Source organism: Bufo bufo, chromosome 2 (assembly GCF_905171765.1).
Source record: "Bufo bufo chromosome 2, aBufBuf1.1, whole genome shotgun sequence".
NCBI classification, from domain to species: domain Eukaryota; kingdom Metazoa; phylum Chordata; class Amphibia; order Anura; family Bufonidae; genus Bufo; species Bufo bufo.
Window position 1 is genome coordinate 217,409,780 of NC_053390.1, and position 224,250 is coordinate 217,634,029.

The 224,250-nt window shown below is 45.4% G+C and overlaps 5 protein-coding genes across 12 annotated transcripts in view; 3 read left to right on the forward strand and 2 right to left on the reverse strand.

Moving 5' to 3' along the window:
• Positions 1-5,497, forward strand: part of KMT5A (lysine methyltransferase 5A) — a 17,961-nt gene extending 12,464 nt beyond the window's left edge. For all 3 annotated transcript variants that reach the window (XM_040416201.1, XM_040416204.1, XM_040416202.1), the window contains 5 exons: positions 78-270; positions 856-943; positions 1,027-1,086; positions 2,472-2,662; positions 4,070-5,497. In XM_040416201.1, coding sequence (XP_040272135.1) covers positions 78-270; positions 856-943; positions 1,027-1,086; positions 2,472-2,662; positions 4,070-4,280 — 743 coding nt within the window. In that variant the 3' untranslated portion in view covers positions 4,281-5,497. The remainder of the gene's footprint in view (positions 1-77; positions 271-855; positions 944-1,026; positions 1,087-2,471; positions 2,663-4,069) is intronic.
• A 32,677-nt stretch (positions 5,498-38,174) lies between these two features.
• RILPL2 (Rab interacting lysosomal protein like 2) lies at positions 38,175-60,593 on the reverse strand. Its single transcript, XM_040416205.1, has 5 exons — positions 60,478-60,593; positions 43,473-43,800; positions 42,362-42,513; positions 40,019-40,132; positions 38,175-38,964 (listed from the first exon to the last, which is right to left on the reverse strand). The coding sequence occupies exons 2-5, from the start codon at positions 43,776-43,778 to the stop codon at positions 38,925-38,927; spliced, it is 612 nt and encodes a 203-aa protein (XP_040272139.1). The 5' UTR covers positions 43,779-43,800; positions 60,478-60,593; the 3' UTR covers positions 38,175-38,924.
• Positions 60,594-60,668: 75 nt separating this feature from the next.
• On the forward strand, positions 60,669-64,482 carry SNRNP35 (small nuclear ribonucleoprotein U11/U12 subunit 35). Of its 4 annotated transcripts, none has more exons than XM_040420229.1 (3): positions 60,669-60,755; positions 61,833-61,898; positions 63,687-64,482. In XM_040420229.1, the coding sequence occupies exon 3, from the start codon at positions 63,690-63,692 to the stop codon at positions 64,455-64,457; it is 768 nt and encodes a 255-aa protein (XP_040276163.1). In that variant the 5' UTR covers positions 60,669-60,755; positions 61,833-61,898; positions 63,687-63,689; the 3' UTR covers positions 64,458-64,482. The 4 variants fall into 4 exon arrangements, with proteins under 4 accessions (XP_040276163.1, XP_040276161.1, XP_040276160.1 ...); XM_040420227.1 differs by having other exon boundaries at positions 60,703-60,766; XM_040420226.1 differs by having other exon boundaries at positions 60,709-60,759.
• An 11,640-nt stretch (positions 64,483-76,122) lies between these two features.
• RILPL1 (Rab interacting lysosomal protein like 1) lies at positions 76,123-162,095 on the reverse strand. Of its 2 annotated transcripts, XM_040416207.1 has the most exons (8): positions 161,645-162,095; positions 137,147-137,297; positions 120,876-120,994; positions 120,381-120,605; positions 116,603-116,775; positions 113,550-113,648; positions 88,138-88,225; positions 76,578-76,705 (listed from the first exon to the last, which is right to left on the reverse strand). In XM_040416207.1, exons 1-8 carry the CDS (start codon positions 161,927-161,929, stop codon positions 76,700-76,702), a joined length of 1,146 nt encoding a protein of 381 aa, XP_040272141.1. In that variant the 5' UTR covers positions 161,930-162,095; the 3' UTR covers positions 76,578-76,699. The 2 variants fall into 2 exon arrangements, with proteins under 2 accessions (XP_040272140.1, XP_040272141.1); XM_040416206.1 differs by lacking the exon at positions 88,138-88,225 and having other exon boundaries at positions 76,123-76,705.
• A 28,479-nt stretch (positions 162,096-190,574) lies between these two features.
• TMED2 (transmembrane p24 trafficking protein 2) lies at positions 190,575-208,225 on the forward strand. 2 transcript variants are annotated; one of them, XM_040416208.1, is made up of 5 exons: positions 190,575-190,878; positions 196,110-196,302; positions 199,355-199,375; positions 201,863-201,970; positions 206,668-208,225. In XM_040416208.1, the coding sequence occupies exons 1-5, from the start codon at positions 190,699-190,701 to the stop codon at positions 206,790-206,792; spliced, it is 627 nt and encodes a 208-aa protein (XP_040272142.1). In that variant the 5' UTR covers positions 190,575-190,698; the 3' UTR covers positions 206,793-208,225. The 2 variants fall into 2 exon arrangements, with proteins under 2 accessions (XP_040272142.1, XP_040272143.1); XM_040416209.1 differs by lacking the exon at positions 199,355-199,375 and having other exon boundaries at positions 190,581-190,878.
• The last annotated feature ends 16,025 nt before the right edge of the window (positions 208,226-224,250 follow it).

Sequence of the window (224,250 nt, forward strand, 5' to 3'; positions counted from 1 at the left end):
TCTAATTACAACTCTTAAGCCTCCTTGTCTCTTACATTGTGAAAAAGCTAAAACATGACTTTGATATGTCTTTCTAGTTGAGGAAATAAAATCTATTGCCACACCTGAACTGGTGAAAGCCATAGAAGACAAACCTAAGGTGTGTAATTCTACAGAAGCTCATTCTGACCAGAAACAATCAGTCCCTGAAACCCATAAGATAGTGTTACCTGTTGCTAACAAGACCCCGGCGCCTCACAAGATGGTGAAGACAAAATCTCACAGAAGGAAGTGAGTATGCCTTGTTTGTCCACCCAGATACATTTGCTTGACTTTATTTTCCATCACATTGGCCAACTGTATTAGAGCGTCATTATCATTCAAGTAGGTTGGGACATGTTAGCTGTTGTGATCAGTGGGTCTGGTTTCTAAGCCTCTAAGAACCCAGAGAACTATCATTCACAACTCCTGACGTGTCGGACGTTGTGACGTGCATAACTCATACATAACTTTTCTCATGCACATCACCTCTTCTAGGCCGCATGCATACAGTCACGTGGCCATGGAGCATCTGTCGCATTCAAGTGAATAGGGCTGGGCTGCAATACCTCGCACTGCCTTTATCCAATGGACAAGCTGCAAAGAGGTTGGAGCCACCTCAAACATCTGATCGGCAGGGTCCTGGGTATTGGACCCCCACCGATCTAATATTGAAGACCAATCCTGAGGATAGGTCGTCAATAACAGAATTTTGGGGAAAACTCCCTTTAAACCAGGACTTTGGGGCCAATCAATTGATGTAAATGCAGCACTTGTCAGAATTACCCATAGTTCGTTAACAAGTGGATTTTCCTTACAAATTTTTGTCTTCTGTAGGGTACAAGGAACCAAATCACCAAACAGAAAAGTTACAGATTACTTCCCCGTCAGACGAAGCTGCAGAAAAAGCAAAAAAGAACTGGAGGTTATGGAACTAGTGATCTCTTAAGAAATCCACCCCCTGAGATGTAATTTAGTGCTGATTTGTCTCCTCAATTCCTCTTCCAGACTGAAGAAAAGAAGAGAATAGATGACCTTATTTTAAGTGGCAAAGAAGAAGGGCTGAAGGTAGGTACTGCACAATATCTGCTGCTGTTGTATCTTTTTGTCATACTTTGTGATGCTGACCTACATCGCCTTCACCAGATTACAGCATACACCATGCATTACTAAACCTAGGAACAGATTCAATCAAGTGTGGATGAAATCTGCTCCGTTTCAGGGGCAGATTGCCATATCGGCTTGGAGTGGACCTGTATGTCTGCCTCTTGCTGCCCAACAGCAAAGAAGCAAAGACTGAGAGACTGTTCCTAGAATTCCCCTGACTTGGTTCTCTTACAAATCTTTAACTGTTGGGCTTATAAGCTTGTCAATGGCAGGAAATATTAAAGGGGTTGTCTGTGAATGTTAGAAGTTTAGCTAATGGTAGAAGAAAAATACTCGCTGTGTAAATATACTGTATCTCTAGTGGTCCTTGCTGGTCCAGCAGTGATGGCATAAGTTAATGATGCATGTGACCTCATGGCTGCAGAGCCAAATTTTTATATATTTTATTTCCTAGCAGTAAGACTGGTGATGTCACTGGGTGGGCTTTATCGCTGCCCTAGCCTGTAAAATGGCTAGGGCAGCGCTAAAGTCCACCCATCAGAGGTGGTGACATCACCGGCAACACTGCCAGGCAGAAGCTTTTGCCTAGCCTTCCCCATGGAGAGCCTGGTACGTCACTGGATCTCCTTAAAAAAAAAAAATAATAATAATAATTTGCCCTGCGCGATTGAGCTCATATAATGGGGGGGGGGGGGGGGGGGGGAGAAATGTGGGGTATGTCCAGGTTCAGCTCTGAACCTGGACAATCCCTTTTTAAAGGGGGTTAACGAAACTGAACAATCTTTTTTTTAAAGGGGTTAACCAAGACTATTAAATGCACCCCATATGCCCGGGCCCCTCACAGTGAATATACTTACCTGGCTCCCTGCACTGCTCCTGGTCCCTGCATCACCTGCGATGCTAGGGAGGCACGTCCCAGTCGTCGCCGCCACCCTTGCCCCCCCCCACCCCCGACACCGGATGTTTTCATCCGTGCACGGGATGAAGTGGCGGTGTGGGAAGTCACGTAAGTATATTCAATGTGTGGGGCCCGGGCATATGCAGTGCATTTAATAGTCTTGGATAACCCCTTTTAATACAGCCCCTTCCTTGCAGTCTAGTAATAGGTGTTGTTACTTTCATTCCAGGTGTTTGGTTTCCTTTTATGTTGTGTATAGGCTTCCTTTGCTGTAAATATACAGCTTCTGCATAGAGCCAAATACATTTGTGTGCATGAACTGTAAGCAAAACTGTACAGATATGATCAGTAGTCCTCTGAGAATGTAAATGTACAGTCTTGGAGAACTAATTGTGAACATGTACATTTAAAATCTCTATACTGATAGCTGAATTTGTCTTCGGGCCAGGTTGACATAATTGCCGGTAAAGGTAGAGGGGTCATTGCCACTCAGAACTTCCAGCGTGGAGAATTTGTGGTGGAATACCATGGAGACCTCATAGAGACAACAGATGCTAAAAGGCGAGAAGCGGTATATTCCCAGGATTCGTCCACTGGCTGCTATATGTACTATTTTCAGTATCTGAATAAAACCTACTGGTGAGTATTGGAGGCTTAAGTGGTTACAAGATAACTATTTGAAATTATGTTCTTGGAGGCAGTGGACACCCTGAGAGGGTTTGAATTTTATTACATGTATTTTGGGCTAAAAATTATTTTTTGTAATTGGTTTTATTAACAATTCAAAATGGTTTTTGGTCTGCAACCTGCATGTATTCCAGTACAGAGCAGGCTACAGAATGCTTTTCCCTGTGAAATGTCAGTCGTGCGATCTGCTCAAGTTCCAGAAACTCCTGTGATCTCTTGAACACTAAGCTTAAATATGATTGATTCAAAGTTGATCAGACTCCATGGAATTAAGGGGAAAAAATGCCCCCAAAGGTGTCCATATGGTCACATATCTAACTGTACCATCTAGCACACATGTGCATCTCCAGTCTGAGTGGGCAGGAGAACCTCCCTTGGAAGTACACTTTTAAGCCATTTTATTTATTCTTAATCGAACCTTTTTATTGAATTTTGCAGTCAAAGTTGCAATAAAAAAAAGTTGCATTACGGCAGCCCCATGGGCCATATACACAATGGTCAGGAGGGGACCTCATTCACTTCTATGGGAGAGTTTTCTAGGCATGCTCTGTCCCCTGTGCAGAGGTCATTGTACAAGGAAAGAATAGATGAGCTCTGACAATTGCCTATTGTGAATAGGGGACCCTGTGTTATCTGTACACCAAGGTGATATTACAGGCAGGATTAGAATGACAGATGAGCAGGTAACTGCAGTAAAGTGGTCTGTACAGACCATAAAGTGGCACCTATTATCAGGCTTGGTGGCCAGTGCAAAAACTGGGATTTTGTTTTTAGTTAGTCTAGATATTGACATGGGAAAATTAAAAATAACATTACCAAAAATTATTTAAACATTTTAAGCATAAAAAGTTTCATTTTCTGATGACAGTCCCTTTTAAAGAGGACCTTTCACCAGAAGAAAGCCTCTAAACTTGACTATACAGAAGTGTAGAGCGGCGCCCAGGGATCCTGCTGCACTTACTGTTATCCCCGGGCGCCTCTCCGGTATGTAAGTAGTTAGGCTCCACCCACTTGATCCTGCCGGCGTCGTCTTTTCCTATGCTGTAGCGCTGGCCAATCGCAGCGCTCAGCTCATAGCCAGGCTATGAGCTGAGCGCTGCGATTGGCCAGCGCTACAGCATAGGAGAAGATGACGCCGGCAGGATCAAGTGGGTGGAGCCTAACTACTTACATCCCGGAGGCTATACCGGAGAACGGAGCGGCGCCCGGGGATAACAGTAAGTGCAGCGGGATCCCTGGGCGCAGCTCTACACTTCTGTATAGTCAGTTTAGAGGCTTTCTTCTGGTGAAAGGTCCTCTTTAAGCACAGATGTACCGCTGCTTTGTCTCATCTGTGATATTTAACTCTTCTTTCTTCAGTGTTGACGCTACAAAAGAAAGCAGCCGCCTCGGGAGATTAATAAACCATAGCAAAAATGGAAATTGCCATACAAAGTTACATGATATCAACAACGTACCTTATCTTATATTGATTGCATCAAGGGACATAAAGGCAGGAGAAGAATTGTTGTACGACTATGGAGATCGAAGCAAGTCTTCCATTGAAGCACATCCATGGCTGAAAAACTGACTAATATAGACTACGGGATTTTACACCTTGCTTTTTGAATCTGTTGTTTCCCAACCATCCCCCCCCCCCCCTTCCCCTTCCCGTTCTACTTGTATATGCACAGTTAGAAGTAATGCAGGCATTCTTAGAGAACAAGAATAGTTTTATTCTGTTATTGGCATAGGGCAGAGTCTGTGCTTCCCGAGCATGTAGTCAAATGATATACAATACAGTAGTCTTTGCTACGCCTACATACTAACAAATAATGTTCATGGCAAGGTCATTTTTCTATAAAAAAAAAAGTAGGGCTATGGCAAGAAGCAATCTGTTTTGTACATAAATGAAGAAATATCTCTTGCTCAAGACCGTTTAAAAGTCATTTTTTCCACCTACTTGGTATATAATGGAGTCCTAAAATGTATTTTGAGCATCATGGCTAAAGCTTGACTATGTGCGACTTTTGTGCATTTTTAGCTTCACAGTTGCAAAATGAGCTCCAGCAGCGGAAATCCTATAAGGAACTGTACATGAAAGGTCGCTGCTCTTCGGATACTGTTCTGCATCTCTCCATCTTCAATCATTTTTATGTGCTCGCCACAAGAAGCCCTTTTAAAAGAAATGTGAATGGCTTTAATCGCCTGTTTTGTACTGATTCATAGTGACAGGTCTATGGGATGTGACCTTTGCCTCCTGTTATCTCGGACTTTGGTGCTTTTGTTGGTGTTTGAATAGCAGATGTGGTTAAATAAGAACACCTTTTAGTGTAAGATTTTAACTGCCAGCATGTAGAATAATGTGACCTGGCCAGAAAAGTACTATAAGGCCTCATGCACACAGCAGAACCGTTCTGTACTGTTGAGTGGCATATCGACACATGGCACTAGTCCTCTCCCACCAGAAGCAGTGCTTCTGCGGGAAAATACCTCTAATAGAATATCCAGTGCAACACAACAAGAATGTATATTTAAATGGAATATGAATTTGAACGCCTAGAGGTACAGTATGAGGTCCATAGACTTCGACCGATGTCTTAGTATGGACTCATAATATGGCTTTGTGCATGAGGCCTATAGCTGTTAGATTCCTAAACATGGTCCAGAACGTCATACAGGCTGTTAATGTATAAGTTTGCTATAGTGAGATTTTTTTTATATATGCATTGAGTGTAAAATATCACATTGTAAACAGACATTTTTATATTTAGCTGAAGAGGATTCTGTGGAATAAATATTTATTGCTAAAAAAAGTGAAGCTTGTGTTGTCCTCGCTGTAGAGTGGTTATCATTATATGACTTGCACTCTGTGTTTAAAAGGGTTTTCGTGTGTGTTTTTTTTTTTTGTTTTTTTTTTTTTTACACAGTTGAGCTATCCTCAGGATAGGTAATTTAGTATCTGATCGGTGGGGGGGGCCTGACACCTGGGACCCTCGTTCATCAGCTGTTTGAGAAGGCACCAGCGCTACAGGATTGCCACTGCCATCTCAAACAGCTGAACGTCGGGGGTCCTGGGTGTCAGACCCTGACTGATCAGATACTGATGACCTATCTCGGAAAACCCCTTTTAATAGTTTTTCTTCTGCAGGGGAGAATTATTCATGCTTTTTAATGCTGCTGTAGGAACGTTGCAAATGGTACAAGCCTCGTGTTGTGGTGTTTTTGTTATTTTCCCCTCCTAAATTAGGTTGGCTGCGGCTGGCCTGGCTTAACACTCTTTCTTTTTTTTTTTTTTTTTAACTTTTCTTGCTTAAAAACAAAACTGGCATAAATTACACTAGATGTTTCTAGTGAACAGATCTCCTGAACTGCACCAAAATTAAGTGTGCATCTTACACTAGCACTTTATACCTTTTGTCTGTGGAGGCTCCAATCCTGGTTTTGGCTCACAATCACTGACGTAAATCACTGACCAAAACACAGGCATATCAATCTTGCGGTCTGCAAACCGCGGATCCACTAAATACAGATCATGGCCGTATGTAAGCTGACAAGAAAAGGCCTTTTTTTTTTTCTATCATTTATAAAATGGCCACACGGATGCGGACAGCTCACGGATAGAGTTGTGTGTTGTAGCAGCATGTCTAGCAGTCAATGATCTCACTAAGAGCTCATGCCCACGAGCAATTAGGGCTTCGTGCCCATATTGTGGACCGCAAACGGTGGTCACTTGCATGGGTCCGTGATCCGTAAGGTATGGCTAAAGATAGGACATGTCCTATCTTCAGCGGAGGCACGGATTGGAAGCCCGCGGAAACACTAGGAAGCACTTCAATGCTTTTGGGTCACAAAAGATAAGTCATGTGCTATCTTTTGCCGAATCTTTCAGATCCAGTTAAGTTAATGGGTCCACATCTGCAGCACAGAGCACACACAGCCTGTACTGGTGCATTGCAGACCACTGTTTCCTGTCTGCAGCATGGGATCGGAGCCCTTATGTTCATGGGCATGAGCCTTAAGAGGTAAACTACCCAAAAGTAGCCACGAGAGCCTTTTTATAGGGCAAAGGGGGAGCACTTTTATGCCCCCTTGTGGCAAGACCTAGTGTCTAATCAGACCACACCTGTAATCATTTACGTAACTGCCCGAGACATAACTGCATGCCGAGTATTGCAGCAATCTGACATTTTTATCTCGGTGCGTTATTTTATTAGTTTCCTACTCCTATAATTTTATAGCATTTTAAAGTTAGTCTGTTAAACCAAGCATAGTGGCTCGTAGGATGGCAGACACAATACAACCAGTCCCTTTCTTTGGCACATGCACAGTGCAGCATCTTGTGAGGATAATTACTGTACTGTGCAGGTGTGTGAGGATGCAGGGCCAGGTGAGAACATTACTCAAATGCCTGACCTTGTCAATCAGCGTGGGAAAGGATGGGCTTGCTCTACCGAGATGGTATTTTGGTGCAAGAGCACATTTGCATATTAGGGCAAATCGCTTTTTCCGCACAATACAGCCACAGATTGACCTAAGAAAGGTACTGATTTAATTGTGTGCAAGCCCTACCAGCTACTATGCTTAGTTTACAGGAGTGTTCCAAGATTTTAATACTGAATGATCTATACTCTGCATAGGTCATCAGTATTTTTTATTTTTGTCTTTAATTTTTCCCCAAAAAATTAAGACTTACAGTAAGTCTCAGAACAGGTCATTCTCACCGATATCATTCAGCAATGGCAATTTTGTACAGCATAACAAGAATATTTGTCACAGTGCATATTGGTGAGGTGGACGTGAGTCCACATCCCTGCTGTAGTCCATCCCCACTTCAGAGAATGGACAAAAATAGCAAACACTCACACACTCCTCCATCACAGCGCCACGGGCTTACACCACCACCAGGAATTAGTGTTTTTGCTCTGCAATTTTTTTTTCAAGTTTATCTGGCTAGCTCCTCACTAAGGTAATCTGTACATCGGCAGTGCTGAGTCTATGATCTGCATCCAGTATTGGACAGATGGGATTTTAAGAGGTTTCCAGTTTAATAGGATGGTGTTCCTGGCATAAAACATAAGGAGTCTGTATAACATCCTCAAATGTTTGGTCTGGATCAGATAGTTACCTAGCCCCAGAAGACTATTCTCCGGAGAACAAACCACTGGGAAACCCAATCTCTTATTCAAAAACTCCTGCATCTCCGACCAGTACGCTGCAATAATTGGACAGCTCCAGATCATATGGATCAGAGTTCCCCTAGCTCCATCACATCTAGTGCACTGGGCACGATCTAGTTTGTGCATATGCTCCAGTCTAACTGGAGTTAGATACGATGTAGCCACTTGACCTGGATTAACTGATCTCTTGCGCTAACAACTGTAGTTTTCGAGTTATATATTATCTCCTTCTCATGCCTACCTCCAATTCCCAAATGTCCACCCTCCATCTGGCCAGAGGTGAAAAAAAACTGACAAAAGAACCAAATAGAAAGAATACACCGGCTTGCACACATCCTTGTCTTGAAATTTTTAAATTGCTCCGTATTGCAGTTTGATCGGATCCCTACCAAATTGCTCTGTACACACATGCCTGAGCTGGAAGTACCTAAATGGCTAGACTGGGGTAAGTGGAAATCTGCTTTCAAAAGCGCGAAGGTATTAAAATTACTGTTTAGATATAACACGGTAATACTTAACCCCATGTTGTGGCCAAAATTCAAAGTCAGGCAAGTTTAACAATACTGGCAGCTTGGTGTTCCACCACAAAGGAAGTACCGTGGACCACCCTTCATTTCCCCATCAATAGTTTATTTAATTTTTCAGGAAATCATTGGTTTACATTATCGGTATCGTAGTACCGGCATATATTTATACTTTATTTCGCTTGAGCAAATAAACAGACAAATAAACTCGCATTAGAAGGTACAGTTCCATACCTACACTTATGATAAATATCTGTTATTTTGTAGACAATGTTATTCTGTGTCTTCTAAACTAATACAATACATAAAAGAAGAGATCATGAAAGTGTAAAGTCATGGATGAGATATGAACGTATTTTGTATCTGTGCTGTTCATTTATATATACCGTACATTTATGAGTGTGCCCACTCCATAAGTAATTGCGGGGACGGAACCCCAAAGCATTCAGGCGAGCCGCATGACTCCATTATTAACGTTTGACGGAGTATAAAGTGTCGTCATATTCAAGTATGAGGATGGAGAAGGGCAGGGGGGTTGGGGGAAGAACATAAACAACAGATGGGAGAACATATGTGAAATAAAATGAAATCTAGTTAAGTACACATACATCAGCGCAATTAGGTACTATTACACTTTGTGTCAGTAACGACAAGAATCGTTATACTCGGATAGGAGGTTGATTCACTGGGTCAGGTCATTTGGAGCTTTGCTCTATAATCTCCCCAGCATTGCCATGCTTTAGCAAACTTCAGAGAAGGTGGAAAATTGTATGATAGGATCCTCTCATATGAGTGGGTTTTATCTACCTTGTCAACTATCTCTTTTGTTGTGGGAATTGTATGTGACTTCCAATATTTGGCTATAGTTATCTTAGTTGACAGAAGGAGGTGTGCTACTATCACTCGGTGAGATAGAAATTAACGATTCTCCCTAACGATAATTTGTTTTCCCTTAGTCCTAACAGCAGCACAGATGGGGTTAACTGTCCCTGTGGACTGGTAGGATCGGCGGAATTTTTAATGAGCCCAAGAACCAATAAACGATCTTCAGCTCCCTGAAAGGGAGGAGATCACCCCCCCAGCCCACCGTGTTTTTAACAAGCATAATGTATTTAGGGTGGGAAATTTGTGTGCTGCTGTTAGGACTAAGGGAAAACAAATTATCGTTAGAAATTAACGATTCCCTTACGTCCTACCAGCAGCACAGATGGGGAGATAGCAAGAAGAATCCCCTAGGGAGGGTCCTCATGCCTGGCAGAACTAAGAACTGTCTGCCCGAAGGCCGAAAACTCTGCCATCCTAGCATCTATCCTATAATGGGAGATGAAGGTTGACTCAACTCCAGGAAGCCGCCTTACAGATCAACTCTAAGGGGAAAAGTCTTCTCTCCGCAACAGAGGTGGAGACAGCCCTAGTAGAATGGGCTCTCACAAACTCCGGAGGATCTAGAGATTGGGATACGAAAGCCTCCCTAATGGCTTCCTTGATCCAGCGACTAATGGTAGCTTTAGACGCTTTACGGCCTTTAGACTTACCGGCAAACAGGATGAGGAGATTCTCATCTATCCTGAACTCTCTGGATCTATCCACATAGACCTGGAGGCACCTTGAAATATCCAGCGGGTCTCTAGCTGGAGTATCCGAGGAGGAGGCTGAAAACAAAACTGGTAAAGAGATTACCTGGTTAATATTTTGGAAGGTTGGAACCTTAGGCCTGAAGTAGGGTAAAAACTTCAGGAGTACTCTGTCCTGCAAGAAAATGATGTAAGGGTGAATTGCAGAAAAAGCCTGCAATTCAGAGATCCTTTTGGCTGAAGCTACAGCCAGAAGAAAAACCATCTTTAAGGTCAAAAATTTGAACTCCACCTCCTCCAATGGCTCGAAGGGGGGAGATGCTAGCCCCCTGAGCACTACTGAAAGATCCCACTGGGGAATGGGTTTCAGTATAGTAGGCTTTTGTCTTTCAGCTCCCTTCAGGAAGCGTTTGATGAGTGGGTCCCGAGAGTGTGGCCTGTTAAGACAGGCCGAGATGGCACAAATCTGTACCCTCAAGGTAGCTGGAGAAAGACCTTTATCTAATCCATCTTGAAGGAATTGCAATATCGCAGGAAGGGGCGGATCTGCAGACGCCACCTGTTTGGAATCACACCATGACATGAAGATTCTCATGATCCTGGAGTAGGCCTTCTTCGTAGACTCTGCTCTGGAATGCGACAAAGTTCTCAGGACCGACTCGGAAAGCCCTTCTATGTTGGGAAGGGACTGATCAACCTCCAGGCTGTCAGGTTGAACCTGTGCAGATCTGGACAGAGGTGAGTGTCCCACGACACCAGGGTCTGCTCCGGGGGGAGTCTCCAATATTGTCCCCGACTCATCTGAATGAGCTGGGTAAACCAGGATCTCCTGGGCCAGAACGGTATGATGGCTATTACCGAGGCCTGATCCTGACGGATTTTCGTCAATACCCTCGGTATCATAGAAAACGGAGGGAAGATGTAAGCCAGCCTGAACCTCCACGGTATCGACAGAGCATCTATCGCCAGGGGGTTGTCTTCCCTGTACAGGGAACAGAACCTCAGCACCTTGGCGTTGAACCTAGTCTCCATGAGATCCACCTCTGGCATACCCCATCTGTGAACTAACTGCCTGAAGATCTCCGGGTGCAGAGACCACTCCATGGTCGGTAATCCTCGACTTAAGCGGTCCGCTATCATATTGAGGGAGCCTCGAATATGAGTGGCAGATAGATGGGAAAGGTTCGTCTCTGCCCACCGAAGAATTACCCCGATCTCTGAAAGAAGGGGCAATGATCTTGTGCCTCCCTGCTTGTTTATATAGAGAACCGCAGTCATATTGTCTGACTGGACTTTCACTGCTTTGCCCCGGATCTGAGGGGCGAAGTGAAGGAGGGCTAGCCGGATAGCTCGCATCTCGCGAAGATTGGAAGAGAGACGCCGCTCCAGAGGAGACCAAGATCCCTGTACTGGGGATCCGTCCAGGTGAGCGCCCCAGCCTACAAGGGACGCGTCTGTAGTCAATATGAGCCAAGCTGGTTGGGTCATAGACTTCCCTGCTGGTAGCTGGAACCACCATCTGAGGGAATTCCGGGTTTGACCGGACAGGGAGCACAGGGAATCTAGCCCCACAGGGCTGCCGTTCCATAAGTGTAAGACCTCCGACTGAAGAGGACGGAGGTGCCATAGCGCCCAAGGGACCGCGTCCGCAGCCGCTGACATGAGCCCCAGCATCTTCATAAGAGTCCGGATAGAGACTCAACGAGGGACAAAAAGGACCCTTGACAGGTCCTGAATCCGCGCTCTGCTTTCTAGAGTCAACTGGAGGGACATCTCCACAGAGTCGACCACGAATCCTAAATAATGGATTGAAGTCGATGGGCTCACATTCGACTACTGACAGTTGATAATCCAGCCCAGGCGGTGAAGAAAAGAGATTGCGATCTGAAGATGGTGGGTAAGGATCGGAACTGAAGAGGCTATGAAAAGCCAATCGTCCAGATAAGGAATAATAGTCAGTCCTTGAAGTCTCAAAGCTGCCACCACCGACACCACCACCTTGGTGAAGATAAGAGGGGCAGAAGAGATTCCGAAGGGAAGCGCGGCGAACTGAAAGTGCCTGCGAACCCCTGAAATCTGGACCGCGATCCTGAGGAACTTCCGGGAGGTGGAATGGATCGGGATGTGAAGGTAAGCATCCTTGAGGTCCAGAGTAGCCATGACGTCCCCGGAATTGAGGATATGGCTGACTGACCTTGGTTTTCCTTACAAATCGATTGAGGAATCTCAAGTCGATGATCATCCGGAGATCTCCCGTCTTCTTGGGAACCAGGAACACTGGAGAATAAATCCCTAGGCCTCTCTCCCCTGCCGGCACCTCCTCTAGAGCTCCCTTGGAGATATAGTCCTGAATGTAAGACTCTAGGATCTTTTGTTTGGCCGACCCGAAGTTTCGCGTGGCGATGAATCTCTCTGGGGGGAGGGAGATGAGATCTACCCGGTAACCGGCAGAAACTATACCCTGAACCCAGGTGCAATCTGCTGTCCCAAATGTCTTTGAAGTGGGAGAGACGGCCCCCCACGGGAATCTGGGGGAGGGGTACGAGAAAAACTAGAGGAGATACTGCAGGGGCAGCAGGGCTTAAACAAGAGCCTCGGGGAGGCCGATAGTCAAGAGGGTTTCGCCTCCTTGGTGGGTTTGCGGGGGCGTCTCGAGGATCTACGAGATGGGCCCCCCCCCAATCTCTGCGCCTAGCCTGCTGCCATGAACGGCCTCCGCCTTTTTGGTCCTGTCTGGGGCGTCCCCGAAAGGGCTACTGGGGGAGACTCTTCCCTTTTTTGTCGGAGAGTGTCACAGCCAGACAGCTGAGAAGCGCTCACAGGAGCTTCTCAGATCCTCCTCCTTGAATTTCTTTGTTTTGGTTTAGTTTCTCATCTCGTTAGTCTATCTCAGCTGTCATGCAGTTAGACTGATCGCTACCCTTTAAGTTCCTCCCCATAATACAGTAGTGTGCGGCTGATACAACTTCCTAGAGTGTGTGTGCATGCAGTTCCCAGTTCCCTGTTCCCAGTCGTCAGTCGTCATTCGTCTACAAGATAAGTGCTGTTTATGTATTTATGATTTTGTCTTTTCTGGATCCAGGTGACCCTGACTCCCTCCGTGTCAGTGTAGGGAGCCGGTGGTCGTGTCCCTTCACTATTGTAGGGTCTTCAGGTAATAGATAGCCGAGGAACGTGGATATGCGGCCATCCACCTTTGGGGTGTTCGCATAGGCTGAGCAGTGAGGGAGAGCGGCAGCTCTATTGCAGGGGTCTCCCTTTGTTCCTTAGTTGTGGATCCAGAGAGACATTGTTTATATGGTATTGTCTTGTTTCCTGTACACCATCCGTGACATTATCAGCCGCCAAAACCGTCTCAAACATGGATCCGGTTTCACTTTTGGCTGAACGCTTTCAGGGTCTTTCTTTGGAGGTAGCTGATCTCCGTAAGACTTTTTCTCAGTTTCAAGTGACCGGTTCAGCTTGCGTTCATGGAGTTTGTGCTGAGCCTAAGATCTCGCTCCCGGATACGTTCTCCGGGGGTAGTGAGAATTTTGTGCGTTTTAGAGAGGCTTGCAAACTCCATTTTCGCCTCCTTCCCCATTCTTCTGGTGATGAAGAACGGAGGGTGGGGATCATTATATCGCTGCTCAGGGGTAACGCTCAGTCCTGGGCCTTTTCGTTGCCGGAGGGGGCACGGCCCCTTCGTTCAGTGGATGAATTTTTAGCCCTGGGTCAGATATATGATGATCCGGATCGTATTGCTCTGGCTGAGTCTAGACTATGTCTGTTATGCCAGGGTAAACAATCCGCAGAGATATACTGTTCAGAATTTCGGAGATGGGCAGCAGATACGGGTTGGAATGATGCTGCACTCCGAAGTCAATTTTGCTATGGTCTTTCAGAGGGATTGAAAGATGCATTTGCCTTTCATGAAAGACCTACCTCCTTGGATTCTGCTATGTCTCAGGCTGTTCGTATTGACAGGCGTCTTAGAGAGAGAGGAGAGATCTCTCCTTCCTGTCATACTCAGTCCCGGGACAGTGCAGCGGTCTCATTCTGTGCACAGGGGTCTCAGTCGCTGTCAGCCCCTTCTGAGCAGGAGTCCATGCAGCTGGGGTTGATTGCCTCTGACAATAGAAGATTCAGCCCGCAGGGGAGGGTTTGTTTTTGTTGTGGAGGTATAAATCATCTGGCAAATGTTTGTCCCTCTAGGAGATTCAGGCAGTTTTCTGGGAGTAATAAAGAGACAAAAAGGAAAAAATCTTTTAAAAATGTTCCGTCTGTTACTATTGGCAGGGTTGAGGCGGAAATTGAAGGTTTTCCGTTTGCTTGTAGTTCCCGTTTTGTCCTGCCTGCTAGGGTGGCGCTAGAGAGCAAGAGCATTTTTTGTGAGATTTTTGTGGATAGTGGAGCAGCTGTCAACCTCATTGATAATCAATTTGCAATAACTCATGGTTTCCAGGTATGCACTTTGGGAAAGGATATTCCTGTTTTTGCTATTGATTCAGCTCCACTTTCTCAGAAATCATTAAAGGGCATATTTCACAATATCCGTTTAATTGTGAGTGATGCTCATGTTGAGGATGTGTCATGTTTCGTCCTTAGCGGTTTGCCTACTCCTCTAGTGTTGGGGCTACCCTGGCTCACTAAACATAACCCCACCATTGATTGGCAAGCGAGGCAAATAAATGGTTGGAGTAACTTTTGCAGAGAGAATTGCCTCATAACATCTGTTTCTGAGGTTTCTACTAAGACTGTACCACCTTTCCTCTCTGAATTTTTGGATGTCTTCTCTGAGAGTGGAGTTCAGGGTTTGCCTCCGCACAGGGAGTATGATTGCCCTATTAATCTCATCCCAGGCGCCAAGCTGCCTAAATCTCGTTTATACAATCTCTCCCAACCTGAGAGGGTCGCTATGCGGGCTTATATCTCTGAGAGTCTGAGAAAAGGACACATACGACCCTCGAAGTCACCTGTTGCCGCTGGTTTTTTCTTTGTTAAGAAAAAAGATGGTTCTTTAAGACCTTGTCTGGATTTCAGGGAGCTGAACAGTATCACTATTCGTGATCCTTATCCGCTTCCTCTGATCCCGGACCTGTTTAACCAGGTTGTTGGGGCTAAAGTCTTTTCCAAATTAGACCTAAGAGGGGCATACAACCTGGTTAGGGTCAGAGAAGGAGACGAATGGAAGACGGCTTTCAATACCCCTGAGGGCCATTTTGAGAATTTGGTTATGCCTTTTGGTTTGATGAATGCCCCAGCCGTTTTTCAGCATTTCGTCAACAGCATTTTTTATCATTTAATGGGAAAATTTGTATTAGTGTATTTGGATGACATTTTGATTTTTTCTCCTGATTTCAAGACTCATAAGGAATACTTACGTCAGGTCTTGCTCATCCTGCGGGAGAATAAATTATACGCGAAACTGGAAAAATGTGTGTTTGTGGTTCCAGAAATCCAATTTCTGGGGTTTCTTGTCTCCGCTTCTGGTTTTCGCATGGACCCCGAGAAGGTCCGCGCTGTGCTTGAGTGGGAGCTTCCTGAGAATCAGAAGGCGCTGATGCGTTTTTTGGGCTTTGCCAATTTTTACAGGAAATTTATTTTGAATTATTCCTCTGTTGTTAAACCACTCACTGATATGACCAGAAAGGGGGTAGATTTTTCTTCCTGGTCGGTAGAGGCGCGTAAGGCCTTTTCTAATATCAAGGAGAGTTTTGCTTCCGCTCCCATCCTAGTACAACCTGATATTTCGTTACCCTTCATAGTTGAGGTTGATGCTTCTGAGGTAGGGGTGGGTGCGGTCTTGTCTCAGGGTTCCTCTCCTGCCAAATGGCAACCGTGTGCCTTTTTCTCAAAGAAACTCTCCTCCGCAGAGAGAAATTATGATGTGGGAGATAGGGAATTGTTGGCCATCAAGTTGGCTTTTGAGGAATGGCGCCATTGGCTAGAGGGAGCCAGACACCCTATTACCGTGTTTACTGACCATAAAAATCTGGCCTACTTGGAGTCAGCCAAGCGTCTGAACCCGAGACAGGCCAGATGGTCTTTGTTCTTTTCAAGGTTTAATTTTGTTGTTACGTTCCGCCCTGGGGTTAAGAATGTGAAGGCAGATGCCCTGTCACGTTGTTTTCCGGGAGGTGGGAATTTTGAAGACCCGGGTCCCATTTTGGCTGAAGGTGTGGTGGTCTCTGCTTTTTTTCCTGAATTGGAGGCAGAGGTGCAGGCAGCCCAGTCAGAAGCTCCTGATCTTTGCCCTCCTGGGAGGTTGTTTGTGCCTCTCGCTTTGAGACACAAGATTTTTAAAGAACACCACGACACGGTCCTTGCTGGGCACCCGGGGGCAAGAGCCACACTGGATCTCATCGCTCGGAGATTCTGGTGGCCTGCGCTTCGTAAGTCGGTTGAGGGTTTTTCTGGCAGCTTGCGAGACTTGCGCTCGTGCCAAGGTCCCTCATTCACGGCCATCAGGTCCTCTCCTTCCTTTGCCCATTCCTTCCCGTCCTTGGACACATCTGTCCATGGACTTCATAACGGACTTGCCTCGTTCCTCGGGGAAGTCTGTGATTCTGGTGGTGGTGGACCGTTTTAGCAAAATGGTGCATTTTATCCCTTTTCCTGGTTTGCCCAATGCTAAGACGCTGGCGCAGGCATTTATTGACCACATTGTCAAATTGCATGGGATTCCTTCAGACATAGTCTCTGATAGGGGCACGCAGTTTGTTTCCAGATTCTGGAAGGCTTTCTGTTCTCGCTTGGGGGTTCGGTTGTCATTCTCTTCTGCTTTCCATCCGCAGTCGAATGGCCAGACAGAGCGCGTCAATCAGAATCTGGAGACATATCTGCGCTGTTTTGTGGCGGAGAATCAGGAGGATTGGTGTTCTTTTTTGTCCCTTGCTGAGTTTGCTTTAAATAACAGTCGTCAGGAGTCCTCTGATAAGTCACCATTTTTTGGTGCATATGGGTTCCATCCGCAGTTTGGGACTTTCTCGGGAGAGGGCTCTTCTGGTTTGCCTGATGAGGACAGATTCTCCTCGTCTTTGTCATCTATTTGGCAAAAGATTCAGGATAATCTAAAGAGCATGAGTGAGAGATATAAGCGTGTGGCGGATAAGAGACGTGTGCCTGGTCCGGACCTGAATGTTGGTGATCTGGTGTGGTTGTCTACCAAGAATATCAAATTGAAGGTTCCCTCCTGGAAGTTGGGTCCTAGGTTTATTGGGCCTTACAAGATCCTGTCTGTCATCAATCCTGTTGCCTACCGTCTTGATCTTCCTCAGACTTGGAAGATCCATAATGTTTTTCATAAGTCCTTATTGAAACCTTATGTTCAACCTATTGTACCCTCGCCTTTGCCTCCTCCTCCGATTATGGTTGATGGAAATCTTGAATTTCAGGTCTCTAGGATTGTGGATTCTCGACTTGTCCGCGGTTCCCTCCAGTACCTCGTTCATTGGGAGGGTTATGGTCCTGAGGAGAGGATGTGGGTCCCAGTGACGGACATTAAGGCCTCTCGTCTCATCAGGGCTTTCCATAGGTATCATCCTGAGAAGGTGGGCCCTGAGTGTCCGGAGTCCACTCCTAGAGGGAGGGGTACTGTCACAGCCAGACAGCTGAGAAGCGCTCACAGGAGCTTCTCAGATCCTCCTCCTTGAATTTCTTTGTTTTGGTTTAGTTTCTCATCTCGTTAGTCTATCTCAGCTGTCATGCAGTTAGACTGATCGCTACCCTTTAAGTTCCTCCCCATAATGCAGTAGTGTGCTGCTGATACAACTTCCTGGAGTGTGTGTGTGCATGCAGTTCCCAGTTCCCTGTTCCCAGTCGTCAGTCGTCATTCGTCTGCAAGATAAGTGCTGTTTATGTATTTATGATTTTGTCTTTTCTGGATCCAGGTGACCCTGACTCCCTCCGTGTCAGTGTAGGGAGCCGGTGGTCGTGTCCCTTCACTATTGCAGGGTCTTCAGGTAATAGATAGCCGAGGAACGTGGATATGCGGCCATCCACCTTTGGGGTGTTCGCATAGGCTGAGCAGTGAGGGAGAGCGGCAGGTCTATTGCAGGGGTCTCCCTTTGTTCCTTAGTTGTGGATCCAGAGAGACATTGTTTATATGGTATTGTCTTGTTTCCTGTACACCATCCGTGACAGAGAGTCCCTCCATAATCTTGTCCAATTCGGACCCGAACAGCCTATCCGGCTCGAAGGGGAGCCCACACAAATTAAATTTGGACACGTTGTCCGCATTCCACGGCTTCAGCCATAGTGGTCTGCGGGCAGCTGAAACCAGAGCCATTGTTTTGGCTGCCAGTTTCAATTGCATCTGGGTGGAATCACACAAAAAATCCATAGCCAGATTGACTGACTTGAAGGCGGTCAAGATGTCATCTCTGGAAACGCTCTGGTCCACGTCTGTCTGGATCAGATTCAGTTTGGAGCGTAGGAAGGAGGCGCGTAACCCCTTCTAAGGGTGCACTCTGCCCTCCGGTCTAGAGGGTCCTGCAGACTAGACCCATCGTCTGCAGGGACTAGAGTGCGCCTAGACAACTTGGCTATTGCCATGTCCACCCTGGGAACGGAACCCCACGATTCCACCAAGGGTTTAGCCATTGGGTACATCAGCTTGAATTTCCTGGTGAGGACTGGACCTTTTTCAGGCTTTCTCCACTCTGTGCGCATCACAGAGAGAAGGGTCTCATCGCTCTAAAGGCACGCTGTGTCTGTCCGGCGGGATCGGAGGACTCCCCCATATCAACATCCTGGTCCCCCGACCTGATGGACTTCAGCAACTTCTGTGTTTTCTCTGGAGGAAAAAAACAAGAAGTTAATTCTTCTTCCTCGGAAAATGACCCCACCGAACAGTGGGTAGGCCTCTCGACTGGCGCAGCCACTTCCATGGGAGTCTGGGAGGATCCTGGTAGCCTCTCATTAAAGGGACTCTGTCACCACTTTCTAACCCCCCCTTTTAAAAGTATTGTTCTCTCCATGGCGCCCTTGTGATTACAAAGGTGTTGTTATAACATAAATTCGCCGTCTCGTTTTGATAAAAATACCTTTTATCTAACCTGTCAATCTTGTGGATAAGGTGCCCAGGGCGTTTCTGAAGGTCTGAAGCTGCCGCCCGCCGCCGCCGCCGTTGGTGCCCAGCTCCTCCCCTGATCCTTTCAGCGCCGCCTGAATGTAAAGAAATCCGCCTCCGGCTCTCGCTCAGTGCCCCCTCCTCCTTTTCAAAGATCCTGCGCGTGCGCACAGGCCTGTGCCTGATGCGCCCGTGCGGACATTTAGAATCAGCCTCATTGAGCGAAGTGCGCATGCGCGCACTTCGCTCAACCTCATCATAAGACGAGCACTGCAGCCAGCCACTCAGAGCCTGCGGCTCCATACAGCGCTTGGCAGGCTCTGAGTGGCTGGCTGCAGTGCTCGTCTTATGAGGAGGTTGAGCGAAGTGCGCGCATGCGCACTTCGCTCAATGAGGCTGATTCTAAATGTCCGTACGGGCGCATCAGGCACAGGCCTGTGCGCACGCGCGGGATCTTCGAAAAGGAGGAGGGGGCACTGAGCGAGAGCCGGAGGCGGATTTCTTTACATTCAGGCGGCGCTGAAAGGATCAGGGGAGGAGCTGGGCACCAACGGCGGCGGCGGCGGGCGGCAGCTTCAGACCTTCAGAAACGCCCTGGGCACCTTATCCACAAGATTGACAGGTTAGATAAAAGGTATTTTTATCAAAACGAGACGGCGAATTTATGTTATAACAACACCTTTGTAATCACAAGGGCGCCATGGAGAGAACAATACTTTTAAAAGGGGGGGTTAGAAAGTGGTGACAGAGTCCCTTTAAGCAGGCGCACCACTCCCTTTATGGAATCATCCACGTAGGTTTTCGTCCACTGGAACATCTCCTGCATCGTGGGTTCCGTGGATGCCTGTGTGCGACAACCTTCACACCTTGAGTAAGGGCAGTTGTCGTCCAAGGGTGTGTTACAATCGTAACAGGCCAAGTGCTTTCTTTTGGCCCCGGACTTCCGCTGTTGATCAGAATCCCTAGGGGAAGCCATCACTGTAAAAAAAAAAAAGACAGGTCATAACACCTACAAACACCTGGTGGAGGTGAAAGAGAGACCATATGGGCGCCCACCAGCACTTGAAGCAAATAGAGCTGGAAGAAAATACCCAAGCAAAGCAATATATCTAAGTAATATATCCAAGCACAGGGAACTCTGGAGCTAGCTTGTGAAAGCGATGCAACCAGAGACTGAATGACCGGCTCTGGGCGATTAAAAAAGGGGAAGCCCCGCCCACTGGGCGGGACCTCAAGGGAACAAAGCCCAGAGAAGTAATAGAGCCTTATTCTAGGCTCAGTTAAAACCTATATGTCCCCCTAACCTATCCTGACAGTTCCGGATGTCCTTAGGAGGAAAACAACCGAGCGGTGAGAAGAAAACCCCACCGCATCGGAGATACGAAAAAACCGGAAGTGACGAAGCGCACCTGCGCGTCACTTCCGGAGGATGGCGGCGCCCATGGCGCCGCAAACATGCGGCGAGTAAAAAAAAGAACGGGATACCGCTGAGACACGAAATCCAGGCGGAAGAAGAGGGGAGGGAGCCACCCCCCCCCCCCCCCCCGACTGTACCCTGTTTCAAATATAGCCGCGATTAAGCCTAAAATAAAGGCAAAAGGCAACAAAGGGGCGATTTTTCTTTAGATAAAAACAAGAGAGCCCCTCAGCACTCTTCAGTCCCTGAAGGGGGAGCGACACGTCAGTCCATCTGTCCAAAGGACAGAAAAAAACACGGTGGGCTGGGGGGTGATCTCCTCCCTTTCAGGGAGCTGAAGATCGTTTATTGGTTCTTGGGCTCATTAAAAATTCTGCCGATCCTACCAGTCCACAGGGGCAGTTAACCCCATCTGTGCTGCTGGTAGGACGTAAGGGAACCTTCCTATGTCAATCAGGAGCAATGCTAGTTGTGGGGTTGGTGGTGTTGAGATTCCGAGCAAGTCAGAAATTATCTCAAAAAGAGATAATATTTCTTCTTGATCTGTCTTCTAAGTCAGTGACCTTTGCCCTTAGTGCTTCTACTTCTTCCGTGAGCCCTTAGTGGGAATCGATGAGCTGATTGTGGGAGTTAGCATATTCCCCCATCTTATGCTCGATGTGATCCACTCTGCTGGGGACATCTTGTAGCTGTGTGTGAAGAGAGGTATACAGCTTGGTGATGTCTTGATGCAACGATTTATTAAGCGCTAGCAGCAGATTCTTAATTAACGAGCCAGACGCAGGCTCATCTGAAGTCTCTATGGAGGAGAGAGTGTCTGTGAGGGCATCAGGGAGTGCAGAGGTAAGTGAGTATGTTGAGTTTACCTCATTGTGGGAGTCTTGTGCTGCCGCCATAGATCGTTGTGTGGCGGGAATCTCGGCTGGCGAAGATGGCGCCTCCCTCTCCATTGAGTCTCCTTCTCCTCCTGTATTCTCCCACGTTAGTGGGGAAAATCTGGATCCGCTGTCTGAGGAGGACGGCAGTCTCTTTTGTGGGACATGTTGGCTGTCCTTGGCGCCGGCACCAGTGTTTCCCACTGTATGAGCCGGGGACGGAGGCTTCTGCTGTGTGATGAGTAGATTCGTGCCTTCCTCCATTAGCACTCCGGACTACTCCCGGTCTTTGTCGAAATAAAAGTCCAGTTTGCCTTGCGCCTTGTTCGCCTTTTTTCCTCTGGTCATCATATGGTTTATTGCCAGATTATTTGTCCATAGAATGGGGTAGAAAGAGGGTGATATGCTGCATAAAAGCTGAGGTGATGTCGGAGCTCCTCTAACGTGCGGCCATGCAGGTCAGCGGCAAGCCACGCCCCCCCCACCCTTCATTTCCCATCCCCGTCGCCCCTGTCCGGGTATTCCCCTTCCACACATTAATTACTAGTGCTGACATATTAGACGTGAGACACCTAACTGGGTATTTGCCAGGGCTTCATATGACCCCAAGAGTGCCGTGTCTAACACAGTTGCAGGGTTATTGGCATCTGCTCTGATCCACTAACTTGCGTATGTGAGTTGGACAGCCTGGTAATATCTATATAAATCTGACAAGGCTAGCCCACCCCTAGCATAAGGCGCTTTCAGTGTGTCCCTAGACATTCTGGGTTGAGTGTTAGGGCTCATGCACACAAACGTATTTTCTTTCCATGTCAGTTCTGGTGTTTTTTGCGGACTGTTGCAGAAACATTCACTTTAATGGGTCCGCAAAAAAAAACAGAAGTTACTCCGTGTGCATTCCATTTCCGTATATCCGTTCTGCAAAAAAAATAGAACATGTCCTATTATTGTCTAAATTACGGATAAGGATAGTACTGTTTTATGAAGGGCCAGCTGTACTATCCGTATTTTTTGGCGGATCCGTTTTTTGCGGACCGCAAAATACATACGGTCGTGTGCATGAGCTCTTAGGCCAGAGAATAGGGGTAAGGAGTCTATCTATAGACACAAAGTGAGATTCCTGCAGCAGCACTGGGGATGCCCTATATAAATATAAAAGTTTAGGCAATATTATCATTGTAAAGATATTTATTTGCCCCATCAGCGACAATGGAAGTGTCACCCATGCCTTCAGCTTCTGAGTTATATATTTCATAGTAGGAATTATGTTAAGGGGGATAAATTGGTGGAGATCTTTGTGTATTACTATTCCTAGGTATTTGTCTACTACTACTACTAATTTTGACTGGCCAGAAATGTACTGCTGATCCACCTCATCCCAGGGTGCAGCACAGATTATATCCAGTTTACTTTTAATCCCGAGTACTTCCCGTAATTATCCACTACCTACAAAAGCGCTTCCAACGAGGCACCCGTGTCCCCAAGTACACCAGTATATCATCAGCGTAAGGGGACAATTTTTCTGTGATTCTCACTATGTTTCATCCCTCTATCCTGCAACAGTTGTTGACCAGGAAAGACAGGGGCTCCATCACAAGTGCAAACAGAAGCGGGGACAACAGGTACCCTTGCCGCATACCCCTGTTCAAAGGAAAAGACCTGGATAGGCATCCATTCACTCGCACTTTGGCTGTGGGGTGTAAGTAGAGGAGGCGTAGCCATTTCAGAAAGTTATCTGGGAACACAAACTTCTCCAGTATCGCCCACAGAAAGACCAAAATCCACTGAATCAAAGGCCTTCTCGTTGTCTAGCGAGGCTATTGCTCTATTTCCAGCATTATCATGCCTTATCTGCAAATTTGTATAGAGTCTCCTAAGGTTTATGTCTGTGGATTTCCAAGGCATGAAACCGGACTGGGCTGGCCCTACTATAGACAAGATAATTCGCGCTAAACGCGATGCCAGTATCTTAGCATCTAAGTTAATAAGAGAAATGGGACAATAGGAGCTACATTGATCTGGTGGCTTTCCTGCTTTGCAAATCACCACAATTGTGGCCTCAGAAAAAGAGGGTGGCAGCTCGGACACCTCCAATGCGTGAGCAAAGAGTTTACTCAACCAAGTACCAAAGTTCTCCGCATGAAGCTTGTACCACTCAGTGGGGTAGCTATCCGGGCCCGGGGTCTTATGAGAGCCATAGACTTAACGGCTGTCTGAATTTCCTATGGAGAGATAGGGGAGTTCAACAACTCAATGTCCTCTCTAAAGAGCTGTGTAAATGCTATCTGGTCTAAGTATTCCTTCAAACCTACAGATGTACCAGCACAGTATATAGCTTAGCGGCTTGTCGGGGATATAAAGCAAAAGGCTTTATATAAAACAAAGGATCAAAGAAAAAATGTCAAATGATTATTGATCCACGAGGTGGACATATATAACACCTCAAAAAGGTGATCGGTTATTTAATTATATTGTGCAATCAGTAAAACAAGGTACAAGCATCTATGCAAAAATATAAATGATTTATTATACAATAATTTAAAATACAATCAAAGATTAATCTATGTGAAATTCAATAATCTGCAATGATACACAGTGATACAGTACCCAAAATTCACCACTAGATGGCACCAATACAAATACCAGCGTATACACAGTACCTCTCAGACATAAGATGAAATATAACGTCCCAACCACACTTTTGAGATATAAAAACTCAATTACGTTAATAAAATATACGAATCCTTGCTCTGCACAAACTATGACAAATCTCGGATAATGGGGTAGCAATATAAATTATCAAGCCTGGTATTGACTATGGAATGAAATTCTTCCAATCAGAGAGTTACCTCTGAAATCAATATTTAGGTATTTTATTCAGTAATATGCGTCTTTACTGAATAGTGACAATATTGATGTAGCACTTTTAAGAACTATACATCCGCCAACAGCGGGGAGTTTGCTGAATATCAGGCTGATTAATTTATATCAATACTACACTAAATAAAGTTATACATTACCGAGAATGCAGATGATGTGCAGAGACTAAGGGAAGTCAGCTCTAAGGTACGATCTGGTCATTAGGATCTTTCTCCTGGGTTTTCTTTGTTTCTCTGTGTTTTCTCTTTTTTTTTTTGTTCTTCTTGTTTCTGTTCTGTTCCTCTCCCTCATCTGTGTGTGGTTTATGATCACACACTTATCAGTTAAACACACCTTCCTAGCTTGGAGTTTTCCAATCATTGTTGGCTAGGCGTGTACATACGATAAGGACTGTGATTGCATTGTATTACCCAAAATGTACTTCGGCTGTTGGTGTAATGTTACTCATTTACCCCTAGGTGATACTATGACCTAAGCTATTAGTATCATTCTATTAAGGGTTAAGTATCCAAGTATGACTTTATCTCACATTCTATACACATGACCTCTGGAACCTTAAATTAGAGCTGAGGGATTAATTCTGACACTTATACCAATTAAAACACAGACGTTTGGGCACCATTTGAATGTTTCCCATACTCCTAGATTTATGTTGTAGATAATAAAATGATGAGCCTTGTTTTCTCACAGAGATATCTGTGCCTCCTCTTCTATACCAATGGGTGATTGATGTTTAGTTAAAATAACACATCTTTACAGATACTCATTAACAAAGTCCATACTTAAACTGTTTTCATTATACAGTGCCTTGCAAAAGTATTTACCCCCCTTGACTTTTTTTGTGTTTTGTTACATTACAGCCTTAAGTTCAATGTTTTGTTAATCTGAATTTTATGTGATGGATCAGAACACAATAGTCTAAGTTGGTGAAGTGAAATCTGAAAAATATATAAATAAAACTATTGTTTAGAAATAAAAAACAGAAAATTGGCATGTGCGTATGTATTCACCCCCTCTGTTAGGAAGCCCATAAAAAGCTCTGGTGCAACCAATTACCTTCAGAAGTAACATAATTAGTGAAATGATATCCACCTGTGTGCAATCTAAGTGTCACATGATCTGTCATTACATACACACCTTTTTTGAAAGGCCCCAAAGGCTGCAGCACCTAAGCAATAAACATCACTAACAAAACACTGCCATGAAGACCAAGGAACTCTCCAAACAAGTAAGGGACAATGTTTTTGAGAAGTCAGGGTTAGGTTATAAAAAAATATCCAAATCTTTGATGATCCCCAGGAGCACCATCAAATCTATCATAACCAAATGGAAAGAACATGGCACAACAGCAAAGCTGCCAAGAGATGGCCGTCCACCAAAACTCATGGACTGGGCAAGGAGGGCATTAATCAGAGAGGCAGCACAGAGACCTAAGGTAACCCTGGAGGAGCTGCAGAGTTCCATAGCAGAGACTGGAGTTTTTGTACATAGGACAACAATAAGCCGTACGCTCCATAGAGTTGGGCTTTATTGCAAAGTGGCCAGAAGAAAGCCATTCCTTTCAGCAAAAAACAAAAAGGCATGTGGTGAGTCTGCGAAAAGGCATGTGGGAGAATCCTAAAATGTATGGAGGAAGGTGCTCTGGTCTGATGAGACTAAAATTGAACTTTTTGGCCATCAAAGAAAACACTATGTCTGGAGCAAACCCAACACATCACATCACCCAAAGAACACTATCCCCACAGTAAAACATGGTGGTGGCAGCATCATGCTGTGGGGATATTTTCAGCAGCCGAGACTGGGAAACTGGTCAGAGTTGAGGGAAAGATGGATGGGGTGCTAAATACAGGGATATTCTTGAGCAAAACCTGTACCACTCTGTGCGTAATTTGAGGCTAGGACGGAGGATCACCTTCCAGCAGGACAATGACCCCAAACACATTGCTAAAGCAACACTTGAGTGGTTTAAGGGGAAACATGTACGGTAAATGTGTTGAAATGGCCTAGTCAAAGCCCAGATCTCAATCCAATAGTAAATCTGTGGTCAGACTTAAATATTGCTGTTCACAAGAGCAAACCATCCAACTTGAAGGAGCTGGAGCAGTTTTGCAAGGAGGAATGGGCAAAAATCCCAGTGGTAAGATGTGGCAAGCTCATAGAGACTTATCCAAAGCGAGCTGTGATTGCCGCAAAAGGTGGCTCTACAAATTATTGACTTAAGGCTACTTTCACACTGGCGTTTTGGCTTTCCGTTTGTGAGATCCGTTCAGGGCTCTCACAAGCGGTCCAAAACAGATCAGTTTTGCCCGAATGCATTCTGAATGGAAAAGGATCCGCTCAGAATGCATCAGTTTGCCTTCGTTCCGTCTCCATTCCGCTTTGGTGTCCATCTGACAAAACTGAGCCAAATGGATCCGTTCTGACACACAATGTAAGTCAATGTGTCATAGAAAACTGATCCGTCCCCAATCTGGCACAATAGAAAACGGATCCGTCCTCCATTGACTTTCAATGGTGTTAAAGACGGATCCATCTTGGCTATGCTAAAGATAATACAAACTGATCTGTTCTGAACGGATGCAGACGGTTGTATTATCTGAACGGATCAGTTTATACAGATCCAAGACGGATCCGCACCAAACGCGAGTGTGAAAGTAGCCTTAGGGGGGTGAATAGTTATGCACATTGACTTTTTCTATTATTTTGTCCTATTTGTTGTTTGCTTCACAATAAAAAATAAATAAAAAATCTTCAAAGTTGCAGGCATGTTTTGTAAATTAAATGATAAAAATCCTTAAACAATCCATGTTAATTCCAGGTTGTGAGGTGCCAAAACACGAAAAAAGTCAAGGAGGGTGAATACTTTTGCAAGGCACTGTATAATAGGAATATACGCATTCCTATTGAGAAATAAGGAACAATAATACGTAACAATATAAAACGATACATACAGTTGTGTTCCAAATTATTCAACCCCCAATGCTGTAAAGGGTTTTAGGGAATTTAGTGTACATTTGTAATTGTGTTCAGAATGAAATCTTACAAGGACTTTTTAAAGAACCAAATGCAACTAAAATGACATCAATTGTTTTTGTAATACAGTATTAAATGTTTTTTTGTGATTTCTTCATTGACACAATTATTCAACCCCTTAAAGACTACCACTCTTAAGAACAGAGGTTCATTCAAGTGTTTTCGATCAGGTATTGAAAACACCTGTGGATGTCAAGGAGCAGCAATCAAGCATAATAAGCACCAATTAGGCAGATTTAAAAGGACTGTGATACTCAGCTCCTTCTAGACATTTACTGGTGTGTTTACAAACATGGTGAAGTCAAGAGAATGGTCCAGGAAGACAAGAGAAGAGGTGATTTCTCTTCACAGGAAGGGCAATGGCTATTAGAAGATTGCAAAGATGTTAAACATACCAAGAGACACCATAGGAAGCATAATTTGCAAATTCAAGGCAAAGGGCACTGTTGAAACACTACCTGGTCGTGGCAGAAATAAGATGCTGACTTCAACTGCTGTGCGCTACCTGAAGCGCAAAGTGGAGAAAAGTCCCCGTGTGACTGCTGAGGAACTGAAAAAAGATTTGTCAGATGTGGGTACTGAAGTTTCAGCTCAGACAATAAGGCGCACACTGCGTAATGAAGGCCTCCATGCCAGAACTCCCAGGCGCACCCCCTTGCTGTCTCCAAAGAATAAGAAGAGTCGACTGCAGTATGCCAAAAGTCATGTGGACAAACCACAAAAATTTTGGGATAGTGTTCTGTGGACTGATGAAACAAAATTAGAACTGTTCGGGCCCATGGATCAATGCTATGTTTGGAGGAGGAAGAACAAGGCCTATGAAGAAAAGAACACCTTGCCTACTGTGAAGCATTGCGGGGGGTCAATCATGCTTTGGGGCTGTTTTGCTTCTACAGGTACAGGGAAGCTTCAGCGTGTGCAAGGTACCATGAATTCTCTTCAGTACCAGGAGATATTGGATGAAAATGTGATGCAGTCCGTCACAAACCTGAGGCTTGGGAGACGTTGGACCTTTCAACAGGACAATGATCCCAAGCATACCTCCAAGTCCACTAGTGCATGGTTGCAGATTAAAGGCTGGAACATTTTGACGTGGCCATCGCAGTCACCAGACTTAAATCCGATTGAGAACCTCTGGTAGGACTTAAAGAAAGCAGTTGCAGCGCGCAAGCCTAAGAATGTGACTGAACTAGAGGCTTTTGCCCATGAAGAATGGGCGAAGATACCCGTAGATCGCTGCAAGACACTTGTGTCAAGCTATGCTTCACGTTTAAAAGCTGTTATAACTGGAAAAGGATGTTGTACTAAGTACTAAGATTGAATGTCACTTGGGGGTTGAATAAAACTGATAATGATGTGAGCACAGAAAAGACATTTGTGGTTATTTCATTATAAATGTTATGTTATATTTGTCTGACTTACAAGTGCCTCTTTGATTTAATTGTAAACAAGATGACTGAAATGATCAAAATCAATGTCAAACTGGCCAAAACACTCAAATTCAGTGGGGGTTGAATAATTTAGAAAACAACTGTATGTCTTATTGATTTTCTTATACAAAACTAAGGTTGATTATAAGTGTATATAGATATCACAGATTTTATGCTTCATTAATAAATACCAAACTGTAGAGGTAATTAGCACCAGCTGCTTCTAGAGAACATTCTTATCTCCTGTCATAAATCCATAAGGAGACAAGAAGGCCTCTTTTCAGACTGGTACATCCATGAGAAGAAATCTTATGGACAGTGACCTTCCCATGACCCTCTCTCGGCCATCTTAAAAATACATACATACAGCAATATGGCCTCTTATAAGTATATATAATTAAATCCACTATAATTATGATATTTAGATAAATGTTTTATACACTTATGAAAAAGCACAACAGGCTAAGTGATAATAATCTGCAGTGGAGCATGGTCAGAAATACCCCGTGGTAAATAGGACGCCTCCTTTAACATATGGAGAGAGTCTGAAGTGCCAAAAGCAAGGTCGATACGGGACATGGTATCTCCCTAAGCTGAATAGCAGGAGAATTCTCTAAGGGTGTGGTTTCTCCACCAACAAATTTCTACTAGGTTGTGAGCCATTGCCCAATTAGATAAAGCTCGATTATGTCTAAGGGGAGGTCGTTAGTATCCAACGCTGCATTAAAATCTCCCAGAAGTATGAAGGGGGATGGAGGAAGGAGAGCCACTCTAGCCATTATCTCATCTAGTAGAGACCTACAAAAGGGCGGAGGGGTGTATACTCCAACTACAATCATGGGACTACCCCGAATAAGACTACAGAGAAGGATAAACCGTCCATGTGGGTCTATCTGTACCTCATTCAGATGAAAAGGCAGAGTCTTACTGACTAGGATGGACACTCCACGTGCATTGTTCGTGTAAGTCGCGTGATAGGACTGCCCCACCCAGGGGCGTCGAAGGGAGAGTACTTTCAGGTCTCTCAGATGGGTTTCCTGCAACACAAGTACATCCGGGGCATAAGACCTAAGATAGTTAAAGACCAGAGACCTCTTAATTTTACAATTTAGGCCTCACACATTCCACGATATTATTTTAAATATCGCCATAATGATGACCTGAAGCTATGAATCACATGATGTCCACCCATGGTGCTGCAATACCATACATACATCCATTAATACCAACACAAATCTAATCTAACCCCTTCCCAAACCCCTCCCTGCCCACACATCCCCAACTCGTCTAGGCCTCAGATCCCAAACTGAAAACGAAGAGAAATAGGTAGGTAAAGAGCCCTAACCTTATCCTAAGTCTAACGTAAGATCGTTAGCATATGACCACTACTAACTTCACCTCTTCTACCTCTTACTACTAAGGAGTGGTATGATACAACAAAAGCGAAAATGGAAAAACCTCAAAAAAAAGGGGAATCTCCCCCTACTCCTGCCATACTCTCTTCAGCACTTAGGAAAAGAGAAGAAAAAAAAAGCAAAGGAAAAGAGAGTCTGTGCTAAGACAGAAAAGAGAATATACCGTATTTTTCGCCCTATAAGACGCAGTTTTTTTCCCCCCAAATTGGGGGAAAATGTCCCTGCGTCTTATGAGGTGAATGCTAATGAGCGTTTCCACTATGGAAGCACTCATTAGCACCGGAGGATCGGGAAGCGGTGAAGGCTCTGTACTCACCGCTTCCTTGTCCTCCACTTGTCTGTGCTGTGCAGTGGCTGCGCACAGCGTGAGGGCGCTCTGTGACCTCACACTGTGCGCGCCAGTTCACAACACAGCCGACAGCAGGAAGATGAAGAGCGCGGGCGGTGAGGAGCGGCAGCGTCCAGGAGCAGGAAGAGTAAGTGGTTTCTTTATTTTATATGTTCTGAGGCGGCTGGGGTCTGAACTGAGAGGCATGGGGGCAGTAATAAGAGGCATGGTCCAGACATCACAGGCAGGGGGGCAGTAATAAGAGGCATGGGGCAGACAAAACAGGCATGGTGGCATGATATTAGTGTCATGGGGGCTGATATGAGAGGTAATAGGGGCTGATATGAGAGGCAGTGGGGATTGATATGAGAGGCATGGGGCTCTTATCTGAGATCTGATTGGGGGTTATTCACATTGGGGTCTTATCTGAGGTCTTATTGGAGACTTATTAAAATTGGGGGTCTGACTGGGGCTGTGAGCTGAGGTCTGATTAACATTGGAAGTCTGATTGTTGGTCTGACCTGAGGTCTAATGAAAAATATTTTTTTCTTATTTTCCTCCTGTAAAACCTAGGTGTGTCTTATGGGCCGGTGCATCTAATAGGGCGAAAAATACGGTAAAAGGTTAAATCTGTTGTAAAGATCTCCTTCTCTCCTATACTAGTCTCCTCCACTCAGACTCCCCCTCTACCCACTTCCGGATAGCAGGAGCCATATTACCCATATCTCCGCATATATGATATGCGAAAAAGAAAACTACAGACAATCTAAAGGAGCACAGGAAGAAATAGAGATTCTTTATCTTCTCCCTTGCGGTTGACGAGTGTCCAACCAGTCAGACACCTCTTCTGGGGTTTGGGAGAAGCGGGTTCCCCCGTCAGCTTGAACTCGCAGCCTTGTGGGGTATAGCATTGCATATTGAATTCCCATTTCCGCATTCTGACTTGTGCAAATTGTCTCCTCTTCTGTATTTCAGTGGTGAAATCAGGGTAAAAGGATATCTTAGTATTTTAATAGGAGATAGTTCCTTTTTTCCTGGCTGCCATCAGGATTGCATCCCGGTGTCTGTAGTTCAATATTTTCATTATAAAAAGACATGGGGGTGAGCCCGGAGGCCGGAGGCAGTCGCCTGGTTGGGACTCTGTGCGCCCTTTCAATGGCAAAACATTGAGAGAGATGCAACGGTGCTAGGACCGATTTTATAAAACCTTCAGCAAACACCTCTGGTTCGGTGCCTCCAGCCCTCTCAGGAAGGCCGAGGATGCGGATGTTGTTGCGCCCGTTTCTGTTTTCGGCGTCCTCTGCTCGGGCCTGCAAAGCGTTGACCTGCTCAAGGAGGGATCTAGATAGTTCAGAAGTGCCCATTGCTGTATCTTCCACCTCCTCAACTCTACGCTCCTCTGTTGCATTTTTTCAATATCAGGCTGCAGGAAATTGACATCACTTTGGAGGTGGTCTATTTTTGCCGTTAGGGCAGCCTGACAGGCCGCTATGGCCGACATGATCCTGTCAGTTTGTGGCGTATCAGCAGAATGTGCTGCTAAGGTATCTACCTCATCAGTTTGGCTACTGGTATCCATCAAGACTTTGCTTGGGGTTTGAGGAGGCACCGCAGCAGTTTTCCGCCCCATATACAAATAAACCGTACAGAACAAAGCCAGAAAAAGGGGAAACTGTTCGTCCCTGCGCCAGGATATATGTCCAATAGTGTTGGCTCAGAGTCTGTTTCAGCTAAAGTTGAAGGCCACAATAAATTTAATGCGTGAGCATGTAGTGTCCCACTACGTAAGGGTGGGCACTACTCAAGGGTCAATTGGGTCACGTTGTTCTCCACCTCCTGTGGAATATGGTCATGGTATTTTATATTGCATTGTAATGTATACTTTCATGTTTATTTCCTGTGTACCAGGCCTGCTAGGGGTGTAGTTTCTCCTCCCAAGCTGTAGAGGGAGCTAGGGAACCCCCTAGTATATATAGTCAGGTCCAGTCCAGGGAGAGAGAGTGTGGTCAGAAGCCAGTATTGACTTTAACCAGGTGTTAGCTGAAGTGCAGCTTCTAACATGCAGCTAGATAGCCCAGGCTCCTAGCTTGCCCCCAGGAGAAGAGGATCCTTCCTGAAGTTATCCTGCATCTTACAAAGTACAGAGCAGTGCTAATTTTAACCAGCAAAGTAGAAAGCTGAAAGGCAGAAGGTTATTTGCATCAAGTGGATTCATACCAGAGGAAGGTTCCCCTCCCAAGGATAAAGCCAGCTATTAGGCATCCGGGCCTTGGAGAAAGTCAGACAGACTTCTGCAGAAAGTACAGCCTGATCTTTGAGTTTATTCCCTCTGAGTTATCTTGCTAGGATTTTACCTGACATTTATGTCAAGCCTGCCTGATACCATAATCCTGCATATGGAACTTTATCTGAAACCTGTAAATAGTTGAACTGTTCAGTAAAAAGGAGTTCTGGTTCAGTACAACTGTATGTACCTCAATTATTCCTACAACAAATCGGTGTGCCACCGTTACCGGCACTGGCATCACGAACTATAAGGGATCTTGCCACCGGCACACTAAAATTCCAACACCCAGGGCACCTCACCTACCACCCGGCCTGGTCCCTATATACAGAAAGTGCCCCAGAGGATCCATGTGCCAGCCTCTCCATCACTGCTGTACGCCTGCCCAGGGTCTTCTACAAATTGTGAGTACCAAGAGTAACCCTCGGTCTGCTGACCCCCGTGACCTCACATTCGCTCACCCTGCAGGACTGGCGTAATGCAAGCACAGCTTTCTTCATCAAGGTGTAAGAGTAGAGTAGCTCTGTTCTTATTATACACAGAAAAGGCAGCCCCACACCTTTAGGCACAGTGGGGGTTAATGGCTTTCCTCAAAAAGCATACAGCAGTCCAAAGCTATTGCCGAGTTTCAACTATGGGTCCTTGTATGTATAGAATAAGCCAGAAAGGAGTGTAGAACTCACATCAATTTTGCAGGCGTCCGAGTGATCTGGAAAAGCCGCGTGGTGCTGCTGAGAAGATGGCCACCGGCATCCCCCTCCTGTATGTTTGCATCGTCACTTCCTCGCCCAGCGTCTCCCAGCCTCCGTGCAGGGCAACAGTAAAAAGCAGCCAGAACTGAAGGGTCCTCGGTGTCCTGATTTTGCTTGTGAGGACCTCGCAGTCTGTATAGTTTACCCAGTGTCCTGCAGCTATGGCCGCGGCAGACCTACCTCATGTGCAGGGGGAATTCGGCTGCTCCGGCGTCCACCGCCAAAAACTGCTGGGCTGGAGTGAGGGGGACAGATCAAGGACTCTGGTTGAGGATTAGCGTTGCCCACAGGACATGATGAGGTGGATGGAGCCAGGATTATATCAGGATTCCTGGAGAGCCTCTCTCAGCATACGTCATCCGTATTTTTTGCGGATAGTATTTTTCGCCCCATAAGACGCATTCTCCCCCCCCCCCCCCCCAAAAAAAAGTGGGGGAAAAATGCCCCTGCATCTTATGGGGCAAATACTAATGAAGCGCTTCCATTATGGCCAGAAGGCTCTGTACTCACCGCTTCCTGGTCCTCGGCTGTCGGCTATGCAGGCGCTCTATGACCTCACGCTGTGCGCGCCGGTTCACTGCACAGCCGGCGGCTGGATGAAGAGGATCGCGCTGGAGGAGAGGTGCGGCGGGGTCCAGAGCGGGAAAGGTAAGTGCTTTTTTTATTTGATTCCAGGTTGATGGGGCTAATATAAGGCTTATGGTGGCTAGTGACAAGCAATGGGGCCTGACAAGCAATGGGGGCTGACATGAGGCTGGTGACAAGCAATGGGGGCTGACATGAGGCTGCTAGGGGCTGATGAGAGGTAATGGGGTCTGAAGAGAGGCTGCTGGGGGCTGGTGACAGGCAATGAGGGCTCATATGAGGCTGGTGACAAGCAATGGGGGCTGACATGAGGCTGCTAGGGGCTGATGAGAGGTAATGGGGTCTGAAGAGAGGCTGCTGGGGGCTGGTGACAGGCAATGAGGGCTCATATGAGGCTGGTGACAAGCAATGGGGGCTGACATGAGGCTGCTAGGGGCTGATGAGAGGTAATGGGGTCTGAAGAGAGGCTGCTGGGGGCTGGTGACAGGCAATGAGGGCTCATATGAGGCTGGTGACAAGCAATGGGGGCTGATATGAGGCTGATGAGAGGTAATGGAGGCTGAACAGAGGCTGCTGGGGGCTGGTGACAGGCAATGGGGGCTTATATGAGGCATATGGGGGCTGATGAGAGGCATGAGGCTCTTATCTGAGGTCTGACTGGGGGTCTGATCTGAGGTCTGATTAACATTGGGGGTCTTATTGGGGCTGTCAGCTGATGTCTGATTAACATTGGGGGTCTGATTGGTGGTTTGACCAGAGTCTGAGATCTAATAAAAAATATTTTTTTTTCTTATTGTCCTCCTCTAAAACCTAGGTGCGTCTTATGGGCCGGGGCATCTTATAGGGCGGAAAATACGGTACACACTGTCGTGTGTATAAGCCCTTATACAGTATATTCTTTCTTAGAACCAATAATTCTAGAAGAGGATAAAGCAGGCCACAAAAGATATTTTTCATATAGAATCTGATGAAGTATGAAATGGTAGGCATATGGAAGTACAACAGGGCCCCATAGCCTTCAACGTCTGCAATAATACAGACAGATGGATAAAGTTTTGGCTACATGTGTCGCATGACACAAAAATATGTGCGACTTCTGTAAATTGCTGTTGTGCGACTATGTTAGAGCAGTGATTTTGTTGTGGAAACACAACGTCAACATAAGTCACAGGTGAGCAGCGTGTTGCGTGCAACATACATTAAAGTCAAGCGTGACATGCAGCAAAAAATGCAACATGTTTGGGAGAGTCGCAACGTTGCATGTAGCCTTGCAAAACCACTGACAAACATTACATGAAATGTCGCATGACACGTGTAGCAGAACCCTAACGCTTCTCATGCTGTCCATTTCTTGCTAAACCTAAATAAGTAACGAAACAAGATTCGAAATTCAACTTTTTTTTTTATTGGCAGTAAAGAAATAATTTAAGACATTCATAAAAAAATACAAAAAGATAGTACTATATAGGAATGTATAGTATATAATCAGGCAGATTTTAACATTCATCTGTATATATAACATAAAACATTCTGGATCCTTCTCCAACGTGAGAACACAAGAATAATTCACACAACTCAAAGTATAAGGCCCCTTTCACACGAGCGTGACGCATTAGGTCCGGATGCGTTCAGGGTATGTTCAGTGAAACTCGCACCATTTTACAAGTTTAGTCAGTTTTGTCTGCAATTGCGTTCAGTTTTTTCCGCGCGAATGCAATGCGATTTAATGCGTTTTGCACGCGCGTGATAAAAAAAACTGAAGGTTTACAAACAACATCTCTTAACAACCATCAGTGAAGAACGCATTGCATCAGCACTTGCTCCCGGATGCAATGCGTTTTTCACTGAAGCCCCATTCACTGAATGGGGCCAGGGCTGCGTAAAAAAGACTGAATATAGAACATGCTAAGTTTTTCACGCAATGCAGAACTGATGCGTGAAAAAAAACGCTCATGTACACAGACCCATAGATATGAATGAGTCAGGATTCAGTGCGGGTGCTATGCGTTCACATCATGCATTGAACCCCGTGTGGAAAACTCGCTCGTGTGAAAGGGGCCTAAGAAGAACGTAGGCAAACATCTTTTTTTTCCTATTATAACGAAAGCAAATTCATTCTGATCGCAGATCACCCCCATACATATGAAAAATGGGATTCCTGGAATGTGTTTTTTTCCCCCTTAATCTTTCAGACTAATCCTGATCAATGGCAAAATACTTAATTTACAAAATGTAGACGCATGGCAAGTATGTAAACCTATCTGGCAATTCACAAGTGGCCAGTTCAGCACACGACCAGTACCACAACCAGTATCTTCCCAGTCTTGGGTTAGTCCTTTAGTACATAGAGTATAAATACTTCCTGTTTCAACAGATTTTCTCTTCCAATTTCATCTCTTCAGTAAACGCTATACAATAAAGCTTTTGTTAGTAAAAAAAAATAAACCAGTTTTGGGAAATATACTAGTTACATCATATTACAGGGGTTTTTCTATTACAACAACTAATCCCCTATCCACAGTTAGGGCTCATGCACACGACAGTTGTTTGCGGTCCGCCAAATTGCGGATCCCAGCCGTGTGCATTCTGCATTTTGTGGAACGGAAAGGCCGGCCCCTAATAGAACAGTCCTATCCTTGTATGTAATGCGGACAATAATAGGGCATGTTTGTCCAACAGGAATTGAAGTGAATGAGGCCGCAAAAAAAACCTGAATGGACACAGAAGCATGAGCATGATCTGCAGGAGTCCAACCTCTGGGGCCCCTGACAATTACTATAACTGGAGCCCATGTTCCTCCGTTTGAATGGAGCAGCATGCATGTCCACCATTCCATTCAATTGTATGGTAGTGCCAAACATTGTCAAGTACAAGTGCTCGGCTATCTCCGGCAGCCCCATACAGCTGAATAAAGGGGGAAAACAGGCCCCCGCTCTAGCCATCGATGGGTGTCCTGTGGATAGGGGATAACTTGTTGTTCTCTCTCCCTGAGACCTTTTGGGCAGACTTTCCAACATGGCCAGACCTACAGAAGGAATCATACTTAGCCGATTCCCGCCCCTGGGTTCCGGCTCCTTCCCCCCACAGCTCTCCGGTCTCCGGTTTGACGCAGGTCACCAGGCTGATGCAGCGAATGGCTGGATGCATTGGTGACCTGTCTCATCTCCGTCATACAGGCCGCTATGGCCGACATGATCTTGTCAGTTTGTGGCATATCAGCAGAATGTGCTGCTAAGGTATCTACCTCATCAGTTTGGCTCCTGGTATCCATCAAGACTTTGCTTGGGGTTTGAGGAGGCACCGCAGCAGTTTTCCGCCCCATATACAAATAAACCGTACCGAACAAAGCCAGAAAAAGGGGACACTGTTCGTCCCTGCGCCAGGATATATGTCCAATAGTATTGGCTCAGAGTCTGTTTCCGCTTTAATGCGTGAGCACAGCTTTCTTCATCAAGGTGTAAGAGTAGAGTAGCTCTGTCCTTATTATACACAGAAAAGGCAGCCCCACACCTTTAGGCACAGTGGGGGTTAATGGCTTTCCTCAAAAAGCATTGGTGACGTGTCTCATCTCCGTCATACTTATCAAATAGCCTGAAGCTAACAATTACCTATATTCACATTTATCAACTATTTAGTGCTTCAACTGATTAAAACGTCACCTTTAAAACCTTTGCTATTGTTAAAAGCCCAGCTTCCTATCACTAGATTGTAATCCTATTATTCCGGTAACCCGTTTCACGATGGCTACTCTGCGCTTCCCGCTGCCTGTGGGTGCTCCTATTACCTGCCTTCACTTGCCCACTACCCCTGAAGACGCCAGGGATCTGACAAAAACATGTCAGGGGGCAGGGTTTAAACACTATCGGAGATATTTATCAAACTGGTGTAAAGTAGAACTGACTTAGTTGCCCATATCAACCAATTCAATTCCACCTTTCATTTTCCAAAGGAGCTGTGAAAAATGAAAGCTGGAATCTGATTGGTTGCTATGGGCAACTAAGCCAGTTCTACTTTACACCAGATTGATAAATCTCCCCCAATATTTTAAAGGGAGTCTGTCAGCTTGGAAACACCCCCAAACTAGAGTAAGCTGTGTATAGTGTAAGTGGTGCCGAGTCCGGTTATGTCATTTGTATCTTCATACTCACTTACAAACCAGCAGTAAGAGGACTCCTGTGCCCATACACATAATGGAGAGGACTCCAGGAGGAGTCTTATCACTGCTGGTTTGTAGCACAGCGTCGGAATGCAAATGAGTATGAAGATAAAAATTACATAAGCGGACTCAGCACCACTTACACTACACACCACTTACTCTAGTTGGGGGGGGGGGGATTTCGGAGCTGACAGATTCCCTTTAATAGCGATCTACTGCTAGTAATAGGAGCACATGCTGTCAGCAAAATAGTGATACAAAGAGGGGTTGCGGGTAGCGCACGCACTCCCACTCATGGGCTGAAATAGATACTATTGGGTTTTTAACAATCGCAAAGGTTTTAATTACAAAAATATGGGTGAAGTCTTAATAAGTTGACGCACCAAATAGTTAAATGTGAATATAGGTAATATAGCCTCAGCCTGGGATAAATCAATACCTAACATTTGTCAGGGTCAGTGCTCCATCTGTCATGTCACTGGGTCAGGTGACACATGGGGACACGTTACCGCTGCGGGCATTAATTGGCTGCAGCAGCCAAGTGACCCACATCAAGCCAGATCCTGACGTGGGAAGACCAGAGAGCTGCGGCAGTGGCAGGGAAGCAAAGGAGCTGGAACCCAGTGGCAAGGATCAGATAAGTATGGTTCCCTCCGCAGGTCCTGCCCAAAATGTCTCCATGGGTGAACAACCCCCTTAAGTAGTGAACTTGTAGTAAAAATACCCAGGGTAAAAATACTGAAAACAGCATTACTGTTGTGCTTGCTTTTCTTGTTTGAAGGGAGAAAACCTACATGGAGGGAATAAAGGGAAAATATATAAGAAATCACTATATCTCATATCGCTGAAATGACTTTACAGCTATCAGCTCCAGGATGAGGACACATGCTGTGGTGCAGTGCGCTCGCTGGGTTTTAGAAGCCATTGCTGTCAAATCTGCAGCGTGCCCTCAATGATGCTGATTTTGTTTTGCTACATGTTGATCCCTTTTTTATTTTTATTTTTAAAAACCTCATCCACATATACTATAGTGTACATTGCTGTAGAATTGCAGTGCGGATCTGCAGCAATAAACACAGCATGCGAATTCAACCTTACACCGCCCCCATTTATTACTGTTTTATTCAATCTGACATCTAGCAATTAGAGATGAACAAACTTGTGTTTTCAAGTTCGGCGTACAAGGTTCGGGTTATCAAAAAAATCCCGTTATGGATTCCGCTACCACGGACCATAAGTTATGGTCTGTGGTAGCTGAACAACCCGAACCTTGTACGCTGAACTTCAAAACACAAGTTCGCTCATCTCTACTCGCAATGCTAAACACCAGCTCTGTATCCCAACAATGGAAGCCCATACCAGGCTACAAATCATGGCAGAAATCAACTGGCTAATCGGCTTTTTAACTGCTGGCACGGTCATGGGCAGCTTAAAAGGCTTCTGTCAGCAGAATAGTACCTATGAAACTGTTTGACCTGTTGCATGTTGCCATTACACCTAGAGGCTCAGCTCTCTCTGCAATTGCCAAGCCCTCTCCACTTTGATTGACAGGGCCAGAAAATGATGACGTTTACACCAGCTAGAGGCTCATTTGCATATGTTAAACCTTCACTTTTCTCAGCAATGGGGGCACATATGAACATGGGATCAACACAGATGTCTTCAGCTGCCAAGTGCACATGTAACAGGTCAGCCAGTGTCATAGGTACAAATCTGCTGACAGATGCCCTTTCAGTGGGTTCGACATATATAGAATTATTTAAAATGATCAATTCTAGTTTACAATCAGATAATCCTTGTCCTTTAAGGAAATCGCAATGTACAGAGAAGGGTGACACACTTACAGGCGTCTTATAGTTGACTTCTCTTTGCTGCTGTCGTTCGGCCTAGGTGAAGTGGTGATTATGGATTCATTTTCCAATGTCACAATGTGGTCCTCAGTTGGAGGAATGATCCCACTGAGAAGGGAATTGCAGAAAATTACGCTTTTGCTTATAGAATTCATATTTTTTACATGTTTTATTAAACAATAACACATAAGGTACATCAGTACAGGCAGTAATACATCAGTTCAGAGCAATCATCGTGGATACGGCGACATTAATCGCATTTAGACCTGAATTAGTGAGAGGTGAAGCGCACCACGCTCCCTACACCTTCCCGAAAGTATGCGGGCAGCGCCTATTCTTATATACTACATTTTCAAAGGGTATAACTTGATTCACAACAGATTTCCATTGGCCAAGAGTAGGAGGACGATCCCCATCCACCTTAGTGCTACAGCTTTCCTGGCTAGGAAGAGCGTCTCCCGTAGGAAAATGTAAGTGTGATGAGGCCAAACTTCCTATGCCAGAATACCCAGCAAGCAGATCTCAGGACGAGCTGGGACCTGACTAGAGACCAACTGAGATAAGAGATCTGCGACACTGTGCCATAAGGCCTGTAAATAAGAGCACGCCCACATTATGTGCCAAAAGTCCACAGAACCTTCAGAACATCTATGAGACATCTACCCGTCTTGTGTAACCTTGTGGGAGACAGGTAGCAACGGATGTAGAATGAATAACTGTATCAACTGGTTGTTAGCTGATGGAGATACGGTGGAAGGCGACTCTAGGGCCTCTTGCCAATCCTCGGCCGTCACAGAGGGAATATGCTCTTTCCACTTAGACTCTACCCTAGGCGGTGCTAAGGCCATGCGATATTCCAATAGGTGCATATGCCCCTCGGACCCTGTGTGGAGAACGTACCTATTAAAGGGACACTCTGAAATGGCGTGACTATTGCCAGAAAATTGAATATGGAGAGCGTGGTGCACCTGTAAGTATCTCTAAAAAAATACCAGTTACATCATATTACAGGAGTTTTCCGATTACAACAACTAATCCCCTATCCACAGGATAGGAGTTAGGGCTCATGCACACGACCGTTGGAAGTTTTGGCGTCCGAAAATTGCGGATCTGCAAAACACATACACTGGCCGTGTGTATTTCGCATTTTGTGGTACGGAACGGCTGGCCCCTAATAGAGCATTCCTATACTTGTCCATAATGTGTACAATAATAGGACTTTCTATTTTTTTGCGGAACAGCCATACGGACATGGAATGGACACGGAGTAAATTCCGTTTTTTGCGGCTCCATTGAAGTGAATGGTTCCGCATACGGGCCGCTAAACAAAACGGAACGGACACTGAAAAAAAATATGTGAGCCCTTAAGCGTCTGATCTGCAGGAGTCCAACCTCTGGGGCCCCTGCCAATTACTATAACTGGGGCCCATGTTCCCCGTTTGAATGGAGCAGCATGCATGTCCACCACTTCATTCAACTGTATGGTAGTGCCAAACATTGTCAAGTACAAGTGCTCGGCTATCTCCGGCAGCCCCATACAGCTGAATAAAGGGGCAGTGCACATGCTTTCAAATGGGGGAAAACAGGCCCCCGCTCTAGCCATCGATGGGTGTCCTGAGATTAACAAATTACCTATATTCACATTTATCAACTATTTAGTGCTTTAAATGATTAAACCTTCACCTTTAAAACCTTTGCTATTGTTAAAGCGCTATCACTAGATTGTAATCCTATCCTGTAGGCATCTATAGAAATGGGTAAGGCTATTTTCACACTCGCGTTTGGTGCGGATCCGTCATGGATCTGCACAAACGCTTCCGTTCAGATAATACAACCGCATGCATCCGTTCAGAACGGATCCGTTTGTATTATCTGTAACATTGCCAAAACGGATCCATCTTGAACACCATTGAAAGTTAATGGAGGACGGATCCGTTTTCTATTGTGCCATATTGTGTCAGTGAAAACGGATCCATCCCCATTGACTTACATTGTGTGTCAGGACGGATCCGCTTGCCTCTGCATCGTCAGACGGACACCAAAATGGTGCAAGCAGCGTTTTGGTGTCTGCCTCCAGAGCGGAATGGAGGCAGAACGGAGGCAAACTGATGCATTCTGAGCAGATCCTTATCTATTCAGAATGCATTGGGGCAAAACTGATCCGTTTTGGACTGAGAGCCCTGAAACGGATCTCACAAACGGAAACCAAAACGCCAGTGTGAAAGTAGCCTTAGAAGGACTCCGAACTTTTCATAGAATTCATTTTTAACATTAAACATGATTTTTAATTACTGGAAGGACAATTTCTAAATCCTTAAGACTCCTGCAGGAAATCACCTTTTATAGCACTGCAATTCATCTTGTGCAACCAAGAGCTGAACCTTCAACTTGTTCCGCTCCTGCAGCACCTCCCTTAGCTCGTGTAATGTAAATCGTGGCCGGTTTGGGTCTGTGAGATCTATAACCATCTTGTCTGGTCCAAGGTCAGTCTAGAAAAAAAAAAGGTGTGCGACTTAGTATATGCAGCATATTGAAACTCTACACAAGAACGGGACTGAAGGCACGGTTTATACGCCATTGATGGGAGACACTTGTCTCCTGACTAATGAGTCTGTCTAATTTTTTTTTTTGTAAGTATTTAATAAATTGCACAGTATTTTTTGTCATTTGGTATAATAGCCCAGGAAACCATTATTATAATTCGTTGCCCATATATAGGGCAAGATATTCTGACAACAGATTTGTTCTAAAGAGCACCTGTCAGCAGGAAGAGTTCAATAAACATGCATACTGCCTGGTGGGGTTGATCCTGCTGATTAAAATGATACGTGTCTTGTGAAAATTAGTTGTGGCGTTCCCCTGAACAAAAGACTTTTACTCTTTATGGGAATGAGGGCCAAGGGGCGGGGTCTAGCCCCTGGGGGCCCCTCTGTGCACTGAAGATCCCTTCTGCGCATAGAATAAATGTATTTCTTCTTGTGAACGCTGCAACTGATTTTCACATGACTTGTATCCTTTTAAGCAGCAGGATTAACCCTACCAGGCAAAGTGCATGGTTTAACATAGTTGATCCTGCTGACAGGGATCAAGTAATACCCAAATATAATATTAAGTAATCAGACTCGGACTACAGAATTGCAATCAGACTACAAACTGGGTTTGTAGTCTGTTACCATGGAGCAGCAGCTAGGTTCACACTAGTGTTAGGTGATCCAGCAGCCTGTTCTGGCATAGTCAATGGGGATCCAGCAGTCAACGGCAGTGCTGGATACGGTGAAACCTGGCAGGCTGTTCTCTGCCGAAACAGTCTATTGGATTTCATAACGCAGATATGAACATACCCCAAGACATTTTTTATCAAGACTACATGAAAAGTTGCTTCTTTTTTAATTTTTATTGTAGACTCCATGGATAAAAAAAAAAATGCAAATGGCAAAGGGGAAGATACCTGATCTGCTGGAGGGCTTTTTCTCATCAGTCTTTCCACCTCACCCTTTAGATTATCCCTTTCCATCTTCATCTCCTCTGTAACAAGACTTGATTGGTTCACCAGTGTCTCCAGGACTTCCAGAATACGGACAATCTTAAACTGAAGATCAGCCACAAGGTCCGTCACACCCTGGGCTTCTTTGCTGATCTTCATAAGATCTCTGCCTATAACATGTGAGATATCGTACACATCTTCTACTGTCATCTGAAAGGGGTCCTTTTCAAATGCGGTCTCTGGTGACATGTCCTCTTGCTCAATTTCCATTTTTCTGTAATCCACTTACTTCCTGCCAAAGATATAAAGCAAAATGTTGTATTCACAGCTGAATAGATGTTAAGGACAGTATAAAAACCTCAATGTCCTCAATTTCATAGATTCACTGTGTGTGCGGGAGGGGGGCACACAATCTCTGCTAGCCTAGTCTCTAGCACTTGGACTGTGACCTTACTCCAAACAACCAGACCAACACAGCCTAGATACATTTTACATTGTCTCTGGTAAGGCTGTGTTCACATCTGCCCTGTGAACTCTGGCAGTCTGTTCGGTGGAACATGCCAAACCTCGCAGCACCCTAGTGCTGCAAGGGAGATGATTCCGATGAGACTTCTGTCCCCGCCCCTGACCATGACTGGCAGTTATGGGGAAGGCAGGGCACAGGAGTCTCATCAGACTCATCTCCCTTGCGGCATTAGGGTGCTGCGAGGTTTGGCCTGTCAGTACTGTAAAAGTACTGACTACTAGCCGAGTAGTGACAGCCTACTGAAATCAGCGGGTCTGTCACTATGCTATGCTGCCCTTAGTGAAGATAGCATAGTAAAGGTGACAGGCTACCTTTAAAGGGAGTCTTTCGGGTAATTTTCGCTAATCTAACTACCAGCAGTGGCCACCAGTACGTTGTACAAGCATGCTAAACTAGAAGAAGAAGAAGAAGAAAATCCCTTTATTGTCCCTCAGTGGGGACATTTTGGAATAACTAACCTTTATGTCCATAACTAACCTTTATGTCCAACCTTTTAATCCAATGAAAAACGGCCCCCAAGTGTCCAGCAGGGAGGGCTTTGCTTTTAAAAGTGCCCGAGCCCACTGCCCTTCCCTGCCGTCTGCTCCTCCTTTAACCTTCCAAGGCTTCCTCCCCTCTCCCCTGACATCAGGGTGATGCCGTAGCCACCAGAACATTGTGCAAGCATGCTTTTACAGTACTGGCAGGCCGAACCGCGCAGCACACTAATGCTACAAGGGAGATGAGTCCGATGAGACTCCTGGCTCTGCCCTCCCCATGACTGCCAGTCATGGTCAGGAGGTGGGGGAGGGAGGAGCACAAGTCTCATCGGACTCATCTCCCTTGCAGCACTAGGGTGCTGCGCGGTTCGGCCTGCCAGTACTGTAAAAGTACTGAATACTAGCCCAGAAGTGACAGCCCACTGAAATCAGCAGGTCTCTCACTATGCTATGCTGTTCTCATAGTAGAGGTGACCGGTTCCCTTTAATGGAAGTCTGTCGGGTAGTTTTCACTAACTACCAGCAGTGGCCTCCAGAACGTTGTACATGCATGCTAAACAAATCTTTACAGGTTCCCTTTAAGATTAAAATAGGTAATGCCTTATTAAAATGCAGGATTGCCTTGACAGGTACAGACATATATAATGTCTGTGAGCAGCTTTTTAGTCAATATCTGTATGAATTCAGCCTGTCTGCTATCCTGCAAGTGTAATTTTCCCCATCCGTAGGCCGGGTTCACATATGTGTTGTGTGAACTCTGGCACTGATTTGTTCACTGTATCTGGCATATATGCAAAAAATACTAAATGCAGCATATATGCCGAAAAGCAGCTGGACCCTATTACAGTGAATGGGGATCTGGCCATGCTGGATACGGTGAACTCCGGCAGTCTGTTCTTCTGCCGGAAATTGGTTATTCGATAAATGACATAAAGGTATGGTTACAATGCTTGTACGTTGCGATGGCCATTGCTGGTAGTTATATTAGTGAAAAACACCTGACAAACGCCCTTTAACCACCTCAGCCCCCATGGCTTAAACACCCTGAAAGACCAGGCCACTTTTTACACTTCTGACCTACACTACTTTCATCGTTTATTGCTCGGTCATGCAACTTACCACCCAAATGAATTTTACCTCCTTTTCTTCTCACTAATAGAGCTTTCATTTGGTGGTATTTCATTGCTGCTCACATTTTTACTTTTTTTGTTATTAATCGAAATTTAACGATTTTTTTGCAAAAAAATGACATTTTTCACTTTCAGTTGTAAAAAAAACGACATCCATATATAAATTTTGCTCTAAATTTATTGTTCTACATGTCTTTGATAAAAAAAAAATGTTTGGGTAAAAAAAAAAATGGTTTGGGTAAAAGTTATAGCGTTTACAAACTATGGTACAAAAATGTGAATTTCCGCTTTTTGAAGCAGCTCTGACTTTCTGAGCACCTGTCATGTTTCCTGAGGTTCTACAATGCCCAGACAGTACAAACACCCCACAAATGACCCCATTTCGGAAAATACACACCCTAAGGTATTCGCTGATGGGCATAGTGAGTTCATAGAACTTTTTATTTTTTGTCACAAGTTAGCGGAAAATGATGATTTTTTTTTTTTTTTCTTACAAAGTCTCATATTCCACTAACTTGTGACAAAAAATAAAAACTTCTATGAACTCACTATGCCCATCACGAAATACCTTGGGGTCTCTTCTTTCCAAAATGGGGTCACTTGTGGGGTAGTTATACTGCCCTGGCATTCTAGGGGCCCAAATGTGTGGTAAGGAGTTTGAAATCAAATTCAGTAAAAAATGACCTGTGAAATCCGAAAGGTGCTCTTTGGAATATGGGCCCCTTTGCCCACCTAGGCTGCAAAAAAGTGTCACACATCTGGTATCCCCGTACTCAGGAGAAGTTGAGGAATGTGTTTTGGGGTGTCTTTTTACATATACCCATGCTGGGTGAGATAAATGTCTTGGTCAAATGCCAACTTTGTATAAAAAAATGGGAAAAGTTGTCTTTTGCCAAGATATTTCTCTCACCCAGCATGGGTATATGTAAAATGACACCCCAAAACACATTCCTCAACTTCTACTGAATACAGAGATACCAGATGTGTGACACTTTTTTGCAGCCTAGGTGGGCAAAGGGGCCCACATTCCAAAGAGCACCTTTCGGATTTCACTGGTCATTTTTTACAGAATTTGATTTCAAACTCCTTACCACACATTTGGGCCCCTAGAATGCCAGGGCAGTATAACTACCCCACAAGTGACCCCATTTTGGAAAGAAGACACCCCAAGGTATTCGCTGATGGGCATAGTGAGTTCATGGAAGTTTTTATTTTTTGTCACAAGTTAGTGGAATATGAGACTTTGTAAGGGAAAAAAAAAAAAAAAAAAAAAAATCATCATTTTCCACTAACTTGTGACAAAAAATAAAAAATTCTAGGAACTCGCCATGCCCCTCACGGAATACCTTGGGGTGTCTTCTTTCCAAAATGGGGTCACTTGTGGGGTAGTTATACTGCCCTGGCATTTTCCAGGGGCCCTAATGTGTGGTAAGTAGGTAAATGACCTGTGAAATCCGAAAGGTGCTCTTTGGAATGTGGGCCCCTTTGCCCACCTAGGCTGCAAAAAAGTGCCACACATGTGGTATCGGCGTACTCGGGAGAAGTTGGGGAATGTGTTTTGGGGTGTCATTTTACATATACCCATGCTGGGTGAGATAAATATCTTGGTCAAATGCCAACTTTGTATAAAAAAATGGGAAAAGTTGTCTTTTGCCAAGATATTTCTCTCACCCAGCATGGGTATATGTAAAATGACACCCCAAAACACATTCCCCAACTTCTCCTGAGTACGGAGATACCAGATGTGTGACACTTTTTTGCAGCCTAGGTGGGCAAAGGGGCCCACATTCCTTTTATGAGGGCATTTTAAGACATTTGGATCCCAGACTTCTTCTCACGCTTTAGGGCCCCTAGAATGCCAGGGCAGTATAAATACCCCACATGTGACCCCATTTTGGAAAGAAGACACCCCAAGGTATTCAATGAGGGGCATGGCGAGTTCATAGAAATTTTTTTTTTTTTGGCACAAGTTAGCGGAAATTGATTTTATTAATTTTTTTCTCACAAAGTCTCCCTTTCCGCTAACTTGGGACAAAAATTTCAATCTTTCATGGACTCAATATGCCCCTCACGGAATACCTGGGGGTGTCTTCTTTCCGAAATGGGGTCACATGTGGGGTATTTATACTGCCCTGGCATTCTAGGGGCCCTAAAGCGTGAGAAGAAGTCTGGAATATAAATGTCTAAAAATTTTTACGCATTTGGATTCCGTGAGGGGTATGGCGAGTTCATGTGAGATTTAATTTTTTGACACAAGTTAGTGGAATATGAGACTTTGTAAGAAAAAAATAATAATTTCCGCTAACTTGGGCCAAAAAAAATGTCTGAATGGAGCCTTACAGAGGGGTGATCAATGACAGGGGTGTAATCAACGACAGGGGGGTGATCAGGGAGTCTATATGGGGTGATAACCACAGTCATTGATCACGCCCCTGTAAGGCTCCATTCAGACGTCCGTGTGCGTTTTGCGGATCCGATCCATCTATCAGTGGATCCGTAAAAATCATGCGGACGTCTGAATGGAGCTTTACAGGGGTGTGATCAATGACAGGGGGTAATCAATGACAGGGGGGTGATCAGGGAGTCTATATGGGGTGATCACCACAGTCATTGATCATGCCCCTGTAAGGCTCCATTCAGACGTCCGTGTGCGTTTTGCGGATCCGATCCATCTATCAGTGGATCCGTAAAAATCATGCGGACGTCTGAATGGAGCCTTACAGGGGTGTGATCAATGACAGGGGGGTAATCAATGACAGGGGGGTGATCAGGGAATCTATATGGGGTGATCACCACAGTCATTGATCATGCCCCTGTAAGGCTCCATTCAGACGTCCGTGTGCGTTTTGCGGATCCGATCCATCTATCAGTGGATCCGTAAAAATCATGCGGACGTCTGAATGGAGCCTTACAGGGGTGTGATCAATGACAGGGGGGTAATCAATGACAGGGGGGTAATCAATGACAGGGGGGTGATCAGGGAATCTATATGGGGTGATCACCACAGTCATTGATCATGCCCCTGTAAGGCTCCATTCAGACGTCCGTGTGCGTTTTGCGGATCCGATCCATCTATCAGTGGATCCGTAAAAATCATGCGGACGTCTGAATGGAGCTTTACAGGGGTGTGATCAATGACAGGGGGGTAATCAATGACAGGGGGGTGATCAGGGAGTCTATATGGGGTGATCACCACAGTCATTGATCATGCCCCTGTAAGGCTCCATTCAGACGTCCGTGTGCGTTTTGCGGATCCGATCCATCTATCAGTGGATCCATAAAAATCATGCGGACGTCTGAATGGAGCTTTACAGGGGGGTAATCAATGACAGGGGGGGTGATCAGGAAGTCTATATGGGGTGATCACCACAGTCATTAATCACACCCCTGTAAGGCTCCATTCAGACGTCCGTGTGCGTTTTGCCGATCCGATCCATCTATCAGTGGATCCGTAAAAATCATGCGGACGTCTGAATGGAGCTTTACAGGGGTGTGATCAATGACAGGGGTGTAATCAATGACAGGTGGGTGATCAGGGAGTCTATATGGGGTGATCAGGGGTGATCAAGGGTGAATAAGGGGTTAATAAGTGACGGGGGGGGGGGGGGGTGTAGTGTAGTGTGGTGCTTGGTGCAACATATTACTGAGCTACCTGTGTCCTCTGGTGGTCGATCCAAGCAAATGGGACCACCAGAGGACCAGGTAGCAGGTATATTAGACGCTGTTATCAAAACAGCGTCTAATATACCTGTTAGGGGTTAAAAAAATCACATCTCCAGCCTGCCAGCGAACGATCGCCGCTGGCAGGCTGGAGATCCACTTTCTTACCTTCCGTTCCTGTGAGCGCGCGCGCGCCTGTGTGCGCGCGTTCACAGGAAATCTCGCGTCTCGCGAGAGGACGCGCCGGCGCGTCCACTCGGAATCAATCAACCACCTCCAGGACGCGTCTGTGCGTACAGCGGTCCGGAGGTGGTTAAGGGCTGTACTCAGCTATCTTCAGCAGTCAGAGAATGAATGGAGTAGCACTATGCGTGCAGTCGGATCCCCACCAATTACATACTTATCACCTGTCCCCTGGATGGTGGGACAACCCCTTTAATTCCTTTGGGACCAGGCCAATTTTCATTTTTGTTTCATCCTCATCGCCTGACCAGGCTGAAAGCTGTAGGCAGTCTTTGCATGCTGGGAGTTGTAGTTCTGCAACAGCTGGAGAGCCGCAGTTTGCCTATCACTGCCCTAGGGGACTAACGTAGACAGGAATGGTATTACCCCATGTGACAACTACCCGCCAATCCCATTGTACTATGCCGCAGTTGCCATACAGGTCTCATCCACTAGAGACGAATTTACTGTGAGCACAGTAAACGTTTAAGATTGGTTGGTGTGCCCATACATGATACAATCGCGATTGTATGTACAATCGGTAAAATAAAAATTATCGATTTCACTCGGGAAACCAACTTAATTTGCTGCCACCACTCTTCGTATTGAATCGGAGCGAAGAGACCCCGGCTAGCTAATCCTAAAGGGAAGAAACGGTTATTTTGCAACCTAGCTAACCAATTAACAATGTATAAAAATAAGACAAATTCGGTAGTATGTCTCTTCTGAGGACACAGCTCTTAGGCTACTTTCACACTTGCGGCAGAGTGATCCGGCAAGCAGTTCCATCGCCGGAACTGCCTGCCGGATCTGGCAAAACGTATGCCAACTGATGGTATTTGTAAGACTGATCAGGATCCTGATCAGTCTAAAAAATGCCCGATCACTCAGAAAAATGCATTGAAATCTATAGAAATGCATTTATTTTTTTCACCAGCATTCCGGTATTTTGAATGCCGGATCCGGCACTAATACATTCCTATTGAAAAAAGCCGGATCCGGCATTCAGGCGAGTCTTCAGTTTTTTGGGCCGGAGATAAAACCGTAGCATACTGCGGTTTTATCTTTTGCCTGATCAGTCAAAAAGACGGAACTGAAGACATCCTGATGCATCCTGAACGGATTGCTCTCCATTCAGAATGTATGGGGATAAAACTGATCAGTTCTTTTCCAGTATAGAGCCCTTAGGACGGAACTCAGCGCCGGAAAAGAAAAACGCAAGTGTGAAAGGACCAGATAATCAGGTAACAAGGGCAAAACTGGAACAAATAAATCATTAGTTTTATTTTAAAAACGATCCACAAAAATATACATTAAAACTGACAGATAAATATACCTGCCAGTCGAACAGATTGGTTGGATAGAAATAAGTAAGAGATGAAAGGGAATAGAATGTCTGTAAGTTCAGAATTACCACGGTAGAGTCCAGTAAAAGATAAAGTCTTTGCAAGGAATAATCCAAGATGGCGGTGTGCCCGTGTCCAGCAGGCGGTTGTGATGTTATTCGATGGTAGATGAAGGACCAGGACCTGAGTGGGTCACTGTGTTTTTACCCACTCTGGAGCTGGGAGTGGCTATGACACATACAAGTCCAGCCTTGTGTAACTGCAAGAGGGGCAGTTCTTGCCCGATAGAGAAAATCTGGCAGCATCCTTGCTTCACCAGTTTCTCTGTACCCGTAGGTCAAATTAAGAAATAGAATTCATATTTATAATCAGTAGAACTTTACGAATCATCTGATACCAAATATGACTGGAAGACAATACCGCGTGCCTGAGAACTGTCATATCTCGAAGCGGGAATCTCTGATTTGCTTGTGGATTTCTTGGAAGGTGTTAGAATAACCCCAACAATTTCGGAAGAGATTGTTCATTCCGTATTTTCCTAACCCATGAAATATGGGGAAAATATGCAATCTATGGATTAGAGGTGACTTTCAGGTCATCCTCCTTCATGTACCAACCAGCTGCGTGATAAGGATCTGTCATTCTTCTCTGATGTTTCTGACCAGGCTTAGGGGTGTTAGGACCCCTGCTGTGCTGGGGCCGCTCAGACTAGCGAGAGGGCACTTTTATGGGGTTTTGTCAAGACAATATCAGATTGATGGATGTATAACCCCCAGCATGGGGTCAGGAAGAATCTTTGGCAAGGATTTGCTAATTTACCTCTGTGAGCTGTAACTGAAAGTTTTAACTCTTTGTGTGAATAAGAGGGCTATTGTGATTTTTGTAATTTTAAAACAGGATGCATTCGTGATTTATTCATATTGCCGAGATCGCGAAGCATCACACCCCATCTAACAGGTTTGAACAGGCAATTTCACTGTGGCAGGCTAGGAATCCTTCATGAGGGTGCCTTCACACGCAGCAGATTTTGCGGCAGAAAATTCTGCGCCTGAAAATCTGTTCCATTTACCTTAATGTGGCTTGCAGAAATCCATGTGCTTGCTGCCCCATTCCAATGAATAGAACTGATTTTCAGTTGTGGAATTTTCCACAAAATCTGCCGCATGTGAAGGCACCCTAAGGCCTCCTGCACACGACTGGTTTTTTCTTCCCGTTTACTGGCCGTTTTTTGCGTTCCGTATACAGTCCGTATACGGAACCATTATTTAAATGGTTCCGCAAAAAAAAACGGAATGTACTCCGTATGCATTCCGTTTCCGTATTTCCGTTTTTCCGTTCAAAGATAGAACATGTCCTATTATTGCCCGCAAATCACGTTCCGTGGCTCCATTCAACTCAATGGGTCCGCAAAAAACGGAACACATACGGAAATGCATCAGTTTCAGTTCCGTTTTTGCGGAACCATCTTTTGAAAATGTTATGCCCAGCCCAATTTTATCTATGTAATTACTGTATACTGTATATGCCATACGGAAAAACGGAACGGAAAAACGGAAACACAACGGAAACAAAAAACGGAACAACGGATCCGTGAAAAACGGACCGCAAAACACTGAAAAAAAAACCCATACGGTCGTGTGCAGGAGGCCTAAGGCTAGGTCTACACGACGACAATAAGTCGCGCAACAGATAGGGCACAACTACACTGCAACATTTGTCGTGCGACATTTTGTCGCACCAATGTCGCGCAACAATTTTTGTAAAGGTAGTCTATGGTGTTGCACTGCAACATGTGACATGCTGCGACTGCGACAGTCGCAGAAAAATCCATCTTGAATGGATTTTTTTCGACTGTCGCGTCGAAGTGCGACACCATAGACTATTATTATAAAAATTGTCGCGCGACATTGGTGCGACAAATGTCGTTGTGTACACCTAGCCTAAGACCCCAGGCTGCCATTGATCAACCCCCTCCCTTGGACTTACCTCTCACATGTGAATTCAACCTAATACTTACATCATTTTTTTGCCACTAATCTATTTCTGGGGATTTGGGAGGCAAAGTGTGTTTGGTGTGATGTATACACTGGGAACAACTCATACAGGGGAACACATACACAATCCTATACCTCCCCACAAACACGCCTCCCACCCATCCAGTGCGTGCAATTGCGTGGGGCCCCTGACAGGTGTTTTGCAAGCATAGGGGGACATTTATAAAACTGGTGTGAAGTAGAACTGGTTTAGTTGTTCATAGCAACCAATCAGATTCCATCTTATATTTTTCAGAGCTCCTTTGGAAGATGAAAGGTGGAATCTGATTGGTTGCTATGGACAACTAAGCCAGTTGTCCCTTGCACTAGTTTTGATAAATCTCCCCCTGTGTGTTTGCTTGGTGTAAAAGCACCCTATATAACAACAAGCCGAGACAACCTAAAGGATTTATTTCTAGAATCTCACCCACCATAGCTAAACATCGCCCCAATACTCACGGATGTTTCGTTTTTGATCGCATACTACAGCCAAAAACAGTTTTAAAAAGTATAGCACTGACAGAAGTGTTCCTTTACAAACACCCCCCACTAGTGTGAACACAGCCTTATTTATGTTACCACAAATGCCAACTGAATGCATTTGGTTTAACCAGCGCATAACCCCCTTTTCGATAAACTGGTACAAATGTTAATTCAGTAACACATGGCCGGCGGGTCACCCACAGCAGTGAGCGGCTGCTGCGGCCTTTTGCTGTGGTAATACATGTAAATAAAGACTCTCATCATGTCCCAGGGCTCTGTTCACACCGTTAGGGTCCATTCACACGTCCGTAGTGTATTGCGGATCCGCAATACACTCGGCCGGCACCCCCATAGCAATTGCGGACAAGAATAGGACATATTCAATTTTTTTCCGGAGCCGCTGACTCAGAGATCGGGGGCGCGCTCCGGAAATGCGGATGCGGACAGCACACTGTGTGATGTCCGCATCCATTCCTGCCCTATAGAGAATGAATGGGTCCACAATTTGCAGAACGGATGCGGACCCATCCTACGGACATGTGAATGGACCCTTAGAATGTATTGGCTCAGATGAGCTGAAGTTATTACTTTGTGAAGTGTCACGAGAGCGAGACTTCGTGTAATAACTTCGGAAATTAATTTCTACTGTAATAAACCTTTGTACCGAACTCCCTTGCAGCGGCAGCATAGTGTAATTACAAGTACTTGTCATTACACTGCACCGCCGAGACGACACGTAGCGTAATAAAGAGGAAGTGGCACTCACATGAAGCGCTTCCTCTTCAACCAGCTGATCGGCGGGGGTGCCAGGTGTCAGACCTCCACCGATCACATATTGATGAACTATCCTGACGATAGGTCATCAATATATATGGCCTGCACAACCCCAGGTTTCCAGGAGTAAATTTGAAAGAGGAGATGTAGTGTCTGTCCTTTAGACTTTCTCTTCTTTTATAATCCACTTTTGATGATTTTGGCTTCAAAACGGCATCAGGAAACCTGATCGTTTGGCCGTGCTCTTATTGTCCTATACAAAGGAATAAAGAGATTCGGCAGCACCTCGGTGTGACCTCTATCCATGCCCCTGGGTAGCAGCTTCAAGCTTTCATAGGAACACGATTCTCAGTGGAGCACCTGTTTTTAAGTGTAAAAATGCTGTTTTAGTCTCATTGAAAATGCGCCTGTTTTGGAGCCTTTTGCCTGTTTTGATTTTTTAGATTATTTCAGAAGTTTTCTAACTTTTGCGCCTATTTTCTGACCTATTTATGTAGGTGCGCCTTATTATGCGCCTGATTTGTACTACACTCCAGGCCTGGCGTACTTTTCTACGTCTGTTTTGAGTAGTGATTTGCGCCACATTTTGCCTAAAAGGTGGCCCTTTCATGGAGACGAGCGCCTACTTCCAGCTCACTGGTGCAACATTTTCTTGCGCATACTAATTAGACCAGTCTTCGTGAATATGAATCTGTCATACTGACAAACAACCACTAGAGGTCAGACTAATAGCAATGCACCTTCGTGAAGTGCTGGAAGACTTTTTTTAAATAGTAGGCAAAAGAAAGACAGGCGAAGCAAATACGCCAGTCTGATTTTTACATCTAAAAACAGGCGCGCTTGATGAATGTGCCCCAGTGACTTCTGTAATTATCATTCACATTAGCAGTACATTACCGATATGACCAAATTATTTCTTATAGTTTTTATTTGGATATTTGGCAGTTCATTAACATTTATTATAACACACATTTGGGAATGATAATTCCATTGAGGAGGAGGAGGGGGGTACTAAAGATCCTCTGTGCTGGAACAATGACTCTTTTCATTTACAGGAGGACACAAGAACGTCATTACAGATTCCTGGACGACTCCGGCTCCATTTCCACGTTTTGTGCAGTTTTTGAAGCCAAAGCCTGGCATGGAATGAAAAAGAAATGCCTCATATTCCGTGCCGAAATCCGCGCAAAACATGTCTTTTCCGCCTCCCATTGTTCCTCAACTGGAACCAGCACTGCCTTTCATACGGCTGCTGTATTTCTGCGTGGATTTCAAAACTGCAGCAAGAAGGATGTCCATGTGCGGATCAGAGCCACTGACTGGGGGCTGGTCCGTGGTCGGATCCATTCCAACTAGAAATACAAAGCTGAAATCCTGGGGTCATCCTCTTATTTATGCTGTGTATTAGGGGCTCATGCACACAACCATAGTTTTTTTGGTCGCATCCAATCCGCATTTTTTGCGGGTCGGATGCAGACCTATTCAAAAGATGTGGCCAGCACTCGGTCTACTGTCCCCATCCGTATGTCCGTTCCGTAGCCCAACAAACAAGATAGAAACATAGAATGTGTCGGCAGATAAGAACCATTTGGCCCATCTAGTCTGCCCAATATACTGAGTACTATGGATAGCCCCCGGCCCTATCTTATATGAAGGATAGCCTTATGCCTATCCCATGCATGCTTAAACCCCTTCACTGTATTTGCAGCTACCACTTCTGCAGGAAGGCTATTCCATGCATCCACTACTCTCTCAGTAAAGTAATACTTCCTTATATTACTTTTAAACCTTTGCCCCTCTAATTTAAAACTGTGTCCTCTTGTGGTAGTTTTTCTTCTTTTAAATATGCTCTCTTCCTTTACCTTGTTGATTCCCTTTATGTATTTAAAAGTTTCTATCATATCCCCTCTGTCTCTTCTTTCTTCCAAGCTATACATGTTAAGGTCCTTTAACCTTTCCTGGTAAGTTTTATCCTGCAATCCATGTACTAGTTTAGTAGCTCTTCTCTGAACTCTCTCTAGAGTATCTATATCCTTCTGTAGATATGGCCTCCAGTACTGCGCACAATACTCCAAGTGAGGTCTCACCAGTGTTCTGTTCAGCGGCATAAGCACTTCACTCTTTCTACTGCTTATACCTCTCCCTATACATCCAAGCATTCTGCTGGCATTTCGTGCTGCTCTATTACATTGTCTTCCCACCTTTAAGTCTTCTGAAATAATTACTCCTAAATCCCTTTCCTCAGATACTGAGGTCAGGACTGTGTCAAATATTCTATATTCTGCCCTTGGGTTTTTACGCCCCAGGTGCATTATCTTGCACTTATCCACATTAAATTTCAGTTGCCAGAGTTCTGACCATTCTTCTAGTTTTCCTAAATCCTTTTCCATTTGGCGTTTCCCTCCAGGAACATCAACCCTGTTACATATCTTTGTGTCATCAGCAAAAAGACAAACCTTACCATCGAGGCCTTTTGCAATATCACTTATGAAGATATTAAACAAAATTGGTCCCAGTACAGATCCCTGTGGAACCCCACTGGTAACATGACCTTGTTTTGAATGTTCTCCATTGACTACAACCCTCTGTTGTCTGTCACTCAGCCACTGCCTAATCCACTCAACAATATGGGAGTCCATGCTCAATGACTGCAGTTTATTGATAAGTCTTCTATGTGGGACAGTGTCAAAAGCCTTACTAAAATCTAGATATGCGATGTCTACTGCACCTCCACCGTCTATTATTTTATTCACCCAGTCAAAAAAATCTATAGGATTTGTTTGACATGATCTCCCTGAAGTAAACCCATGTTGTTTTTCATCTTGCAATGCATGGGATTTTAGATGTTCCACAATCCTATCCTTTAATAGGGTTTCCATTAATTTGCCTACTATTGATGTCAGACTCACTGGTCTATAGTTGCTCGATTCCTCCCTACTATCTTTCTTGTGAATGGGCACGACATTTGCCAATTTCCAATCTTCCGGGACGACTCCTGTTACTAATGATTGGTTAAATAAATCTGTTAACGGTTTTGCCAGCTCACCACTAAGCTCTTTTAATAATTTTGGGTGTATCTCATCAGGCCCCTGTGACTTATTTGTCTTCACCTTAGACAGCAAACTTAGAACATCTTCCTCTGTAAAGATACATGCATCAAATGATTTATTAGTCATCCTTTCTAGTGGAGGTCCTTCTCCTTTTTCTTTTGTAAAAACTGAACAGAAGTATTCATTAAGGCAGTCGGCTAGCCCTTTATTCTCTTCTACATACCTTCCGTCCTTTGTTTTTAATTTAGTTATTCCTTGTTTTAATTTCCTTTTTTCATTTATATATCTGAAGAATGTCTTATCCCCTTTTTTCATAGACTGAGCTAGTTTTTCTTCTGCCTGCGCTTTAGAAGTTCTTATAACTTGCTTGGCCTCTCTCTGCCTAATCTTGTAGATTTCCTTATCTTCATTGCTCTGGGTTTTTTTATAATTACAAAATGCTAGCTTTTTATTTTTAATGATTTGGGCCACTTCTGCTGAGTACCACAGTGGTCTCCTCCTTTTTTTGCTTTTACTGACAAGTCTAATGCAATTTTCTGTTGCCTTCAATAATGCACCTTTTAAGTAGTCCCATTTCTCCTGGACTCCATGTAATCCGTTCCAGTCTGATAAGGACTCATTTATGACTAATTTCATTTTTGAAAAGTCTGTTTTTCTAAAATCTAAAACTTTTGTTTTTGTGTGGTGGGACTCTTTCACAGTTCTTATATTAAACCACACTGACTGGTGATCACTAGATCCCAAGGTTTCGCCTACAATGACATCATATACCGAATCCCCGTTTGTGAATACCAAATCCAAAATGGCCTCCCTCCGGGTTGGCTCCTCAACCACTTGTTGTAGAGATAACCCCAGTAGGGAATTTAGAATATCTGTACTCCTGGTAGAACTTGCTATTTTGGTTTTCCAGTTTATATCTGGAAGATTGAAATCTCCCATAATGATAACTTCTCCTTTCATTGTCATTTTAGCTATTTCTTCAACTAGTAGATCATCTAGTTCTTTAACTTGACCAGGTGGTCTATATATCACACCTACACGAGTTACTGCATGGTTAGCAAACTGCAACGTAACCCAAACTGACTCTATGTTGGCCTCACCAACTTGTATTAGGTTAGATTTAATGCTATCTTTCACATACAGGGCCACTCCTCCTCCTTTCTTGCCTTCTCTGTCTCTTCTGTATAAAGAGTACCCTGGTATGGTTATGTCCCAGTCATTTCTTTCATTAAACCATGTCTCCGTAACAGCCACTAAATCTACATTCTCAGATGCCATTATTGACCCAAGTTCATTGATTTTTTTACCTAAACTGCGAGCATTTGTAGACAGGACTCTGAGCTTATCATTTCTTAACCTCTGTGCTTCTGACCTGTTCTGGCATTGTTTCGGGGGGCAATTGGACTCTTTTATTTTCACTCTTTTGCCCCCCCTTACTAGTTTAAATACTCTTTCGCAAATTCTTGGAGTTGTTCACTAAGTACATTTGTTCCTTTGAGAGAAAGATGCAAGCCATCTTTTTTGTACAGTTCCTTTCTATTCCAAGTAGAGCTATCATGAGAAACAAAGCCAAATCCTTGCTCTTGACACCATTTACCAAGCCATATGTTGAACTCCTTTATGCGCCTCTGCCTATCATTCTGAACATTATGCACAGGCAGAACTTCAGAAAATGAAATGGTGGATGCAAAATCCTGTACGTCATTACCAAGTGTGATAAAAGATTTTTTCACCTCTGACACTTCATTGCAAGCCAGGTCATTTGTCCCTAGATGGACAAGAACATCCACGTCCCCTTCCTGCTTTGCTTGCTTAACAATATTAATAATACGTCTTCTATCTCTTCTAGCAGTAGCCCCAGGGAGACATCTCACAAAACCATTTTCTTTAAGCTCCACACTTCTTATGATTGAATCACCCAGCAACAGCTGCTTCCTTTGAGACTTCACTTTATCTTTTTTGTTGCATACATTAGACATAGGAGTCGATGGTTTCTCACCCTCTGTGCTTGAGTCCATATCCATGTTGTCCTTACATTCTGAGAGTGCTGCAAATGAATTATGGAGAACCACCGACTGTGGGACATGTCTTCTATCCACCACTCTAAGTCTTCCAGAACCTACAGTAACCCATCTGCCATTTCTGGGGGTCCTCTGTGGCAGTGGCATTGCAGCGGTCCTAGCTGGAGTTTGTTTAACAGATAATTTAAATATTTCAGCTTTCAAAAATGCAATTTCCTGCTGCAGTAAGGAGAACTGTCTACAGATCTGACAGCATCCGAATCTCCAAAGAGTGGAACATGAAATAAATGCACAACAATTCCTGCACTGAACCAAGTCTGCCATTTTAAAGAGGAGAAAAAAAAAATAAAAAAATAAAAATAAATTTGTAACTTTAAATCAAACAAATCTTACCTTTTTTTTTGTTGTATTGTTTCCACCTTCCAGCCTATCTCCTGCAATATCTCTTTACTAGTACTTAATGTAGTACTTGCAGCTAATGAATTAGGCCAGCTAATGAGTCTGTCTCTATATATACACACACTGCTTCCCAAACTCCTCCCCCAGCAACAAATGTAACACCTTAGTGAGCTAGGCTCATTAGCAAACGCACAATAGCAAACAGCTGACCGAATTCCTTTACCTCTTCTCAAGCAATGATCAGCAAAAACAACACAGATGAGCCAGTTGGAGACTCTAAGCCAATCTCTTGCAGTATCTCTGGAATCTCTTCTTGTCTCCTGCAATATCTCTTTACTAGTACTTAATGTAGTACTTGAAGCTAGTACTTGCAGCTAATGAATTAGGACATGTCCTATTATTGTCCACTTTTCAGACGAGGATAGGAGATTTCTACAGAAAATAAAAAATAAATGGCGGCATGCAATCGGCTGGGATCCGTGTTTTGCAGACCACAAATCACTTACAGCAGGGTGCATGAGCCCTTAGAGGAAAATACACAAGAGATTTTTCTGATGAGTATTTCCTGCTTTGTGATTGCACCCTTAGGTCATGTTCACACGGCCAGTATTTGTAAGGCAAATGTCTAATACATGTGCAAATTTCATGAGTCGCTCCTGGCTTTGGAGTGAAAAACGACATAAACAAGTCCAGAATAAGGAAGCCCAGCACAATAGTGCATTATACAGTGTACTCCCCAGAATAGCACTACGCCACCTGCAGTGCAGGTAGGTGCTCAGGACACCGGGCAGATATTAATCAGTGGTTTCCTATACGATATTCACAAACCTACGATAAGTCTCTTACCACAAATGTCGCAGCCGAGGCCTCCGGTCACTTCCTCAAGTCACTTTCCAGCGGCTCAGCAGGTGACTCTGCTGGCGGTTGTCATGGAGACGGCATTCTTCTGTCCGCTCCCTTAGGCCCCGCCCACCTAACGTCGTAGGCCCACCCTGTGACGTACTGCGTTCCAAGCCTCAGGATCAGCCGTCCAATAGATGTGCTCATTGAGGGAAAGGGACATTCTGATTGGTCTACGTTGATCGCACGTTGGTTCACTGGTCCGCTGTCGATTCCGGTGTACGGTAGGTACGTGGTAGGTACTGCACAAAAACGCCTGGATAAATATATGCACCTTAGGCACAGGGGCAGAGACATGGCGAGCAGATGAAGCTGTTGTAGGGGAGGGCGGTCTGCACCACACACACACGACATTAGCTGCTGGCGGGTGATAAGGGTTACAGATCCCATACACTGTGCCCACCAGGTATTGCCCCCATGCTACCTTTAGCTCACCCGGGCACACTGAGGCTTTCAGTAAACTTTTCAAAGGAAAATTCTCATTCTCCTGAAGGGGTGTGTTCACACTACGGATTTTTGGCATCGGTTTCAGTGCTGAAAACTGCTCTGAATCTGCTCTTAAACTGCCTCCCTCTCATTGTTTTCAAATGCCGCAGTTCTTGCAGCTGTGGATTTTTCAAGTGCGGTTTTCTAGACAGCGCCAAGAATGTACATGTCCATTATTAGCATTGCTACCGCGTGGACGTGTCCGAAAGTCGTGGCAGGAGCCTGAGCTCCATTTAATGGAGCAAAACTGAGAGTGGTGGACCGCAGCATTCAAAATGAAAAACCATGGCAGAAATTGCAGTGGGATACATGGCGGATTTTGACGCAATCCAAATCCATTGTGTGAACATGTTTTTATTAATAGAAGCCCAGCAGTAGGACAGGCAACCCTCAATAGCAGGGATCAGCAGCCTCCGACACGCCAGATGTTCTCAAACTACAACTCCCAGAATCCTCGTTTCACTTCTGTGGGACTTACAAGAACAGCCGAGTAAGTTTGCATGCTGGGAGTTGTAGTTTCACAGCAGCTGGAGTGCCGAAGGTTGCTGATCCCTGCTCTATAGCCTTCACCTGCTGGTATATGCCAGTCTAGAGAGGAACTAACCAGCACTGTAGTCGTTGGCACTACCCCTCCTGGAAGTGTGGGCTCTCCATTGTCACTGTGTGTTACACAGAGCTGGATTGGAGTCTTTCACTTCCAGCTTGGTCGGGGGTATGTGCCCCCCTCTACCAGTCATGCTGCCAGCCTCTCCTGGTTGGTTTGTCAGTGCTTGAGATTATTGTGTTGATGAATGTCCTCTTCTGTCTTTCCCCAGTAACCAAGAAGCTCCAGAACTGGTGGGTGCTGAGAAGATCTGCTGATCCAGGTTCTCCCAGTAAAGGTCCGGTCATCTCTTCCTTTATGTTCTTCATCTTTTCATTTAGATCTATACCTTGTCACCATTTGTGAGGAGGCTGACCCATTGATATATTCCCATTCCCTAATGCTGGGTTTCCACGTTCAGGTTTTTTTAAGCCTAAGCCAGGAGTGGATTCATTAGGAGGAGACTCCGCTACATGTCCTGTGTTTATAATCAGTTTCTGGCTGTGGCTTCAAAAACTGCATCTAAAAACCTGAATGTGGAAACCCAGCCTTCATAGATCATTTATCTAACAAGGTTCCTCAACTCAATGAGTGAGAATGTTTGATGACTCAGAAAACCTTCAAAAAAGGAGGACACATCACACCTAGGGCATGACAACACTACGCTAATAAAGACCTGTACGGAGAAAGAACGCCAAAAATGTCACTTTATAATTGAATCTTCTATACACAAGCATATAGAAAAGGACAGTGTCCATGAGATGCACCACAATTATTAAGGGGTGCATTTCCGCAGGCCTGTGCACCAAATTTTGAAATCTACACCAGCTATGAGCTACCCGCTATGTTTCTGCACCCAAACCACAATTTCTAACAGTGGTTTTTGGTGCGGTTTTGCCACACATCTCACCCTTCATTAGAAAAGGGTGAAATCTGCTGCTAAAACCACAAACACAGGCTACTTTCATACTCGCGTTTGGTGCGGATCCGTCTTGTATCTGCACAGACGGATCCGCACCGATAATGCAAACGCTTGTATCCGGTCATAACTGATCCGTTTGCATTATTCATTATAAAAAAAGCCTAAGTCAAAACTGATCCATCTTAACTTACATTGAAAGTCAATGGGGGACGGATCCGTTTTCAATTGCACCATATTGTGTCAGTGAAAAACGGATCCGTCCCCATTGACTTACATTGTAACTCAGGACGGATCCGTTTGGCTCCACATAGTCAGATGGTCACTAAAACGCTGCAAGCTGCGTTTTAGTGACTGTCTAAAAACGCAACGGAGACCAAACGCAGCCAAACTGATCCTTATCCATTCAGAATGCATTGGGGCTAAACTGATCCGTTTTGGGCCGCTTGTGAGAGCCCTGAAACGGATCTCGCAAGCGGACCCAGAAACGCCAGTGTGAAAGTAGCCTTAATATGCTGTGAATTTCACCTAGGAATTCTGTGCTTGAATGTAACTACCTACAAGAGGTATTGAGTTAGAGTTCATGTTGAAGTAGTAATAGGGTCGTCCACCTTATGGCGTTTTGCCATGTGCCTCCTCTGGGAGTGGTCTTTCTGATGACTCAGGCTTGGTCCATTACCCGCTGGTTTGGTTGTCTATTACATGCTCATTAAAGGCCATTTATATATAATTGATGGCCTGTTCTTCAGATATCCCCTCACTATTCAGTTGGTGTGGGTCCTACTCAACACCGTCGGTGATCAACTGTCTGTATCAGCTGCGGTGGCGTGTCTGCTTCATTGTATATGCTGGTATTTACTGCGCAATTCTGTACTGTTAGTAGTGGCTTATTACAGCTTTTGCAATTGAGGTCTAGAAACCTGGAGGGAGGGCATCATAGCAAAATGAAAGTAAGAAACCACGCAAGACCTTGAAGATTGCCACTTTTACCTCTGGGACCGATTCAAAGCTATTTGGATGAATAAAGACGTAGATGGACATGTAACTACCATAGCAAGAGCTCATTATTAGTCCTGCTCTATGAGAAATCGTTACGTGTATTTGTAAATAATGGCATTTTCTCTTATACATTATTTTATGTATCTCATATATGTTTCTTTTATTTAGAAAATGAATGAATGGGCGCCTATAGCAAAGAACTATCATCCACTTAAAGCTGGAAGTATTGATGGCACAGATGAAGACCCTCATGATCGCGCCGTTCTGCGGGCGATGTTGGCCCGCTATGTTCCCAATAAAGGGGTGGTTGGGGATCCCCAGTTGACTTTGTTTGTGGCACGTTTAAGCCAACAAACCACTGAAGAAAAACTAAAAGAGGTGTTTTCTCGCTATGGAGACATCCAGAGGATCCGGTTAGTTAGGGATTTCATAACTGGTTTTTCAAAGGGTTATGCATTCATTGAATATAAACAAGAGAATGCCATAAAGAAAGCGTATAGAGATGCAAACAAACTGGTGGTCGATCAGCAGGAAGTCTTTGTGGATTTTGAACTGGAAAGAACTCTGAAAGGATGGATCCCCCGCAGGCTAGGAGGTGGATTTGGTGGTAAAAAGGAGTCAGGCCAGCTTAGGTTTGGAGGCCGAGATAGACCATTTAGAAAACCGATTAATTTGCCATTTTTCCCAAGTAACACCCGCCTAGAAGTCCATGGAGAAAATAGACAAAGGTCCCGCTCCAGAGAAAGACCTTATGACAGAAGAGGGAAGAAGGAGTACACAAGAGACAGAGGACGAGATAGGTGGCCACAAAGGTCCGAAAGAGAACATACTACAGAGAGGCATTCCAAGGAGGAAAGGAACAGAGACAGAGATGACAAAGACAGGAGTAGAAGAGAAAGCAAAAGGGAAAGAAGCAGAGAGCGAGATCACAGAAGATGAAGATATGATATATATATATATATATATATATATATATATATATATATATATATATATATTAGGGCTGCAACGATTAATCAACGTTATCGATAATATTCGATAACTGGATTTGTTGTCAACGAATCCAGTTATCGAATAATCGGCCGATTCGTTGCTATACGGGCGGGAGCAGGCGGTCAAGCGCTATGCCTGCGGGTCCTTGAACTTTAAATCACCGCATCTTTATTACCTTACAATGAAGCTCCAGTAACAGGCAGAGCGAGTGGCGGCGTAACGTCACTCACTCACGTGATGCGCATGCTCCGCCTGCTTCATTCATAAAGTAGGTGGAGCAGGCCCGTCACGTGAGTAAGTGATGTTACGCCGCCGCCCGCTCTGCCTGTTACTGGAGCTTCATTGTAAGGTAATAAAGATGCAGTGATTTAAAGTAAGTTACTGCCGGTTAAGGAATACTGCTGTGAGCGGCGGGGCCAGGGCTGTTATGGGGAGGGGGATCTGTGGATGGCACGGTTATGGGGAGGGGGATGTGTGGATGACACTGTTATGGGAAGGGGGATGTATGGATGGCACTGTTATGGGGAGGGGGATCTTTGGATGACACTGTTATGGGGAGGTGGATCTGTGGATGACACTGCTATGGAGGAGATCTGTGGATGACACATATAGCATAAGATGCTATATAGTGTCATCCATAGATCCCCCATAGCATGGTAACAGTGCCATTCACAATTTGTTTTAATATGGCCTTTGAACATAATCTCTAAGTAAAATCATATAAACCCCTTTTATTGTCATTTTGGTGTTTTTTCCTGATTAATCGATGAAATTATCGACAACTAATCGATTATTCAAATAATTGTTAGCTGCAAATTTGCACATTATGTAAAGACTGGTTCTTGGTGATTTTAATCCGAAGCTGAATGTGGCAGCCAGGGGTCATCGTGAGCCACAGTTTCCATAACTCGATGTAGGTGTTTGACCCAGAGGTGGATCCTATGGATTACCATAAATGTCTGTGACGGGAATAAAGGTTTAAGATTTAGTATTCTAGTCTCATTATCTATCGTTATTTACTGAATGAAGACCCTGCTGGAGGTACAGCAGCACTGAATGGGATTTGCACATAGAATATTCATTTCAATAATGGGGACTTGTGATTTTGTTATTGTCTGACATTTATACAGAGGTCGCAATACCGCCTGTACAAGCGTCATAGGATCCAAATCCCCCCCCCCCCCCCCCCCCCCAAAAAAAACAAGCCCTTATATGGCAGCTTCGAATGAAAAAAAAAAAAAAAAAAAAAATTACGGCTAAATAAACCTAGCCACACAGCATCTTATTTCATACTCCTCCTCTGCCAAAAATACTTCTCATAAGTGCTAAGATGAGTATTTTTAGGACACCTGTACACGAGTGCGGGTGAACACACATGAGATCTGCACAAATCTGTTTCTGCTCCATAAACTGCAATTTCTAATAGCGTTATTTGGTGCAGATTTGAAGTGGTTTTGCCGCAGATCTCGTCCTTCATTTAAAAAAGCAGGAAATCCGCAGCTAAAACCGCAAATATAAATGACATGCTGCGGATTTGGAAATCTGCACAGCAGGTGAATTTTCACATGGAAAAAAAATCTGCAAAAATGTATATGAGATTGGTTTATTCTGATACTTTTTGCTCGTACTGTACTACGATCTGGTATTTCCGCACGGAATCTAAGCAGAAAAAAAACATGCATATTCCGCAATGTCTGCACATGGCCTTACACTTAAGGAAGTGGTAAAACCAGTTGTGGCACCTACAGAGAAACCATATCATGAAAAGATTTTTGCCTCTTCTGTGTGTAAGTTCCATTCCTAGTTTCGGCTTACGAATACTGAGGCATCATTGTAGTGCTGTACTCAAGTAAATGCTACTTCAGTAGCTTACATTGCTTTTCGCTTGCTCAAAAGAAAAAATCTGGTAGTTTAGTTCTGCTCTCATTAAGGCCCCATTCCCATGACCTTATTTTTGGAATTTTTTGGAGATTGGAGATTTATTTCAATGGGGCCGTAAAAAATTGTTTGCAGTATGCATCTGTATGTCTGTTTTGCAAATAAGATAGAACATGTCCTATTATTACAATGGGTCCATAAAAAACAAACAAAAAAAAAAAACGGATGCAACCCAAACGTCATTGGTGACATGCGCCGTTAGATAAACGAAATCAGAGTCTTGCAGGTCTGATACCTTTTTAATGGCTAACAAAGACAGAAGCAATGATTTTACATAGCGAGCTTTCAAGACAACTTAAGTCTCTTTGTCAGGCGTACTACCAGAGTTTCTGAAGAAACTGAATATATTCTATATACACTCACCTAAAGAATTATTAGGAACACATGTTCTATTTCTCATTAATGCAATTATCTAGTCAACCAATCACATGGCAGTTGCTTCAATGCATTTAGGGGTGTGGTCCTGGTCAAGACAATCTCCTGAACTCCAAACTGAATGTCAGAATGGGAAAGAAAGGTGATTTAAGCAATTTTGAACGTGGCATGGTTGTTGGTGCCAGACAGGCCGGTCTGAGTATTTCACAATCTGCTCAGTTACTGGGATTTTCACGCACAACCATTTCTAGGGTTTACAAAGAATGGTGTGAAAAGGGAAAAACATCCAGTATGCGGCAGTCCTGTGGGCGAAAATGCCTTGTGGATGCTAGAGGTCAGAGGAGAATGGGCCGACTGATTCAAGCTGATAGAAGAGCAACGTTGACTGAAATAACCACTCGTTACAACCGAGGTATGCAGCAAAGCATTTGTGAAGCCACAACACCCACAACCTTGAGGCGGATGGGCTACAACAGCAGAAGACCCCACCGGGTACCACTCATCTCCACTACAAATAGGAAAAAGAGGCTACAATTTGCACGAGCTCACCAAAATTGGACTGTTGAAGACTGGAAAAATGTTGCCTGGTCTGATGAGTCTCGATTTCTGTTGAGACATTCAAATGGTAGAGTCTGAATTTGGCGTAAACAGAATGAGAACATGTATCCATCCTCTGATGGCTACTTTCAGCAGGATAATGCACCATGTCACAAAGCTCAAATCATTTCAAATTGGTTTCTTGAACATGACAATGAGTTCACTGTACTAAAATGGCCCCCACAGTCACCAGATCTCAACCCAATAGAGCATCTTTGGGATGTGGTGGAACGGGAGCTTCGTGCCCTGGATGTGCATCCCTCAAATCTCCATCAACTGCAAGATGCTATCCTATCAATATGGGCCAACATTTCTAAAGAATGCTATCAGCACCTTGTTGAATCAATGCCACGTAGAATTAAGGCAGTTCTGAAGGCAAAAGGGGGTCCAACACCGTATTAGTATGGTGTTCCTAATAATTCTTTAGGTGAGTGTGTATATATATATATATATATATACACAGTATATACACACATACACACACAAAGGGGCGTGACATGGTGTAATAAATGGACATTTGAAAAACAACAGAATATCAAAAATCTTGAGAATGAGTCCTTAATTATCTTACAGATAAGGCCAAGTTCACTCTTCAGTTATTTGATCAGTTGTAGCCTACACAGAGATAAGGTGTAATGGAAATGTTTGCATAGGTGTGTTTTTGACCCAAACCTGGTTTTGGATCACAATAAGGGCTTGTTCGCATGACCGTGTGAAGCCCGTGCTGTGGACCGCAAATTGCGGTCGGCTAAGTACGGGCACCGGCCGTGTTGCAGCCGCATAGGGATCTCGGCCCTATTCACTTGAATGGGTATGTGATCCCTCCGTTCCGCAAAAAGATAGAGCAAGCTCTATCTTTTTGTGGTGCGGAAGCACGGAACGGAACCTCAGAAAGCACTCCGTAGTGCTTCCATAGTGTTCCGTTCCGCATCTCCAGATTTGTGGACCCATTGAAATGAATGGGTCCGCATCCGTGATGCGGAATGGGAACGGTGTATTGTGGATCCGCAATACGGGCACAGGCTTCACACGGTCGTGTGAACCAGCCCTTACTGATGGAAATAACTGATCAAATAACTGAAGTGTGAACTTGGCCTAAGCGGTGAGGTTTTATGGTCTCTAAATTGATGTTGATCTTAGAGACCTGGTGCCCTCACTATGTTTATAGCAGTTTCTTTAGATCTTGTTTTGTGCCATAAATCCCAGGGACAAATTCAGTCCAGTGTTCAACATGTCAAGCAGGGTCATAAATTAGTATTTCCAAATTCTTCTGGCTCTGAGATTTGAAATTGCCTTTTACCATTTGTGTCCTTCATGGTGTCCTATGCTACAGAAATGCTTAGCCACAGGAAATGTACCTTTTTCTCTTTAATTGTGTGGCAGTAGGACCTCATCCTGGCTTTACATTACTGTCCTGTTTCTCCAACACAGAGACCCCCAACAGGACATTTAGTGCAGAGAATCAGGTACACAACATTGGATGTAGAACACGTGCAGATTTCACCCTTTTCCATGGAAGGGCGATATCTGGGGCAAATCTGCACCAAAAAAATTAGATAAATAGTCCAGATTTATGTAGTTTTTTGTGCAGAGTCTGTGAAGGTTCTCATTTATCCAGGTCATGGAATATCTGTAAAGAATAAATCAAGGCAACTGGACGTACTGTAGATTTCTTGAAAACTTTTCACTCGTTCTTCCAACAATCTTTCTCAATTCTGAGTGACTGTACAAGAATTCTCTGGGAATAAATATGTAACTGAATCAACATCTGGTAATTATACCCAGCATGGGGTCAGAGGTCATTATACCCAGCATGGGGTCAAAGGTGTAAAGACTTCCCAGAAAAAGGTGTCAAGACAGCATTGTATGTGGGTATTTTTTGTGCAGATTTCTTGTGGATTTTCCGCGTACAGCCACCCTAAGGTTGGGGTCAGACATGACTGATTAGCTGTGAATTTGGCGTTGCGGATTTTTATGCGGCAAATCCGCAGCGTTGTACAGTACCAACAGAGTGGATGATAATTTCAGAATTCACATCCTGCGTAAAAATAACGCTGCAGAAAACCTGCGGTATTGTGGATTGTAAATCCGCAGCATTCAATAGCGGATTTCCCTCTTTCCAACAGAAAGGGTGAAATCTGGCTTTTCTGCGGCAAAAAAATGCATGTAATACATGTGGTCTTGTTGCTGGATTTTCAGTCACTTGTGAATCCTGCCTAAATCTGAGCAGGAAAATGTATTTCGTATAGTAACAGTCAGGATGTTAAGCCATTACTAGAAAAATAACAAGCCATTCACATGTTTGCTGTTAATTTCCCTTTATTTTTACTCCCACTTCAAACTTTTTTGATGGTAATATCCAAACATAAGAAATTCACTTGTGTTCCTGGAGCAGGTTACATTGCACTTTATAAGGAAAACCATCCAATGTCTATAATAAATACAACTGAAAAACTGCTAAAGCCTTTGATATATTTAGTTCTTTGTTAATACTGTAAAACCCTATGGCAAATGCAATGCTTCGTACATGTACAGAATTTATTAGGCGCGATGAACATCCTCCACCTATAAATATGACATGTTGATATTTTTATGCACTCTACTTTTCATGGTGGTCGGGTAAAATATTCCCTACTTATTCTGTTTGGGAACCGAAGGCACCAAGTGGATCACACTCTAATAAGCCCTAATAAAGACATACCACAAACTGAGAAATCTGCAGTACAGGTAACTATTCACACCTGTAACAACCATTCTGGGACCAGGCAAGGAAATATATAGAAATATGTTAGCATATGCATTTTAAAAATGCATCTGTCAGGAGGCGTATTGCCTGCTAGGGTTGGTCCTGCTGGTTAAAAGCATTTCTTTCATTAGAAGATACATTGTGCAGTTATAGAGAAAATTAACTTTTAATTCTTGTGCAAATGACACTCAGGCCCCTTTCACACGAACGATACGGATCGTCAGGGTGCGTTCAGTGACACTCGCACTATTTTGAAAGAAAGTCCGGTCAGTTTTGTCTGCGATTGCGTTCAGTGTTTTCCAAATGGGTGAAATACGTTGTGATGCGTTTTAGAAACTGAAGGTTTACAAACATCTCCTAGCAACCATCAGTGAAAAACGGATGGTTTTTCATTTCACTAAAGCCCCATTCACTTCTATGGGGCCAGGGCTGCGTGAAAAATGCAGATTATAGAACATGCTGCAATTATCACACAGCGCAGAACTGATGCGTGAAAAAAGGATTCAGTGCGGGTGCTATGCGTTCACTTCACGCGTCACACCCGCTCAGAAAACTTGCCCATGTAAAAGAGGCCTTAAGTGCACCAAGGGGCATATTACCTTCTCTGTTCCCTCCCCTTGAGTGACAGGGCCAGGCATTAGCTGCGTCCTCTCGCTCGTGCTTTAAGGCTAGGGCTACACAGCGACATATAGGGTACAGCTACACTACATGTGTCGAGACATATTTTGTAATGCTAGTCTATGGTGTCACACAAAAAGCCATCTTGGACTTGCGACTGTTGTGTCTAAGGCTACTTTCACACTCGCGTTTGGTGCGGATCCATCATGGATCTGCACAGACGGATCCGTTCAGATAATACAACCGCATGCATCCGTTTAGAACGGATCCGTTTGTATTATCTTTAACATTGGCCAAACTGATCCGTCTTCAACACCATTGAAAGTCAATCCATTTTGCATTGTGTCAGTGAAAACGCATCGTCAGGCGGACACCAAAACGTTGCGGGTTGATACTGCTGTGCTTTAATGTCTTCCCCTCGCTCAAAAAAAAAAAAAAAAGCCTAACATGCTATAATTCTGATCTAAATTCAGCCAGTTCTTTGCCATAGAGCGCAGCAGCGGACAGGAAAAGAGAAGGGAGATGACATGTGCACACTGCGCGCACCATCTCCTCATACAGCTGATCGGCACCGATCTGATATTGGTGACCTATCCTGAGGATAAGTCATCAATAGTAAAAGCCCAGACAACCTCTTTAACATAAAATTAATATAAATTGAGACTTTTTTTTAAAGCTTTTGGGATGGAATAACCCCAAAGGTGAGGCCCCAGTAGAAAAAGATTTAGAGACTGTGCTGTAAACAGCCCTCCCCTGCACATCACATTCAGGAGATATCGCTCATATGTCTTTTTGATCAAAACAGATGGAGGGGGGAAACATTCCATAACATTTCCTTATTGAATTTTTCATGTTAAAGGGGTTCTGCAGTTCTTTTAAACTGATGATCTATCCTCTGGAAAGATCATCTGATCGGTGGGGGTCTGACACCTGGGACCCCTGCCGATCAGCTGTTTGACAAGGCAGCGGCACTGGCAGTAGCGCCACGGCCTTCTCACTGTTTACCTCAGGCCCAATGACGTCACGACAAGTATCAATGGCCTGGGCGGGGCTAAGCTCCATTCAAGTGAACAGAGCTTAGCCCCGCCCAGGCCAGTGATACTAGTCGTGACGTCACTGGGCCTGTGGGAAACCGAGAGAAGGCTGTGGGGCTCCTAGAGCGCCACTGACTTCTCAAACAGCTGATTGGCAGATCAGATGCTGATGATCTATCCAGAGGATAGATCATCAGTTTAAAAGAACTGCAGAACCCTTTTAAGGAGAGCCAATCTTCAGGCTCATTGACTCAAAAAAGAACAGAGGTCGTTTCTGTCCATAAAGAGCATCTGTCAGAATGATCAACCCTATTAAACTAGGCATACAGCCTGGTAGGGTTGATCATGCTCATAGAAGGAATACTCCGATTATGACAGTACATTGCCCCGTTGATCAGAAAACTAAAGAAAACTTTGCAAAAAAGCTCACTAGAGAAACAAGGGGTTGGCCAGAGCCCTGGCAGCACCAGATTCTTCCTCCCCCTTCCCTGGATTGATAGGGACAGACTTGTGGCTTAGCCCAATCTTCCCATGCCTGCACCATGTGTCCAAGTCTTGGCGCTTGTGCAAGTGCCTGTCATCTCACTCCTGCGCTGTTGCACCCAGTCTTGGTGCTGCTTGAGGAGCAGCAGAAGATCCACTGTATTTCTTACATAGTACTGGATAACCCATTAAAACTAAGCATTATCTCATTCAGATATAGCATTTGGCTCTTGTAGACCTGCATTTAGCCACGTCTATTGCCTCCAGTGAAAATTTGCCTTTCTGTACATCTGTATATTAGAGTATGTTGACAGCTGACATATAGTAAAAGACCCTTTGACACAACTGTGACATGAGGCAACAAACTAACAGAAGGTGGCCACTTCTTTCCATGTGCTGCAATATTTGGTATGGCTAATCTTCTTGTCCAGAAACTGGACAATACACAAATATTAGACATAAAAAAGCATAATGTAGATATCTAATTTGATGTAGATCTTTCATCTATCATGTTCAGTGGTTGTGTCCAAGCAGATCTACACTCACCTAAAGAATTATTAGGAACACCTGTTCTATTTCTCATTAATGCAATTATCTAGTCAACCAATCACATGGCAGTTGCTTCAATGCATTTAGGGGGGTGGTCCTGGTCAAGACAATCTCCTGAACTCCAAACTGAATGTCAGAATGGGAAAGAAAGGTGATTTAAGCAATTTTGAGCGTGGCATGGTTGTTTGTGAAATACTCAGACCGGCCCGTCTGGCACCATCTGCTCAGTTACTGGGATTTTCACGCACAACCATTTCTAGGGTTTACAAAGAATGGTGTGAAAAGGGAAAAACATCCAGTATGCGGCAGTCCTGTGGGCAAAAATGCCTTGTGGATGCTAGAGGTCAGAGGAGAATGGGCCGACTGATTCAAGCTGATAGAAGAGCAACGTTGACTGAAATAACCACTCGTTACAACCGAGGTATGCAGCAAAGCATATGTGAAGCCCCAACACGCACAACCTTGAGGCGTATGGGCTACAACAGCAGAAGACCCCACCGGGTACCACTCATCTCCACTACAAATAGGAAAAAGAGGCTACAATTTGCACGAGCTCACCAAAATTGGACTGTTGAAGACTGGAAAAATGTTGCCTGGTCTGATGAGTCTCGATTTCTGTTGAGACATTCAAATGGAAGAGTCCGAATTTGGCGTAAACAGAATGAGAACATGTATCCATCCTCTGATGGCTACTTCCAGCAGGATAATGCACCATGTCACAAAGCTCGAATCATTTCAAATTGGTTTCTTGAACATGACAATGAGTTCACTGTACTAAAATGGCCCCCACAGTCACCAGATCTCAACCCAATAGAGCATCTTTGGGATGTGGTGGAACGGGAGCTTCGTGCCCTGGATGTGCATCCCTCAAATCTCCATCAACTGCAAGATGCTATCCTATCAACATGGGCCAACATTTCTAAAGAATGCTATCAGCACCTTGTTGAATCAATGCCACGTAGAATTAAGGCAGTTCTGAAGGCAAAAGGGTGTCCAACACCGTATTAGTATGGTGTTCCTAATAATTCTTTAGGTGAGTGTATTAACCTCAGTGGAGATTTAGTAAACTAAGGCCTCTTGCACACGAACGTGTGCGCCCCGTGGCTGTGCTGCGCCTGCAAATTGCGGGCCGCAATGCACGAACACCCACCGTAGGGCAGCCACAGCGGATCGTGGACCCATTCACTTTAATGGGTCCGCGATCCGGCCGTTCCGCAAAAAGTTTGGACATGTTCTATCTTTTTGCGGAATGAAAGTACAAGACGAAACCCCACGGAAGCACCCCGTAGTGCTTCCGTAGGGTTCCGTTCCGTGCTTCCATTCCGCATCTCCGGATTTGCGGACCCATTGAAGTGAATGGGTCCGCATCCGTGATGCACACGGAACGGTGAGCGTGTATTACGGATCTGCAAATGCGGTCCGCAATACGGCCACGGAGCGCAAACGTTTGTGTGAAAGAAACCTAAATGTACCAGAATTCTGAGGTGTCCAAGCAGATCTATTAACGTCAGTGGAGATTTACTAAACTAAATGTGCCAGATTCTGAGGTTTTTAAGCTGCAGGAGACATGTTGTAGAGCAGGAAGAGCTGAGCAGATTGATGTATAGTTGTGTGGGAAAAGATTCAGTAAAACATGTATATATTTTATTTAAGTTTCTGCTCATTCTGGGCTTTGACGTCAAGAAGGCGGTCCTGTCAGCGATTGGCAGCCTTCCCTCTATGGCTGTATATACACAGATAGTTGTCAATCACAGATAGGACCGCCTACTTAACTTCAAAGATCAGAATGAGCATGGATATAAATGAATGAAATACAGAGTATAATTAAATATTTTCCCACAAACCTATATATCAGTCTGCTTAGTTCCTCCTGCTTCATAACATGCTGCTGGCAGCTAATGCTGCATTCACAAAGTGATAGGTTCCCTTTAAGTGCAATATTATAAAGTAAGCCAATAAATAGCTGATGTAACATTAAAAGTGTCTAAAGATGCGCCAAATTTGTCATACAGCATGAGTCAGTGGGATAAATTGGGTGCATTTTCAGACTGCCTAGACTGTCTCGTGTAGGGATTAGCAGGATTAGAAAATCTACCTCACAGTTTTCACAGTTTGGGAATTCCTCTCAAGGCTATTTAATTTAGTACATAGACTCTGGAAGTAGCAAAAAGCAGAAATGTCTTATAAAAGAGGTCGCAAATAGCAAAACACTAAATCTACAGGCAAATACGCTCCAGTGCAAAAGGTGGCCTATTGCAAGTATTCTACATAATTGTGGACCGAAGAAGGTAGCGAGAACATAATATATATATATATATATATATATAGACAAATGTAGAGATTGCTGCAGCTCTCACCTCACACTAAGCAGAGCACGGATGTACAGACCTGGACTTAGTCTGGAGCAAAATGAAAAAAGAAAACGAATTCCAGCTCTTCACAATAAAAGGCTTCTTTATTCCACTTCTTTAAAAACAGACATCAAATGCAGAGTAATATGCTGTGACGCGTTTCGGGCTGTTATATCTTAGCCCTTCATCAAGGTCTTGATGAAGGGCTAAGATATAACAGCCCGAAACGCGTCACAGCATATTACTCTGCATTTGATGTCTGTTTTTAAAGAAGTGGAATAAAGAAGCCTTTTATTGTGAAGAGCTGGAATTCGTTTTCTTTTTTCATATATATATATATTATTTTTTTTACTCATTATAACCAAAGGAGATTTGTTCCAGTTTTCATAAATCTCAATTTATAGACCACATGTAAAGAGAATTAAAAGGCATTCTCCTTCCTTGAAGTTTTCACATCCTTGCAAAATTGTAGAGCAAATCAGTGGTCCATGCAGAGCGGTTCGCTCATTGGCAGCAAGCAATTCATTACAACTCAGTGTAGACATACCAGTCCAGAATGTATGTCATACTCATGGCAACATGAAGCGAGTTTGTACTGCAGGCAGGAGGACGACAACCTTCATCCAAAAGTAGAGTCTGAACAGTTAAAAAATGTTTTTTTAAAAACACTTGTGCTTGTAGTTTCCAATGAATGCTTTAGTACTAGTGGTAGTGCACCCCCCACCCCCCATTAGTTAGTAAAAAATCTGTCCTTTACCTCTTTATTAGGTCTATTGCACGTCACTCGCTGTAGCACTGTGGGGGACGATTAGTATCTGCATGTAGGTAATCTGGATTAATATATTTTTAAACAGGCTTAGATATAATTCTAAGCCTGAAAAACGTTTAAAGGCCCCACAAGGGAACCCTTCCGATGGCGTTGGCTCTGGTGTATCCTCATTTCCAGCAGCATATTATAAAGTACCCCTATTACCTACAGTGATGGCGGTCACATCACTTCAGCAAGACATAAAGCAAAGGCGCGGTATCTTTATCGGTTCATATAGATCTCGTGACATCAAGGTGGCATAAAACCAAACTATTCCTAAAAATGGAGGTGACACCAGGCACTGTGTTCTTCAATGCTGATGGGAAAGCTATGCCAGCTGTTGGGAGGTCCCCCTGGTAAACCTACAATGCAGAATAGAACCAATCCTTACTACTTCAGATGGCCTTTGTTCGGGGTTACAGTGCACAGACCTCCTGGTATGTTACCTCTGGTAACCTAGTAAATCTGCATGGCTTGTTAAGTACGGTTATGGCACGTAAGGCAGAACAAACATCAGCCGCCTTATGTGCACACAATGTCCCCTGTCCCATCACATATGCTGTAAAGCTTCTTGTCCCTGCTCTGTGTATCCGTCGTCTCTGTTGTAATCTGCCCACACACCAAAAGATTCCTGAAAGGGGACGTTTTTCTGCGTCATGGGCATCCGCTTCTTATCCCTTGAGAAAAAGCTAAACCTAGGGAAAGAAAATGAACACAATTACCTATGTGGATAAGCACAATACATAGAGAGGAAATTATCATTCAATGTGCACCAGAAAAAGTCGCCCTTTGTTTTGTGATGCATGCGCAAAAAAGTTTTAACTTTTTGCATTTTTTTTTTGGTACCACTCTCAACACTTTGAAAAGTGCATGGAAAGTGGCGGTGGTTAGCCATGTTAATTAGGGGAGCTCCAGATTTATCACTGCGACCATTTAAAAAAGTGCCATCTTACTCCAGGAGAACTGTGAAGTACAAAAAGTAGAGTAACATCTCCAGACAAATGCACACAACACAAGACACGTACACTGGCCATGTGCATTCCGCATTTTACGGAACGGAGCGTCCAGGCTGTTATAGAACAGTCCCATCCTTGACAGTAATGCAGATAAGAATAGAACATGTTCTATATTTTTGTGGATGCCACGGAACAGACATGCGCACTGTGCGCTGTCCGCATCTTTTGCAGCCCCATTGAAGTGAATGAGTCCGCATCCGACTTGCAAAAAATGCAGATCGGATGCAGACAAAAAATACGTTCATGTGCATGAGCCCTTATAATTAAAAATGCCCCAACTTTATTAAACACCGCATGTCATTGGATAAATTTGGCGCAAATTACATCAATGCAAACACAAAGCAAAAAGGGGTGATAACTTCCCCCATAGGTAGTTAACAAGCAGATCTGTTGTAAAAAAAAATGTGACAGAAAGAAAATCAGTTCAGTTCTTTTGAATGTTTTAGCAAAGACATGGATTTCTGATTTCTACAAGGGCAATGTACAGTAGAGGTGTTGGACAGCGGGTCTAATGATCTGAAGTTACCGCATTATAGGAAGAATGGAGCCCTGTAGGAGTCACACATGAGCCCAAAAGTACTTGAAGAGTGACACAATTTTCAGCATTTCGCACCACTACGGTAACTGTGAAGCAAAGGCTACAACATGTTGCTTTAGTTCAAGAGGTGTATCAAAAATACTGCATTAACATTTTAGAAGTTACAGACATTTTTTATATAGTCCCTACATTCTCACAGGCTCAAGAATAACAAATTAAGGGGATGGAAGGTCTGAAGCTGATTACAAGTGTTCATTTTGCATCTGGTAGCTACTAAAAGGGTTGTCCCACCGCACCACCTAGTGTTCAAAGTGTATAGGACTGTGCACATCCATCTACTGCACAGTGCTGCTGGACACACATGCTCAGTTACTCTCCCCACAGCGAGGTCTCTATCTGTCAAACATGGTGAAGGCGATATTCTGGCATGTGCATGTTATGGCTACCAGATGAAATGGGTCACTGGTGTTTATTGAGGATGTAGCTACAGAATCAGATGGATGCTGACTCCAAAATCAGCAATCATGCCAGACAAGAGTCATATAGAAATATATAAAACTTTATTAAAGGGGTTGTCTTACTTCAGAAAATGGTATCAGGTAGACAAAGTATCCAACCCTTATAATAACTCCCCCCCCCCCAAATGCCCAGGCCCCTCATATAGATTACACTTACCCCTGCTGATGAATTGCATTGCATGGTCACCGCTGCATCTCCCCGCCACGCTGATCAAAACATCCCGCGACGGGGGGACGGGGGGGGGGGGACGGGCAGCCAATAGCAATCTGCTACGGGGACGAGCCTACCTAGCATCGCGTGTGCCGGGGAGCTGGGTAAGTATAATCTATATGAGGTTCCCGGGTATTGGAGGGGGCTGTCATCATTGCAGAGGTTTGATAACCCCTTCACCTTTCACCGTTCCTGACATTATAATATAAGTACCTGGCCGTGTAGGGCAATATTAGAAGATGTCATGGCTGTAGTTTTTTTCAGCTTAGCTGCTCTGTTGCCCTGTATGCTTATAGTCAGGATCGGTACAGGAAGGAGGAGATGCCAGCTTTTCTCAGGGGGCATCTCATTCTCCCTGATTGTGGGGCGGTCCAGTCACATGGGAGCACGTCACAGCCAGGGAGAAGGTTAGCTTTTTTTCTCCCTGGCTGTGAGGCTCTCCGCTGTGACTGGACCGCCCCACAATCAGGGAGAATGAGACGCCCCCTGAGAAAAGCTGGCATCTCCTCCTACCTGTACCGATGCTGACTATTAGCATACAAGGCGCAAAACCAGAACCAGCACAGTGGGGGAACAGAGCAGCCGATGTTAAAAAAAAGATTACAGCCATGACATCTAATAATGCTCTACGGTGGCCGGTACTTATATTGTTATGTCAGAACCGGTGAAAGGTCCTTGCTTATTGTGGAGTCAACATCCATCCGTAGCCACATCCTCAAACACCAGTGACCCATTTTATCTGGTATATATAAAGAAAACAAAGACAAAAACATACAGCGCCTCATGTGCGATATAGTCTTAGTGTATGTGCAGATATATGTGCATGTGCAGTCAACGTGTGTGTCTGTGTATATATATATAGATATATATAGATATGTATGTATGTACAGTACAGACCAAAAGTTTGGACACACCTTCTCATTCAAAGAGTTTTCTTTATTTTCATGACTATGAAGGCATCAAAACTATGAATTAACACATGTGGAATTATATACATAACAAACAAGTGTGAAACAACTGAAAATATGTCATATTCTAGGTTCTTCAAAGTAACCACCTTTTGCTTTGATTACTGCTTTGCACACTCTTGGCATTCTCTTGATGAGCTTCAAGAGGTAGTCCCCTGAAATGGTCTTCCAACAGTCTTGAAGGAGTTCCCAGAGATGCTTAGCACTTGTTGGCCCTTTTGCCTTCACTCTGCTGTCCAGCTCACCCCAAACCATCTCGATTGGGTTCAGGTCCAGTGACTGTGGAGGCCAGGTCATCTGGCACAGCACCCCATCACTCTCCTTCATGGTCAAATAGCCCTTACTTTCAAAGTTTTCCCAATTTTTCGGCTGACTGACTGACCTTCATTTCTTAAAGTTATGATGGCCACTCGTTTTTCTTTACTTAGTTGCTTTTTTCTTGCCATAATACAAATTCTAACAGTCTATTCAGTAGGACTATCAGCTGTGTATCCACCTGACTTCTCCTCAACGCAACTGATGGTCCCAACCCCATTTATAAGGCAAGAAATCCCACTTATTAAACCTGACAGGGCACACCTGTGAAGTGAAAACCATTTCAGGGGACTACCTCTTGAAGCTCATCAAGAGAATGCCAAGAGTGTGCAAAGCAGTAATCAAAGCAAAAGGTGGCTACTTTGAAGAACCTAGAATATGACATATTTTCAGTTGTTTCACACTTGTTTGTTATGTATATAATTCCACATGTGTTAATTCATAGTTTTGATGCCTTTAGTGTGAATCTACAATTTTCATAGTCATGAAAATAAAGAAAACTCTTTGAATGAGAAGGTGTGTCCAAACTTTTGGTCTGTACTGTATGTGCAGTCAACGCGTTTCTGGGACGTAGCGTCCCCTTCATCAGGAACGCGTTGACATTTTATTACAATTAAGAAGAACTTCCTAAGAACACCGTTTCTGCAGCTATACTGCTGGCAGCGCCGACTTGTGGGATTCGTCTACTTTTCTCCACTATGTACCATTTTATCTGGTAGCCATGCATGCACATGCCTGAACATAGCCTCCACCATGTTTGACAGATAGAGATCTAGCTGTGGGGAGAGTAGCTGAGCATGTGTGTCCAGTCTATTTGGTGGTGTACAGTGGATAAAGGATGTAAACTGTCCAAATACTTCTGCACCCGACTGTGTAATATATCATATAATTCTGATTCTTGTTTTACTATATAAATATGCAATGTAAAGAAAACATAACGGTGACAGGTCTACTTTACACATACAATATCAACGATAAGAGAATATCAAATAGTCTGTGGAGCCTTATTATATACACCAAAAGCAAACAACTCCTAGTGAATGCTCACAGTACAATATTTTATTAAATAATGTAGTAAAAATCCTGGTGTAAAACCCATTATCGATGCATGGAGTCCATCGACTGTTTTGGTACTATGGTTGTATGACTGACAGCCAGGGCAGGGCAAACTGCTAGCGACCACTCAGCCAATCACCAGCCCCAGCAGGGACTCACCCCAGTGATTGGCTGAGGGGGATCAGGAAGTAGAGAATAGTCACTCAGTAAAAGCAGTGGCGGGGGATCAGTGAGGGGAGGATCACTTTGTTTTTTTTTTATGTCATTCTCATAATAGTTTTTTTTAAAATAACTTACTGGGAAAAAAAACATTTAAAGAGTCACTAAACTTTTGTATAAATTTTTGTGAACATGTCACTAATGACCTAATAACAGTTTTTGTAATAAAGTTTATAAAACTTTTTTGTATTTTTAAATAGACTTTACACCCCCCCTTCTCCCCCCATGTTTCGCTGTGCGCTTAAAATCTACTTCTCTGAAGTCAGCCGTGTACGGCAGGCTTGTCTTATTTACCATTTTTTAAGTCTGTTTCAGGCATAGAAAAAGGTCTATATGTAAGACAACAAGGAAGCTGTCTTACATTTAGAAGCAGCGCTGGATCCACCAAAGTTATGGAGAGGCCTGCGCCTCTTAGGCCAGCATAGGGCTTTATTAAGACTGGCGTCTGAAACGCTGGTCTTAATAAATGTGCCCCTATATCTATGTTTAGGCTGGGTTTTTACAGTGGGGCAGTTCTTGACAAATCCAAGCGATTTGTGGTAAACCCTTAGGCCCCTTTCACACGAGCGAGTTTTCCGTGCGGGTGCAATGCGTGAGGTGAACGCATTGCACCCGCACTGAATCCGGACCCATTCACTTCTATGGGGCTTTGCACATGAGCAGTGATTTTCACGCATCACTTGTGCGTTGCGTGAAAATTGCAGCAAGCTCTATTTTGTGCGTTTTTCACGCAACGCAGGCCCCATAGAAGTGAATGGGGCTGAGTGAAAATCGCAAGCATCCACAAGCAAGTGCGGATGCGGTGCGATTTTCACGCATGGTTGCTAGGATGAAAGTCTATTCACTGTATTATTTTCCCTTATAACATGGTTTTAAGGGAAAGTAATAGCATTCTTTAATACAGAATGCTTAGTAGAAGGTCAATTGAAGGTTAAAAAAATTAAATTAAATTAACTCACCTCCTCCAATTGATCACGTAGCAGCCGATCTCCTGTTCTTTCTTCAGGACCTGTGGTGACATCACTGTGCTCATCACATGATACATCACTATGGTGATGGACCATGTGATGAGCTCAGTGACGTCACCACAGGTCCTTTGACAGGTCCTGAAGAAAGAACAGGAGACTGGCTGCTACGTGATCAATTGGAGGAAGTGAGTTAATTTTATTTAATTTTTTTAACCATGTTATAAGGGAAAATAATAAAATTTACAGAATACTGAACCCAAACCCGAACTTCTGTGAAGAAGTCCGGGTTTGGGTCTGGGTACCAAACATGCCGATTTTTCTCACTCGCGTGCAAAACGCATTAAAACTATTTGCACTCGCGGGGAAAAATCGTGCATGTTCCCGCAACGCACCCGCATCTTTTCCCGCAACGCCCGTGTGAAACCAGCCTTACCGTTTTGCTCCATGGCAAACTACCGCCCCGCAGCATGAAAATCCATCGCAATGATATTGGGACTTTACAGTTATGTAATTAATGGGCATTTATGAGGTTGACTCTTAGGATTACTGATATATTATGTATACTTGTATAAAAGTTATTCATGTGTATGAATATGGATATACTGGATATTCTTAATGGGTCTGTGCAATGTAAAATCTACATAAAATGCTGTGATGGTGGAGGAGGAACATATTATAGATTTCAAATTCATTGGCTCCTGCTGATACAAAGAAAAATACTGATTAAAATGACATTTGCGAATTTCTTTACAAAAAATAAAAGGCATCAGTCCGGGCGCTGTGTGGAGCATGCTGTTAGAGTGCCACACTACACTGCATGCACTGTGCACACCCAACCACTGCACTGCATTCACGGTAGTATCACTTATCACATGTGTCCATAACCTCTCCAAATCTATGCTTTTCCTACAGTCCTCCAGTAGCCATGGTTATATCCAATTATAGAAAAGAAATCTGGCTTAGCTGCCTATAGTAATCAGGTTCCACCTTTCATTTTTCAGAGGTCCTTTGGAAAATAAAAGGATCAATCTGATTGGTTGGTATGGGCAATGAAGCCAGTTTTCTGTTACAACCAGATCTATTTGTTTCCTGAAGGAATAAGGGTCCATTCACACGTCCGTTTTTTCTTTCCTGATCTGTTCCGTTTTTTCAGGAACAGATCTGGACCCATTCATTTTCAATGGGTCCTGAAAAAAATCAGACATTGAGCTGTCCGTTTTTTTCCAGGACCCATTGAAAATGAATGGGTCCAGATCTGGTCCAGATCTGTTCCTGAAAAAACGGAACAGATCAGGAAAGAAAAAACGGACGTGAGAATGGACCCTAAGGGTGGTCACTTTTTTTTTTTTTTTACAGTTTGACACCTTGAGGAAACGTCAAGTGCAGAGCAACGCTAGGCGAATCTGCTCTTTAAGGGCTCGTTCACACGACCGTGTGAAGCCCGTGCTGTGGACCGCAAATTGCGTGTGGCAGCCGCATAGGGATCGCGGCCCCATTCACTTAAATGGGTCCGCGATCCCTCCGTTCCACAAAAAGATAGAGCAAGCTCTATCTTTTTGCGGTGCGGAAGCACGGAACGGAACCTCAGAAAGCACTCCGTAGTGTTCCGATCCGTGGTGAATGGGTCCGCATCTGTGATGCGGAATGGCCACAGAACATGATCCGCAAATGCGGTCCGCAATATGGGCACGGGCTTCACATGGTCGTGTGAACGAGCCCTAATACTGTCACAAATGACAATATTAGCATATATCAAAAATCACTGAAAATCTCCACCCTGCAATTCTTTCTCAATACTTTTAAAGCTGTGGCCATGAATGGCACGGTATAATTAGGGCAAGTTTTGTTTATGGAATTTGATGCAGATTCTAAAAACCGAGGGGCAGATGTGCTTTTTTTTTTTTCTCCTCGATACACTTCTCTATAGGACTTACACAATACCTGGGGAAAAAACATTATGCCTAGAGCATATTGCAATTTGAAAATAATGTTACAAACCCCACAAAAGAACAAATTTATCAAAGGATTTATGGCAAAAAAGTTGCAATTTTTTTTAGCAAAATAACACATTTAAAAGGGGTTGTCTGAGTTATTAAAAAAATAGAATTTAATTTTTACTCACTTGTAAAATATTTATTCTCAGTGGGGGACATAGAAGATGGTTATATGCTGCCGTCACTAGGAGCCAGACACGAAGCAAAAAAGTGATATCTCCTCCTACAGGCTCTTTTACAATTCCGTAACAGAAAATACTACTCTTTGCTCACTCATGTTACTGGGGGACACAAAAGACTGTGGGAAGTCCTACAGCAGTCCCCAAGGGGGGAAAAAGAAAAAGGGAATAGACAACTGGTCTTTTAGTCAGCGGACATTAGCAGAAGTTTGCAACTGGGGGGAAAAGGACATCTGTTAACACAAGGTGCGCAAACTACAGGTAGGTGTGGACAGAAGTCCAAGTAGTTGCTTTTGCACCTATTGACCAGAAGCCCAATGGTGCATCAGCCAAGAGGTCCTCATCACTCATGCAATACGCTGTGAGACAGGAGGGAAAAGCCTAACCACCAGGCAATACATCTTGCAGATGGTCAGCCTAATCAAACTACGAGACAATGTAAGGTTACTTTCACATCTGCGTTTTTGCTATCCGGTTTTGAGATCCAATGAGAACACAGGAATATGCACTCCTAAAAGAAGGAGGAGGTGCCGTTGTATAAGGGTCAAACCCAGCTGAAGTCTGAACAATGAAACCACGCACTCTATGGTGGAATATGCGAAAAAAGATTTAATGTGATGCTCCGTGTACAAACAAAAATGAAATAAATCAAAATAATGGTTAAAAAAAAGAGAGAAGAGTGGTATCAATAAATATCTCTAAATGGTACGTTTGAAGCAAACTTTGGACTGCGATAGCTGGAGACGTTTCGGTCAAATTAGACCTTTTTTAATTAATCGCAATGGTGGAGTTGGAGCAGGAGACGGTGTCCCACGTGTAGGGCGCGTTGTAATGAAGCTTCCGGCATGGGATCTCAAAACCACAGCAAAACGCTTCTGTTATAATACAACCGGCTGCATCCGTTCAGAATGGATCCGGTTGTATTATTTTGAAAATGAAGAAACTGGATCTGGCACTAAAACCATTCTTAGGGTACTTTCACACTTGCGTTTTTCTTTTCCGGCATAGAGTTCTGTCCTAGAGGCTCTATACTGGAAAAGAACTGATCAGTTTTATCCCCATGTATTCTGAATGGAGAGCAATCCGTTCAGGATGTCGTCAGTTCAGTCGTTTTGACTGTTCAGGACGGAGAGAATACCGCAGCATGCTACAGTTTTATCTCCGGTCCAAAAAAACTGAACACTTGCCTGAATGCCGGATCTGGCATTTTTTTTCCATAGGAATGTATTAGTGCCGGCATTCAAAATACCGGAATGCCGGATCCGTCCTTCAGGTCTGCACATGTGAAAAAAAAAAAAATGACGGATCCGTTTTTCCGGGTGACACCGGAAAGACAGATCCGGCATTTCAATGCATTTGTAAGACGGATCAGGATCCTGATCAGACTTACAAATGCCATCAGTTGGCATACGTTTTGACAGATCCGGCAGGCAGTTCCGGCGACGGAACTGCTTGCCGGATCACTCTGCCGCAAGTGTGATAGTACCCTAAAAGCCAATGGGTGCCAAATCCAGTTTTTTCATGTCCGAATGGTTTTTGGTGCCGGATACAGCTTCTTCAGTTTCCCATGCCGCACACAAAAACGTTTCTTGCAGCCATTTTATGTCCAGCATGGGAACCCAACAAACTGAAACGGAATGCATTTTGGTGCACTCCATTCTGGTTCGTTCAGTGTTGTCCCCATTGACAATAAATGGGGACAAAACAGAAGCGTTGTGCTGCGGTTCTGAGACCTTCTGCCGGATCTCAAAAACGGACAGCACCAATGCAGAAGTGAAAGTAGCCTCAAATGACAGCTGTGGTGAAGAAAAATAATTGGACCAATTAAACAACATCTGCAAAACCTGTAAACACATCCAAATGGTGTACATAGTCCTCCCAAGGAAGGGAAGGATCCCCTTCAAAAGAACTGGATGGAGGAAAGCACAAAAAAAAAAAAAAACTAGGAGCTGGAGAGAGATCTCACACAGATGCTAAAAGAGAGACAACTGCATCATTTAAAAACAAAAATAGGGGTCCCATGAAGTTGTGGGGAAGCCAAATAGGCAACCTCTTGGGGGAAAAGGTGTCACTTCAGGTTCTGATACTAAACGTTACCTCCCGGCAATTAGCAGAGAGCTAGCAAAGGACACCGCTGCTATTACATGGAGTGATGTCCTCCGCAACATGGGGAGGAGCAATCATTATGCTATCGCTCATCCCCATGCAGGACTGTGGTGTGCTGTTGCAGATCCATATTAGACAGAGCGAAGAATTGACATAGTTAAGACCTGGGCCTCCATGGAAAAGAGGTCAAGTCCCAGATACAATTCTTGCTGGAGAAAGACTGATCACCATGAAAACAACAAGGACGAAGATGCTCTCTCTCCTTGCACCAGTGGTAGAAAGGCTTTTAGGGCCTGTGGTGTGAATGTTTTCTAGCCTCTAGAATGGTTGAGACATCTTAAACCACGTTAAACCTTAGTCTAAGGACTCTGGGTTCACAAGTTATGCCCTGGTGTACTCTGGAAATGGATGGATGGAGAACAAGAACTTTAGAATGGGGATGTCCCTGGAAGACAGATGCCAGAGGAAGACAGACAGCCAGTTGATGTTGTGAGGCTGGGACAAGATGGTGATGCCTGAGCCAGAGAGGCATGGCAGAGGAGTTCAGGGCCAAACTGGATTTAAGAATAGCAGATAAGACCTACAAAGCAGGGAGGTCTACTTCCTACAAACACTAAGCTAAAACTGGTTTATATCAGTGTCTAAACCACGTTAAAAAAGTCTCAGGACACTAGGTTCATAAGTTATGCCCTGGTGTACTCTAAAAATGGATGGATGGAGAACAAGAACTTGAGAAAGGGGATGTCCCTGGAAAACAGATGCCAGAGGAAGACAGACAGCCAGTTGATGTTGTGAGGCGGGGACAAGATGGTGGGCCCTGGGCCAGAGGACTTCAGGGCCAAACTGGATTTAAAAATAGCAGACTGGTTTAGCTTAGTTTCTATTATGAGGGTGTAACAGCTTTTTTGCTTTGTGTTTACCTACTAGCGGTATACCCATGGTTTTCTGTGCCCATCAATGTCATGAGTAAAGAAATGTGACCAAAAGCAGGCACTAGAATAACTGAACAAAACAATACTCACCCGATGGACCCCTGCCACTTTCAGTACTGCCACTTCTCTGCCCCCTTTTGGTCTTTGTTTAACCAGCTGCACTGGAGGCTTGCCAGTATACACACACATGACCGCTGGAGCCAATCACTGGCCTCTGTGGTCTTGTGCTTTATTAAGCTGAGGCCAGTTAAATCGACTCCAGCAGCCATGTGTGTATGCGGGCATATCACCGCTGCAGCCAGGTAAACAAAGACTGGAGGGAGGCAGAGAAACATAGACACTGGAAGGGGTGGGGGGGAGGCGGTTATTGATTTTTCGGTTATGGTATTCCCGTTCCTGGCCTTTGAGCACATATTTCAATAATTTAGACACCTCCTTTAAGTATGTTTATGGATAAAAGTATATTTGTCAATAGAAGCACTATATCAATCTCTTGATTCATTTGTTCCTTATGCTGGAGAATAAGGGTCAATCCTTTGTAAATACTGTACCGTAATTCTATAAGGCTCTTTTCACATATTTGGAGTCTACAGTCGAGGTATACAACAGATACATTTCCTGACATACACCTCTATTGTAAGACTGCCAGGTATCTCTGTATAGGCATGCAGTGACAGACGTGGCTAAAAAAAGTATACCCCCTTATGGTGGTCAATGGGGCCCATTTTTGGCCCCCATATGGTGAATGAAGCCCTACAGATACAGTTTGGAACATATCCCAGGAGCTTTTCTGGCTTATAAACTGTACGTAAACAACATGGGGGGAACAGAACATAGATGTCCTTTACAATGCTCTGAAGTACATGATACCTCTGTATTTTTGTTAGCTGATAGACTCTAAATCTGATTAGTTACAGTCCTGTTCATGAAGTCTGTGAAAAGACATCGACTGGCCATTCTGATTGTCAGCTGGATGCACAATTTTCATTTCAACAATCCCACAATCAGCCAGTCAGAATGACACTGGTAACACACATGACAGGAGCACACCCACTCCATGCACAAAAGTGACAAATGCAATGCAAAAGCAATGAAAAGGAGTCCTACAAGAGAGATAAGCCTGCTGATTGGCTGCAAAGTGGGATCATCTGCAATCAACCCAGCTGCTACCATGGGCATTATGGCTGTAAACATCCTGATGAAAACAGACAACAAAAACATTATGGAAGGTAAAGTCAAAAAATATTAAAATAAAGCATATTATACAATACATACTACTAACTACACATGTAATTTGACTGTGATACAATCTGTGTTGCCTTCAAACGTGTCATCAGATGCTCACTAGGCTATACCTACATCATGTGGCCGTAGTGTTTTGCAGTCCGCAAATTTCAGATCCACAAAACACGGATACCGGCTCGTGTGCGTTGCGCATTTTGCGAACCACACATGGCCGGCACTATGATAGAAAATGCATATTCTTGTCGGCGATTGCGGTCAAGAATATTTTTCTTTTCGGGGCTGCGGAGCTGAAGTACGGATGTGGACGGCACACGGTGTGCTGTACGTATCTTTTGCGGCGCCATTGAAATGAATGGGCCCAGACCCGTTCCGCAAAATTGCAGAAAGGATGCGGACCCATTCAAACTGTTGTCTGAATGAGCCCTAAGTGACATCTTTGTGCTAACTGACATATGTTTTTATCAGGCCTTTTTGTTCTTTATCTAGAAGGGAATGAAAAAAATTGCCTGATGCCATTGCTTCAGTATGGTGTGATAGAGAAAAAAAAAAAAAAAAATCACCAAACTGAAAAAGATGCCAGCAGCCAAAAAATAAATTAATATTTGTCCTGCAGTTCATAGTTCCCATATACATTCAGCTAATATCTGGAGCTGCTGTTTTACTGTAAAAAAATAATAATAATTAAGTGCAGGAAATAATGCCACAAAAACTGTGTGAATTCAGCCTAATAGTTAAAAAAAAGTCGACAGTATTTTGCGTTCAGTATACTGGCCGTTTTTTTAGTTCAGTATGCGGTACATATACTGAACCATTCATTTCAATGGTAAAGCAAAAAAAACTGAAGTGTTTCGTGTGCATTCCGTTTCAGTATTTCCATACGGTGAAAAGATAGAACATGTCCTATTCTTGTCCGCAAATCACTGTGCTTGGCTCCATTCAAGTCAATGGGTCCGCCAAAAAAAACGGAACACATACGGCAATGCATCCGTATGTCTTCAGTATCCGTTCCGTTTTTGCGGAACCATCTATTGAAAATGTTATGCCCAGCCCAATTTTCTCTATGTAATTACTGTATACTGTATATGGCATACGGAAAAACGGAACGGAAAAACGGAAAGGGAAACAAAAAACAGAACAACGGATCCGTAAAAAACGGACCGCAAAACACTGAAAAAGACATACAGTCGTGTGCATGAGCCCTAACACTACCCTCCAGCTGAAAATAAAAATGTGATCTGCCAATGTATAATACACACCCCTGTTGCCCTCCTTGTGAGGGTTGCTGCTGCCGTTCCTCCATTCTGGAAACGCATTTGTCTGTCTGAATAATACCTGCCACAGTCTCAGACTATTCTTTGCACAGCAGCAGATTTACCAATATTGTTGCACTGTCTAAAGGTTCCTTTACACAGGACGACGTACAAGCAGATTGTCGGGAAGGAAGCGTTCCTTTCCGATAATTTAATGAGGAGCTCATAACACCAGCTATCCACAGGTTCAACTGAAGCTATAAACCGCACAGCATTGTGGGAGAGACAACTATAAATAGGGAAAGTTAAATGACCACAATAGCAACAGCTGGAGGTTAAGGGTGTGGCCAGTACCAGAAACAACACAGGCGCCTATTAATCCACAAGATCTCCTGACACTAACTGTCGCGTGGACATCCGTATGTCTCGGTACGTCCGTGACAGTCTAGTCTAACTTTACACTACTTTTCATGTGCATCTAAGCCACACTCATTTCTCGCAAAGCCACGCCCTTTGTCAGGCAAAGTATAAGAAAGGTCAGAAAAGTTTATAAAACATTTAATAAATGTGGTGCAAAGCATGTATGCAAGTTTTTGGCGCAAGTTGCACAAAAAAAACCTGGCACATTTTCAATAGTAAATCTGCCCCAGTGTACTTAGGAATTATGACAAACCCTGCCTTCCGATAGACACAGTGCTAGAACAATCTGTGCTCGCCTATCAAACTTCCTAAGCTCACTGCCCGTAGAATAGGAAGGAAGCGTGAATAGGAATATAATTGGCGTGGCCTAGCAGCTCATGGAGAAGGACGCGTGAGTGCTGAGTTCCGCCACTGAGCCGCAACATTAGGGGCCTTGAGCCTACAACACCGACATCAACATGGGCAAGAAACTTCCCAAGAAGCCCCCCACAAGGGGCCCTACCTCCTCCGGGCCCTCCTCACCGAGGCACCATCCGGAACATCGTCTTCGTCCTGTGCTCAGGACAGAGCACGCCGCCATCTTCTCCGCCCAACCTGGCTGCCCCTGCAGAGGCGCTCCCTCAGTGCTGCAGGGAAGTACGGTACTGCGAGGCGGCAGACCCTCCTGCAACGCAGGAGCATCATCATGGCTGTAGAGACCAGCCAGCCTCCAGCCTCTCTACCGCCGCCCTGGACATGGGCCCAGGACCCAAGATGGCGCCTGCACGTGGCGGACCGCCGATGACCCTTCAGGTCAGTGCACAGCGAAGTTATGCTGACCCCCCTCAACCATCCTCCCCCCCGGCTCTCTCTCCCTGCAGAAGGGGACCCCCGGATGAGAACCTCACAGTGGCAGTGTCCCCTGCCCCCCTCTCTTCTCTGGACCTTGAGGATGACATAGGGGCTACCCCTTCCATGCAGTGGTATGCTGCCCCTACCCCTACAAACTCCCCATATTCTGACCACGGCACCTACAGCGGTCCCCCTTCCCCCCATGGACTGGGCTTCCATGTTCTCCCAGCTGCCCACTAAAGGGGACTTCCGGGCTCTGGTTACAGGGGTCACCGCAACAAGCCGCTCTGAAATCTTTGCGGTTCGACACGACCTACACTCTATTGCCACCCGGGTGGAGACCCTAGAGAAAAAACATGAAGTTATGTGGTCCTGTGTCTGTCAACTCCACACCTCGGTGTCCTCACAGGTTGCGGGGCTCCACGAGCTGCAGTGTCATATAGAGGACTTAGACAATCGTGGGAGGAACAAAATCAGAATCTGTGGCCTCCCGGAGCCCCCACAGGAGGACATACAAGGAATCCTGGACACGCTCTACAACAAAATTATGGGGAACCCCCCGTCTCATACCACTAAGCTGGAGAGGGCTCATAGAGCTCTCTGACCCAAAAGGTCCACCCCCCAACCCAGAGACATTATTTGGTGCGTCCATGACTTCATCCGGAAAGAAGCGATCATGAAAAAAACCAGGGACTCCCAAATTCTGGATTTCCGGGGGGCTCGGGTCCAGCTTTTCCAAGACTTTCCGTGGATCATGCTGCAGAAACGTTGCCACCTTCGCCCCCTATTGGATACCCTGAGGGACCATCGGATCCCGTACTGCTGGGGGTTCCCCTTCTCCTTAAACACCAGGATGAATGGCCGCACAGTGGCCTTACGCTCCTACGCTGACCTTGGCCCATTCTGTGCCGCGCTGGACTTGCCAGTACCTGAGCTCTCTGATTGGGAGATCACCACGACATCCCTGCCCCCCCACTTGCTTGGCAGGCGACGGGAGGCCACAAGAGACGTCGAATGCCCTCGCCCAAAGTGAGGTCTGCTGACCCTGGAGGAGCGTCCCCCCATCACCTAGATTGCCGTTCCCTGAACCTGGAGGAACAACTCCCCATCGCTGATGGACTTGTTGGCGTGCCTGGACATTCTCTTTTTGCCTTTTTCAGGGACTTCCCTGTTACAGCCCACTCAAGGCCTAGAAAGATATAATGGTGGCGTAGTCGCCGTCTGTTGGTCACGACTGTTTTTCCTGTTTCTGTTCTTGACCTTCTGGTTCTGCTCAGCTCTTCTGCTGATACCTTCATAGCTGGTAAGACACCTTGCTACTCTACTCTACCTCAATGGTTAGGTGTGTCACCTTGAACGTAAAAGGACTTGGCTCTAATGCCAAGAGGCGTTTGGTGCTCCGGGAGCTCCGCAACCTAAGGGCAGATGTGGCCTTTCTTCAGGAGACCCACTTCGACCAGACCGGATCCTTTAGTTTTGCCAAGCATTACTACCAACACGCCTTCCTAGCTAACCACAGTCGTCGAAAGGAAGGTGTTACCATGCTGTTGTCGCCCTACTGTCCCATTTAAATATTCTCATCCCACATAGACTCCGCTGGCCGCTACGTCATCCTGGAAGGGTCTTACCAGGGTCACCCCATCATACTCTGTAATGTGTATGCCCCTAACACCTCCCAGCTTACGTTTGTGCATCGGGTCCTATGCAGGCTCCAAGGCCTGCCTCCGGCCTCGTGGATCCTGGGTGGGGATTTCAACATGCTTTTCTCTGAGAACGCGGACCGGTTGTCCCTCCTCTCTACCCCCCTGCCCTCGACCCAGTGCCGCCTGGCTAGGAGCTTCCGTAGCGTGATCAGGAGGATGGACAACCCCTCGGGTAGAATGTTTACCTTCTATTTCTCCCCCCGGATAGATTACTTTTTTGGCAATGCTCTGACTTTGAAGATGTGTGATGTTTCCATTAGACTTACAGTCAGGTCTATAAATATTGGGACATCAAAACAATTCTAACATTTTTGGCTCTATACACCACCACAATGGATTTAAAAGGAAATTAACAAGATGTGCTTTAACTGCAGACTGTCAGCTTTAATTTGAGGGTAATTACATTCAAATCAGGTAAACGGTGTAGGAATTACAACAGTTTGCATATGTGCCTCCCACTTGTTAAGAGACCAAATGTAATGGGACATAATAATAATCATAAATCAAACTTTCACTTTTTAATACTTGGCTGCAAATCCTTTGCAGTTAATTACAGCCTGAAGTCTGGAACGCATAGACATCACCAGACGCTGGGTTTCATCCCTGGTGATGCTCTGCCAGGCCTCTACTGCAACTGTCTTCAGTTCCTGCTTGTTCTTAGGGCATTTTCCCTTCAGTTTTGTCTTCAGCAAGTGAAATGCATGCTCAGTCGGATTCAGGTCAGGTGATTGACTTGGCCATTGTATAACATTCCACTTCTTTCCCTTAAAAAACTCTTTGGCTGCTTTTGCAGTATGCTTTGGGTCATTGTCCATCTGCACTGTGAAGCGCCGTCCAATGAGTTCTGAAGCATTTGGCTGAATATGAGCAGATAATATTGCCCGAAACACTTCAGAATTCATCCTGCTGCTTTTGTCAGCAGTCACATCATCAATAAATACAAGAGAACCAGTTCCATTGGCAGCCATACATGCCCACGCCATGACACTACCACCACCATGCGTCAATGATGAGGTGGTATGCTTAGGATCATGAGCAGTTCCTTTCCCTTTCCATACTCTTCTCTTCCCATCACTCTGGTACAAGTTGATCTTGGTCTCATCTATCCATAGGATGTTGTTCCAGAACTGTGAAGGCTTTTTTAGATGTCGTTTGGCAAACTCTAATCTGGCCTTCCTGTTTTTGAGGCTCACCAATGGTTTACATCTTGTGCTGAACCCTCTGTATTCCCTCTGGTGAAGTCTTCTCTTGATTGTTGACTTTGACACACATACACCTATCCCCTGGAGAGTGTTCTTGATCTGGCCAACTGTTGTGAAAGGTGTTTTCTTCACCAGGAAAATAATTTTTCGGTTATCCACCACAGTTGTTTTCCGTGGTCTTCCGGGTCTTTTGGTGTTGCTGAGCTCACCGATGCGTTCCTTATTTTTAAGAAAGTTCCAAACAGTTCTTTTGGCCACGCCGAATATTTTTGCTATCTCTCTGATGGGTTTGTTGTGTTTTTTCCGCCTAATGATGGCTTGCTTCACTGATAGTGAAAGCTCTTTGGATCTCATCTTGAGAGTTGAAGTTTCCGCCCGGCAGTGTGTTATTGAAAACAAAAGAGACCTGGCCCTGCACGATTTACGAAGGGCAAAGAAGCGCATCGGAGCAGGAGATGCTCCGATGCTAGCCTCAAGAGGACTGCCTGGGTGAAAATAAGGGTATGTCCGGGTTCAGCTCTGAACCCGGACAACCCCTTTAACCGCTCCTATGGTCCGGGTCTGGTCGTCGTTGGGTCTCTTCCACCTGGCGGACATTGTGAACGCTTCTACTCTGACACTGAGATCCTTTGCGCAGCTTCAGTACCAATGAAAAGTACTGGCGACGGAGGGATTCCACTACCTCCAGGTTTGTCACTATGTGAGCACTACTTTTGGTTTGCTTAAGGTGTCAATCCCTGCCCCATTTGAGCGTCTGTGCCAACTAGGCACCAGGACGAGAGGCCTGATCTCTGTCATCTATACCACCTTCTGGCCACATCTGCGAAGGGCGAGATCCCACATCATGCATATATGGAAAAATGGGCTTCCGCCCTCAGATCGCCTCTTTCTCGTAGTGCCTGGCAGACTGTATGGAATAGGGCAGCCCAGTCATCTATTTGCACCACGTATAAGGAGACGCAGTATAAGCTGCTAGTGCACTGGTACCATACCCCTGCACTCCTACATTCCATAAACCACACTGTTCCGTCTGTCTGCTGGCGGTGCTTGAACAACATGGGTTCTTTGTACCATATTTTTTGGACGTGCTCCAATATCACCCCATTTTGGGGGGAGGTGAGGTATGTGGCTCATTTCCTTTTTGGATCCACTGTACCGCTAGACCCAAAGGTCTATTTACCTAAACTGCCACCTCCGGGGTTGAACAAGTACTCCTCCATGCTGTTCCTCTTAGGCCTCATGCACACGACCGTTGTGTGCATCCGTGGCCGTTGTGCCGTTTTCCGTTTTTTTTCGCAGACCCATTGACTTTCAATGGGTCCGTGGAAAAATCGGAAAATGCACCGTTTTGCAGCCGCATCCGTGATCCGTGTTTCCTGGCCGTGAAAAAAATATGACCTGTCCTATTTTTTTCACGGCTAACGGTTCACGGACCCATTCAAGTCAATGGGTCCGTGAAAGAACACAGATGCACACAAGATTGGCATCCGTGTCCGTGATCCGTGGCCGTAGGTTAGTTTTTATACAGACGGATCCGAAGATCCGTCTGCATAAAAGCTTTTTCATAGCTGAGTTTTCACTTCGTGAAAACTCAGAACCGACAGTATATTCTAACACAGAGGCGTTCCCATGGTGATGGGGACGCTTCAGGTTAGAATATACTAACAGAACTGTGTACATGACTGCCCCCTGCTGCCTGCTGCCTGGAAGGTGCTGCCAGGCAGCAGGGGGCAGCCCCCCCCCCCCCCCTGTAGTTAACACATTGGTGGCCAGTGTGGCCGGCCCCCCCCTCCCTCCCCTGTAGTTAACTCATTGGTGGCCAGTGCGGCCGGCCCCCCCTCCCCTGTAGTTAACTCATTGGTGGCCAGTGGGCCCCCCCCTCCCCTGTAGTTAACTCATTGGTGGCCAGTGCGGCCGGAGCCCCCTCCCTCCCCCGTAGTTAACTCCTTGGTGGCCAGTGGGCCTTCTCCCCTCCTAATTAAAATCTCCCCCCTATCATTGGTGGCAGCGGAGTGTACCGATCGGAGTCCCAGTTTAATCGCTGGGGCTCCGATCGGTAACCATGGCAACCAGGACGCTACTGCAGTCCCGGTTACCATGGTTACTTAGCAATTTGTAGAGCCATTATACTTACCTGCGAGCTGCGATGGGCTGCGTCCGGTCGGGAGCTCCTCCTACTGGTAAGTGACAGGTCCGGCCAAGAGCTCCTCCTACTGGTAAGTAAGTGACAGGACATGTCACTTACCAGTAGGAGGAGCTCCCGGCCGGACCTGTCACTTACCAGTAGGAGGAGCTCCCGACCGGACGCAGACCATCGCAGCTCGCAGGTAAGTATAATGGTTCTACAAATTGCTAAGTAACCATGGCAACCGGGATTGCAGTAGCGTCCTGGTTGCCATGGTTACCGATCGGACCCCAGCGATTAAACTGGGACTCCGATCGGTACACTCCGCTGCCACCAATGATAGGGGGGAGATTTTAATTAGGAGGGGGAGGGAGGGGAGAAGGCCCACTGGCCACCAAGGAGTTAAGTACAGGGGAGGGAGGGGGGGGCCCACTGGCCACCAAGGAGTTAAGTACAGGGGAGGGAGAGGGGGGCCCACTGGCCACCAACGAGTTAACTACAGGGGAGGGAGGGGGGGCCCACTGGCCACCAACGAGTTAACTACAGGGGAGGGAGGGGGGCCGGCCGCACTGGCCACCAATGAGTTAACTACAGGGGAGGGGGGGCCCACTGGCCACCAATGAGTTAACTACAGGGGGGGGGGGGGGCCGGCCGCACTGGCCACCAATGAGTTAACTACAGGGGAGGGAGGGGGGGGGGCTGCCCCCTGCTGCCTGGCAGCACCTGCCAGGCAGCAGGGGGCAGTCATGTACACAGTTCTTTTAGTATATTCTGACCTGAAGCGTCCCCATCACCATGGGAACGCCTCTGTGTTAGAATATACTGTCGGATTTGAGTTTCACGATGTAACTCAAATCCGACGGTATATTCTAACATAGAGGCGTTCCCATGGTGATGGGGACGCTTCAAGTTAAAATATACCATCGGATTGGAGAAAACTCAGATCCGATGGTATATTAACTCCTGACTTTACATTGAAAGTCAATGGGGGACGGATCCGTTTGAAATTGCACCATATTGTGTCAACGTCAAACGGATCCGTCCCCATTGACTTGCATTGTAATTCAGGACGGATCCGTTTGGCTCCGCACGGCCAGGTGGACACCAAAACGACTTTTTTTTCATGTCCGTGGATCCTCCAAAAATCAAGGAAGACCCACGGACGAAAAAACGGTCACGGATCACGGAAAAACGGGACCCGTTTTTGCGGACCGCAAAAAAATATGTTCGTGTGCAGGAGGCCTTACTCTGCACTGCAGCCAAATCCTTGATCACCAAATCCTGGAAACAGACTACCCCTCCCACCAAGTCCATGCTTCTAGCCAGGGTCCATAAATACAGGTCCATGAAATGTCTCACGGCGTCTCTTAACAACACTGTGGAACAATTCCAAGCGATATGGCTACCTTGGGATACATACCTGGCATCCCCCTAATGGTTTCTCCTCCTCCCCTACCATCCCTGCTCTTATTCTCCCTTACCTGTCCCTTTCCCTTTGTGTTCTGTCAGTTGTCTTATCCCTTGTCGTGAGTTTTATGTGTTACATCTTTTGGTATAACTATGGGACCTGTACTGCTGTACGCAATGTTTTTTGTGCTTATTCCCATTTTGATGGTCTGCTAAATGACTCTGTTTGAGCTATGTTGTGCCATTTTATGTTCTGTGCTAATAAAAAGAAGAATAGTCTGTGGAGGTATTAGCAAATTTTTACTTTAGGATGGAGTATCGCTTTAAGTAACTGACTGATCCACCAGTCTATCAATATTCACACTACAATTGACCAGCATTAAGGCCTCCTCTGAAAGAAACTACAAATAACAGCCCCTGTAATTAGGTCACCTTCTAAATGCCCTATTAGCAGAATATTATTGGCAATTACTGTGCCCTTCAGTAGGGCCTATGAAAGCAAGAACTGCAGGATTCTCCAAAATTTATGTGCAGGAATTTTTTTAGCGAATACCAATCAGATACATGTATGCAATAAAAAATATGATGCCTCATTATAGTATTACTGCCGGTGCCCCTATGATTGAATGATTATTGCCCCACAATTGTGCTATGTATTTCCCCTCCTTAAACTGCTGCCTGATACGTTCAGGTTGTCTTCATGTCCTTTTTCCTGATACGTTCAGGTTTCTTTGTGTCCTCTTGCCTGATACGTTCAGGTTTTTCTTCGTGTCCTGTTGCCTGATACGTTCAGGTTTTTCTTCATGTCCTGTTGCCTGATACGTTCAGGTTTTCTTCGTGTCTTGTTGCCTGTTACGTTCAGGTTTTCTTCGTGTCCTGTGGCCTGATATGTCCAGGGTTACTTCGTGTCCTCTTGCCTGTTACGTTCAGGTTTTCGTCATGTGCTCTCGCTCTTCGTGTCCTTTTGTCCGGTTACCTTCAGGTCCTCTTTTGTCCGTTTGCCTGATCTGCTTGTTTTTCGTTCATCTTTCCAAATCTTTTTCCCTTGTCTACTCATGCCACTCACGTCGAACTCCTCTCCTACTGTCCCGTCACACTTCTTGTCTTCTGCCTCATAAGTGTACCTGTCACGTTCAGTTCATGCATCTTACCTGTCACGCTCGGGTCCTGTTGCTCTCCGTTGCCATCACGCGCGGGTCATGTCGCCTCACTGCCTGCCACACTGGTAAATTCCACGCTGGCACCCCGTTGGGGCTTCGTCACCAGAGGCGTCTCGGCCCTCGGTCTTGTTTACAGGGCCCAACGTTTCTAAATCACCTGTCACGCCAGGACATGTTTTATTCACTACCTGATACGCTCAGGCCACTTTGTTTTTCATGATTCCTTCAGGTCTTGTCCTTCCGTCGCCTGGAACCGTTCAGGTTATTTCCACGTTTCTTCTGCCTGACACGTTCAGGTCAGTTTCGTTGGCCCTGGGCATGCTTTCTGTCCACTCATCACGGCAACTGGCATGTGCCACTCGTCTACACAGCACCATCTTTCATCTCCTTCAGAACCAACTCCTGGCGCACCCTGGGTCTCCAATCCGATCATTCTGCACCGTCTATTGTTTTTTCGTAAATTCCTGACACGCTCAGGTTGTCATTTCTTTTCTCCTTATTCAGGTTTCGTTCTTCCTGATCGTCATCTACGTAAGTTCCGTTTCAGAATATTTTTGGTGTACCTCTTCACGCAGGTACCAGTTAGTTTTCATCCTCACTTACCGATCCCAGGTTCACGGGGTGTGAAGTTTTTCACCCTCTTCACGGACATACCCGGCCTTTTCGATTGCGCCCAGTGTTCCATTTAAATTCCATCCTAACCCTTCTTGGCTCCAGGGTCCGGCTCGAACGGTGTGCCCATATTCAGTGGTATCATGTCCCACGTGTCCGACATTGAAGACTCGATGTCTATCCCGGAGTCAGCGATCTCCGAAGCAGCCAGCCGCGCTTCTTACAGACATTGGACGATCCCTAGGTTGGTCACTGAACTCAGAAAGAAGGGGATCCGCCACTCTGCATCAGCACGAAAGGCCGAGCTGTACCGTCTGCTCTTTCCCGAATCACCCAGGGCTCCCGAACCACCCGGAGCCTCCGAAGACCTGGTCTCCATGTCTACCATTCAACTATCCCTGACCCAACTCCACGCAACCATCAATAACTTAGCGTCTTCAATGTCGCACATCGATTCCAGGCTCCAGGCCGTGGAGAACAAGATTTCCACGTCTCCTCCTCCCCCAGAACCCGAAGCCGTTCCTTCCACTTCCCGGTCCAACACCCCAGGTACAAGTCATGGCACTCCCGACATCGCCCCCGCTTTCTTCGTGCCAGAAAATATCAGGCGTGATATTCTGGCAGGAAAAGACATCAATTTAGCCGCCATCCTGATCTCCAACCACGACACAGTCGAAAACCGGACAATTGCCTGCGGTGATGTATCGGTGGTGCTCAGGTCTAAAGATGTCCGCCTCAATAGAAAGCTTACCATCCCCAAATTCATGCTGACCTTCAGCCTGTACCGTGACATCGTGTGCTCCATGCATCCCCACCGCAGGGAGGAACTAGACACGTACCTGTACAGGATCACCGAGTTAGGGTACAAATACGGAGGCTCCGCCTTCTACGAATACCATCGGTCATTTTCCGCAAAGGCAGCAGCTGCGTTCCTCCAATACCAGCACGTCACCAACTGGGCTGTCTTGGACATGGAGCTCTTTTGCAGGCATTTTGCCGGCCAGAAAGCCCCAGCTTGCTCCGGCTGCCAATCAGTCCTCCATTCTTCCGATTGGTGCCCCCATGTCTCCAACACCCCCCCCTGCCAGGCCAATAATCAACACCGGAGCGCAAAAATCCAACCCTTTCACGGACAAACTCGGCCGTCCCATCACCTTCTTAGAGAAGAATCAAATATGTAACAATTTCAACTTAGGTTTCTGCAGTTATGACAAATGCAAAGCATTACACATTTGCTCTATCTGTTTTAAGGCCCACCCTCAGTCCTCCTGTTCCCAACGAACAGCCAAACGCTCCTGACTAGGCGGGGTCAACATTGACCTGTTACTCTCCTTCCTCCAACAACACCATGACCCCAGTTTCGTCCTCTTTCTCAAACAGGGTTTTTTCGAGGGTTTCCATACAGGGTTAGTCACCCTTCCGCAGGTACCTCATGAATGCCCCAACCTTCTCTCATCTCTGGCGGACCCCGTGGCGGTGGACGAATTGTTGGAGGCTGAATTGCAGAAAGGATTCATGATTGGTCCATTTGCCGAATCTCCTTTCCTTATGTACCGGGTCAGCCCCATAGGCCTAGTTGTCAAGAAATCCTCAAATAAAAAAAGATTAATCTATGACCTGTCTGCTCCTCATGCATCCAGCACCCCTAGCCTAAATTCTCTGGTCCTGTCGGACGAATTCTCAATGCAGTATTCTTCTCTGGACGAGGCCATAGAGCTCATTTTACAGGTCGGGGCAGGAGCTTGGTTATCGAAGGCTGACATTTCTGATGCCTTCAAGTTGCTGCCAATTCTGCCTCACCTGTGGAAGTTCTATGGCGTCAAATGGAGGGCAAAGTATTATTTTGCCACCCGCTTGACGTTCGGGTCAAAGAGCAGCCCCTGGCTCTTTGATCAGTTCGCCCAGGCACTTCACTGGATTCTGGTCAACCATGCTCATTGTCCAAGGGTGATCCATTACTTGGACGACTTCTTGCTCATCGAGCAGGCCAAACACGTCCTGGACAGGCTGGACAGCCTCCTCAGCCTGTTCAGTCGCCTGAACGTCCCAGTGGCCCCATCAAAGGTTGAGGGCTCCTCCAGGGTAATCACCTTTTTAGGTATCACCCTGGACACTGCCAAGATGGAGGCCAGCCTTCCCCTGGACAAGTTAATTAGGCTAAAGGACTTAGTGGCCAGGCTCGTGGGTACCCGCACTGTGTCAAAGTTGGAACTCCAATCGTTGTTGGAGTCTTTCAACTTTGCCGCCAGGATCATGCCCCAGGGCAGATCGTTCACCTCCGGCCTACTCAGACTCCTCCCAACAGCCTCAGATCAGCATGCCCTCATCCACCTCGGACGCGATGCGTTGGCGGATCTGGCCATGTGGTCAGTTTTTTTGTCCAGCTGGAACAGCATCTCCCTCTTTGTTCCCCAGTGGAACGATGCCTCCCCCTTGGTGTTTTCCGATGCTGCCGCATCCCTCGGTTTCGGGGCCATCCGCGGGGACCAATGGTTTGCGGGCCCTTGGCCCGCGCAGGTCTCTTCAGACCAGGAGGCCGCCAAGTCCTCTTCTCTGCTCGAAGTATACCCCATTGTAGCAGAAGCTCTCGTCTGGGGGCAGTCATGGAGTAACAGGCCAGTCTGCTTCATGACGGACAACCAAGCGGTTCTCGACATCCTCGCCAGGGGTAGGTCCAGCTCCCCCAAGGTCATGCGTCTAGTTCGCAAACTCACCTGGCTATCTTTGCAACACAACTTCCATGTCATCTGCAGGCACATAGAGGGCAAAAAGAACACCGCAGCCGATGCCCTGTCCCGATTAAACTTTAATTTATTTTTTCAGGTCATGCCAGGAGCACGGAGAGTCGGAATCAAACCTCCAGGGTTCGAAGCCCTGATCATGGACCCAATGAGTACATTTCCGCAGCCCACGGTCTCATCCGCAAGTCGCTCTCGCCTAATTCTGCCCGGAACTATCTAACGGGGTGGAACACCTTCAGACGGTTTTCACGCCTTCATCCTAGGGGGGACAGGGATAAAGTCTCCTTCGTCCTGGCTTTTTTGGCGTACTGCCACAAGGAGCTCCGGTTGTCCCACAACACCATCAGACTTTACTTAGCGGGCATCCAGCATCACCACATGATCAATCATCCCAGTCATATCTCCCTCTTTTCTTCCCAGGCGGTCAAGGCTGTCTTGAGAGGCATCCAGAAACTCTCCTCTCCGTCCACTCCCACCAGACAACCGGTCACAGGGGATTTATTTCAAAAAATTTCTGCCGCCCTAGATGGTAGTCCTTTTGGCCCATTTAAAAGTTTGATCCTCAAAGCTGCCCTCTACCTCAGCTTCTATGGGTTCCTTAGGCCTGGGGAGTTCTGCTGCACCTCAGCCCAAAACTTAGGGCCAGCAATTAGTCAGCTTCACCGTAGTCTCGACCATTTCATTTTTCTCCTACCTTCCTCTAAAACCTCCCAAGTCGGTCCACCGGTTCAGATCGAGTACTTCAATTCCTTCAACCCTTGGTGCCCAGTGGCAGTGTTCAACCAACTGCTCTCCACTCTCTGTGACAGAAATCCCGACAGTCCCTTACTGCCATTTCCCGTACGCTCACTGTCTTCTGCGCAGTTCATCAGACACATTCGCACTCTAGCTTCGGGTCTAGGGTTTCACGCTGCCTCCATATCCGGGCATTCTTTCCGAATCGGGGCCGCGTCCGCAGCTTCCAAACACGGCGTCCCAGCTCACATCATACGGAAGATGGGACGGTGGCAATCTTCATGTTTTTCCCGTTACATCCCACATCCACGGGTCGAGATCGCCAAAGCTTTTTCCAGTCTGGTTCTGTAAAATTCTCAATCAATAAACTGCCTAAATTCATGTTTTGCCCCCTTTTCTGGCTTACCCGCGTACATGGCTAAAGGCACACCACTAGCCAAGTTAGGTTCAACCGTGTCCAGTTTCTTTTACCTTCATCTAGCACTCCCCCCGGAGCCTTGACCACAAGTACAGCAGGCTGGATTTCCAGCCTGCATTTGTGGGAGGGGCATAGGGCATTTATCCTGCCGCACGGCCTCTCCAAGTTGTCAGCATCGCGTAGTGCCCCACCCTACCCTCCCTCATTCCCAGTCTCATTCCAAGCTCAGACTCCTTGGGTTTGCCCCCTTTTCTGGTTTACCCGCGTACATGGCTAAAGGCACACCACTAGCCAAGTTAGGTTCAACGGTGTCCAGTTTCTCTTACCTTCATCTAGCACTCCCCCCGGAGCCTTGACTATATATATATATATATACAGGGAGTGCAGAATTATTAGGCAAGTTGTATTTTTGAGGATTAATTTTATTATTGAACAACAACCATGTTCTCAATGAACCCCAAAAACTCATTAATATCAAAGCTGAATATTTTTGGAACTAGTTTTTAGTTTGTTTTTAGTTTTAGCTATTTTAGGGGGATATCTGTGTGTGCAGGTGACTATTACTGTGCATAATTATTAGGCAACTTAACAAAAAACTAATATATACCCATTTCAATTATTTATTTTTACCAGTGAAACCAATATAACATCTCAACATTCACAAATATACATTTCTGACATTCAAAAACAAAAACAAATCAGTGACCAATATAGCCACCTTTCTTTGCAAGGACACTCAAAAGCCTGCCATCCATGGATTCTGTCAGTGTTTTGATCTGTTCACCATCAACATTGCGTGCAGCAGCAACCACAGCCTCCCAGACACTGTTCAGAGAGGTGTACTGTTTTCCCTCCTTGTAAATCTCACATTTGATGATGGACCACAGGTTCTCAATGGGGTTCAGATCAGGTGAACAAGGAGGCCATGTCATTAGATTTTCTTCTTTTATACCCTTTCTTGCCAGCCACGCTGTGGAGTACTTGGACGCGTGTGATGGAGCATTGTCCTGCATGAAAATCATGTTTTTCTTGAAGGATGCAGACTTCTTCCTGTACCACTGCTTGAAGACGGTGTCTTCCAGAAACTGGCAGTAGGACTGGGAGTTGAGCTTGACTCCATCCTCAACCCGAAAAGGCCCCACAAGCTCATCTTTGATGATACCAGCCCAAACCAGTACTCCACCTCCACCTTGCTGGCGTCTGAGTCGGACTGGAGCTCTCTGCCCTTTACCAATCCAGCCACGGGCCCATCCATCTGGCCCATCAAGACTCACTCTCATTTCATCAGTCCATAAAACCTTAGAAAAATCAGTCTTGAGATATTTCTTGGCCCAGTCTTGGCGTTTCAGCTTGTGTGTCTTGTTCAGTGGTGGTCGTCTTTCAGCCTTTCTTACCTTGGCCATGTCTCTGAGTATTGCACACCTTGTGCTTTTGGGCACTCCAGTGATGTTGCAGCTCTGAAATATGGCCAAACTGGTGGCAAGTGGCATCTTGGCAGCTGCACGCTTGACTTTTCTCAGTTCATGGGCAGTTATTTTGCGCCTTGGTTTTTCCACACGCTTCTTGCGACCCTGTTGACTATTTTGAATGAAACGCTTGATCGTTCGATGATCACGCTTCAGAAGCTTTGCAATTTTAAGAGTGCTGCATCCCTCTGCAAGATATCTCACTATTTTTTACTTTTCTGAGCCTGTCAAGTCCTTCTTTTGACCCATTTTGCCAAAGGAAAGGAAGTTGCCTAATAATTATGCACACCTAATATAGGGTGTTGATGTCATTAGACCACACCCCTTCTCATTACAGAGATGCACATCACCTAATATGCTTAATTGGTAGTAGGCTTTCGAGCCTATACAGCTTGGAGTAAGACAACATGCATAAAGAGGATGATGTGGTCAAAATACTCATTTGCCTAATAATTCTGCACTCCCTGTGTGTGTGTGTGTATATATATATATATATATATATATATATATATATATATATATATATGAGATGTGCCTAACTACTGTGTTCGCTCACAAATGGAAAGCAAAGATACAATCTGTAAATGCCTCATGAAGGGCTTTTATACAAGGCGTCTTGCGGGGCTACTGTCAGATAACATCCAGTGTCTGATGTACCCATGTCATATGACATATCAACACATCTTATATACAAGTATGTAGTGCCTCGTCTAGAAGTGTCCTATACACAATTCCTATACGTTTCTCTAATACCAGTCACCTCAACCACCCATAACTGTATTCTTTGACCCATGTGAACCTTTTTTGATGCAAAGACATTGCAAATACACTGCCAATCAATACTGAAGTTCTATTTCTGTCCTGAAATCTATAGGGGGGTTGCATCCTATTTCCCATAATGGTGGTGAGCTGATATAGTATGAAATAAATAATTATCTCCCAGACATCCACAACCACTACCAATTGATGTTTTTCTGAATTTACATGTTCACGTCTATTAAATAAACCTTAACCCTTTAAAGGACCCTGAGATTTTCCTTTTTTTCACTCCCCTCCTTCCTATAGTCCTAACTTTTTTATTTTTCCATTCAAATAGCCTTATGAGGGCTTATTTTTTGCGGGACAAGTTGTACTTTCTAATGGCATCATTTACGGTTGCATACCATGTAGTAGGAAGCAGGAAAAAAATTCCAAATGGGGGAGAATTGGGGTAAAAAAAACACAATTTTGATAAAGGTTTTTATTTATAAATTTTTTATTTTTTTTGCACTGTACACTATGCAGTAAAAGTGACCTGTTATCTTCATTCTCCAGATCAGTACGGTTACAACGATACCACAGTTGTGTAATTTATCTTGCGTTTTAATACTGAAAAAATATATATTAAAACCTTTGGGGGGGGGGAATAAAAAAAATAAATGTATAACTATATTCTGACCCCTATAACTTTTTTGTAGTTATATGAACGGGGCTGTGTGAGGGCTCATTTTTTGCGGGACAATCTGTACTTTTCAGTGATACCAATTTGAAGTGTGTGCGACTTTTTGATCACTTTTTATAAAAAAAACTATTGGGTGGTTGAAGTGACAAAAAATGGCGAATTGGCTGTTTTTATTTTTTTTCCTGTTGTGCTATTTGCCGTATGCCATTAATATTGTTATATTTTAATTGTATGGGCATTTTTGCACACGGCGATGCCCATGATGTTTATTTTTTTTATTGTTTAAAGGGGTTGTCCAGGTTCAGACCTGAACCCGGACATACCCTTATTTTCACCCAGTCAGCACCCCTGATGTTGGCATCGGAGCATCTCATGCTCCGATGCGCTCCCTTGCCCTGCGCTAGATCGCGCAGGGCACGGGCTCTTTTGTTTTGAATAATACACTGCTAGGCGGAAGCTTCCGCCCAGCAGTGTATTCGGTGACGTCACCGGCTCTGATGGGTGGACTTTATCGCTGCCCTAGCCGTTTTACTGGCTAGGGCAGCGCTAAAGCCCGCCCATCAGTGCCGGTGACGTCACCGGGCTTCCTGGCAGCCCCATGGAGAGCCCGGTACATCACCGGAACTCTTGAAAATGCCTTTGCCCTGCACGATTTAGCGCAGGGCAAAGGAGAGCATCAGAGAATGAACTGCTCCGATGCTCAAGTCAGGGGGGGCTGCCTGGGTGAAAATGGAGGTATGTCCGGGTTCAGCTCTGAACCCGGACAACCCCTTTAAGTATTTTTATTTTAAGGAAAGGGGGATGATTTGGACTTTTAGATTTTTTTTTTTTTTCATATTTGTAAAAACTTTTTTTTACTTTTTTTAAGTCACCTTGGCTGACAATAACATTGTGTTCATTGATGGCTATATAGCCATCATTTGCAATATAACAATACAATGCTGCCACCTGTATTGGTATATTCCTGAAAGACTCCGAAGCCTGCTTGAGGCTTCGGGCTATTTCAGCAATGTAACAGGTTTCCCAATCTCAGCCAGGGAACGCTGTTACCGGAGCGGAAGCTTCCGGACTGCTCAAATGCCGTGGTCACATTTTACCACCGCATCTGAAGGGGAAAATGTATGCGATCAGCCTTATGGCTGATCGCATACATGTGCCACAGGTCTCTGTTATTTAAAATGAGAAGCCCGGCGGCTATGGCGCCCGTTGCACGGGCGAGCGGGCGCCATGTTTAAAGACTGGACTTGGAGGTTCTCAAGGGGTTAAAGGGCATCTGTCAACAGATTGTACCCATGAAACTGGCTGACCTGTTGCTTGTGCGCTTGGCAGCTGAAGGCATCTGTGTCGGTCCCATGTTCATATGTGCCCACATAGCTGAGAAAAATTATGTTTTGCTATATGCAAATGAGCTTCTAGGAGCAACGGGGGCGTTGTCATTACACCTGGAGGCTATGTTTTCTCTGTAACTGCAGCGCCCTCTCCACTTTGATTGACTTTAGGAGAAGTCAGGGCCAGACGAGATCACGTTTACACTGCCTGTCCCTGTCAAAGTGCAGAGGGAGCGGCAGTTGCAGAGAGAGCAGAGCCTCTAGGAATAATGGCAACGGCCCTGTTGCCCCTAGGGCCTCATTTGCATATATTAAAATATCATTTTTCTCAGCATATGAACATAGGCCCAACACAGATGCCTTCAGCTGCCAAGCACACATGTAACAGGTCAACTGGTTTCATAGGTACAAATCTGCTGACAGATGCCCTTTAAACTTCTCTCCTATGTGTGAGCAATGACTCTGGGGTCTACAGGGTTACTGAGGAAATGGGAGTTGCAGATGAACAACAATTTTACACATAATTGTGTAAAACTGTTAAGGAGACATGACAGGATGACACACTGATGAGGCACATCAGGATCATGCAGTTTCAATACATGCTCGCGGACTATGAAAACCATGAGGAAGGAAAAGGAAGGCCTTGTTACCTGGACATGGTGATCATAGAGAGGACACAGACAAGCCATGATGTGAAAATAAGCCAATAACTGTATATTGTGGGGAACTCATCACTACAAAGAATAAAAACAACTTCATATTATATCCACAACATTTTTAATCCATAATCCATCTGAGGAAAGTCTGTTGGTTTCAAAGATATAATATTATTTAGGAAAGAATAAGGTTGCTAAAATAATGAAGAATATGTAGGTATATGCACACTGATCAACAGGATTACCTCTCATTTGCTTCTTGTGTCAGCACCCACACAATTCAATATTAGAAGCCACTTTTCCAGTGCATGGTACTAGCTCTATCTTACTCTACTCAGTTCTACTCCGTTTTGGTTCCAGGCAGTTTGTTTACCACTGTGGACATGGTAGCCCTCCATGTAGCTGGAACCCGTGTAGTGGAGATTCTTTCGAACCAATCACTTTCGAACCAACAAAGTCAACAAAGTGGTCAAGTGACCTCATGGTACCAGCTTAGCTGGCTTGAAACCTCCAAGGTATCATAAAAGTACCAGGTACTATTTTCAACTCTGGCCTAGTAGAAAAAAATAAATAAATAGGGTAGAGTCCAGTAATTTCAAGCAAGTTCCATCAGTGGAAAATAACCTGTAGCTGTATGGTAAGCTGGAAGTCCTCTGGGAACGGTTCTGAATAATATTTATACACTCCTGACATGCCTGTTTTAAATGCTATGTGAGGGGAAAGTATCATCTCTGACGATTCAGTTCTTGTTGTCTGCATGCTAGGTGGATAAGGAAGAATTAGTGGTTCTGATCTGTCGGACACATCCCTCCTGACACAATGTCACATTCACTGAACCATAGGGGATGTGAAGGGTGAGAATGCCTGCAACCGACTGCCAGAGGGACCAGGCGTGGGGAGGGCTCTTTCAGGGACACAAAAAAGGGAATATGGTAGCCAATATGGCTGACAACAGAAAGTGTGAAGCCACTATTTCCTGCCATGCCAGAAGGCAGGAGAAAGGCTGCATACAGTTAGCGTAAATATGGAGCAGTCAAGATTTATTGTATTTCTTTGTGATCTCAAAAAAAAAAATAAAAAAAAAAAACATAATTAGAAATACAATGAACATGATAAATCCAGCTTCTAATGAAACCAGAGGGTGTTTCTCCTCTGACATGCCAGTGCAGCTTTAAAGGGGTTTTCTAGTATTTTTATCTTAACCACCTCAGCCCCCAGTGCTTAAACACCCTGAAAGACCAGGCCACTTTTTACACTTCTGACCTACACTACTTTCACCGTTTATTGCTCGGTCATGCAACTTACCACCCAAATGAATTTTACCTCCTTTTCTTCTCACTAATAGAGCTTTCATTTGGTGGTATTTCATTGCTGCTGACATTTTTACTTTTTTTGTTATTAATCGAAATTTAACGATTTCTTTGCAAAAAAATGACATTTTTCACTTTCAGTTGTAAAATTTTGCAAAAAAAAACGACATCCATACAGAAATTTTGCTCTAAATTTATTGTTCTACATGTCTTTGATAAAAAAAAAATGGTTTGGGTAAAAGTTATAGCGTTTACAAACTATGGTACAAAAATGTGAATTTCCGCTTTTTGAAGCAGCTCTGACTTTCTGAGCACCTGTCATGTTTCCTGAGGTCCTACAATGCCCAGACAGTACAAACACCCCACAAATGACCCCATTTCTGAAAGTACACACCCTAAGGTATTCGCTGATGGGCATAGTGAGTTCATAGAACTTTTTATTTTTTGTCACAAGTTAGCGGAAAATGATGATTTTTTTTTTTTTTCTTACAAAGTCTCATATTCCACTAACTTGTGACAAAAAATAAAAAGTTCTATGAACTCACTATGCCCATCACGAAATACCTTGGGGTCTCTTCTTTCCAAAATGGGGTCACTTGTGGGGTAGTTATACTGCCCTGGCATTCTAGGGGCCCAAATGTGTGGTAAGGAGTTTGAAATCAAATTCTGTAAAAAATGACCAGTGAAATCCGAAAGGTGCTCTTTGGAATATGGGCCCCTTTGCCCACCTAGGCTGCAAAAAAGTGTCACACATCTGGTATCTCCGTATTCAGTAGAAGTTGGGGAATGTGTTTTGGGGTGTCTTTTTACATATACCCATGCTGGGTGAGATAAATATCTTGGTCAAATGCCAACTTTGTATAAAAAAATGGGAAAAGTTGTCTTTTGCCAAGATATTTCTCTCACCCAGCATGGGTATATGTAAAATGACACCCCAAAACACATTCCCCAACTTCTCCTGAGTACGGCGATACCAGATGTGTGACACTTTTTTGCAGCCTAGGTGGGCAAAGGGGCCCATATTCCAAAGAGCACCTTTCGGATTTCACTGGTCATTTTTTACAGAATTTGATTTCAAACTCCTTACCACACATTTGGGCCCCTAGAATGCCAGGGCAGTATAACTACCCCACAAGTGACCCCATTTTGGAAAGAAGAGACCCCAAGGTATTCGCTGATGGGCATAGTGAGTTCATGGAAGTTTTTATTTTTTGTCACAAGTTAGTGGAACATGAGACTTTGTATGAAAAAAAAAAAAAAATAAAAAATCATCATTTTCCACTAACTTGTGACAAAAAATAAAAAATTCTAGGAACTCGCCCTGCCCCTCACGGAGTACCTTGGGGTGTCTTCTTTCCAAAATGGGGTCACTTGTGGGGTAGTTATACTGCCCTGGCATTTTCCAGGGGCCCTAATGTGTGGTAAGTAGGTAAATGACCTGTGAAATCCTAAAGGTGCTCTTTGGAATATGGGCCCCTTTGCCCACCTAGGCTGCAAAAAAGTGTCACACATGTGGTATCGCCGTATTCAGGAAAAGTTGGGGAATGTGTTTTGGGGTGTCATTTTACATATACCCATGCTGGGTGAGAGAAATATCTTGGCAAAAGACAACTTTTCCCATTTTTTTATACAAAGTTGGCATTTGACCAAGATATTTCTCTCACCCAGCATGGGTATATGTAAAATGACACCCCAAAACACATTCCCCAACTTCTCCCGATTACGGCGATACCAGATGTGTGACACTTTTTTGCAGCCTAGATGCGCAAAGGTGCCCAAATTCCATTTAGGAGGGCATTTTTAGACATTTGGATACCAGACTTCTTCTCACGCTTTGGGGCCCCTAGAATGCCAGGGCAGTATAAATACCCCACATGTGACCCCATTTTGGAAAGAAGACACCCCAAGGTATTCAATGAGGGGCATGGCGAGTTCATAGAAATTTTTTTTTTTTGGCACAAGTTAGCGGAAATTGATATTTTTTATTTTTTTCTCACAAAGTCTCCCGTTCCGCTAACTTGGGACAAAAATTTCAATCTTTCATGGACTCAATATGCCCCTCACGGAATACCTGGGGGTGTCTTCTTTCCGAAATGGGGTCACATGTGGGGTATTTATACTGCTCTGGAATTCTAGGGGCCCTAAAGCGTGAGAAGAAGTCTGGAATATAAATGTCAAAAAAATTTTACGCATTTGGATTCCGTGAGGGGTATGGTGAGTTCATGTGAGATTTAATTTTTTGACACAAGTTAGTGGAATATGAGACTTTGTAAGAAAAAAATAAATAAATTCCGCTAACTTGGGCCAAAAAAATGTCTGAATGGAGCCTTACAGAGGGTGATCAATGACAGGGGGGTGATCAATGACAGGGGGGTGATCAGAGAGTCTATATGGGGTGATCACCCCCCTGTCATTGATCACCCCCCTGTAAGGCTCCATTCAGATGTCCGTATGTGTTTTGCGGATCCGATCCATGTATCCGTAGATCCGTAAAAATCATACGGACATCTGAATGCAGCATGACAGGGGGGGGTGATCAATGACAGGGGGGGGGGGTGATCAATGACAGGGGGGTGATCAGGGAGTCTATATGGGGTGATCACCCCCCCTGGAAGGCTCCAGGGAGACGCCTGTATGTGTTTTGCGGATCCGATCCATCTATCAGTGGATCCGTCAAAATCATGCGGACATCTGAATGGAGCTTTACAGGGGGTTGATCAATGACAGGGGTGTAATCAATGACAGGGGGGTGATCAGGGAGTCTATATGGGGTGATAACCACAGTCATTGATCACGCCCCTGTAAGGCTTCATTCAGACGTCCGTATGCGTTTTGCGGATCCGATCCATCTATCAGTGGATCCGTAAAAATCATGCGGACATCTGAATGGAGCTTTACAGGGGGTTGATCAATGACAGGGGTGTAATCAATGACAGGGGGGTGATCGGGAGTCTATATGGGGTGATAACCACAGTCATTGATCACGCCCCTGTAAGGCTTCATTCAGACGTCCGTATGCGTTTTGCGGATCCGATCCATCTATCAGTGGATCCGTAAAAATCATGCGGACATCTGAATGGAGCTTTACAGGGGGTTGATCAATGACAGGGGGGTGATCAATGACAGGGGGGTGATCAGGGAGTCTATATGGGGTGATCAGGGGCTAATAAGGGGTTAATAAGTGACGGGGGGGGGTGTAGTGTAGTGTAGTGGTGCTTGGTGGTACTTTACTGAGCTACCTGTGTCCTCTGGTGGTCGATCCAAACAAAGGGGACCACCAGAGGACCAGGTAGCAGGTATATTAGACGCTGTTATCAAAACAGCGTCTAATATACCTGTTAGGGGTTAAAAAAAACACATCTCCAGCCTGCCAGCGAACGATCGCCGCTGGCAGGCTGGAGATCAACTCTCTTACCTTCCGTTCCTGTGAGCGCGCGCGCCTGTGTGCGCGCGTTCACAGGAAGTCTCGGCTCGCGCGAGATGACGCGTATATGCGTGACTGTGCGCAGGGCTGCCACCTCCGGAACGCGATCCTGCGTTAAGCGGTCCGGAGGTGGTTAATGGCCTTTTCTTAGGATAGGCCATCAATATCTGATTGGCGGGGGGCCGACACCCTGCCTCCCCACCAGAAGCTCCGGTGCTGGAAGTCAGTTCTGTCCATTGTGTAGTGTCCACTGACATGGATGGGAGCAGTGCTGCAGTTACCAGCTCCGAACCCTACACAATGGACAGAAATGTGTAGTACCAGAACTGCTGATCGGTGAGGGACTCCCATCAATGAGAGAGAACCCCTTTAACAAGGACAAAGCTCTACAGCATGTGATAATAGCTAAAATATCAATGTCCCTATAAATCTTACAGCATGTCACGCACACTGAACATGCTCCAGCCGCTACATAGGTTGTTCCCATCTCATTCTCATAAGCGTTCACAATTGCCAGGAACATACTTGACACCATTCTGATCTATACAATTGTAAAATAAACGGAAAAAACACTTAGGGTGGGTTCAGGTCTCGTTTTTGCCATCCGTTTAACGTATACATTGGGGGGGGAAAGGATACAACAGCTGAGTACATTACGCTTTTCCATCCTGTAGAGTGATTTTTTTTACAATGGAAATTTATGGTGACAGATGCCACTGTATGGCATCGATCTGAGGCATACGTTAATGTATACGTTTTTTGTATACGTTAAATGAATGGCAAAAACATGATGTAAACCCAACCAACAGTCACATACCATATATTCAATGTATAAGGTCATCAGTTTTAGTCCTTGAAAGCTGACCATACACAATGGATAAAGGTCAGCCAGAGCTAATGTGTATGATTCTCCTTTATACCAAATGTCAGGGGAGAGAAGAATTGGGTACCCGCCTGATCCTCGGTTATATTCTGTTATAAAGATTTCTAACCAAATAACAACTATGTTATACAATAGTCATTAAATAACTAGATTATTACTTACAGCCTTTTGATACCAGACTCCTGTGGGTTTGTAGGTTTGGAGCTAAATATCGGGGATGGGGAGGATTGTGGAACCTTGCTCTCCTCATCGGCTTCCTCGCTAAAGACAAACATATAATGATCAAAATCAGATTAGTTATAATAATTCACAACGTGACAATATACTGTAGAGTATTATAAAAGAAAAAGAAAAAACAAACTTTTAATAGGGCTGTCTAGTTAAGACAACCAATTTCTATACACCCTAATGGGTAACTGAGTTATAGAGGGAGGAGAGCAGTTACAAAGAGCATCTTATTTCTGGAGGACCTGTCCTATCCTGCATTATACAGGCAACCTATAGGTTTGAATTGGTTCTGTGTAATGCTTAATGTCACCAGTGGTGGCACTCCAGAAAAGTTAAAGGGGTTGCCTCACCTCATCATATCATATATATTAAGTTTATAATGGTATTTTAAGTTACTTAAAGAGGACCTGTCACCACTCCTGACATGCCTGTTGTAATAGCGTCATGCATTCCCCATGTAATAACAATTCTGGAGCATCTAGTCTTATGGCTCTATGTTGTGTCATTCCTTTATTATTTCTGCTAGAAGTTATGAATGAATTGCTAGCAGTCTGCAGTAAGGGTACAGAGGGTGGTAACCAGTTGGGAGGGGGGGGTGTACCTGCACAGTCTCACTGTATCCAGTCAGTGCTGCCATTTTCAGACTGTGCAGGTACACACCCCCAACTGGCAACCCCTCAGTACCCTTACTGCAGACTGCTAGCAATTCATTCATAACTCCTAGCAGAAATAATAAAGGAACACCACAAATTGGAGACATACGAATTGTTGCTCCAAAATTGGTAGTACATGGGGAATCCATGTAGTTATTAAACAGGCATGTCAGGAGAGGTGAAAGGTCCTCTTTAGCTCAATGTATATCATTTTTCAATAATGCCTGTGGTACCCATCACCTTTCATTTTCCATCCAGACATCATTTGTCTCTAGGGGTGGCCATGCTTATGTACTACAAGCAAAACGGCTGCCTCTCTGGTGGCTGGGAACAGCAGGAGAGGGCATGCGCACTCACATCCCCCGCCATCTCGTATTTCTTCTTACCTTATCTCTGGTGCTGTTCTATACAGCTATGCCACCAGGGAAAAAAGTATCACATAAATAGCCCCGGACCTGTAATATAGATCGCCACTGCCTGCTATCATTTTGTGAAAGATGACCGTAGGAAAGTTTCAGGGTAAAAAGTCTGCTGTGCCGAGGCTTTTAATGTAATGAACTTGCAGCCTCTGGACCACAGGAGCACGCATATACATGCAAGGGGCAGGATTACATCATCCCCACCCTGCTTACCTGTGCCATCAGTCAAAGGAAAGGGTGCCCAGTTACAAGAGGGGAAGCGATCAAAGAGGGAGGTGAGACAACCTCTTTAAAGGGATCCTGTCACTATGAAAATGTGAACAGCATAGAGCAGGAGGAGCTGAGCAGATTGATGCATAGTTCTATGAGAAAAGATTCAGTATAACCTATATTTCATTCATTAAAATTTATTCTGGTCTTTGAAGTCCAGGAGGCGGTCCTCCCAGTGACTGACAGCCTTCCCTCTAAGGTTGTGTATACAGAGATAGCGGTCAATCACTGATAGGACGCCTCCTTGACTTGAGTGAGCAGGAATTGAAATGAATGAAATACAAATTATACTAAATCTTTACCCACAAAAATATATATATCAATCTGCTCATCTCCCGCTGTCTGCAGCTCAGATTAAGAAGAAAAAAAAAAAAAAAGGATGTGTGTCACTATCTGGATTTGACTGGCAAAAAATAAAATTTGAAGACCCTTTTCCTTTAAGTGATGGCTTGCCCTCAGAATAGCCCATCACTAGCTGATCAATGGGGGTCTCTAGCAGCTTGCACCCACACCACTTAGCTGTTCTGTGTAGCTGAGTCGCCAGAAGTCGATGCAAGAGCTACAGGGTAGTGTCAACATTGTAGGGGACAACACTTTTCACTGCAGCACTGCTCCCATTGAACTGCAGCTCCCCCCAGTGCCATCAGCCCCCATGTCTTCAGTCCTCTGTGTCATCATGTTCCCCACTCCCCTAGTGTCTTCATACCATGTCCCCAGTGTTATCAGCCCTCCATACCATGTCTCCCAGTGCCATCAGCCAGCCCCTCCATGCCATGTCCCCCAGTGCCATCAGCCAGCCCCTCCATGCCATGCCCCCCAGTGCCATCAGCCCCTCCATGCCATGTCCCCCAGTGCCATCAGCCCCTCCATGCCATGCCCCCCAGTGCCATCAGCCCCTCCATGCCATGCCCCCCAGTGCCATCAGCCCCTCCATGCCATGCCCCCCAGTGCCATCAGCCCCTCCATGCCATGCCCCCCAGTGCCATCAGCCCCTCCATGCCATGCCCCCCAGTGCCATCAGCCCCTCCCTGCCATGGCCCCCCTGCCCTGTAATACTTACCTTTCCTGGCAGGGTGCGCGGCTGGCTGATATGGAGACCGCAGGAGAAGGACCGCAGCGTCTTCTTCCCAACATGCAATGGGACACAACGTCACACAGCGTCAGGCAGCGTACTCAGACGTTGTGTGCACACCACACCCAGGACAGTGCAGCGCGGTGCCGACGGGAGACCACGGAGCGGTGAGCGATAGGCTTCAAGTCAATCACATGATCAAAACGAATCCTCGATGCAGGAAAACTGCATTGAGGATTTTTTTGTGTCGATTACATCGAGTAGCCGTTGCAGCCCTAGGTACAAGTAGTTGCTAAAACAGACATGTCAGGGGAGGTGAAGTGTTCTTTTGGTGACTTTTCTAACGAGCAGGAATTGTCCAAACCAGAGATGTGCTTTATTCCAAAGGAAACATACCATCAGGACATTTAAGAGTGCAGAATTGGGACAGTGAAGATATACACATGTACCTCATGTGGTTAGTTGTCAGTAGATTGATTCATCTAATAAAATCAGTGAAAATAAAATGCGTATCTAGACGTTCACTCTTCTGGTCCACAGAATTCAGTGATTACTCCTACTGTTTTATAATACCTTTTATAGTACGCCAGCTCTTCCTGCAGCATAAAGACTTTGGCTTTCAGTTCGTTTCTTTCATGTAAGACATCTCTCAGCTCTTGCAATGTAAACCGAGGCCGATTGGAGTCTTTGAGGTCAAGGGAGATTTTCTCGGAGTCAAAAATGCACTCTTCATTTACAGCTTCGGCCTACAAAAGCATGAAACACAATCAAGCTTATGTATGCAAGTATGTATCCATGCATCTATCTGGCAGTTTGACTGTTCTCTGTCCTTGCAGATGTGTCCTCCATGCTCTGTTAGACGAACACATCCCTCTCTACTTACCTTCTTCCTTCTCTCTCTGACCTATGTTTGCCTCTTGCCCTTTTCTGTGACGTCCTCTATTTTGTGTCTCAACCTCCCTGATAGAAGTCTAAAGTCTGAAGCCTCAATGAGAACTTGGACCAATCATGTACATTATCAAACGGCAACGAATAGGAGGTTGTTTGACATGCCAATCAACTATTAGTATATAGAAGAAGCTGTTAAAGTATGTATCCTAAGTGGGTAGATGGGGGCGTATTCCTAATATAGATTCATGAGCAACCATTTTGCTAAAAAAAAAAAAAAGAATAAAATTATATACACATATATATATATATATATATATAATCATAATTATGTAGGTGCCAAAGTGATGACATCCCTGACTACCCTGTGTGACTGCTGAAGCCAGTGACTGTCCGCAGTTATCATGTGGGGTAGTCAGGATAGTCACTGCTGCAGTGCTGGAAACAAAGACTGGCGTGCTAACAGATGAGTAAGTGCTTTTCTGATATTTTAAAACACACCCTACTTTTTAGAAGCCCGCTTTAATTAAAAGGTGTCCTGACACGTCTATTTTAGTAATTATTTGTACTCCCCATTAAATAACAATTTTGCTGACTTTTCCTTAGAACTCCGCATTGTGCAGTTCCTCTGTTATATGTGTGAGTAAATACGCTCCAGCATTTTATATCTGCCATTATACACAAGTTTCTACTAAAACAGACATGTCAGCAGAACTGAGGTTTTCAGCAAATAAAGCTTATTCATTGCAGAATGCTGGGTTATGCAATCTACTGTACTTTCTGTATAGGTCCTGCATAGTTTAAGATTTCCTAGTCCTAGAAAATGAAAAAATCTCAGACAACTCCTACAAAGCCTAAAAATAAAAATCATTATATACTTACCTGTTTCTCCAGCACCAATTTTCAGGAAGGCGCAAAGGACTGTCGTTGACGGAAGGTATGTGTCACCGAGGTTCCTGGTCTCGGTGGAGTAAGAGACAGTTTTCATGTGTCAGCAGCAGTTGCTGTTTGACACCTTGCTATTTAGTATAGCTGTAAAAGCTGATCCGGGACGGCTTTTACTGGGAGTAGTCAAAGTGCTGGGTGGGTGACTACTCCCAACGTTCCAGGCCGGGTTTTGAGAGGCCTATAAAAAACAGCCAGCAATGTCCAGGTGGTGGTGATGATCTCTCTCTGACATTGGAGCTCTGGCAATCTGTGGGATCTGAGCCTTGTGCCAGGCTGGAGGCCTGAATTCGGGAGGACTGCTCTGTCCTGTGCTATGCCGATCTGGTGTGGATTAACACCCAGGATAAAAGGTGACTGTCTAGGTGTGAACGAACAGCAAAACTACTGTTTTGTTGCCATAAGTGTGAATAAAACACTGCAGTTTGAGTTACAAACTGGTCTTTGCCTCTATACTGCGTCCGCTTGTCCTGTCTACCAGAGCAAATCCCCAATATATATATATATACACTGCTCAAAAAAATAAAGGGAACACTTAAACAACACAATGTAACTCCAAGTCAATCACACTTCTGTGAAATCAAACTGTCCACTTAGGAAGCAACACTGAGTGACAATCAATTTCACATGCTGTTGTGCAAATGGGATAGACAACAGGTGGAAATTATAAGCAATTAGCAAGACACCCCCAATAAAGGAGTGGTTCTGCAGGTGGTGACCAGACCACTTCTCAGTTCCTATGCTTCCTGGCTGATGTTTTGGTCATTTTTGAATGCTGGCGGTGCTTTCACTCTAGTGGTAGCATGAGACGGAGTCTACAACCCACACAAGTGGCTCAGGTAGTGCAGCTTATCCAGGATGGCACATCAATGCGAGCTGTGGCAAGAAGGTTTGCTGTGTCTGTCAGCGTAGTGTCCAGAGCATGGAGGCGCTACCAGGAGACAGGCCAGTACATCAGGAGACGTGGAGGAGGCCGTAGGAGGGCAACAACCCAGCAGCAGGACCGCTACCTCCGCCTTTGTGCAAGGAGGAACAGGAGGAGCACTGCCAGAGCCCTGCAAAATGACCTCCAGCAGGCCACAAATGTGCATGTGTCTGCTCAAACGGTCAGAAACAGACTCCATGAGAGTGATATGAGGGCACGACGTCCACAGGTGGGGGTTGTGCTTACAGCCCAACACCGTGCAGGACGTTTGGCATTTGCCAGAGAACACCAAGATTGGCAAATTCGCCACTGGCGCCCTGTGCTTTTCACAGATGAAAGCAGGTTCACACTGATCACATGTGACAGACGTGACAGAGTCTGGAGACGCCGTGGAGAACGTTCTGCTGCCTGCAACATCCTCCAGCATGACCGGTTTGGCATTAGGTCAGTAATGGTGTGGGATGGCATTTCTTTGGAGGGCCACACACCCCTCCATGTGCTCGCCAGAGGTAGCCTGACTGCCATTAGGTACCGAGATGAGATCCTCAGACCCCTTGTGAGACCATATGCTGGTGCGGTTGGCCCTGGGTTCCTCCTAATGCAAGACAATGCTAGACCTCATGTGGCTGGAGTGTGTCAGCAGTTCCTGCAAGACGAAGGCATTGATGCTATGGACTGGCCCGCCCGTTCCCCAGACCTGAATCCAATTGAGCACATCTGGGACATCACGTCTCGCTCTATCCACCAAAGTCACGTTGCACCACAGACTGTCCAGGAGTTGGCAGATGCTTTAGTCCAGGTCTGGGAGGAGATCCCTCAGGAGACCGTCCGCCACCTCATCAGGAGCATGCACAGGCATTGTAGGGAGGTCATACAGGCACGTGGAGGCCACACACACTACTGAGCCTCATTTTGACTTGTTTTAAGGACATTACATCAAAGTTGAATCAGCCTGTAGTGTGTTTTTCCACTTTAATTTTGAGGGTGACTCCAAATCCAGACCTCCATGGGTTAAAAATTTAGATTTCCATATTTTTCTTTTGTGTCATTTTGTTGTCAGCACATTCAACTATGTAAAGAACAAAGTATTTCAGAAGAATATTTAATTAATTCAGATCTAGGATGTGTTATTTTTGTGTTCCCTTTATTTTTTTGAGCAGTGTATATATATATATATATATATAGGAATCAGAAAATAAAAACAGATTAGAATAAAAGGATATGTGTCACCATCTGGTTTTAACTGGCAGATAACGTTTTTGGTGACACATTTCCTTTAAGGACTTTCTCACAAAGAACAGCAGCACAAATGATCAGATCATTCATGCGCCGTTTATTAGATTACTGTCTGCTGCCAATAACAGACACATTTTTATGCATAAAAGACCCGATCAGCTGACAAGTCGGGTCCTTAAGCATAGTGAAATATTAAATATTATATTCTTGCAGAATGAGTACAAACGCAATAAAGAAAAAAGAAAAAAATTTTGGCGACAGGTTCTCTACTAAATATTTTCGTGGTACAAAACATTGCCAGATGGAAGCACAATTAGTAAAATATTAACCTATTAATTGCAAAGTAATCTGTCTTACCGGCTCCTTATTCTCTTCCCCATTTTGCATGGGTTCTCCTTTCAACCTTTCTCTCAGTTTTGCAATTTCCATTCTCATATTACCGGACTCGTGCTCCTTGGCTTGCATATATGCCTCCAGCTCCACTTTCTGCTCAATCAGGGATTTCCCTTGGGCCTCTACCACTGTAATGCGGTGACGCAGGTCATGATTGATCTTCATGAGGCGATTCTGCTGCTGCTGTAACTATAAATTGTCCGGAAAGACTTGTTAGATATTTACAGTCGAGTAGTACATTTAATGAAAAATTCTAGATTCTAGTAATCAATTTGACAAAAGCGAACTGATCAAGCTACATTTACATCTGCAGCAAAGGTTGCTGTAGGAGCCTCCACAGCAGAGTCCAGCGAAAAGAGAGGACTCATTACTGCTGCAAGCGATAGGTCATTAATATTATGGTCCTGGAAAACCCCTTTAACACAAGTGAAAATCTGCTGGGAATTATGCTTTACTCACCGCTTCTACATCTTCATTCTTCAGGACAAGTTCTCTGTCTTTGGCTCTTATTTCATCTCTTTGTTTGTCCACCACTTCCTTAAGCTTTTTCATCACCTGCCTCTCCCTCTCTGACATGCCTAGGAATAGTAAAAAGAGAGGACAGCATGGAAACCTTTAATTTCTAACTACAAACATATTTATTATCCAGTAATAAACTTCAAAAGATCTAGAAAAATCTTATACTTTGTAACAATGAGAGCAGGGATGCCCAACCTGCGGCCTTCCAGCTGTTGCAGAACCATGACTCCCAGCATGCTTGGACAGCCTACAGATATCAGGGCATGTTGGGAGGCGTAGTTTTGCAACAGCTGGAGGGACGCAGGTTGGGCATCACTGAACTAGAATATACTGAAAGGAATTCACGACTTTGGTGAGTGCTGCCTCATTTTCTCTCTTTATGTGCATTATATTGGAAGTCTGTTTCAAGGCTTGAGCACCACTAGAGTGAATGGAATAAGACCCGGTTGTGGAGACATATAATTCTGGCAGTGCCACCCCATCTGTAATCTATTTTCAAGTGTTGCTTATACTGAATTAAAAAAGGGGTTGTCTCACTTCAGTAAGTGGCATTCATCATGTAGAGAAAGTTAATACAAGCCACTTACTAATGTATTGTTATTATCCATTTTTTCTTCCTTTGCTGGCTGGATTCATTTTTCCATCACATTATACACTGCTCGTTTGAATGGTTACAGACCACCCTGCAATTCATCAGTGGTGGTCGTGCTTGCACAATATTGGAAAAAACACTAGTCTATGTGCGCTCCCATGGTCCCAGGCACCAGAAAGGTTGACGCTTTTTCCTATAGTGCACAAGCACGACCACCACTGATGGCATGCAGGGTGGTCGGTAACAATGGAAACAAGCAGTGTATAATGTGATGGGAAAATGAATCCAGCCAGCAAAGGAGGCAATATGGATAATAAAAATACATTACTAAGTGACTTGTATTAACTTTTTCTACATGATAAATGGCACTTGCTGAAGTGAGACAATCCCTTTAAAGGGGCTGTCCAAGATTTTTATACTGATGACCTGTCTTTAGGATATGTCATCAATATCTAATCGGTGGAGGTACGACACCTGGCACCCCCACGATCAGCTGTTTGAAGAGGCAGGAGCACTCCTCTTCCTAGGACAGTGATGTCATTATACATCAGTCACATGGCCTAGGAGCGTGGTGAGAGCGATGACATCAGCGCAGGTCCTGCAGGAAGAAGAAAGAAGACGATATCGGCTGCGTGATCAAGTGGATGAGGTGAGTCTATTTTTTTTATTTCTTAACCCCTGTGACACAGTGAGAGGTTTAGTCTGGGAAAACAGGTATTTTCCTCCCAGCATGTGCTGCTGGGCTGATTTACAGCCAGGTGAGGTCAAATACCGGACCAGATTTTAAATGCCGGTCAAGGTTTGGCAGCACCTGGCTGTCCTTAAATAGGCAGCTGGGCTCAGAAGCCATGTCTCTGTGTTGGGATCTGGGAGCCTTGTTTGGTGTGAATTACCACCAACACCGCAAGGTGACTTTGTTTGAATATGACTGCTTCTTTTGTCACTTGCCTAAGGGCGTGTGAAGCCCGTGCCCATGCTGTGGACCACAAATTGCAGTCCGCAATGCATGGGCACCGACCGTGGCCCAGCTGCATGGGGATCGCGGACCCATTCACTTGAATGGGTCCGTGATCCGTCAGTTCCGCAAAAAGATAGAGCATGTTCTCTCTTTTTGCGGTGCGGAGGCACGGAAAGGAACCACAGGAAGCACTCCGTAGTGCTTCCGTGGTGTTCCGTTTCGCATCTCCGGATTTGCAGACCCATTGAAGTGAATAGGTCGCATCCGTGATGCGGAATGCACACGGAATGGTGCCCGTGTACTGCGGATCCACAAATCCGGGCCGCAATACGGCAACAGGCAGCACACGTTCGTGTGAATGAGCCCTAAAGTGTGAATAAAACACTGAACTGTTTGATCCAAAGAACTTGTTGTTGCCTCTATACTGTGTCCGCCAATGCTGTCGACCAGAGCGAAACCCCACAATTGGTGGAGGATGCGTGCATGAGCAGTGAGGCTGGCATGAACGCCAATATTTTTGGTTTCTGCATTTTTCAGGCACGGTTGTATGTCGTACATTAAACCAGCTGTATTACAACCAGTGCCCCACGACAAAATGGAGGCTGTTGTGAAGGCCCTCATAGAGGCTAATCTGCAGCAGCAAGAGACAAACCTGCAGCAACACAAGGCTAATAAGCAGCAGCAGGAGACTAACTAGTTGCTGCTACAACACGTGATGGCTTTGCAGAGAGCAGGAGCAACCCCGAGCGTCCATGATACCCAGAAAGCAGTCCGTGCTGAGATTCCTAAGATGACCCCCGCAGACGACATCGAAACCTACCTGGCGATGTACGAGAAAGTGGCCATCAGGGAAAAGCTACCCCATGACCAGTGGGCTGAGGTCATTGCTCCATTCCTGGCATCCGATTCCCAGCGGGTGTATGTCGACTTGCTGGACAATCAACTGTCTGACTACCAAAAAGTAAAGAGTGAGATTTTGGCAAGACTGGGGGTGAATGTGTTGGTCCGGGCCCAGCGGGTACATCAGTGAGGATTTAAGCTGGCTGAGCCCGCTAGGACCCAGTATTATGACTTACTCAACCTCTTGCAAAAGTGGCTACAGCCTGATGTGCTGAGTCCCCCGGCCATGCTGGATAGACTATTAGCCGATATGTTCTGGAGGGCTTTGCCATACCCTCTCCAGCACTAGATCGGTCAGGTGTCTCCTGGCAATACCCTTGAGATGGTGGACCTGGTAGAATGCTATGAAGCTACCAGGAATCTAAAGGAGGGTTCTGTCGAGAGGGGGGGGGGGGGGGGGGGGGGGGGAGGGGTCAGCAAACCCCGGAAATCTCCACCCAAGGCCCGGAGATTTGAGCCGATAAAACCCGCCAGGGATGTACCCACGACGAACCTGGCTCCGATACGCTGCTGGTGGTGTCAGGAGCCTGGCCATGTAAGGGCTGACTGTCCCCATCGGGTTGAGCCCATGGACACTAACTATGGCTACTGTCAGTCGCTATATGCCAGGAGGCTGTGTACAACAGGTACCCCAGAGTCTCTATATCACTTGTGCCAGGTGGAAGTGGGAGACACTCCGGCGGAGGCTCTGCTGGACTCAGAGAGTCTGATGACACTAGTAAGGGCTACACTGGTGCGGTATACACTGAGTATACTGGCCGGAAATTCTGGGAGATGTGCATCCACGGAGACTTAAAATACTACCCCACCGTGCTGGTGTCTCTAACCACGGTGGCGGGTAGATGGACCCACAATTCTACATTATGAACTTATAATAGGGAGAGATTTCCCAACAATGTGGCCTGCTATAAGAGTGACTGATACCCATGAGACAGGGGTAACCCTAGCAGAGTGGCCTGGCTCAGGAGGGAGATCAGAACCCTGGGAACCTGAGACTGAAGGGCCAGCAGTAGGGGTGACCGCCACTTCGGTGGAAGAGGGGGAGACAACCCGGCTAAGTGTGATGGTGGGAGACATGGAGGACTTGCCGCCGGGTTCTGAATTGGCAGACCTCAATGTCTCCAGGGATAATTTTGGTATCGCCCAACGTCGGGTCCAACCCTATCCCGCGCCTGGGAAAATGTGTTAATAGTAGATGGTGAACCACAACAACCTGGGGCAGAGTCAGTGTTTCCCCGTTTTGTGGTTCATCAGGATATGTTGTATCGGGTAAACCAACTACGGGGTGAGCCTATTGAACAGTTGGTGGTCCCTAAGGCTTATCGCAAGCTTGTGTTAGATCAGCCCACCAACACGTTCTCGGGGGTTACCTGGGGCTGCAGAAAACGCAGGATCGTATTCTACAGTGGTTTTACCAGCATATTCAAAGAAGTGGAAGAGTTTTGTAAGTGTTGCCCGACCTGCCAGATAACTAGCCCTTAGCAACATTTCCGTAGTCCCCTAGTACCTCTCCCGATTATCGAAATACCATTTGACCGAATAGCTATGGACCTCATAGGCCCAGTACCGAAGTCCACCAGAGGGCATCAACACATCTTAGTCATTCTAGACTACGCCACTTGGTAGCCAAAGGCGGTGCCACTGTGACATACCTCGGCCAAACTCATAGCTAAGGAGTTATTGGAGATGTTTTACCGAGTAGGACTACCTAAAGATGTTCTGACTGACCAAGGGACCCCTTTTATGTCCAAGGTGATGAGGAAACTCTGTAAGTTGCTGCACATAAAACAACTACAGACATCCGTTTACCATCCGCAAATGGACGGTCTGGTAGAACGGTTTAACCAAACATTAAAAAATATGTTGAAAAAGGTAGTGTCTAAAGATGCAAAGGACTGGGACCTCCTTCTGCCCTATCTCATTTTCGCAGTGCGAGAGGTACCCCAGGCCTCTACTGGGTTCTCACCCTTCGAACTGCTATACGGCAGACACGTCTCTTGGACGTGGCCAAAGAGGCGTGGGTACAACAACCCGCTCCACATAAAAGTGTCATTGAGTACGTTACCCAGATGCAAGATCGGATAGAGACAGTGTTGCCTCTTGTTAGGGAGCTTATGGAGGCAGCTCAGCGAGCCCAGAGTCAGGTCTATAATTGGCAGGCTTGGGTCCGGATCTTTAACCCGGGTGATCGGGTTTTGGTTCTGGTGCCGACCGTGGACCGTAAGTTCCTGACTAGGTGGCAGGGGCCCTACAAGGTACTCGAGAAAATTGGAGATGTAAACTACAAGATACACCAGCCAGAAAGCCAGAGCAGGTTTACCATGTGAATTTACTCAAACCGTGGAAAGATAGGAAAACCTGTACAAAAGACAGCCCGCGGCCGGGTTTTCTAGGAGAAGAGGTAACGGCCCCTCTGTCTGATGCAAGAGAAGCGGCTGCCACAGTAAAAATTGCTGACTGCCTCTCCTCTAAACAGACTCAGGAGGACAGTGAGTTCGTTAGTCGGAACACGGATGTTTTCTCGGACCTCCCTGGACGCACTTCCATAATCCAGCATGACATTGCCACTGAGCTTCAGGCAAAAGTCAGATTAAAACCATAACGGGTACCCGAGGCTCGGCGACAAGCCATATCGGAGGAGGTGCAGCTAATGTTGCAGCTAGACATCATTGAGGAGTCAAAAAGTGAGTGGGCCAGTCCTATAGTATTGATACCCAAGCCGGACGGGACATTGCAGTTTTGTAAGGACTTTCGAAAAGTTAACGAGGTTTCCAAATTCGATGCGTATCCCATGCCCCGGGTGGATGAGCTCAGAGAGGTTAGGACAAGCCTGGTATTTTTCTGTTTTGGACCTCACAAAAGGGTACTGGCAGGTGCCCTTAATGGAGGCTGCCAAAGAGAAAACTGCCTTCATCACGCCTGAGGGGCTGTAGCAATATAAGGTCTTACCCTTTGGTCTGCATGGCGCCCTAACAACTTTTCAGCGACTAATTGACATTGCGCTTCGTCCACATCATCGGTACCCTTCGGCTTACCTGGACAATATTGTAATCCACAGTACCGACTGAGAAAGTCACCTACCCAAAGTGCAGGCTGTAGTGGACTTCGGAAAACTGGCCTAACCGCTAACCCAAAAGAATTTGCAATAGGGTTAGAAGAGACTAAGTACCTTGGGTATGTCATTGGACGCGGAGTCATCAAACCCCAAGTCAACAAAATACAGGCGATACGGAATTGGCCCCGACCTGTCACCACTAGGCAAATAAAGTAATTCCTGGGAATGGTGGGCCATTACATGAGGTTTGTTCCCCACTTTGCTACTCTAGCCGCGCCCTTGACAGGACTCTTGAAGGGACACAAGTCAGTCAATGATGGCTCGCTGATCGGGCGGAAGAAGCTTTCTCCGCTTTGGAGTTGTCCCTGTGCGGGTCCCCAGTTTTGGTGACGCCCGACTTCAAAAGGGAGTTTATAGTGCAGACCGATGCCTCCGAAGTAGGCCTTGGTGCTGTAATGTCTCAGGAAGTCAACGGGGAGGAGCAGCCCATTGTCTTCCTCAGCCGTAAGCTCACCCCAGCCGAGACCCGGTATAGTATAGTGGAGAGAGAGTGCCTGGCTATCAAGTGGGCACTAGAGTCTCTACGCTATTATTTATTGGGGAGAAAATTCCGCCTGGTGACTGACCACTCCCCTCTCAAGTGGATGAGCCAGGCAAAGGACAGAAATGCCCGGGTCACCCGATGGTTTCTCTCCCTACAAAACTTTACGTTTTCGGTGGAACACAGGGCAGGCCGGTTACAGGGAAACGAGGATGCCCTGTCCCAGGTACTCTGTCTGTTAGGGTTGAACAAAGGGGGGGGGGGGGGGGGTATGTGACACCGTGAGGTTTGGTCTGGGAAAACAGGTATTTTCCTCCCAGCATGTGCTGCTGGGCTGATTTATAGCCAGGTGAGGTCAAATACTGGACCGGATTTTAAAGTGCCGGTCTGGGTTTTGGCAGCTTAAATAGGCAGCTGGGCTCAGAAGTCAGGTCTCTGTGTTGGGATCTGGGAGCCTTGTGTCTGGATGAAAGCTTGCTACCTGTTTGGTGTAAAATGAGCAAGGACTCTGAGGCAGAATTGCCACATGGTGTGAATTACCACCAACACCGCAAGGATGAATATGACTGCTTGTTTTGTCACTTGCCTAAAGTGTGAATAAAACACTGAACTGTTTGATCCAAAGAACTTGTTGTTGCCGCTATACTGCGTCCACTAATCCTGTCTACCAGAGCGAGTCCCCACACCCCTCAATGGACATTTTAGTAAGCATTCTGTATTAAGAATGCTATTATTTCCCCTTTTAACCATCTTAGAAGGGAAAATAATAAAAATCAACGGAACACCTAACCCAAACCCGAACTTCAGTGAAGTTCGGGTTCGGGTCTGGGTACCACATTCAGTTTTTTATCACGCGTGTGCAAAACGCATTGCATCCGCGCGGAAAACACTAAACAGAACGCAATCGCAGACAAAACTGACTGAAATTGCGTGCCTACTCGCGTGGGTTTTCCGCAACGCATCCGGACAAAACCCGTGACGCCCGTGTGCAAGGGGCCTAAGTCTGTATGCAACCAACAATCAGTTCTGCTATAATCTCATGCATAAAAACAAAATGGAAAATTGTACATATTTGTGGGACAACCTCTTCCATCTAAAGCAGGCATCCTCAAACTGCGGCCCTCCAGCTGTTGTAAAACTACAACTCCCACAATGCCCTGCTGTAGGCTGATACCTGTAGGCTGTTCGGGCATGCTGGGAGTTCTAGTTTTGCAACAGCTGGAGGGCCGCAGTTTGAGGATGCCTGATCTAAAGGATGGATAGTTTCCTATTACTGGTGACCAGCATCAAATAATGGTTGGGAAAGGAAATGTATACATTCTATAGCACGTATACAGGCAGAGAATACTATAAAGCAGGGGTACTCACCTGGCGGACTGCAGTCCAAATGTGCACCTGCGCATTGGGATGTGCTGACTAACCCCCCTTTTCTTTGCAGATTTACAGCGATGGAGGTGTGGAACTCCAGCGAGTCGTGCACTCCTGATTAGCCTGTCTGGCACAAGGAAAGGTATGGAGTGGGCTCGGCATGCATGTTGGTACCTGCATCCCTTGTAAGTAATGGAGGCCATTATGGCACCAAAAATGGTAAAAGGCAGAGTGGACCCAGCATGCATGCGGATCTAAGGCTACTTTCACACCTGCGTTAGGTGCGGATCAGTCTGGTATCTGCACAGACGGATCCGCACCTATAATGCAAACGCTTAGATCCGTTCAAAACGGATCCGTTTGCATTACCATAAAAAAATAAATAAAATTATAATTATTTTTTTTTGTTCATGATAATGCAAACGGATCCGTTTTGACTTTACATTGAAAATCAATGGGGGACGGATCCGTTTGAAAATTGAGCCATATTATGTCAACTTCAAACGGATCCGTCCCCATTGACTTACATTGTAAGTCTGGACGGATCCGTTTGCCTCCGCACGGCCAGACGGACACCCGAACGCTGCAAGCAGCGTTCAGGTGTCCGCCTGCTGAGCGGAGTGGAGGACAAACGGTGCCAGACTGATGCATTCTGAGCGGATCCGCATCCACTCAGAATGCATTAGGGCTGGACGGATCCGTTCGGGGCCGCTTGTGAGAGCCTTCAAACGGAACTCACAAGCGGAGCCCCGAACGCTAGTGTGAAAGTAGCCTAACACTTCCTGAACTTTATGGCGGCCATTATGGCGCATAACAGGTAGTATTTAGTGTTAGGACCCGTCTTACAGAGATCGCCTTGACGTCTGGCAGACGGGCTCAGATGGTTTTGTACAAAATGTATTTGCCAAGCATCTCACTTTATAAATAAGCGTAGCATTAGCACTATAATATTTTTTTTGACTATGGCATTATTGTACTTTATCTCGTTTGCAGGATGCTGTTGCATTGTCTTTTTTTTCTCTATGTTTTCAGCCATGGCAGCGTGCACCTGCGCATTGGGATGTGCTGACTAACCCCCCTTTTCTTTGCAGATATACTGTTCAAGGGGCATCATTATTATTAGATGGCACTAAGGATATTCTTTCTTAGTGGGGGGGCTCGGACCTTCCCCCTACAGCAGACCCAGGTATGTGGTCTTTTACAATAAGCACTTGAGTACCCCTGCTATAGAGCATGTACCGCTCACTAAGCACCAGAACACTTCAAGGACTGATATCAGAAGGAACATCAGGGCTGCAGAAGAGTCTTTTGTGTCACTTTAGCACACAGCATGTTGTCACAATAGACATTCAAGGTCCAAACGCATCGCTATAAATCCAAAATATTTCCTGCATCCTTTAAAGGGAGTCTGTCACCTCCATATGGCCATATACAGTGCTTACATGGCTCTGTAGCACACCTATACAGGATTGTAACGGTACCATTGTTCTTTTCTTTAGACTTGCACCAGCAGGAAAAACGAAGTTTAATTCATATGCAAATGAGCACTCGCAAGTGCCCAGGGGCGGCGTTCAGTGTGTAGGTGCCCAGGCTGCTCTGCCTTCTTTTCACTTTACTCCTTCCCAGCCTCTTCCTTTGCCCTATTGATGAGGCAAGAGACTTGGAGGGCGGGCAAAGGCAGAGACTGGGGAGGAGTAAAGTGAAAAGAAGGCAGAGCAGCCTGGGCACCTACACACTGAACGCCGCCCCTGGGCACTTGCGAGTGCTCATTTACATATGAATTAAACTTCGTTTTTCCTGCTGGTGCAAGTCTAAAGAAGAGAACAATGGTACCGTTACAATCCTGTATAGGTGTGCTACAGAGCCATGTAAGCACTGTATATGGCCATATGGAGGTGACAGACTCCCTTTAAGTTATATTTCCTGAAACAGATTTATGGACACATTTCTAGGTTCTGTAATCGTGGCACTGTAATAATACCTGTACACTTCACACACAGTATACATTCACTTGATGAAAGCACAAACCTTCAAATAAATACCGTATTCTACTGTATTTTGGTAGATTTTTATCTTCACAACACATAAATTAAAGGGATTCTGTCATCAGAAATTACTCCTATAACCTAAACATATGGCGATGTCCCTAGTAATTCAGTGAATCCTAAAGTGAGTTTATCAAATGCCCCTGTGGCTCTATAATCATAAAAAAGCGGTTTATATCACCTGTCAATCACTTCAAAATGTGTCCAAGGGGACATCTCATGCTGAAAGGTGCCCGGCTGCAGCCATCTCGTTTATGTGCCCAGCGCCGCCTTCTGAGCTGAAATCGCCGCCCTCCCTTTTATTATATCCGCCTACTTCAGTTCGTGGCCGCCTCTGTAACCTCCGCTCGCTTCAGCCAGATCCCGCGCGTGCGCACTAGGTATAACCTGATGCGCCCGTGCGGACTACTGGCATCGGCCTCGTTTAGCGAAGTGCGCATGCGCCGGCCAGCGCACTTCGCTCGAACCTCCACAGACCGCCCTATTACAGCCCATTCCAGCCGGCGCATGCGCATTTCGTTAAAAGAGGCCGATGCCAGTAGTCCGCACGGGCGCATCAGGTTATACCTAGTGCGCACGCTCGGGATCGGGCTAAAGCGAGCGGAGGTTACAGAGGCGGCCACGAACTGAAGTAGGCGGATATAATAAAAGGGAGGGCGGCGATTTCACTTGAGGAGGCGGCGCTGGGCACATAAACGAGATGGCTGCAGCTGGGCACCTTTCAGCATGAGACGTCCCCTTGGGCACATTTTGAAGTGATTGACAGGTGATATAAACCTCTTTTTTATGATTATAGAGCCACAGGGGCATTTGATAAAGTCACTTTAGGATTCACTGAAAGTCGAACCTTTCACCTGCATTTCACTTAATAAACTATCAAAAGTACCTTATAGATCATCCTCATTGTGTTCTCATACGGTCTTGTCCCGCTTTTCTGCCATGTATATGCATGAAAAAAATCGCCTTATAAAGTACTCTTCTCCAGCTCCACAAGTCACGTAAGAAGTCAAGGGGGTAGCCCTTCCCTCACTCCAGGCTGTAACTCCCCTTCCCTAACCCCGCCTCTATGCAGTCTAATTGACACCCGGCTCAGTCGCCGGGACCGCGCTTGTACAGGCGGCGCATGCGCCGTCGGACTCAAGCGCGATCCTGTAACTCAATCGCGCATGCGCCGTCCACGATGCCTGCCTGTCTTCAAGATAGGCATCTAATTAAATCTGGGTTTGTCACATGTGTATATCTATGTATAGATAGATAGCCCCATGAAATATGCAGAGTTTTTGACATATAATACCTGCTGAAGATGATAACAATGCTCCAGATGATCACTGGCTTGCGATCTGCGGCAAGTCAACAGTGATCACGTGGACGCATGGAGCGTGAAGATCGGGGCACGCGCGCGCGTGAGGCAGAGAAGACAGGCAGGCATCGGGGACGGCGCATGCGCGATTCAGTTACAGGATCGCGCTCGAGTCCGACGGCGCATGCGCCGCCTGTACAAGCGCGGTCCCGGCGACTGAGCCGGGTGTCAATTAGACTGCATAGAGGCGGGGTTAGGGCAGGGGAGTTACAGCCTGGAGTGAGGGAAGGGCTACCCCCTTGACTTCTACCGTGACTTGTGGAGCTGGAGAAGAGTACTTTATAAAGCGATTTTTTCATGCATATACATGGCAGAAAAGCGGGACAAGACCATATGATAACACAATGAGGATGATCTATAAGGTACTTTTGATAGTTTATTAAGTGAAATGCAGGTGAAAGGTTCGCTTGAAGCCATATGTTTAGGTTATAGGAGTAATTTCTGATGACAGAATCCCTTTAAATAATAATATAAAATAAAGGGTTAATAGGTGGTTATGAGCCTAATGGTGCCCCTACACCTTCAACAGCTCCATTCGTCTGACAGCTATTACTTGCCTGGTATGGCAATGTATAGGTCCATCTAGCGCGCATTTGGTGTTGGTCAGGCATGCTCAGTCACTGTCCCCACAGCTAGGTCTCTGCAGGGAACAGATCCATTTTTACCAGCTCCTGTGTAGGGAACACGGGGCAGAAAGCCATTTCTCATAGTTGCTCTGTAGTGAACAGAGGATATCTGTGCAGAGACCTGGAGAGTGACTGAGCATGTGTGACCAGCAGCATCATTAGGTGGACAGGCACAATGCTACACACTTTGATGGGTTTTAGTATGGATGTGTTGGTGGTAGGGGTTCCCATTGATAGCATGCTTTAGGTCACCATTAGTCTTGTTTTTCCCTGGACAGTCCACATATGGAAGTGCATGTAAATGATGTGATGATAAATTCAGTTGTTACTTTGCACACGTTCAGGACTCATCTGTATTTACCATCAGCAGGAAAGGCCTCTTTTCCCAGCACACTCTGTTCTATTCTAAGTGACTACATGGACACGAGCGGTATTTCTGTCTGGAATGTATGAAGAAGCTGTGCTAGATTTAGACTTCAGAATAAGGATTCAGCAGCGTTATACACCAGCCAAGATAGTCAATTTTAACCAGATTTTAACCCCCCTATAGAGGTTGTATGGTGGCAAGAGGAAACTGGACAACTCAGGGGATTGACTTGTAATAAAGAATAGATGATTACTTACCGTGCAGATCTTACTTACCAAGCTATGGCCCCAGCTCCGCTTTCCTGGCCACAGCGGAGATGTCATGTTGGCAAAATCTGACAGCTGCAGACAATCACTGGCCTCTTCAGTGCAACTCTGAGGACAGTGATTGGCTGCAGCAGTCACGTGTTATCGACGTGACATCACTGCTGCAGCCAGGAAAACCAGAACAGTGGCACAGGATCTGGCAGGTAAGTAGTTATCTACTCTTTATCCCTTGAGTTGTCTGGTTTCCTCTTGAAACCACACAACCCCTTTAATTCAGCACAGATTTTGGGCCTTAAGCGTCCAATCCCTTTTAGGTAAGATTATAATATGTGAGAAAACAACAACATATTTGTAAAAATTCTGATTTAAATGTCCTGTCCTTTTAAAGGAATATTCCTAATTACCTGCTCCTGCCACTCCAGTCCTCTGTGCTGCCTCTGCTCCATGCCCATGTAACATTGCAGGAACCAGAACATGGACACAGCGGAGGCAGTACAGAGGATGGGAGTGGGGGGAGCAGGGAAGGCTGAGGGCACGTGCTATAAACGGATAAACGTTTTTTTTTTCCAAGATTTAAATCTTGAATGGTGAGGGTTGATGCTGGGATCCCTAACATTCACAAGATCAAAAAGTCCTGTGTCCCACTGTCTGAATGCTGCTTCATGTACCTCACTGCTCTGCTATCACGATCAGTCCCATAGAGATGAATGGAGCAGATGTTACAAATTTAATCTCGGTACAACTTCTTTAATGACCATGCCTTTTTTTGCCATTATTTTCTTGCTCTGATTAAGCAGCTAGAACATTTTATGACATTAAATTCTATCCTTTATTATTTTCTAGAATCTTTACACTCCCTGTATTTGGATTTTTTTTAAATTATAATTACTGGTATTAAGGGTGTGAGGATAAAAACAACGGGTGCACAGCATACGTAATTTTCAGGGCACTTTGGGACCTATAGAGGCATTATTCCATGATAAGCACTGGTCTCTCCCAGGGAACCTGCTCATCTGCTATTTTTCGAGATAAGAAAGGTCCACTATCAGAGTGGCTAACGCCATGCATCCCCACTATGCAGCAGTTAGTGTCTAGGCTCACCACCATATTTTATCTAGAAAGGTTGCAGACAATGAGGCAATGAGGGCCGTAGATGGAGGTCCTTTCTAAAAGGGCCTTTACACAGGCCGATAATTTAACAGATCATTGCTAACCAGTGTTACTAGTAACGCTGGCTAGCGATGATCTTGCAGTGTAAGGCTGGTTTCACACGGGCGTTGCGGGAAAATGTGCGGGTGCGTTACGGGAACACCCGCGATTTTTCCGCGCGAGTGCAAAACATTGTAATGCGTTTTGCACGCGCGTGAGAAAAATCGCGCATGTTTGGTACCCAAACCCGAACTTCTTCACAGAAGTTCGGGCTTGGGATCGGTGTTCTGTAGATTGTATTATTTTCCCTTATAACATGGTTATAAGGGAAAATAATAGCATTCTGAATACAGAATGCAAAGTAAAATAGGACTGGAGGGGTTAAAAAATAAATAAATAATAATTTAACTCACCTTAGTCCACTTGATCGCGGCCCAGCATCTCCTTCTGTCTCCTTTGTTGAACAGGACCTGTGGTGAGCATTAAGTACAGTTACAGGACCTTTGATGACGTCACTCCGGTCATCACATGATCCATCACCATGGTAAAAGATCATGTGACGTACCATGTGATGACCGGAGTGACGTCATCAAAGGTCCTGTAACTGTACTTAATGCTCACCACAGGTCCTATTCAACAAAGGAGACAGAAGGAGATGCCCGCTACGCGATCAAGTGGATTAGGGTGAGTTAAATTTTTTTATATTTTTTTTTAACCCCTCCAGCACTATTTTACTATGCATTCTGTATTCAGAATGCTATTATTTTCTCTTATAACCGTGTTATAAGGGAAAATAATAATGATCGGGTCTCCATCCCGATCGTCTCCTAGCAACCGTGCGTGAAAATCGCACTGCATCCGCACTTGCTTGCGGATGCTTGCGATTTTCACGCAACCCCATTCACGTCTATGGGGCCTGCGTTGCGTGAAAAACGCAGAATATAGAGCATGCTGCGATTTTCATGCAACGCATAAGTGATGCGTGAAAATCACCGCTCATCTGAACAGCCCCATAGAAATTAATGGGTCGGTATTCAGTGCGGGTGCAATGCGTTCACCTCACGCATCGCATCCGCGCGGAATACTCGCCCGTGTGAAAGGGGCCTAAATGCACCGCCGATTACCCGATGAATGAACAAAATGCTTGTTCATTGGGCAATTTTATCTTTTGTGCAGCACAAAAGATCATTGTTTCCCTTTGGCATGTCGTGCTGTGTAATCATGATCTGCTGCCGGGAAACAACGAGACAGTATGGGGAGAAGCGAGGGCATTAGCGATCGCTCTTCCCCATACTCTGGAGGAGAATGCTGCATGTAAATGCACCAGTCCCCTCCGCTAGTGATCAGCAGATTGTCGGGAATGCTTCCTTCCCTATAATCTGCTATATCATCGTCCCGTGTAAAGGGACCATTGCACAGTTTTTCTCTGATGCCGAGTTGAGTGAGGCGATGAGAACCTTTAGGCCTATTGCACACGACCGTAGGTGTCCCGTGCTGCGGACCGTATATGCGGATCCGCAATACACGGTCCGACGTTCCGTGGGCATTCCGCATCACGGATGCGGACCCATTCACTTCAATAGGTCCGCAAATCCGGAATGGTGCGGAACGGAAGCACGGAATGGGCGGATCGCAGACCCATTAAAGTGAATGGGTCCGTGATCTGCTGCGTCCATGGGGCGCACACGTTCGTGTGCAGGAGGCCTTATACACACACAGTGGTACCTGAAGGAACGGCCAAGGGTATGCTTGGAGGTCTGAAAGTGCCCTAAGGCATGCATTGCCAAAACTTGAAACGAGGCGCCTTCTCAAACTAGCTGATTGATGGGGGTCCCAGGTGTCAGTCATCAGTAAAAATAAAAACTCGGAAAATCCTTTTAAAGTATCACAGTTCTGTTGTTATGGTCTCGGAGGGTGAGTTACAGGGGCTTCACTGTAGGCACTTTGGGGGTCATTTATTATTAAGTTAGGCGTATTTCAGGCGTACATTCGGCGCAACGGTTAGTTGCACCGCAATCTGTGACCTCTCCTCGCTCACGCCAGGTCTAAAAAAGTGAGCGTGGCGTGGGCGGGGAAGGGGCTGTCTCATTTACCATTTTCTACGCATGTTTCAAGCACAGACCACAGTTACTAACAGAGTTGTATACCCCTTTTGTGGCACAATTTGCACCAAAATTTCAGCACTAATGTTTTTAGACACAAATCATGCATTTGCACCAAAAAGAAACGTTCCCAATACAATCAACACTCTTCCAAAATCTAGACAAAGGGAGACATTTATCAATATCTTTACACCACAATAGTGGCAAAAAAAAATAAAAAATTGCAAATTTTGGTGCACATATGGCTTTTTAAGCCTGTCAGCACTTTCGCAAATGGGAGGGGCGGGGCTGTGCACGGCCCACCAGATTTACTATAACTTTCACCAGAATGTTGCGTAAGTTTTAGGCTACATTCACATGACCTAAAACTGTTTGCGGTCCATATGCGGAACCATTCACTTCAATGGGTCCGCAAAAACTACGGAAGGTACTCCGTATGCATTCAGTTTCCATATTTCCGTTCAAAGATAGAACATCTATTATTGCCCGCAAATCATGTTTCGTGGCTCCATTCAAGTCAATGGTTCCGCCAAAAAAAACTGAATGCATCTGTATGTCTTCCGTATCTGTTCCGTTTTTGCAAGAGGCCTTAGACAGCATTAGTAAATATTGGCCAATGAGATTTTCAAGCTTATTTTTAAGAACTAATGCCCCAGAATTGTTATTACATGGCATTTACTAAATCAGGAGTGGGACAGGTCCTCTTTAAGGGCTCTTTCACACAAGAGTGTCCCTTGCGAGACTCGCTCCATGTGAGAGAGGAATTGTGCGTTCTGGACTTAAAGCTGTCAGCTTTAAGTCCAGAACGCACGATCTCGCTCTCACACGGAGTGTGATTCCCACAAAGGAAATGCTTGTGTGAAAAGCCAATTAAAGCCATACCTTCATGCTTCTGGAAGTCTTCCTCTGTCAAATTGACATCTTTTAGAGACAGATTGGAAAGTAGATGTTTGTTCTCCTCCTGTAGTTGAGCGATTTGACCCAGAAGGTCCTGTGCTTCTCCCCTCCAAACATCCTCCACCAGTTCAAGCTCCTAAAAGATCAAAACCTTATTACTGACATATTAACACTATCTGCACACAGTGCATATATAAATTGTCACGATTTATTGTTTTTTTTTGGTGCGGATTTTGTTAATTAAAAAAAACAAAAAACATTGAAGTCTATAGAGAAAAACACTCCACATAAGGCGCAGAATCACACAAGCGATCCATGGCTTTTTTGCAGATAAAATTGTCTTTTTTTAAATATGGAAAGATGCCTTTAGTGCAATGAGGAGGTCACTGTTGCTCTCAATGCACAGAAGCTCTTCTCCATTAACCTCCTTGTCCCTTCCTCGGACCATAAAAAAAAAAGCTGATTTTATCTGCAAGGGAGCCACAGATCGCTATAAGAATGACACATCAAGTGTGTTAAGCCTATTATTACATCTACATAGTAATGTCATTGATGACAGAACTGCCGGCCCCTTATAGAACTGTCATATCCTTGTCCGTAATGCGAATAAGAATAGCATATTATTTTTGGCGGAACGGCCATGATATGCACACAGTCATTTCTTTTTTTTTGCGACCCCATTGAAGTGAATGGTTCCACACATGGGCCACAAAAAGAAAGGAACGTACACAAACAAAAAATACGTTGAGCCCTAAGCCTAAGGGCTCATGCACACAAACGTATATTCTTTCCGTGTCCGTGCCGTTTTTTTTGCGGAAGTTACTCCGTGTGCATTCCGTTTCCGTATGTCCGTATTTCCATTCTGAAAAAAAAATAGAACATGTCCTATTATTGTCAGCATTATGGACAAGGATAGTACTGTTCTATCAGGGGCCAGCTGTTCCGTTTGCGGACCGCAAAATACATATGCACTTGTGCATGAGCCCTAATAATACTCTATGTTGAGACTTCCTGTTCTGTTCAGGTAACCTTTCAGTAGCAATCACATTATTACAAGCAGGATTACAATAATAGATATCACCTATGTACAGTTAACACCATATCCACCATTCACAGTAGGTTATATCACAGCTTATCCGCTCCCTCCTGACTTCTGTACAGGACGCCTAGAAACACTCCCATATGAGTCTATGGGGTCAGCTCCTGTCCACTGTGTCGATGGCCTTATGTGGCAGGTCTGAAAGAACAGGAAGTCTTGACATATTTTAGGCCTATCGATTAGTGTGCGAGATAGTGACTTGCAAAAAAATATATTTGTGCTCGGATCGGCTCATGATGAGAGGGTCCCCTACCTAAGCCTATCCCCCCCCCCCCCCCCACCTAGAAGCAGCAGAGTTATGCCGGAACTGCTTATCGAAGGGTAGCCTAAAGGGGGCCACACCAATGATGGTTCCTGAGAAGAAGGGAGGGCTTCTGGGTGGGTCGAAAGCATTCGAACCGACAAGTGGGGGCAGGAGAGCCAGGTTTAAATAATTAAAGCCCCGCCTCCCCTCACACAAACACGGCACTCTTAATTGCCTACCACTTGTGCTCGGATCGGCTCATGATGAGAGGGTCCCCTACCTAAGCCTATACTCCCCCCCCCCCCCCCCCCCCCACCTAGAAGCAGCAGAGTTATGCCGGAACTGCTTATCGAAGGGTAGCCTAAAGGGGCCAAAAGAACCATGCATAGGAGTTAGGAAAACTTGATAACAGAAACTACAAAACCAAAACTCGAAAGCCAGTGACATTTCGTATTAAGGATCCAAGATATAACGCATGGAACACGCGGAACTGCGACGACCCAACCGTTTGATGACATGTACTGGCACCTTATGCATGGACGCCGCAGCTGCCGTGCCCATGCGGAAGGAATGTCCTGTGATCCAGAGAGGACCGACCCCTGAACCTGTCAACTAAACCCGAATGTACCTAAGAAAGGCCGCGGTGGTTAGCCGTGCATTGCCTAGTTCGAGTACGGGAGAACATGCCGCTTGGACTAAATACTACGCAGCCAAGCCTCCAAGGCCTGCACCAGACACCATCTGCTGTCCGTGGGAAAGTATCTGACCGCCACCGATTCCCCCGGCCGTGACGTCTTGGGCGAGGCCAAGGTGAGGACATAGATGGACCCGCGCCGGATGAGCTGACCTTTCCGCAAGCACCCAGCCGGCGTATTGGTGCCCATGAGCTCGCCTGACCTGAGGAATCCATGGAAGGCCAGGTGCAAGGCTGTTTCTACCAGAGTGCTAACCTGCGGCCCTAACGGTTTACCCTGCAGTTTGTCTGTCACGGCCTGAACAAGCTACTGGTAAATGGCTGACTCACATATCGTTTCACAACAGACACCTTGCGCAAACCCTTCAACGCCACTTTGATCGGGTGGGCGGAGAAGAGTGACGGTAGGTCTGGATGTAGCATGTACCAATGGTGCTGAATACCTGCCAGGTATAGTTAACAGTGCTATAGGACAGGTTTAATTGAGAGTGGCAAAACCCCGACGAAGCCCAATAGGTGAGTGATAGGCCCCTAGGTGTTCTCATATCTCTGAAACAGGCGCCAAGCTGTCTTGTAAGCCCTCAGAGTATTACTGGCCAAGGAATTGGCCATCAGTCTCTTAGCTATGGTGAGATGAGAGACTAGTCCCAGCGCAGCTGGGCCTGGTGAGGAATTTTTTTTTTTTTTTTTCATGCGTGAGAGACTCTAATGGCGGAGTCATGTGTGTAAACCTAAAGCGGAGAAGCCATGCGCGAGAGACTAATGGCGGAGCCATGCGTGAGAGACTAATGGCGGAGTCATATGTGTAAAACTAAAACGGAGAAGCCCAGCGTGAGAGACTCAGATGGCGGAGTCATATGTGTAACCTAAAACGGAGAAGCCATGCGTGAGGGCCTCTAATGGCGGAGTCATACAGTACAGACCAAAAGTTTGGACACACCTTCTCATTCAAAGAGTTTTCTTTATTTTCATGACTATGAAGGCATCAAAACTATGAATTAACACATGTGGAATTATATACATAACAAACAAGTGTGAAACAACTGAAAATATGTCATATTCTAGGTTCTTCAAAGTAGCCACCTTTTGCTTTGATTACTACTTTGCACACTCTTGGCATTCTCTTGATGAGCTTCAAGAGGTAGTCCCCTGAAATGGTCTTCCAACAGTCTTGAAGGAGTTCCCAGAGATGCTTAGCACTTGTTGGCCCTTTTGCCTTCACTCTGCTGTCCAGCTCACCCCAAACCATCTCGATTGGGTTCAGGTCCGGTGACTGTGGAGGCCAGGTCATTTGGCGCAGCACCCCATCACTCTCCTTCATGGTCAAATAGCCCTTACTTTTAATGTTTTCCCAATTTTACGGCTGACTGACTGACCTTCATTTCTTAAAGTAATGATGGCCACTCGTTTTTCTTTACTTAGCTGCTTTTTTCTTGACATAATACAAATTCTAACAGTCTATTCAGTAGGACTATCAGCTGTGTATCCACCTGACTTCTTCTCAACGCAACTGATGGTCCTAACCCCATTTATAAGGCAAGAAATCCCACTTATTAAACCTGACAGGGCACACCTGTGAAATGAAAACCATTTCAGGGGACTACCTCTTGAAGCTCATCAAGAGAATGCCAAGAGTGTGCAAAGCAGTAATCAAAGCAAAAGGTGGCTACTTTGAAGAACCTAGAATATGACATATTTTCAGTTGTTTCACACTTGTTTGTTATGTATATTATTCCACATGTGTTAATTCATAGTTTTGATGCCTTCAGTGTGAATCTACAATTTTCATAGTCATGAAAATAAAGAAAACTCTTTGAATGAGAAGGTGTGTCCAAACTTTTGGTCTGTACTGTATGTGTAAACCTAAAAACGGAGAAGCCATGCGTGAGAGATTCTAATGGCGGAGTCATATGTGTAACCTAAAACGGAGAAGCCATGCGTGAGAGACTCTAATGGCGGAGTCATTTGTGTAACCTAAAACGGGGAAGCCATGCGTGAGAGACTCTAATGGCGGAGTCATTTGTGTAACCTAAAACGGGGAAGCCATGCGTGAGAGATTCTAATGGCGGAGTCATATGTGTAACCTAAAACGGAGAAGCCATGCGTGAAAGACTCTAATGGCGGAGTCATTTGTGTAACCTAAAACGGGGAAGCCATTCGTGAGAGACTCTAATGGCGGAGTCATTTGTGTAACCTAAAACGGGGAAGCCATGCGTGAGAGACTCTAATGGCGGAGACATATGTGTAACCTAAAACGGAGAAGCCATGCGTGAGAGACTCTAATGGCTGAGTCATATGTGTAACCTAAAACGGAGAAGCCATGCGTGAGAGACTCTAATGGCTGAGTCATATGTGTAACCTAAAACGGAGAAGCCATGCGTGAGAGACTCTAATGGCGGAGTCGTATGTGTAAAACTAACACGGAGAAGCCATGCGTGAGAGGCTCAGATGGCGGAGTCATATGTGTAAACCTAAAACGGAGAAGCCATGCGTGAGAGACTCTAATGGCGGAGTCATAAGTGTAAACCTAAAACGGAGAAGCCATGCGTGAGAGACTCTAATGGCGGAGTCATATGTGTAAACCTAAAACGGAGAAGCCATGCGTGAGAGACTCTAATGGCGGAGTCATATGTGTAACCTAAAACGGAGAAGCCATGCGTGAGAGATTCTAATGGCGGAGTCATATGTGTAACCTAAAACGGAGAAGCCATGCGTGAGAGACTCTAATGGCGGAGTCGTATGTGTAAAACTAACACGGAGAAGCCATGCGTGAGAGGCTCTAATGGCGGAGTCATATGTGTAAACCTAAAACGGAGAAGCCATGCGTGAGAGACTCTAATGGCGGAGTCGTATGTGTAAAACTAACACGGAGAAGCCATGCGTGAGAGGCTCTAATGGCGGAGTCATATGTGTAAACCTAAAACGGAGAAGCCATGCGTGAGAGACTCTAATGGCGGAGTCGAATGTGTAAAACTAACACGGAGAAGCCATGCGTGAGAGGCTCAGATGGCGGAGTCATATGTGTAAACCTAAAACGGAGAAGCCATGCGTGAGAGACTCAAAATTATTATTTATTTTTTTATTTTTTTTAAACTATAAACCACTTAACCACCTCGGGACCGCCGAACGCAGCGACGCGTCCTGGAGGTGGTTGATTGATTCCTCCTGGACGCGCCGGCGCGTCCTCTCGCGAGACGCGAGATTTCGGTCACAGCCGGCCCACGCATGCGCATCGCGAGCCGGCAAAAGTTCGAGGAGTATTGCATCAGCAACCTGCCAGCCAATGATCGTTGCTGGCAGGTTGCTGATTTTTAAAAAACCGAATCACAAGCCATATAACAGATCATATTAGTAAATATAAGGTGTTAAATGGCTTGTCTGCTCCTCTGCTGGTCCTTTTCGTCGGTTGGATCCAGCAGAGGAGCAGACAGAACTGTGAGTACCCACCAAACACTGCCCTTAGCCCCAGATCACCTTCCATCACCCCCATCATCCAAATTAACCCCTTGATCGCCCCCTGTCAATCACTTAGTGAAAGACAAAAAGTGATCAGTGTAAACTGTCACTTTTTTTTTTCACTAGTATTGGCTGTTAGGTTTTAGGATTAGTTTAGGCCCCTTGGTTAGGTAGTTAGCGTCAGTTAGCGCCCACCGCACCGCAGTCACTTTTATTCGCTGATTAGCGTATCGCTAATCAGCATTTGTACTTTTATAGTATTTGTAAGTGATCAAAACTGATCACAGTCAGATCTATAATAGTATTAGTGTCACCTTAGCTCGCCCTCCACCCAAAACGCAGTGTTTGCCCGATCAGGCCTGATCGGTCGCCCACACGTGCGTTCACCCACGCCCGCCCCACCGCAGTGACAAAAAAATTATTTTTTTTTGATCACTGCACATTCACTTTACAAGCGCTGCGGCGATGAAAAAAATCAGTTTTGATATTTTTTATCAACCGCAGCGGCCTCCGGTACTTCACTAGCCTCCCCTTTGTAAGACAGGTTTGCTTTTTTTCTTGGGTAGTCTCAGGGAATACCCCTAAATTTAGTAGTCCAAATGTCAAACAGGGGGTATTCTTCTGAAGAGGCCTACAGGATTCTGACCCAGTCGGATGAGGAATGGGAACCCTCATCTGACGAATCTAGCGGGTCAGAATATGAACCTGTAGAAAGCAGTGGCTCTCTGACCCAAAGTTCGGACGAGGAGGTGGAGGTCCCTGATAGAACCAGGCGTACCAGGCCCCGTGTCGCTAGACCACAGGTTGTGCAGGATCCGTTTCAAGGGCAGCAGAGTGGGGCTGGCGCTGTCGGATCACGTGGTGAGGCATACACCAGCAGCGCAGCCCTTCCTGGACCTAGTACCAGCACTGCCGTACAACCTGGTGAAGTGGCGAGCACCAGAAGGGCAGTTGAAGCTGGTACGGTGGCACGTGCAGTAGTTACCCCGTCGCAGCCACCGCGCAGACAGGCCCGTAGAGCCCCTAGAGTCCCTGAGGTGCTGGCAAACCCTGATTGGCAGTCACCAACTTCAGCTGCACCTGTAGTTCCCCCTTTCACCGCCCAGTCTGGAGTTCGGGTTGAGACAGCTCAGATCGGTTCGGCCCTGGGATTTTTTGAGCTGTTCTTGACTGCGGAGCTCTTGGACTTGTCGTGGCAGAAACAAATCGGTATGCCACTCAATTTATATCCGCCAACCCGGGAAGCTTTTATGCCCAGCCTTTCCGGTGGAAACCAGTCCAAGTTTCCGAAATTAAAATTTTTCTGGGCCTTCTCCTCAACATGGGTCTAACTAAAAAGCATGAATTGCGGTCATATTGGTCCACGAACCCGATTCATCACATGCCCATGTTCTCTGCTGCTATGTCCAGGACACGTTTTGAGACCATCCTGCGTTTCCTGCACTTTAGCGACAACAGCACCTCTCGTCCCAGAGGCAACCCAGCTTTTGACCGCCTCCACAAAATTCGGCCCCTCATAGACCACTTCAACCAGAAATTTGCAGATTTGTATACCCCCGAGCTGCATAGACGAGTCCCTAATACATTTTACCGGGCGCCTTGGCTTCAAACAATACATCCCAAGCAAGCGTGCCCGGTATGGGGTCAAATTGTATAAGCTCTGTGAAAGGGCCACAGGCTATACCCACAAATTTCGGATCTATGAGGGAAAAGATCAGACCCTGGAGCCGGTCGGTTGCCCTGACTACCTGGGGAGCAGTGGGAAGACAGTCTGGGACTTGGTGTCACCCTTATTTGGCAAGGGGTACCATCTTTATGTGGACAATTTTTACACAAGTGTGCCCCTCTTCAGGCATTTGCTCCTAGAACAGGTTGGCGCCTGTGGCACCGTGCGACCTAGTCGCGTGGGCTTCCCCCAACGGCTCGTTACCACCCGTCTTGCAAGGGGGGAGAGGGCTGCCTTGTGTAACCAAGAACTGCTCGCGGTGAAATGGAGAGACAAGCGTGACGTTTACATGCTCTCCTCCATTCACGCAGACACGACAATCCAAATTGAAAGGGCAACCCGTGTCATTGAAAAGCCCCTCTCAGTCCACGACTATAATTTGCTCATGGGAGGGGTGGACTTAAATGACCAGATGTTGGCTCCCTATTTAGTTTCCCGACGCACCAGACGCTGGTATAAGAAGGTGTCTGTATATTTAATTCAATTGGCTGCCTATAATAGTTTTGTTCTCTACAGTAAGGCTGGGAGAACACGATCCTTCCTCAAATTTCAGGAAGAGATCATCGAGAACCTCCTGTATCCAGGAGGTTCCGTGGCCCCAACCACCAGTGTAGTTAGCCGTCTACACGAGCGACATTTCCCCAGTGTCGTTCCTGGTACCTCAACCCAACCGCCACCCCGAAAAAAATGTTGTGTCTGTAGCAGGAGTGGAATAAGGCGTGACACCCGCTATTTCTGTCCTGACTGTCCTGACCACCCTGCCCTATGCTTAGGAGAGTGTTTCCGGAAGTACCACACACAGGTACACTTAGCATAGGGATTGCATCTCACAGGACAGGCACACAGGGCTATTAGGGCCCTTACACTCACAGCTACTGCAAACCTCTCCTTTCACCTGGGATAAAGTGCATAATGTACTTCGCCACATCTTTGGGCGATTTGCGCTTTGCACATTGTCCCATGGGGAAGGAGAGGTTTGTTCTATAAAGGTAAAAAAAAAAAAAAAAAAAACACCGGTAAGTATAAAAGTTAACGTTCAGTTCAATAAAGTTTATATGTTATGTTCAAAAGTTATTATAAAGTTAATAAATTTATTGCGTTGCGGCCTGGTTTTTTCTTTTTTGTTTTGTTTTTTTTACCTTCCAGGTGGACCAACCGATCGACTAGCTGCAGCACTGATGTGCATTCTGACAGAAGCATTGCGCTGCTGTCAGATTACACACAAGTCGGTGTATGCGGCGCTGCAAGACGAGATTTCTCCTCTGCAGTAAAAGCAACGTTTGCCGAGGCATATGAGCTGAGGAGGCGGCGGTGTTCATATACTTTGGCAAACACTTTGTATATAAAAAAAAATAAAAAATCCCGGCAATGATTTATTCATTCACATCGATTGATGTGAATGGAGAAATCGGGTTTGCCAGGGCATACGAGCTAAGTGGGTATGGATGTTGGGCGGAGCTCCTATGTCCTGGCAGACGCCTTTCCCCTCCTTTTTTTTTTTTTTTGGCAGAGATTTTTTCATCCACATTGATTGATGCGAATGAAGAAATCTGTGCCGTTCATTTTTTCTTTCAGCCCAGAGGCTGAACGGAAAAAAAAAATCTCATTACCCGTATGCTCAATATAAGGAGAATAGCAGAAACTCCTAATGCTGGGCATACATGTAATGATTGCGGAGACCCTCAAATGCCAGGGCAGTACAAACACCCCACAAATAACACCATTTTGGAAAGAAGACACCCCAAAGTATTCGCTGAGGGGCATATTGAGTCCATGAAAGATTGAAATTTTTGTCCCAAGTTAGTGGAAAGGGAGACTTTGTGCGAAAAAAAAAAAAAAAATATCAATTTCCGCTAATTTGTGCCAAAAAAAAAAAAAATTCTAGGAACTCGCCATGCCCCTCATTGAATACCCTGGGGTGTCTTCTTTCCAAAATGGGGTCACATGTGGGGTATTTATACTGCCCTGGCATTTTAGGGGCCCCAAAGCGTGAGAAGAAGTCTGGTATCCAAATGTCTAAAAATGCCCTCCTAAAAGGAATGTGGGCCCCTTTGCGCATCTAGGCTGCAAAAAAGTGTCACACATGTGGTATCTCCGTACTCAGGAGAAGTTGGGCAATGTGTTTTGGGGTGTCATTTTACATATACCCATGCTGGGTGAGATAAAAATCTTGGTCAAATGCCAACTTTGTATAAAAAAAATAGGAAAAGTTGTCTTTTGCCAAGATATTTCTCTCACCCAGCATGGGTATATGTAAAATGACACCCCAAAACACATTGCCCAACTTCTCCTGAGTACGGAGATACCACATGTGTGACACTTTTTTGCAGCCTAGGTGGGCAAAGGGGCCCACATTCCAAAGAGCACCTTTCGGATTTCACCGGCCATTTTTTACAGATTTTGATTTCAAACTCCTTACCACACATTTGGGCCCCTAGAATGCCAGGGCAGTATAACTACCCCACAAGTGACCCCATTTTGGAAAGAAGACACCCCAAGGTATTCGCTGATGGGCATAGTGAGCTCATAGAAGTTTTTATTTTTTGTCACAAGTTAGTGGAATATGAGACTTTGTAAGAAAAAAAATAAAAAAAATCATCATTTTCCGCTAACTTGTGACAAAAAATAAAAAGTTCTTTGAACTCACTATGTCCATCAGCGAATACCTTAGGGTGTCTACTTTCCGAAATGGGGTCATTTGTGGGGTGTTTGTACTGTCTGGGCATTGTAGAACCTCAGGAAACATGACAGGTGCTCAGAAAGTCAGAGCTGCTTCAAAAAGCGGAAATTCACATTTTTGTACCATAGTTTGTAAACGTTATAACTTTTACCCAAACCATTTTTTTTTTTATCAAAGACATGTAGAACAATAAAATTTAGAGAAAAATTTATATATGGATGTCGTTTTTTTTGCAAAATTTTACAACTGAAAGTGAAAAATGTCATTTTTTTGCAAAAAAATCGTTAAATTTCGATTAATAACAAAAAAAGTAAAAATGTCAGCAGCAATGAAATACCACCAAATGAAAGCTCTATTAGTGAGAAGAAAAGGAGGTAAAATTCATTTGGGTGGTAAGTTGCATGACCAAGCAATAAACGGTTAAAGTAGTGTAGGTCAGAAGTGTAAAAAGTGGCCTGGTCATTAAAGAGGACCTTTCACTACTGTACAAACTAAAAACTAACTATATCAGTGGGCAGAGCGGCGCCCAGGGGTCCCCCTGCACTTACTAGTATGTCTGGGCGCCGCTCCGTTCGCCCGGTATAGGCTCTGGTGTCTGCGCTCCCTCTGACTGATTTTTTGTATGAGGCGTGTCCCTTGCTGCAGCGCTGGCCAATCGCAGCGCACAGCTATAGCCTGGCTATGAGCTGTGCGCTGCGATTGGCCAGCGCTGCAGCAAAGGACACGCCTCATACAAAAAATCAGTCAGAGGGAGCGCAGACACCGGAGCCTATACCGGGCGAACGGAGCGGCGCCCAGACATACTAGTAAGTGCAGGGGGACCCCTGGGCGCCGCTCTGCCCACTGATATAGTTCGTTTTTAGTTTGTACAGTAGTGAAAGGTCCTCTTTAAGGGTGTTTAAGCTAAGGGGGCCGAGGTGGTTAAAGGGCTTCTGTCAGCCCACTAAACAGTTTTTTTTTTTTGTTTAATAATAATCCCTACACTGCGATCTCTGCATACATAAGTAAAATAATAATTTTCGTTCAGTAGAATTTGATAAAACGCTATTTTTATAATATGTAAATTACCTTGCTACCAGCAAGTAGGGCGGCTACTTGCTGGTAGCAGCCGCATCCTCTGATCCTAATGACGCCCCCTCCACATTGTGATTGACAGGGCCAGGGAACGGAATCGTTCTATGCTGGCCCTGCCTGTTTTCATTCAATATCTGGCGCCTGTGCCGCGGCCGTACCTATCTTCAATCTGCGCAGGCGCACTGAGAGGCGGCCACTCACTCGGCCGCTCGCTCCTCAATGTGCCTGCGCCGGGTGTAGATGTGACGTCATCGGCGCAGGCGCATTGAGGATGGAGCGGCCGAGTGAGTGGCCGCCTCTCAGTGCGCCTGCGCAGATTGAAGATAGGTAAGGCCGCGGCACAGGCGCCAGATATTGAATGAAAACAGGCAGGAGTGAGTGGCCGTCTCTCAGTGCGCCTGCGCAGATTGAAGATAGGTACGGCCGCGGCGCAGGTGCCAGATATTGAATGAAAACAGGCAGGGCCAGCAGAGAACGATTGCGTTCCCTGGCCCTGTCAATCACAATGCGGAGGGGGCGTCATTAGGGTCGGAGGATGCGGCTGCTACCAGCAAGTAGCCGCCCTACTTGCTGGTAGCAAGGTAATTTACATATTATAAAAATAGCGTTTTATCAAATTCTACTGAACGAAAATTATTATTTTACTTATGTATGCAGAGCTCGCAGTGTAGGGATTATTATTAAACAAAAAAAAACAAAAACGGTTTAGTGGGCTGACAGAAGCCCTTTAAGCAGCTCCCGTATGGGCACAGCTCTGAGTACCAGCATGAAGAGCATGGTATAACGCAGATCACCTGCACGGCTTAACTAACATCCTGTGCCTAAATAACCCCCTTGGAACCTTATGTACGGCCGGCAGCAGGAAGCCAGCCACCGCCTATGATCTGCTCCCCCTGACCGAGCCTAGTACTCCTTCCCCTGATCCCTGCCTACCTAACGGCACGGCGGCCCGTGCCAGACTTTATTGAAGATGAGGAGCCTTTACCCCCAGACGCTGCTCCCTGGCAGAATGCACCAGTGAGGGGGAGCCACCCTCCTCAGCTAGGGCCGACCCACCGCCGGCTGGACACTCGTACCGCGTGGGGAGCAGCGCCACTCCCTGGAAAATGTGCACCGGATCAGAGGGAGCCCTTCCTTTACCGTGGGCCCCGGCCCCCGCTGGTTTGAATCGTGTGCCGCGTGAGGAGCCGCACAGCTCCCTGGCATTGTGCGCCGGTGCGGGAGTGCCCCCCCCCCTCACCTAGGGGCTGGTTATTGTGACTGGAACCCGCTGGGAGACTGAAGCCTGACCGGACCTACCTGTGACCGTGAAGGATGACCTCCCAGGCCGTGGCTGACCCGCGTGCGTAGTCGTGACGCAACTACCCGTAGATGCCCACCCAGTGCCTGTAGTCAACGGGAGTGCGACCGAGTCTGTGGATGTGACCGACTAGCCCCTGTAGTCGTGAGGGGACCCTACATCGAGAGTAGCAGTAACGGACCATCGCCTGTAGACGTGGTAGTATTACCTCACGAGTCTGTTGACATGAGACTAATGCCTGCAGTCGTGGCAGGCCTATATAATGAGTCTGTAGTCGTAACAGATTTGTGCCTGCAGTCGTGGCAGGGCTTTAGAGCGGGTTTGTAGTCATGACAGACTGATGCCTGCAGTCGTGGCAGGGCTTTATAACGAGTCTGTAGTCGTGACAGACTAAATGCCTGCAGTCGTGGCAGGGCTTTATAACGAGTCTGTAGTCGTGACAGACCTGGCAAACAAAATTTATATCTATATTTTTTATTTATTTTTTCAAACTTCCCACCAAAGGCCACGACTGTAGGCGCCACCCTGCAAGACATGAGCCAGTGGCCTGAGCATTGATAGGCCACCATACCCAGTCCCCCAAGCCCACGCAGGAGTAAAAAGGGGGGGTGGCCCACGCATGCGCACCACACCTGACTCACCTGGCGGCCATAACAGCCACAAACCCCACCGTATCGCAAAGTAGCCAACCACCTGTGGACCTGAATAAACCAGGACAGACATGTGAGTGAGCGAACCCCGGCTGAGTGACCCTTCACCCGCGCAACCGCTCCACCTAGCTAACCACCGGCTTATCGCGGCTGCGCCCGAAACCGACCCACTGACTCCCGACGTACTGTATGGGCTATGAGCGGCCAGGCTGCGTGCGCAAGGCGTAGTGGCCATCCCCCTTCCTTGAACCCGCTTTTATTTAATACTAACAATTTTTTTTATTTTTTTTATCAACTGACGCCTGCCTTAGTGCCTAGCCACTGGTGCTGAGCAAGGAGCCCAGTACCTGGACTGCAGTACCAGCATGGCCTGTAGGTGTCGCCCTCTCTCAGACCAGGACCTGCTAGAGCGCCGAAGGGCAGTGAGCCGTACTGTGGAGCCGATGGCCGGCGTGACCGATGCGCTGCGCGCGATGGTATGAGAGCGGGCGTGTGACTCGCCGCAGCGGAGCCACAGGTGAGGGGTGACCGAGGAGGCTGTTGTATAGTTTAGCCTGGGGAACGCTGCATGTGGGAGCGGGGTGCCTGGAGCGGATCAGAAGTGCGGGCAGTCACAGGTGCGGCTGGGGACCGGCGGGCACGCCCGGCAGCATAACATGACATAAATAACGAGACGGGTGTGCAGCCACCCGGCCTACCTATTCTCCGCAGCGATGAGCCCGATGCCGCCGACCACACGAACTAACAATGAGACGCGACTTCTCTGGAACGGATAGCCAACCCACGAGCCGATTCGAAAGCATTCGAACCGACAAGTGGGGGCAGGAGAGCCAGGTTTAAATAATTAAAGCCCCGCCTCCCCTCACACAAACACGGCACTCTTAATTGCCTACCACTTATAATCACCAAAAATAATAAATAAATAAATACGGTTATTGTTAAAAATTTAATTTAAACAATAGCTAATTTCCTGGCAGAAATTATTTTGCTGTGGATTTTGTGGCAGAAATTTCCGCGACTGAAAAACAGTTCCGTTCTTTTGAGGAGCCAACCACATGGATTTCTGCAAGCCCCATTCAGGTCAATGTTACAGATTTTCAGTCGTAGAATATACTACAACAAACTCTGCAGCGTGCGAAGACTGTTTTCATTCTTCCGTATAATCTGTCCAAATTCAAAGCTTTAACCACCTCCGGACCGCCTAACGCAGGATCGCGTTCCGGAGGTGGCAGCCCTGCGCACAGTCACGCATATATGCGTCATCTCGCGAGACGCGAGATTTCCTGTGAACGCGCGCACACAGGCGCGCGCGCTCACAGGAACGGAAGGTAAGAGAGTTGATCTCCAGCCTGCCAGCGGCGATCGTTCGCTGGCAGGCTGGAGATGTGTTTTTTTTTAACCCTAACAGGTATATTAGACGCTGTTTTGATAACAGCGTCTAATATACCTGCTACCTGGTCCTCTGGTGGTCCCCTTTGTTTGGATCGACCACCAGAGGACACAGGTAGCTCAGTAAAGTCCCACCAAGCACCACTACACTACACTACACCCCCCCCCCGTCACTTATTAACCCCTTATTAGCCCCTGATCACCCCATATAGACTCCCTGATCACCCCCCTGTCATTGATTAGCCCCCTGTCATTGATCAACCCCCTGTAAAGCTCCATTCAGACGTCCGCATGATTTTTACGGATCCACTGATAGATGGATCGGATCCGCAAAACGCATCCGGACATCTGAATGAAGCCCTACAGGGGCGTGATCAATGACTGTGGTTATCACCCCATATAGACTCCCTGATCACCCCCCTGTCATTGATTACACCCCTGTCATTGATTACCCCCCTGTAAAGCTCCATTCAGACGTCCGCATGATTTTTACGGATCCACTGATAGATGGATCGGATCCGCAAAACGCATCCGGACGTCTGAATGAAGCCTTACAGGGGCATGATCAATGACTGTGGTGATCACCCCATATAGACTCCCTGATCACCCCCCTGTAAAGCTCCATTCAGATGTCCGCATGATTTTTACGGATGCACTGATAGATGGATCCGATCCGCAAAACGCATCCGGACGTCTGAATGAAGCCTTACAGGGGCATGATCAATGACTGTGGTGATCACCCCATATAGACTCCCTGATCACCCCCCTGTCATTGATTACACCCCTGTCATTGATTACCCCCCTGTAAAGCTCCATTCAGACGTCCGCATGATTTTTACGGATCCACTGATAGATGGATCGGATCCGCAAAACGCATCCGGACGTCTGAATGAAGCCTTACAGGGGCATGATCAATGACTGTGGTGATCACCCCATATAGACTCCCTGATCACCCCCCTGTAAAGCTCCATTCAGATGTCCGCATGATTTTTACGGATGCACTGATAGATGGATCCGATCCGCAAAACGCATCCGGACGTCTGAATGAAGCCTTACAGGGGCATGATCAATGACTGTGGTGATCACCCCATATAGACTCCCTGATCACCCCCCTGTAAAGCTCCATTCAGATGTCCGCATGATTTTTACGGATGCACTGATAGATGGATCCGATCCGCAAAACGCATCCGGACGTCTGAATGAAGCCTTACAGGAGCATGATCAATGACTGTGGTGATCACCCCATATAGACTCCCTGATCACCCCCCTGTAAAGCTCCATTCAGATGTCCGCATGATTTTTACGGATGCACTGATAGATGGATCCGATCCGCAAAACGCATCCGGACGTCTGAATGAAGCCTTACAGGGGCATGATCAATGACTGTGGTGATCACCCCATATAGACTCCCTGATCACCCCCCCTGTAAAGCTCCATTCAGATGTCCGCATGATTTTTACGGATGCACTGATAGATGGATCGGATCCGCAAAACGCATCCGGACGTCTGAATGAAGCCTTACAGGGGCGTGATCAATGACTGTGGTGATCACCCCATATAGACTCCCTGATCACCCCCCTGTCATTGATTACACCCCTGTCATTGATTACCCCCCTGTAAAGCTCCATTCAGACGTCCGCATGATTTTTACGGATCCACTGATAGATGGATCGGATCCGCAAAACGCATCCGGACGTCTGAATGAAGCCTTACAGGGGCATGATCAATGACTGTGGTGATCACCCCATATAGACTCCCTGATCACCCCCCTGTCATTGATCAACCCCCTGTAAAGCTCCATTCAGATGTCCGCATGATTTTTACGGATGCACTGATAGATGGATCGGATCCGCAAAACGCATCCGGACGTCTGAATGAAGCCTTACAGGGGCATGATCAATGACTGTGGTTATCACCCCATATAGACTCCCTGATCACCCCCCTGTCATTGATCACCCCCCCTGTCATTGATCACCCCCCCTGTCATTGATCACCCCCCCTGTCATTGATCACCCCTCTGTAAGGCTCCATTCAGACATTTTTTTGGCCCAAGTTAGCGGAATTTTTTTTTTTTTTTCTTACAAAGTCTCATATTCCACTAACTTGTGTCAAAAAATAAAATCTCACATGAACTCACCATACCCCTCACGGAATCCAAATGCGTAAAATTTTTTAGACATTTATATTCCAGACTTCTTCTCACGCTTTAGGGCCCCTAGAATGCCAGGGCAGTATAAATACCCCACATGTGACCCCATTTCGGAAAGAAGACACCCCCAGGTATTCCGTGAGGGGCATATTGAGTCCATGAAAGATTGAAATTTTTGTCCCAAGTTAGCGGAACGGGAGACTTTGTGAGAAAAAAATTAAAAATATCAATTTCCGCTAACTTGTGCCAAAAAAAAATTTTTTCTATGAACTCGCCATGCCCCTCATTGAATACCTTGGGGTGTCTTCTTTCCAAAATGGGGTCACATGTGGGGTATTTATACTGCCCTGGCATTCTAGGGGCCCCAAAGCGTGAGAAGAAGTCTGGTATCCAAATGTCTAAAAAGGCCCTCCTAAAAGGAATTTGGGCACCTTTGCGCATCTAGGCTGCAAAAAAGTGTCACACATCTGGTATCGCCGTACTCAGGAGAAGTTGGGGAATGTGTTTTGGGGTGTCATTTTACATATACCCATGCTGGGTGAGAGAAATATCTTGGTCAAATGCCAACTTTGTATAAAAAAATGGGAAAAGTTGTCTTTTGCCAAGATATTTCTCTCACCCAGCAAGGGTATATGTAAAATGACACCCCAAAACACATTCCCCAACTTCTCCTGAATACGGCGATACCACATGTGTGACACTTTTTTGCAGCCTAGGTGGGCAAAGGGGCCCATATTCCAAAGAGCACCTTTAGGATTTCACAGGTCATTTACCTACTTACCACACATTAGGGCCCCTGGAAAATGCCAGGGCAGTATAACTACCCCACAAGTGACCCCATTTTGGAAAGAAGACACCCCAAGGTATTCCGAGAGGGGCATGGCGAGTTCCTAGAATTTTTTATTTTTTGTCACAAGTTAGTGGAAAATGCTGATTTTTTTTTTTTTTTTTTTTTCATACAAAGTCTCATATTCCACTAACTTGTGACAAAAAATAAAAACTTCCATGAACTCACTATGCCCATCAGCGAATACCTTGGGGTGTCTTCTTTCCAAAATGGGGTCACTTGTGGGGTAGTTATACTGCCCTGGCATTCTAGTGGCCCAAATGTGTGGTAAGGAGTTTGAAATCAAATTCTGTAATAAATGACCTGTGAAATCCGAAAGGTGCTCTTTGGAATATGGGCACCTTTGCGCATCTAGGCTGCAAAAAAGTGTCACACATCTGGTATCGCCGTACTCAGGAGAAGTTGGGGAATGTGTTTTGGGGTGTCATTTTACATATACCCATGCTGGGTGAGAGAAATATCTTGGTCAAATGCCAACTTTGTATAAAAAAATGGGAAAAGTTGTCTTTTGCCAAGATATTTCTCTCACCCAGCAAGGGTATATGTAAAATGACACCCCAAAACACATTCCCCAACTTCTCCTGAATACGGCGATACCACATGTGTGACACTTTTTTGCAGCCTAGGTGGGCAAAGGGGCCCATATTCCAAAGAGCACCTTTAGGATTTCACAGGTCATTTACCTACTTACCACACATTAGGGCCCCTGGAAAATGCCAGGGCAGTATAACTACCCCACAAGTGACCCCATTTTGGAAAGAAGACACCCCAAGGTATTCCGTGAGGGGCATGGCGAGTTCCTAGAATTTTTTATTTTTTGTCACAAGTTAGTGGAAAATGCTGATTTTTTTTTTTTTTTTTTTTTTCATACAAAGTCTCATATTCCACTAACTTGTGACAAAAAATAAAAACTTCCATGAACTCACTATGCCCATCAGCGAATACCTTGGGGTGTCTTCTTTCCAAAATGGGGTCACTTGTGGGGTAGTTATACTGCCCTGGCATTCTAGTGGCCCAAATGTGTGGTAAGGAGTTTGAAATCAAATTCTGTAATAAATGACCTGTGAAATCCGAAAGGTGCTCTTTGGAATATGGGCCCCTTTGCCCACCTAGGCTGCAAAAAAGTGTCACACATCTGGTATCTCCGTACTCAGGAGAAGGTGGGGAATGTGTTTTGGGGTGTCATTTTACATATACCCCTGCTGGGTGAGAGAAATATCTTGGCAAAAGACAACTTTTCCCATTTTTTTATACAAAGTTGGCATTTGACCAAGATATTTCTCTCACCCAGCATGGGTATATGTAAAAAGACACCCCAAAACACATTCCCCAACTTCTACTGAATACGGAGATACCAGATGTGTGACACTTTTTTGCAGCCTAGGTGGGCAAAGGGGCCCATATTCCAAAGAGCACCTTTCGGATTTCACTCGTCATTTTTTGCAGAATTTGATTTCAAACTCCTTACCACACATTTGGGCCCCTAGAATGCCAGGGCAGTATAACTACCCCACAAGTGACCCCATTTTGGAAAGAAGAGACCCCAAGGTATTCGCTGATGGGCATAGTGAGTTCATGGAAGTTTTTATTTTTTGTCACAAGTTAGTGGAATATGAGACTTTGTATGAAAAAAAAAAAAAAAAAAAAAATCATCATTTTCCACTAACTTGTGACAAAAAATAAAAAATTCTAGGAACTTGCCATGCCCCTCACGAAATACCTTGGGGTGTCTTCTTTCCAAAATGGGGTCACTTGTGGGGTAGTTATACTGCCCTGGCATTCTAGGGGCCCAAATGTGTGGTAAGGAGTTTGAAATCAAATTCTGTAAAAAATGACCAGTGAAATCCGAAAGGTGCTCTTTGGAATATGGGCCCCTTTGCCCACCTAGGCTGCAAAAAAGTGTCACACATCTGGTATTGCCGTACTCAGGAGAAGGTGGGGAATGTGTTTTGGGGTGTCTTTTTACATATACCCATGCTGGGTGAGAGAAATATCTTGGCAAAAGACAACTTTTCCCATTTTTTTATACAAAGTTGGCATTTGACCAAGATATTTATCTCACCCAGCATGGGTATATGTAAAAAGACACCCCAAAACACATTCCTCAACTTCTCCTGAATACAGAGATACCAGATGTGTGACACTTTTTTGCAGCCTAGGTGGGCAAAGGGGCCCATATTCCAAAGAGCACCTTTCGGATTTCACTCGTCATTTTTTACAGAATTTGATTTCAAACTCCTTACCACACATTTGGGCCCCTAGAATGCCAGGGCAGTATAACTACCCCACAAGTGACCCCATTTTGGAAAGAAGAGACCCCAAGGTATTTCGTGATGGGCATAGTGAGTTCATAGAAGTTTTTATTTTTTGTCACAAGTTAGTGGAATATGAGACTTTGTAAGGAAAAAAAATAAAAAATAAAAAATCATCATTTTCCGCTAACTTGTGACAAAAAATAAAAAGTTCTATGAACTCACTATGCCCATCAGCGAATACCTTAGGGTGTGTACTTTCCGAAATGGGGTCATTTGTGGGGTGTTTGTACTGTCTGGCCATTGTAGAACCTCAGGAAACATGACAGGTGCTCAGAAAGTCAGAGCTGCTTCAAAAAGCGGAAATTCACATTTTTGTACCATAGTTTGTAAACGCTATAACTTTTACCCAAACCATTTTTTTTTTTACCCAAACATTTTTTTTTTATCAAAGACATGTAGAACTATAAATTTAGAGCAAAATTTCTATATGGATCTCGTTTTTTTTGCAAAATTTTACAACTGAAAGTGAAAAATGTCATTTTTTTGCAAAAAAATCGTTAAATTTCGATTAATAACAAAAAAAGTAAAAATGTCAGCAGCAATGAAATACCACCAAATGAAAGCTCTATTAGTGAGAAGAAAAGGAGGTAAAATTCATTTGGGTGGTAAGTTGCATGACCGAGCAATAAACGGTGAAAGTAGTGTAGGTCAGAAGTGTAAAAAGTGGCCTGGTCTTTCAGGGTGTTTAAGCACTGGGGGCTGAGGTGGTTAAAAAAGCACATATTCTGCACATATTCTTTAGAAACTATCATTAGCCGCCAAACAGTGTGATGATAACCTGCAGAAGAATCGTGTTGGAAAGTCCCGTCCATAATATTATATTATGGAATTACACACTGATCAGCCATAAAGTTCCCGGGGCCTGCACCTGACCAGGACATGCTGCATCGGATCGGACCAAAAATATGGTCGTGTGCATGAGGCCTAAGGCTAATTTCACACAACCTTGTTCAGTCCGGGTAAGGCCCCTTTCACACGGGTGAGATTTCCACGCGGGTGCAATGCGCGAGGTGAACGCATTGCACCCGCACTGAATCCGGACCCATTCATTTCTATGGGGCTGTGCACATGAGCGGTGATTTTCACGCATCACTTGTGCGTTGCGTGAAAATCGCAGCATGCTCTATATTGCGCATTTTCCACACAACGCAGGCCCCATAGAAGTGAATGGGGCTGCGTAAAAATCGCAAGCAAGTGCAGATGCGGTGCGATTTTCACGCACGGTTGCTAGGAGACAATCGGGATGGAGACCCGATCATTATCATTATTACCCAATAATAGCATTCTTAATACAGAATGCATAGTAAAACAGTGCTGGAGGGGTTAAAAAAAAAAATATTATAATTTAACTCACCTTAATCCACTTGATCACGCAGCCCGGCTTCTCTTCTGTCTTCATCTTTGCTGTGTGCAGGAGAAGGACATGTAGTGACGTCACTGCGCTCATCACATGGTCCATCACCATGGTAAAAGATCATGTGATGGACCATGTGATAAGTGCAGTGACGTCATCAAAGGTCCTATTCCTCAAAGAAGAAGACAGAAGAGATGCCAGCTGCGCGAACAAGTGGATTAAGGTGAGTTAAATTATTGTTAATTTTTTTTAACCCCTCCAGCGCTATTGTACTATGCATTCTGCGTTAAGAATGCTATTATTTCCCCTTATAACCATGTTATAAGGGGAAATAATACAATCTGTAAATTGGTTGTCAGACGTGGAGACAACACCAATCCCACCGATTCTGTGAAGAAGTTCGGGTTTGGGTACCAAACCTGCCGATTTTTCTCACGCGCGTGCAAAACGCATTACAATGTTTTGCACTCGTGTGGAAAAATCGCACATGTTCCCGCAACGCACCCGCATCTTTTTCCGCAACGCCCGCGTGAAACCGGCCTAAGACGCTCCGTGTGATGGCCACATTTCCTGGTCTGAACGCTGCTCTTCTGACCTGAGCTTACAGCATCATAGTGACTTACAATGCTGCGAGTTCCTGCCTGACCGCGAGGCTACTGTACTGTACTCACCGCAAAAAAGGTGTTCTGCAACACCGAACAACGTCCCCCACAATGCCTGGACCCGCGATACTGACAAAACTTACCTGGTCCCCAACACACGTTTCCTTCTGGATCGTTCCACTCCTGTCCACAGGGTGCCTGTGGTATTGCAACCCTGCCACGTTCAGTTCAGTGGAGACGAGCTGCAATACCAGACACAACCTATTGACAGTTTTTGGAAGGAAGCCATGTTTTTCTAATTATGGACAATCCATCTAAATAGCTGTGAGCTGCAACCAGACAACAGATTATATATATAATGAATTTATCATTTACGGTGCTCTTGTAAGGTAGCGCCAAGTTTAGGAAATGTCACAGTTAGGCCTCATGCACACGACCGTTGTTTGGGTCCGCATCCGAGCCGCCGTTTTGGCGGCTCGGATGCGGACCCATTCACTTCAATGGGGCCGCAAAAGATGCGGACAGCACTCCCGTGTGCTGTCCGCATCCGTGGTTCCGTTAAAAAAAATATAACATGTCCTATTCTTGTCCGCGCTTTGCGGACAAGAATAGGCATTTACATTGCCGGCGCCCATTCCGCAAATTGCGGAAGGCAACACGGGCGGCTTCCGTTTTTTACAGATCCGCGGTTTGCGGACCGCAAAAAACGGCACGGTCGTGTGCATGAGGCCTTAGGTGTATGCCTATGTCTGTAAAAGTACAGCAAGAGGTTGTCAGACGTGGAGACTTTTCTATGACTTTTGGAAAAAGTTGCAAATAGTAAATGTGCCTTCAAACAGTTCTAAACGCAAAATTCTTCCTAAAACACAGACAACTTGGAAAAGTGGCAAATTATGAAGTAAGGCTGAGTTCACATCAGCGTTCACCCTTTACGTTCTCCTGTTCCTATAACGGACACAAATGACGGATTCGCACATAACTGAGCCTACCGACCCCATAGACTATAATGGGGTCCGTTAGGTTTCCGCTCAGAGGAAGATTTTTGAAGTGGAGACAAAAATCCTGCATGCACGACTTTTGTCTCCGCTGAACGCTGATGTGAACTCAGCCTAAGGCCTCTTGCACACGACTGTATGTATTTTGCGGTCCGCAAAAAATGGATCTGCAAAAAAATACAGATGATGTCCGTGTGCATTCCGTATTTTGCGGAACGGAACAGCTGGCCCCTAATAGAACAGTACTATCCTTGTCCGTAATGCGGACAATGATAGGGCATGTTCTATTTTCTTGAGGAACAGACCTACACGGAAACGGAATGAACACGGAGTAACTTTTTTTTTTTTTTTGCAGACCCATTGAAATTAATGGTTCTGCATACAGTTTGCAAAAAAAAAAAAAGGAAGAGACACGGAAAGAAAATACCTTCGTGTGCATGAGCCACAAGTGGGTGAATGCCACAGAATATTGAGCAAAAACACGTGACAAATAACCGCCAAAAAACAGGCGCACCTAGAATGATAAATATCATGCACACGATCATGTTTTTTGTCCACATCTTTTGCGGCCTGGATGCGGACCCATTCACTTCAATGGTGTGCTGTCCGCATCCGTATGTCTGTTCTGCAACCGGAACATGTCTTATTATTGTCCAGGTTACGGACAAGGATAGGACTGTTCTATTATGGGCCGGACGTTCTGTTCCGCAAAATGTGGGACGCACACGGCTGGTATCCGTGTTTTGCGGACACCAACAATGACAAAGGCTGGTGTTTTGCGGACACCAACAATGACAAAGGCTGGGTACATAAACCCTAATCCATAGAAAAACATAAAAGTGTGTTTACACTGGCATACATCACCCCTAGGGTCCCATGTTGAAGCCTCATGCACACCGCCGTGTCTGTCGGTATAACAGATCTGCAAAATACGGATCCCTTTCATGTGCCTTCCAGATCTAACTCACTCCCTTCACAGAAATGGTTATTCTTCTCCGCAGTATAGACAGGAGACATGTAGAATTTGCCCACACGTAGGGATGAGCGAACTTGTGTTTTCAAGTTCGGCATACAAGGTTCGGGTTATCTAAGAAGTCCGTTATGGAATGGAGTTCGCTCATCCCTACCCACACGGATCCACAAAAAACATGGATGTGTGCAAGGCCCCATAGAAAGGGTGAGTGTGCTAGCCGCAGATCTCACGGATGGAATTGTATACTGCATGGTATATGTTTACTGGACGGTATACGTAGTGCAGTCTACTGCGCTACCACATACAGCCGAATAAAGCCCTATAGATCTCTAGGCATCTGTCTGGAAAACGGGACCCGCCGGAATTCGCTTTCTCGCCGCATTCACTAAACAGACAGTGAAAGGTCTGAGGTGGACATACCCTTTAAAAAATAAAAATGAAACATTCATAATTTGTGACCACAGACACCATGAACGGGGCATATTTTTGGCACAACCCATTTACTGGTCGTGTTCTAGGTGAAATCACTGGGCAGATGAATTGATGCATTGACCTACTGTAGAAATAAAGTGAAAAACTTCTGTACACAACCCCCCACTGCCTCAATCTACTGTGGGCACCTGACATCCTAAGACTTCCCATAGAGGTAAGGGATACAACCTGGCACTGCTCAGTATTGCCCGGCGGGCACTGCTATCTGCAGCCACCTTCTCCCAGGTCATAAAGCCTCTTCCTAGGGGACAATGGTGTGACAAACAACAGGGTGCAGGGACAGCGGGATTAGTCCCTGAGCGGTCCAGGCGCAGAAGATGTGCTGAGCACAAGCCACCAGCAGTGGTTCCAGCAGAAACTTCATGTGACCACTGCTGGTGCAGGGTTCCTCCAAGTAGATGTGAGGCCATGACCCTGCCTGCTGGTGGACTCCTTCTTCCTCACCTTCTGGTGCTTCTTCTCCTTCTCTATCCTGTCCATCCGCTCCAGCCTCAGTCTGTCCAGCTCCAGCCTCAGCTCCTCCATCTCTGGGTTAATGTTATTCCTACTGACCAGGACCTCCAGGATCTCCAGCACCCGCACAACTTTAGGCATCAGCCGGCTGATGGCCTCGCAGCCATACTGGTCAATGACTCTCTCAAACTCCTGTCCCACTGCTGAGGCGATGTCGTAAACATCCATGACTGTCAGCTCGGCCACATTCTTCTCCAGGGCTGAGGTCCCCTCCATGACTTCTTCCCCTCTCCTTCCTGCCCTCCACACAGCAGCCGCCTCCCGTGTAGTGGCCTCTCCCCCGGCAGACAGCTCGCCCTCCTCACTCCATAGCCTCTGGAGCCCAGGCTAGTCCCGGCCTTCTGGGCTGGAAGGAATCCTGCCAGTGCCGAGCAACTCTGCGCCCAGCACGCGATTCGGTTAGATGACACCAGAGGGCGCTACTGCGCATGTCCAAGCTGGCAGCAAAGTTAACTCATTCACTGACCAAAGGCTTACGTGACTTGTAGGGTCCTGGAAATCCCAAATCGTCTTCAATAGGATATGTTTGTGCCACCAGTGGTAATGTCATTGGTTTGCATTGCTTAACCCCTTCTACCCCAGGCCTATTTCACCTTCCTGCCCAGGCCTCTTTTTGCAAATCTGACATGTGTCACTTTATGCGGTAATAACTTTGGAATGGTTATACTTATCTCACCGATTCTGCGTCTGTTTTCTGGTGACACATTGTACTTCATGTTAGCAGGAAATTTGGATCAACATTTTTTCCATTATTTTTTTTTTTTAAAGTTCAAAATTTACAACAAAATTTGGAAAAGTTCACAATTTTCTAAATATGAATTTCTCTTCTTTTAAGACCGATAGTTATACCTTATAGCCATAGACCTTACAGGGAAATTTCTTGGTGGGCCAATGCCCAGGGGGCTGCTTGAGCCCTCCTCACTGCCGGCCAGTGGAAGTTTTTGGGGATGTATTTTGTGATGGACTGTGGTATTAGGCTCTGTTGGGGTGGTATAATGTGCCACAATATGGACCCGACTACAAAATAGGGCCACTTTTAGTATCTTTTCCAGGTCCACTTTAAGTTCCCAGTCCACCCCTGTCAATCAACATTTCCCATATGTGTACTTTATGTTGGCATCATTTTGTAAATGTCATTTTATTTTATTTTTTAGGACATTAGAAGGCTTAGAATTTTAGAAGCAATTTTTCACATTTTTCAGGAAATTTTCCAAAACCGTTTTTTTAAGCAACAAAAAATAGATGGCTCGCCTAAATCAAGAAATGGATATAAATAAAAAATTATAATAATAATGTTTTAAATATAATAATCTTAATATATCAGCACAATATTGTTGAGCTCCTGCACCTATCTGGTGCATACAGATGCAGGGAAAATGTATGTTATATAATAATGGTCAAGTGCTCAAAACAAATATTTGCAAATGTATTTTTAATATATTTAAAGGGAGTCTGTCACCAGCATTTCACTTTTTTAACCCTTCCCATAGCTCCCTAGCATGCTTACAGTTAATAAAAACGTTACCTCTGGCATCAATCCTGGACTTATAGAACCATCAAAAACGATCTTTTTAAGATAATGAGGGCTCGCAAGTGCCCAGGGGCGGCTTTACTCTCTTAGGTGCCCTGCTTGCTCAGCCTTCTCATTGTGTCCCCCCGCCCCTTCCTACCCTCCGCCCGCCCATCCTTTCCCTCTGACCGCCTATCTACCAACTTGTTATTCCGCCGATATCCCGCGCCGGCGCACTCATTCCTTTGGCCGGCACATGCGTACTGCGATGCCCATTCCTTGTATGGCATCACAGTAACTATTGCGCATGTGCCGGCTAACGACGCGAAAACACAACAAAGGAGGCATTCCATCGGCGCATGCGCATTAATTACTGTGATGCAGTACAAGGAATGGGCATCGCAGTGCGCATGCGCCGGCCAAAGGAATGAGTGCGCCGGCGCGGGATATCGGCAGAATAACAAGTTGGTAGATAGGCGGTCAGGGGCAAAGGATGGGCGGGCGGAGGGTAGGAAGGGGCGGGGGGACGCAATGAAAAGGCTGAGCAAGCAGGGCACCTACGAGTGTAACGCCGCCCCAGGGCACTTGCGAGCCCTCATTTGCATATCTTATAAAGATCGTTTTTGATGGTTCTATAAGTCCAGGATTGATGCCAGAGGTAACGTTTTTATTAAATGTAAGCATGCTAGGGAGCTATGGGAAGGGTTAAAAAAGTGAAATGCTGGTGACAGACTCCCTTTAATATAGTTATCATTTTAAGGCTACTTTCACACCTGCGTTCGGGTGTCCGCTCGTGAGCTCCGTTTGAAGGCTCTCACAAGTGGCCCCGAACGCATCCGTCCAGCCCTAATGCATTCTGAGTGGATGCGGATCCGCTCAGAATGCATCAGTCTGGCAGCGTACAGCCCCCACTCAGTGAGCGGACACCTGAACGCTGCTTGCAGCGTTCGGGTGTCCGCCTGGCCGTGCGAAGGCAAGTGGATCCGTCCAGACTTACAATGTAAGTCAATGGGGACGGATCCGTTTGAAGATGACACCATATGGCTCAATCTTCAAACGGATCAGTCCCCCATTGACTTTCAATGTAAAGTCTGAACGGATCCGCTCAGGCTACTTTCAGACTTAGTTTTTTTTCTAAGTTATAATGCAGACGGATCCGTTCTGAACGGATACAAACGTCTGCATTATAGGAGCGGATCCGTCTGAGCAGACATCAGATGGATCTTCTCTGAACGCTAGTGTGAAAGTAGCCTTATTATTGTTCATTATTTTTATATTTTTTATATTATATTTTATATCTATTACGGTACCTTTTTTATTCATTCTCTTTTTAAACACCAATTTAGTTATGAAGTGATTTTGAGGAGCTTATGTAATGGAAACCAATAAATGACCCCGTTTTAGAAACTACACTCCTCAAATTATTCAAAACTGATGTTATAAACTTTATTAACTCCTGAGGTCTTCCACAAGAGTTAAAGGATTATACAGGTGAAACTCCAAAAATTAGAAGATCGTGCAAAAGTCCATTTATTTCAGTAATGCAAATTAAAAGGAATTGCATTAATGCAGCTTAACCCCTTAAGGACTCAGCCCTATTTCACCTTAAGAACCAGGCCATTTTTTGCAAATCTGACCAGTGTCACTTTAAGTGCTGATAACTTTAAAACGCTTTAAATTATCCAGGCCATTCTGAGATTGTTTTTTCGTCACATATTGTACTTCATGACACTGGTAAAATGAAGTAAAAAAAATTCATTTTTATTTATAAAAAAAATACCAAATTTACCAAAAATTTGTATAAAATTGCAAATTTCCAAGTTTCAATTTCTCTACTTCTATAATACATAGTAATACCTCCAAAAATAGTTATTACTTTACATTCCCCATATGTCTACTTCATGTTTGGATCATTTTGGGAATGATATTTTATTTTTGGGCATGTTACAAGGCTTAGACGTTTAGAAGCAAATCTTGAAATTTTTCTGAAATTTTCAAAAACCCAATTTTTAGGGACCAGTTCAGGTCTGAAGTCACTTTGCGAGGCTTACATAATAGAAACCACCCAAAAATGACCCCATTCTATAAACTACACCCCTCAAGGTATTCAAAACTGATTTTACAAACTTTGTTAACCCTTTAGGTGTTCACTTTTTTGGCAGATTTTTAATTTTAATCCATTTTTTCCATTTACAAAGCAAGGGTTAACAGCCAAACAAAACTCAATATTTATGGCCCTGATTCTGTAGTTTACAGAAACACCCCATATGTGGTCGTAAACTGCTGTATGGGCACACGGCAGGGCGCAGAAGGAAAGGAATGCCATACGGTTTTTGGAAGGCAGGTTTTGCTGGACTGGTATTTTTGACACCATGTCCCATTTGAAGCCCCCTGATGCAACCCTAGAGTAGAAACTCCATAAAAGTGACCCCATCTAAGAAACTACATCCCTCAAGGTATTCAAAACAGATTTTACAAACGTTGTTAACCCTTTAGGTGTTCCACAAGAGTTATTGGCAAATGGAGATGAAATTTTTCCCAGTAACAAAGCAAGAGTTAACAGCCAAACAAAACTCAATATTTATGGCCCTGATTCTGTAGTTTACAGAAACACCCCATATGTGGTCGTAAACAGCTGGCCCTGATTCTGTAGTTTACAGAAACACCCCATATGTGGTCGTAAACTGCTGTCCGGGCACACGGCAGAGCGCAGAAGGAAAGGAATGCCATACGGTTTTTGGAAGGCAGATTTTGCTGGACTGGTTTTTTTGACACCATGTCCCATTTGAAGCCCCACTGATGCACCCCTAGAGTAGAAACTCCAAAAAAAGTGACCCCATTTTAGAAACTACGGGATAGGGTGGCAGTATTGTTGGTACTAGTTTAGGGTACATATTATTTTTGGTTGCTCTATATTACACTTTTTGTGAGGCAATATAACAAGAAATAGCTGTTTTGGCACCGTTTTTATTTTTTGTTATTTACAACATTCATCTGACAGGTTAGATCATGTGATATTTTTATAGACCAGGTTGTCACGGATGCGGAGATACCTAATATGTATACTTTTTATTTATTTATGTAAGTTGTAAACAATGATTTCATTTTTGAAGCAAAAAAAATCATGTTTTAGTGTTTCCATAGTCTGAGAGCCATAGTTTTTTCAGTTTTTGGGCGATTATCTTAGGCTACGTTCACATCACCGTTCAGCCTTTCCGTTCTCCTGCTCCGTTTAGGAGCAGGAGAATGGAAAGGACGGAAAAGGCACATAACTGACGCCAAACTGAGTCAAACGGAGCCCTTAGGACCCCATAGATTATAATGGGGTCCGTTATGTTTCCGCTCAGAAGATGATTTTTAAGCGGAGACAAAAGTCCTGCATGCACAACTTTTGTCTCCGCTTAAAAATCATCTTCTAAGCGGAAACATAACGGACCCCATTATAGTCTATGGGGTCCTTAGGCTCCGTTTGACTCAGTTTGGCGTCAGTTATGTGCCTTTTCCGTCCTTTCCATTCTCCTGCTCCTAAACGGAGCAGGAGAACGGAAAGGCAGAACGGTGATGTGAATGAAGCCTTAGGTAGGGTCTCATTTTTTGCGGGATGAGATGACTGTTTGATTGGCACGTTTTGGGGTGCGTGTGACTTTTTGATCGCTTGCTATTACACTTTTTGTGATGTAAGGTGACAAAAAATGGTTTATTTAGCACATTTTTTATTTTTTACGGTGTTCATCTGAGAGGTTAGGTCATGTGATATTTTTATAGAGCCGGTCGATACGGACGCGACGATACCTAATATGTATACTTTTTTTTTCTCCCTATATTTTACCAATTTTTTTTTACTTTATTTGGGGAAAATGAAGTTTTTGTTTATTTTTACTTTAAACTTTCAATTTTTGGGGGGGAAAACTTTATTTTTTCAACTTTTTTTTTCACTTTATTTTTTGTCCCACTTTGGGACTTGAACTTTTGGGGGTATATTCCTTTACAATGCATTCCAATACTTCTGTATTGGAATGCATTGACTGTATGAGTAATACTGTGTGTATTACTCATACAGCTTCTGGGGCCTGTGAGATCCAGGGGGCTGGATCTCACAGGCTCTTCACCGGAAGGCAGCGCAGATGCCTCAGGAAGGCATCGCGCTGCCTTCCATGCCATCGGGTCCCCCCCACAGCCCCATGGGGACCCGATGGCACCACCGCTGCACCAGGTAAAAGCCGCAAACCACAGGTCTGAATTCGTCATGGGACCCCCCCCCACGCATTTAGCCGAGGTGCCTGCTCAATGATTTCAGCAGGCACCTTGTTCCGATCACCGCCCACCGGGCGGCGGTGATCGGAACAACACATGAGGTACCGGTACGTCATGGGTCCTTAAGGACTCGGGAACCATGCCGAACCGGTACGTCATGTGTCCGTAAGTGTCATGAACTAAGTGTCATGATCTGCAGAGCGGCGCCCAGGGATCTCACTGCACTTACTATTATCCCTGGGCGCCGCTCCGTTCTCCCGCTATGCCCTCCGGTATGTTCGGTCACTTGGTTATAGTAGGAGGAGACTGCCCTTGTTCTCCTGGGCGTCTCCTTCTCCTAGGCTGTAGCCCTGGCCAATCGCAGCGCAGAGCTCACAGCCTGGGAGAAATAAACCTCCCAGGCTGTGAGCTCTGTGCTGCGATTGGCCAGCGCTACAGCCTGGGAGAAGAAGACGCCCAGGAGAACAAGGGCAGTCTCCTCCTACTATAACCAAGTCCCCTAAGTCTCCGCCTACTATAACCCAGTGACCGAACATACCGGAGGGCATAGCAGGAGAACGGAGCAGCACCCAGGGATAATAGTAAGTGCAGTGAGATCCCTGGGCGCCGCTCTACAGATCATGACACTTAGTTCACAATGTTTGGACCGATGAAAGGTCCTCTTTAAAATTAGAATTTTGTGAAAAGGTTCAATATTCTAGGCTCAAAGTGTCACACTCTAGTCAGCTAAATAATCCATACCCCCTGAGCAAAGGGTACCTCAAAATTGTGACTTTGGGGTTTGTAGCAAACTCACCTTTTTGCCAGAGTTTGCCATGAGCTTTTGGAGGGGGCTGCGTGCCCGCCTCTTGCCCTGGGATTATGGTCCCTTAAATTATTGGGTCTTAAGGCACTTGGGACTGAGCCCTCTGTCCCTGGATTGCATCATTTGCCTTACTTGCTTGGATTTTACTATTCCCATGGTGAGAACAATGGATGAAGCACATGGTGAGAACAATAGATAGCGGCCATTTTAACTCACAGACACTGTTCTGACTTTTCAACACAGTGCTATCTTGCCTGTATTTGGTGCACAGAGACATCATTCAGTAGTTTGAAACTACCAAACAGGGGACACATTTATTAGTGACTATTTTCTGTATAACTTGTATATTTTCGGTGTAACTGGCATAAAACTGTATCTTCCAAACTACTGAACGGATGTGGGTGAATTTTGGATATGTGGTTCACCCAGATCCCCCGGTTCCGAGGATATACTGGTTATGGGGTTATTGCATGTTTTGGGGTTCCTGTGATATGTTTTATAAAACTGTATTTCTCTGCCTTTGATAATTATATTCGCCATTGTGTTCAGTAATCATCACCGGCAGAGGGGAGGATTTTGTGTGGGAGTGTCTGTGTGTATTGTACGGATTGATTGGTTGTATTTCAAAACCCTGTGGGCAGTACTATGTTTGTGGATTGCGTCTCAGACAATACTCATTGTGTTAGTTAATTGCGTCTCAGACAATGCTCATTGTATTTTGTTTATTGCGTTACAGACAGAGGGAAGGGGATTTTGTGTACAATTGCTGGGAAGGTTGAATACTGTAAATACATGTGATTGGCTGTTTTTACAAAACCCTGTGGGTGGTAACATTGTTGGAAGATGTGTATAAATCAATGCTTGTGTTAAAATAAAGAGAGTTCCTGTTTTAACCCTCAAGGTGAAGTGTCGTCTCATTCTTGGGGGAGGATTGATTGCATGCTGTCCCAGTTTGACTGCTAGAAGTGTAAACCTATTCGTATGGTTTCCTATTCAACTGTCTACAGCATTCATATGCTTGAAGAGGATTTATAGGCTTCTTCGGTGATTGTGGTGTCTGCCAGAGTGCTTGGAAACCTCAGGAAAACGCTAGGAGCATCCGTCAACGGAGGTACTCAGTCGGGGTGCCAGGTGATCCGTTACAGGGTTTCATAAGCTGTAAGCCATAATCATCTAAATTATAACAAATAAAGGCTTGAAATACACTGCCTGTGCAAAAAAAAAGTTGCCACCAAAAAAAAAAGGTCTCACGCTTGTTGGACCGCCTTTAGCTTTGATTACGGCACGCATTCACTGTGGCATTGTTTCGATAAGCTTCTGCAATGTCACAAGATTTATTTCCATCCAGTGTTGCATTAATTTTTCACCAAGATCTTGCATTGATGATGGTAGAGTCTGACTGATGCGCAAAGCCTTCTCCAGCACATCCCAAAGATTCTCAATGGGATTAAGGTCTGGACTCTGTGGTGGCCAATCCATGTGTGAAAATGATGTCTCATGCTCCCTGAACCACTCTTTCACAATTTGAGCCTGATGAATCCTGGCATTGTCATCTTGGAATATGCCCGTGCCATCAAGGAAGAAAAAATCCATTGATGGAATAACCTAGTCATTCAGTATGTTCAGGTAGTCAGCTGACCTCATTCTTGGAGCACATACTGTTGCTGAACCTAGACCTGACCAACTGCAGCAACCCCAGATCATAGCACTGCCCCCACAGGGTTGTACAGTAGGCACTAGGCATGATGGGTGCATCACTTCATCTGCCTCTCTTCTTACCCTGATGCGCCCATCACTCTGGAACAGGGTAAATCTGGACTCATCAGACCACATGACCTTCTTCCATTGCTCCAGAGTCCAATCTTTATGCTCCCTAGCAAATCGAAGCCTTTTTTTCTGGTTTGCCTCACTGATTAGTAGTTTTCTTACGGCTACACAGCTGTTCAGTCCCCATCCCTTGAGTTCCCTTCGCATTGTGCGTGTGGAAATGCTCTTACTTTCACTATTAAACATAGCCCTGAGTTCTACTGTTGTTTTTCTTCGATTTGATTTCACCAAACGTTTAAGAGATCACCGATCACGATCATTCAGGATTTTTTCCCCACCACATTTCTTTCTCGAATATGATGGATCCCCACTATCCTTCCAGTTTTTAATAATGCGTTGGACACTTCTTAACCCAAGTTTAGTAGTTTCTGCAATCTCCTTAGATGTTTTCTCTGCTTGATGCATGCCAATGATTTGACCCTTCTCAAACAGACTAACATCTTTTCCACGACCACAAGATGTGTCTTTCGACATGGTTGGTTGTTTAAGAAATGAGAAGCAACTCATTACACCAGTTGGGGTTAAATAACTTGTTGCCAGCTGAAAGATAATCGCCCATGCAGTAATTATCCAATAGGAGACTCATAACTATTTGCTTAGTTAAATCCAGGTAGCGACGTTTTTTTTGGACAGGCAGTGTATCTCGCTTTGCATGTAATGAGTCTATCTGTCACGGATCAGAGTGGGGGTAACTCTAATCCGTGGGATGTCAAGCGGATGGATGGTTGCTGCTAGGCCAGGATCAGGGAGCAGGTCACCTTCTTTCGCGTCCCTAATGCTGACCCTGACTCCTATCCGTATGAGCCAACCCAGAAGGTAGGAGGGCTCATACTCCGGAACCTAGGGTCCCTATTAGCCCTAAGGAAATCCCTGGACTTAGGAGCAGGGTAAGACGACCTGTTCCTCCAGGACACGGACGAACAGGAGTCTCACTTTTTGAGCCCTCCTACCTTCTGGGTTGGCTCATACGGATAGGAGTCAGGGTCAGCATTAGGGACGCGATAGGAGGTGACCTGCTCCCTGATCCTGTGGTCCTGGCCTAGCAGCAACCATCCATCTGCTTGACATCCCACGGATTAGAGTTACCCCCACTCTGATCCGTGACACTATCTCATATATTAGTTTCACCTTTTAAGTTGCATTACTGAAATAAATGAACTTTGCACAATATTCAAATTTTTAGAGTTTTACCTGTATATGTTAATCAATTTTTTCCTGCAACACAGCAACTGTTAACAGCAAAACAAACCTCAATATTAATTACCCTGATTCTGAAGTTTACAGAAACACCCTACATGTGGTCGTAAACTGCGCTATGGGCACATGGCAGTGGTCAGAAGGGAAGGAGTGCCATATGGGTTTTGGAGGGCAGATTTTGTTGAAATGGTTTTTGGCAACCATGTTGTATTTGAAATGACCCTACAGTGGAATACCCCAAAAAGCAGGATAAAGAAATACTATTGCTTTTTAGGGTTTGTTATTGTGGGGTACACCGTGTGGGAAAAATAACACTTTTTTCTGCTTGTCAGTACGATTACAGAGATAACAAGTTTATTTATTTATTTTTTATGTTTTACTACTTTTTCACAAAGCATTTTTATAAAGAAAAATCATGTTTTTGCATCACCATTTTTTTTTTTTTTGGGCGATTGTCTTATGTGGGGGCTCATTTTTTGCGGAATAAGGTGACATTTGGTACCATTTTGAGGTACATATGACTTTTTAATTTCTTAATATTACACATTTTTTAAGGTGATGTGACAAAAAAAAAAGACTGTTCTGGCACTGTATTTAGTTCTTTTTACAGCTTTCACCTGACTGGGTAGATGTTCTTACGGACACAGTGATGCCTACCGTAATATGTCTATTTTTTAAATTAAATTTTACACAGTAAAAGCTTTTTTGAAAAGAAAAAATCTTGTTTTTGAGTTGCCATTTTCTGAAAGCCATATTTTTTTACATTTCTCAGACGATTGTCTTATGTAGGGGCTAATTTTTTTGTGGGATGGTCAACGTCGTGGTCTGCTATTGGCTGAACACCCAGTCACCGGATGTTTTGATCTGAGCGACGAAAAGATGCAGCGGCGACCGCGCAGGGATCCAGAGCGACGCGGGTGCCGGGGAGCAGGTAAGTATAATGTTTTAAAGGGGCCCGGGCATTGGGGGGATATTTTAGATATCGGATAACCCCTTTAATTATGGGAAAGGGCGCTTTTTTTTTCACTTTTTATTTTTGTCCCACTATGGGACTTCAACTTTTATCCCCTCTACAATGCATTACAATATAGTACATGTGCATTGTAATGCATTGACTGTCAGTGTAATACACTGACAGCCTGCTTATGAAACCCATCCAGGGGTCTGGATCACATAGGCTTCCGTGGGTGGCAACTCCTGATGCCTGTGTAAGGCATCAGGCTGCCATTCCAGCCATCGGGTCCCAGTCACCCCTGCCGCAGACCGAGCAAGCACAACTCCTGCACCTGCCCGATTAGAGCGCCGTGCAGCGCTGGACGGCAAGTCACGTCCAACAGCACCGTACATGTACAGCACTGGTCGGGAAGGGGTTAAAACATTAGGACGGGAAAAAAAAAATTTTTTTGTAACTTTGCTGTTACGTGTATAAGACTAAACTTTGCTAAAAAAAAATGTATATTAGAAAATTGTAGTCACATGTAGTTTATTGATCAGAATAATGGCAGATGATATTTAATATTAATCAATACATGCTCCAAACAGGACAAAATCAGGTTTCTTTGGTCTCAAATTGCCACACTGGACTCAAATGTATCACAGCTGCATGCATGATGTGTTCAGGAAAAATCTCAACATGTTCTATATTGTGCGTTTTTCACATGCCTTGGCTCCATAGAAGTGAATGGGGCTTGGATGAAAAACCAAAGGCATCTTCAGTTTTTCTTCACGTGTGTGAAATAATGCATGCAATCCGGATACAATCCAGACGGAAAAAGCGCAAACACTGAACACATTCACAGAAAAAACTGATTGAACTTGCATGCAAAACCATCAGTTTTTTCCTGAACAGAGCCTGATACAATCCATATCCCTTGTCTGAAAGAGGCCTTAGGAAAAGACTTTCCTGATCTCCAAGGACAGGATCCGATGCCATCCTTAACCCTAAATATACCGTTCATGCATTTAGCCAGAGCCACTCATGCATTCGGGTGGGCTCACACACAGGTATTTTGCGGTAAGAATGCCAGCTCCAGATATTATCTTAAAGTCTATGAGAAATATAAAAACAGGTCACAAGAGTTTTTTTTCCTACTGGCATGTAAGGGAGGCAGATCAGCACGGTCACCGCTGCTGGATTGCAGGGTGGTCGTAACCATGGAAACGAGCAGTTTTTAATTTGATGTAAAAATGAATCCAGCCAGCAAAGGAAGCAATATGGACAATCACAGTACATTAGTAAGTGCCTTGTATTAACTTTCTCTACATGATAAATGCCATTTGTGCAAGTAAGACAAGAGAAGGGGATGTTTTCATAGTCTGGATTTTGACCACTGGATGTACTGTAAAGTTATGACACGATAGGATATATAACCTTGATATGTCGCAATTGATGAATGACTGATATTTATCTTGTTTATGTAATTGATATGAAAGTTTAGTAAAATGCTTTTAAAAAAAGAAGAGGTTGTCCTGCCATGTAACATTTGCTTTTGAAAACTGATTAGAAAGTCTGTGCATCTTTGTAATTTTTTTAATCGACATACGGTAAGTGTCCGCCAGATAATACAGACTGCCTTTAAAGGGGTTGTAAAAATCTGTCTTAAAAAAATAAAAACATAATATACTCACCCATTTCTCCAGCGATGTTGTCGGTGGCGCTGGTCTAGTACTCTGGCAATGGAATTACCTGCATAGAGCACATGACCGCTGCAGCTAACCACTGTTTACAGCTGTAGACCGTTGAGCGTAGTGATTGGCTGCATCGGTCATTTGTGGTCAGTGATGGTCAGTTCGCATTGTTCGCCAGCGAACACATGCGGGCTGCCATCTTGACTCACCCATCCGGCGATGCACAGGTAAGGCCTTACCTGTGCTGGGAGCCGGTCTGAAATCAAATGCGGTCACCGGGAGCAGGCAGTTCTGGGAACAGCCCGATGAGGGCCCCCGGCGGCTGTTCTCGGAACTGCCTGCTCCTGGTGACCGCATTTGATTTCAGACCAGCTCCCGGCACAGGCACAGGTAAGGGGTTACCTGTGCATCGCCGGACGGGTGAGTCAAGATGGCAGCCCGCATGTGTTCGCTGGTGAACAATGCGAACTGACCATCACTGCTTGTGGTATCCAGGGATGTCGCCACTGATGTTTGTAGACAACCAGCGGCAGAGGTACCAGACCAGCTCCACCGCGACCATCACTGGAAAAATGGGGGAGTATATCATGTTTAATTATTTTGAGACATAAGACATTGTAGGGGTTTTCTGAGATTTTCATTTATCTTGGATAACTCCCTTAACCAGGAGAACAAAAGGATCATGTGTGTTGAAATCCAATGATTGCCATAGACCAGGTGACGCAAGCGGAGCAGGTCACCGCGCTGATAGTAGATCACTGCCAGACTCTTAGTAGATCACTCTTAGTAGATCACTCTTATCCCCCACAGGAACAAAGGATTTGGCAAATTGAAATTCCACACTCTTGATCCTTTTTCCCGCTAACATCTGTTGTTGGAGGACTGCTGCGGACAAAATCTGTGGAATTATCCACCTTTTTAATAGGTTTTGCCATTTTTAGTCTTGTACACTTTTTCTCTTTGCTCATTGTGAAAAATGTCCAACACATTTTGATTGTAGTCACAGTTTATAACATTGTATTCCTATTATTGGCTAAAATCATAAAATGTATGCCATTTCTGATATTTTAATGTATGAAACAAGATGCACTGTTTGTTTTGTTCAAGCTAATAATATTGACTTGAAGTAAATTAAGACGGAAAGTATGAAGTGCTGTCACATGCATACAGTGCGCTGCGTATATCAGGACAATAATAGAACATGTTGGCTTTTTTCCAGTGACTTATTATTAGACGGTAATTCAGTGAATGATCTGAGCTATGACTTAAAGGGCTTCTGTCACCCCACAAAACTCTTTTTTTTTTTTTTGGATAGTTAGATTCCTTATAGGGCGATATAGGAGAATATAATGCTCTTACTTACTTTCATGCGGCCGATTCTTTATAAAACGAAGTTTTATAATATGTAAATGAGGGCTCTACCAGCAAGTAGGGCGTCTACTTGCTGGTAGCCGCAGCAGAAATCCGCCCCCTCGCCGTGTTGATTGACAGGGCCAGCCGGGATCTCCTCCTCCGGCCGGCCCTGTCAGTAATTCAAAAATCGCGCGCCTCTGGTCATTCGGCGCAGGCGCTCTGAGATGAGGAGGCTCGTCTCCTCAGTGCGCCTGCGCCGATGACATCACCCAAAGAGAAGACGTCATCGGCGCAGGCGCACTGAGGGAGTGCTGAGGAGACGAGCCTCCTCATCTCAGAGCGCCTGCGCCGAATGACCAGAGGCGCGCGATTTTTGAATTACTGACAGGGCCGGCCGGAAGAGGAGATCACGGCTGGCCCTGTCAATCAACACGGCGAGGGGGCGGATTGCTGCTGCGGCTACCAGCAAGTAGACGCCCTACTTGCTGGTAGAGCCCTCATTTACATATTATAAAACTTCGTTTTATAAAGAATCGGCCGCATGAAAGTAAGTAATACCATTATATTCTCCTATATCGCCCTATAAGGAATCTAACTATCCAAAAAAAAAATAATGAGTTTTGTGGGGTGACAGAAACCCTTTAAACATCTTCTTTGTTCCAAGCAACATACCAAAAGTAGGTTACTACTGTGTGCATTCCTCTCAGTTTGCGCTGAAATACCCCCCCACTAGTTTACATATTTGAATGTTGAATGTCTCAAGCATATATCACAAAATACAATTTGGAATTTGTGCCAAGATGCCGTCCAGCGTGGCTTTCAGACTTTTCAGTTGCTTTGCGTCAACAATAAGAGCAGTTGGTGAGGTCTTGGGCCCGATTCATACGTAACCTTTTGCCAGCAGAATTTGTCACCAAAAGCTGCGCTAAATCTGCCTCCCATTTCAATGGAGGCTGCACTGCACTTTATGCGACCACAGTTTAATGCCACAACCAGAGTTTTAAAGGGAACCTGTCATCTGGATTTTGTGTATAGAGCTGAGGACATGGGTTGCTAGATGGCCGCTAGCACATCCGCAATACCCAGTCCCCATAGCTCTGTGTGCTTTTATTGTGTAAAAAAACCAATTTGATACATATGCTAATTAACCTGAGATGAGTCCTGTCCCTGACTCATCTCACGTACGTAGTAGTATCTGTCCTTTATACTTTCTCTTCGTTTATGATCCATTACTGATTTTGGCTTCCAAAACTGCATCAGGAAACCTGACCATGGGGTCGTACCCTAAATCAATCTATGAAACATCCAAAGGCCTTATTCACACACATTATTGATGCAATCTCCATAACAATAAATAAAATAGATTAATAAAATAAACACACAAGAGGACTAAGCTGCATTCATCATGGACTGGACAGCCTCAGATATACATACGTAATGAGCTCTGACTGCAATACAACACCATAGGACTTAAAGGGGGTATCCAATGTGCCGGGCCCCACACAGGTATATACTTATACTTACCCTGCTCCCCGTTCCCTGCGCTGCACCTGGTCCCCGCACCGCCGCTGCTGCTTCTCCCTCTACACGGATGAAAACATCCGAATCCGGGAGGCGATGTTGTGGGGAAGAGCAGCCAATGGCTGGGGAGTCTTGTCCCCATCCCCACCTGCCATTGGCTGCTCCCCCCAACACCGGATGTTTTCATCCGTGTACAGGGAGAAGCAGCAGCGGCGGTGCGGGGACCAGGAGCAGCACGGGGAGCAGAGTAAATATATTACCTGTGAGGGGCCCGGGGGGGGCTGTTGGAGACATTGGATAACCCCTTTAATCCAGTCTATTATCTATAGGCATACAGTGGCACGCTTTTTTTTAAGACCAGCGTTTTGCACTGGATCCACCACAGTTATGTAGAGACGCCAGGCTCTACATAACTTCTGCGAATCCAGCACCGCTTCTAAATGTTAGACAGCTTCCTTGCTGTCTTACATTTAGACCTTTTTCTACTACGCCTAAAACAGACATAGAAAATAGTAAACGAGATGGGCCTGCCGGACCGTTCCCTTCCTCGCCCACTCCACGCCCACTTTTGTAGACTGGGCGTGAGCAGGGAAAAGGACATTTGTGCCGCAATCTGCATCAGAAATATGCCTAATTTAGGCATATTTCTGTTTAATAAATGACCCCCCTTAGTGACATAAATAATGTTCTAAAACACCTACCTGAGAAAGACTGGGATCACCCCTTGTTTTTACTGAAGCTGACCATTCATGTAATAAGAGAATACTATTGTTCTTGCTCGGTATCTCTTCTGGGAAGCAGAGAAGACATTGCGGCTTCAGAAAAGGGCCACTCACCACACCAGGGATTCTCTCTGCACACAAAGAGCAAAGATAGAAGCAAGACTGAGCATGTGCGTCCATGTGAGGTGGACACAGAAAGACTGTTCAATAGAAACAGCAGGTGGAGTTATTCTAACATTATTCATTGAGTATCTAGGGGTAGAAACATGTTTGTTAATAAGTGGAAATACAAGAAATGTTTAGAATTATAGGCTGGATTTATTTATAACCAATATTTTTTGTGGAACAACCCCTTTAATCCCTTTCCAACATCCGCCATATAAGATGGTGCCCACTCAGGTGCTACCATAGAAGCCGAGTTCCTGGTATTTTGCACAGCAGACATTTAGTGGCAGAGTCTGTGATTGGAGATAACACTGATTACGGACTTTTAGCCCCTCAGATACAGTGGTGAATTGTGACCACAGTCTTTGAGTGATCAACTACCAGGAGTGGTGTGCTCCTGGCAACCAAATGTCTCCTCCATGGTGAGATCTCGGGAGCCATCTGATTGCTATAGCAGCTTTGGGGCTTCTAAAGGCTCCAAGGCCTGCCATAGCAAAGTTTCTATCTAGCCCTGCCTGGGAAGGTAATGATTCTCCCATACTGGAATGGTAAATCATTGTAGTCTACGGGAGAAGCAATCAGACAGTTGCATGTTAAAGTCCCTTAGAGGGACGATATATAAGTGTAAACATGAGTTTTAAAAAAAATAAAAAAACAGGAGAAGACTTGGGTATATACGTATATCAAGATCATATACCAGTGAACACCAAAGTTTCAAATTCTGGCATACGTGCTGTTTTGCACCAAACTTTATGACTTTCTGCCGTTTAACACTACTCTTACCACTTTTGAAAAGTGGGTGGAAAAGTGGGTATAGTTAGGTATGTTAATTAGTTTGACTCCAGATTTATCACTGCAGCGTTTCTTAAAAGTCACAAATTATATTTAAAGATTTGCCAAATTCATCAAACCACGTGTGACTTTTGATAAATTTGGCACTGCTTTCGCCAACACAGACTCAAAGCAAAACTGACTTCATAAGCTTCCGTCATAATACATACCCCCTAAAGCCTTTCCTATATATCTGTTTATGAGCCGTTCCTGGCTTTGATTTCAAAAACTACTTTGAAAAACCTGAATGTGTATACCTAACTTTATTTTCTACATAACCAACCTTAAAAGGGTTACCCAAATCCTAAAAGATCCCCTCCAACGCCCGGGCCCCTCGTATACAGTATACTTAGCGGCAGTATACTTAGCGGCTCACCAGCCTCTTTGTCTCTCCGGATGGGTATGGCCCCCGCTGCATCTCCCCGTCGCACGGGTCAAATCATCCAGAGATGTGGAGGAGCAGCCAATAGCAGGCAGTGACAGTGACAATCCTCCTTGAGGCTGAGCACCGTCGCGGCCTACTACTGGCTGCTCCCCCCCCCCCCCCCCCCCCCGTCGCTGGATGTTTTGATTCACGCGACGGCGAGATGCAGCGGCAGCCGTGCAGGGATCCAGAGCGACGCAAGTGCCGAGTAGCAGGTAAGTATAATGTATACGAGGGGCACGGGCATTGGTGGGAGATCTTTTAGAATTTGGATAACCCCTTTACCCGTAAAGGCTGTATTACATTGGCCGACAATTAAGGCAACCAGACAATTTAAAGGTCATTGCTGCTTGTTCATCGGAGGAATGCATTGTTGATGTGGACACTGAAATCATAGTTTCTGGGAAGCAGATTGTGCTGTATAAACAGGGATCTACTGTCCAAAAACAATGGATCTGTATGAGGGACAAGCAATTGTTTTGCTCCATACAATGGATGAAATTGCTGCTTGTATATGCAGCTCTCACCTCCTCTGATAAGCAGGCAATTATGGGGAACAAAGATTCATTCCCAATTACTGTCTGCTTGGTTTGTCCATGTAAAAGGGCCTTAAAGGGAACCTGTCATCAACTTTATGGAGCTCTCACTGAGGGGAACATAAAGCAGTGGCAGAGATACTGATTTCAGAAGTGTGTCATTCATGAAGGAGCGGACTGGGAACTTAAAGTGGCCCTGAAAAAAACCCTACAAGTGGCCCCACATTGTAGGTGAGTCCAAACTGACAGAAGGTGAGGCTACATAAGTAGGCGGAGATAATAATAGCCCCAAGTAGGCATGGACAACCGAAGTATGCGGGGCCAGCAATACCGTAGTGCAGCACAAAATACTTTCCCAGCAGAACCAAATACAACAGTGCAGCATACAATACAGCCCTATCATCATACTGAGGACAGTGATACAGTTAAAGGGGTTTTCTCATATGAGACAATGGGGCATATCTCTAGGATATGCCCCCATTGTCTGATAGGTGCAGGTCCCACCACTGAGACCCACACCTATATCGAGAATGGAGCAGCAATCCAGTCCAGCCACCACCAAGCACTCTCCCTATAGAAGTGAACGGGAGCGCACCGCCCATGACCAACCACTTCTCCCATTTACTTCTAGGGGCCCGACGGAAGTAGCCGAGCTAGCTATTTTCGGTGGCCCCACAGAAATAAATGGAGGGCGACTGCATATGTGCAGTGCTCCCTCCACCACTTTTGGGGTTCAGTTTAGGATATAGATGAGCGTCCCAGCGGTGGGACCCGCACCTTTCAGACAATGGTCGCATATCCTAGTGATATGCCCCCATTGTCTCAGATGATACAACCCCTTTAAGTTCAGGAGGACACCTGCGACCTGCTCCTACATTATTTTTTGCTGAGAGTATTAGGTCATAATGTACCTGGCCAGCGGCCATGAGGAGGGCTCAGGCGTCCCCCTGGGCATCGACCCACCGGGAAATTTCCCTGTAGGGTCTATGGTCAATCCACCCCTACATTCGTGAGCTAAAAGTAAGTGGTTGCCAAGAACCAGCATCACAATCATTGCAGCCCAGGCCTGGAAGAGTCACAGCTACCTGAAAAGAATCACGATTATTCATGAGATCTCACTCTACCTACCCACCTTGTGATCATTGACACTTTTGACCTTCATTTTTTCCCTAGGAGATGAACAGCAGCTGGGCGGGGAGAGCAGGATATGATGAATAACCATGACTCTTCTCAGGCAGCCATGACTATTTTCCAGGCCTGGGCTGCAATGATTATGATGCTGGTTTTTAGGAACCAGGTACTTTTAGCTCACAAATGACACACCGCTGAAGTCAGCACGTCTGTCACTAGCATATTCTGTCCTCAGTAAGGTCAGCATAAAGTTGATGACAGTTTCCTTTTAAAAGGGATCTAAACCTGCTAAAACCATGAATGTGCAGCAGTGCTTCTCAAAGCACATACACCTTTGGTTTGTATTGGCTCTGCCTGGCTTTTCCAATAAACAGAGTATGGATCACATATACTAGATATATACTATATCTATAGATCTGTGCTTTGAGAAGCTCTGCTGCACCATCGTGGTTACACCAAAGGTTTAGGTAATTTTTAAAGGGCATCTGTCAGCAGATTTGTACCCATGAAGCTGGCTGACCTGTTACATGTGCACTTGGCAGCTGAAGGCATCTGTGTTGGTCTCATGTTCATATGTGCCTGCATTGCTGAGAAAAGTGATGTTTTAATATATGCAAATGAGACTCTAGGAGCAACGGGGGCGTTGCCATTATACCTAGAGGCTCTGCTCTCTCTGTAACTGCTGCACCCTCTGTAGTTTGATTGACAGGACAAGACAGTGTAAGGGCTCATTCACACAACCGTGGTTTGGTTCCGCATCCGTGTTTTGCATCCGTGTTTTGCGGATGCGGAACCAAACCACGTTCCGCAATTTTGCGGAACGGGTGTGGACCCATTAATTTCAATGGGGCCGCAAAAGATAAGGACAGCACAATGTGTGCTGTCCGCATCCGTTGTTCCGTTCCGCGGCTCTGCGGAAAAGATAGAGCTTGTCCTATTCTTGTCTCCAATCGAGGACAAGAAAAAGCATTTTCTTTTATGGTTGTGGCCATGTGCGGTCCGCAAATTGCGTAACACACACAACCATTATCCGTGTTTTGAAGATCCACAATTTGCAGATCCACAAAGCACTCCGGCCGCCTGAATGGGCCCTAAGTGTGTGAGGATCTTTTACACAAATTTGGCCAGAGGGGAGAAAATCGAGTCGGCGGAAGCTATGACAGGTCTGCCAGATGGATTTTAGAGAGTTATTTGTATTTTTTGGAAGTACATAAAACACTGGGGTGACCGGGTGGGGGCTATTTAGGTATGTGTAGTTTTTTTTGTCTATGGTACCATTTTGTAGATATGTGTCAAGGAAGGAAATAAGTTTAGTTTTAATCTGTGGTGTAGGGTCACGGAGTAATTGTTGATCTGTACTAGTGTAACACCCCAGTGTTGTGTTACTAAACTCTTTTACCCCGCTACAATATGTTAAGAGCATTAACATTGTCATCTGATGTAATTTTACCTTAAATCCTCACAAATGTGCATTCTAAACCTTGTCAAATGTTTAATTGTTGTAATTTCCATGTTCACCAGCAGGTTGAAGCAATGTTCTGGCAAGGACTTAAGTTCGGTTTAGTGTTCCTAGGCTGGAATAGTTCATTTCAGTTTAGCTCCCCCCTCTGTGAGCAAAGTGGGTTGCTCCCACATCCTGCCTCATGGGTGGAGAAGGAAGTTAGAGTGAGTGTGCCAGCCACCCCTGCTAGGGGAAGGCTGTGCGTGTAGGAGCTCCCAGATATGGGGAATCAAGCCAGGATCTTGTCTTGGCTGAGACATTGATCCCCATCCCGAGCCCTGCAGCCTCGGCTGGAAGAAGCAAGCAGACAAACTTCAGAGTTCCAGGAAGAAAGCATACCCTGTGAAGCTAACTGTGAGTCAAAGTCCAGAGACCCAGGAGAAGCCATATTCCTCCCTAGCTAGTCAGTCCCCAGAAAGCAGAAGATAGAGAGTGCAGAAGCCAAATTCCTGCCAAGGTTTAGAGCTAACAAGCAGACGTCTTTTCCTGCAAGCTCCAGGTACATGAGAGAGCAGAAGATAAATTCCTGCCAACCATTGCCAATATCTGCTGGGACCTAAGACTAAAGCTGTATCTTGCTTGGATGAAAGTTGCCATCAGTAAAGACAAGTTTGAACTTTACCAAGGGTCTGGATCTCAATTCCTGCTGCAAATTCCTCTATTACTCCTGCTAGCACCACACTCAATTTATTGCAAGTGAGCCAGGATCCAGGAGTCCAGTCGTACCCAGGTAGCAGACACCGTTGACACAATTACTACTACCATACAGAGACATTACACCACTCTGGCATTCCTAACCTGGGGCGTGAGTTATAACACCTTGGAGGGCCCTGTGACAGTACCCTGCGCACGCTGCAATTGGCGTCACGAGCAAACTATGGACTATTATACCCATATCCTGACCCACTGCATAATTTGGCGTTGTGTAACCGTACCCCAATCCTGCTCTATTGCACTAGTGTCCCGGAGTTGACGATAGAGTTCATCATTGTACTTTGTGGTGTCCATGACTACAATGGCACCCGCTTTGTCCGCTGGCTTGATGGTAGTGTCCTGGTTTCTCTTAACCTCTTAAGGACACATGACGTACCGGTACGTCATGATGTCCTGGTACTTAAGGACACATGACGTACCGGTACGTCATGTGTTGTTCCGATCACTGCCGCCCGGCCGGCAGTGATCGGAACCCGGTGCCTGCTCAAATCATTGAGCAGGCACCTAGGCTAAATGCGCGGGGGGGTCCCGTGACCCCCCCATGTCGGCGATCGCGGCAAACCGCAGGTCAATTCAGACCTGCGGTTTGCTGCGATTTCTGCAGTTTCTGGTCTCCGCGGTCCCTGACCGCGGAGATCAGAAACTTTAGTATTCCTAAAATAGATCTGTATACCTCCCCCTGCACCCCCGAGCGATTTTAGCCCGGTGGGAGGTGCAGGGGGAGGGTTGCGGGCGGTGCGGGCGCTGCGGGAGGCGGGCGGTGCGGCAGGCGGGATCGCGATCCCCCGCCCGCCTCCCCTTGAAAATTCATTGGTGTTCAGTGGGTATACCAGGGTGCCAGCACATTGCTGGCACCCTGGTATAAACGGCTGACATCTGCGATGCGATGTCAGCCGTTTAACCCTTTCCATACAGCGGTCCGTACGGACCGCTGTATGGAAAAGGTTAACAGCGCAGGGAGCTCCCTCCCTCTCCCATCGGGGGGCTGCTGTGCCTTTGCAGCCCCCCGATGGAGAGGGAGAGAGCCCCCAGACAGCCCCCCGAGAGATCCCCTCCTTACCCTTCCCCGTCTGCGAAGTTCTGAGCAGACGGGGAAGGTTCCCATGGCAACAGGACGCCTCTCAGGCGTCCTGCTGTCCATGGTGCTGAACAGATCTATGCTGAAAGCATAGATCTGTTCAGTGTAAGTAAAATACAGTACAGAACAATATATATTGTACTGCACTGTATTATACAGACATCAGACCCACTGGATCTTCAAGAACCAAGTGGGTCTGGGTCAAAAAAAAGTGAATAAAAGTGAAAAAAAAGTAAAAATCAAAAAACACATTTATCACTGATAAAAAATGAAAAAAATAAAATTCCCTACACATGTTTGGTATCGCCGCGTCCGTAACGACCTGATCTATAAAACGGTCATGTTACTTTACCCGAACGGTGAACACCATAAAAATAAAAAATAAAAAACTATGATGAAATTGAAATTTTGCCCACCTTACTTCCCAAAAAAGGTAATAAAAGTGATCAAAAAAGTCGCATGTACGCCAAAATTGTAACAATCAAACCGTCATCTCATCCCGCAAAAATCATACCCTACCCAAGATAATCGCCCAAAAACTGAAAAAACTATGGCTCTTAGACTATGGAGACACTAAAACATCATTTTTTTTGTTTCAAAAATGAAATCATTGTGTAAAACTTACATAAATAAAAAAAAAGTATACATATTAGGTATCGCCGCGTCCGTATCGCCAGGCTCTATAAAAATATCACATGATCTAACCCCTCAGATGACCACCGTAAAAAAATAAAAATAAAAACGGTGTAAAAAAAGCCATTTTTTGTCATCTTACGTCACAAAAAGTGTAATAGCAAGCAATCAAAAAGTCATATGCACCCCAAAATAGATGCCAATCAAACCGTCATCTCATCCCGCAAAAAATGAGACCCTACTTAAGATAATAGCCTAAAAACTGAAAAAACTATGGCTCTTAGACTATGGAGACACTAAAACATTTTTTTGGTTTTAAAAATGAAATCATTGTGTAAAACTTACATAAATAAAAAAAATTGTATACATATTAGGTATCGCCGCGTCCGTGACAACCTGCTCTATAAAATTACCACATGATCTAACCTGTCAGATGAATGTTGTAAATAACAAAAAAAAAAACGGTGCCAAAAAAGCTATTTCTTGTTACCTTGCCGCACAAAAAGTGTAATATAGAGCAACCAAAAATCATATGTACCCTAAACTAGTACCAACAAAACTGCCACCCTATCCCGTAGTTTCTAAAATGGGGTCACTTTTTTAGAGTTTCTACTCTAGGGGTGCATCAGGGGGGCTTCAAATGGGACATGGTGTAAAAAAAAAACAGTCCAGCAAAACCTGCCTTCCAAAAACCATATGGTGTTCCTTTCCTTCTGCGCCCTGCCGTGTGCCCGTACAGCGGTTTACGACCACATATGGGGTGTTTCTGTAAACTACAGAATTAGGGCCATAAATAATGAGTTTTGTTTGGCTGTTAACCCTTGCTTTGTAACTGGAAAAAAAATATTAAAATGGAAAATCTGCCAAAAAAGTGAAATTTTGAAATTGTATCTCTATTTTCCATTAAATCTTGTGCAACACCTAAAGGGTTAACGAAGTTTGTAAAATCTGTTTTGAATACCTTGAGGGGTGTAGTTTCTTAGATGGGGTCACTTTTATGGAGTTTATAATCTAGGGGTGCATCAGGGGGGCTTCAAATGGGACATGGTGCCAAAAAAACAGTCCAGCAAAATCAGCCCTCCAAAAACCAAACGGCGCACCTTTCACTCTACGCCCCGCTGTGTGCCCGTACAGTAGTTTACGGCCACATATTGGGTGTTTCTGTAAACAGCAGAGTCAGGGCAATAAAGATACAGTCTTGTTTGGCTGTTAACCCTTGCTTTGTTAGTGGAAAAAATGGGTTAAAATGGAAAATTAGGCAACAAAATGAAATTCTCAAATTTCATCGCCATTTGCCAATAACTCTTGTGCAACACCTAAAGGGTTAACGACGTATGTAAAATCAGTTTTGAATACCTCGAGGGGTGTAGTTTCTTAGATGGGGTCACTTTTAGGGAGTTTCTCCTCTAGGGGTGCATCAGGGGGGCTTCAAATGGGACATGGTGTAAATAAACCAGTCCATAAAAATCAGCCTTCCAAAAACCATACGGCGCACCTTTCCCTCTACGCCCCGCTGTGTGGCCGTACAGTAGTTTACGGCCACATATTGGGTGTTTCTGTAAACGGCAGAGTCAGGGCAATAAAGATACAGTCTTGTTTGGCTGTTAACCCTTGGTTTGTTAGTGGAAAAAATGGGTTAAAATGAAAAATTAGACAAAAAAATGAAATTCTCAAATTTGCTCCCCATTTGCCAATAACTCTTGTGCAACACCTAAAGGGTTAACAACGTATGCAAAATCAGTTTTGAATACCTTGAGGGGTGTAGTTTCTTAGATGGGGTCATTTTTGGGTGGTTTCTATAATGTAAGCCTCGCAAAGTGACTTGAGACCTGAACTGGTCCCTAAAAATTGAGTTTTTGTAAATTTCTGAAAAATTTCAAGATTTGCTTCTAAACTTCTAAGCCTTATAACATCCCCAAAACATAAAATATCATTCCCAAAACAATTCACACATGAAGTAGACATATGGGGAATGTAAAGTCATCACAATTTTTGGGGGTATTACTATGTATTACAGAAGTAGAGAAACTGAAACTTTGAAATTTGCTAAATTTTTCCAAATTTTTGTTAAATTAGGTATTTTTTGGTGCAAAAAAAAATAATTTTTTGACTTCATTTTACCAGTGTCATGAAGTACAATATGTGACGAAAAAACAATCTCAGAACGGCCTGGATAAGTCAAAGCGTTTTAAAGTTATCAGCACTTAAAGGGACTCTGGTCAGATTTGCAAAAAATGGCCTGGTCCTAAGGTGTAAAAAGGCTGTGTCCTTAAGGGGTTAAAGAGTAACTAAACTTTTTCTTCCCCCTCAGATAGACTGTGTAAGTGCATACTTATAACTGACTAATATACTTTACTCACCGGTTCCATTATTTTCCCTGCGTACATTCTGCACAAAGATTATCTGTTGTAGCCCCTATACTTGTCATCCACTGCGTGTTGCCATGTTGACCGCTGCGGTCACATGGTATACCTACGCTGTTTAAACGGCATCTGTAGCTGTAAAAGAGTTCTGTATTGTGTGCCAATCAAAACAGCGCAGGTATACCATGTGACCGTGAGTACGAGCGCTCCAGGCTAGAGCCGCACTGGTTTAAAAATTGTCTACAGATGATTTTGGGACAGAATGTATGCAGAGAAAAGAGCGGAACCGGTGAATGAAGTATATTAGAAAGTTATAACTATGCAGTGACACAGGGGGGAAAAAAAGTTTCGTTACCCTTTAAGGCTTGATAATACCTGTTGTTCCTCTGGATTCAAGTTTTTGTGAATGTGGACAGTGCCTAGACGATACTGATCTGGATGGATATTGATGACTAAGGCTACTTTCACACTGGCGTTTTGAATTCTTTTTGTGAGATCCGTTTCAGGGATCTCACAAACGGTTCAAAACGGATCAGTTTAGCCCCAATGCCTACTGAATGGATAAGGATCCGTTCAGAATGCATCAGTTTGGCTCTGTTCCGCCTCCATTCCGCTCTGGATGCGGACACCAAAACGCTGCGGAGCCGATGCGGAGCCAAACGGATGGTGCACAATATGGTGCAATTGAAAACAGATCCGTCCCCCATTGACTTTCAATGTAAGTCAGGACGGATCCGTTTTGACTTAGACTTTTTTTTAAAAGAATAATGCAAACGGATCCGTTCTGAATGGATACAAGCGTTTGCATTATAGGTGCAGATCCGTCTGTGCAGATAACCAGACGGATCCGCACCTAACGCAGGTGTGAAAGTAGCCTTAGGCTCTATTCACACGTCCGCAATTCCGTTCCACATTTTGCGGAACAGAATTGCGGACTCATTCATTTCACATCGTGCGGCACGGATCCGGAAATGCGGACCCACACTTCCGGGTCCGCAATTCCGATCCCGAAAAAAAATAGAACATGTCCTATGTCCAATTGCGTACAAGAATAGGCATTTTCTATTAAGTGACGGCGATATGTGGTCCGCAAAATGAAAATGCGGAATGCACATTGCCGGTGTCTGTGTTTTGCGGATTCGCAAAACACACACGGATGTGTGAATGGACCCTAATTCTCAGGTTAGGTCATCATTATCAGATCAGCGAGTGGCGATCTCCCAGCAACCCCGCTGATCAGCTGTTTGAAGAGGTGGCGGCACTTAAAGCAGCTCCGGTCTCTTCACAGCTCACCAAGCACAGCACCGTCCATTGTACAGCAGCTGTGCTTGACATTGCAGCTCAGCTCCATTCACCTAAGGCCTCATGCACACGACCGTTGTGTTCCGTGTCCGTTGTTTCGTTTTCCGTGATTTTCTGCGGACACATTGACTTTCAATGGGTCCGTTGAAAACTCGGCTAATGCACCGTTTGCCATCCGCGTCCGTGATCCGTGGTTCCAGTCCGTCAAAAAAATATGACCTGTCCTATTTTTTGGGCGGATAACGGTTCGCGGACCCATTCAAGTCAATGGGTCCACGAAAAAACGCGGAGGCACACAAGATTGTCATCCGCGTCCGTTTTTTTCCTATCATTTGCAAAGCAAACTTGACTTAGACTTTTTTTCACTTTCCCTCATGTTTGGTGATCCTCCAAAAATAAAGGAAGACACAAGGAAACAAAAACGGAAACGGATCACGGAACAACGGAACCCCATTTTGCGGAACGGAACACAACAACGGTCGTGTGCATGAGGCCTAAATGGGATTGCGCCTAGGCCATGTGACCGATGTACAGCATCCTCACAGAGCACTACGGCCTCTTCCAACAGCTGATCGGCGGGGGTCATGAGAGAATGTTTAGTCCTTAAAGGGGTTGTCCCTCCAATCAGCTGTTTGAAGAGCAGGCGGCACTCCATGCGAGCTCCGTTTCCTCTTCATTATGCCTCATTCACACGTCAGTGTTCGGTCAGTGATTTCCATCAGTGATTTTGAGCCAAAATCAGGTGCGGCTCTAAACACAGAAGAGGTGCAGATCTTTCCCTTATACCTTATGTCTGTGGAGGCTCCAATCCTGGATTTGGCTCACAATCACTGATGAAAATCACTGACCAAACACTGAGGTGTGAATGAGGCTTTACACTGCACTTTCGTCTCAGAAGCCCAGTGTACATACGGGTACTCGCTTCATTCACTTCATTCCGCTGCTGCAAGAGAGCTGACGCCTAGTGTAATGAACAGGAAGTCCCCTTTCACATGAGCAAGTTTTCCGCGTGGGTTCAATGCGTGACGTGAATGCATAGCACTCGCACTGAATCCTGACCCATTCATTTCAATGGGTCTGTGCACATGAGCGTTTTTTCATGTATCAGTTCTGCGTTGCGTAAAAATCGCAGCATGTTCTATATTCTGTGCGTTTTTCACGCAGCCCTGGCCCCATAGAAGTGAATGGGGCTTCAGTGAAAAACTCATTGCATTCGCAAGCACGTGATGCAATGCGTTTTTCACTGATGGTTGCTAAGAGATGTTGTTTGTAAACCTTCAGTTTTTTATCACGCGCGTGAAAAACTCATCAAAATGCATTTTTGACTACCGCGGAAAAAACTGAACGCAATCGCAGACAAAACTGACTGAACTTGCTTGCAATCCGTATCGTTCGTGTGAAAGGGGCCGAACAGTGCTCGCATGAAACATCGTCTCCTCTTCAAACAGCTGATCAGCGGGCCCAAACTGATCAGATATTGATCACCTATCCTGACGATAGGTTATCAATATATATGGCAGGACAACCCCTTTAACACTATATATACTGATATTATATCTACAGATGTCTTACTATTTCAGATGATCTATCCTTTTGAAAACAATGTTATTGTTCTGGTGACTCTGGATTCCTATATAAGGCCCCATTCACATGACGTATCTGTTTTCCATGATCAGCACGTCCCATCCTCTGTTAGTAATGCCTATTCTTGTCTGCACACGGACAAGAATAGGACATCTTCTATTTTTTTCCTTGAAATGAGCGGGTCTGCATCCGATCCCCATTTTATACTGTCGTGTGAATGGGGCCTCAGTTATACTGATGTAATTTGCCCTATTTTGTACTCTGTACTTGGGATATTGAAGAATCTCCTGTGATCGGCTTTTCCGCCTCGCTGTATATACCTCCACTTATATGTACTGTTTATTCTTTTTTTTAACAAAAGTCATTGTTTGACCGTCACACATGATTTTTCCTTCTAAATTGCAATATATATGTCAAGCTCTATATAATCTTCAGAGAACTGCGGTTTGCTTTGCTATGTCGATGGGTAATAATACTGGAAGCATCCACCTATAGTGCCACAGAACCTAATACACATGTAAAAGGTACTTTTGAGAAAAGCAGGGGATAGATCATTTTGAATCTACATCTGGAAGCGTCTATCAGCACTGGTGAAAAAGTTGTCAGAAAACAGATTCTACACCAGTGTCACTATTATCTGCCCGAAGTATGCCCTAAAACAAAATGGCCGCCGCGGCTTCCGTCAGCTTGGCGTAAACAGCGCGGCTTCTCGTACTGCCAGGTCTACACTACGCTTCCATTGCCCGGATGTGAGCGTGTCCCAGCTGGGCCGCCGTAGAGCCGTTACGTGGCACTAGCTGCTAGCTCCCCGGCTGTCTACAGCGGTGACGCCTCTTTCACAACGAGGCCCAGACTCCGCAGCAAGGTTCCCGGCCTGTGCTCGCTCGGCCCCCGCCTCTGGTAGACATGTTCACGGTATCAGAACTCGTAGCCCTGCTCGCCTTCTTCTCCGCCACGGCCTCGGGTTACTTTGTAAGCATCGACGCTCACGCGGAAGAATGCTACTACGAGCATGTCACGTCCGGGACCAAGATGGGCCTGATCTTTGAAGTGGCGGAGGGGGGGTTCCTGGACATCGACGTGGAGGTGAGTATGGAGGGCTTCCCTTCCAAATCCCGGGCATAGCCGGCAGTGAGGGCTACCGTGCCCGGGCCACTAGATGGCGCCGGGTTTGTGAGCCCCAGCTGCCGGTACACAGCACGCCTAGCTGCAGAGGTGGCCAAGTGACCTGCAGTGCTGGCTGTGGGACATCTCCGGCCAGTCATGGCTGCATTCTAATGAGAATGTTTAAATGGAAACTAAAAAAAAACAAACAGTGGGCGCTCTCTATTGTCATTATTGATAAGAATCCCTGGATCTGCACCCCCGCTCTCTATTGTCATTATTGATAAGAATCCCTGGATCTGCACCCGCGCTCTCTATTGTCATTATTGATAAGAATCCCTGGATCTGCACCCGCGCTCTCTATTGTCATTATTGATAAGAATCCCTGGATCTGCACCCGCGCTCTCTATTGTCATTATTGATAAGAATCCCTGGATCTGCACCCCTGCTCTCTATTGTCATTATTGATAAGAATCCCTGGATCTGCACCCGCGCTCTCTATTGTCATTATTGATAAGAATCCCTGGATCTGCACCCGCGCTCTCTATTGTCATTATTGATAAGAATCCCTGGATCTGCACCCGCGCTCTCTATTGTCATTATTGATACGAATCCCTGGATCTGCACCCGCGCTCTCTATTGTCATTATTGATACGAATCCCTGGATCTGCACCCGCGCTCTCTATTGTCATTATTGATAAGAATCCATGGATCTGCACCCACGCTATTTGTCGTACTTGACAGTCGCAGCCCTAAAGAGTGGTGACTTGTGTGCAGGCAGCTGTCACTCACCGGCCGCACCTGCTCAAGTGATTGTGGGCGACGTTGATTAAAGTTGCACTGTACTTTAAGTCAACTTTAACTATGTAATAGGGACACATCAAGAGTTTAGATCAGTGGGGGTCTGAGCGCTGAGACCCCCACTGATCTCTCGAAGGAGGGGAGAGAAGAGCTCATCTCCTCGCTGCAGGACAGGTGAGATGGACTCAGTAGAAAGCCGTCGGGCCCCTCTTGTGCAGCAAGGAGAGAGTGTGCGCTTCTATCCCCTCGTTCTAGAGAGGGGTGAGGGTGTCAGACACATGAATAGTTTACTGAAAGTACGGTGACACTTAAGGCCAATGTCATGCGCGTGTTCAGTCTAGGAAGCACGCTTTGTGTGATGGCTTCATTTCCCAGACAGAACATTGCTCCTCTAACCTGAACTTAAGGTGGATTTAGACAGGCTGACTGAGCGGCCGATTGTTGAGAAGGAAGCGTTCCTTCCTGACAGTCAGCTGCTCATCCAATTAAGAAGACTGCTGCATTTACATCCAGCGATTTCCTTCACTGTATGAGGATGAGGCATCACTATAGCGATCATGGCTTCTGAGCAGCAGATCGCTGTTTAGACCACCGAGCGACTGGATCACCCTTGGTGGTGCCTGCATGAGCGGCGGGGATCACCCTTGGTGGTGCCTGCATGAGCGGCGGGGATCACCCTTGGTGGTGCCAGCATGAGCGGCAGGGATCACCCTTGGTGGTGCCTGCATGAGCGGCGGGGATCACCCTTGGTGGTGCCTGCATGAGCGGCGGGGATCACCCTTGGTGGTGCCTGCATGAGCGGCGGGGATCACCCTTGGTGGTGCCTGCATGAGCGGCGGGGATCACCCTTGGTGGTGCCTGCATGAGCGGCGGGGATCACCCTTGGTGGTGCCTGCATGAGCGGCGGGGATCACCCTTGGTGGTGCCTGCATGAGCGGCGGGGATCACCCTTGGTGGTGCCAGCATGAGCGGCGGGGATCACCCTTGGTGGTGCCAGCATGAGCGGCGGGGATCACCCTTGGTGGTGCCAGCATGAGCGGCGGGGATCACCCTTGGTGGTGCCAGCATGAGCGGCGGGGATCACCCTTGGTGGTGCCTGCATGAGCGGCGGGGATCACCCTTGGTGGTGCCTGCATGAGCGGCGGGGATCACCCTTGGTGGTGCCTGCATGAGCGGCGGGGATCACCCTTGGTGGTGCCTGCATGAGCGGCGGGGATCACCCTTGGTGGTGCCTGCATGAGCGGCGGGGATCACCCTTGGTGGTGCCTGCATGAGCGGCGGGGATCACCCTTGGTGGTGCCTGCATGAGCGGCGGGGATCACCCTTGGTGGTGCCTGCATGAGCGGCGGGGATCACCCTTGGTGGTGCCTGCATGAGCTGCGGGGATCACCCTTGGTGGTGCCTGCATGAGCGGCGGGGATCACCCTTGGTGGTGCCTGCATGAGCGGCGGGGATCACCCTTGGTGGTGCCTGCATGAGCGGCGGGGATCACCCTTGGTGCCTGCAACTTGTTGATCGGGTGATCAGCGGCACAATTAGACGGCTAGAAGATGATCGGGAACAACTGTTCGCAGGAAGGGTCGTTCTCAATAATCTGGACGATTTGGTGCGTTTATCTGCACCTTTATACCATCATTATGGCTTATGATACTGTCAGTTCCTGCAATAAACGGAATGTAAACGGGGGAAAAAACGTTTGTGTACAGGAGGCCTGAGTCTCCTGGTCCGGACACCCTCGTGTGAAATTAGCCTTAGGGGTCATTCACACGACCGTATGTATTTTGCTGTCCGCACAAAATACCGTTGACATCCGTGTGCATTCCGTATTTTGCGGAACGGAACAGCTGGCCCCTAATAGAACAGTACTATCCTTCTCTGTAATGCGGACAATAATAGGACATGTTCTATTTTTTTGCGGAATGGAAATACGGACATACGGAAAGCACACGGAGTAACTTAATTTTTTTTGCAGACCCATTGAAATGAATGGCTCCGCATACGGTCCGCAAAAGGAACGGACACGGAAAGAAAATACATTAGTGTGCATGAGCCCTTAGGCTACGTACACACTGGTTTGCAAACCTATTTTCTACACAGATTTTCGTGCTTTCTGTGTGTCCGCAGGTCAATTTCTGCACATAAAATATACCGAACATGTATGTGAGATGCGTCCAGTCTAATTCACTTTGCTGGTACCGTAGTATGCTGCTGCTCTTTTTCCCCACACGAAAATTAGCTGGTAACCTGTGCAGGTAGGTGAGTGTTAGGATCAGCTGACCATGTCATGGTAGGTGTCGGAGGAAAGGATTGGGCATGATGGATGTGAACATAGGCTTGTCCAGCAGTGGCTTCTTCCCCTCTTTCCATTGAGATCATATGCGTGGTTGGCCATGTGTATTTCCTAGAAATATATGAGAAGACCGCATTGCTGGAGTAGGTGACCCCTGCAGTTTCCCCTTTGTTTAGGTGAACATTTTTGGCACATTTAACATGCCCCTTTACTTGCCATCTCCCACTTGATGTAAGATGTGGAGATGCAGTAGGGTACAGTTCCCATGGGTTTTGAAGTATTGCCTCTGCAGCTGTACTGCCCAGAGTGCTACCCGCATCTCGCCAAACCCAATGCAAATCTTAGGCCCCTGCTGATTTCTACAATGACAAGCTCTATAGTGAGCTCGTGCCCCTTTGACACTTTCAGGTACTGAAACTATGACATAGAAAAATCTAAGCAAAGATCCATTCAACTCAAAGGCAGGTTGCTTGAAGAGAACATTATGCCCCTAAGTCTACTGGCGTTTTGGCTTTCCGTTTGTAAGATCCGTTCAGGGCTCTCACAAACAGTCCAAAACGGATCAGTTTTGCCCTTAATGCATTCTGAATGGAAAAGGATCCGCTCAGGATGCATCAGTTTGCCTCCGGTCCGTCTCCATTCCGCTTTGGAGGCGGACACCAAAACGCTGTTGTCCGTTTGACAAAACTGAGCCAAACGGATCCGTCCTGACACATAATGTAAGTCAATGGGGACAGATTCGTTTTCTATGACACAATCTGACACAATAGAAAACGGATCCGTCCTCTATTGACTTTTAATGGTGTTCAAGACCATGTTAAAGATAATACAAACGGATCCGTTCTGAACAGATGCAGACGGCTGCATTATCTGAACAGATCCATGACTGATCTGCACCAAACGCGAGTGTGAAAGTAGCCTTAGTTGCCATTATACTGGTTGGTGAAAGTATTTGACAGATGCCCCGGTATATTCGCCCCATGCAGCATATAACAAAACTTAAAGGGGCTATCCAATCCTTTAAAAAATTGAGCCCCCCCCATGCCGGGCCCTCCACGCTGAATATATTTACCCGGGTCCCCGCACTGCCACTGATGCTTTTCCCTGTGCACGGATGAAAACATCTGGGGGTGCAGCCAATGGCAGGAGGGGGTTGAGCGTCGCCCGCCTGCCATCGACTGCTCCCCACCTCCCCCGACACCGGATATTCTTATCCGTGCATGGGGAGAAGCAGCAGTGGCGGTCCAGGGATCAGGAGTGGCACAGGGAGTGGGGACCCGGGTAAGTATATTCGGGGGGGCTTTTTTTTTAGTATTGGATGACCACTTTAATGTCAGTGACTGAAACTACTATTCCCAGCATGTTTGGTTGTTTCCAAAAACTTACATAGAAGTATATGGAGCTTGCTGGGAGTTGTAGTTTCACAGCAACTGGAGTGCCAGAGGTTGCTGATCAGTTATTGTGTGTAATGTATGTAAATTGCTGATGAAGAGTTATTTGTGTGCAACATGATGGTGTAGAGTCATGCAGTCCAGTCCTTGAACATGGCTTAAAGGGGTTGTCTCATCATGGACAATGGGGGCATATCGCTAGGATATGCCCCCATTGTCTTATAGGTGCGCGTCCCACCGCTGGGACCTGCACCTATATCGAGAACGGAGCCCCGCAAGGTGGTGGCTGGAGGACTCCGGTCTGGCCACCACCAAGCCGGCTCCCCATAGAAGTTAATGGGAGCGTACCGCTCATGCGCGGTCCCCGCTCCTGTTGATTTCTATGGCGCCGACAGAAATGGCCGAGCTAGCGCTCGGCTATTTTCGCCGGCCGCATAGAAAATGAATGGAGGGCGGCTGCACGTGCGCCCTCCTTCACTTGCGGGGCTCCGTTCTCGATATAGGTGCGAGTCCCAGCAATGTTCCCTTTTATAATGTTGAACAAGATTTTCAATGACCAATATCTCTGAGCCGTGTCAAAGGGGTTGTGAGCAGATCGCTCGGTCTAGAAATCAGTGGAGGTCCGAGATCACAGGCTTCACCGCTGCAATCTTTTGATCCGTGACATATCAGGAGATCATTTTTTCCCTTTTTTTTAGGAAACTTGTAAGACACTTCTTTTCCTATTTCAGATTACTGGTCCTGACAATAAAGGAATTCATAAAGGAGACAGGGAATCCAGCGGAAAGTACACCTTTGCCGCACACATGGATGGAACGTACAAGTTTTGCTTCAGTAACAGAATGTCAACTATGACTCCCAAGATAGTGATGTTCACTATTGACATTGGAGAAGCCCCGAAGGGCCAGGACATGGAGACGGAAGGTAGGTCACTTTGTGTCATCTTCTAGATTATCCACATACCATGTAGTTTATTTTGCAGCATCTTTGAGGGCTCAGAACAAGTAAAGCTGGCCATAGAGATAATATTTTTAGTTGGAGATTGCCAAAGGAGGCGCCAAGGGATCCGGCCTATGCAATCCCTGTTCCTGGCAGCTGGGCTTAATCCAGAAGTATACAAATCAGAAATCTCATGTCTATGGAGATATCTGGGCTGATGGAAACCAGGATTCTTCAGCGCTTTTTCAAACTGTGTCCTTAGTCTAGAGCAGGCATCCTCAAACTGCGGCCCTCCAGCTGTTGTAAAACTACAACTCCCACAATGCCCTGCTGTAGGCTGATACCTGTAGGCTGTTTGGGCATGCTGGGAGTAGTAGTTTTGCAACAGCTGGAGGGCCGCAGTTTGAGGATGCCTGTTCTAGAGCCTGCAGAAGCTTTGGACCCCCTGAATTGAAGGATTGTGGATGCAGTAACACCTTTTATGTGCGGGGATCAGCAACCTCCAACACTCCAGCTGCTGTCAAACTACGACTCCCAGCTTGCAAACTTAGGCCTCATGCACACGACCGTTGTATGCACCCGTGGCCGTTGTGACGTTTTCCGTTTTTTTTTCGCGGACCCATTGACTTTCAATGGGTCCGTGGAAAAATCGGAAAATGCACCGTTTTGCAACCGCATCCGTGATCCGGGTTTCCTGGCCGTGAAAAAAATATGACCTGTCCTATTTTTTTCACGGCCAACGGTTCACGGACCCATTCAAGTCAATGGGTCCGTGAAAGAACACGGATGCACACAAGATTGGCATCCGTGTCCGTGATCCGTGGCCGTAGGTTAGTTTTTATACAGACGGATCCGAAGATCCGTCTGCATAAAAGCTTTTTCAAAGCTGAGTTTTCACTTCGTGAAAACTCAGAACCGACAGTATATTCTAACACAGAAGCGTTCCCATGGTGATGGGGACGCTTCTAGTTAGAATACACTACAAACTGTGTACAAGACTGCCCCCTGCTACCTGGCAGCACCCGATCTCTTACAGGGGGCCGTGATCAGCACAATTAACCCCTTCAGGTGCGGCACCTGAAGGGGTTAATTGTGCTGATCACGGCCCCCTGTAAGAGATCAGGGCTGCCAGGCAGCAGGGGGCAGACCCCCCCCCCCCCTCCCCAGTTTGAATATCATTGGTGGCCAGTGCGGCCCCCCCCTCCCTCTATTGTAATAATTCGTTGGTGGCACAGTGTGCGCCCCCCCCCCCCTCCCTCTATTGTAATAATTCGTTGGTGGCACAGTGTGCGCCCCCCATCGGCCCCCCCTCCCTCTATAGCATTAACAACATTGGTGGCCAGTGTGCGGCCTCCCATCTCCCCCCCCCCCCCCCCCCCCCCCCATCATTGGTGGCAGCGGAGTTCCGATCGGAGTCCCAGTTTAATCGCTGGGGCTCCGATCGGTAACCATGGCAACCAGGACGCTACTACAGTCCTGGTTGCCATGGTTACTTAGCAATAGTACAATGGTAGAAGATTCATACTTACCTGCTGCTGGCTGCTGCTGCGATGTTCGTGTCCGGCCGGGAGCTCCACCTACTGGTAAGTGACAGGTCTGTGCGGCGCATTGCTAAATGAACTGTCACTTACTAGTAGGAGGAGCTCCCGGCCGGACACGAACATCGGAGCTCCTAGGTAAGTATGAATCTTTTACTATTGTACTATTGCTAGTAACCCGCTGCCACCAATGATCGGGGGGAGGGGGGGGGGATGGGAGGCTGCACACTGGCCACCAATGTTGTTAATGCTATAGAGGGAGGGGGGGCCAATGGGGGGCGCACACTGTGCCACCAACGATTTATTACAATAGAGGGAGGAAGGGGGGGGGGGGGCGCACACTGTGCCACCAACGAATTATTACAATAGAGGGAGGAAGGGGGGGCGGGGGGGGCACACTGTGCCACCAACAAATTATTACAATAGAGGGAGGAAGGGGGGGGGGGCCGCACTGGCCACCAATGATATTCAAACTGGGGAGGGGGGGGGTCTGCCCCCTGCTGCCTGGCAGCCCTGATCTCTTACAGGGGGATATGATAGTACAATTAACCCCTTCAGGTGCGGCACCTGAGGGGTTAATTGTGCTGATCACGGCCCCCTGTAAGAGATCGGATGCTGCTAGGCAGCAGGGGGCAGTCATGTACACAGTTTGTAGTATATTCTAACTAGAAGCGTCCCCATCACCATGGGGAACGCCTCTGTGTTAGAATATACTGTCGGAAATGAGGTTTCACGATCTAACTCATATCCGACAGTATATTCTAACATAGAGGCGTTCCCATGGTGATGGGGACGCTTCAAGTTAAAATATACCATCGGATTGGAGAAAACTCCGATCTGATGGTATAAAAGGGACTCCAGACTTTACATTGAAAGTCAATGGGGACGGATCCGTTTGAAATGGCACCATATTGTGTCAACGTCAAACGGATCCGTCCCCATTGACTTGCATTGTAATTCAGGACGGATCCGTTTGGCTCCGCACGGCCAGGCGGACACCAAAACGACTTTTTTTTCATGTCCGTGGATCCTCCAAAAATCAAGGAAGACCCACGGACGAAAAAACGGTCACGGGAAAACGGAACCCCGTTTTGCGGACCGCAAAAAAATACGGTTGTGTGCATGAGGCCTTGTTCTGCTGTTCTTGTAACTGCGAAGAAGTGAAAGGAGGATTCTGGGAGTTGTAGTTTCAGAACAGCTGGAATGGTGCAGGTTGCTGATCCCTGGTCTAGTGACAGATGATCTTTACTTCTTTCAGAACTACTCCCTGCCCCGCATTCCTTAGGCCTTATTCACACGGTCAGTATTTGTAAACCAAAACCAGTAGTGGGAAATACAGAGAAGAAACTATAATGGAACGATGTGCACCTGTTGGTTACTGATACTGGCAGAATACAGACCATGTGAACTTGTACCAGTCCAACCAGAATGCTGTCTACTCAGAGGGTGGTAGTACCTAAAACTCCCTTCATGTGTTCTCATCTCGATATTTCTCCTAGGTGGTGGAGATACTTGGGATGGTATGTCTTCTGCTGTTTGATAGCTGAGCAGAGTTCCCTGTTCTGTGTGTCTATTAACATTACCTTGCAGCCATGTTTATTTTTTACCTAACACTTCTCCTTTGTTGGCATGGCAGTGATGTGAGTTGGTGCATATAATGAAGGAACTGGTTTGGTTGTCATTCACCTAACAACCACTGTGTTGCTCAGGGTTGGAGTGCTGTTTGTTGTGTTAAGCCTCATTCACACGTCCGTGTTCAAATCCGTGAGCAGCTGGTCAGTGATGCATCCGTGTGTCTGTTTTTTGCTGTCCGTGTTTGACGGACACTGAACAGCTGAAAAATAATTTTCAAAGAATCTCTTCTTTATGATCCGTGAAACACGGATGGCATTTATGGTTTTCACGGACCCATAGACTAATGGGCTTGATGGATCCGTGAACGTGGACAAAGTAGAGGATGCATCCGTGCTAATAAAAACAGACCCACAGACCGTGCTAAAACACTGATGTGTGAATACACACATTAAAATGAATAGGGACGTGTGCTGTCCGTGGAGAACACGTACAGCAGACGTCCGTGAAACACTGCCATGTGAATGAGGCTTTACTTTTCAGCTACATTTTTTGATCACCTAAAAGTCTTGTTCCATCATGGTCAGAAGTCTTACAGACCTTGTAGGTCGCCCAGGACAATTTTTGCCCTAATAGAAAAACATTGAGGTTACCGTTGCGTTTCAGTCATTGAGGTGGTTCATAGATGGTGGGGACTCCCTCTGTAACCCCATTGGAAACTCTATGATGTGATCACCGATTTCTGATGGTATTGTAGCAGGAGGTCTAACACCCAGGTTGACCATTTTTGTTCTCGTGTTAGGCCCCAAGTAGCATAATACAGTGGAATACAGAAATGTTAGTGTTATTTGTGGTGAGATTAAAAAAAAATTTAGAACAAATTCCAAGTAAAAATGAATTTTCCCTTACATACTGGGGACATTTATCATGTTGTGCTAGAATTATGGTTTAACATGCACCAAAAATAATCAACGGTTTTCTCCTTATTTTTTGCCAGAAAGAATGAAACACGCTAGAAAAGTCTTTTGAATGTCAACGTGGGTGGGGGCTACCAAATTGGCGTATATTACGCCTCATTTCTCAACGTATGTTCTGCTTAGAGGAGCAAAATCTAGCAGTAGATTAAGCTTGCTTCTGTTAAAAAGGTGCACAGCAAATCTGAGATTTTTTTTTTTTTAAAAGTCGTAATTTTAGTGATTAAATGAGGTGAAACAAATCGCTTTCTGGCGAAAAATACACCATTATTGATAAAAATGGGGGGGAAAAAAATCACATTTGAAATTGCCTCCACATTCATAACAGCCTGAACTATAAGACGATCACAATCTTTAATTGGGTTGTTCGGGCTTTTACTATTGATGACCTATCCTCAGGCTGTATGAGGATACAGTGTGCACAGTGCTGTATGTCTATGGCAAAGCAGCCGCAAACAGGAAGAGGGACTGCACGGGGGCACACTATGTGCGCCGTCTCCTCATACAGCGGATCGTTGGGGCGGGTGTCGGACACCTGCCGATCTGATATTGATGACCTATCCTAAGGATAGGTTGTCAATAATAAAAGCCTGGAAAACCTCTTTAACCTCAAAATATTGCCAGATTTGAGATTTTGTTTTATACCTTCTAAAAGAAGCCGAATACAAAGTGCCCCAAAATGGTACCAATGGAAACTACAAGTTGTTCTGTAAAAAAAACAAGCCCTTATATAGCTTAGTTGACCAAAAAAATGTTCTGAATCTTTAAATGCTGCAACACAAAAATGATTAAAAAATGTTTTTTTTTGTTTTTTTAAAGTAGTAAAAGTTTAATATATTGATTTAGTATTGCCATACTGACCTGCATAGTCATTTATACCAAATGGTGGACACCGTATAAAAGAAACACATTATATTTATATATAATTTTTTTTTCCCATTTGAGAGAGTGCATGCCACCAATTCCATCATATTTTTATAAGTGCCATAGAAAATATGTTCCACAAAGAAACAACCCAGCATATGGATTAGGCCTGATTCACAGGACTGATCGTTCCGTGTGTCGGCCACATCTCTCAGACCAACTGCGACTCCCCTGACTTGACTGTATCATGGTGTTTTATGATAGTCAATATCTTGTATGTTGTGGTATCGGCATGCTTTAGATTTGTTTGGTATGGTATGTTTTTACTCTGAATGGCTTTGGCTCTGCTTGAGCTTCCATTTTTCTATTCCTATGCTGGAACAATTAAAAAGAGAGCCCAATTCCTGTGTGCACACCGCCTTACTAGTACTGCTGGTGATCAGTAATTTGTATTAAAGGGGTTCTGCAGTTTAAGGATAGATAATCAGTTTAAACAAACTGCAGAACCCCTTTAATGTTACCAGTCTCCTATGACTAGCACTCGCTGTTTGATTTCATCATGGTCTATCATGACTTGTTTGTTCACCTGTTGTACAGCACACCAGAACAAGCTGGAAGAGATGATCAATGAACTTGCAGTGGCCATGACAGCTGTGAAACACGAGCAGGAATACATGGAAGTGCGGGAAAGAATACACAGATCAAGTGAGTATAATTTTGTTTTTATTTATTTTTGAAATTTCCCTAAAATTTCATCTAATTTATCTTTAGTTATAATTTTTTCTATTTGTTACAGATGAGTAGTAATTTTATAGGAGAATTGGGGGGAGATTTGTGAAGGCTTTGACACCACAAAATTAGCTTCAGAAAGTTTCAAGTTGGCAGGAGGAGGCAGGGCTTAGTGGGAGGGGCAGAGCCTCTGCAGCTTGCCAAATTTACAAACTTGTGTGTATATATATACACTACTCACAAAGTTAAATTTCGGGTGAAATTTACGGAAAACAAAGTTCACGCTACAGTGTTATATAGCGAAAGTAAGGCATTTAAAGGGGTTGTCAGTTATGATTTTTTTTTTATAGCACTGTAAATCTGATGGGCAGCAATATATAACTAATCTAAGTAGGTTTTATGCAAAAAAAAAATAAAATATAGATTTCCTAATTTCCCTGGTTCTCTTCTGCCTCTTTGTTTACCTGCAATAACAACAATCCTGCAAAGGGAGTGAATACAAGTGCTGCCCTGAGTGACATGTCTGCCTGCTAGGATACTCAGCAGTATGTTGTATTTGTAGGACTACAAGTCCCAGCTGTACAGTGACACTGCTGATACACACAAGATCTTCCCCCTACCTTTCTGTTCTTGTGCAATGCTCTGCAGAACTCCTGTCAGCTCCTGTGCCCAGCATTTGTCTCCTCACTGCCTGCAGCTACTCAGTAAAGCCTTCAAACATGAGTCTGTGCAGCTGAAGGGGTTTTCCCTCAAGAATCCGGGGAGAGAGCAATAAGCAGCAGCCAGCAGTGCAGTGTACAGGCACATATCTTCTCTCTCAGGCTTGTGCATGAAACATCATCAGAGCAGGGAGAGAAGGTGACATCACAGGTCATGTGGCCCTCAGTGAAATCTGAGAAAGCAGCAACTGGAGAATAAAGTAAGTGAATTGTAAAGTCCCTACATTTGCCCAGTTAGAAACATACAAAGAACAAAAAAATAACTCGGACAACTCCTTTAAGTAGAAGTATGCAATGGTGATTTCCTCATCTCAAACAATTTATTGAAACAAAAGCCAAGACCAGTGGTGGGTATACCCCCACAAAAATGTCTCACTAACTTGTCATGTGGCCTTGAGCATCAGTTACAGCTTGACAACGACATCTCATTCTGTTCACAAGTCGACTTATTGTCGGCAGAGGCATGGCAATCCCACTCTTCTTAAAGGGTGCCCCACAGGTTACTGAGATTCTGGGGTACAGAGTTAAGAGCCTCTAAGTTTTCAATGTGATTCAGGTCTGGAGAAAGTGCAGGTACCCCAGTCTCCAGCAGCCTTTCCCTAATGATGCGACCTCGATGAACTGGCGCATTGTCGTCCATGAAGATGAAATTAGGCCTGTGGTGTTCATGCAGAGGCACAATGACTGGATTAATGATGTTATTCAAGTAGTATGGACTTGTCATTGTACCATTCAAAAATTGTAGGGCAGTTCTGTATTGACTAGACACACCTGCCCACACTAACACCACCACCACCAGCTCGTCTGGTGACAGTTAGTGCTCTCTTTGACGTCTCAAAATCGTTGGTGGTCATCATTTCTGCTCCCCATGAACAGACTTTCATCAGTGAACAGCACTGTGGCCCACTGGTCCCTAGTACAGTGTAGATGCATCCTTGGCCCATGCAAGACGGTGACGCCTGTGCCTGGTTGTGAGGTCTGGTACACTTGCAGGTCGTCTAGCACGCAGATCACGCTGATGTAAACAGTTTCTAATGGTCTGAGGTGACACTTGGGTGCCTCTCACCTCCCTTAAATGTGCCTGGAGTTGTGTGGCATTCATCATCCGCTTCCGCAGGGCATTGTTTACAATGAAGCACTTCTATGCCTTTCTGTGACTCTTCTAGTCTTTCTGTATCTCTGTTGCAACCTGCTGATGACTCTCTGTGACACTCTAAGCTCAGTGGACACTCTGTCTGAGAACATCCTGCTTGAAGCCTCACAATGGTGAGGTACTGTTAATCAATTGTTAGATATTGTCTTGGTCTCATGATATCAAAATGGGAACAGCATGATGAGGAGGACTGTTTAAAGGGACACTGACAGGGCCAAAAAGCATATTTAGGTATATATGACAGTACAGGTCTTATAAAGTGTATTAGAATCATCTAAGTATCCCCCCTGTCCACCTTATAACTACAGTAAAATGAAGTTTTATAAACTGCTTGAATCGTCTTCAATCTGCCCAAGGGGCGGCGTTTCATCTCAACTTGCGCCCAGCCAGCCTCGCCCCAACTACCGTTTGAAGCGCCGCCCAGCTCATCAATATTCACTTCGCTGGGCGGCTACTAGTGTCCCAGACGCAAGATCTGGCGCATGCGCAGTACAATCCTATGGGCATCGGCCTCCGGCTCATCTTCAGCGCATGTGCCCGGCACCCTCACTGGCCGGGATCACATCGCGCCTGCGCACAGTCTGCATCTCAGAGGCCGATGCAGCCTCTGCTTTATGCGCATGCGCCGGGCACAGTTCAGAGCAGCGCTTCAGAGTAGCCGCCCAGCGAAGTGAATATTGATGAGCTGGGCGACGCTTCAAAATGGCAGTTGGGGCGAGGCTGGCTGGGCGCAAGTGGATATGAAACACCGCCCCTTGGGCAGTTTGAAGACGATTCAAGCAGGTTATAAAACTTCAGATTACTGTATTTATAAGGTGGACAGGGGGGATACTTAGATGATTCTAATACACTTTATAAGACCTGTACTGTCATATACACTGCTCAAAAAAAATAAAGGGAACACTTAAACAACACAATGTAACTCCAAGTCAATCACACTTCTGTGAAATCAAACTGTCCACTTAGGAAGCAACACTGAGTGACAATCAATTTCACATGCTGTTGTGCAAATGGGATAGACAACAGGTGGAAATTATAGGCAATTAGCAAGACACCCCCAATAAAGGAGTGGTTCTGCAGGTGGTAACCACAGACCACTTCTCAGTTCCTATGCTTCCTGGCTGATGTTTTGGTCACTTTTGAATGCTGGCGGTGCTTTCACTCTAGTGGTAGCATGAGACGGAGTCTACAACCCACACAAGTGGCTCAGGTAGTGCAGCTTATCCAGGATGGCACATCAATGCGAGCTGTGGCAAGAAGGTTTGCTGTGTCTGTCGGCGTAGTGTCCAGAGCATGGAGGCGCTACCAGGAGATGGGCCAGTACATCAGGAGACGTGGAGGAGGCTGTAGGAGGGCAACAACCCAGCAACAGGACCGCTACCTCCGCCTTTGTGCAAGGAGGAACAGGAGGAGCACTGCCAGAGCCCTGCAAAATGACCTCCAGCAGGCCACAAATGTGCATGTGTCTGCTCAAACGGTCAGAAACAGACTCCATGAGGGTGATATGAGGGCCCGACGTCCACAGGTGGGGGTTGTGTTTACAGCCCAACACCGTGCAGGACTTTTGGCATTTGCCAGAGAACACCAAGATTGGCATATTCGCCACTAGCGCCCTGTGGTCTTCACAGATGAAAGCAGGTTCACACTGAGCACATGTGACAGTTGTGACAGAGTCTGGAGACGCCGTGGAGAACGTTCTGCTGCCTGCAACATCCTCCAGCATGACCGGTTTGGCATTGGGTCAGTAATGGTGTGGGGTGGCATTTCTTTGGAGGGCCGCACAGCCCTCCATGTGCTCGCCAGAGGTAGCCTGACTGCCATTAGGTACCGAGATGAGATCCTCAGACCCCTTGTGAGACCATATGCTGGTGCGGTTGGCCCTGGGTTCCTCCTAATGCAAGACAATGCTAGACCTCATGTGGCTGGAGTGTGTCAGCAGTTCCTGCAAGACGAAGGCATTGATGCTATGGACTGGCCCGCCCGTTCCCCAGACCTGAATCCAATTGAGCACATCTGGGACATCATGTCTCGCTCTATCCACCAACGTCACGTTTCACCACAGACTGTCCAGGAGTTGGCAGATGCTTTAGTCCAGGTCTGGGAGGAGATCCCTCAGGAGACCGTCCGCCACCTCATCAGGAGCATGCACAGGTGTTGTAGGGAGGTCATACAGGCACGTGGAGGCCACACACACTACTGAGCCTCATTTTGACTTGTTTTAAGGACATTACATCAAAGTTGGATCAGCCTGTAGTGTGTTTTTCCACTTTAATTTTGAGTGTGACTCCAAATCCAGACCTCCATGGGTTGAAAAATTTGATTTCCATTTTTTTATTTTTGTGTGATTTTGTTGTCAGCACATTTAACTATGTAAAGAACAAAGTATTTCAGAAGAATATTTAATTCAGATCTAGGATGTGTTATTTTTGTGTTCCCTTTATTTTTTTGAGCAGTGTATATACCTAAATATGCATATTGGGCCTGTCAGTGTCCCTTTAAATACTAATTCTAATGGAACCAGGAAATGTATTGGTCGATTCATAGATCAAATACCTGTTGTGAATTTTGCTATTAAGCTCCTTGTTGAACAGCAAGTTGTGCAAAAAGTACTGAAACATTGAACAGTTTGGATATGTGCATTCAAAGGTTAAGAGAAGGTCACACTAAGTTCATCTGTAAAGGTTAGAGTGCATTTTAGGGTCCTTCTGAAATGTCACCCACAAGCCAAATACCTAATATATACATTTATTCTGTGTGCACCTTGTCCTCTTTGTACTCATTTTTCTGTCTTCTCTCAACAGTTAATGACAACACGAACAGCAGGGTGGTGCTTTGGTCATTTTTTGAAGCCCTTGTACTGGTTGCTATGACTCTGGGACAAATCTACTATCTGAAGAGATTTTTTGAAGTCCGACGAGTTGTTTAGGAAGCTGTGGGGATTTTCTTTTTGCCCAAAATAATGATCCCAATTTTATCCCCAGATTTCCCCCTTGTTAACTTGGCCAGACCAACTTTAAAATTTAATTTTGCCATTTTTGTTTTGGAAATGCTGGTTGTAGCACAATGAATATCCTGCTGCATTTATTACCTTCAGGAAAGTCCTCTTGACATCAAACTGGTGTGACGTTTTTTGGGAGATCCTAGGGTGCGGTCTGGGTAGTGCTACCCATCCGGATTGGCAGTACATCTAGTTACATTTTTCTTACCACTTTACTGTTGCAATTTTTTAAAATAAAGACTAAGAGCCAAAGGGATTCATAAGTATAAAAAAAAGGCTCAAAATAAGCCACAGAAACTTAACCTGTAATATCAATCCCAGACAAATGTAATTCTCTGAATTCCTAGAATTGTTGTGCTTTGTCCTATGTATTTTCTAATTCATTACCTAGCAAGTTCTGCCTGCTGGAGAGCCTGACACTTTGTATAAAGATTGCTCAGCAATGCTGATTTTTAGTAACAAATTCAGTGTCTGTATGGTAATCGTCACACATATTGGTGTAGATTTATGAAAACAGGAGCAGATGAAAAGTGGAGCAACCAATGGAAGGGGTTGTCCAGGACTCCAGAAGCATCACCACACTTGTCCATGGTTGTGTGTTGGTATTGTGTCTCAGCCCTATTCTCTTCAGTGGAGCTCACCTGCAATACCAGCCACAACCCATGGACATGTGTGGCGCTGTTTTAGGAAGAAATTGGCTTCCATTTTCCTAGTCCTGGCACCCCATTTTGTTGCTTTCTTAGATCATTAACAGCTGTATTCAAGACTTCTGTTAGTTCTGTGCTCTGCCCTATAGTGGTTTAATCGCTTCTTGTCATCACCCGCTATGCAAAGAAGGTAATTTTAACTTTTCTCTTTGTTTGCTTAGTGTACAGGAAAAAAATGCATTTAGACTTTTGACATATATAAAGCTTTTCATGTTTAGTTTCCCAATCTTATCTTCTTTCCAGAGTATAAGACCTTTTGGTAAATGAAACGTAGCCTTTTTAGTAGTCCTCATCCATTAGTGAATAGTCCGGTGGGGGTCTTGTTGTTGTAAGATATTATTTTAATGATGGTTGATTACCCAACAATAAAGACCATTGACATGTCATTGACATTAATATGCACATTGGTTGAGTTCCACCTTATTTCTATAGATGGGGAGATAAGTGTCTACCAGGCACATCAGCCAGCATAATAAAATAGCCACGCTATAAAGCTGCGTGGAGCAAGAACTTCATCAACACGTAAAGCTGGCCATACACATTCAACAGCTGTCTCTCTCGCCCCCCTCTCGGCTTTCCCCACACATAGTACACGTGTGTGCTATGGGGAAAGCGAAGAGACGCTTCCAGAGAGTTCTGGCTGTGTCCCATCTTCCCAGAGAACTAAAAGGGTTGGTCGTAAATGTTTTTGCCCCATCCTTGTCCCCCCCCCCCCCCCCCCCCGAACACTCTGCTGTTTCCGTAAGGCTGGCATTAAAACAGCCGCCATCTCACCATGGAAATGGCTAGATGAGACAACCCCTTTAACATCTTTTGCAGGCAGCTACCATAAACTATCCATAGGTATTCCCAGGAGTATGGATACTGTGCATAACATGTTTCTTCCAAGGCTCTGGAAAGAGGGTGATTGTAAGGATCTGATAAATATGCAAGAACTGCTTGAAGTTAGCGGTATAAACTATTATCCCACAAGTTGTTTTTTTTTAAAAGGAATCTGCAGGTTGTATATTTGGCCGTAAAAACATAATAGAACCTGTCAAAGACGAAGAAGCCACCATACTGTGTAATGTATTTGTAACCCATTTGTCTCTAATTGTTATTTCCCCTTCCTTGTAACTTATATGTTCTCCACCTTGTTTGGGAAGCATTACTCTGTGTGCAATGTGTCTGCTGAAATAAAACTACTACATTCTAGGAAGTGTGGGGAAATACTCCGATATCAGCTTAATGCCACTCCTGCTTTACGTTTTCTTTAGCTTGGAAGACTTGTGGAAATACACACGCTTTTTTTTTTGTTTTTTTTATTGGGCATTTTGATAATGGGATCGTTTAAATTGGTTTCTGGTGTTGGTGCGGATCAGGATTAGGCTGAATCGACATGTTCCGGATTCTCCACGGCCATGGTGTGCCCAGAATGCTGCCAGAAAGTGTGCCCACATGGAGACTGGCATGCCTGCAGACAATCACTTTAAATTTTATTAGTGAGGTGGCATTTCTCTGCACTTAAGGGGTTGTCTGGGAATACATAATTTCTAACAGGTGCTGGCAGCCTGCCTCCTCTACTGAAAGAGTCATATCTGCGCTCTCCTGTTCCAGTCCGCCTGTATTTCCATCTTCTGGTCCAGAGGTATTTTTACCTTCTTCCCCAGCATGGGCATGGTCACCTGCTCCTCTTAAGTCAACCACTGGCTTAGGCCTCATGCATACGACCGTTGTTTGGTTCCGCATCTGAGCCGCATTTTTGGGCTTGCAAACGTGGCCACAAAAGATGTGGACAACACTCCGCGTGCTGTCCGCATCCGTTGCTCCATTCCGTGGCCCCGCACAAAAAAATTCAACATGTCCTGTTCTTGTCCGTTTGGCAGACAAGAATAGGCATTTCTATTATGGGGGCCCGTTCCATTCAACAAATTGCGGATCGCACATGGGCAGCAAATTGTGGATCTGCAAAACACGGGACGGTCGTGTGCATGAGGCCTTAAGCTGTGATGCTGAAGTGAATCCAGGGACCCTGCCAATGCCGGGGAGGAAGAAAACCAATCCCTGGACCGGAAGATGGAGAAGTGGGAGGTAGCGCGGAGTACCAGCAGCTAGGAGCAGGTAAGTATGATGCTTTTAGTATTCTAGACAGGCTGCCGCCACCTGTTAGAAATGACATTCCTGGGAAACCGCTGTCCATACACTTGAGATAACGGTTATCTGTTGGCCTGGCGCTCGTTTGCCTATCTCTCCCAACTCCCCCGGCCCTATATTCATGCGTGAATGAAAGAAAGCTGCTACCAGACCTGAAGGCCTCCATGCACAACTAATATGTATGGCCATCTCCACTGCATGGACATTAAAGATGAAAGTGTTGGCACATTTTTCAGCCGCATCCTGAGTGCACATCTGCCGTGGTGTTTCCGGAACGTGTGAATCCAGCCTGAAATAGTGAATTATGTAAATTAATTGCTTGTTATTTGTTACTTTTGGTTTTGTCTTTCTCTTTCTTCCTCTGAACGCAGAATGAATCTCTACAAGCAACAACACTATTTTGTACAATAAAAGGTAGTCGGTCACCTCTGAATCAGTTTCCAAGTAAGCGTACTGCCATGTAGGGAAGGTTCACTGAAACATAACCATATATTTCTGATGGAAAGCCGGTCCTTTAAACCCGAGAAATACTATTTTATTTTAATTTCTATACATGTAGGGTTTTCAGTGCACCATCAATCTGCTATAACACCTCCCGTGCCGCCTCCTCTTGTTGGATTGATGGTCCCTGAGACACAAGGGACAGCATGTGCACTGAACCACGTGACTCAGCCCATGGTGCACTGGGAACCTTATTTGCATAAAAATAATCATTTCTTAGGATTAAAGGACAGGATTTTCACAAGAATAGTATGGTTATGTTTTGGGGCACATATGCTACATGGGTGTAGCCTTACTTTAAGGCCTTATGCACACGGCCGTTGTGCTACCGTTCCGTGCATTGGGGACCGCATTTTGCGGTCCCCAATGCACGGGCAACGTCCGTGCGGCGGCCCCGTCCGCACCGCAGAAAAATAGAACATGTTCTATTTTTTTTTTTTTTTTTTTTGTGGTGCGTAGGCAGGGACGAAAACACCACGGAAGCACTCCATAGTGGTTTCGCACCGCAGCTCTGGTTTGCAGACCTATTCAAGTGAATAGGTCTGCATCCGTGATGCGGGGAGCACACATCCAGTGCCCGCATATTGCAGCAATGCAACCGGGCGATGGCCGTGTGCATAAGGCCTAAAACTGATTTTGGGGGGAACACTCCCTTTTAAGTTTTCTTATGGGTTTCTGTCTTTAAAGAACATTTTCAACCCTGGGCTACCCTTCTGGCACAGCAGGTTTCTAGCACTGATCTAGTTCTTCTGTTAGGACTGTTGCTTGCCAATTTTGTTGTTTTCAGTTTCACTTTTAAATTTAGTTCAAAGGTGTACATTTAAGAAGAGAATGCTTGTCTAAATATTACCCAGGTTCAGTGAAAAATAAAACCTTGTTAAAAAAAAAAAAAGTGTCTAAATCTGCATATATTTTTTTTGTGTAAATGTATTAGGATGGATTTGTAGATGCTGTGTTTACAGAATTTTTTTTATGCAGTTTTTGAGCCAATCACAGGAGTGTATACAAAGAAAAGGTTATCAGTTTTCACTTTTCCTTTTAGATCCACTTCTGCCCCGGCAAAAAAAAAAAAAATGCGTCAACAAACTGAGGGCAAGATCTATCAAAACTAAGAAAACTGGCTTGGTTTCCACCTTTTATTTTTAAGAGCTCCAATGAAAGGTGGAATCTGATTGGTTGCTATGGGCAACTAAGCCAGATCTACTTTACACCAGTTTTATTAAATCTCTCCCCTCTGTTTGTTTTAGAGAATTTAACTGCACAAATCAGAGTTCTAAGGGAAGACACTCCAGTATTATTTTTTTCAGAATACAAAACGTGCTGATTTGTATATACTGACATTTTTAGCGCCCATATCCACATGTGACTGAAATGCTGCAAATCTGGTGTTGTAGACTTTTGTGTGGCAAATCCACAGCATTGAATTGCATTGCGGATTTGAAATTTGCAGCATTCCATTTATTTCTGCGGTTTCCACCATGGATCTGTGGCAAAATCCGAAGCTGACTTGTGTATTTTCCATCTTGTCTGGATGTACCCTAAGGCCTCTTAGACATGAATGATATGGAATGTGTCAGGGTCTGTTCAGTGAAAAAACAATGGTTTTGCATGCAAGTTGAATCAGTTCTGTCTGCAATTGTGTTTAGTGTTTCAGTTTTTTCCATCAGTATTGCATCCAAACCTAGCAACCATCATTGAAAAAACATACTGCATCTGGATGCCATGCACATGTCAGTTTTTTTTTTTCCCCCCACTGACCCATTGACTTGAATGGACAGATGAAGATAGAAAATGCCATGATTTTTCCTGAATGGACAGATGGTCAGTGAAAAACAATACGTGCACATACCCATTAAAGATAATGAGTCGGGGTTAAACACGAAAAGCACCTGGATGGAGAAAACTCGCTCATGTGAAATTAGTCTGAGGTTTCCTGCACACGACCATATGGGGTCCTCAAATTGTGGATCTGCAAAATGGAGATGCGTTCCGTGTGCTTCCCGCACTCTTTTTGGGCCCCGTTGTAGAAATGCCTATTGTCTGCAAAATGGACAAGAGCAGGACATATTCTCTCATTTTAAGCTTGGCCACTCAGAAATTAAAGGGGTTATCCAGTTTCTGAAACATTCTCCCCATGGGCCGGGCCCCTTAGGTAATATACTTATTCCACTCCTGGTCTGTGCACCGCTGCTGCTGCTTCTCCCTGCACATGGATAAAAGCATTCAAGGGGGGCTGCAGCCAATGGCAGATGGGGACAAGCCTCCCTAGTGTCACCCGCGATGCTAGGGAGGCTCGTCCCCGCCTGCCGTTGGCTGCCCCCCCCCCCCCGACACCGGTTACTGTATTACGCTGTGGTTTATCTGCACTGTATGCAGGAACCCTAAGGCCCCTTTCACACGGGCGAGTATTCCGCGCGGATGCGATGCGTGAGTTTAACGCATTGCACCCACACTGAATCCTGACCCATTCATTTCTATGGTGCTGTGCACACGAGCGGTGATTTTCACGCATCACTTGTGCGTTGCGTGAAAATCGCAGCATGCGCCTCTGTGCGTTTTTCACGTAACGCAGGCCCCATAGAAATGAATGGGGCTGCGTGAAAATCGCAAGCATCAATAAGCAAGTGCGGATGCGGTGCGATTTTCACGCACGGTTGCTAGGAGACGATCGGGATGGAGACCCGATCATTATTATTTTCCCTTATAACATGGTTATAAGGGAAAATAATAGCATTCTGAATACAGAATGCATAGTAAAACAGCGCTGGAGGGGTTAAAAAATAATAATAATTTAACTCCCCTTAATCCACTTGATCGCGCAGCCCGGCTTCTCTTCTGTCTTCTTCTTTGCTGTGTGCAGGAAAAGAACCTGTGGTGACATCACTCTGGTCATCACATGATCCATGTGATGACCGGAGTGATGTCACCACAGGTCCTTTTCCTGCACACAGCAAAGAAGACAGAAGAGATGCCGGCTGCACAATCAAGTGGATTAAGGTGAGTTAAATTATTTATTTTTAACCCCTCCAGCGCTATTGTACTATGCATTCTGTATTCAGAATGCTATTATTTTCCCATATAACCATGTTATAAGGGAAAATAATACAATCTACAGAACACCGATCCAAAGCCCGAACTTCTGTGAAGAAGTTTGGGTACCAAACATGCCAATTTTTCTCACGCGTGTGCAAAACGCATTACAATGTTTTGCATTCGCGCATGTTCCCGCAACGCACCCGCACCTTTTCCCGCAACGCCCGTGTGAAAGAGGCCTAAGGGTATATTCAAATGTTGCAGAAATATCTGCAACTGAAAATTGCCTAGATTCATCTGAATGGGGTTTTGTTGGCAAACACATGAACCTTATGGCTTTTTAAGGTCTAGTTTCTACTTGGATGATTTTTATCCAACATTTTACACTGAGCAAAAATATAAACGCAACACTTTTGGTTTTGCTCCATTTTGTATGAGCTGAACTCAAAGATCTGAAACATTTTCTACATACACAAAAGACCCATTACTTTCAAATATTCAAGGTGTTTGTTAGACAGCAGGAATATTGCACAGGTGTGCCTTAGGACACTCTGAAATCTGCAGTTTGATCACACAGCACAATGCCACAGATGTCAACGTTTGAGGGAGCGTGTAATTGGCATGCTGACTGCAGGAATGTCTACCAGAGCTGTTGCCCGTGCAATGGATGTTCATTTCTCTACCATAAGCCGTCTCCGAAGGCGTTTCAGAGAATTTGGCAGTACATCCACAGGCCTCACAACCGCAGACCACGTGTAACCACACCAATCCAGGACCTCCACATCCAGCAGGTTCACCTCCATGATCGTCTGAGACCAGCCACCCGGACAGCTGCAGCAACAATCGGTTTGCCTAACCAAAGAATTTCTGCACAAACTGTCAGAAACCGTCTCAGGGAAGCTCATCTGCATGCTCGTCGTCCTCATCGGGGTCTGGGCCTGACTGCAGTTCGTCGTCGTAACCAACATGAGTGGGCAAATGCTCACATTCGATGGCATCTGGCACGTTGGAGAGGCGTTCTGTAAACAGATGAGTCCCGGGCAGATGGCAGACAGCGTGTGTGGCATCCTGTGGGTGAGCGGTTTGCTGACGTCAACGTTGTGGACCATGGTGGCGGTGGGGTTATAGTATGGACAGGTGTATGTTATGGACAACGAACACAGGTGCATTTTATTGATGGCATTTTGAATGCACAGAGATACCGTGACGAGATCCTGAGGCCCATTGTTGTGCCATTCATCCACGACCATCACCTCATGTTGCAGCATAATAATGCAGAGCCCCATATTGCAAGGATCTGTACACAATTCCTGGAAGCTGAAAACCTCCCAGTTCTTGCATGGCCAGCATACTCAGCGGACATGTCACCCATTGAGCATGTTTGGGGTGCTCTGGATCGGCATATACGACAGCGTGTTCCAGCTCCTGCCAACATTCTGCAACTCCGCACAGCTATTGAAGAGGAGTGGACCAACATTCCACAGGCCACAATCAACAACCTGATCCACTCTATGCGACGGAGATGTGTTGCACTGCGTGAGGCAAATGGTGGCCACACCAGACACTGACTGGTTTTCTGACCCCCCCTAAGGCAAAACTGTGCACATTTCAGAGTGGTCTTTTATTGTGGGCAGTCTAAAGCACACCTGTGCAATATTCATGCTGTCTAATCAGCACCTTGATATGCCACACCTGTGAGGTGGGATGGATTATCTCGGGAACAGAGAAGTGCTCACTAACACAGATTTAGACAGATTTGTGAACAATATTTGAGAGTAATGGGTCTTTTGTGTATGTAGAAAATGTTTCAGATCTTTGAGTTCAGCTCATGCTAAATGGGAGCAAATCCGAAAGTGTTGCCTTTATATTTTTGCTCAGTGTATGTTTCCAGATGCTCTGTTGAACTAGAACTTACAATTTAGTCATTCAGACCCCTCATGGTATTCATCTAGGGAGGGTTTTTTTTTTGTTTGCTATCCAATTAGTGCACAAGTAGGCAAATTTATAATGAAAAAGGTGACGTTTATTAAATTATTATTTATTATTAAAGCACTATTCATTCCATAGCGCTGTACATATGAAAAGGGGTATACATACATAATACAGACAATTGCACTAAGCATGAACAAGACTAGTTACAAACTGGTACAGAAGGAGAGAGGGCCCTCCCCGTGAGGGCTTACAATCTACATGGTTTGGGAGAAGGACACAGTAGGATAGGGTAAAACTGGTCATGGCGGTATAGAGGCAGCAGGGTCACTGGTTGTAGGCTTGTCTGAAGAGGTGGGTTTTCAGGTTTCTTTTGAAGGATTCCACTTTAGGTGAGAGTCTGATATGTTGGGGTAGAGAGTTCCCCATCATTAAATGGCAAAAGACAAGAATAAAATTAATGAGGTAATGATCAATTCGAAAGAAAGCCCAGGTTTTGAGGGGCATGTGTCGCAATGGTAAGTTGTATCTTTGAGGATGCCCCTCTTTGAACATATGAGATCTCTGTTTTTTGTGGATGACTTCTTTTTTTTTTTCTATTGCGGGTATTTCACTTGCTGTCCCATTACAATTCTGTGTGCTTCACTTTCTGAAGTTATGCTTCCTGCTGGTCTCTAAAAAGTTAATTTTTAATAAACATCAATGTATTCCAGATACCTTGAATGATCCCCAGCACATCGCTACAAAATAAATGAATTAAGGAGGGCCATCTCAATTAAGTAGAAGCATTTTTATACCAGTCTGATCTTTCCCATGGCACAGTATGGCTTTATTATTTAATCCAACCCCTCCCATATATTTATTGTACGCCTGTAAGCATACTGGATTAGATACAGTGGCACTCCCTAACTGCACTCTGACCGGGATGCTAGTGTCATCATGGACTGAGGTAAGCATCAGGATGTAAGCCGCGTACCGGGGTGGGCTCCCCAGGATACAGTGAAGTCACGAACGAGGAAAGCAACCCTAACACCAGCTTTTGCTAAAACAGTATTTTACTTAAACGTGGCAATGAGCACAACCACAAATGCTGGGAACACACAATACATTTACATACACCCCAGCTCGAAGGTTGAGACCTTTGTGCTGCACAGTGTAATAGGCTGATGCAAACAAGCGCTGATTAACTTTTTTTTTTTTTTTGCAGTGACAATGCGGCCGCCAGACCAAAAAAGGTTGTGCACCCCTGGTCTACAGTATTCCCCCTCCTATAACTGGTCTAGTAGCACATGCCTGAGTATTCCTCCTGAGCAAAACGCCAGCCTGGCTTGAGTTTATGGGGAAGTTTATCAGCTCTCCAGACTCCAGTGTGAAATGTCACTTTAAATTTTTGAGTCCTTGCAATGAACAGTAGCAACACTTGTGGCCTGACACAAACAGAATCCCTATCTAACTAACTACAGGCCTGGTCTCAGTCTCTAGGATCTTAGGCGACAACACTGTGATGAGGTGTGTGCACGATCTTACCGATCCGGATCTGCTATGCATGACTGTGAACCGAACAAATGCCTCTCCAACAAGCATGCGGTACCGCAGTGTATGTTGCTTTGCTCCTCAGCTCTCTTCAGGGTTCCTGGAAGCAATCCTTGTTCCTCTGGACAGGATCAGGGTCTTGGACACGATCAGCTTCACTTAGCTGCAGCTCTGGTCACTGAGGTATGCTCCCACACCTGGATGTCGACGGAACCTCTACTCACACAGTTCCTCAGTCTCAGCTTCCTCTAAGATGGCTGCTCCTTTTTTTCTACAGGCTTTGTAACTCCACCTCTCATGAATATGGAAATATGCAGTCTGTTAGCTGTGTTTAGGAAACAGCGGCATCTTGTGGCCAAACAGCAGATCGTCAGTCCAGATCATTTAACTTGATTTACACAGTGTTCAGACAATGAGAGCTGTTTCCCCATCTCACAAGGACGTCGTTTTTTTAGCCCTGAATTTTACTAGGAGCACAATTTGATTGTATAGTGCCCTGATTTTGGAAACAGACAGTTTTTCAGTTTTGAATAATTTGAGGGGTGTAGTTTCTAAAATGGGGTAATTGAGTCTTTTCTATTAAGCAAGCCGCTCAAAGTCACTTCAGAACTATATTCTGGTACTGGAAATTTTCTTGATTTAGTAAAATTGCTGCTAAAATTCTAAACCTTTTTAACATCCTAAAAAAAATAAAGGGGTACTCAGGTCATCTATATTAAAAGCCCGAACTTCAGGATAGGTCATCAATATCAGATCGCCAGTGGTCCGATACTTGGCACCCCCACTGAGCAGCTGCATGAAAAGACGGCGCGCGCGGTGTGAACGTGCCTTCTTGCGTCTCTCTTCCTGCTCGCTGCTGCTATGTCATAGGCATAGCAGCAACAGCAGGAAGAGAGACAGGAGACGGCATGTGCACAATGTGTGCGCCTTCCATTCATACAGCTACATCAGCTGGGGTGTCGGACCTACGGCCGATCTAATATTGAGGACCTATCCTGAGGACCAGTCATCAATATTAAAAGCCTGGAGAAGCCCTTTAAAATGACATTCACAAAATTATGCCAACATAAAGTAGGCATGTGGTGAATGTTAACTAATGTTAACTATTTTATAAGGTATCACTATGTCTTAAAAGCGTAGAAATTGACATTTAGAAAATGCTAATTTTCCCAAATTTTACTAGGGGCAGTCCAGGCAGCATGCTGAAGACAGGGCTGGTTTGGTGCTATGGCCCACATCTCACATCCTTAGCCCCTTGCTCCTTAATTAAAGACAACTGGAGGAGGACAGAATGTGGCAGCTAGTGCTGGTCACGACCAAATCACAGCTTCTGGTGAGGTATTTTTCTGCTCCACTGTGGCATTATTTCTGCAGAGGCAGTGTTTTGTGCTGCACTGTGGTATTGGGTTCTGCTGGGATGGTACTTTGTGCTGCACTATGATATCGCTAACCCTGCCTACTTGTGTTGGTCCCATCTACCTGTGTTGGCCTTGTCTACTTGTGTTGGCCTTGTCTACTTGTGTTGGCCTTGTCTACTTGTGTTGCCCTGTCTACAGCATGGGGGCCACTTTTAGTTTTTTCCACGGCCGCTTTTAAGATCCCAGTCTACCCCTGGGCTCAACACAATTTTGAAAAAAAATGTGCTCAAAGAAATTCTAATTTTCATGCATAGTACGTATAACAGTAATCAGGGGCGAACTGGGAACTTAAAGTGGCCCTGGAAAGAAAGCTAAAAGTGAATCCATGTTGTAGACAGGTCTAAATTGACAGAAGTAGGTGGGACCAGCAATACCATAGTGCAGCACAAAATACCACCCCAGCAGAACAAAATACCACAGTGCAGCACAAAATACCACCCCAGCAGAACAAAATACCACAGTGCAGCACAAAATACCACCCCAGCAGAACAAAATACCACAGTGCAGCACAAAATACCACCCCAGCAGAACAAAATACCACAGTGCAACACAAAATACTGCCCCAGCAGAACCTAATACTGCTGTGCTGCACAAAATACCACCCCAGAAGCAGATCTTTTGTGGTGAATGACCCAGCTGCCACGTTCTGTTCTCCTGTTGTCTCTAATTAAGATATGGAGCAGGGGGCTGAGGAGGTAAGACTCAGACCACAGCACCAGGTCAGCCCTACCTTCAGCAAGCTGCTTGGTCTTTCAATGCCACCAAACATACAAGAGAATTCAGACTACACGCCTTGAACATTCAGTGGTGTCTCCTGTGATGTACATCTTCTCATCTCTCATCTTTTCCATTCAGACCAGGTCACATGATGATTTCTTTCAGTCATATATTGTCTGTATAGTTTGCCACACAGACATCTTTAACCAGCTAGGTGATACCTGGGGGACCCACATGTTGGGACTTAAAAAATGCTGAACAGAGTACCGGCTGTCTTTGGGCGGAATCACAATGCTTTAACCAGCTAGGTGGCACCAAGTAATACCTGGTGGACCCACATGTCAGGGCTAGGCATTGTTAAATGGTGTGCCAGCTGTCTGTGGGCAGAATCACGGTATTTCAACCAGGTGATACCTAGCAGAACCAAATGTTGGGGCTAAGCATAGGTGAGCAGCATGCCAACTGTTTGAGGGCAGAATCGTGGTATTTCAACCAGCTTGGTAGTACTAGGTGATACTTGGTGGACCCACATGTCGGGACTAGGCATTGCTGATGAGTGTGCCAGCTGTCTGGGGAGGGACATGGCTAGGCAGCATGTCCCTTATGGGGGTCAAGGAGCTGCAGGTGGCCAGCAGCTAACCCAGAAACCCAGTTTCAGATGAGGCAGAGTGGCTGGCAATGAACTTAGTGGAGAATCTGGCTTTGAACACGAGGTCCGACTGTCAACGGAGCTGGTTGAGGTGCCACAACTTCGGCCAGGCTCTCCTAAATGGCGGCAATGCAGATACTTAGCAAATAAACAAAGTGGTGCTTGCCAGAGTTTTCCGCCAAACCTTGTGTCATGTTGTTTTTCTCTCAGGTATGGGGTGTAAAGCTGAATTTGTATTATGTAGGGAGAGGTTAGCATGTGTGCTCTTTATAAAGGGCAAGCTGATCTAAATAGGCTAGCAGTGCCCACCAGCCTGCCCTCAGACTCTCAGGAGATACTGTCCTGGAAGACATACAAGGAACCAATAAAGAGACAAGGGGGCGAAGACCTCATGCACTGGATGTGAAACGCATCACTGTGGTTCCTCCTAGCATGACATCCACCAAGCTTGGCAACCATCGCCACCCCCACCAAACAATAAACTCAGCAGGGAGAAGCGTGGGCCAGAACGAGAACTGACCACATACATCACACCTCCAGGCAGGAAAAGGGTGCCAGAGCAGCAGAGTTGCCCCAGCATCCTGAAGTCACGCTGGAGGAGGAGGAGATCCCAGACCTGCACCTACAGGACAAAAAAGAAATTGGTGGGGTATTTAATTATTAGGGGTTCTTTAAAATATTCCTGAGTCCTGCTGCTGTACAGGGGCCAATAACCCCACTACGGTGCCGCTAAGGGACGCAAGGGAATGCTTACATAACTAAAAAGACAGTCTCTTACATCAATACAGTCTGGCTAATCGCATTGAGGCAGGAGACTGGCTTTTTATTTATTTATTTATTTTTTATATTCTTTTGTTTGGAGTAATCCTGCTACTTTCATCAACTGTATTCATTTGAAATCTATAAACTGGATTGTTGCCCGTGTACTGCACTGCTCCAGCTATCCATAATACAATAGACCTCTGGAACCAATGCAGTCAGCAGACCAAAGATCATCACGGAGCACACATACAACTTTGTTCACCTGCCGTTACCTATATCGTGAGATATTGTCAGAGTCACCTTATAATAAGGAACACTTCCTTTATAGGATTATCAATGCTCAAGTGTGGTCACTAATTTAATGGTGCTATAAGGCTACTTTTACACTAGCGTTTTTGCTGGATCCGGCAGGGTTCAACAAAAACGCTTACATTACTGATAATACAACCGCCTGCATCCGTTATGAAAGGATCCGGTTGTAATATCTTTAACATAGCCAAGACGGATCCGTCATGAACTCCATTGAAAGTCAACGGGGACTGGATCCGTTTTCTATTGTGTCATAGTTAAACTGATCCGTCCCCATTGACTTGCATTGTGGGTCATGATGGATCTGTCTTGCTCCGCATCCCATGACGGAAAGAAAACCACAACATGCTGCGGTTTACTCTCCGGTATGAGAATGCAACCAAACGGAACGGAATGCATTTTGGAGCATTCCGTTCTGTTCAGTTACGTTTTCTCCCCATTGACAATGAATGGGGACAAAATGGAAGTGTTTTTTTCTGGTATTGAGACCCTATGACGGATCTCCATACTGGAAAATAGAAACGCTAGTGTGAAAGTAGCCTAAGAAAGATATTTGCACATTGCGCTTTTTGGACTAATTATTGACTGTCCCACAACAAACTGTGGGTCATATATTTTTACTCAGACTCTTGCCATTTTTATGGATCTATATAACTATATATATATATATATATATATATATATATATATATATATGATGCTAGGACCGCAGTATAATTGCATATATTTCTGGACTACAATTTTTGTTGTGTATCAATTGTATCTAGGATATTACTACATTATATTTAGAGATGAGAGTTATTAGAGATGAGCGAATTTCACGTTATGAAATTCGTTCACGCTTCATTTGGTGGTAAAAGCAGAATTGCGTTATGGATTCCGGTACCACTGACCATAACGCAATCATATCATGGAATGCATAACATTCTGTCATAATAATATAAGTCCCCGTTTCCGTTATGCAGGGGAGTCCTCTTCTAAAAAACGGATACGGGACAGATCCGTTATGCAGGCCATAGACTTCTAAAATGACAGAATGAATAATGGAATGCCTCTAAAGGCATTCCGTCATAGAATTGCGGTCCGTGAATTATGGTCCGTGGTAACAGAATCCATAACACAATTCTGCTTTTACCACCAAATGAAGCGTGAACGAATTTCATAACATTAAATTCGCTCATCTCTAGCAGTTATATTATGAATGCTTTATTTGTTAAATATAATTTTTTTTATAAACTCCTTGAGGCACTCGCTTTCTACATTTATAAGAATAGGACATGTTCTATAATTCTGCAGACGGCACAGATGCGGACAGTGCACGGAGTGCTGTCTGCATCTTTTGCTGTCCGACTGAAGTGAATGAGCCTGCATCCGACCCGCAAAAAAATGCAGATCGGATGCAGACCCAAACCACAGTCGTGTGCATGAGCCCTTACACATTAGTGAGAACTGGTGTAAACGCAAATTGGCTTAGTTGCCCATAGCAACAAATCAGATTCCACCTTTCATTTTTGAGAGCTCCTTTGCAAAATGTAAGTTGGAATCTTATTGGCTGCTATGAGCAACTTTGACAGTTTTTCTTTACACCAGTTTTGATAAATCTTCTCTGTCCTCATTTCAAAAAGTTGTTGGCAGCAAGCAATGCTGAAGCAGGGCATGTACAGAGAAAGCTTCACCTCATATCTCGTTTTTTATGTACATCCAACATGCACGGTTTTACATAAAAGAAAAAGGGCCAAAACTTGGTGTGTAGATTGATTCCTACAGACATGACACACACTTTTTTCATTGGCTATTGTGCGCTTGTTTGCATACGTCACATGTAGACGTTTGTAATTTTTCAAATGAAGAATGCATACAAATGAATCAAAAAAGTATACCACATATACGCAAATAAAAACTAAATGTATGGTCAAGGAGGCATATGTCTTTGCCAAATTTTCAGCATACATGTTTGAGTAACACCCCAGAGTTGTGTTACTACACGCCTCTACCCCGCTACTATCTTCTAAGAGCCTTTATACTGTCATCTGATATAATTTATATTATGACCTCCATAAAACTATCTTAAATGTAATGGTTCATGTAATTAGCCTGTTTACCAGCGGGTGGCAGCAACTCATTGGCAGGGACAGGTTAGTGTTTAGTGTATCTGAGCTGGAATGGTTTATTCCAGCTTAGCTCCCCCTCTGTGGAGAGGTGGGCTGGTCCCACATCCTGCAGTATGGGTGGGTAAGGACCTTTCCCTGCTAGGGGAAGGCTGTGTAATAGTGTTCAGGAGAACCCCTTCTTGGGGAAGACAGCAAGGACATAGTCTCGGCTGAGGTATGTCCATTTATATACCCAATCTGAGCACCTTCAGCTCTGCTGGATGAACAGAGCAGAAACTACAGCCAAACTCCAGGAAGAAAGCATTCCCTGAGAATCCATCTGTAAGATAAGTCCAGAGTCCTAGGAGAAGCCTATTCCTCCTCAACTAGTCTGTCCCCGCACAGAAGTTACAGATAAGTGCAGAAGCTAATCCTGCCACAGTTACAGAGCTACCAAGCAGAGGTTTATCCTGCAAGCTCCACATTTAAAGCAGAAGTACTCATTCCTGCCAATCATTGCCAAAACCTGCTGGGACCAAGACACCAAAGTTGTATACTGCTTGGATGCAAGTTATTTCAAGTAAAGCAACGTTTGAACTTCATCTAAAGGTCTGGACATCATTTATTCTGCAAATTTCCTCTATTACTCCTACTATCACTACACTCAAATTTATTGCAAGTGAGCCAGGAGTCCGGCCGTACCCAGGTAGGAGACACTGTGACACAACTACCCCAAAACTACAGAGACATTATAGACCATTACACCACTCTGGCATTCCTCATCTGGGACGTGCGTTATAACACCTTGGAAGGGCCCTGGGATAGCACCCTGCGCACGCTGCAATTGGCGTCACGACAAATACAGAATATTATCCACCCGTACCTGGCCACTGCATTTGCATATACGACCACTGTATGCCCAAAAAATATTTGTGAACTAAGCCATAGATAGATAGATAGATCACCATCCCAGATCTAGAGGGGATGTCCTGGATTTTGTTGGCTGTCTGCTATACCATTCCCCAGCCTGTACACATCTCAGCAGGCAGCAGATGAGGTGACGTCATCGAGCCTGCTGTGCGGAGCAGGACAGAGCACAAGTCTCGGGGATGATGTGCTTCATTCATCGGGGGAATTGGGCTAGGTGAGTGTTACTTTTTTATTTTATTTAAATTACAAGGGCTTCATTATTGCACGGGAGCACTTAGGGGGTAGCACTATTATAAACGGGAACACTAAGGCCTCTTGCAGAGGAGCATGTCCGGATTAGGTCCGGATGCGTTGCGGATGAGTTCAGTGATAACTGCGCGATCGCGTTCAGTTTTTATCACCCGGGTGCAATGCGATTTAATGCGTTTTGCACGCGTGTGATAAAAAACTGAATGTATACAAACATCTCTTAGCAACCATGCGTGAAAAATGCGTGATTTTCACACAGCTCCATTCACTTCAATGGGGCCAGCGTTGCGTGAAAATCGCAGAATATAAGATGCTGCGATTTTCACGCAACGCACAAGTGATGTGTAAAAACCGACGCACATGTACACAGCTTCATTGAAATGAATGGGTCCGGATTCAGTGCGGGTGCAATGCGTTCACGTCACG

Bases quoted from the DNA above. Each gene is read 5' to 3' on its own strand.
- TMED2 (XM_040416208.1), top strand. From the start codon at position 190,699: ATGTTCACGGTATCAGAACTCGTAGCCCTGCTCGCCTTCTTCTCCGCC. The intron at 196,303-199,354 runs GTAGGTCACTTT...TATTTCTCCTAG, and splicing joins CCAGGACATGGAGACGGAAG to GTGGTGGAGATACTTGGGAT. The intron at 201,971-206,667 runs GTGAGTATAATT...TTCTCTCAACAG, and splicing joins GGAAAGAATACACAGATCAA to TTAATGACAACACGAACAGC.
- SNRNP35 (XM_040420229.1), top strand. From the start codon at position 63,690: ATGAATGAATGGGCGCCTATAGCAAAGAACTATCATCCACTTAAAGCT.
- RILPL2 (XM_040416205.1), bottom strand. From the start codon at position 43,778: ATGGAAATTGAGCAAGAGGACATGTCACCAGAGACCGCATTTGAAAAG. The intron at 42,514-43,472 runs GTATCTTCCCCT...TTTTTTTTCTAG, and splicing joins AAAGCCCTCCAGCAGATCAG to ACTGACCTTGGACCAGACAA. The intron at 40,133-42,361 runs GTGATTTCCTGC...TTCCCTTCTCAG, and splicing joins GAATTGCAGTGCTATAAAAG to TGGGATCATTCCTCCAACTG.
- RILPL1 (XM_040416206.1), bottom strand. From the start codon at position 161,929: ATGGAGGGGACCTCAGCCCTGGAGAAGAATGTGGCCGAGCTGACAGTC. The intron at 120,606-120,875 runs GTGAGTAAAGCA...GACAATTTATAG, and splicing joins AGAATGAAGATGTAGAAGCG to TTACAGCAGCAGCAGAATCG. The intron at 76,706-113,549 runs GTAAGTAATAAT...TTCTTTCCCTAG, and splicing joins GAGTCTGGTATCAAAAGGCT to GTTTAGCTTTTTCTCAAGGG.